Source organism: Monodelphis domestica, chromosome 5, assembly GCF_027887165.1.
Source record: "Monodelphis domestica isolate mMonDom1 chromosome 5, mMonDom1.pri, whole genome shotgun sequence".
NCBI classification, from domain to species: Eukaryota; Metazoa; Chordata; class Mammalia; order Didelphimorphia; family Didelphidae; genus Monodelphis; species Monodelphis domestica.
In genome coordinates, this window is record NC_077231.1 from 31176661 (window position 1) to 31391824 (window position 215164).

The 215164-nt window shown below is 43.8% G+C and overlaps 7 protein-coding genes and 1 long non-coding RNA gene across 72 annotated transcripts; 4 read left to right on the forward strand and 4 right to left on the reverse strand.

The window, feature by feature from the left end:
- Positions 1-24033: 24033 nt before the first annotated feature.
- Positions 24034-31349, forward strand: ATP5MC2 (ATP synthase membrane subunit c locus 2). Of its 3 annotated transcripts, none has more exons than XM_056798111.1 (5): positions 24034-24334; positions 27426-27494; positions 29077-29154; positions 29846-30039; positions 31081-31349. In XM_056798111.1, exons 1-5 carry the CDS (start codon positions 24272-24274, stop codon positions 31193-31195), a joined length of 519 nt encoding a protein of 172 aa, XP_056654089.1. In that variant the 5' UTR covers positions 24034-24271; the 3' UTR covers positions 31196-31349. The 3 variants fall into 3 exon arrangements, with proteins under 3 accessions (XP_056654089.1, XP_056654090.1, XP_056654091.1); XM_056798112.1 differs by lacking the exon at positions 24034-24334 and adding an exon at positions 24578-25411; XM_056798113.1 differs by lacking the exon at positions 24034-24334 and adding an exon at positions 24742-24771.
- A 7448-nt stretch (positions 31350-38797) lies between these two features.
- Positions 38798-135313, forward strand: LOC103101358 (cyclic AMP-dependent transcription factor ATF-7). 9 transcript variants are annotated; one of them, XM_056798050.1, is made up of 12 exons: positions 38798-38956; positions 67033-67101; positions 106002-106098; positions 114875-114993; positions 117689-117823; positions 118655-118812; positions 119717-119816; positions 120440-120553; positions 121270-121422; positions 126784-126981; positions 127689-127797; positions 132932-135313. In XM_056798050.1, the coding sequence occupies exons 2-12, from the start codon at positions 67054-67056 to the stop codon at positions 133150-133152; spliced, it is 1452 nt and encodes a 483-aa protein (XP_056654028.1). In that variant the 5' UTR covers positions 38798-38956; positions 67033-67053; the 3' UTR covers positions 133153-135313. The 9 variants fall into 9 exon arrangements, with proteins under 9 accessions (XP_056654028.1, XP_056654030.1, XP_056654032.1 ...); XM_056798052.1 differs by having other exon boundaries at positions 132935-135313; XM_056798054.1 differs by having other exon boundaries at positions 117692-117823.
- Positions 116945-118739, reverse strand: LOC130454403 (uncharacterized). The gene is made up of 2 exons (XR_008912039.1): positions 118381-118739; positions 116945-117370 (listed from the first exon to the last, which is right to left on the reverse strand). It is a non-coding gene; the product is annotated as an uncharacterized LOC130454403 (long non-coding RNA).
- Positions 135314-136256: 943 nt separating the features above from the next.
- Positions 136257-137607, forward strand: NPFF (neuropeptide FF-amide peptide precursor). Its single transcript, XM_056798114.1, has 3 exons — positions 136257-137032; positions 137212-137333; positions 137412-137607. The coding sequence occupies exons 1-3, from the start codon at positions 136916-136918 to the stop codon at positions 137527-137529; spliced, it is 357 nt and encodes a 118-aa protein (XP_056654092.1). The 5' UTR covers positions 136257-136915; the 3' UTR covers positions 137530-137607.
- A 49-nt stretch (positions 137608-137656) lies between these two features.
- TARBP2 (TARBP2 subunit of RISC loading complex) lies at positions 137657-142355 on the reverse strand. Of its 6 annotated transcripts, none has more exons than XM_056798105.1 (8): positions 141793-142355; positions 140980-141179; positions 140315-140417; positions 138810-138882; positions 138583-138700; positions 138337-138464; positions 138038-138230; positions 137657-137958 (listed from the first exon to the last, which is right to left on the reverse strand). In XM_056798105.1, exons 1-8 carry the CDS (start codon positions 141984-141986, stop codon positions 137801-137803), a joined length of 1167 nt encoding a protein of 388 aa, XP_056654083.1. In that variant the 5' UTR covers positions 141987-142355; the 3' UTR covers positions 137657-137800. The 6 variants fall into 6 exon arrangements, with proteins under 6 accessions (XP_056654083.1, XP_056654084.1, XP_056654086.1 ...); XM_056798106.1 differs by having other exon boundaries at positions 141010-141179; positions 141793-141987; XM_056798108.1 differs by having other exon boundaries at positions 140980-141174; positions 141793-141931.
- Positions 142315-161223, forward strand: MAP3K12 (mitogen-activated protein kinase kinase kinase 12). 5 transcript variants are annotated; one of them, XM_056798049.1, is made up of 15 exons: positions 143621-143917; positions 154290-154464; positions 154584-154770; positions 155180-155363; positions 155565-155756; positions 155923-156081; positions 156459-156617; positions 157954-158062; positions 158575-158684; positions 158783-158899; positions 159025-159162; positions 159253-159874; positions 160032-160102; positions 160192-160432; positions 160611-161223. In XM_056798049.1, exons 3-15 carry the CDS (start codon positions 154725-154727, stop codon positions 160704-160706), a joined length of 2244 nt encoding a protein of 747 aa, XP_056654027.1. In that variant the 5' UTR covers positions 143621-143917; positions 154290-154464; positions 154584-154724; the 3' UTR covers positions 160707-161223. The 5 variants fall into 5 exon arrangements, with proteins under 5 accessions (XP_056654024.1, XP_056654025.1, XP_056654023.1 ...); XM_056798048.1 differs by having other exon boundaries at positions 143624-143917; positions 160192-160465; XM_056798046.1 differs by lacking the exon at positions 143621-143917 and adding an exon at positions 142315-143245 and having other exon boundaries at positions 154290-154770; positions 160192-160465.
- Positions 161224-161894: 671 nt separating this feature from the next.
- Positions 161895-183739, reverse strand: PCBP2 (poly(rC) binding protein 2). 45 transcript variants are annotated; one of them, XM_056798095.1, is made up of 15 exons: positions 183291-183672; positions 180710-180855; positions 179534-179557; positions 179407-179439; positions 178844-178960; positions 177156-177287; positions 176267-176395; positions 175298-175372; positions 173164-173256; positions 172004-172045; positions 170652-170724; positions 170141-170179; positions 169130-169182; positions 168205-168374; positions 161895-162371 (listed from the first exon to the last, which is right to left on the reverse strand). In XM_056798095.1, exons 2-15 carry the CDS (start codon positions 180776-180778, stop codon positions 162335-162337), a joined length of 1086 nt encoding a protein of 361 aa, XP_056654073.1. In that variant the 5' UTR covers positions 180779-180855; positions 183291-183672; the 3' UTR covers positions 161895-162334. The 45 variants fall into 45 exon arrangements, with proteins under 45 accessions (XP_056654073.1, XP_056654071.1, XP_056654070.1 ...); XM_056798093.1 differs by having other exon boundaries at positions 169130-169185; positions 183291-183661; XM_056798092.1 differs by having other exon boundaries at positions 175298-175384; positions 183291-183612.
- Positions 183740-191618: 7879 nt separating this feature from the next.
- PRR13 (proline rich 13) lies at positions 191619-195479 on the reverse strand. Of its 2 annotated transcripts, none has more exons than XM_056798115.1 (4): positions 195305-195479; positions 194630-194662; positions 193911-194290; positions 191619-192245 (listed from the first exon to the last, which is right to left on the reverse strand). In XM_056798115.1, the coding sequence occupies exons 1-4, from the start codon at positions 195444-195446 to the stop codon at positions 192201-192203; spliced, it is 600 nt and encodes a 199-aa protein (XP_056654093.1). In that variant the 5' UTR covers positions 195447-195479; the 3' UTR covers positions 191619-192200. The 2 variants fall into 2 exon arrangements, with proteins under 2 accessions (XP_056654093.1, XP_056654094.1); XM_056798116.1 differs by having other exon boundaries at positions 195121-195391.
- Between the last annotated feature and the right edge of the window lie 19685 nt (positions 195480-215164).

The window sequence follows — 215164 nt, forward strand, 5'->3', positions numbered from 1 at the left end:
GAGACCGTTAATATGACATTGGAGAAGTCATGAAGAACTCTGCCACATAGATCTTGTTGAGAATTTGATGCAAGGCACTGTGGGAAATGCAATGCTTTAACCTTGCTAGTGCCTTAGTAAGTTTTCCAGAATTGGAAAAATAGACAAATATGCCAAACGGGCTTCAGTTGATGTGCTGAGAACCAGTATTTATAGAAAAGAATTGTAATGGGAGCAAATGGGAAAACCTGTCTGTAAGACATTGGAGCCATCTATAAATACTTCCATTGAGTCATGTATCAAGTTTGGAACTGAAGGACTTGGCCCTTGAGGATGACCCAGGAACTCCTAGGAGTCCACAGCCCCAGGAGAGCAAAGAGTTGGGGAGGAGACACTACATCCGTTTTAAAAGAAAGATAGCTTCCCATTCTTGCTCCAGAACATGTGGCATATGTCTCTGTCTCTCCTTGTCTCTTTCTGTCTGTCTTTGTCTCTGTTTGTCTGACTTGCAGTGAGAGGCCAAGCCAAAGAACCAGTGTACTGGCCTATACAAGACAGAGGATGACCTGCCTTTTCTATTTTGTGTCTCCTTGAGAAAAGACGAGTTCTCAAGATGGGCATTCTCATGAGCTCAAGGAGACCAGGAGCAACTAGGTCCCTCAGTCAAAGCTGACTAGCAACAGGAGTCTTTTCTATGTCAGAAAGGATGTCTACCAACAGGAAGAAGAGCTTAAGCCTTGGCCTGGCTGGCAAAAATATCTCCAAGATGGTGCCCCTAGGTAGCACAGTGGATAGAAAACCAAACCTTGAGTTAGAAAGAGCTGGGTTCAAATTTGACCTCAGATATTTACTAATTGTATAACTCAGGACAAGTCACTTAAACTCATTTTCTTAGCCCTTGCCCTTCTATCTTAGAGTTATTACTGAGACAGAAGGTAAGGATGTTTTTTAAGAACATCTTGGAATTGTTGGAACTGTCCTGTGTGACCATTACTGGTTTTGCTCATGTAAACCAGCCAGGTGCCATGATTCCCTGGCCCAAATATAGCCAAGCTCAACAGTATCCTTAACTTGCTGTTATATGGAACAGATATGGCTCCTCTGCATGGCTGCCCATATACTACCCAGTGGTCAATCTCATCATCACCCTTTCCCCAAGAACCAAGGGTTGGAATCATTGGATGGGTCTACTTGGTTTTTGTTTGTTTGGGTGTTTTTTTTAAACAATGGGCAAGGTGAAACCATCTCTGCATCACTATCGAGCTCCCCTGAAAGAAGGCAGACCCTTGACAAAGACCATGAAGGGACAAAAATTTGGTCATCACGCCCCTCCCATAAATGGAGCTCCCAGAGCGAGCCAGGTGGTGCAGAATGAGCCTCAGAATCCACCCAGGCACCATGACAAATTACATGCAAGATGGCCTTGCCCCATGGAGAACTGCCTGTTCCAGAACATCTGGGCTATACTCTAGTCTTCCTAGTGCTACTCCTGTTCCTTGGCACCACTACACTGGGGGACTTATTTTGAGCTTCTTTTAATCTCACCTTCATCACAAAGACTATACTCCTTTGGGGTTCTAGCTCCTTATTTGTACATTGACTTCTTTTGCCTCAGGCATATGTCTCCTCTTTCTCTTCTCTGACACCATTGCCCCCGTGGTGTCACCCTCATCACCTCATACCTAGTTTATTGCCTTAGCCTGCTGGATGTCATCCCTGCCTCAAGTTTCTCTCCTCCCCTGTTCATCCTCTACTCAACTGTCAAAGCCATCTTTCTAAGATAAAACTGACCATGTCCCATATACCCTCATTCCATAAACTCCAGTGACTCCCTATCACTGTCAGAATTAAATATAAAATCTTCTGGTTGGCACTTAAAACCCTTCTTTAAAAAAAAAAAAAACACCTTTGACTTCTGTCTCAGAATCAATACTAAGTATCAGTTCCAAGGCAGAAGAACAATAAAGGTTAGATCATTGGGATTAAGTAATTTGCCTAGGATCACACAGCTAGGAAGTAGCTTGATTTGAATTCAGGTCTCTCCAACTCCAGGCTTGGCTCTCTATTCACGGAGCCACTTACTGGCTCCCAAGTCTTCTTAAACTGGCCCCCTCCTACTTTTCCAGACTTCTTGCAGCTTACTTCCCACATCCAATGAAGCTGGTCTCCTTGTTCTTCCCCACACAAGAAGCTCTCATCTCCCAACTCTGAACGTTTTCAGTGGCTGTGCCCCATACCTGGTATGCTCTCCTCTTCATCTCTTCCTCCCAGCTTTCCTGGTTCCTTTAAGCCCTACTTAAAATCCCATCTTCTATGAGAAGCTTTCTCACTGTCCCTCAATACTAGAACCTTCCCTCTATTTATTATCTCCAGTTCATTCTGTCTATATCCTGATTGCATATTATTTCCCCTATAAATAAATAAATTCCTTTGTGAGCAAGAGTTGTCTATTGCTTTTCCTTTTATCCCCAGTGCTTACTTAGCACATAGTATGTAATTAATAAATGTTTATTAACTATTGACTGCCTACCTTTTTATCTTTCTGTTTTGTTTTGTTTTTTGTTTGTTTGTTTTTACCAGCACTCAGTTTCTCCTCCAGTGCTTCCTATGCCAGGTTTCTCACATACTCAGTATCAAAGTTGCCAAGTGCCAGGGTGCCAGGGTTTGGACATTTCTTTCTGTTGGTGGTCATCCTTTCTGATGTAGAAAATATTCCTGATGCCAATCAGCTCTGTCCAAGGGACCCAGGAACTCCAGACCTCTTGGCCTCATGAGACAGCCACTAAAGCCAGGAACTACCATTTCAAGATCACTGTTCACTCACCTTTGAACAGAGAAAGAATACAGCATACAAGGCAGTCTAGTCTCAGTCTTATGTGACCAAGACATACTCTAGATGTCAGGTGCCAACAGTCCCATTTCTACTGGGGTTGGGGAAGGAATCTGAGGTCCTTGCCTACCAAGCCACCCCTTTCCTATCCCTCACTAGAAACCCATAGTACATATTCCAGAGCAAAATTGTCCTTATCCTCTACAAATCTACCTTTGGTACCTTTATCCAAGTATCCAGTATCTACAGATCTCTGAAAGTTTCACTGGAGTCCTGGAGAGGCTCAAGCATTGACCTTTCAAATGCCTCCCAGAGTACCTTGTACTAAAGAAAGAGCCTCAAAAATATTCTTATGGCACAATTCTTTATAGTCTCCCAAGTCCAGATAAAGAGACCCAATCTGGAATGGCTGAACAAATTCATGATAGTGATGGAATGCTATTGTGCTATAAGGAATGATTAACTGATGGATTCCTATAAGAACTGAAAAGACATGAATGGATGCAGAGTGAAATAAGCAGAACCAGGAGAACATTGTACACAGAGACTGTAACATTGTGGGACAATCAAATGTGATAGACTTTGCTACTAGCAGCAATGCAATGATCGAGGACAATCCTGAGGGACTTATGAGAAAGATGCTATCCACATCCAGAGAAAGAACTGGGGGAGTAGAAACAGAGAAGAAAACATGTGATTTGTCATGGGTATGTAATTTAGGGTTTGGGTTTTAAAGGATTGCTCTTTTACAAAAATGAATAATATGGAAATGGATTCAAGTGATAATATATGTATATGCACATATATATAACCCAGTGGAATTTCTTGTTGACTCCAGGAGTGGGGAGAGATGAGGAGAGGGCGAAAAAAAATGAATCATGGAACCATAGAAAAAAATTTTAATTAAAAATACGTTTTTAAAAATTAATTAACTAAAATAAATAATAAAATAAACAGCTCCAATCAGTTCATTCACTTGGCTGAAACCAAAACTACCACAGCTGGTAGACCAAGAGATTCCAAGTCATGCAGATTCAATGAATGACATTTTACAACATTAATCATCTTTAGGAGACAGTTCTTGAAGACCCTCTCTACATTCAAACCTACTTCTAGTTACTGAATGCTTGAGAACAATTCTGTGAGGAGTAAGGGATCCTCTCCTCTGGTTGAAAGGAATCGTGACACAGGACCAGAAGCCCTGCCAGAAACATGTTAAATCATGAAATTGGCCACAAGGTCATTTCAATCTAATCCTGTCCATTATACCACATGTTCTAAGGCAGGCATGACACAGGTCAATCAGGTGGTTCAGGATTGGAATTATAATGAAATGAGCTATTCATAGACCATCTAACATGCAGCAAAAAGCTTACTTAACTACAAAATGTAGGATATTCAGCAAAGACACAGCATTGATTCAGTTAATGTTCCTGTCCCCTCATTGCCACAATGGCATCCCAGGTCAATAGAGAGTATCCCAGCTGGAGAGTCCTGTCTCCTAGGTTTTTATGCTTAAGAAACCAGGAGATTGTGTCCATTTCTCTAATCTTATTCTTCTGGATTAAGTCTCCAGAATGGTTTTGTTGCCTTTTAGAGGATCATTTGGGGTCCTATTGTAGATATGTACTAATTCTATGAATCTTGACCTATTAAGGAAAGGGAGTCTCTGGTTCTTGGGGAGGACAGATCTGTGTATTTGGTCCCTCTTGGGTGTCTGGATATTCAAGCCCTTCTGTGGGAAATACATTTTAATTCACTTAACCAATTTTGCCTGACAACTCTTTTTTTTTCCCCCCTAACCCTTCCCTTCTGTCTTAGTGTCAATTCTAAGACAGAAGAATGGCCAGGGCTAGGCAATTGGAGTTAAGTGACTTGCCCAGGATCACCCAGTTAGGAAGTATCTGAGTCCAGATTTGAACCCAGGTCCTCCTGACTTCAGGCTTGTTAGTCTATCCATCATGCTACCCCCAACAACTCTTTAAGTTATGTTGGCTGTATTGGTGGAGGGAATTTCCATACCAGGAGTTCCCTATCCCAGTAAATCATTGGTTTAGACCAAACCAAACATAAGGCACTTCCAATTTTAAATACCAAAAGCTTTGATAAGTCTTTAGTTCTTTAAAGTGATTGTTTCTCCTGAGATTAGTATTAGAAACTAGCACCATTTGTAATACTAATGTTGCTAATGATGTCAGTTTTTTATTCTCTAGATATATATTATATTATATCCCATATATTATAAATATAGTATCAACATATAAATATATTATAAACTATAAACATTATAATATAATAATAAAATGTGTTATAAAATATACCATAATCATGCATTATATGTCATATAATAATAAATAATTGCATAAAGTATTGGAAACTAGCAGCAGTTGTAATAGTAATGGTGATAATGATATTAGTTTTGTATTCTCTAGATACGGTATTCCCAAAGAACAGAGGCAGCAGATGCCAAGTTCTTTCTCTCCAGCCACCTCCTTTCTGGTGATTTCTTCCTCCTTACCCACCCCATCTTTCTGTCCTTGTCTTCCTGGCCTCCAGGGTTCCCTCCCTTCTGCCTCCAAATATGTTAGACAGCATCCCAGCCAGAGAGCATCATCTATTTTCCAGTTGCCTGTCTCTGACGGAGTGGGGGGGGGGGGCTGAGGGAAGAGAGATAGTGTATATGCATTAATGCCTGATGTACATGCACCATGTCTACGTGTTAAGGGAATGCATGTGTGCTAGTCAGGACCCTTTCAGAGGTCAATGTGCACAACTGAGAGGCTTCTCTGCATTTGTGGAACCCCTTAAGGGAATTGTGTATGTCTGGTCCCTGGGGAGAGGGAGGGCAGTGTCTGGCCCTACAGGCAGTAGGTATGTCTGGATCCTGGGGGGTGGAAATGAAGGGTTATATGTCTGGCCCATCCTAGGCAGTTTATGTGTCTAGACCCCTCTGGGAAGGTATGTATGTCTGGGCTCTTCTTGTTGGTAATAAGGGGTGGGAAGTGTCTACTTTTGTTAAAAGGATCTCCGGGTCTGGGCTCTCTGGGAAGGGACTCTCTGGTTCTCCATAAAGAGGGATCTATGATTTTGGCCCCTCTGGGGGTGTCTGGATATCAAGGCTTTTCTGTGGGGAATTTGGGTGACTGTACCCTTCTGGGAAGAGCAATGATTATTTCTGCCCCCTGGGGGAGATATGTGTATCTGGACCTTTCTGAGGAAATTGGTGTGCCTGGCTCTTTTGGGGGAGAGGAGATGCAGTCTAAGTGGGGTCCCTGAACCCTTCTCAAAGTCTGGGGGCTGTTAAGGCAGGGTTGATTCTCTGTGTCTGGCTCCCACAGGGAGTTTTCATATCTCCCTCATGTCTGATCAGGAATGGGGGGGGCGGGGGCAGGAGAGGAGGAGGCAGTGGGCATCCCTGGTGTGTCTGCAAGCCTGTAAGTCGTCGTCTGTCCAAGCAGGACTGTGGGGTCGTCTTTGTTCACCTGTGCAAATTTTAACATGCCATCCTTCTCACACGTACTCATGTGCCACGTGTCCCCACACACACACCAAGGACCGAGATCCGTGTGACTATCTTGTTCATACGTGTGCCTGTGCATGCCCCCTGGCCTCACATCTCCCCTCCGCACAGCCCTCTCTCACTCGACCCTCCCAGCTGCCCCCACTTCCCACTTTCCATGCCAGGAGAGATCTAATTACACAGAAATTAGTACAGAGAAGGATCGTTTGCTTTTATGGCATCAGTGCTGGGGCAGCTGTAAATCTGGGGCTGCTGCTGCCGCCGCTGCCGCCACAGCCGGGAGGCATTTCAAAGGGGGGGGGTGCCGTATAGAGCACCACCTCCGCACATGCCCTCTCCCTCAGCCTTAATCCCACCTCCAGGACCCCAGAGTCCACATACGCACTCACTCTTGGAATCTCTCAAGGTCAAGAAGTAGGAGGGGCGATTGACTAGGGGGAGACTAAGCATGGTGTGGACTAAGCATCTTTGGGCCCCCGAAACCGAAAGCACTACCCTAAGCCTCAGAATAAGTACGCTCTCTCTGGGGATCTCTAAGCACTTCCATACTAGATCTTCTCAGTATCTCCAGGGACCTGGAGTGGAGAAAGGGAGAAGGAACCCCTGAGGGTATGAGAGTGAGTACACAGGTGTCCTGGATCCTGTTTTAGAATGTCTTAGTCTCCCTCATACTCTTACTAACTGGTATATCTCTATTCTGCCCCCTCATGCCTTCCCCAAACATAAATCATTCACCATCTGTGACTATCTCCAATTTAGCCTGTATATATCTTGCCTATAAATAGTTATTTTCGTGTGGCCTCCCTCTTTCCTCCCCTGACAAAGAAGGACTGGGGTTTTGTTTGTTGTTTTTGTCTTTGTGACCCTAACTTAGCCCAGAGTAGGCGATTAATAAATGTTCATTGACTCCATCTTCACTTGAATTCCAGCTACCCTTTGTTTCCATCATATGTTGGCCCCTAGGATCTCCAGACATGTCCAGGCTAACCTGAGGGGGATGGTTGTCCACCCATCTGATGAATGACAATCAAAAAAGTAGGAAGAGCAGAGATAAAAAGTCCAGATGTTCTCTAGTGGCATTTATAACAGCTCTGTCCCATTTACCCCTGGGGCTTCCAGGCTCTGATCTTGACCCAGGTCTTCTTTACTAGCAACGGGCCATTTCCAACTTTATCCTTCACTAGAGAAGTCAGGCCAAGAGATAGAACTCTGAAGGGAAAGGAATCAGAGGTGAAAACTGGCAAACTGGAGGGAGGGTGGTCTGAACTGGACCATTTGCTTTTTTCTTGAGCAAGAACAAGAGAAACAGTGATCCGAGTAAGGTCTGTGGGGCTCTGGCTAGGGAGTCAGGCAGCATCCAAATGGCCTGGCTCTAACTCTGCTAACATGAATTAAAAGCCCAAGAATCCTCACTGTCCCTCAGCTCCTGCCTTTGCTCTCTTTTCTACTTTTGGCCCCCAAACTCCTGCCCCAAGATCCTTTGTCATGGAATACTCAGCATTACTCCCTCCAAACCACTGTCGATCTCCAAGAACTTTTAAGGTTCGGGAGACCAAAAGAGCCAAAAAGAAAAAAAATTCTACATACACACATACAAGCACCCCATCACACACACACACACACACACCTGCCCTCGAATCCACACCAGTCAGGATTTCCAAGGTGTCATTTGGGCATATGAAACTGGAGAGAGAGAGAGAGAGAGAGAGAGAGAGAGAGAGAGAGAGAGAGAGAGAGAGAGAGAGAGAGAGAGAGAGAGAGCGCACACACACGATCTCCAAGCACCATTCAAATCCTTGTGACCCGGCACCGGGGAAGAGAATAGAACCAACGGAGAAGCCAGTTGAGCCAGACGGTGAGACACAGCCCATATGTCCGGCTTCAGCCATGTCCCGGGGAGGCCCGGGCGGATTTGGCGTGAAGGGCAGACTGGCTTGGGGATCTCCATCCCCCTCCCACTACCCCCTCCCTTCCACCCCAACTCAGGCTGCAGTCTCTCCTCGTTGTAGCAAAGCGAGAGCAAAGGGACGGGCAGTAAAGATGAGTGATGGCGCGGAGACAAGCAGAAATACACCATCATGAAAATGCTAATGACTCCTTGCTCTCTTTCTTTATGGTTGGAGTAATACAGACTTCAATCATAAAAACAATCTCCCAACATTTTAATGGGCTCCATCATGCCCGCACTTGTCGGTATATTTGAAGAATAAATCACCCTCCCCGCTCGGAATGAATTCGCTGTCAAACTCGGCTCCCTCGGAGAAAATGGATGGGGAGAGAGGATGGAGAGGGTTTTTTTTTTTTTTAACGGGGGGGGGGGGGGGGGGCTCTTCCCCTTAAATGTCCCCTCCTCTAGATTCGGGGTTAAGTGCCTAAATTCAGAGTAGGGGCGATGAGGGAAGGGCTAGTGGAAAATGGAGCAGGTGGGAACTACTGGAGGAGGATGGAGAAAGAGGGAGCTCTAGAATACTAGTGGGAGAGCAGGACTACCTGGGTGGGCACTGAAGGATGGAAGCAGTGGCTGGGGCGGCACTGCAAGAGAAGGGCAGAATTTTGACATTGAATGAACTACGTAGAAAAGAAATGTAAGCCACAAGCAAGTCATTTTTCTGAGTTTTCAGCTTAGGCATCTGCAGGCTAGGTAGACGAGCCAGAGGGGACGGGGAAAATTGCTTTAGGTCTTCCCCTTTGGGGGTGTCAGGGGGAGTTCGCGGTGCAGAGGGCAGGAAGCCCGACCACTAAGCCTAAGAGAAATGGCTCTCACGCTTCCTGTCCTCACTGCAGTAAGCTACAGGTCCGTAGAGCAGAGGGCGGAGTCAAACGAGAGACAGTGATTCCTGGGTAATACTTATTTCCATACAGGTGGCCACTAGCCTATGAGAACTCAGCGTGAGCGAGAGAGCAAACCAATCAGAATCCGAGATGGGAGGTCCGCCCTCATCTCTTTCGTTCTGATTGGTTGATATGTTGCTAGGCAGGACTTCGAGACAAGATTGATGCTCTCCCCACTGTGACAGGTGATTAAAAAAATAACTGGAAACCTGGATACCTGGGTTGCCATTTCCCCCCCCCCACGCCCATCTCTCGCTGTCATTTTAGGTGGGAAGGGGGAACAATTCTTAGGGTCCAGTAGAAAAGAGCCAAATGGTCAGTGAGTCTTTCCCCCTGCCTCCAGGTGCCCTCATCCAAATCACATTAACTAGGGGCGCCTCCTGTTCGGAAAAATCTGCCAGGAAGATTTCACCACCTGCCTGGGAGGCCTTCCTTGCTGAGGTCTGACCTCATCCCCTCCTGTTGCAACCAAAGGTCACCTTCCTCTGGTTCACATCCTCGGGTGTGGAGGGGGAAATGCAGCTAAATGCAGCCTCCCCCCCCAACAATACTGACATAAATGAACCAATGAACCCTCATCCTGCGCCAGTGCGGAGGAAGGCACACGCCAACGGAGAGCTCTCCGCCAGCCCCAGGGCGAGAGGGGCGGCCGATGTTCTCTTTCCCAGAAGCGGCTCAGCCATTGCTTCCAAGACAATCACGGCTCATCTGCATATATTTGCATCTAATTTGCATCTGATCTGCTCCCCTTGTCCAAACTCCCAGAAATAAGCTCCGGCTGTCTCTACTCAACTCCCCCCTTCCTCCTCCATCCCCAGGTTCCACAGGCCTAGCCTGCCTCCTAGACAGAATGAGTTGGCTCCGCATCTCTCCATGGAGCCCCTCTCTGCTCTGCCCGCCCTGCAGGGTCCCCCCGACCTCATCCTTTTCCTCTCTTCCCCCCGCAAGGGAGAAGCTGCTGCACCGCCGGCAGCTCCTGAGTCACTGCCGCCTGGAAATCCCGGGAGGGAGGAAGAAAGGCGGCGGTGCACCGGGAGGGAGCTAAGCTCGCTCGGCTGAACTAGACCGTCCGCGAACAATATGCCACCTTTTCAATCTGAGCGCCCGCCAGCCGCCGATTGTGATGTTAATTCGGGGATGATTTAGGGGGGAGGCCGGGAGCGGGGGCCGTGCGGCTCTCTCTCTGTCAGAGTGCTGTCCAGGGGCTTAATATCTGTAATTGAAGCTGATGAGGACTCAGTCTCTGTTTCCAATGATTAAAAAAAAAAGGCAGGGAGGGAAAAAGAGCAACTAAATTATGGGGCTGGGAGAAAAACATGATTAATCAAAGGTTTGAACTGTCGCTGCGTTCAAGACCCTGTAAATCTCCCCCGGCCGGGGACCTGCTGGAGGCCGGAGAATAAATCCGGGCCGCCCCTTGTTTGCAGCGCCTTTCTGTTTCTCACTTCGCACGTCAATTAAAGCAGTAATTGGATTTGAAGGGATGTCAGGAGATTATCGAAGAAGACAAGGGAGGGGAGGAGGGGAACCCACTGGAAACGGGAGGGGGGAGGAGGCCTGGGGGGAGGCCAAGCGGTGAGAGAGACTTTAGGGGAAGAGAGCAAACCAGGGGAGTCCTACGTTTGCAGAAGGGGGCGCTTTCTCCAGCTGAGCAACCTAGTTCCCCTCTCACTCCATCTGCCGATTTTACTGGATGCAACAACGTATTGTCATCTGGATCTTACACATTCCTCCACGCTTCAAAACCCGGTTCAAAACTCCCTTCCATCGAGAAGCCTTCCCTGATTATACACCTGTAACTCAGTTTGAAGCTAATGGTGCTTGCGGTTGCCTGTTTCTGCACACATACTCCTTGTCTTTGCAATCCTGAAATGTTCTTCTGTCTTCTTTTGGAAGCCCAGCTGCCTTCAAGGTCCAATTAAGACCTTCTCAGCACCTAGACCTTTTCTGATTCCACTTACCTCCTTCCCCCCCCCCCCCCCCCCCCGATTTCTTGGGGATCCCCTTACATCTCCCATATTTCCTTTATATATATTTCCTATTTATTCCTCTATGAACCTGCAATTTCTCCTGGTAGAATGTAAGTTCTTTGTGGTCAGGAACTGTTCTAGATATCCCTAATAGCTTGTTGAAATGGATGTGATAATTCATGCTGCTTTGTAAATATTCTTCTGTGTAAAAAACACTTCTTCGATATAATCTATCTATAAGGTCCTCCTCCTTCTGAATCCCCAGTGGTCAAGACTAGGCTTTCTGTATATAGGCTCTTAGGATCATTGGAAGCAATGATTTATGAGTTCCTTCTGTGAAGGAAGAGCTAAATGGAGTCATGAAAATAGTGCTGGTTTTGGAGGCAGAATCCCATCTTTAGTATTTTTCAGCTGTTAACAGATAAAGTTATCTCTCTGATTCTGTTTCCCCATCTACAAAATTAAGGAATTAAATTGAGAGGATATCTAGAATTCCTTTCAGCTCCGAATATATGATTCTACAATACTTGAATATTAAGAATGGGGAAAAGTTAGACGTTGTTTAGTTCATGACTATATCTTCATGGCCTTCCCTCTCTGTTTCTCTTCTCCCTTTCAGCTAAACAAATGGGAATGCAGAAATATAATGAGTAAATGGATGGATGGAAATGAGAAACCGGAATATTAGAAATGAGAACCAAAGCCCAGTTCTGCTGGAGTGACATGATGAAAAAACGTAGTGGTGGACACTGAAAGGATCCCTAAACCAAGGACCTCTCAAGGGGTAATAGGATCATAGAAAGAGCTCTTCTTGGATTCTAGGTACTGATTCTAGGACAGAAGATAAGGGTTTAAAAAAGGTAAACTCCTTGAGAACAGGGATTCTATTTTCTTCTCTACATAGTAAGCACTTCATTAAATGTTTGTTGACTGACCAGTCTTACTCAGCTCTTGTGAGGATTAAATGAGATAATATTTGTAAACTATTTCACAAGCCTTAAAGTCCATATAAATAAAGCTAATATGATCGTTATAAATTTATAAGCCTCCCCACAAAAGAACAAGTTTACCTGATGAAAGGCTATTCCATTGGTTGTTCCCAATATTATGGCAGGGGTTGGAAATTCAGGATGTTATTGCCATCCAATGTGGAAAGGATATGGGCAGACTCAATTGTTATAAACAATATTGGCCCTCTAAGGCAACTAAGAAAGGAAGGGGTAGTTACTATTGTTTGCAGAGTTCTGTTGAGGTCCATCCAGTAGGACTTAAAGCCAGCAAAGAATGAAGACAGCTATGAAAGAGTTATCCTTGCAAATTATTTCTAAAGGTCTAGATCCTCTTCTTCCTCTGCTCTCCAACTTATACTTCTGTTGTCCAGAATGGGACGTTAGGAAAGGACAGCAGTTAAAGAGTTCTCTCTGTATCTGGGTAGCTCAGATGGCTACAAGATGGCAAGTCAATCAAATTGCCAATTGGTTCCTTCTACAGGCCCAGTGGGGCACTATGTGCTATGAAGGATAATGCAGGAATATGACAGTCTCTATCCTCAGGGAGCTTACAATCTAGTTAGGGGAATAAGCCTAAAGAATGTGAAACAAGCAAGAAGCTAAAGGATTTATGATTATATCAGCATAGCTACTGCAAAGCTCAGAATTGGAAGAGACCTCAGAAACACAGAAACTAAGAGGTTTGGTTTGGTTTTTGTTTTTTTACAACCAGCCTAAATCTGCCTCTCAGCAATTTCCACTCAGTGGTCCTAGTTCTGCCCCTTTTCTGACTTAGTAGATTGTCTTTGAGAGCTGTTTTGGCAGGAAAATTCATCACTCTGAAAGCAACCTGGGGATTTTCCTCTCCATATTTATCTAAACTGATCCTTGGATAAGAGACATTCAGTCTCTCCCAGGGACTATATTCAAAGCCTTTCCAGCTCAGTAGGAACTCCCAGAGATTATGATCTTTTGGCATGATTTTTGAAGACCCAGGGTAACAGGGGCAACTAGGTGGCTCAATGGATAGAGTGCCAGGCCTTGAGTCAGGAGAGCCTGGGTTAAAATTTGGCCTCAAATACTTCCTATTCAATATGACCCTGGGCAGGTCATTTAACCATGCTTGCTTAACTCTTGCCTTCCTATATTAGAGTTGTTATTGTGTAATTAAGATTTGCTCCCCAAAACTCTAAATCCCAGCTTCCCATGTACCCTTTCAGGTTTATGCTAATGTAGGGAGGATATAAGTTTTGTTTAGCTCCACCCTTCGCTCTCCCCCCCCACCCCCATCCAGGTTTGTGGAGGTGGCCTGAGGTGAGAGGAAGGTAAGTTTTTCTCAAGTTTTACTTCTATTTCTCTTTTCTTCTACTTCAAATGATTATTAATAAATCTTATAAAATATAATCCTTAGAGTTATTGGATATTAATTTAAATTTTTATATTAATAAGACGGGGAAGGAAGGAAGAAAACAAGCAAGCCCAGGGTAACTTCTATCCCAGAATGAACTGTATGTCAGAGTGGAGTGACTACAAGAACCCCTGATCAGTATGATGATCTATTCTTCCCCTTAACTCTTCCCACCAAATAAAAGCTTCCTCTTATTATAAAAAAAAATATATATATATACATATATATATATTCAAGCAAACCAAATCCACCCATTTATCATGTCCAAAAATAGATGTCTAGTCTTGCACCTGCAGTCTACCACCTCTCTTCTAAGAAACGGGAAGTATGCTTCATTACTGGTCTTCTAGAATTATAACCATTGATGCATTGACCAGAGTTCATAAGCTTTTCAAGGTTGCTTTTCTTTACAATATCTTTCTTGCTTTAAAAAAAAAAACTTTTCTTAGTTCTACTTTATTTATTTTGCATCAGTTCATAAAGTCTTCTGAGTTTTTCAAATCTATCCCTTTAATCACTTCTTACAATGTAATAATATCCCACTGCATTGAAATACCAAAAATTGTTCAACCATTCCCCAAATGATGGTCATTCACTTTGTTTCCAGTTTTTTGCTTCCTCAAAAAATGCTGCTGTTAACTTTTTGGGGGGTATCTTTTACAATCCTTTCCCCTTGTCTTCATGCCAATTACTGGCATCTCTAGGCCAGAGGGTATGAATAGTTTAGTGACTTTGTGGGTTCAGTTCCAAACTGTTTTTCAGAAATGGTTGGACTGATTCACAGCTGTTCTAATAGTAATAGTACTAATGTGTTTGTCTGCCCACGACTACTCCAACAACTGTCATATTTGCTAAGCTGGTGGTTTGATCTATGCCATTATTTTTGGACTGTTCTCCTTTGCTATACTTTCCTCTTCCTCGGTCTTCTAGTAAGGTAAAGGGGAGGGGGGAAGAGATTTCTTTTCCAGCATCAGCAGAAAATGGTCATTTGCTGCAGAAACACATAACAAGGAAATACTCTTAACTAGGCAAGCCAGAGACTGAAATCCATTGACCTTTCATTCTCTCTCTCTCTCTCTCTCTCTCTCTCTCTCTCTCTCTCTCTCTCTTATTCTCTCTCTCTCTCTCTCTCTCTCATTCTCTCTCTCTCTGTCTCTCCTCTCTCTGTCACTGTCTCTATTTCTGATTCTGTCTCTGCCTCTCTCTTATTCTCTCTCTGTCTCTCTCCTCTCTCAGTGTCTCTCTGTCTCTGTCTTCCTCTCTCTGAGTATGTTTCTCACTTCTCTCTGTCTCTGATTCTTTTTGTCTTTCTATCTCTATCTCTTTCTTTCTGTCTCTGTCTCTCTCATTTCTCTCTCTCCTCTCTCTATGCATGCCTCTCAGTCTCTGTCTCTTTTTCTCTGTCTCTCTGTCTCTGTACAGAATATTTTCTCTGTCTCTCTGTACAGAGACAGACAGAGACTGAGAGGCATGCATAGAGAGAGGAGAGAGAGAATAAGAGAGAGGCAGAGACAGAATCAGAAATAGAGACAGTGACAGAGAGAGGAGAGACAGTCCAAAAATAATGGCATAGATCAAACATGACATAGATCTCTGTCTCTCTGTCTCTCTCTGTCTCTCTCTCCCCCCCCACCACCCACCCCATTATAATCCTAAGAGAGATATTTCCCTCCTTGGCAGGGTCCAAAATTTCCCAAGTTCAGGACTCAGACATTGGCTGAACCAAAGAAGGTTTCCTTTATAGCACACTTCTTGCACTTCTCAGATCGGCTTTACTGGAGGGCCATAGCTATTTGATGGGGGGCAGGAGATCTAGATATCTCCAGTACTCCATGAGAATTACTCAGTAAGTTTCTCAGGTCATGCAGGTCTGAGGCAAATGAGAATTCTCTTTTCAATATCCCTACAAAGGGTCTTCACTGTGCAGGGGAGTAGAATTAGTTTAATGTGCTATTTGGGATGTTTTGTCTCTTCTGTTTATTCATGCATGCCTTTGAGTTCTTTGTGCCTTATATAGTTTCTGTGGTTGAGGAAACAACCAGCTGTCTCATATTGTGCATCCTTTGTGGGAAGAAACCCTATGAGCCTCTTTGGGGGAGACCCTATGCATGATCCATAACCAGGCTCTGTTCCCTGGACTTTTAAAAAAATCCTTACTGTCTGTCTTAGTAACAAGCCTAAGACCAAAGGGCAAGGGCTAGGCAAATAGGGTTAAGTGACTTGACCAGGGTCACACAGCTAGAAGGTATCTGAGGCTAGATTTAAATCCAGCTCTTTCCAGCTCCAACCCTGTGCTACCCAGCTGCCTCTTCCTGTCCTTTTCCTTTGGGCTACCAGCAGAGCCAGAGCCTATTTGTTCTAACTATTTGTAACACATTTATAATTTCTCATAACATTTGTTGTCAGGCCCTCCAAGGATGACCCTAGGTCTGCGCATTCCCTTTGGAGGTCCCCTGGGCTACAAAAAACATTTGGAAGAGGGATGTAATAAAGAACTACAACTAGTACAAGACAGTAAACAATAAAGTATTTGGTGGTACAGACTGTGAGCAGAGTAGGAGTCCCCAAATGGGAGAGCTCACTCGGTAATGGGAATATATTGAGGCAGTTCATGTCATTGAAGAGGCACAAATTGAACTAGGTCTTAAAGGCTGGACAGTAAGTATTTGGAAGAGGAGAGGAGAACGAGAGAGCATCCTGGATGGGGAGTAGCTAAAGCAAAGATATGATAGAAGGAAGGAGCATAGTGTGTGCAAGAACAGTAAGGAGACCAGCTTTAATAGAACAGAGGGTCCATGTGGGATAGTCATGAGAAAGAAGATTATTTAGATGAAAAGGAGATTAAATCTCGAAGATTCTCAAAAAGCAATGAGAAGGGGCTCAGGGTTTTATATTTTTAAAATGCAGCCATTGACATAAAAGTTTCAAGGAAGCAGCAGGCAACTTTCCTCTATCAATGCAATTGAGTAGATTTTTCTTATGCTCCTACCATGTGCAAGACAGTCTGGCAGTCTTAGGAGACACCAAGATAGAAACAAGTCATCCCTTTGCTCATAGACTTTAAGCTCTCTTAGGTGGATCTAATTGCTATCCAGAGGAGCAAATGCAAGATTCTTTAAGGAGGAAAATCTAGCATCAGGGACAGTTGGCTCCTAAATTGAGTCTTGAAGAAAGAAAGATAGGGAAAGGCAGAAGTGAGGAAGGAGTGCCTCCCAGGCATGTGTGTCAGTGTATATGAATGCAGAGTTCAGAGTATGCTAGTATCTCATTTTGGCTGGAATATAGTAGAAAAAGATACAATTTTCTTTCCCAGAACCACCTTGGCCCCAGTCTGAGTTTGCTTCCTTCTTCCTCTGCCTCCCTTTCTCCAGACCCAACTCCTACAATACAAACCTACAAGTTGCTCAAGTCATCTTGGTCTATTCCTGGTGGCCTTGGTTACCTCTCCTCATTGCTCGATCTTCCCCAGAGACTGTCCCTTACACCTGGAATGATGCATTCCCCTAGCCTATCTGCTCCCTTTTCCATGATAGATTATTCCATTTTTTAAAATTGCCTTTCCCTAACCTGCTCCATGGAAGCCTATAGCTCCCCTGCCCTCTTCCCCCATTGTCCCCTTCTGGATGATGAACTCCGTCTTGACTTCAAGAGCATGTCAGTGCCTCACTTTGTCTAATCTGTCTAATTTTCTCTCGTGCCATCTATCTGTTATAGGTCTAGAAACATTTGTTGGGCCACCTACCAAAAGGAAGCTTGCTTAGCCCCAGAATTTATGGTAAGATTATTCCACGAAGATATAGCATGGATTTAGTTGGGCTTCCCAACCTCCAGATTCAACTGATAGCCAAGAAACTGGCTTTTAGACTTAGACCACCAGGAAACTGTCTTTTTTTTCTTTTTTTAATCCTTACCTTCCATCTAAGAATTAATATTGTGGATTGGTTCTGAGACAGAAGACTGGTAAGGGCTAGGCAATGGGGGTTAAGTGACTTGCCCAGAGTCACACAGCTAGGAAGTGTCTGAAGCCACATTTGAGCTCAATTGAAAATGATTGAATAAAGGCCTGGATCTCTCCAGCCAGGAAAGTTATCTGAATGGAACTGAGTTCAGAAAGAGAAGAAGGAAGGTAAAGGGCAACCAGGAGGTGAAAATAAACTCTGCGAAGGTTTCTTTGGAGAGTAGAAAGGATGAGTCTTTAGTAGGGGATCAGAACTTGCTTGGTAAAGAGTTTAAAATTAGGTCTGAAATCCCATTCCATGCCTCACTGAACTTAACTAAGAGGGTCCTCCTGTTAGAACCTCCTCTCCAACAACATGCTACTACCTTTGACTTCCCCCATAAAGATGTTTCCCCATTCTCTAATGCCCTGTTCCCCCCAAAAAGCCATAATCTTCTCTAACCCTTCCTTCTCTTCATCCCTCCCTTACTCTCTCCTCCATCCTCCATCCTCCTCCTCCTTTACCTGTCTGAAACATTTCACATGGCTGACCACCTTTGGCTACCATGATGAATGATGATGAATCCTTCTGCCATCTTGGAGATCTCCTTTTGCTCCTTCTACCTCCTACACATGTAGATTTTCCCAAAATTCTGTCCTCTTTACAAAGTTCACACGTCACACATGTATATGCACATGCCTTTGATTAAAGTATTTTTTAATGTAATTAATTCCTTTTCCCCTCAGTAACCCTACTTAATTTTTGAATTGCAGGGAGGAAGTTCCTTTTAACACACTAGACACTAATGCCAGAATCATACTTGGCCACACTACAGGCAGCAGGTGGACTGGAGTCAGGAAGAGCTGAGTTCAAATGTGATCCTGGGTAAGTCACTAAACTTCTGTCTGCCTCAGTTGTCTCATCTGTAAAATGGGGATAATATAAGTCCCTCTCTTGCAGGGTTATTGTGAGGATCAAATGACATACTTATAGACATCTCCATTTGGATGTCTTGCCAACCCCTCAAGGTCCACAGTGCAAAATGTATCAAATTGGGGTTAGAGAAGCTGTGTGATCTTGTACAAGTCACTTAACTTTTCTGTGCCTATTTCCCCATCCAGAAAATGAGAGACCTGGACTAAAGGGCCTCCCAGCTCTAAATTAATGAACCTGTGATCCTCCTCTCCAAAACAACTCATCCTCCTGTCTTCCCTTTAATGGCATCACTTACTCTTCCAGTCACCTGGAATGAAAGCCTCAGGGCCGTCTTTCCATTCCCCCCTGTCCCTCATCCTCCAATTTCAATCAATCACTGAGTCTGGTTCATCTTACTTTCATAATACCTTTCACATCTATTCCCTCCACTCCACTCCCATCTCTCATCCAGGCTGTTGTTACCTCTCCCCCAGTCCCTTTTAATAAGTATGTAGCCTGGAGATCCTTAATCTGGAGTCCATGCCAAAGAGGTCCAAGGAACAAAAAAAACAAGATCAGGACCCCCGTTCTCTCTTGAGGGACAAACCAGTCTCTCCTCCTGCCAATCCATCAACCAAGAAGCATTCATTAAACATCCCTTATGGCCAACACTGTGCCAGCTGCTGCTGGGATTACAAAGACTTTGATGAAGCCATTTTTGCCCTCAAGGAGTTTACTTTCAAAAAGGGCGAAATGGCATGGAAAGAGGAAATGTCACATCCTGGGTAAAGGCCAGCAAGGTCCATCAGTTAGACTGTGACTTGCATAAAGGCGAATAATCTATAACAAGCAAGGAAAGGTCGTTGGGAGGCAGGTTGGGAAGAGCTTTAAATGCAGCAGCTTCTGTTGTGCTAGAGAGATGGACTCACCAAGATTTGGCATTAATTAGATTGGCACAGAAGGGAGGTTGAGGAAAAGGGAGGAGTCTATGTAGACCCCAAGATGGTGTTTCAACATGGGTGATTAGAAGCATGGTAGGAAATAGACAAGGTGGGAGGAGACCACTCAAACACCATCTTCTCCATGAAGACTTCCCTGATCCTCTCGGAGATTTCTTTGCATTCTCTAAACTTGCACTTCTGGTCTGCCTCATCTTGTAATTATTTGTGTCCTTGTCTTATTATTTATCTATTATCTAACTAGAGTTTCCCGTTTGCAAAGGACCTGGTATGGCAGGAAGAACATTGGGTTTGGAGTCAGAAGACATTGATTTGAATCCCAGCTCTGCTATTTACCACTGTGGCTTTGGGTAAGCACCTTAATATCTTTTTTTTAAACCTTTACCTTCTGTCTTAAAATCAATACTAAGTATTGGCTCCAAAGCAGAAGAGTGGTAAGGGCTAGGCAATGGGGGTTAAGTGACTTGTCTAGGGTCACACAGCTAGGATTCTTAATGTCTGTAAGGCCATTTCCCTTTTCAGAAAATGAATGAGTTGGGCTAGATGACTTCTAAGATCCCTTCCAGTGTTCAATTCCATTTTCTTCTTCATCTTTTTTTTTTATCCCTGAAGCATGTAACCATAGCCGACACATAGCAAGCCCTCAATAAATATTTGCTAAGTTGAATTAACAGCCCAATCCCAGTTTAGTGCCACTGGGTTATGAGGCTATTAGCCAGACAGACTCTGAGACTGATGGTAGGCATTGAGTAACCAGCCAATCCGCTACTGGCTTTTTAATCACAGGATTTTAGAAGTGGCATCTACTAATGCTAAGGATAAATCACAATTATAGAGCAGCTACCCTTTCTTCTCAATGGTCTGATGAGGGAGGCAGCCCATCATTATCCCCATTTTACAGATGAGAAAACAAGCTTAGAGGAGCAAAGTGATTGACTTGCCCAAGGGTCACAGAAATTAGAGCCTAGAACTCAGGTCTTTTCATTCTGCTCTATCTCCCTGCTGAATCTCCATCTCTCTGCTCTCTGCTCCCATCAGCCTTGGTCTTTCCAGCATTGTAATAAGGCCTTGTGACAGTGGAAGAAGGGGATCAGCTAGGTAGCACAATAGAAAGAGTATCAGGGGGTGAGTCAGGAAGACTGGGATTCAAATCTAGCCTCCATATTTCTTTTCCTAGCTGTGTGACCCTGGGCAAGTCCCTTAACCCGAACTACCTTGGTCTTGCTGCTCTTCTATTTTAGAACTGATACTAAGACAGAAGGTAAAAAGAGGAGAATAGAGAAGATGCCCCTGGCCCCCTCCTCTTCCCTTCTTGGCTCTAGGTCTTCCCTCAGTAAAATGGAAGACAAGCTTTCCCGCAAGTCCATGCTTAGGCAGGTTCTTTTCTCCCCACTCCTTTGCTCTCTTCCCCTTCCAGGTCCACTTCTCCTTGTGCCATTTTTTCCAGTCTGACCTCCACTCCCAACGGACCAATATTTCAGAAAGGGTGTCAGTTGAATTCAGGACTCTCAGCACTGACCACCTACCAAAGGGGCCAAATCTCTACACACACATTTTATTTTAATAACCTCTCCCCCCCCCCATTCCTGCAAGGAAGAATAAATGACCTCCCACGTCCTTAATAACGGTGCTCTGGGGAAATTGGAGGGACTGACAATTGAGGCTGCCTGCCTGGATGGGACCCCTCTGGGGCAAGGATCCTAACCTGGGGTCTGTGGACAGATTGAGGGGAGAGTGGGGGGAATTCCGCCTTCATTTTCACCAGTCTGTCTCTAAAATAGAGCATTTCCCTCAATTATCCAATGATTGAAACGGGTGATTCACAGAAAGGGCACCTAGGAGCTTCGGCTGGCTGCCTGAGCGTTCCCCTGCCACAAGAAAGGTCTCGGACCCTTGCTGGATGCTCCCCACTTCTCTGGAGGCAATCAGGACCCCAAAAGAGAAGCCAGCGTTCTCTGATGCCACCCTCTGCTTTCCCTTAGGAGCCTAATTCCAAAAATAGATGGGAGGCACCTACTCTGTGCAAGGCACCCAGCTTGGCACCGCTTACTCTGAGAGGACAGAGTAGGCTACAGTTGTTCAGTGGACAGTGCCTCCTAGCCAGATGCTGGACTTGTTTGGACCAGTCACAGGAACTGGCGTGCCTGGGCACGGAGAAAAAAGGAAAAGGTGGCAAATCTTGGGTTCAAATCTTAGCTTTGCTAATCACTAGCTCTGTGACCTTGGCCATCTCTTTGACCTCAGTCCCTCAGTCCATAAAAGGTCCCTTCTAGCTCTGGTCTGTGACGGGGTGAGGAGGAAAGGAAGACAAGACATTAATGCAACGGGGAGCCCGGGGTTTGGACTCCAAGGTCCTGGGTTTGAATCCTGACTCTGTGTGACCTTGGTCAGCTTCTGGACCTCAGGTCCCTCAGTCTGGCCAAGAGGACTTTCTCTGGCCCTTCTTCGCTCTGAAATTGCTGATTGGAACTGTAAAAAGCTCTTTGTGGAGGGAAGGGAGCCGGCAGTTATTCGGGACCTCCCGTGTGTGCATACATGAATGTGTAGGGAGATACCAGCCCTGTGTGTACATACGTGTATATATCCTGTATACCCACACGTGTGTGCTAGCATCCTGGGTGCATACAAGTGTGCATGTAGCGTGTGTACACTGTGTTGCTTCACTTGCGTGTTGAGAGTGCGCGGCATCCCCATCTCCCGCCGCACTCGCATCTACAAACTCGGTTTGGACCCAGCCCCTGGCAGCTCTCTAGTGCACGGCTGCAGTGGGGGACGGGGCTGACTGGCAGCTCCCAGCGGCCAGGACCCCGGCCTTCTTTCTCTCCTTCCCAGGGCGATGCTCGGGAGGCACTCCAAAGGACCTGTTGATTGAGTGGTCCCCGGGGGCCTCCTGTCAGCCTGCACTACTGCGGCTGCCGCGGGAGCGCGCGTGCTCGTGCGTTGTGCGTGGGGTATAGGGGTACATCTCGGAGTGGGGTGTCGGGCCCCCAGCTGAGATGGGGCTGGGGCTTAGGCCACCGCGGCCCGGCCCTGGGCTGCAGAAGCAGGGGGCCCCTCCTCCCCCTGCCCTCCCCGGGTTGCGGCGGAGGGCCATAAAAATGCAGATGGAGGATCGGTGTGAAATAACGGGCCCATATAAATCCCTCTGCCGCCCGCCTGCAAGATGGATTGGCCGCATTGAAATTCCTCCGCGAGGATAATTAAACTCGGGGCCTCATCCGGGCAAAATTACATCGCTGTAATGGCGTCGCTCGGGGTCCCGGGAAATGGCTCGGCGGGCTTTCAGCGGCGGGTTTTATCGCCGGCCGGGGTGTGCCTGGCTGCGGCTCGCCTCTCCTCCGGGACCGTAAAGCTGCTGCCGTGATTTATCCTCCCCTTCTCCCAAATCCGATTAAATGGAGGAGCTCGGGGCCGGGGCGCCGCGGGGCCCGACAGGCAGCCGGGAGGGGGCGGCGGGAAGGACGGGGCCAAGGAGGGAGGACAAATGGCCCCTCGGAGGGAGGCGGATTTGCCTTTATTTACAGCCCAGGGTTTTTTCCACTCTCTCCTCCACATCACCCTTCGTTTTTCCCTTTTCGTGGGAGCTGAGTATGCTCCCATCTTTCTTTCCCCCTGCTTTCCTGGATGCAAGCGGCTCCGGGTGCAAGGGGGGGGGGTGCTTCCGAGCGGAGTCAGACGGAGAGCGGGAGCTGAGACCCCCCCATCCTTGGTGGGTGCGAGAGAGTGGGAAGACCCCTTTCCACGCTGGCTGCCACATTGCAGACATCTAGGAAGGGAGAGCCAGCAAGGCAGAGGGGGAGACTTCGGGACGAGGAAGAGGGCTTGGACTGGAGCTGGTGTAGAGGGAAGGGTATCGACAGAGGAGGGAAGAAGTGGCCACAGGGGGCGACCTGAGGGACAGAGGTAGCGCTTAGCCAGGAAATCAGATGGGAAGCGGGCAAAAGCCGGCACACGGCTAGCAGGGGTGCCTGCCCTGAAGTTGGGCCGGAGAAGGGAAGTGTGGCCGAGATAGGCCTCCATCCACTCTCTACTGGCCCAGAGGAGATGGGAGTGGAGCCCAGAGAAGGTATAACCGATGACCCGGAAGTTGGGATTGGGGGAGAAGGGCGGCCGAGATCGCACGCCCCAGGGCACTCTGGGCTGGGAAGGAGTTCCAAGAGGAGGGAGAGGGAAGTGAAGAGCTGATCGAAACGTAGATGGTTGAGATGACCGCTCAAGTTCATGCCAAAGCCTCTGGTTTGCTGGGTCACTGACCTCCCGAAATCCCTCTCTACGGGGGCTCTCTCAAGTGGGAGACTTAATTCCTGGCATTTTCCCAGCTTAAGGTTTGTAAAGTGCTTTACATATATTATCTCTCTGGATAATTATCACAATACATTTACATATGCCATCTCATTTGATAAAAGAACAACCCCTCCTTCTTCTTCCCACTTAAACGGAAAAACACGAAAAATGAGGCTGTCACTTAGAGCTTGGCATTTTGCAGCCTATTTGCCCATTTTAATGGGTTTCCCCTTGGGCAACTCTTGGACACGTGATTCCAAGGCACCAAGGCCCCCTAAGCTGCAGAAGTGTTAAGGATGTAGGGGTACCAGAATGCTTAATGCTATCTATAGCTCTGGTGCATGCGGCATCCCAGTCTCAAAGGCAGTGCCTTTATAACTTTGGCTCTGCGCATGCTCAGTAATGAGCCTGGCGTCCATATTCCCGCTGCAGTCTAGAGCAAATAAATAGTCGACTGTATTTTGTATGCAACTCATAAGCTACACCAGGCCGCCACTGCATGTAATTCCACCTCTCGAACAACAGATGGCGAGACGGACCGCCTGCCTCAGTGTGGCTGGAGGGCGGCGCTGTGGCGCCCCTCCGACTCCTAACGTTTGAGCCACTCTGTCCTCACAGGCGCAGTGTCTCGTTGGCAAGAGGCACGCATGCGCCGAGTCGTCTGCCTCGCCTTCCCCTCCCCCTCTCCGTTTCCTCTACTCTGCCGGCAGGTAAGGCCCGGGGCCTCGCTCCCGCTTGGTCCCGCGCACATGCGCGCGGCGGATCCCACTTAGCGCCGCCGCTTCGCGGAGTCTTCCCGGGAACACCCCCGCCCCCAACGCCGGTCCTCTCCCTTTCCCTGACTCCCCGGTCCTCACGCCCCGAGACCTCCCCTTCCGCGCGCCGATGACCTCCAGCCGCGCGGGTCCGGCGCCATCTTGAGCTCCGGGCGTGGGGAGGGGGGCGGGAGGAAAGGAGGGAGTGGGAGTCGAGAGAGCGGTCTCCCATTCTGCCCCCTGCCTTCCTGGGCTCCCCTCGCTTAGGCCCCAAAGCTGACTGCCTTTCCCGAGACCGGCGCCCGGTTCGAGGCTCGTCCCCCACCCCACCTCCGGCGCCTGCTTGACTTTTGGGGACCCCGTAGATCGCGATATCTATGCCTGCAGACCAGGTTCTTAGTCCAGGAAGCTGGCGCGCCCACGTGAGGGGCATGCGTCCTCCTCCCAGGGCACTGAGCCCCCAGGACCCTCACTAACCGAGGCCCCTGGGGCGGCTGTAAGATAGCCTGATCCCCTATCTAGAGGTCACAGGCTTCTAAACGAGACTTGTCCAGATCTCAATCAGGCCCCTGAGGGGTCTCAAGTGAGCTCAGATCAGTCCTCTGACAGGCCGAAATCGAGAGGCCTGGAGAATCCGAAGCAGCCAAAGTGACAGCTAAGGCCCCACGGGGTGTGGGGTAGGAGCCTGATTGCCAAGGCGGTGCCCTTCTATTCTCTCACTGACAGGGCCTCTGTAACAGGACTGTGGCAACTTTCCCTCTTAAGTTTTCTAAGTTATCTGGAGGAGATGGCTCCCTCCTGTCCCACAACAACCCTCTTAGGAGAAAGCCAAGGTCAACCCGAAGGGAAGTCTAAATTGAATTCACCTTGTTCTCTTCTCCAAGTGCCTTGGTAGATCAGATCAAACTCATAATTGGAAGGAAAGAAACTTCGCTTTGACACGAATACTCTCCCCAAAGGGGGAGCATGCAATCCATGTGTGGCAAGCCAGTAGAGATGACCTTTGCCCCACTTAGGACTATTGCCTTGAAGGTACACAATTAGATCCCACGTGTCAGGTGTTAAACAGGGAGGAGACTGGCCAGTGTGGACATGAGTTTTGTACCTGAGTAAAACAGTTTCAAACCAAAGAAGATAGGAGAGACCAAAATAGGTCAGGCACTGAAAGAACTAAGAGTGGAGGTATAGCAAATTTATACTAGGTGATTGCCATTTTAAAAAATATTTTTTATTTTCCCAATTACATGTAATATCAATTTTCCAGTTGTCATTGTTATAAGGAGCAAGCATGCCTTTTAAAGCAAAAATTGTTAACCTGGGGTCTCTTTAAGTTAGTTTTTTTCTTTTAAAAAAAGCTTTTTCAATATAATTGGTTTCATGTTTAATCTGTGTATTTTGTATGATGCATTTAAGAATGTTTTGAGAAGGGGTCTGTAATCCTTCACAGATTGCCAAAGGGGTCCCTGATACAAAAAAGGTTTTAAGAACCCCTTCCTTAAAACCAAAGTCCTAAACTGTAAGTATTGTAAGTCTTAATTCTTTTCACCTCCACAAACTCATTGTGAAACTCATACTGTGAAGTCTCAAAGAAATTGTCTGTGCAACTTTGGAGCACTGATCAATTGGAGTAACATCTAACAGCTGTTTTTCTCAAACAGCCCTCTATTAGGCCCCAAAGCCTTTCCTGAGGCTGGCACCAAGTCTGAGACTCGTCTCCCACCCCACTGCTGGACCTTCAGGGACCTCATAGGCCATGATATCTATGAAATTCTCTAAGGAATTATTAATCATTTCAGCACATATTATTTTCTTGTAGCTTCTTTAAGTGATCCTTGATCAAACTGAAACATAAGGCAGGACAGAGTTAGACCGCAACAGAATTTAAATGTGAAGACTTTGGACTTAAGATCTCAGAGCTACTACTATGCCTCTTGACCTCTCAGGATATGAAAGTGATGATTATGATGGTTTAGGCTTGCTTATTATAATAATGTCAACTTTTCAGCACTTATCTGCCCTATCCCCACTATGGCTCTCCGTCATTTAGAAATCAAAGCAGGGAGCAGCTGAGTAGCTCAGTGATTTGAAAGTCAGGCCTAGAGACAGGAGGTCCTAGGATCAAGTCTGGCCTCAGACACTTCCCAGCTATGTGACCCTGGGCAAGTCACTTAACCCCATTGCCTAGTTCTTTGCACTCTTCTGCCTTAGAACCAATACTTAATATTGATTCTAAGGTGAAAGGTATGGGTTAAAAAAAATCAAAGTATCTGGATAAGCAAGTGGTTCCAGGTTATGCAGTGACAAAACCTGAGTTCTACATCATTGTATCCAAAAGCACAGAAATTCCTCCTGTTAAGGAAAACTCATTGTAGATCCAAATAGTGTGGTATAGACCACTAAAGACCTTGACACCAGAAGACCTGGTTTCAAGTTCTAGTTGTTAAGAGTGTATTTAACCCCTCTGATTCTGTTTTTTCACCTTTCAAATGGGCTTAGTAATACTAATAATAAAATAATGTATATAAATTACTGCTACGTTACAGTGCTATTATCTGAGGATTCCTTTTGTGCAATGGCTGGAAAAGGACTAGATAAAGGGTATTCTGGGTAATATCCTAAATTAAACTGTAATTTAAGAGTACTAGGACCTGGACTGAAGGGAAATTTTGAGAAAATTGGACATGGGACAGCAGTTATCAGAAACTCTGTTAATAAGGAGTATTATTATCCTGAGACTTAAGATTATTTTCCTCATACTGAACTCGAAGTCTTCAAAGCCTTGGTCTAAGGTGCTATAAATTATAAGTACCATGTCTTGATGTTCCTGAGAGGACTCAAGATGCTGTGTCTAATTTCAGTAAGCTGGAATGGGATACGTCCTTTCTGATTCTCTTGTTTTCTCTTTTTTGAAATGAGTATTGGTCCTTTTTCTGAAGGCTCCCTGCTATTATGATTGAGTTTTCTGAGCATCCTTTCAGCTGTTATGGGTTTACTTTGTATAAGTGAGGAGTAATTCTGATTTCTAACACTGCTTTTATGCCCTCAGCTCTTCTGCTTTGCCCCTCACCCCCTGAGAATGTACGCCTGCGCCAAGTTCATCTCTACCCCTGCCCTTGTGAGTAGATGGCAATCAAATGGGGGGTGGGTGGGGAAAGGAACAAAACCTGTTCCATCCTTCACCTACAACTTCAACAGACCTTGTTCCTCACAGCTAGGCTGTGGGGAGGGGTACTTTCACCTAGGGAAGTGACACCCTCTGGGACTCCCTTGATATGGTAGTCTGATATGGAAGTGATTTCAGCCAGGTAAGTGAATATTCACTCGAGTTCCAAATTCAAGCAACTCCCTGGGGAAAGTGGGGTTTTAGACCTGGGAATCTGGGTTTGGAACCTAAGCACTCAGTGGTGATTGTGTGTGCTTTGTGTCACTCTGAAGCCCTACCCTGATGCCTCTTATGTATTATGGAAGGGACATTGAAGGTTGTGACCCTTAGTTTTCTAAAGCTGTGCCAGCAAAACACAGTCTTGCAGGTCCAACCAAGACAGAAAGGAAAGGTAACCATGGCCAGCCCAGTAATTAATGGTGTGTTTAACAATGACCAACCTTGCTCCATTCCTAGAGGTGCAACACCACACTCGCTGCAGAGTGATGAATTTTTCTAGCTTCAGAAGAGGGGTGGTTTGTATCAGTGAAGTACCCAAAGCAGTGAAGTCACTAGTACTTTATCAAGGGAGGATCGTGTCACAGATTCAGTCGGTAATGTGTATGAAATGATAGTTATGCACAGAGCCCTGTCCTGTAGTGAGAGACACAGGTGGAGAGCTTATAGTCTAGCTAAGGGTAGGACATGTATTACAGATAATGAAGAGCACGTATAAAGCAAAGAGGAAGCGTAGTTTAGAGGATACTGGGTTTATGTTCTGCTTCTGACTTTGTTCTTGAGTCTCTAGACAAATCTAACCTCTTTTTTTTTTTAAACACTTACCTTCCATCTTGAAATCAATACATGGGTGTTGGTTCCAAGGCAGAAGGGTGGTATGGGCTAGGCAATGAGGGTCAAGTGACTTGCCCAGGGTCACATAGCTGGGAAGGGTCTGGGGCCAGATTTGAACCTAGGACCTTCTAGGCCTGGTTCTCAATCCACTGAGCTACCCAGCTGCCCCCTTCTAACCTCTTGGGTGCCTCTGAAATCTCTGAAACTCAACTTTGCAGAAAAAAAGTGGTGCCTGCTGGTTAATCCACATTTAGTGAGAGTCTACTATATGCAAATCACTGTTTGGGGCATTTTTTGGGGTAAAAGTGTGTTCAGGTTTGGGATGGATTGATCTCTGAAGGTGTGCAAGGAGACTGAATTTTGAGCAAGGTACTTGGAGATTTCAACTCTCTTAGGGAATGTCTGCTTCCCTTTTCTGCCTTGATCCTTGGCTTTCTCCTTCCATGATGCCTCGGCCTTGACTGCTTTTGGCGATAGTGAGAGACAAAGGGATTCGATTGTGCCTCCTAGTTCCCACAGGCAGGGATTCGGAAGGGTATTCTTGCAGCATGGGGCCTGGCAGTCTGTCCCTAGAACAGGGAGGGATATGTGTGTTATCCAAAATTTGACAAATGAACGATAGGAAGAATTACTTCTTATGGTAAGGCAGCCACTAGGAATATACAAGGCAACGTCCTTGACATTTTTGCTCCTTTTCTGCCAGGTGAGGAGCAGCTCTCAGCTGCTGAGTCGACCAGTATCTGCAGTGGTGCTGAGACGGCCAGAGGTTCGGACAGATGAGGTAACTTGACCATGAGTTTGTGCTTTGACTAGGGGGTCAGCAGAGGGAAGAGTGCTTACTTGCTTGGGCCAGCAGGGGGCATCCTGATACCAACCCAGATTAGTGGAACTTCCGTATTGGGGGTGTTGGGAGAGCCGCTGGTTTTAAATGAAGGTTGAGATGGCGGTGGTAAATCCTGTCCACTTTTTAGACAAGGGATTCTTAATCTGGGGTCCATGAACTTCTTTCTTTTTAATTTTGATAACTATCAATATCATTATTTTCCTTTGTAATCCTATGCATTTTGTTTAAAATATGAGTCTGAGAAGGGGTCCATAAGCTTCACTAGACTGCCAAAGGGTTTTAAACCCCTGCTCTAGAACATAAAAGACTGCCCATGTGTAATACTGAGAGCCTCCTTGTCCCAGCCTAGACTGCAATGGGGAAATCATAGCTCTCGGGTTTTTAGGAGACACCTAGTCCTGGGGCACCAAACTTTACTCAAGCTCCCAGACATCCTAATGCTCAGGTAGTTGACCGTACATGAACGTATTCAGGTCTTCCTTCCTCTGCTTTGCTTATCCACATAGCAGAACTTTCTGGTTGTATGAAGGATGTCTTACAGTTTTGCCTGGTAGGGCAGACCACGGTGCCAAAACTTGTGATGTCTTTCAAGGTGCCTTCCCCTACAGCCTATTTCTTTGTCTCATAGAACCTTAGCATCTTGGCAGCACCGGGTCCCCTGACCTCCCTCATTCCCAGATGTGGATTCCAAACTAGCACCGTCTCAAGGGACGTTGACACAGCAGCCAAGTTCATTGGGGCTGGAGCTGCCACTGTGGGAGTGGCTGGCTCTGGAGCTGGGATTGGGACTGTATTTGGAAGTCTCATCATTGGTTATGCCAGGTAAGATGGGGGTGGAAGAGTAGAAGAGTAGTGTCAAACCCCTCATTGGTTAATATGGGGTTAAGAGGATGAACTTAGCTGACACTTTCTGAGTAGACACGTTATCTGAAACAGGAGCAAAGTTTGGTTCTGTGGATCCTCGTCTTATTCCTTAGGACCACCTCTGGCTTCCCGTTTTCCCCAGGCAGTAGCTTCCAAATTACCTTTCATTGTTGCTATCCCACAACCCAGGGGATACCTTATTGCCACTTCAGCATGCCTGCTGGCACTGGGTTTCAGAGACTATCTGCTCCCTATAGACTTTTGGCAACTCACTGTTAAAACTAAATTAACCCTCCAGAGATGAGTACGTTCTTTTAATACCAGTGGGGCCATAGGGTTATTTTCCTGGATTTTTACAAAGGAGCCCTGGTTGTCCTGGGCATAGTTACAAGACAAGAATACAAGCCGGTGTTGATGTGCCAGTCAGAACCTCCCTGATGACCAGAATTGAGCAAACTAGGATTGATGAGGAGCATCACCGAAACTGGGATTATATTGTTCCTCATTTCATTCCTCTCTTCCCAACTATTTCTTCACCTTCAAACTAGAATGATCCCCTTTTGTCAGGGATGTACGGTCCTTCTGTTCTGACCATATTTGAATTGAAGGAAGGCCTCCTTATCCACTGATCCTCTTAACTACATAGTCTATTCCATTCGGAAGGGCTTATTGTGGGCCTGGCTACTAAGTTCTGCTCAGTGCTGAATAGAGCCAGATCGGCATAGTGGATTTTCTTTCCCCTTTTTGAGGTGATAAATTTTGGATAAGAAACTGCTGATAAACCATAGATTGGCTCAAATTTCCATTAAATCTCTGCAGAGCAGTGGATGCCCTGGTATCTGGAGGCGATAACTGGTTAAGACTTGCCCACATGGCAAGACCAATCAGGATTGATTGGAGAGAAGTGTCAAAACATGTTTCTCCACCCCTGTCCTACTGATATTTTTACTCTCCCTTTTGTGGCAGGAAATTAGACTCACCTACCTTTCCTTCTCCTAGGAATCCCTCCCTGAAGCAGCAGCTCTTCTCCTACGCCATCCTGGGCTTTGCCCTGTCTGAGGCCATGGGGCTCTTTTGCCTGATGGTGGCCTTCCTCATCCTCTTCGCACTGTGACGGAGCCATTTCTACCCGTCAACGTTTCTGAACGTTCCTCCTTCTCCTGGTCCTTCTGTGTCTTGTCCAGCCAGTGTGTACCTCCCCCTCCATCTCCCCAGGCAGCCCTGGGGAAAGCTGTGGGAAGACAAATAAATACTGTATTAATAAGCTGTTTCTTGGGTCTCCTGTGTATGCTTCTTCTCTGCCATTTTTTGATTGAATAGGGCCTTATTGAGAAGTTGGAGGATGGTGATGGTGATGGTGAAAAAGGGTGGGCTTCAATCCTGGCGTCAAATGCTCCTGGGCTTTTGCCTCTCCTGGATCCCTTCTCTGTCTCAGGAAAATGAAGCCAAATTTTAGAGATTATACTTTTTTATATTTGTTAACACTGTTTGTTACTCGCCTTGGATGCTTAAGCCATTGTCTTTAAAACATCGGTTTATGGTACCTTTCCATTCTTTCTGCCTTAATCTTGTGGAGGCTCTCATTATTTGAACTGTCACAGCAGCATTCTGGTCACTTCCCACTTAACCTGTCTGCTACAGCCCCAACATCACCCACAGAGCAGCATGCATAGAGGCTTCCTGAATGAGTTACCTACCCATTCCCATTTAACAGCTAAGAAAACTGAGGTCCAACAGAGGAAATAACAGCTAGAATCACAACTCACTGATGGCCAAACCAGGTCTAAGGATCCTCTTTGTGCTCTGGAATCTACCACTTTGCTCTGTTTCGTAAAGCTTTTGCACAATCCTGAGGATCCCTTGCTATTGCTGTTTCGTTTCCCTAAATGAGGTGTATAGGCAAGGGTGAGAAAGAGCAAAAGTCCTTCCGAATCATGAAGGAGGGGAAATGGAGGCCAAAATAGGAGAAATTACTTCCTATAAGATTAAGGGAGAAATTAAAACATGAAGGAAGAGGGGCTGCTTAATCCAGTTTGATTCAATGAGCATTATGTGCTAGACAATAGACAGAAGTTTTAGATGGAGCCAGTCTCTTTCCTTCCCTGTACACAGGGTGAACCAATCTTGGGCCATTCACCACTTAGGGCTACAAGGTATTGTCCCCAGTACTTCCTAGTCAACTCAAGCCTAATGTTGATCTAGAACCTTAAAAAGTGGTTTCCAGTAGAATAGGCCCTGGCCTCACTCCAACAATCTCCCTTTAAGCCGCTGGTATGAGAAGTTCTCTCTGGGTGCCCAAGGGAAAGCTTTCCCCGCGTGGGAGTTACCGTCTACTTAGTCTCTGCCATATTCTGGTGCCAGGGTCGCTTTTGACCTCTCCTGTTTTCTCGCCCCTTTCGTTCTTTTTTATATCCACATGCATTCTTTCCCTGACTGGGACAGTACTAGGAACGTACAGGCTCTTTATTTTTCCCTGAGGTAGATGATGAGATGGTGTTGCAAGAAGTGAATTCCTTCAGGAGGATCCAGGACAACCCCAATCCTCTTGGCACCTGGGCCCACGGGATACCTATTGGCAGGCCCAGTGGTTGGTGGATTGAGGCTGAAAAGGAAAGCTCTTCTAGCCTAGGAATTAAATTGGAGGTTAACTGTACTTGCCCCCAGGTTTTCCTGGGCCCCCTCTTTAACCATGGTCCACGGTATAGTGCTGTTATGCTTTCTGACTTGTCCTCAAAGCCTTGCCCTAGGAATTGTCTGAGGGTTAAGAGACCCCGAGAATAGGCTTCACTGCCACACTGTCTGGTAAGCAGGGAACCACCTCTTGGAGCTAGATATCCTCGTGTTTTAATCTACAATTTTGTGAGATGTTAGATGATGGAAATATTTTGTACTTTTTGGAATTATTTGCCCCTTATTGACTTAGGCGTGTCAGTATTTTGGACCTCAATTTTCTTACCTGTAAAGTGAGTATTAAGGGGGATCCCCCAAATGAAGAAAGGAGACCTCAGTAGGAGCCCTCCCATCCCCTTCATTTATTTTGCAATTATTATGGGATGGCCTTTCTGCAACTTTCACTTCAGAATCCAGATTTCATTTCATCACTATAACTGAGCAATAGTAGCTTTTTTGTCTTTGGAAAAAGAAACCACATTTTTTTTTACTTTAGGAGAAGGTAAAGTTGATCCTAGGAAGGGCACTGAAGTGGAAATTAGAAAGCCTGGGTTCAAATCCTGGGTTAGCATTTATTAGGAGACCTTGGGAAGGCTATTTAATCTTTCTGGGCCTCAGTTTCCACCTCTTTTTTTTTTTTAAACCCTTACTTTCTGGCTTAGAATCAATACTAAGTATTGGTTCCAAGGCAAAAGAATAGGAAGGGCTAGGCAGTTGGGCTTAAGTGACTTGCCTAGGGTCAAACAACTTGGACGTATTTGAACCTAGGATCTCCCATCTCCAGGCCTGGCTTTCTATCTACTGAACCATTTAACTGCCCCCTCACATCTTTAAAGGTTGGACTAGATTGGTGATGACCAACTCAAATAGAAGCCACGTATTGACTTAGAAAACCACAAATTGCAATTATCTGTGTTAGATTGTATTTTTACTTATTTTGTTAAACTTTCCCCATTTTGGTCTGATTGGAGCCCATTCTGGAGTTTAGACAGTTAACACTTCTGGATTAGATAATTTTTTAGAATTCTCATCTAGCTCTACAGTCTAATTTTTAATTTTGTAATTGTATTAATGGTCCCGGGACCTCAGAGCATTGGAATAGAGATGAAAGCAGGCTATTCCCAGATCATAAAACCAAATACCATTTGGGCCTGGAACAGTTCAGAACCCATGTAAGTTTCTGATTAAATGAATGTTTCTTCTGCCATCCTATTTGAAAGTAGATGACAGAGGGGCAGCTAGGTAGCACAGTGGGTAGAGAGGAGACAGGAGATCCTGGGTTCAAATGTGTCCTCAGATACTTGCTAGCTGGGTGACCCTGGGCAAGTCACTTAACCCCCACTGCCTAGCCCTCACTGCTCTTCTGCTTTGGAACTTAGCATGGATTCCAAGACAGAAGGTAAGATGTTTAAAAAGAATTGATACTTAGAGGGAGAGGGTTTTTTTTAAAAAGTAGCTAACAACTGAAAATCATCTAAATACTAAACAGGAGGAGCTGGAGGAATCAGTTCCAGCTCTCTCTGTCTGGGAGTATACTTGGGAGTTTCAGGACGTTTCAAGATTCCTGGGATAAGGAGAATTCTCAGGATCAACACTCCTAGTTTGGGTCCCAGTTGCTTTGAGAAGAGCATTTTAAGATGAAAAATTGGAGAACTCTGAGAACGGTTAAGTAATAAATGTAAGGAAAGAATTTAAAGAATGATTTTTTCAAGTCTTCCTGACCCCAAGTGGAATACTGTAGCCATCACACCCTCTAATCATTAGACCTTAGAGAGATGGCTGACATCCTACCTTCTGTTTTCTGACACTTTTGCATCTGACCCAGCCCTGTGACAGAGAGAGAGAAGGCAAAGGGGAAGGTGGGCTCACAAGGGAAAATGAGGATGGTCTTTCTTAAGCTAAATATCCTTTACAATTCCTTAGTGAAGTAGATGCAACTTTTTTTTAAACTTTCTTGACCTACTGCCAGGTTCATTTTGGTCCACTGCTAAGTTTTCTTTTTGCCTGTGTTGCTAAGTAGTTGACGAGTTTAGGGCTTCCTCTCCCTTCCTAAACCCAGTAAACTTGGGAGTCTTGCTCCTTCCTGAGTCAGCCCAGCTCTGCCCCCCATCATGGATATTTATAACCAGTAAGCATAGAAGCATTCCAGGAACTGGGGCTGCTTTCAGAGAAACCACTGCTGCAGACCCTATTGGGGGGAAGGGAGGAGAGCACGTGCGTGGAGCCAAGGTCAGCCTCCTGTCTCCTCTCCTTGCAGCCCCTCCAGGCCCCCTACTGCTTTTCCATCAGCATCTCCCAGCAGCTGAGCAGTGACAGAATTTCCAAAACACCATCTCAAAGAGTAACCATGAGCTCAGTGCTCCCTTAGCAACAGCAAAAACAGCCAGTGGAGATCCAATTTTAAGGGAGGCTACAAGAGTGGAGGCCGGGAAGACCAGAACAGGCGGGCTGCCGTGGAGGACTTCTGGTTCCACTGATAGACTCAATAACATTTAGCTGGTTCCCTTTGCAGATATCTCATTTCTTTTTTATTATTCATTTTTGTAAATGAATAATCTTATAAAACCCAACGCTCAAACATATACCCAAATCAGCAAGTGATAAATCTGCTCCATGATTGTGCTCTTACTGGGGTGGGGGAGAACAAAGTTCTCTTTCTTTTTCTTGGTGCGTTTTCTTCTGCATTCCAACGCCAGCAGTTCCTTGTCTGGGAGTGGATAGCATTTTGTCATAAGTCTCTTAGTAGCCAAGTGTATCCCATTTGATCATCCCACGCTATTGCAGTTACTATATCGTCTCTCTTGGTTCTGCTTATTTCACTCTGCATCAGTTCACAGGTCTTCCCAGTTCTTTCTGAAACTGAACAGATCTCTCACTGAATCCTCACACCAACTCTGGCAGGGTAGGTACTATCATCAGCCTCATATGACAGATGATGAAACCGAGTCAGACTTAAGTGACTTGCCTAGGGTCACCCAGATAGTGTCTGAGGTCAGATTTGAACTTCAGTCTTCTGGATTCCAGGCCCAGCACTCCACACACACATATAAATGGCCATCGATGGGCAGAGGCACCAACAATAGGAAGAGGAGGTAGCCCTGGAGCCAGGGGTGCCAGGAGATAGAGGCCGGAAGGAGAACATCCCAGGCACAGGAAGTAGTATGTAAGAAGAACAGGTAGTCCCACGTGCCTGCAGATCAAGGTACAATCAGCCTGGAAGCGTCGAAGGGCCAAACAGAAGGCCAGTCAGTCCTTTATCCCAGGAGGAAAAGAGAGTCTTCTCGAGCCATCAGACCCGTGTCTTAAGACTACAGAATGTGTCAGCTGAGCTGTCTTCCGACTGTTACGGTAGACATTAGAGACAGAAGCTATTCTAGTAGGGTAGATGGTCAGGCTCTAGACCAGGGGGGTTGTGAAAAAGGGGGGGGGGGGCAGGTGCAGGAGATGTCAAGGGGGTCTTGGCATAAATCAAATTAGAAAACTAATGCTAAATTAAATACACTCCCCCCCCCCACACACACACACAGGGGCTTTCTAGAAAGCCTTCATTTCCTTCTACCCACCATAACATTTTCCAAAAAGAAAAGGCTTAGCGTTTGCCCCAGGATTCACTGATTTCAGAGAACCTCGAAGAAAGACGGAGTGCTGAAAGAAGTTGGAATGGGAGCAAAGGAGACGGACAGATTTCTCCAGTCCTCCCTCCTCTTGGGCAGCCCCCCAAGCCACCCTGGGTCTGCCACCCATCTGCTCAAGGCCCCAGGCAACCAGAGTGAGTCCTAAAGGCGCTGTCACCTTAGGGCTCAGAAATTCAGGGCCTGGGGGGCCGACGGGGAGGAGCAAGCTGGGAAGGAGCGGGGCTCTTCCAGCTGCAAGCCTGAGAAGGGAACAAATCCTTCACCAGGGAAGATTGTGTAAACAGTGCCTTTGGCTGGAGCCACGGAGTTGGGGAAGCAAAGAAAGAGAGCTTTGTTCTCCCCCACCCCAGTTAGAGCACAATCGCAGAGCAGGGATTGTTTGCTTTGGCAAGGGGTTCCTGCCTAAAGGAGGAGGCATTCCGGAGCCTGGGAGGCCTCCCATCGGGTTTCCCTCGAGGGGCTGGGAAGGAGACAACCTTCCTTGGAAGTATCCTGCCCAGGCAGGGTGGCTGGAGACCCCAAAGGGCTGGGGGTACTTGGCCTCTTCTCCACCTTTGTCAGCCTCCTTCCCTTCCCACAGGATGTCAGTCAGACTTGTTCTTCCTGCCCTCAGATTTTGCAGTTGGTCGGGGAGCTGGGGTTCCAGCCCAGAAATAGTTGCATTGTATTGAGGGTAGAGGAGGCCACAGAGGGTGGAGCAGGCCAGCTCCTCTTGTCTAGCTTTCTGTTCTGAGCCCTCTTCTTTTGGAAGAAAGATTTTTGAACCCTTCTCTCTCCCCCTTGACCATTATAATCACACCCATAAGGTCAACTAACAATCTCTAAGCAAATGGCAGCCAAAGAGAAACCAGAGGCCCAGAGTCAGTAGCACCTGGGTTCTAATCAGTCCTCACACTTACTTCCTAGCTTTAGGACTCTTCCTGAGTTCAAATTTGGCCCCAAGACACTCGCTAGCTTACTAGAGTGACCCTGGGCAAGTCACCTAACCTTATTTTCATCACTTTCTTCATCTGTAAAATGGGCTAAGAAGGAAATGGCAAACCACTCCAGTATTTTTACCAAGAAAATCCCAAATGGGGTCAGGAAGAGTCAGATATGACTGAAATAACTTAACAACAACAATAATACTTTCATTTGAGCCTGAAAAACTGTACATAGCACAGTCGAATACAGGGAGAGCCAGGCCTGGAGTTGGGAGGACTTGGGTTCAAATATGGCCTCAGATACTTCCTAGCTGTGTGACCTTGAGCAAGTCACTGAATCCCAATTGTCTAGTCTTTATGACTCTTCTGTTTTAGCAGTTCTAAGAAGATGAGGTTTTAAAAAAAATTATCGTTTCCTTACTTGGAAAGCATTTTATTAAAAGTGCCCATCTTTGGGAGTACAGACTAAACACTGCCCAAAGGAAGAGACAGAAGGGTAGGGACATCCAGAATGCCACCCCAATAGCTTAATGAAGTGGGGAAAACATGAGATTAGGGCTCAGAAAAGCTGGTTTTGTGGTCCGGTTTGTGACCTCAGCGTGCATAGAGATGAAAAGGGGCTCAATCCAATTCCATCGACATTTTTAAACCCCTCTCATGTGCGGGTCCCTGGCTCATCGATGCCCCGCTAGGAAATTTTCGGGGGACAACTTGGGTGCGGAGGAATGACATTCGGAGCTGTGCTTTAGAAAGATTAATTTGGCAGCGGAAGGGAGGATGAATTGGAAGGGGCAAGAACTAGAGGAATAGGGAAAAGGGGACCTTCCTCAACCATGTGGGAAGTGCAGGGGGAGGGCGGGAGCATCCTCCGACATTGAGGTTTTTAAGCCTAGGTGACAGGGACGTTGGGGACATCCTCACGAAATCAGGGGGCAAGTTCTAGGGGAAGAAAGTTTAGCGGGCAGGCTTCGGCGTTCCGGTTCTGACCGGATATCTGGATACTCAATTCAAAATGCGGGTCAGGAATTTTGGAGACAGCTTTGGGCTGAAGCGAAAGGGAAGGGGTTGGCTCCGTCGTCAGAGAACTTTGGAAGTGTCTGAGGCCACCAATGACCCCGGCCCTGGCTTTCAATGCACTGAGCTACCCAGATGCCCCCATGTTTAAAGCCCCCCCCCCCCCCAAGCCCTTAGGATACTTCGCTCCTGACAGCGGCGGCCTCCTTAAAATGGAGAGAAAAATGCGCCCAGGCACTTTATGGGATTGTGGTAACTCGGAATACGTTCCTCTCCCTCCTCTAGCAGCGCATTCCTCGGAACCACCGACTCTCCCCCGGGATCGCAGAAATCCATACCTCCCCGGGCGCAGGCCCCTTTTTTATAGAGTTCTTCCCAAGCAGCCCAGCACGTGCTAGGCGTCCGCGCTCCGCCCTACCCGAGGCCCCGCCCCTCCGGCGGCTCCCCGGGGCAGCCCCCGCAGACCCCGCCCTTCCCTCCCCCCACCCCAACCCTCCCAACCCTGGGGACATCTCGCGAGAGGTGAATGCGCCAGGCCGGACGGGAGTAAAGTGTCTGCTCCGCTGAGGTGGGAGAAGAGCCCAGGGAGAGAACGCGGCCGCTGAGCGCGGTAGGTGGCGGAGCTCTTGGCAGGTGAGTTCTGGTATTGCCCGCCAGAGCGGAACCTCGATCTCTCTGTCCCCCTACCCCCGAGCTAGTCCTGCTGCTCTAGGCTGGGATCTCCGAGTAAAGTCTGTGGTGGACTGGGGGGGCGCTGAGGCGGTGGCCGGGCCCTGTCTAAAGAGTGGGGGTGGGGAAATGGACGAGGACTAGCCAATGGGCGCCGGGGTAGTGGGTATTGGCGGTGGTGCCGACCAATGGGAAGCGGCCTTTTGGCTGAAGCGGGATGCCTCCCCCGCCTTCCCTCCGTGGGGGGCGGGGCCAGGGGCCTGAAGTGAGGGGAGAAGTGGGTCACAAAGTGCCCCCCCCTCGTACGCCGGCCGGGGCGACCCCAGAGAAAAGGGGAATCCAGTTTGTGGAGGGGTCATGGAATGTGGGTAGAGCTACCAGTCAGAAAAAGGGAGACGGTCCGGGATTGGCAAGGAGTTGGGGATCTGGTGTCGGGGGACCAGAGGGAAGGCTCCAAGGAGTTAGGAGTCTGCGTTGGGTGGGCCGGAGGGATGGAGAGAAAGAGATGGCAAAGAGCGGGGCTGCAGGGCTGTTCGGGTGCGGGCACTTTCCATAGCATCCAGGCAGAGAGGAAGTGTGGTTCTAGGGCACAAAGTTTTTGACGGTGGGAAGGGGGACATGGGTGGGGTTTGGGAGACCCAGAAGTTATAGGATGTGACTGGATGGTCAGGATTCGGGTCTAAGAGGGGAGATGGCCAAGTGCAGGGCATGGAAGCCTTTGGTCCTGAAGAGAAGTTGGAAGATGGTAGGGGAGTGGGCGGGCGGGTGTGTGAAGGCGTGGACTTAATTGGGGAGGAGTTGGAAGATAGTATGTATAAAGGAGGAGATAAGCAGTGAATCCAAGATTTGGATGACCTGCTAGGATGAGAATAAACTTCATTTGTCCCTGCTCATTCCACTGATCTAGAAATGGAATGTGAACTGTCCTAGGTGGGGCTCGTGAGGAAAGGTTATGTTGATTTGAATTGTTTTATATTTTCTTTATATCCCAAACCTTTCCCTAATCCCTGGCCACCCTCACCACCACCACCACCCTTTTTTACCTATTTAGAAGTTAATTTTCTACTTTGGGAGGGTATTGGTGCCCCTGAAGGTTTTGTCCTAACAAGTGTGAATTTGTGAGTGTGCCATCTTCCTTGACTGGCTTAAAAAAAAAGTGCCATAATTCCTGGGTAGGCATAAGATTATCCAACTAAACACAAGGAAAGCTCCAAATGCATTTGTTTTGTGAAATTTAAACCTCATTCACTAATAATCTTCAAGGAGTTGTTAAATGGGGAAATATTTGGAGATTAAGGATAGGAACTGGATCTTTGATTTTATTGATATATCTCCCAGATGAGAAAAACTGCCTCCACTCATTCATGCATTCTTTCCCAAGAATTGCCCAGAGCCTTGGTTAAATGATTTCCTCAGGTCACACAACTTGTATGTGTAAGAAGTGAGACTTAAACCTATGTCCAGCTCTGTCAAACTATAACAGTGTTATCAAAACTCCAATATAAAGGAGGGCTACTAAATTGTATATAAGGATACCTATTGGCTCCATATTGACTTATAAAATCACCCATTTATGTATTTCTCTTTTCATCAATACAGCAACACATTGAAATCAGAAAGGAACTTCATTTTAATCTGGTTCCAGTGGCACTAGGGACTTCTGGATCCCATGCTGCTGATTGTTTTGACACTTCTGCAGTATACCATCATACCTCTGAATCCTGTAAAGGAATTATGGATTTAGGAAAAGGTAGTAAATGCAAGCAGATAACCGATTTCACCAAAAATAAAGAAACTGAAAATTAATTTTTCTCTTTATTATAACTAGGCTAAAAATAGCATAAAGTCCTAGTTAAGGTCAACATTAATGGAAATCAGACTTTTTTCCCTAAGGGCAAGGCAGACCAGGGTTTAGTGACTTGTCCAGGATCATACAACTATAAAGTGTCTGAGGCCACAGTTGAACCCAGGACCTCCCATCCCCAGGCCTGATTCTCTATACACTGAGCCATTTAGCTGTCCCCCAAACATTTTTTTCTTATGCAAGGAGGATTTAAATGGTAAATGAGGTTCATTGCAAACCATAACTTCGATAAAAAATGTTTGAGAGTAACTATAGTATTATTGGTTTGTTCTTAAAAGCAGTTTGAACCCAGAAAGATTCTTTCAAGTTTTTTTCAATACCTTTCAACAGTTCAGTGGAACAATGCAGCCAATTCGTTTGTCTCTTTGCTATTACTGAGATTTTTCTTTACAATTCCTTTTTTACTATTGCCAATAAAGTATATCTAAACAACTATATTCAACAACACTTGTTGAAGCTTTTTACCCCTTTTATAGGAAATTGCCATTATAATAAATGGCATAGTTTTCTAATTGTTTATTTGGGGTCTGGTATCTCACGTTATTACTAGAGTTAGTTACTGGATATTACTAGCAGCAATTCCAAAAATACCCAAGGAGCAAGAAAAATGTACCTCATTTTATCCCCTCATCTCAAGATATGATGGTTTGACTTGGGCTTAAGTTTCTGGTGCTAATAATACATACCCATTGAAACTATGAAGAGAGTATAATACTGCTCATTTCTTAAACTTCTACTAGATCAGAGTTCACACCCCCGAAGTGATTTCAGTGTTGTGATTTTTAAGAAACTTTGTTTATCATGGCTTTTAAACTTGGTAGCTCCTGTTACTATATCTTCTCTTCCTCACAGTAAACACACGGAAAATTGTGGGGTTAAAAAAACTAGGTCTTAAGCTATAACTTTGCCTCAAGTGAAGTCCTTGGCTCTGTCTGTGCACAGCTGCTCTGAAATTCTCACAAGTTATTGTTCAAAGCATGTCAAGACTAAATTTTTCCTTGGCTGCAGTGGGAGGGAGCCAGAGGTAAAGTAACCTATCCAATTCTGATAAGGAGGGGCCTTCTTGCAAGGAAGTTTTAGGTGGAGGGGAAAAAAAACAAAAATCAAAGCCACTTACATCTACAAAATATGCAGTACTCTTCAAAAAATTGCCAGGAAGTGGGCCAGGTAGGACAGATAATTCTTAAATTTCTTAAAAGATAGTAAAGCTGAAGTAAAAAGTTGATATTATTTATATTTTTTTGGTTTGGGTTTTTCAGGTAATTTGACACTGACTTTGGAGACACAATCTTTTTTAAACATTTCATTAAAATGATTTCTCAATTTTCTTTAACCATCACCCATTTGAAATTATTCCTTCTTGTAGCAGGCTAATTGATTTTTCATTTTGGGACAGCATAAATTTCAGTGACTGAAATTTCTGAACCTACCTCTAAAACACATCACCCACAGCTTTTGCATAGTTTTTTCTTGCATATGCCTCGTTAGTTAAACAATCAATATATGTTCCTCTTCACAAAATATGCTAAAGTTTCTTGTCACTAGATCATTTCTATTCTGGAAACTTTCATAAGAATAAATAAAAGAATTCAGCAGTGAAACTCATTCTCCAAAAATGGGTAGAAAAAAATACTAGACCTAGTCAAGACTTTAGAGATTATCTCACCCAGCCCTCTCATTACAGATTAGAAAACTGAATTGTAGAAAAGTGAAGCTTCACAAAAGAGAGCATTTTGTTTAGGGAAAGGGGAAGAGGCAAGCATTTATTAAGCATTACTATGCTTACCATATTTTACCAATATTATTTCTTTTGATCTTTATAACAACCCTGTGAAGTAGCTTTTACTATCCCCATTTTAGATTTATAAGAAACAGAGAGGTTAGATAACTTGCCCTGAGTCACACAACTCATGTCTGAGATCAGCTTTGAATGCAGGTTTTCCTGATTTCAGGCCCAGTCCTCTAGCCACTTTCCTACCTAGCTGTTTCCACTAACAAGTTTAGAACTTATTAATGCAATTTTCTAAGTTTATCATACAATATGCTAAAGATGATTAGTTTTGCAGTTGAACCAGGTCTGCTCTTCCATTTAAAAAATCCTGGCAATAGGTTTCATGAGAGTTCATTTAAGATCATTAAATTTATATTTGAGTATTTTAGTTGATAAAAACAATTTTAATATGCTTTTTTAAGTTTTACTTTTCTCAAAGTTGCAAATTATGAATGAAAGGATTTAAAATGCAATTTTAAATAATGTAGAAGGGCAGAAGAAAGATGTACTTTCTCTTAATAAATTCTCATAAATCTGACTTTGTTTACATGAGATTCTATGAGGAAAGCAGGAAGATGGATTAATGACCTCCCAGGGTCTTTTTTCCAGGCCTGGGATTCATAGACACTTTCTCAGATTAAGGTGCCTACAGAAGGAGAACCAGGAAGAGAAATGGACAATAAGGAAAATAAAATGAAACATTTCCCTAGACCCAGTGGGAATGAAAGAGCAAACAATAAGCAACAAAAATGGTGAGGAATAACTCCTCCTTTGAACTAAATGTCATTTCTAAAAAAATTTGAAGATGTGAAATGACCTTGATGCAAAAAATAAAATTATATTTTACAATTAAATATATTATGTTGGTTTGCATGTTCTGGTTTTTATTGTGACTTCTCCCAGCATTTTATCCATGGAGCTTTGTATTGAGAGAGTAGTTTTCTCTGTTCAATGTTCTTATTTAACTTCTTTCCCTTTTCTTTTATTTGCTTTGTTGTTTGGAATTTTTTCCTTGCTTCTGAATTTGTGTCTCTTTCCTTTAGTACTGCCTAAAACAATGATTTCTTACTTTATTTTGGAACATTTAAGGGGCTTCTACTTAAGTCAAAGATTGTTACAAAGTTCATTTTTATAACTTTTAATGTATATGCTGTATAACACTTTCTGAGAAAGGAATGTATTATTAACCCTTTAACAAAGGCAAGGAATTCTAGCACAGAAGATAATTTTAGTGTTTTTTTGCTTTATGTAATAGCTAACATTTTAAGGTTTACAAAATATTTTGCATGTTTTCTCATTTGGTCCTCAGTATATCTGTATAAGGTGCTATCAGTATCCTCATTTAACAGCTTCCAAAACTGAAGCTGACCTAGGTTAAGTAACTCATCCAGGGTCACACAGTTAAGTGCCAGAGGAAAAGTGCTTTATACGTGCTACCTAATTTATATTTTTTTCCTTTTTTTTTTCAATTACACAGACACAATTTTTTGGCAACTAATTTCTGACATTTTAAAATTCAGATTCTTCTCCCCTCCCTTCCAGTGATAAATAATCTGATATAGATAGTACCAAGTGCTTTCATGCAATACATATTTCCATATTGTTCATGCCATGAAAGAAGATACAGATCACACATGCAATAAAAAATTCACAGAGATAAAGTGGAAGATCTGTAGTCATCATCTGCTTTGATCTGTAATCATTCTCCAACAGTTCCTTCCTTGACTGTGGATATCATTTTTCATCATGAGGCCATGAGTCCTTTGTGGATATCTAGGAAATTTGCTTAGGATACAGATCCCAAGATGGTCTTGCTGAATCAAAGGTCTGCATAGTTTAGTCTTTCACAGCTAATCATCATACAATATTCCTGTTACTGTATGTTCTCCTGTATGTATGTATGTATGAGTTTATGTAAGTCTTTCTAGGTTTTTCTGAACTCATCCTGTTCCATCATTTTTTATGGCACAATAGTATTCCATTACAACCATATACCACAGTTTGTTCAGTCATTCTCCAATTAATGGACATCTCCTCAGTTTCCAATTCTTTGCCATTACAAAAAGAGCTGCAAAAAATATTTTTGAACAGGTATATCCTTTTTCATAATCTCTGATCTCTTTGGGGGTATTGACTCAGGGGTGGTATTGCTGGGTTAAAAAACATGCATAGTTTTATACCCCTTTAGGCCTGGTTCCATATTGCTCTCCAGAGTGATTATCAATTCACAGTTCTACCCACAGTGTATTAGTGTCCCAATTTTCCCACATCCTCTCCAATATTTATCATTTTCCTTTTTAGTCATATTAGCCAATCTGATAGGTATGAGGTAATATCTCAGAATTGTTTTAATTTGCATTTCTCCATAATCAGTAGGAATTTGGAGAATTTTTTCATATCACTCTAGATAGTTTTGATTTCTTCTTCTGAGAATTGCCTGTTCATATCCTTTGACCATTTATCAATTGGGGAATGATTTGTAGTACTATAAATTTGAGTTGGTTCTCTATATATTTGAGAGATTGGACCTTTTTCAGAGACACCGGATATAAAATTTTTTTCCTAATTTCTTGTTTCCCTTCTAATCTTGGTTGCATTGGTTTTATTTGTACAGAAACTTTTTAATTGTATGTAATCAAAATTATCCATTTAATTTTCTGTAAGTTCTCTTTATCTTAATTGGTCATAAATTCTTCCCTTATCCATAAATCTGTCAGGGAAATTTTTCCATGTTCCCCTAATATGTGTATGGTATCTCCATTATGCTACTTGATCCTTAGAACAACCCTGAGAAGTAGGTGCTGTTTTTTATCCCCTTTTATATTTGTGCTGATCATTTACAAGAGACATCTCCATCCCAAAACTGAGTTTTATTAGAACATATACTATCATGAATTCATTTTGTAGGCTTTTTCTCTATTGGGTAGCAATTGTTGTATCTAAATCTTTTCATTCTTTTGAAGTTATTTTGAATTATTTTTATATTATATTTGAAACAGCTAGGAAGCACAGTGTATAATTAGGAATACCTGACTTCAAAATCAGCCTCAAGACACTTACTAGCTGTGTGACTTAAGTGACTAGCAAATCACTTAACCTCTATCTGCTTTTGTTGCCTCAAAAAGGGATAATAACAGTACCTGCCCTCCTAGAGTTGTTGTGAGGATCAAATGAGATAATGTTTGTAAAGCTGGTAGACTATGTGCCTATGTGTATGATTATTTCCATCCCTTTCCTAGATAGACTTTAAAAGTTTCTCTTTTCTCCCAAATTCTGCTTTTTTCCTTGCTGGACATCAACTACTGAATTCCAACTGTAGAGATTCCTAATGAAAAATAACTTAATGGGCTTATGACCTGGGCCTTTCTGGAAGTAGAAATGTCTTACCAGCTCTTACCCCAGTTTTCTCAACTGAACTATACCTTCTTTCCTTTGGGGAATGAAATTACCTCCTAGCATCTGCATGAAGGGCAGATTTTCCACTTATATCAGGACATGATAGCAAAAGTAGACATATGCTGAAACTTTAAATGTTTTCAAGGCCTTAGTTCTTTAGATTAGAATATAGCAAAATTCTATCTTGAAATTGAAATGTACTATTTTGTAAAATCTGCATGATTTGTTAAGGACAGTACTTATGTTCCATATTATTCGTTTTGATTCTTGAATGCTTTGCCAATATTCAATCAGACTTTATCAAACATGGGTGACACTGGGGTATTGTGCTGATGAGCCAGATTATTTTTTCCTCTTTTTCCTTACACTTCATCTGAACTTATTTTTCATAACAATTCTGGTACTAATATAACCTGCTATCCTACTTTCAAACCAAACTCATTTAAGTTCTAGACAAGCAAAATAAGAGTCCTCTAGTTTTTCAGATCTTTGTTTGGAGCCAGTAAAATTCAGTTAGAGTGAACTGGGACACTGCCAAATAAATAATTGTAATTAGTGGGTTTATCCATAGTACTATGTGGTTAGTCTCTAGATAGAACTGTAAAATAGATCTTCCCTAGAACTTGTCAGAACCTTCATAATTGTCACTCTGGGATGATGATGCAGATGTCCTCTACTGGGTATATCATTAATCCTGAAGTTTGAGATAGATTTTTTTCAGAGGTTTTGTTTTTGTTTTTATTCGGTAAACTGCTTAAATTAAAAACATTTAAACTTTTTGGTGGACTAATGCTCATGAAATTACATACAAAGACTCTAGATTTGATTGCTACCAGTCTATTGTTTTAGAGAACATGATTCATCTAAAAGGGGAAAAAGAACAGAATTTGAATGGTGTTACCAGTTTCCAGGAATTTTTCTGCTTTTAAAGTGTATAAGGAGACCAGTGGAAGTATTCAACATTTCAGTGTTCTATACTTTTTTTTTATATAGTTTAGCTTCCTGTTGCCATTTCAATAAATTCCTGTTCTCTCTCTTTTTTTTTTAAACCCTTACCCTCCATCTTGGAATCAATGCTGTGTATTGGTTCCAAGGCAGAAGAGTGGTAAAGGCTAGGCAATGGAGGTTAAGTGACTTGCCCAGGGTCACACAGCTGGGAAATGTCTGAGGCCACATTTGAACCTAGGACCTCCCATCTTTAGGCTGGCTCTTAATCCACTGAGCTACCCACCTACCCCCTGTTCTCTTTTGCTCTTGCCTGATTCCAAACTATTTGAGAACTTATAGTGGTTCTGGTATATTCTAATAGCCTAACCTAGATAGAGTTTTTCATACTTTCTTTGAGTAGTTGCCTAAGTGACAAGTACAAAACTGTACCAGATAGTGTCTAAGTTTGAAATTTTTTCCTTTCCTGATTTTTAATTGTTTGCTGCAAAAATGATTTAGTCTATTTAAACCAGCTTTCTTTGGTACCTGTCCCTACATGTCTGAGTTATACAACCAAAATTCATTTCTGCATTTTCTCTTAATTGTTCCATTTAGGGTACTCTGTTTTTGTATTAGTCCTAAAAGCATCCCATCAGTATGCTACAAATCAGAAAGGGTTATAGGCTCTCAAATTGAACAGGTTAAATGCTACTACATGGATATCTAACTTAGAAAATTGAATGTGAAAAAAATTTGTGTACAGGTACATCTGTGATTGGTTATTTTCATTGCATAAAGACTTACTTTATACAGGGACTTACCACATTCATATCAAATTCCTTTAGTGAAAAATATGTTGTCTCATGTGGTAGAGAAAATGGCAGCTAGTTGGTGGATAAGTGGGTTAGTCCTGGAGTTAGTAAATCTCATCTTCTCCTGAGTTCAAATCTGGCCTCAGACACTTAACTAGCTATGTAACCCTGGGCAGATTTCTTAACCCTGTTTGCCTTGGTTTCCTCATCTATAACATGAGCTGGAGAAAAAAATGGCAAACCACTCCAGTATTTTTGCCAAGAAAACCCCAAATACAGTCACAAAGCGTCTGACAGGACTGAAAATAACTGAACAATAACAAGAGGAAATAAAGTATTCTGGTTAACAGTTACCATATTTAATCACATAGGTATTACCAACATTTACAAAATTAAAACATAGTAAAAATTGACTTCTTAAAATATACAAAAAATATAATATGTTTAATTTAGGAGGTAATTTAGGGTCATCATTCAGCTCATTGATTCAGCAGATAAATTATTGAGAACTTACTATGACAAAGGCACTGCAAAGTATTGTGGAGTATACAAAGATGTATGACAAACTTATTTTTTAAAAACAACAGACAATGAGCATTAATTATTATATAAGTTCATAGAGGGTTAGTTAATAAAGACATCTAGTTGATAGAATGTTTCATGAACCAACTTTTGTATTTAAAATGATTCAATTTGGAAAAACCAGATTTTCATGTAACTTTATGGTAACATATATATTGCATTAATATATCTTGATTATAAGTGACTGTTAGTATTACCAACTACCTTTTGTACATTTTCAGCAGGATATCCCCTACCATGTAGGTAAGACACCCTCAGTTTGTCCAAAATAAAACTCTTTATCATTTACCTCCTCTATCCCAACCTTTTTTAATTTTCCTGTTTTTGTGGAGGACCTTTCAGTCACTTAAGTTTGCAGAGTTTTCTCTGACTTTCTCTCTCTCTCTCTCTCTCTCTCTCTCTCTCTCTCTCTCTCTCTTTCTCTCTCTCTCTCTCTCTCTCTCTCTCTCCATATCTTGTCATTTGCCAAGTCTTGCTATTTTTACATTCTCCAAATCATTCTCCACATTTCTTGAATCCATCTCCTCTCCCCTCATGTGGCCACCACTGTAGTTCAATCCTTTACCATCATCTGCCTGGATTATTGGAATAGTCTCCTCATTGGTTTCCTTGCCAGCTAGATGCTACAGTGAATTAGAACTCTGGGCCTGGAGTCAGGAAGATCACACTTACTAGTTGTGTGACCTCAGGTAAATTACCCAGCCTTTTTTTTTTATCTCAGTCCCCTCATCTGTAAGATGAAGTAAATAATAGTACCTATTTCTCTCAGAGTTGTTGTGAGGATCAAATTAGATAATATTTGAAAAGTGCTTAGCACACAGTAGGTGCTTAATGTTTGTTTCATTCTTCCTTCATTTCCTTTTCCAGGCCATCTTCAGTGCAGCATCTAGAGTGATTTTCATAAAGCACAAGTCGCAAGGAATTGCAGGGGCCCCCTAGTATCTAGGATCAAATATAAAGTCTTTGGTTTAGGATCTAAAGCCAATCACAACATGGTTCCAAACTACCTTTGAAGAAAAATCACATATTATTAACCTCTTTCTACTCCATGGCCCTGCCAAATACACTGTGTCCTCTCTGTCCTTTGCACAGGCTGTCCCTCATGTCTAGAATTCACTCTCACCTTATCACAAGCCTCTTAGATCCTGGCTTGCTTTAAATCCCAGCCCATATACCATATCCAACATGATACCTTACCTGGAACACTCCTAGATACTAGTGCCTCTTTTTTCCCCCATTCCTCACTAAAATTACCTTGTATTTATTTTGATTATGTGTAGGTATGTGTGCATGTGTTTCTCCCTGGTATCCTTGTCTTTACTTTGTATAGATTTTGTATATACTAATAGATATGCATGTGTGCATATATATCTACACAAATGTAAATGTATATATGAGAATTACTTATATATCTTGTATACCAAAGACAATTATGGTACAGAGGGTTTTTTCCTATTATCCTGGGTGTATTCATTTTGTACAAAAGCTTTGTTAGTTTCACATATCTATTTTATCTTTGGTTCATATTTTTGTTTTATCTTTTGTTATTGCTTCTATCTCTTTGTTTAGTTAAACTGTCTCCTAATTCATAGTGGTGAGAGGCATATGATCTCTTCTAAATTTTTTATATTATGTTCACAGATTCATTTGGAATGTCACATGGAATATGGCATAAGTGTTAGTCTAAGCCTAATTTTTTCCAGACTGCTTTCTAGTTTTCCCAGCTGTTTTTATCAAATAGGGTATTTTCCTAAGTAATTTGTTTTCTGGCTTATTGAACAGTGGGTTATTGGATTCCATTGTTTTTTATTCTTCCTTGTCTAGTTTGTTCCATTCAGCATTCTCTATTTTTTAGCCAATAAGTTTTTTTAACTTAAATTTTTTTTCATTTAATATGTAGAAACAATTGTAAACAAATGTTTTCTGACATTTGTGATTCAGATTCTCTCCCCCACTCCCTTCTACTTCACTTTCCATCAGTTCATATAAGTCTTTCAGATTTTTCCAAACTCATCCCGTTCTTCAATTTTTATGGTACAATACTCTTCCTCCAATATAACCATATACCACAACTTGTTTAGCTATTTTCCAATTACTGGACACTCCCTCAGTTTCTAATCCATTACAAGAAGAGCTGCTAAAAATATTTTTGTACAAGTAGGTCCTTTTCCACTATCTCTGATTTTGGCATACAGACCCAGTCTTGATATTACCAAGTCAAAGGGTATGCACTATTTTATGGCCCTTTCAATACCAGATAGTTTTAATGAATCTTGTTTTAAAATAAAGCTTGAGATTTGGGAGTGCTATTTCCCATTTCCCACCTCTTCTCATAATTTCCCTTGATATTTTAGAAATTTTATTTTTCCAAATTAATTTTGATATTATTTTATTTGATATTATTTATTAAGGTGTCTCTCTTTGATAATTTGAAGTGATTACACTTAAAATGCAAATTAACTTTGGTAGTATTGGAACAGTCTAGTCATGACCACTAACTTAACTATTCCTCCATAAATTATGTTCTTTATTTCTATAAGCAGTACTTTTATTTTGGAGAAATTTTATTTAAGTAGCTAAGTTAGAATATTTTTCCATGGTTACAAGATTCTTTCCCTCCCCTCTTCCCAACCCTCTCCTGTAGCTGATGCACAATTCCACTGGGTTTTACATGATCAAGGCCTATTTCCATATTATTGATATTTGCACTAGGGTGATCATTTAGAGTCTACATCCCCAGTCATATCCCCATCAATCCATGCATGTGATCAAGCAGTTGTTTTTCTTCTGTGTTTCTATTCCCACAGTTCTTCCTCTAAATGTGGATATCGTTCTTTCTCATAAGTCCCTCAGAATTGTCCTGGATCATTGCATTGCTACTAGTACAGAAGTCTATTATGTTTGATTGTGCCACAGTGTATCAGTCTCTGTGTACAGTGTTTTCCTGGTCCGCTCCTTTCACTCTGCATCAGTTCCTGGAGGTTGTTCCAGTTCATATGGAATTCCTCCAGTTCATTATTCCTTTGAGCACAATAATATTTTACCAGCAACAGATACCACAATGTGTTCAGCCATTCCCCAATCGAAGGGCATCCCCTCATTTTCCAATTTTTTGCTACCACAAAGAGCACAGCTATGAATATTCTTGTATAAGTCTTTTTTTTAAGGAGCACTTTATAATAGAATCTAGTCAGGCAATTTGTATGCTTTGCTAAATTGATCTCTGTATTCTGTAGTTATTTGGAATGGGATTTCCTTTCTGTTGCTTCTTGGGGAGATATATACATATATATATATATGTATATATCTCCCCAAGATTATATATATATATATAATTTTTTGAGGGTTTGTTTTGTAGCCTGCAACTTTGTTGAAGCTATTGCCTCAATTAGAACCATTGCTAATTCCCTAAGATTTTCTAAGTCAACCATCTTTGCTCAGCTTTATACTTTTAGTTGCTTTCTCATGTCTTTATTGTTATTGTCAGCATTTTTAGAACTACATCAAAAAATAGTGAGGGGGAGAGTATTTTACTTACTACTATTTTGGGGGGAATGTTTCTAGTGTATCCCCACTGCAAATGATGATTTCTTTTGGTTTTAGATAAATAATTCTCATATCAGTTAATATTGGTTAAGGTTCCTTCTGAGGCTATACTTTGTAGGGGTTTTTGCATAAATGAATGTTGTATTTTGTCAGGGACTTTTTCCTCATCTATTGAGATAATCATATATTTTTAAATTTTTTGCTTTTAATGCAATTAATTATATTGATTGTTTTACTAATGCTCATATACTTGCATCTCTAGCATCCTTTATATTTACACACATATACTGTTGTGCATATATGTTTTCTCCCAATGAAATGTAAGCTTGAGCTTAGGAATGTTTGGTTTTTGTCTTTGTCTCTTCAGAAACTAGCATAATACTTAGCATGAAGTAGAAGCTTTGTAAATGTTTTTTTAACTGATCAATTGTCTGAAAAAGACAGGATTTACTGGCCTATCAAGAAGGTAACAGATAGTTAAGAGAATGCCTAGTTGCCTTTGGCAAATTTAAGCCAGTCCTGTGGTCCTGAAAAACTGGTGACAGCTAAGCCTCTCACAGTTAGTTATCTTGAAAGATTGTGGAGAACAAAAGTATGATAGGCCCGAAACAAGGTCAAATATCCTGATTTTCAAAAATAGGAAGTGAATATAGAGTGCTTCCTCTTTATTCCTAACAAAGCCCTATAATATAATCAATACTGAGTATCAGTTCCAAGACAGAAAAGTGGTATGGGCTAGATAGTTGGGGTTAAGTGACTTGCCCAGGGCCACACAGCTGGGAGGTATTTGAGGTCAGGTTTGAATCCAGGACCTCCTGTCTCCAGGTTTGGCTTTCTATGTACTGCGCTACCTAGTTGCCCCTCTATAATTTATTACTAAAGGAATAGGTAAAGAACATCTAGAAAAGGAATTGTTGATTGCAAAATCCAGCAAAAAACCGGCAAGAACAAGTCATCCATATTAACCCCATTTCCTTTTTTGACAGAGTTCTTAGATTGTTAGATCATGAGGAAGCTATAGTGTACCTCAATTTTAGGAATCAGTTTGACAGTTTCTTTTATTCTTGTGGACAAGATGGATAGGTATGGGCTAGGAAATAGTACTTAGGTAGATTCAGAACTGGTTGAATAACCCCAAAAATAGTAATTAATGATAGTGTCAGCTGAGACAGTGATCTCTAGTGGAATGCCCCAAGAATCTATCTGTGTTCTTGGCCATGTCATATGTAACATTTGTATCAGTGATTAGGATGAAGGCATTAATGTCATACTAATTGAATGTGTAAGTGACAAAAAAGAGAGCTAACAAATTGGATGTCAGTCGTGATTTTAAAAGCTATTGATAGTCCAGACAGAACATTGGGCTGTTCTGATAAAGTCAAATTTAATAGGGAATGGTGCAGTGCCTTACACTTAAGTTCAGAATATCAACTTTATAAGCACAAGATAGAGGAGAGGTGACTAGAGAAACTTATCTGAAAAAGTTCTGGGGTTTTAGTGAAGAGCAAGCTCAGTGTGAATGTAGCCCTGTAATATGACAACAGAAAAAAGCTGATGCTATCTTAAACTCATTCAGAGGGACATAGCATACAGTACTAGAGAAGTAATAGCACCAATTTAGGTCTGAACAGGACAGAATACATTTGGAATGTTGTATTTAATCCTGGTGAACACATTTTAAAAAGAACATTATAATGAATTTAGAACACCCAGAGGAGGGTGAGTAGGATCTAGTGAAGGTCATTCACACTTTGCCATATTCACATTATTTGAAGGAACTGGGGACATTTATTTATTTGTATAATCTTATTTATTTTGCCAATTACATGTAATAAATTTTCACACAAATTTTCTTAAGTTATATCATCAAACTTATCTCCCTCCCTCCTTTCCCTTCTCCCTTCCCAGTGCTGGCAGGGGATTCAGTCTAGGTTATACATGTATTATCATGCAAAACATTTCCATATTGTTCATTTTTGTAAGCGAGTAATCTTATAAAACCAAACCCCCAAATAAACCAAAATAAACAATTGAAAAATCATATGCTTCCATTTGCATTCTGACACCAATAGTTCTTTCTCTGAAGGTGGATAGCATTTGTGTGAAGGAAAATATCTCCATCTCCTACTGCATCCCACTGGTGGGTGTCATATCTAATGGCCTGGTATCCCCTGGGGCCCCCAATGTCACCATGGAGGGAGGAGCTCAGGGGATTTAAAAATGTAATTTCAGGAAGGAGAAGGGCTCTTCTTTTACATGATAGATCTATGTCAAGCCTGCAGCAGCAGCAATGGATATAGGGCAGTGATAGTGAACCTTTTAGAGACTGAGTGCCCAAATGACAATTCTCACATGGCATGTGAACCCCCCTGCCTTACCCCAGACAGGAGAGGGAGGAAGCACTCCCATTGGGCTGCTGGACAGAGGGGTGGGTGAAATGAGAAACATCCTCAGGCACATGTGGAGAGGGAGAGGGGAGCAGCCCTGTCCGGCTGTGCCATAGGTTCCCTAACATGGGTATAGGACCTTAGCCAGTCAAATGGGGAATTGATTCTATTCAGGCTAATCTTTCCTTAAGGAAAAACATATCTCTCTCTTTTTTCTTCTCTCTCACTCTCACATTCTTAATACATTCTTTGTCCTAGATCATTGTATTGCTGAGAATAGCTAAGTCTATCACCTAGATCATTCCATAATATTGCTGTTACTGTGTATAATGTTCTCCTGGTTGTGCTTATTTCACTGCATCAGTTCATGTGGGTCTTTCCAGTTCTTTCTGAAATCATCCTGTTCCTCATTCCTCGCAGCACAGTAATATTCCATCACTATCATATACCACAGCTTGTTCAGCCATTCCCTAATAGATGGACATCCCTTTAGTTTCCATTTATTTGCCACCACAAAAAGAGCAACTATAAATATTTTTGTACAAGTAGACCCTTCCCCCCCATTTTTTAAATCTCTTCAGGATATAAGCCTAGTAGTGGTTTTATTGGATCAAAGTGTATACATTGTTTTATATACCTTTGGGCACAATTCCAAATTGCAGAATGATTGGATCAGTTCAGAATTCCAGTAGCAGTGCATTAGTGTCCCAGTTTTGCCACATCCCTGCCAACATTTATCATTCTCCTTTACTGCCATCTTGGCCAGTCTGATAGGTATGAGGTGGTACCTCAGAGTTGTTTTAATTTGCATTTATCCCATTAAGAGGGATTTATAACATTTTTTCATGTGATTATTGATAGCTTTTATATCTTCATCTGAAAACTACATATTCATATCTTTTGACCATTTGCCAATTGGGGAATGATTTGTATTTTCATAAACTTGATTTAGTTCCCTATATATTTGAGAAATTAGACCTTTATCAGAGAAATTTATTATAAAAAAAATTTTCCCCAGTTTGTTGTTTCTCTTCTAATCTTGGTTGCATTGGTTTTGTTTGTACAAAACCTTTTAAATTTAATATATTCAAAATTATTCATTTTCTATCTTGAAATGTTCTTTTCTGTTTGGTCATAAATTTTTCATTTCTCCATACATCTAACAGGTAAACTATTCATGTTCCCCTAATTTAATTATAATATCACCCTTATGTATAAATCATATACCCATTTTGACCTTATTTTGGTATAAAATATGAGATGTTGATCTAAACCTAATTTTTCCCATACTGTTTTCCAATTTTTCCAGCAGCTTTTGTCAGATAGTGAGTTCTTATCCCAAAATCTGGGATCTTTGGGTTTATCAAACACTAGATTGCTGAGATCATTTACCCCTATTCTCTTCCATTGATCCACCATTCTATTTCTTAGGCAGAACCAAATTGTTTTGATGATTACTGCTTTAAAGTACAGTTCAAGATCTGGTGGTACCTCTAGTCCAAGAACTGGGGATATTTAGCATGGAGAAGAGAAGATATGTGTTATGTCATATCTGTTTTCAGGTATTTGAAAGGTTGTCATAGAGTAGGAGGTATAGAGAAGCACATTTACACTTGAAATAAGGAAAAACTGGGGGCAGCTGGGTAGCTCAATGGATTTGAGAACCAGACCTAGAAGACGGGATGTCCTGGGTTAAAATGTGGCCTCAGACACTTACTAGCTGTGTGACCCTGGGCAAGTCACTTAATCCCCATTGCCTAGCCCTTATTACTCTTCTGCTTTGGAACCAATACATAATATTGGTTCCAAGACGGAAGGTAAGGGAGAAGGGAGGGAGGGAAGAAGGAAGAAAGGAAGATCATATTTTTCCCCTCAGTAGAAGCTTTCAGGCTCAAATTATATGAGCCTTGGGATATTTATGAAGCAGATTTCAGATCAGATATGGGTTGGACTAGATACCTTCTAGGATTCTGTGAGAGCACCATTTTAGGCCACTTTCAAAATTTTTTTATTCAAACCAGATTTTGGGATAATGTGGGGAAGTATGGCCTGTTTTTTAATTACTATGGTACTATTGTCATACTAATGAAACCTTATAAACTAGATTTTAAGAATCTAGAATTTTTGGAATAGAAACATGAATCCCAGAGTGATATACTCCACTCTTACCTCCAGCAAAATGCCTTAGTCCTCATTTCCTGGAATTCACATAGCCTGTGTGGTGGCACACATGCTTGTTTGAATCCTTTCCCAAGAGAGTAAAACTAGTGTAATTCCAAGATGTTCAGGCTCTTGTGTGCAATGAGAGCCAGTGCTATGGTAGGATTGTGCAATGAGGACAGGAATAGTGTGAGAAGCCATCATTTTTCTGTTCTGAACTACAAATGAAATACTGCTATCACAATGCTGCCTCAACCATTTAATAGCTGGGTGATCCTGAGCAATTTACTTGACCTTTCTTAGCCTCAGTTTCTTCTTCATCTATAAAATGGAGATGATGATGATAATAGTAATAATAATACCTGCTTTTACAGGGTTGTTGAGAAGATCAAATGAGATATAAAAAAACTTTACAATGTTTTTTGTTTTTTGTTTTTTTGGAAAATTTTATTTAATTAGTCAACTTGGAACATTTTCCCTTGGTTACAAGAATCATATTCTTTCTCTCACCTCCCCCTACCCCTTCCCATAGCTAACGCGCAATTCCACTGTTTTGTTTTGTTTTGTTTTGTTTTGTTTTTTTAACCCTTACCCTCCGTCTTGGAAGAAATGCTGTGTATTGGTTCCAAGGCAGAAGAGTGATAAGGACTAGGCAATGGGGGTCAAGTGACTTGCCCAGGGTCACTCAGCTAGGAAGTGTCTGAGATCACATTTGAACCTAGGACCTCCCATCTTCTAGGCCTGGTTCTCAAATCCATTGAGCAACCCAGCTGCCCCCTCCACTGAGTTTTACATGTGTCTTTGATCAAAACCCATTTCCATGTTGATGTTTGCACTAGGGTGATCATTTAGAGTTTACATCCCCAATCATATCCCCATCAACCCATGAATCAAACAGTTGTTTTTCTTCTGTGTTTCTGCTCCCGCAATTTTTCCTCTGACTGTGGATAGTGTTCTTTCATGTAAATACCTCTGAGTTGTTCTGAATCACCGCATTGCTACTAGTAGAGAAGTCCATTACATTCCATTGTACCACAGTGTATCAGTCTCTGTGTACAATGTTCTCCTGGTTCTGCTCCTTTTACTCTGCGTCCATTCCTGGAGGTCTTTCCAGTTCACATGGAATTCCTCCAGTTCATTATTCCTTTGAGCACAACAGATACCACAATTTGTTCAGCCATTCCCCAATTGAAGAGCATCCCCTCATTTTCTATTTTTTTGCCACCACAAAGAGCGCAGCTATGAATATTCTTGTACAAGTCTTTTTCCTTATTATCTCTTTGGGGTATAAGCCCAGCAGTGCTATGGCTGGATCAAAGGGCAGACAGTCTTTTAGCGCCCTTTGGGCATAGAACTTTACAATCTCAAGACACCATATAATCAGATATTTTTGAAGGCTCAGCAGCTTTAAAAACTCTGGCTACCCTACTGTAAATGTTGGTTGTTTTTTTGAAAACTAAAAGGCATTTTACCCTGTTGAGTTTATTTCCATTGATTTTTATTTCTTCTGTGAAATCAAATGTCACTCAGTAAGTGTTGTAGCATTCAAAAAATTAGGTTTCTCTGCTAGAAGTATTATATTTTTTAGAGGTTTATTAAAGATTAAGAATTAAAGAAAATACAAAATAAGAAAGCATGTGCCTAGGAGGGCCGAATGACCCATTCACTTACACTACATCATGAGAGACGTGTCTGCTTGGAAGCAGAAGTAGGAAGAGAAACCCAGTAGGCTTTACAGCCACTTTAAATAGAAATTTTGATCTCGCCCAGGTAGGGATCTCAGTGAGATTAGAGGGCATCTCAGGAACTAGAGTAAGGACTTCTGGGGATTGAAGTCCGGGGTTCAAATCTCCATTTTTACAGTGTTTAATCTAGTTAACATTCATTGCTCTCAGAGTGTACACATGGTACTCAAAAGGTTGATTCTAGCAAAATTATTTTTTAATGCTTGACCCACCATGAGTTTTGGTATAACTTAAAGTTTAGGTTATATCAAATTTTTTGTATTAAGCTGTAAGTTTGTAATTTTAAAAATATTTATGATTGTTCTATACAAAATTTTATAGTTGGTAATGGGGGTGTTAATTTTTATTGGTTGGACTTGAATATATTAATTAGGTGGTCGCCAGGGATTTAATATCTAAATCCCAAAATGAATTACTAAAGTAAAATGTAATTTATGATAGTTTTATTTACAATAGGAGGGAAGATATTAAGGAATAAGAGAGAGAGAGAAAACTCTGGCTTCCTCTGAGCTAGGTAGAAATTCTAAGGCCCTAATCAGGGAAAAGAGTCTCAAGACGATGGGCCTTTCTAGGAGGTTTTCGCCTCCCAGAAAGGCAGGGTTACTAAGTCAGCCTTTCACTCACCAAGGGTGACCTCTAAATGAAAAACAGTCTGAGATCTCCTGCAGGAGCTCCTCCAGGGGTCCAGTTTCACAGCCAAGTGTCTTCACTCCAAGTCTTCAGTGTCTGTCTTCCAGTCACCCCTCGAGTGAGAGTTCTTCAATCTAACTCAAATCTCGAATAAACTTTTCTGGCCTCTGGTTCTCTTTTTAAAGATCTTTTTCTCTTGTGTCACCTCCCCTAAATTTCCTATCTACCAATCACAGCAGACACTCCTCTCCAGGACTGCCCACTCTTTAGTTCACACCTTCTTTGGTTAGATTATATCTCTTTTGGTTAACACCTTTTTGTAGATTACAGTTCAATCTTCCCAATAAAGGAAGAGCTAAGTACCTTCATTGTTACAATCTGGAGATAGCTAAATCCAATCTTCACAGGGAAAAAACCTCAGAATTATCTTATAAATTCATATATATTCATGTGTGTGTGTGTGTGTATTTGTATGTATATATAAGTTCATCCCTTATCAAAACAGGAAGCCCTTATATAGACCTGATGATTTTCAGTGAGAGAAAAATCCTTATCTCAGGATAGTCTATTTTGGACAGTTATAACAATTAAGAGATTTTTCCATACATTTAGCAGAAATCTGACTCCTTCATATACTGCTAGTTCTGCCATATCAGTCCAAGGAGAACAAATAAATTAAAAACTTTCAAATCAATAATATTTCATAGTCTTTTAAATACCTCACAATAGTCTTTATTATATTTCTCTCTACTGTCATCATTTTGATCACCACCAGTTTTTCAATTCCTTGCCAAAATGTGAGACCCAGAATTATGCATAAGACATCAAGTTATTGTTTCAAGTTGGATTAAAAAAACTACATTTCCCTTGTTTAGGATACTAAGCTTTTATTAATGTAGTCTAAGATAGTGATGATTTTTTTTTTTTTTGCTACTATGACCCTGTTAACTCATGTTTCACTAAAACCCCTAAATTTTTCTTTAAAGTGTGTAGAAACAGCATAAGAAGATTAGGGGTTTATATTCCAGCAAGGCTGTGGAATGCCCAGTGCACCCCAGTTTACAAAGTCTTTGGAAAACCATAGCTTAGAAATTACCAGACACATAGCCTGCTCCCTAGCATGAGAAAAACATGTATATTCTTCCAAGAAAAATTACTGGAGTTCTGTGAGAAGAACATACAATATTCTATACAAAACCAGGTCATACATTGACATTGTTGAATTGACATATTAAATTACCACCTACAGGATACTGTTCAAAGCCACCTAAGTAATTCCATTGTTTCTATCCTGTTAATCATTGACTTCCATTGTGAGTGATCTGATCCTTCTGCCTGACCCAGCCAATCTATAAATAGCTACTCCAATCAATAAACTTTGTTGCTGATCATGGAGAGATGTCTGTGTATCTCTCAATCAGTTTGGCCCTCTTGTAATCCCAGAATCATTCTTCTCACCCTAGTTTGTTGACCCAGAAGCTATTTGTAGAGCTGGCCCTTTACAAAAGTGAATCTTTGTTTAGCAGTTCTGTAATGTGATATTTTTTAGTGTGAGTTTTTGTTTAGCCATCTTTCCTGCACAGTTGCTTTTTTGAACCCAACTCTATATTTGTCTCATCTTATTAGGTTCTTTTAGAACACAATTCAAATTGGACTTGATCACACGTTCAGTATTTCAAATAACATGTGTATACCCTTTTACTACAGAGGGAGATACACCCACACTCCAGAATATTCATCGTACTTTTTGTAGCATCAAGGAATTGGCAACAAAATGGATATTACATAGGTTGGATAGTGACTGAACAAACTGTAATAATTCAATGTAATGGAATATTATTGCACAGTGATAAATTATCAATTCAGAGAAACATGCAAAAATTTGTTTTAATTGATGTAGTGAAATAAGTGAATCAGAAGAGAAATAATGCAAAATGACTACAACACTATAAATGAATAAAAGGAAAAAACAAACTGTGAGTGACTGAAAAATTCGTAATGGTCTTAGAGAACAGAAAAATCAAAACATTCTACCCTCTTAATAACTAGTTAACATTTTTATAGTATTTACTATGTACCAGGCACTGTGCTAAATACTTTATAGTTATTATCTCATTGAGCTTCCTAACAACGCTGGGAGTTATATCCTCTTATTATCCCCATTTTACAGATGAGGAAACTGAGATGTTAAGTGACTTGTCCAGGGTCACAAGGTTCTCTTGGCATTTAAGCAGGGGGTTATCAGGCATCGATCAATAGATTTTGGTTAACTGTTTTTAATTCCTCTTGGAAGGAGTAAGTCCCCAAGTTGTAGGGGAGGATATACTCAAGAGTGGCTATGGTGTTAAAACAAAAGATATTAATTAAACTTACTTAAAAATAAAAAGTACAGTGATCCCTCACCAGTTGCAGGAGTTACATTCCAGAGATCCTTGCTACAGGTGAAAATCTGCTAAGTAGTGACATTATTTTATTATTTTAAGGCTTTATAAACCCTTCCCAATTCTCCTATAAACCTTTTCCACACTTATTAACCTGCTGTCACTGAGCCAATCAGAATACTACCCTGTGGTTGGTCACCTTTTATTCTGTCAACCAATAGTGTGCCAGGATAAGTTTAACTCTGCAATACAGAATTAGATATAGTTTTTTTAAAAGGCCTGTGATGCAATGAAACCATGATAAGTGAACCACGATATAGTGAGGGATGACTATAAGCATAAGTAAAATAACCTTGTAAATACTAATCTCAATTTTTCTCATCTCCAAATATATTTTCTCTAGTCTATGTACCCAAATCCAGTATTTTCTGCCCCATGCCCAGAATCACCAATAGGAAAATTAATGTAGTAATAATATGTTTGACATTCTTTTTTGTCTTGTCTTTTTACAAACTTTCTGGGTCCATTTTCAGGGCTGCTTTGGAGGCAAATTTGTTTCATTTTTTCAGGAATAGGAAAGATGTAGAGTTGAATGAATGTGTACAACTTCTATACTTTAGACTAGAGGAATCATAGTAATTTCTTTTTTTTTTCTTTTTTAAAATTATTTTTTAATGACCAAAAATCTGCCCTCTTAAAATAAAACTCATTATAAGTGTGTATAATCAATCTAAACCAATTTCTTCATTATCCAGAAAATTATTTGCTTATTCTGCACTCTGATTTCTTAATCTGTCTTTCAGGAGGTTGCTAACATGTTTCATCCTGAATCTTCTGGAATCCTGCTTGGTTATTACACTGATAAGAATTCCTAATTCTTTAAGAGTTGTTTGCCCTTTTCATATTGTTGTCTTGTACATGTTGTTCTAATTTTGTTTACTCTGTATCAATTCATACAAGTCTTCTCTGGTTTCTCTAAAAGCATCTCCTTCATCAAACTACCATAATTTATACATTTGTCCACATAAAAATTTCAGTATTTCTAGCTTCCTCCCCCACTTGAAACACATTCAGGAGTAACATTCTCAATGTAACAAACATTAGTTGACCAATGTGAAAAGCAGGAAGATTTCTTGTTTATGTTCCCTCACTAAATGATTGGCAAGCCTGAAGTATAATCTGTTCTCAATTTTTCATGGAAATGGAGCCAATGGAGAAGAAAACAAGAGCAGAGTAAGAGATCCTGGATAATTTTTAAATGATGACAAACTGTGGATAATCCAAAAATCTAATTGCAGTCATTAGTCTCAACCTTCTTCCCTGCCAACCTTTTACTAGGACTGTTAACACTTCACCCTGGTCTGCCCTCTGGAAGTACTTGAAGACAGTGTAATTGCCAGATGACAGACCCAAGAAGCAATAGTGGCTGCAACGAGGGACCTAAATAGTCCACAAACTTAGAGATGTTCCCTATTACCCTATCCCATAGAGCTGATTGTAAATGAAGCTTTGTTGGGTTTTTTTTATCAAATGAAGTAATAGATGTAAAGTGCTTTATAGACCTTAAAGCACAATATTTGTTAACTGCTGCTACTTTTATTATTATCACCATTCACCTGACATCCTTCAAGCATTCTTAGTGAAAGACCCTCTGTTGTACAAGGATATTTTAGAATTTCTGGTCATTTGAAGGTTAGCCATCGCCTCAGGTCCCTTATATGTAAAGAATGAACTTTGATTTTTATGGTGCTTGTGCCCTTCTGCTTCTGTTGCCAACTATATCTTGCATTTTCCTTTTTGAATTGCTTCTGGTTTTTATCATTAGAAACCTAAAGAAAAGCACCTGAGTGGGTTTGTGTGTTGCTTTTGTTCCTCATTTGAAGTAAAATTTTTATTGAGGACATCTTTTGGTTATTATGGAAATAATTAAAGCAAGGTTAGAGTGGCTCTGTGGGAATTAGTCATAGAAACTACATCCTTACATTAGACTTTTCCTCTTTTATTTGTTCACTGACACGTTTCCATTTTAAGATCCCACTACTATTCATTAAAATCCTTTTTGAGCTTATTGTGATTTTCCCCCCATGCTTCTTTTCCAAATATTCAATTGACTTTTTTCTCTTCTCTTTCAAGGGTCTGTTTAATTTGAAATCTGTTATAGATTTCAGAAGGTCTGTGACCTTGGATGGGGGAAAAAATTGCCTCTTTATTTTCATTAGCCTCTAACTGAAATTTAGCATTTCCTTCGATTATTTAAAAACATGATTCCAAGAAGACATCCAAAGGCTTTACCAGACTGCCAAAGGGGTCCACAAAACACAAAAAAGGTTAAGACCCCTGCTCTCGCTTACTGTGCATTTTGATTATACTTTGTAAAAGAGCTTTCTCTGGGGACCTTGCCCTTTAGGACATCCCTTTTGTACATCTTCGTTTTCTGCCTCTTAAAGACCCAAGCTGAAAGCCTCTTATTCCCCTTGGTGCAGTGCCTCTTAATGTGTGTCTCCCTCTCCTGTCATTTATTATTTAGTTCTGTAAAATGTTTTGAGTTCAGTCTGTGTGAAGGATAAATCCGGAGGCAGACGACAGACTGTGAATGCAGTGCCTAGACACATGATCTGCTTGACAAGCAATGCAGTTACAAATTCCAGTGAATGGCAGTACCATTATTCATCAAGATTTCACCCTCTATTTCAGTCTGTTTATGCCACAGAAATGTATTGTGTTGGGATATTCTTTGAAAGGGTGGGAGGGCATCAGTTTGACTTGTAATTAGTTTTGTTTTAAATGTCAAGAAGAAGCAACAAGCATTTCTGCAGCAGCAGCATCAGAGGCTACAGCTCTAGCTTTCTGAAAATACAGTGCATCCTATTTGTTTAATTATAATTAAATAGAGGAATTAGGAAAGGACAAAGTGGGGAAAGAATGAGAGAACGATTTGAATAATTGTGAGTACTCATAAACGAGGATCTTTTTCCTCTCATTGTGATCTCCTTTCATGACTTAGCAAATACAAGGCAAGCAAGTGGAAAGGAACCAGGAAATTAGTCAAATGGATTCAGTGGCTGCTTGATTTGAATTTTTGAAAGTCATGCAAGTGTATACATGTGTGTCATTTTTATGACTTTTCAAGTTTTTGGTAGAAAGCACATTTATAGACAGTCTTAATCTTTTTCCTATCATGCACTCTGTTGACTTTCTGGCTAAGTCTATGAATCTCTTCTCAAAGAAGTAACATTTCTAAAAAGGAAAGGCTAGATTTCTGTTAAAAGTTAATTAAAATAAAGTTGTTGTTACTGTTGTTGTTGTTTCCCCAATTCAAGATCTTATGCCCTTCTGAAATCTCTCTTCATGGACCTCAGGTTTAGAATCGATGCTCTGACTTGAAGGGAACCACTTTTCAGATTTCCCTGGGGATTTTTTCTGCCTGTATTCTCCTATTGGTTATGCCATATGATCATTGGTTTTCTGCACTTTTGAAAACCAAGGGCTTTACTGTCTTCTTTGATATATCCTTCTTGTCTGCTGTTTCCTTTTTGTTCTGGGTTTTCAAATCACTTCCTTAAACTACTGCTCTTCCTGTTCCACTGCCAGGGAAACTGATCTCCCCATCTCTTCATCTTCTTTTCCCCTTCTCAAAAAAGAGAGCAAATATTTCCAAATAATAGAATCAAGTTAAAGGTTAAAGAATTCTGACTTTTGGTCCCTTGTTCTCTGCTTCTGCTTAAACTTTTATTGTGTACTGTATATTTCCTAGTTAAGAGTAAGCAAACAAGACCTGAGTGAAATACAGGAACACTAGCCATTAGATACTAGTGATGAGCATAAAAATTCTGGGACTGGGGAGCCAAATTGATCTCTAGTCTAGCAGCAGCTTTAAGGATTTTTCCCCCCCTAGGGATGATAGCTGCTTTCTAAAATTGATCTTGGTCTTTGCATTTATTTTTCACATTATGTTATGGTTCTAGAAAGTGTTAAAATCCTCATATGTTTAAAGCAAACAAACCAGAAAACCCTCTTGTCCTGAGGCTGTGTGAAAAAGAATGAAGCTCTCATTCTCCTAGTACCCAATCATCAGCTTGAGCTTAGCTGCTCCTAGGAACAGAATTTATTGAAGCAATTTATCCTGGCTAAATGTGGTATAAATCTGTGTACACGTATGTACATACAGGCGCTATTCCATTATGGCAGTGGTGTGGCACTGGTTTCCCTCGGAGTTAAACCCTGTTCCTATCACACTGAAAGATGACCAAGAAACCATTTCTATTTCATTTGGCACCCCCACATTTTAAAGCTCCTATTTGTTGTGTGATTTACTGGCCAGACAACCCAAAAGGCTGATTTCCTCTAGAGTGAATTTTAAGAGAGTAAGAGAGATGTTACTCAGCTATCCTCTGATATTCAAACAGGGTTTCTTGGTCAGGAAACTGTCAAATGTTGAAATTTAACACGAGGCTAACTGAAGCCAAGATGACATTTTTGGTTCTACCTCAAATTAAAATCTTGAAACTTAGTTGTTCTGTGGTTCCTCCTATATACGTGTATATATATATATGTTTAGTTCTTTTCCTTCCTTCCTCCCTTCCTCCCTTCGTTCTTACCTTCCTTCCCTCTCATATTCTATTTTCTTGTCGTTCTATTTCTTGGGAATATCTCAATACTTCCCTTGAGAGTTTACACTAATAAATTTCTTATGTCTCTTTTTATTCTTTCAACCCTTTCAAAATACTTTTCATCCTTTTCAAATCTATTCCAACACAGGTTGCCCTTCTAGCTCCAGGTTATCTTCATCTCACTTGTGTAATTCTTTGTTAGGATAGAAGAAAGCTCACCAGCACTTGATATGACTTGCTGCCCTTTGGCAGTTTGGAAATTTCAACCAACTTTGCAGGGGCTCAATTTAAGTACTTTTTTAAAGGAAAGATAAGCTGAAATTCGTATTAGCCATGTTAACTTCTTCTAAGGAGCTGAGGGAACATCAATGATTCCTTTTAGGGCCATTTTGGTCCTCCCCTGCAGCAGTGCACATCTGTTGGCTTCAGCAGAGCCGCCCAGGAACTCTGGCCAGGAGCAGCACAAACAGCCGGAACATATTTGCCCAGTAAACCCCCAAAGAAATGACATTTGTTTTATTGCTGCTTTTTAAAACCCAGCCATAAATAGAATGGGGGGTGGAGTGGTACAGATATTTCTTGATTTGACATAGACAATTGGTAGGGGGAGAGGGAGGCTCCCAGTGGGGAGGGAAGTTTTTTATTTTTATTTTTGTATTAATGAAAATAATTTCCTACACAGCCCAATAAGATGGGTGCTTTGTTTTCCTTGGCAATAATCTGGGATAAACGGCCCTTGCCTCGTAGTTTATACGCTGGGGAGCCAGATTATGGCCCTTGTAAAATGAAACACCCCTCCTATAATCCCTTAATTAATTAAATGACAAATTTTGGTCTTCTCCAGGTCAGAAATATGGCTTGTGCATCAGGCACTCGGCGGATTTATCGACATAGGAAACTGCACTGGTTGTAATTCAGCAAGCTGAGGAGAGAGAGACAGAGACGGAGGGAGAGAGTTAGAGTTAATCTTTATCTGAAAAGGAGAAATTTTTTTAAAAGGCTTAAAATTCTTTGACCATTTAAACCTAAATTTTCCTAATCACCAGTTTTAGTTGAGGTACCTAACACATTCCACATGTCTAGCAGGTTTGGGGGGCCCCCAAAGAAGCTTGTGTTTGATAGATTACATTCCTAGTTACAACACCTGCTTCTAGGCTTGATATTTTTGTAATTTTTTTTTTGCCCCAGCATATTTAAAATAACTTTTTCCCTTCCTTTCCCCTCCCCAGCTCCGCTCAGCTATATGAAATATGGGAGACGACAGACCGTTTGTGTGCAATGCCCCGGGCTGTGGACAGGTACGTTTACAATATACTTTATTGTGAATGTCTCGTTGTGAATCAAAGTGGCTGTTTTATCACTAAGGCAAAGAGTTTAAAGCCGGTATTTTACGTGATCACTGGAGGTAATCAGATCAGAGGATTTGCAGTGTGTAAATCCAAGTTATGAGGAAGTATAGGCACTCTACTGTAATGAAATCTGCCTTGCTTTCTTCCATCTTATTATTCTACTGGTGTTTGTTTCTCAACACAGGGCAGGGAAGAAACATTGCCCTCCCCTTAAGCTTTTGAGACTGCCCATCTGAATACAAAGAGAGTTTGGAAATTTCAAAGACATAAGACTACCCATCATATGCTAAGAGGCAGCTGAGAATGCAACCATCATTTGTGAACCCCAAAATACTAGTGTCTATTTTGAGCTTGTAAATAAGGGGAGGGAAACAGTGACATTTTTGGCATAGGCTTGATCAAGGTCTTGTGTATAGAACATTGTATATAGCCTGTAGAGGCGCTCAGCCATTTTCCAGCTGAGCCCTGGAATACATTTTGTGCAGGTGCCCACCCATCACATAATGTAAACACATCTAAATTGTGGTGTACTGATCTATACTTTTTTAAAAAGTGCTTTTGCTTTATAATATTTTTGTTTTAAGATTCTTTGTTTTCATTTTGATGTTCTTTTTTTTCTCTATGCATTTCTCATGTTCCACAAAAGGATAAGGAAAGAGAAAACAAAGACCTATTTACATCTCTTCTTATATGTCCTATCTGTATTAAATAATGTATTATCAAGGAGAACCAAGTTCTAGAAAAGTAAATTGGATATCCATAGAAGTTGAAGAATTTTAGATCATTTAGGGATAGGAGCAAGCAATGGACAAAAGTTAAAGAAAGGGAAGCTCCCAAAGTTGTAGAATTCACAACCTTTTCTTTTATTGTTCTGTTCAGTACCCATATTGGTCCCTTTCCTTGAAAAAGCTGTTAATTCAGACTGGGGTGTGGAGTGTTGTTTTCCATCATAATATATTTTCAGTTTTTATTAAAATATTATCATTATTATAATTAAAAGTTTTTTAAGGGTCTTTCCAGCTCTAAAGTCTAAATCACAAATCCTATAATTCATTGGGAGGAAATTGAGTTTGCTTCATTTAAATTAGCTTAATAACTAAAACCTAATTCATAAAGCAAAAAGTACCTCTCTTTAATGATCTGCATCTCTACTTAATTCCTTTTATAACCCTTCATAGAGCAAAAATCTTACGTGTTGAATACTATGGTGCTTCTTAGCAACAGGTTAAAATCTAATGGTTATAAAGAAACTCTTGTGTTTTCTTTATATCCTACTTAATAACAATTTGGATTTCTGTAGTGCTTCAAAGTTTACTGAGCCTTTTTACATCTAATATCTCATTTTATCCTCTCTATGGTACTATGAATTTTGTTAACCCCTTTCACAGTTGAGGAAGTTTAGCCCTAGAGAATATGTGATTTGCCTGTGACCCCAAGTAACAGCCTCCTAAGATCTATATAGAATCTAGACCCTTGACTCCAAGTGGCTCTAGTTGTTCCATTATATTACACTGTTAGAATGTGTACCAAATTGAGAATTTGAATGTATTTTTTCCCTTCTGTTTTGCATTTAAACTTTACCTCTTTTGGAGCATGTTTTTTTTTCCTCATAATTTTAATACCTTGTTTTCATATACAGTTGCATAGCTTCTTTATTAAATTTGGGGAAAAAGATGCTATAGTTTGGCTTGATTTTTCAAAAATAAGAAGATGGAGTCTTCAAACTATGACAATTACCTTGACCTTCCTGGCTAAATTCTAGAGCACATTATTAATGAGCAGCCATTTAGAAAGTAGCAATAATCATTTAAAAAACCAGCATAGGTTCTAATCTTTTCATTATTTCTTTTTTATAGGTTCATTAGACTAGATCAAGAGATTGCAATAGTCTTAGTTGATCATGTTATTCTTGAGAATAAGATGGAATAAATATTCTTGATTATAGTACAGTTGGGGGATTTAAAACTGCTTGATTGATTGGACCAAAGAGTAGTAATTGATGAAATGAATGTCAATCTGGATAGAAGTCACTGCTCTTCAGTTCTGTCTTGGGCCCTGTTCTGCTTATCATTTCTGCCAGTGACTGAATGAAGGCATGCTTATCAAATTTGTAGATAAGGTTGGAGCAACCACATAATCCTTTGCACAGCACCTTGTTCTAAGGCGCCATGCAAAGGATTATGTCACCGGAAGTAGTACTGTGCTTTGTGGTGCCACCACATGCAGTGCTCCTCTCACTGACCATCAATGAAAGAGGTGCCCCTTCCAAAAGTGCGGTAGGGGCCAGATACATGGCCTCAGGGGGCCACAGGCCATAGTTTGGGGACCCCTGATCTAAGCTGCTTTCCCTGGCATGAGGGAGGCAGTAGATTAGATTGATTAGAATGACTGGTTCCCCACATCCTTCCCAGATAATGGCAATGAGGGCTGGGTTATTGTGAAGAAAGGGCTTTGTAACTTTTAAAGAATTATGTAAGTGTTAACTATTAGACCAGTAATCTTCCCTGATTTCTCTCTCTTGAGTTGCTCATGTTCTACCAGTATTTTATTTGTCACGATTTCATTAGAACTTCTAGCTTGGGCATCAAAGGTTTGTTTTCAGGGATTTCCATAATTTATTAAATTTTTAAAATATTTTATTTAATATTTAAAATGGAGTCAGCTAGGTGGCTCAGTGGATAGAGAGTCAGGCCTAAAGATGGAAAGTCCTAGGTTCAAATGTGACCTTAGACACTTCTTACCGGAATGACCCCAGGCAAGTCACTTAACCTCAGTTGCCTAGCCCTCACCACTCTTCTGCCTTGGAACTGATAACTTAGTATCGATTCTAAGACAGAAAGTAAGGGTTTTTATTTTTTGTATATTATATTTGAATAAGGTTCAGGCACATTCCCTCTTCTTATAGAGGGGAGGAAGACAATGAAAGTTATTAAAACCACATTCAAAAAAGTGAATTGACTTTAAAATCAGAAGACCAATTCTAAGAAAATCGAAAGAAATTGCCCATTTCTACTCAGCAATGCTTCTTGTCCCTCACTATCCCTCTCTTAGAGTTCTTCCTGTTCACTCTTGTGTTAAGGAACCACCATGGATTAATGTTGAAAGAAGGTGAGAGAAAAATTTACCTAAAATAGACTAAGGAGAGTCTGCTACCCACCATATAATCAAAACTGCTGGGCCTTCAATGGATATGTAAACATGTTTTGGTTGCTAGGTCTTTAATGGCTGTTATTTTTGGATTCTGTTCATGATCTACTTCCCAACAGTAGGTCTAATGTGACACAGCTGAGTTCTAAATGTGCTGCATGTACTTTTAGAAAAGATGCTGCTGAAGGTCGTACAGTCTGCATTCTTGTCTTAAAAGTTGATAGGATTTGGGGTGGGGGGGTTGCTTTTCCTTTCCTGCGTTCTTCCACAGACTGTATCCCCCAAGGTCTGTCATCTCCACAAAGAGGAACTAGGGAAAGCTGTAGTCTGGTTAATACCACTCAATGGAATTGGTACCAGGAGTAAGTTAATGGAACTATATCTTGGAAATGGGGTACTGTTGTTAAGGCAAACTATACCCCAGATGCCAGATTGGCAAATGGCGTGGAATATGGGCTATGGGTTCTTTCAAAATATGTAGCAGGTATCATCTATGTATAAATAATCTGTAATATTGCTTTTCTTCAGTGTTATAAAATAGTGGGAATATAGTTAAGATCTCATTTCTTCCATGGACCTAGACTCTTCCCAAGCCATTCATATTATCTATGGAAAGCAGCTATCTGATTTAGAGCCTGTAAAAGTTCTATCATAAATGAAAACAAGAATCTACAAGTCTTATTTCTGAAACTAATATTTTATTTGGGTGGTTGATTATATAGGTGCAATCATGTGTCTTTATTACGTACACATCCATGAATGGATAATTTTTGCACAATTTAGGTCAAAATTTGAACTTAGCAGGTTCTGGCATCTGCTTAGCTCTCTTCAGGTATGATCCTGATCAGCTTTAAACATATCTTACCCCACTAGTTGTTTGTTATGCTTAAAGTTTTGAGTACCTATGAAAAGAAGACACTACCAACATACTGCTAAGATCTCTCTGCTTCTCTGAATATAGCAGCACATTTCTCACTTGCAACAGGCCTCTGAAGAGATGCCACTGATTGGCTGGCATTAGTATAAGTTCTTTATTAGTCATTGGACAGAGGGTTTCTGTCACAATCATTCTGCATTGTTCAACCTGTCATTGTCTTTAATAAGGGCAAAATCCTGATTAATATTTGGATTGTTGCTTATACTCAGACTTGTCTGTGACATGTTGTGATCTCTTTCCCTATGGACATCTACCACAGGATCTTTTCTATAGAAGGGCCTCAGGGTAATTTGGAGACAGATTGGGATCCTATCAATAACTGTACCATGAAACATGTCAGATCACAGTCCTCTGGACTTGTTTTTGCCTCTTCCTAGGCCAAAAACAATGGTAACAGTGGGATGAGGGAACCTTATCTTGTCATATAATAGGAATAATGTTTATGGTACCATAGTCCTGGCTTCACTTGGCATTTAACCAACCTCCAAAGCCATTTATTGCTTCGTATACTCTGCCACTGTGAACATTATCCCTTAAATCTCTATTGCTTTGTAATATACGAAACAACATATAGCACCAGTGATTGGTTAAATTCTGGTATGCCACAAAGGTATATGTTTTATAGCCTGTGTAATGCAGACCCATAGAGATGATCTCCATTATCCCAGACACCCCCTGCCAATTGAATGGGGCAAAGTGATGCTGTGGGATTGTAAACATGAAATTCCGTCTTTTTAGCAGATTCCCTTGACATGATTAAATAACAGCAAAGAAGCCTGATTTGGAATCTGTTCTTAATTTCTTTTATTAGACACCCTAATTTGAGTATCATTGAAGGAAAGAAACCACTTTGCTGGGTGAGAGTGTTGAGGTGACTGTGTAAGCTAGGGTTAGGATCTAAGAACCCGTCCTCAAACCTAGGGGCCAAATTAATTTTTCAGATTTCAAGAAAAGAAAAATTAAAAAAAGCTGTGGGGATTGCACTTATGTTGCAATAGGGCATTGGTTCCTAGCCCCAAGTAGAGCCCTGAATAAACATCACTGAGGTTCTGCAAAGATGTTTTGGAAAGATTCAAAAAGGGAATCTTGCCCCTATCCTATTTGGTGCTTTGGACTTCTTTTAAACTGTCATTTATTATCAATTAAATATAGACAGGAATGAGTGGATGAGGTCACACCAAAAATACTGAACACTACAAAGAAATGCATGTGAACCTGACTTTGGAAATTTTTCAAGCCCTCATCTAAGCAGCATTTATAGACTTTGACAGGTGAGAGCAATTTCCACCAAACAAAAGCAAGCCTTCTTTCCCCACCTTCCTCTCTCTTATCCCACAAGAGGTTTGTTGTTGTTGTTGTTTTTTAATCATCACACATTTCAAATCTTTTATTTAATAATTCATGTTCTGTTCAATAATTCATTCAGCCCCCATCTGGTAGAAGTGTCTGCATGCTGCCACGCAGCTGAAAATACACTGTGTTAAACTCAATTAGGCCAAATGTTAACCTTATTTTTCAGTAATAATATGTTGTATTTCTGTGGCACCTTTCTGGACCACACAGAATATTCTGTGGACATCTTTTTTAAAAATAGTTACTGATTTTTTCATTGTTTTTACATTACCTGCATTTTCCATTGTGTCCCTCTCACCCTCACAGAGACCCATTCTTTAGAACAAAATTTTTAAAAGGGGAAAAACATTCAGCAAAACAAAAGAATGCATTGAAAAAAGTCTTCTGTGTTCTGTGTTCCATATGTGTACCCACTTCCCCTCTCTTCCACTCCAAAAAGAAGCCAGGCAAGTACCTTTACATCATGTCTCCTTGGAACCAGAGTTTTCATAATGTAACATTCACATTCAATTGCTTTATTCTTTCCATTTACGTAGTTGTCATTGTCTGCTTTCTTCACTTTACATCAGTTTATATAAGTCATTATATTCATCCTTTCTTACAATATGATAATATTTTATTACATTCATGTGCTACAATTTATTTACCATTCCCAGTTGATTGGCATTATAGATATTGCTTTCCAATCTTCATTCTGACTATGACAGAAATGGGCAATGCTATCTTCATCATATAGATGAGATGGTGCCTGGAATGGGAAAAATGAATTGATATTAGTAGTTGGCCAAAAAGTAGCCAGTGATTTTAGAAGCAGATCAAGGTTTTGTCCCATGGTTTTGCTACGTGACCTTTGAAACTTCTAGTAGGAGTATGGGATCATGGATTTAGTGTTCTATGGAATGCAATTTATTTTTGAGGGTCAAGTAAATTTAGGGATGAGGTGGATTTTTTTCTGTATCCTTACTTCCACCTACAAGAATGTATGAAACTAATTAAATAATTCCCAGGAAACAGAGTAGAATAAATGTTCCATTTCCATGTTCAAGAACACTGAAATTCCTTTATCTTATCATTTCCTAACATTTTGCTCCTTTTAAGTCTATTTTCTGTCCCTATTACTCAACTCATACTGCTCTCTCTAAATAGGCAACTCTCTTTGATTGCCAAATTTGATAGTCTTCTTTTCTTAGTCTTCATCCTTCCTGACCTCTTTACAGAATTTGATATTACTGAACACATTCACTAATTTTTTCATTATTTTTCACTCTATTATAGTTCTCCTACAAGTCTGGATCTCTCCCTAATCTCCCTTGCTAGATACATCATCATCATCTATGTCATACCCACTGATTAGGGATATACCCCTAAAGCTCTATCATAGACTGTCTTCTCAAGAAACTTGGTAACATCAGCAGTTCTCTAGGTTCAGTTATTTTCTGTAGGCAGATGAATTCCCAATTTAGTATATAATCCTGCTCTCTTATCTAAGTTCTAGTCCATATCACAAATTGCCTGTTGGACATTTCAAACTGAATATCTTACAGATATCTCAGACATCCAAAACAGAATTTATCTTTCCCACAAACCTACACCATTCTGAATTCTCCTATCCCTCAAGGACATCACCGTCCTTCTTGTCCCTCCTCTCTTTTATCCCACATACCTAACCAATTGCTAGATCTTGTTGAATCTTTTTTCACACTACCTCTCATATATATTCCCTTCCTTTCCACTCACACAGTCACCACCTTAGGCTAGGCCCCTATAACCTTTGGACTATTGCAATAACTTTCTAATTGATCTCTTTGTCTCCAAACTCCATTCCAAGCTATGTCACATAGCCACCAAAATGTTTTTCAAAGTGCATGTCATCCCCTACACAATAACTCTAGTGGTTTCCTGTTATACCTAGGATCAATTATAAATACTGGTACTTAAAGCTCTTCACAACCTGGCCTTCTACCTTTCTTGTCTTTTTTACACACTAATTTCCTATACATATTCAACTGTCATGTCCTGACTTTGTCCCCTTTGTACCAGCTGTCCCCGGTGCCTGGGATAACCTTTCTTTTTAACTCTGCCTCTTGGAATCCCTGGCTTCCTTTATACATGAAGTGTTTCCTGATCCCTCTCAATCTTGTTGCAGATGCTAATGGCTTAAGTGGCTAAATTTTCTTGATTTCATTTTATTATACTCTGCATGTACTTATATGTATGTACATGTTGCCTCCTCCCTTAGAATGGCAACTCCTTGAGGGCAAGAATTGTTTGTCTTTGTGACTCTAGTATCTGCACAAGCCTAACATAATTGACACTTAATAAATGCTTGTTGCTTACTTATTTGATTCTTGAATTCCTTATTATCTGTGGATATAGCACAATATTGTGAGTGGGACCCCAAAAACTGTTCTCTTCAAGAATTTCCAGGGGAAAAAAAAGATAAAATCTCTTATCTCTTCCCCAAATCTTCTACCAGCAGAGGGGGTATTTCCCATTCCCTTTTTCCAGTACACCAAATTTTTTAAGTTACCTACCACACCTTCGATTGCTGTTTCTCTTTTTCTGTTACAAAATCCTAGCTAGATCAGCCAAGTTTACTTATGTGATATCTTCATCATTAAATTGGTTCTTCATGCTTTTTGTTTTGTCAAACATAACCTTCCAGCTGATGCAGCAGATTAAAAAAATGGCCAGTATGCTTCCTTTGCCTGGTTAGCATTGTTTCCTTAATGCAGATTGACTTGCTCAGCAGTAATGTTTTGTCTGCAGCCCTTGTTAGAACCTTCTCTGTATGTGGATTCATAACACATCTGTGTGAATGTCTACAACACTGTATAAATAATAATAAGTAATCACCAGATGGCCTATAACTGCTCCTCTGGACCCACCAGGTCTCTTGAAGCTGTTAGTAAAGTCTTTTGGCATTTTGCTAGGGAAAACTTGTCATAGATTTATTTGTAAAAAAATTCAAACTCACAACTGGGTGTTTAGGTCTAGCTATTGCTGCCTGTGTTGTAAATATTTAACAGGTTCTGCACAGTGACAAGTCAAAGCGCCATTACTACCCACATACAGTGACTGCAGAGCTCTTTTTCTCTCTTAGTCATTTAGAAAGAAGAAAAAAAGGGAAAAGAGAGAAAAGGCAGATTTGTTTTTTACTGATTAAAAAAATAATTTAATTTAAAGAATTTATAAGAATAAACCATTCCCCAATAAATGATCAAAAGATAAGAGTTTTCAGAGGAAGAAATCCAAGCTATTAACAACCATGTTTTATTTTGGTTTGGTTTTAGTGCTCCAATTCAGCAATAGAAAAATGCAAATTGAAGCAACTCTTGAGTTTCTAACTCACAACCATCAGATTGGCAATGTTGGACCCCAAACTCCTTATCCCCCAATGAAAACTGTATGGAAAACCATATTAATATGCTCTTGGAACCGTGACTTTATCTAGCTGTTTTAGAAAGGAGTTGGAACCATGCCTCAAAAGTGAATAAATTGCATACCTTTGGATCCAACATTACTACTGGGCCTATATCCTCATATCATCCCAAAGGGAAATACAAATAAAAATTCCAGAGTAATCAGTTGGCATGATTCTATTTATTCAGTATGTATTAAAAAGGGGATTTTTCTAAAAGAAAAGAACTCATATGTACAAAAATATTGTAGCAATTCTTTTCATAGTAACCAAAAATTGTGACTACGAGGGTGTCCATCTATTGGGGAATTGCTAAATAAATGATGACATATGAATGTAATGGAATTTTGTTGCACCATAAGAAATGTCAAGATATACTTTTTTTTTTTAACCTTACCTTCCATCTTAGAATTGATACCAAGTATCAGTTCCAGAGCAGAAGGGCAATAAGAGCTAGATAGAGTTAGGGTTAGTAATTTGCTCAGGGTAACACAGCTAGAAAGTGTCTGAGGCAAGTTTTGAACCCAGGACCTGCTGCCTCCAGGCCTGACTATCCACTGAGCCACCTAGATTCCCCATGTTATATAATTTCAAAGGAAACTGGAAAGACCTCTGTGAACTGATGCAAAGTGAAGTGAGCAGAACTTGGAGAACAATTTACACAATAACAACATAATCGACTTTAGAACTTTGATCAGTCTAGAATTCTAAAGAAGAAATACTCTACTTATCTGGTGTCAGAGAGGTGATAGACTTGTGTTGCAAAATGAGAGAGATATTTCTTGAAACGGTATAAGAAAAGCTAATAAATTGTATATTATTAATGTGCAAGTAATTCTCTGTGGAAGACCATTGTAAGGTGAAGAAAGGAAACCTTAGCATTCAGTATTAGAAAATGTGACTGGAATAAACAAACTTAAACCATATGTCTGTCACTGGCTTACATACAACATTCAGCTGCTTTTTATAATTAAAATGAAGGCTCACCTATAGTTTGGTTATAGCCGGGTTTCTGAGTTTTTACAACCAAATTGCAAACCCTCTTGAAAGATTGCAAAAAAAGCATCAACACACACTTAACTAAATGTGGGCCCTTGGGTCTCATCTAAAATGTGAAGACATATACTGTTTGATGGCAACATTTCCTGTAGAGCAAACGGTTGCTTTCACTTCTTTCCCTTTTTTCATTGGCATTTTCATGGCAAGCAATTGTAGAGGGTTTTGGTTTTTGTTTTTTCATCTTTTTTCTCTTGTCTCTTGGTAATTTTCTGTGAAATATTGGACAATTCCTATCTCAGTGGATATCTATACAAATCTTACTTTTTTTGACTGAGATGTTCTGCTCAAACATGACTTTTTTTTTTCTTCAGGAACTTAACCTTAACTGTCTCCAATTCCTTTAGTGGTTTCTTTTTTCATAACTAAAATGAATATTAAAACAGGAATTGAGTGGCCTAACCCCTCAGTGTTAGTTCTCTTTTGTCTGTTTAGATCCCCCAGAGGGATTGCTCTTTAAATCATAGCACGATGGCTGATTCTTTCTCATCAGGATGTGTGCAGTAATCAGCTCTCTTTTGAAACATCACTTTGGAGAAACAGCCTGCAAATCAGTAGACAGAAATGCTCTTAAAAGTTTTTGCTATTTGGGGTTTGAACTTTTTAAACTAATTATCTCATCTAGTAAGCCTGGGAATTGGGACAAGAGGGAAAGTGACTTTTGAGAGTTGTAGAGAAAATATTAATGCCAGAATGAATGTATGTTTTCATTACAAATTATTTGATGCATGGAAATGCATTCTGATAGTAGGTCCTGTGTTACAATCATCATGTGGAAATATTTGGGGGGTGAGGAGAAAATGAATGTTGAACTTGCTTTAATTAGCTGGCCCCAGGTATAAACTATATGTGTATCCTAGAGTTGCAAATTCTGCCATCAGATTGAAGCACTTTGGTGAACTCAGAGCCTAAACAAATAAATACAGCTCCATCTTTGGATCCCCTGTTAACTTCGCAAGTTCTAGGGTTAATAAGTGGGAGTTCTTCCTATTTGCCTTTGAAAAATCTTTTTGGATGGATCTGCTCAGAAAATTGAGAATAAATCTTCATTTGAGTCATAATGGAAAGCAACTTGCTATGTGCTAGATTGGCTATCAGCCTTGTAGCCTTCCTTTTCAAAGACATGACTTCTGGAAAAAAAACCATTTGCCTTATTCCAGAGATAACTATTGGTGAATAAAAGGGGTATTAGTTTCTTGTTTCCATAGACCAATTTTTCTTTTTATGTTAGGCAACTATCTCTTTATTTTCTCTCTCTCTCTCTCTCTCTCTCTCTCTCCCCCCTTCCTTTCCTTTGCTTTGCTTTGCTTTCCTTCCCTTCCCTTCCCTTCCCCTTCCCCTTCCCCTTCCCCTTCCCCTTCCCCTTCCCCTTCCCCTTCCCCTTCTCCTTCTCCTTCTCCTTCTCCTTCCCCTTCCCCTTCCCCTTTCCCTTACATCTTAGAATCAATACCGTGTATTGGTTCCAAGGCAGAAGAGTGGTAAGGGCTAAGCAATGAGGGTTAAGTGACTTGCCCAGGGACACACAACTGGGAAGTGTCTGAGGCCAGATTTAAACCTAGGACCTCCCGTCTCTAGGCCTGGCTCTCAATCCACTGAGCTACTCAGCTGCCCCCTCTTTTTTTTCTTTAAAGAAAATAGCCCAGGTCACCACCTAGATTGGTACCTACATAATATGTTTATGAATTTGATTTGCAAATGGCAAGTTCTACTTTTTTACCAAGTGAGAAAGGCAGGGTGTTACTAGCAAAGGACCCAAGCAATAATACTAGTGGGTTTTTCTTAGAATCCCTATGCATCTTGGCCTCCTCTATCCTCTGGAAGATATAGCATTTGTATAATTTTTGGCACATCCATTACTAAAATGTTGCCTTTAGAGCCTTTTCTTTCTTTCCTTTTTCTCATTGTTTTCACATTTAGATCATGCCCTCCTCTAACCTGCTTCTTGCTTCTTTCCACTCCCTGTTTTTGTTTTTGTTTTTGTTTCACCATTAGCTATAATCACAGACATATATATCTGATAGGCATTAACCAATATTTGTATTTTTTTTTAAGTTGTGAGCATACAACCATGGTTTATGAGAAGATGGGCTTGCTGTATGAGCAACAAATGATGAAGAATAAGCATATACAGTTTAGTGTGACTTGGAGTTCTCATTAGCCTAGCTCCTTTGCTATCACCTCATATTTCAAGGGGCAAACATGGGTGAATGTGTCACTGGAAGGTGGATTAGACCTTATATTGAAACAGCAAGGGAGCAGAGAAGAGAGTAGACTCATTGAGTCATAGCCTAGACCAAAGAAACAAGGAAAGAGCTGGACCAAGGGCCAGAATGAAGATATTAATAGGGGCAGAAGGCCCTGTGAGAATCCCTGGGATAAATAATATGGGAGCTCTGAGTGCCCCAGCCTTCCTGCTTCTTTGGGATTTCTAAGAACTGGCTTTTTTGTCTTGTTTTTGTTGATAGGGTTATGTTGTATAACTTAGCTTGGGAAACAACTAAGAAGGTTCCCTTTCACCAAAATACTTCCCCCTTCACCATACTTCCTAAAATTCCAAAAATTCAGAGAATCTTCAGGGTTAATACTGATCTTCTTAAAATTTAAGTATTCTTAAAAAAGATTAGGATATTGTTCTCTTTGAAATCTTATTACAAAGTAATTTAATCATTTTATTTACCCATTACATCCAGTGAGATCTCAAAAAAAAAAAGAAATGGAGTTTTTATGAGAGGAAGAAATAGTGTCAATTTTAGAGCTTAGGATACTATAGTAAAACTCAGGACTTTGTAGGACTCTAAATGGGGAACTATTGACAGCATAAGGATACTGAATAACATGGGAGTAGAGAAGTGGGAACACCAGGCTTTCCAAACCATGGGGTATAAATTTCCCCAACTTTTCATATTTACCTAATGTCAGGACTGTCCTACTTTTCCTCCCAATTCCTTCCCTTAAATTGCTGTCCATCTTGCCTCCTTTCAGAAAAGGAGAGATTTGAGGAAGGACTGTGGGTTGACCAATCTTCTCAGGTTTCAAGAAATGAACCTACTGAAGGATTCACCTCCTGAAAATGTTAATGTTAAGATAATATACCCCAAAGAATTTTGGAATTGGGGCAGGGAGTTCTGACAGACCAAAAAAAACAAAAAACAAAAAAACAACCACCACCAAACCCTGCACCCACTAGATCTTATTAGAGATTATAGAGATGTAAATATGTATACACATACATACATAGTATATATGATATAATCAGACATTTGTGTTAGATAGTGAGTCAGTTATTCTGAGATTTGTGTATATTGACCAATTTTGTTAAGTTGGATGATTTGTTACTGTCCCAGACATTTGGCTTGCTTGTCACAATGAGCTGGGCCTAAAACTGACCTCTGCCTGTGCAGAAAGTAATGTGAATTATTACTGAAATGAAGGAGGCTTCTAGAAAATGCCTTGGTCTCCCTTTATGGTGTTTTTTTTTTGCTTGGAAATACTGCTTGCTTTTCCTGCTAGAGCCATTTTGTATCTTTTAGAAAGAGAAAAGTCAGAGCTGCTTAAAGAGTTAGATAATGCTAAGAAATACATGTGATCATAGCTTCATCACTTCTACTTTCAGCAGAAGCAAAGTGGAAATAATGGCTTGTATAGAGCTTTAGGAAGGGCGTCATCTTTACATGTTTAGAAATCCCACTACCTAATTTATGTTCCTTTCCCTCCCCCATTTTATTTTTATATCCCTGTCTTGCTTTGCCAGCTCCCAGAAGGTAAGGGTCATATCTGATTATCTTGCTTTGTATAGTGTCATTTGCTAGTGTAGCTTATTTGTCAAGGGCCTGCCATGTTGTATGGTGAGAAGGGGAACTGTAACCACAAGGGAATTCCCTGCTGACATTACTGAGGATTGTGGGCTGCCAGTGGTTGCCATCTCTTCCTCCAAGAACCTTTCAAGCACTAAATTTAACTGCTACAGTTCCTTGTCCTTTTAGAAATGAATCTTTTCTCTAACAGTCCTTTATCACTTTACCTTCTCAAATACTCCAATACCTCTTTTCTTTCACAAACAAGAAGGGCACTCTGAGATAGTTCAAAGCAGCAGAGTACTGCTTGACTACTAAGGAGACTATCAAACAAGTAATGCTTAGTAGGAAGAATGCACATTTCAAATGAAACCCTATGCTTTCATGGTAAAGTTAACTCCTTTCTGTTGGGTCTCTGCACAACAACACACTAGCAAGATTTTTCTTTCCTAGTGGAACAGTTCTTTGAATTATAGCCTTAAAAAAAAAAAGATTATGACATAGTTCTCAAGTTCCCAGTCATGGTATTTGCATAGAGTCAACTATATGTTCACCAGAGTAGAGAAGTAGTGGGACGGACACCTACAAATGCTATAAAGCATCATTTTAATTTAGGGGCAGTCTTGGCATACTAATATGGCTAACATGTTATATTCATATCTCATGGAAGTGGTTTTGCCAGAGATCTAAATGTTCCATACATTGAGAAAATGCATTTGGAGTAGTCATTAAAGGGTAGAGGTTACTCCGGAAATTTCAGTTGTCCATGTGCCAGGCAGGGTCTAGTTTTAAAAGTATTCTGCTGTCTACTGAATATTCCAATCTTGACTCCTGATCAGCCTCACTTTCTCACCCAGGCCTTTGAAGCATGCATCAGCTAGACCTAGCCTTGGGTCTCATACCTTTTATTCACACTTAACCATTCTTAAGAAGGGATCAGTGGGAGCACTTTATGTATAGATTGGCAGCCTTTGGCAGAGCAGCAATGAATGGTTTGAACATATTGTACCTCATTGAAGGAGGCATTTTGTTTCTCTGTAGACAGTGATTTCGTTGTTCAAGTGGAATGGCTTTTTGTTTTTTTCTTTAGTTAAAAATGAAGTTGACTGGACCTTGGTTCAAGGTGACCTCCTTTTTTCTTTACTTCATGAACAGAAAATCAGGATGCCAACTCTGATACAAAGGGGAAATCGAAATAGAAAATTTTGGTGCTAGAGCATAATTAAGTTGGAGTTTATCAAGGAAACAGCTTCCCTTTTGGGATTTTCTGCTTTGTTCTAGAATTAGGTATATAGTTAATGTGTACTGTTCCTTCCATTTAATATTTTAGCAGAGTTTTCCCCTATTTAGGCTTTCCTGGTTTCAATGTAAGAGTTAAGCTGCTATAAAACATTCCATCTCAGTTTGTACATTACCAAGATCAAAAGTATTGCTTGTGAGCTCTGCACCATACTTCCCTTCCCAACGTTTCTAAGCCTCTAAATTACACATGAGAGAGAAGATCTGATGATCTTATTTACCTAACCTTTAGTGAGCTTTACACTTCTGAGCAGTGAGGGTGATTTAGTTGGATGAGCTGCTATTGGTTACCGTAATCTTGTTTAGAAATTATTATACAATCATTATTTTTCTCTGTATTTCAAAATCAAAAGAAAGTATGTTGCTTTGCCAGGGAGCATCTAAAGCAGTTAGTATTACCCTTTGTTCCTACTTGGGATGATCATTGACTGTTATCCCAAAGTTCATTTCTGTTGAGAATCTTGGGATAATATGAACTGGATTTGGGGTTTTTTCCCTTTGAAAAGCATACAGTAGAAGAAATGAGACCCAGGACAGTTAGTGTTTTACTGGGAGAAATTCAGTTATCTTACCAATTACAGAATTATAGATTTAGAGCTAGAAAAGAACTCAGAGACCATCTAGTTTACTCTTTCATGTTACATATGAAGAAAATGAGGTCCAGGGAACTTAAGTAACTTGCCCCCAACATTAAGTAAATGGCAAAGGTGATGTAGGAATTTACATCATTTGATTCCAGAGCCACTTTACATTGGTAACTGATACTGATAGTGTATCAATCCCTCCCCATCTTTAACATCTAGAGGCACTGAACACATCAGTGTGGCATATTAGCTTTCATAGAATCCTACTTTTCTAAATAATTCTCTTCCCTTTTCTAACACAAGTCATCTTATTATTCTTTTCTCAAGCTCTTTCTGTCTTCTCACACGTCTGCTTCAATTCATTTGTTAAATGTCCCAATTGAGATTTGTAAAGATAAAGACAATTTAATGAGTGTTGAGTTGGAACAGACCTAAAAGCAGTTGAAACCAATATAGTATTTGATAATTCCAGCGGTATAAACTTCTAGAAAGAGGGCTCTCTGTTCAACAACTGATTGGAAAGCTGGACAGAAATTAAATTGAGAGTTGCATCTGATACTGTATGCCACTATAAGCTCCAAATGAATATATGACCTAAATATGAAAGGTTACATTATTAAAAATGATAATAATAATAAAGGAGAATACCTTTTCTGATCTAAGCAAGGGATCAGAATGTAAATAAAAGATAAGATAGTTTGATCATGTAAAATGTTATATAACCAAAAAATACAGTTAAACTAAAAGAAACTGTTGGAGAAAATATTCTCATCAAATAGGGGTAAATCTTTATTTCAAATAAAAAAACTGGTATCTGAGATGTATACATCTCACAGATAATTACTTATAATTACTTATCTCAAGAATCATGAACTTCATAACAATCAATAAACATAATATTTCAGTATGTAAAGAACAAAAAAGGATGATTGTATATGAAACTGAATGTCCTTTTTCAGTTATATGTTAAATTTGATGTGATAATAAAAATTAATCTGTTTATCTGCTGAACTTGTTTTCTGTTGGTTTTCTTTTTAATGTTTTATTGATGCTTTTTCCCTTTTAGTTCACCTCTTCACTTCTAGTTACATAGTCAAATAGATCAATGCATTGGTCACATCTGAAAACGAATTTGTATTTTGCACCTCTAGTCTGTTACCTCTCTAATAAGAAGTGAAGACATACTTCTATGAAGGATTTGTTATTAATTTTATCATAAAAGTTCTGAGGCCTTCAAAGTAGTCTTCCCTTACATTATTGTGGTCCTTGTTATAAATTAGTTCTTCCCTTTTCACTATGCATTATTTCATGTAGGTCTTCCCAAGTTTCTTTCAACTATATTCATCATTTTCTATAGTACTATATTTCATTACATATATATACTATAATTTGTTCGGCCATTCCTAATTGACTGGAACCCATTTTGTTAACAATTTTTTGGTGTTAAAAAAAATGCTTCTATCGACATCAAAAATTTAGTTTAGAGTTTGGGGCATATAATTCCGAATTTTTTCATAGATTCATTTGGATCAATTTACAGCTCTACCAACAAAGCATTAATGATAGGTAATTGCATGATTGGAGTAGTAGTGCTGTAGACTTGGAGTCAGAAAAATCTGAGTTTAAATTCAGCCTTAGCCAGTTAACTAGCTTGGGCAAGTCACATAAACACTGTTTGCCTCAGTTTCCTCATCTATAAAATGGAAATAATAGCAGCACTCACTAACACGTTGTTGTGAGGATCAAATGAGGTGATAATTGTAAAATGCTTAGCACAGTGCCTGACACAGCTATCATCATCATCATCAATATCATTAATTTATCTAACCAACAATTACCATCTTTCTCCTCAGTTATCTTTGCCAGTCTGATGGATGTGTGTATAGTGAAACCTTAAAATTTTCTTAACTTCCCTTGTTTGGGGTATTTTTTTGACATAGTTGTGATACTTTGCATATCCTTTGACCACTCGTTCTTGTTTTTAATGGGAATGGTTCTTATTTTTAAAATTTTTGAACCAATTCTTTATATAACTCTGAATATCAGATTTTTATCAGAAATTTACTGAGATTTCTCCTCCCCCTCCTCCCCCATGAACTGTTTGCCTTTTAGTTCTCACTGCACAGATTCTGCTTCTGCAAAAGCTGTTCAACTTTATGTAATGGAGATTGTTCATTTTATCACCTTGATTAGCTATCCCATGTTTAGTTAGAAATCTTCCTTTTAAACTAGACCAACCATTCTGGAGAGCAATTTGGAACTATGCCCCAAAGGCAATTAAATTGCCTTTGACCCAGAAACAGCATTACCAGAATTATATTCTAAAGAGGTAAAAGGAAAAGGACCCATATGTACAAAAATGTTTATAGGAGCTCTGGCAAAGATTTGGAAAATTGAGAGATGCCCTTTAGTTGGGGAATGGCCAAACAAGTTATGATATATGAATACATAGGAATATCAAATGTGTAAGAAATGATGGCAGGGGTAGAAAAACTTGAGAAAACATATATGAACTGATGAAGAGTGAAGTAAGCAAAACCAGAGCAATTTACACAGTAGTTAGGAACATTGTAAAGATAATCAACTGTGAAAAACAAATCAAAACAATGACCCATCACAATTCCAAAAGACTCTTGATGAAAAATGCTATCAGATCGTTACATATATTACCAAATGTGGGTGTTTTATTAATTAGTTACTAACAGTTTTCCTTTTTAAAAAAGGAGGGTTCAGTGGTGGATGGGTAGTCATATATATGTCACAAATTGAAAAGTAAGTATGGGGGAGATGATAAGGTACACAAAGGATACAAGTAAAAATATGATAGCAACCAAGGAGAAATCTAGCCTGAAATGTTCTTGAGAGCATTTGAGATCCAGTCAAGAGAAAATGACAAAGTAATTTGGAAGTATGTCCCTAAAAGCAATTAAACTGCATACCTTATATTCTAAATGGACCAAAGAAAGAGTAAAAGATACACATACAAAAATAATAATGTCGCAAAGGCAAACAACTTTGAGAACTTAGTAATTCTTATCAACAAAAGACCAGTCACAGTTCCAGAGTACGTATGATGAAATATGCTGTCCACCTCCAGATAAAGTATTATGCAGATTGAGGACTCTTTTTATTTTTTGGCTTTTTAGATATGACCACTTTGGGAACTTGTTTTACTTGCTATTCATAATAGATTTTGCTTTTCTTTTTTATGGAGAAGAATTGAAGGGAGGAAGAGAATTCAAACCTGAAAATAAAATAAAATTGAATTTGAGAAAAAAGTCAGAAAACGAAAGAAGTTCAAGAAGTGAATCCCATATATAAATTAAACTAATTTGAGCATTCAAGCAATTCCCTAGATACCCTCAAAGCCTTAATTATGATTATTTTCCTCTATGGCTCTTAATTTAGGCTTATCAGGAGTTTTAACCTCATTTTTTTTCCAGTTAATATTATAACTCAGACTATCTTTTGTACAGCAGATATATTTTTTAAGGGGGCAAGGACTGAGATGCATCAAGTGACATAAGAGCCGAGACTAAAAGATCATATAGGGCAGTGTTGGTGAAGTATTGGCACACATGCCCATTTGGCACCCAGGGAGCTGCTCCATTCCCCCTCTTCCTAGCACCTGAGGACATTTTTTGCATGTTCCGCCCCTCTGTCAAGCTGCCTAAAGCAAGCGCTTCCTCCCTCTACACTCTCAGGTAAATCGGGGTGGGTGGGTCACAGCTTAAATTTGCCCTCTGGGCACTTGAACTCAAAAAATGTACCCCAAAACTGGTATAGGGCAAGAGATGAGAATAGCAGGCTATATATAACAAGTTTCCATATAATACTAAACACTAATTTTTTTTTAAATATGCATCATATGAAAACAAATCTAGTCTGGGATTTGGCATAACCTGGGTGGCTTACAGTCAATTCAGCAGTTGTTTTTTGTTTCCATTATTTATAAAAGATCAATCAGATGAACATGGTGTTATATGTCACTGATCTGGTCCAGATAAGTGAGGTTTATTTTCAGGAACAGACAGGTGAAGATTATGGCTGTAGTATAATTGCCTGGAATTCAGGGTCACCTGTTATTGTCTTTTATCTACCTCCCCTCTAAATAGCTCAGTTCCCCAGTTATATTTAGGTTAGAAAGAGTTTATGTTTTAAACCTGTAGTTTTCAGTTTGGAGGGTTGTACAGAGGACAAGGATTTCAGACTTCAGTGGGTATGCTCAGTGACATTTCAGTTTATTCTTTTCCCAATTAAGATGTAGGAAATGATGTAATATGAAAGTTGATTGATCCTATCATCACCCTCTTTTGTTAATTAGTCTGAGGTACTGAGGTAGGAAGTACCAAGATACAAACAAAGATCTGTTACTAGTTTAGGCCACCAGTAAAACTTTGGAGTAATTGAAAATCTTACCTTTACTTCAAGACTAAGAATACAGAGAGTACATGGTTTTAAAAAATGAGCTTTTCTTTGTATACTAAGCCAGTTTGTTCCAGCCTCCAAATATATTTCTCAAATCAAATGCCACTTCACCTCCATCCACATTACCTGGAGCCTGATCTAATTATCAAATGGCTAAGAGGGTCAGAAACCTGAAAAAAACACACCCACATTCATTTTGGTTTGACAGCCTCTCATGCATGTAAAGATTACCAAAACTTGCCAGATTGGTCTTGAAATTCACCAGTTAACCAAATGTGCTAAATTGGGATGAGATTTTTTTTTTTTAATTTGTCTGGCAAAATGAATAAGAACCAGAGCACTACATCACACATATTCCCTCCAATTGCTGACTGAGAAATAAGCCAAGCCAACTGGAACTTTTTGACACATTTTACCAGTCTTTTAGCCTTTTCTGGAGACACTCACTTTCTGGGTAATTACTCCTTTTATAGCCCAGCAAAATATTTTCCCTTACTGTATTTTTGTAGTAATTAAAGACATATTTACTTATTAGCTTGTTCCCAACTCCTAAGTACTTTTTTTTTCCCTTCCCCCCTTCCCCTTTACCTTCTGTCTTAGAATTAGTACTGTGTATTGGTTCTAAAACAGAAGAGCAGTAAGGCCTGGGCAATGAGGTTAAATAAGACTTGCCCAGGGTCACTCAGTTAGAAAATGACTTAGGCAAGATTCAAACCTAGGACCTTCCATCTCTTAAGTCTGGCTCTCAATCCACTGAGCCACCTACATGCACCCAGCACCTTCCCTCTCCCCCCCCCCCACTTTCTTTAGAGAGACTTAGGCATCTGTTTTATCTAATTTTGCCTTTCCTTCAGCTTAACTAATATGAACCATAAGCTTTTTTTTTTTTAAACCCTCCTTCTTAGAATCAATATTGTGTATTGGCTCCAAGGCAGAAGAGTAGTAAGGGCTAGGCAATGGGGGTTAAGTGACTTGCCCAGGGTCACACAGCTGGGAAGTATCTGAGGTCAGATTTGAACCCAGGACCTCCAGTCTCTAGGCCTGGTTCTCAATCCACTGAGCCATCCAACTGCCCCCTGTACCATAAGCTTTTAAAAGACAGCAATCATGTTGATTATAGTCTGTGATATGGCTTGTATATGTCTACCTCATTGGGACACTAAACCTAAAAAATAATTTATAGTCAATAATTCAGTAAAAATGACCTTCCAGAAACATGTTAAAATGGTTATTACATGTAATTGGGAAAATAAAAATATATATTCATTAAAATGACCTTCTGGGATTCTACTATCAAGAGGTTATACTTAGCCCATTTTTCTGACAGAGACTACTTTTCAGCATCCCAGGCCCATTCTACTGTATTGTAGAATGAGCTTTCCTAGCTTCAATCACGTGACTCTTTAAAGTAAAAAGTATTCTCTTGGTTGGAAAGTTAAGAATTGCCACATTTTCAGGATAGTAAGTAAAAAATTTAAGCACTTTCTCCAGACCATCCTAACAAAGAAGAAATGGGGAAATTTAAGGCAGAAAGATGCGTTTGAAAAACTTAAGTCATATAGGACAACACTGTTAGCAAAGGATCTTGCTGTAATTGTAGTGATCAAAAAAAAAAAAAAGAAATCTTATCAATTTTGCTAAACATTCCAGTAATCATTTTTCTGAGGTTTTTGGCAGGCTCCTTATTTTGTTTGTCTTTTTGTTTTGTTTTATTTTTAAGTGTATTTTATAAGCAAATTAGTCATGTATGGTGAATTAGAATTAGGACCTATTACATTCCAGCAATTATTTCTTTGGGTCTGGACATCAGTCCCCAAGATTTGTGGAGGATTTTTTCTAGCAGTGTCCTAGAGTTCCATAAAGAACCACACCATAGGTAGGAATATATGGATATGAAGAGAGGACTAGCCCTGATGGTTTGCTGAGCCCTTTTCAGGGCTGCTTCTCCACTTTTGGTGTCTATCTGTCACTCAACTTTCACCTGTGGCTCCAAGAAGCTATAGCATGCAGAGAATGACCACACCCTGGTAAAACTGTCTGTGTAGATGGGCTAAACCAGGTTGAGGGTAATCGATAAGTCTCAAATCCATCAGTGACTTAGGAGGCTATCTACCTCTTTCCATGTGAAGAGGTCATGCTCCTGGGTTAAAATCTAGCCTCAGATACTTTCTGGCTGTGTTACCTTGGACAAGTCACTTAACCTCAGTTACCTAGCTCTTATTCTTTTGCCTGGAAACCAATACTTGGTATCAATTCTAAGATAGAAGGTAAAGGTTAAAAAAATAGGCAGAAGGGGCAATAGACAGAAAAGACAAGAAAGAAGAAAAGCAGAGAAGTGAAAAGATAAAGAGGATGGCAGAATGTAGATGTAGCCATGGTGGCATCAGCAGAGACTAGGGGGCAACTAGCAACTTTGTCTGAAGACAAAGAGATTCATCAAGAAGGAAGCAGAAGTCAGGCATCCTAGAATCTTAGGGGCTATACCTCAAGGGCACTTGAAATTCTAGCATTTCAACAATTAATTTCTAAGTTATCTGGGAAAATACTTCTCCAGTAATATGACTCACTCGCCTATGATGCCAGATTATCATACCATCATTTTTATTTTTATTTTTTAAACCCTTACCTTCCATCTTGGACTCAATACTATGTATTGCTTCCAAAGCAGAAGAGTGGTAAGGGCTAGGCAATGGGGGGTTAAATGACTTGTGTAGGGTCACACAGCTGGGAAGTGTCTGAGTCCAGATTTGAACCTAGGACCTCCCATCTCTAGGCCTGGCTCTCAATCCACTGAGCTACCCAGCTGCCCCATACCATCATTTTTAGAAGTAAAATACTTCCATTAACTAATAAGTTCCCCCTCCAAAAAATTAGTCAAAGGATCTTAGAATAATAAATCATAGTGTTTTTCTACATTTACAGGTTTTGAAGTTTAAAGAAAACATTGATTTTTTATTTCTGTGTGAAAATTATACAACTTTTTTTTTAATCCTTACCTTCCATCTTGGAATCAATACTGTGTATTGGTTCCGCAGAAGAGCATTAAGGGCTAGGCAATGGGGGTTATGTGACTTGCCCAGGGTCACACAGCTAGGAAGTGTCTTGAGTCCAAATTTGAACTCAGGATCTCCCATCTCAGGACCTGGCTCTCAATCCACTGAGCCACCCAGCTGCCCCCCTATACAACTTTTAAAAAATGAAAGGAGAGAGGGAGGAAGGAAGGAAAACTACATACTCTTTGACCCAACAATACCAAGTCTGTAATCCAAAAAAATCAAGGGAAAAGGCATATGTACAAAATATTTATGGCCCTCTTTTTTTAGTGACAAAGAATTAAAAATTAAAGGCATGCCTATCAATAGACTAGTGGCTGAACAAGTTGTGGTATATGATTATGATGGAATACTATAAGAAATGATGAAGGGGATGGTTTTAGGAAAACCTTTATGAACATTAAGCAGGCAGAACCAGAAAACATTGTTTACAGCAGAGGTCCCCACACAGGGGGGCCCAGTTCATTGTCCCTCAGACCATTGGAGGGCCAAACTATAAAAAAAACTATGAACAAATCCCTATGCACACTATACATATCTTATTTTAAAGTAAAAAAACAAAACAGGAACAAATACAATATTTAAGATAAAGAACAAGTAAATTTAAATCACCAAACTGCCCAATATTTCAATGGGAACTATGGGCCTGCTTTTGGCTAATGATAATGAGATGGTCAATGTCCGGTTCCATAGTTTTTCGGTTTTAATATTTTATTTTTTCTCATATCTCTGATCAAACAATCATATTTATCTTATGTTGAGTTTGATTGTGTCTACGCAAATTGTATTCTTTGAACACAGACACTATATTCTAGCATATCAAACATACAGCTCTTTCCTTGTACTGCATGAAAAAGTAATCATAAATGTGCATCAGTTAGTCTAGATCTGGTTGGAGATTTCAGATTTTTCATTCTGGAAAAAGTCTGTTCACAGACATTAAGTGCTGCCAAAGATGGTTGCCATTTTGAGTACATAGTTCCTGAGATTAGGGTATGTCTCAGAGGGGAGAGATGTATAGAATTTAGGCAAGCTGCTTGACTTGAATGCATAGAATGCAGAGAGTCACAATTCTGCAGTTCAGCCAGTTCCATTTGGTAAATTGTATCTACATTTTCAATGTCAATAGAAAATGAGTTACGGAAAAGCTGTATGTCCTGTTCGTGTAAATGAAGCTCTTTAAATCTGAATTGGAACTCTTTTTGCAACTTTTCCAGTGAATCCACACATGTTTCTTTTGGGAATGCAATCAAGGGTTTTTCTGCTAACAGATTTTGAATTAAGGGGAGATGGCAGAAATTTTCCTCCTTTACTTGTTTGATAAGGAGGCCTAATTGCTTTCACATGTAATTTGCATATTGCAGATAAGCTTCCCTTTTCCTTGAAGTTGCACATTGAAACTGCTGAGTAGCTCTGTTACATCTGTCAGAAAGGTGAGGTTCCATTTCCATTCTGTATCATTGAGCTCTGGTACTACTTTGTTTTTTGAAAGCATAAAAGCTGTAATCTGTGGAAGTAAATCATAGAAATGTCTCAAAACTCTCCCTTGACTCAGCCAATGGACTTCTGTGTGGTACAGAGCATCTTCATAGGCAACATTTAGCTCAGACAGAAATTCCTGAAATTGTCTGTGGTTTAGTGCATTAGCTCTAATGAAGTTAACACAAGATACCACAATTTTCATAAGAGTCCCACTTCAATGATTTATTACATAGTAGCACTTGTTGGTGGATGAGGCAATGTATGACTATTGGATGAGAATGGTTACGTTTGTCCATCTCTTGGTTAATGCGAGCAATTACTCCTTTCTTAGACCCCACCATGCTAGGAGCACCATCAGTTGTTACACTGGCTAGTTTAGCCCAGTCTAGCTCCAAATCCTTCACAGTTTGAGAAACCTTTTCATAGATATCCTCTCCTGTAGTTGTTCCTTTGATGCTTTGCAGTGCAACAAGCTCTTCTGTGACTTCGAAATTGTCGTTTGTCCCACGAATAAAAATTAGAAGTTGTGCAGAATCACGAACATCATTGCTCTCATTGAGTGCCAAGGAAAAATAGGAAAGTTTTCTTGCAGAGTTTTGCAAATGCTGATGCAAATTGTCTCCCATTTCTTCAATCCTTTGTGTAATTGTAGATCCTGAAAGACTAACTGTTCTAAATAAGTCTGCCTTTTCTGGACACATCTCTTTGGCAACAGAAAGAACAAATTCTTCCTCCACGAATGGTCTGCCAGTGCACACTATTAGCTTGGCAACTTGAAAACTTGCTCACATTGATAAAATATATAGCTGCTTCTGCTTCTGCTTCTGCTTCTGCTTCATAAAAGTATTTTGCTGAGTTGTCAGTGTATTTTTCAGTTTTAATATTTTATTTTTTCTCACATCTCTGACCAAACAATCATATTTACCTTTATATTGAGTTTGATAGTGTCAACGCAAATTGTATTCTTTGAATACAGACACTATATTCTAGCATATCAAACATACAGCTCTTTCCTTCTACTGCATGAAAAAGTAATCATAAGTCTACTGTTCTTTGAATATCCTACACTCTGAATCAATTTTTCTCTTTCTTGACATCATTGTTTCCATAGGGATTCCAAATTGCTATCAGTAAAATGAATGAATGAATGAATGAATGAATGAATGAATGAATGAATGAATGAATAGATGGATGCATTTAAAAATAAATATGTGTGTGTATATAATATATATACACAGCCCTACAAAAACAATATGCCAACAATAATTTTGCCCACACAAAGGCATACAGACTGCACTGCCCATCAATGCAATCTGATCTGTGTCCATCAATGAAGCCTTCCCAGTCCACATCATTTCAGCCTCACCAGTGGCTATATTGGTGGAACTCCACTTTTACCTCAGGCTCACACTGGTGCGGTGCAGGAACTGGCATGATTACAGAGCGGGTTCCTCCACTACCTTTCCAGTTCACACTACCCCATGCGAACCACACTGTGATCTGTGAACTCACACAGGAATTCCACGGCAGGAAAAAAGGAAGGCACAACGCTAGTGTGTATCCTCTTGCAGTCCATATTTATGGATCTGTAATTATAGACTGTAATATGAAAAACACATGCCTCACTTCCCCCACATAGTATAATGGCAACCATACTCCCCCAGATGTACAACATAATGGCCCCTACGTTGTGCACCTAGGGGAGTATGAGAGCCATTGTGCTACCATTTCCCCCAAAATAAGACATTGTCTTATATTAATTTGACCCAAAAAAACCCAGGGGATGTCTTATAAAACGCGCAGTGGCAGTGGTGGGCTTCTCACAGTAGAGGCCCACCACTGATATCACAAGCCAGATCACCTCTATCTGATGCCTGTATACAGTACTGAAGGCGGTGCTGGGCCTGTGAGACTGTATAGAGCTGTCTGGGATAGCAGAGGCTGCAGAGCTGGCTGGGATGGGCCTGTCACACCTTGCAGAGGCCCATCCCCACCACCACTATACCGGGAAGCAGTCTACACAGTGCAGAATCCCCTCCCCCAGATCACCGCTCACCACGCTGAAGTCTTCCATTGTGCAGCCACATAATCCTTTGCACAGTGCCTCGTTCTCGTTCAGTTACTCAGAACAAGGTGCCATGCAAAGGATTATGTCACCGGAAGTAGTACTGTACATGAGCGACTCCGCGCTTTGCGGCGCTGCCACATACAGTACTTCAGAAGTACAAGATCCTGTGCTCCTCTCAGTGACCACCAATGAAAGAGGTGCTCCTTCCAGAAGTGCAGTGGGGGCCAGATAAATGGCCTCAGGAACTGCATGTGACTCGCAGGCCGTTGTTTGGGAACCCCTAGTCTACAGTACAATGATAACTGAATAAATTAGTACTTTCTAATCAACACAATAATCTAAGAAAATTCCAAAGGACTCATGATGAAAACTGAAAATTGATGAACTTGTGAATAGATGGAAACTTTTTTTTGTTTTTTTTTCCTTGCTTGATTTTTTTTTACATGACTACTATAGAAATATGTTTTGTATGACTTCACACGTATAATGGGTATCATATTACTTGTCCTCTCAATGGATATGGGAGGGACTAAAGAGAGGGTTAAAATTGGAACTGAAAAAAATTTTGTTTTAGATTTAAAAAATTTTAATAACAAATTTCCACATAAATTTTCCAAATTCATATGAACCATATTGCCTCTCTCCCTTCTTCCGTCCTTCTCTCCCAGAGCTGACAAGCAATTCAATCTGAATTATACATGTATTATCATGCAAAGCATATTTCCTTATCATTCATTTTTGTAATCAAATAACCAAACATACACTCAAATAAACAAAGCATTTTTACTCTTAACAGTTCTTTCTCTGGAGGTGAAAAGCATTCTTTTTCACATACCTCAGAAATGACCTAGATCATTTTATTGTTCTTAGTAGCAAAGTCAATCACATTTGATCATTCCATAATATTGCAGTAACTGTGAACAGTGATCTCCTGGTTCTGCTCACTTCACTCTGCATCAGTTCACATAGGTTGTTCCAGCTCTTTCTCAAATCATCCTGTTCGTCATTCCTTATAGCATAATAGTATTCCATCACCATCATATACTACAATTTGTTCAGCCATTTCCCAATTGAGGGACATCCCCTTAATTTCCAGTTCTTTTCCACCACAGAAAAAGTAGCTATAAATATTTTTGTACAAATAGGTCCTTTCCCTTTTTTAAAAAATCTCTTTGGCATACAGACCCAGTAGTGGTATTGCTGGATCAAAATTTTTAAATAATTAAAAAGAAAACCACTGTTTCTTCAAAGTTTCCCCTTTTCTTAACTAATAGTTGAGCAATGGAACAGAGATACCAGTAAGTATAAGTCGTCACAATTTCAGATCTATTAAACCTTCTGTTCATGCATGATTTGAAGAAGGGATAACAATGACTCTACAAGCTGCCCTTCCTAAAATATAGTGTCCAGAACTAAGCACAGCATTCTAGATGTAGTCTAGCCAGTACAGGATACAGTAGTACTGTGTCCTTTCTTGTTCTGTATGTGACAGGCCCTCAGAGAACATAGCCTAATGAAATGTACTTGCCTTATTCTTTGTTCTCCTCAGTCCATGTCTGGCAGAGTTGGCCTATGTGACTTTGAGATCCATTTTTTTACAGTTCAGATTTCTGCAATACCAAGAGCATACTAGGCAAAAGACACCATTTGAAATTAACAAAATTGAAATGAAAATGAGTGGGTCCATGCAGCTGAAAACTGGAACCGAAGGCATCAGAACTCTGATCACTAGGACTGGGACTTTATCCTGAATGATGATGAAGCAAGAAGTGAGAGACTGTAGGTGCAGAATGAGGCATACATCTTCAGAGATGATGACCAGTGTATTCATTTGTTTTACTTGACTGCTTACTTGTGTGTGTGTTTTTTTTAATATGATCTTTATTCAAGTCACTTTATCCATATTGAATTTATTGTGGAAAGTGACATGTGCTGTTAGCTAAATCTAATTTTTTCCTTGCCATTTTCTAGTTTTCTTAGCAGTTCCAAAGGTTGATTCAACTGGGCCATAGAGTCTTTAGGAAATGACAACAATGTTAAATATTAAATAGGCAAAGAAAAGAATATTTTTAAACATTTCCAAACAAAATCAAACCTTGGGGCAGGTAAGTGGCTTTAGATAGAGAGCCCAACCTGGAAATGGGAGGTCCTGGATTCAAACGTTGCCTCAGATGTGATCCTGTGCAAAGTCACTTAACTCCAGTTGCCTAGCCCTTGCCCACTTTTCTGCCTTAGAACCAATGCTAATATTAATTCTTAGACAGAAGGTAAAGGTTTATATTAAAGAAAAAACAAAAACAAAACCTTCAGCTGCCTGGAGACAAAAAAGGCTGTGTCCATTGATCTGAAGTCTAAAGTTACGTGTTAATAATAATAACAAAGATACTTTTAATTATATATTAATTATTATTATTATATATAATAATTAAATTAAAAAATAAATATATCAAAGTTAAGATGTTGCTGTTGAATGTGTGGTTTTTTTGTTCTTTCTTTCATCCTTCTATAAAGGTTTATTGACTCAGAGCATAGCTTTTTCTTCAGTCAGATCCCTGCAGAGTACTCCCCAAATGAAAGAATCCATTTCTTGATTCTGCTTGTTTCTTCTTAGAATCTTGTTATTCTGCTGTGTAAAATCCAAAAGAGAAGAAAGCTAAACAATGTAGAAATTTTTCAAACCCTGAAAACAGCTACAACTTTGTGTGATAAACTTAGAGACAGGATCTCTAGAGCAAGTGATATCCAAACTTTTTTTGATTTTGTACCCCATTAAAAAAATTAAAATTTTTACATACCCCCCCCCAACATGTATGTACTTATTTTATATTCTGTATACAGAATTATAGACTAGAGAGAGATAAGACCTTAGGGGTTCTCCAATCCAATCATCCATTTCATAGAGAACCTAAAAACTCAAAGTTAAAATTGGTTTGCTCATGATCAAACAGCTAGGAATTGTCTGAGGTAGCATTTGGACTCTTTCTGGTGTCAAGTTCTCTTCTGGGTAAGGGGAATTTTTTCCATTGGCACCTGTACATCCATTGTTGTGGGTACTAGATTGGGTTAGGTTATGACTACTCTGAAGGGCCAATGACAGCTTAGAAAGTAGAGAGCTACAGAGTATTCAGGGTAGAGGATGGTTGTTTTGGAGACAGGTCTTAGAATTGACCATTATGGGAAAGGTAGGAATTGACTTCCATTTACTTATACAGCCTTTGCCATCTGCTTTGGAAACTACATCTCTAGAACATTGTAACCAAAATTATTCCCATGCTATTTGAGAAGCAGACTTGGTGTGATGGATAGTCGACTGACCTTTGAGGCACATTCAAGTGTAGCTCCTCGACACTGGCTATAAAATGGTTGGAAAACAGGTTTAGTGTGATGCCCAAATGAGGCTAATGTAGTTAAAGTACTTTCTAAACCTTAAAGTGTTTGGTTTGGTTTAGGGTGGATACTTGTGCATAGAACATTTTACTTCTTGCCAAAGCAAATCTCGGTTATGGCATCATGTGTCACGGGGAAACAAATTGATTCTATAATGTCCATTGACACACTAGTGGCATACCTTTGAGGGCAGTGAAATGGGAAGTAGGACTCCAAAACCAGCTGTTTTAGAGATACTTCTGGACTAAGAACAGTTCTAATTTCAGGATCACCGAAGTAGAATGTCAGTGTCCCAAGCACTCTCATTCCCACTGCATGCTTTGTGCAGTTGAGGCCTCCAGTACTGGATCCTAGAGTTTTCTAAATTGTGATACCCAAATGGAAAAGAGCTGGAGGTAGACCAAGCAGTCTTTATCAACCCTGGCAGCATGAGCTTCTGAGAACCAAGGTCACTGGTACAAAGGGAGATGCAAAGTATATATGAGTCTGAGTGGAAAGAGAGAACTTCTTCCAACTCTGGGGTTGAAGGGAGAGTTGGTTATTATAGGTTATGAGGAAAAGTGTATCTATAAGAGATGACATTTGAGTTTTTAAGGATAGATAGGATTTGGAATGGAGAAAATGGAAAGTAAAGTTATTCCAAGCAGAAGAAACTAAAACAAAAGCTTGGAGGTGAGAAAGCATTGTTGTACATTTGTTTGGCCAGACCATAAGAGAGTAGTGGAAAGTTATGTTGAAGACCAAAGAGGAAGCTCTTCCTAATGTCTGACTTGTTATCCCTTTTGAAATTTTGCTTGTTTACTGCCCCATCCTCTTCAAATTACAATTCTGATTTTTGATGTTTGATTGGACCCAGTTCCAGGTTCCATAGGCAAGCACTAGCATTCCAGGGTTGCAATTCCCCCCTTTAACATGGAGGATGAACAGATGGCTATACCAAGCCAACCCACCCCTGAACTGTTCATTTGGATGGGGTTCTGCAGCTTTGTAGCATTTCAGTTAAATATGCTAGTTGGCAGAAGAATGTAAACAGGATGACTCTTGATACCAAGGCACAGTTATAACAATCCAAAATCCTTTCCTCTTTTTACATTATGAACAGCCTTGGTTAACTGCCAGAGATACATTAAGATAATCTACACAACCTTTCTGAAATGTGGATTACTTCAACTCCGTAGACAAATGAATCCTAGCTTGAATATGCTCGCGCGCTCTGTCTGTCTCTCTGTCTCTTTGTGTGTCTTTCTGTCTGTCTGTCTGTCTGTCTCTCTCTCTCTCTCTCTGTGTCTCTCACTCTCACTCTTTCCCTCTTCCTCTCCCTCTGCCCCTCTCTTGGCTCTTGTCTCTACACCCCTTCTCCTTTCCCTTTCCCACAATTTTATCCCTCCTTTCTCCTCTTATTCCTCTCCTCAATCCCCCCCTTATTTCCATGACAATACATTCATTTGGGTAGGATTTTTTCCCCCTCTTTATAAATTTTCCTGCTCCTATGTTCAGCATGAGTTGCTGCTATGGTTGTTTGTATTTTGAGTGATGCTCTGCTTTGAAATGATTCATTCAGGAGCCATGGAGCATTCTAAGCAGGATATGTGACTCATTTGGTAAATAGCAACACCTTGGAAAGGACAGCAGAAGCTTGGTTTTGGCTTTAGGAGGTAGAACTGAAAGAGGAAACAAGATTCCACACACGTGGCTACCCCTAGCCATTGATGTTTCTGCTCAGCCTTTCATAGAATTCCACCAAATATATTCACTCTTCTGTCCTGCCTGTTTCAGTTAAGCAGAAAGCAGGCAAAAGTACTACAGTTGGGAAAGGAGGGGGTTGAGAAGCTTTAGGATGGAGGCAGCTAGTGGATAGAACTTGGCTTGGAAGCAAGGAGACCTGAGTTCAGATCAGGACATTTAGTAGCAGTGTGATTCTGGGCAAGTTGCTTAATTTCTATTTGCCTGCTGCAAAATGGAGATGACAGCAGCAGATACCTCCCAGGACTGTTGTAAGGATCAAATGAGATAATACTTATAAAGCACTTAACAGTGCCTGGCAAATGTAGTTTAATCAATTAAAAACCTTTAACAAATGCTTATTCCCTTCCCTTCCCCACAAGATAGCATGTCTCCTTTTCTCTTGGAATGATTATTTAACTAACTAGCAGACACACACAAACTCCCACCCCCTTCTTTTAAATAATCACCAAACACCTTTCCCATCGAATCTCAGATTCTGGAGCTTGGATCTAATCTTCTACATGTCAGTTTGCACAAGACCCTTTCATCTTTTTCATAGTTATTTCCAGTAGAGTATTCCTTGAGTTTAGAGGCATTCAAATTTAACCCGAGTTTTGGACTCCTTTCACAAATACAGAAATAATACATAGTATTAAGAGGGAGCATAGGTTCTACTGTTGGTAGAACTCAGAATTGGGATGATCCTTCTGGAAAGCAATTTGGAAGCATGTGTTTTTTTGTTGTTGTTTTTTTAAGTAACTAAAATGCCTTTAATCCTTACCCTATTGTTAAATATAAAGCCCATGGGGCCTCTGGATGACTCAGTGGATAGAGAGCCAGTCCTGGAGACAGGAGATCCTGGATTCAAATTTGGCCTCAAATACTTCCTAGCTGTGTGTTCCTAGGCTTACCCCCCATTGTCTAGCCCTTACCACTTTTCTGCCATAAAATTGATGTATTGCATCAAAAAAGATATAGCCCAAAGAGGTTAATAACAAAAAGACCCCAAATACTTATTGCAGCATTTTTTGTAATAGCAAAGAATGGAACCAAAAGTAAATTTCTGACCTTTGGGGAATGGCTAAACAAATTATGATACAGAGCATAGACTTGTTTGTGTATACTAAACTAAACTGGGAATACACAATGACTACAACAGAGTAAATGTTAAAAACAATGACCCCCCCCCCAAAAAAAAAAACCAATTTGCTGCATTATTGTGATAGTCCATCCTTTCTGGGAAGAGAGAAGAAAATGCACTATCATTCCTTCATTGCAGAGGTGGGTGGAACTATGGATGCATATTGCATATGCTCTCAAATCCAAGTATTACTTGATTTTGCCAAACTGCCTTTTCCCCTTCTTTTTTGGTCATTACAAAGAATTGTTAGCTGGGTAGGGAAGAGAGGAGTAATATATTTGACAATGAATGAAATATAAAAACAAAATGAGATGTACCAATAAAAGGAAAAATTTTCAGGAGAAAGGTTTAGAAGGGGGACAGAGATAAACAGATGTTATCTACCATGCTAAATTTTAAAAATATACAAAGCAAGCTGAATATAATAGAAATCATTGTTTCTGATGCAGTCTTCTTTCCTTTTTCATAAAGGGAAGTAGTCATTTTGTTGCTGTTTGTCAAGTTCATAATAAAAGGGAAGTTTTAGGGATGATAAAAACAAAATGAAAATATCAGTAGGATAATGGAAAGAACACTAGGCTTCAAACAGGAAAACCTGGTTCTAGTCTTGACTCTAATATTTACAGACTCTTAACATCTACAGAGCTATAATAATAAGAGTTGTCATTAGAATAAGATGGGTCACAATTTTATCATCTTGCTCTAGAGTAAATTTAGCTAGCCTTGATGCTAAATATCTTGTATTTTAGTTTCTATTTAAGTTTTTAAGATTCTTTGATTTCCCAGTCAATGCCCACCCTTTGGGGAATAGCTAATCAATCTGTGGACATGAACATAATAGTAAATTATTACTATGTTTTTAACTGTGAATATGATGAATAGAGGGAAGTGGGGGGAAGACTTAGTTGAACTGATGCAAAATGAAGTAAGCAGATTTAGGAAAACAATTAACACAATAACTATAGCAATGTACATTTAAAAATAACAACAAAGCAATTAAAATTAATTCCTATAACATAATGACCCCAAAAAAAGAAATATGAAAAAGCACCTGCTTCCCCTGTGCAGGGTGAAGTGGGGTAATGACAGGGACTGGATATGGAACAATGCAGATTTTCAGATATTTTCAATGTCTTGGTTAGTTTTAACTGAACTGTATTTTTCCCCATCTTTTATTCTTTGTTGTAAAGAATGACTGGTAGTGGGTGGAAGAGGGCTGTATTGGGAAATAGTGGGTGATAAAAAAACAAAAGCCATCAACAAAGTTTTGTTTTCCCCAGGAAGATTCTCTGATTCTCTTATTTCTTGAGTTTTATTTATTCAGAACTCATTTCCTAGTAACCCAAATGAATGGAACCTTAAACATCTGATTTTTCTCCTTCCTTTCTCATCTCCACTCCTTTTCAATCCCCATCTCAGACATTCTGAGAGTAGGAAAAGGATGCAAATTAATCATAACTAAGGTATAAATACATTTTAAAACATGAAGCAAACCTGCCCAAATTCTAATAGTTAAGGTAGCCAAGAACACTACTTCAGAAAATAGGCTATCTGAGGGTTGCGTATCATGCAGAAGTTTTGATTGCTATGATGCTTTTACCAAGGACCCCACTGTTAGCCAAGGAGCTTCTAATGTGCATATGCCCATGCATGTCTGATCTGGAGCTGAGAGACATGTATGACAGCCGAAAACTGTGGCTCTAATTAGTCTCAGACTTCACTTTGTTTCTTTCCAGCCATGTTCAAGGATTTTGTTTCAATGTATGTCTGGGGAATGAGGCTTTAAATTGATTCTAAATCTTATCTTGTCCACTGACTTGCTTAGAGGCCAAGAAATCATTCTTGAATTTCTTAGTCTTTATCCTTCACATAGAAAACTTCAAAAAATACATGCTGACATATTCATGGTTTACAAAAACTGTTCCTTTGGACTTCCTGATTTCCTATCTGATTGCCATGATTCCATCAGTCCTACTTAAAAATAGGATTTCTCCCATCCATACAGAGAGGTATGGTGCTTAGAGAGAGACCTCCTTCAGAGAGGGAATTTTTGCCTCACAACATTTCTATCAATGAACTAAGAGATTGAACCCAGAAGAAAATTCATTATAGAGAAATTGTGTCATTGAATTTTTAGGCTGTTTTATTCATAGCTATAACATTTCATTTTGTGCCTTCATTATTTCCTTGGTAGGCTAAGCAGAGTAAAGCTCTCTTCTCCCAACTTTTCTTGCTCTGGGGAGTAGAAATTAGATGCAGCCAAATATATTTTTATTTCAGTATCATCCAGGTTTCATTTGTGTAATCTCTGAATAACGAGCAGAGCACGTAAACTCCATATGATTGTCTCATATGGAGGAATGTTTGATTGTCTCCTTTCCTTAGCCCAGCTACTGGCATGGTTGTAGTACATCAGCCATTTTAGAAAATGAACATGGTGTTTTTCTTTCTCTTTGCTTTTTTAAAGTCTTCCAAGTTTTCAAATCCAAAACCATGTGTTGGCAGTTTGGCAAGCAGAACTAAAAACAGCTTTTATTCCTTTCCCTTCCATTCCTTTCCCTGTTGCTCTATTTTATTAGTATCACTTTCTCCCTAAAAAAGTAGACTTTTTAAAAATTCAGGGTTAAAAAATAACCCTTTTATGGGACTCTTTGGTCCTATTAACTAGACTATCCTGTTCTCTTGGGTTATGTGCAGAAAATGTTACCCACTTGGAATCCATGCTTTTCCCCTTCCCAGAGATGGGTATGGGAAAAGGGCAACATTGCAGATGTGTTTGTTTGAGCAGATTGGCCTTCTAACTTTTCCAGGCTATACCACAAATCTGTTCTGTTTGGCCCTATTGTCCAGAACCTAGGAGCAGTGGGTGGCTTGATGTTCAACACAAACAGAAACCTTCCTAACAGACCTGTTCAGAATGGCCTCCTCTGAAAGTTTCATGGAGAAGCTACATTTCTACTTCCTGCAAATGCAGGAAAAGGATTCTTGTTTAGATATGTGTTAGCCTAGGTGGCCTTGAAGGTCCCTTCAAACCTTAAAATTCTGTGAACCTTTCTAGTCATTGAGCCTCCTCCCTGTTCCAATATGCCCCAATTTAGTAGCTCTCAATTTTAGTGCCTACTTTTCTCCTTGCCCCAGAAATGTGGTCAGTAAAACAATAAACATTTATAGACAATTAAGCAGGCAAATAAAGATCTACATTCTTTACCATTCAACTGATATGAATGCTTCCTTAAGTGGATAGTTATTTGCACATCTGTTGCAGTAGTATAGGCAGTTACACCAAAATCATTTAGAGATGATTTCTATAGGAAAGAGACCCTAGATATATATATATATATATATATGTCAAAGCTGTTCTATAGAGATGTATTCTGGTGGGCCAGTGGGGGAAGGAAGGGATGTTTGGTATTCCTAGCTCACATTCCAAGAAACTTCAGAAAAGACATCAATGTCTTTTATGCAGCACCCTTCCCCAGTAAATTTCCTCTCCCTCCTCACACCCAGCCTTGTTACAAAGGCCTGGAATAGAAATAGCTGTTCAACATGATTTAAGTTGGGGGGTGGGGAATGATCATCTGATCAATCCCCAGCTTTCATTTGGAGAAAATATGTGGAAGGAGGGAGACAGACAGACAGACAGAGGGGGGGGGAGTGAGAGAGGAGAGAGAGAGAACGAGAGAGAGAGTGAGAGAGACGGGGGGGGGGGGGGGGGGGTGGAGAGATCCTGGGTGTGGCAGAAATGAAAGAGAACTAGAAGACAAGAAGTCTGGAGTCTGTAGCAGTCATAACATCAAAAGAAGAGGTATCTCTAAAATATCAAGGAATTTCAAGCATAAAAAAGATGTCTTTAATCAAATTAGCAGATTTTTTTAAAGAGCTTTCGTTTCCTCTCACACTGGACACCTTTGGGCACATCCTTCTTTCTCAGCTTCACAGCCCTCTAAGCCCTCCATGGTGTGTATAATAAGCATACACACATTCACATACCTTTCCCCTGTTGGTTCAGCAATCTTGTTCCTCCCTTTGCCTTTGGGGAAAATCTGCAAGTAAAGAAATTAGTACTTAACAAGAGTAGAAACCTAAACTCTCTCCGTTACCCTCCTGAGATAGGTGGCATTTGTCCCTTTCAACAAAATCAGGTCATGCCTTTGACTTTGTTGTCTCAACTTTTCTATGCCAATGTTCTAGTCTTGCCCTCCATTCTCCAAATAAATCATTGCAGCTCTCATTGAGGACAGGGACTTTCTCTTTTCTTTCTTTTTTTTCCTTCCCTGCACCTAACTCAGTGCCTGACATTTGATGGGTGCTTAATCAGTGCTTTTTTTTAACTGAATTGAAACAGCACCTCTTTTTGCAAAATCCCAACCACCTTTTCACTAGGTCTTATTTCTAGTAACTAAAAAGCCTTGCTTTCTCTAAATTCAATGTTTTTGTGTCTCCTGTATCCAAAGTTTTGCCATCAGATAGGCTTCAAAGCAGCTTTGAGGAAAAGGACAATGGTTACTTCCTATGCCCAGAAAAAATGATCTTGGGCACTCTGGAAAGTTTTTCTCTACTTGCTTCTCTGCCAAGTTAAAAAAAAAAAAAAAGAAAAAGAAATAGATTGAGGTAACGCAGTTGGATTTGAAAACAGACTTTTACCTAAATGGAAAGCAGCTGAGGTATGAAAAATAAATTCTATTTAGTGAATGCTGCAGTTAAAAAGCAGGTGTGGAAAAGCAGGGTTGAAGTGAGGAGGTAGAGAAGGAAGGCATGGGACCAATGATGAAATCAAAAGGAGGAGAACTCATCAGTCCCCATTTCTAGAAGCAAAAAGGCAAATCCTACTGTGTGAGCCTATTGAAGGGATTGCAGAAACCTGCTGTCTCCAAACATGATGTTTCAGACAATTTGTTGTAGAGGAGGAGCAGCCAGCCAGCCTCAGTGGGGCTTTTTGGTGTTATTTTTTGAATTACCAGTGTTGATCTGTTTCCTCCTTTGTATCCCTGGTGAGCAAGCTCCTACAGCATGCAGGCTTGCATGTATCCACATGCCACTTTAGAGAAGGTCTAGGGGGGGAGTGGCAAAATTATGGCTTAGCAATTCCATTCTGCCAATAAGAAACTGAAGGTAGGTCTGGGTTTTACCTACTCATTGCTCATCCACTCAAGCCTCCCAAACAAGAAGACAAACTCCCCCCCATCTTCAATTGTATTTTTATGCAACCATTATAAAGTCTGTAGCATTGCATTGGCCCCTTTATGGCCTGCACAGTTTCTGTGCCTGCCCCTGATGAGGAGAGATGGCATTTGGCCAATGGGATGGTTTGTGCCTTTACTGCTGGCCGTTGGGCTTCAGTCCTCCGCAGCTCCGTCCCGGCTCATTAAAACCCAGAGCCAAATGGCTACACTGATGCCTGCTGTAGCACTGCAGGGGCCAGGAAGTTAAATGGATCTCCTAATCCTGCATAATTTATCTCCCTGTTAGCCCTTCATAAAACAGTTCGATTCAGCCCCACCACCAAGAGCTATGTTCTGAATTTCCTATTTTTTGATGGCCAGCCTTTCCCTGCTTCTCTCTTTATTATTATTATTAAAAATTATTTTCCCCTTGTTCTCTAGGAGTTGGCCATAATGGATCTTTCATTTGGAGCCTTCAGCTTGCACCCCACTTCACTAACAATCTGTCCACTTGTCTTGTTTGGACTTAATACCACAGAGCAGTTGGTGCTCCATTCTTCCCCCTCCCCTCTCCTCCCTGTTGTCTATTGCCTTTTCTCCCTTTCTGCTTCCAAGCCTTACTCCCATCCTTTCATCTCATGTCTCTGCACTCGAGTGTGTGCATGTGTGCACGCACACATACACAATTTCTTTACTTTCCCTGACCTCTCCAGGGACTGTCCCTGCTGCAAGGCATCCATTAGGACATTTTTTAAGGGCATTGATTCACTGACTCCCCCTGCCCTCATCTCTCCATTTCTGTTTCATTTCAGAGATTTACAAACGAGGACCACCTGGCGGTTCATAAACACAAGCATGAGATGACATTGAAATTTGGCCCAGCCCGGACAGACTCAGTCATCATTGCAGGTACTCACCGCTCCAAAAGCCACGTGCTTCAATATCACCCCACAGTTAAGATTAATACCAGGGACCAGATGTACAGGGAACTGCTCTTCCCTTCCCCCATTAAGAGCTTTTGTGTGATCTGCATTTAATCAGGAAAAAGAGAACACTGAAAGCTCCCAAGTTTCTGTTCTCTCGCCTTTTCTCCTTCCCTCCCCCACTCCCTATCTTAATAATATGATCAGGTTCTGTGGTTTTAGTGGGTAGGCATATAAGGTTTGGGGGGGGGGGGGTTTCTTCCTCTTCCTTGCATCCATTTTATTAAGATTCTTGAAGATTTATAGACAAAAGAGGCCTTTGACATTTCTTCCTATAGCTGATGAGGTGAGGAACAAAAGAAGGTGAGAAAGCTGACCCTGCTTGGCTACTGCTTCTCTAGTGAGTGTCAGTTTTCCTGAGCCAGTGAGCTGACAGTTCATAAATTCAGCCATTTTCCCTTTCCTAGCCACGGCTGGGAGCCCATTTCCAGAACCCAGACAAGACATTCGATCAATAGCACTTTTCTAAGCAAATTTGGGTGTCCTAGCGCTTCTCATGAGTTGTCTCTCAGCTGTTATCTCTCCTTCTTGTGCCTGTCCTTAACTGTGCCATCAAACAGAAGAGCAGCCTGTCATATCAGGTAAAGCCAGGCATACAGACCCAGGTGAGCTTTTATTTTTATGTCAGAGAAAGGTTCTAGTCTAGCCAAGGGTCTTCCAAACAACCACAGCTAGGTACTTTTTCTTCATGGAGTTTAGTTTCTGATCATCCTACCAGGCATTACCTTTTGAAGCAAAAATTTGTAACCCTTTCCCCACTTCATCCCTGGAGTATTTTGACTAAAACCTCAAGATCTGAGAGCTTTTTTTTTTCCTTATAGCTTTATCTATGACTTCCATCCTGACTCATAAGTCTTTTAACTCAAATATTCTCTTTTTTTCCCCTGAATTTTACCTCCAGCCTTTTAGACATTCTCATTTCAGTGATCTACCATCACCTTAAAATTGCCATGTCCAAAATGGAAGTCATCATTTTCCTTTACTCCTCCCTCCCTCAAACCAGTAACTCCTCTCTCTGAGCTCTCCTGATCTTTCCTATTACCTTTGCTACCAGTTAATCAGACAGCAAACAACACTGGAAGAGACAGGGTAATTTTCAGGTAGGGCAGACAGTATCAGCTGGAGAATCCAGATGAGCTGAATTTTGAAACAATTCCTACCCTCAAAGAGCTTATGTTCTATTGGCAGAAATACTATTTACATAAATAGTAGGGTCCCTGTGTCCTTGTTCCTAGACCTATCACTGATCTAAGGGAACACCTGCTGACCCCATATATGTGTGCTCTCCTTGCACCTCCTTTGGGCTAGATGCTACAAGCTCCCCACCCCCACCACCCCCAAACCCCCCAAAAAATACATGCACACTTTGAAAAAGTGAAAGCAGAATAATTGATGTGCAGAGAGGCCTACTGCCTTGCTGCCAAGGATGGACCTCAGTAGACACCCTGGATAAGGGGGGACTACTATATAAGTAGATATAGAATATATAAGAACAAAATAATTTAGGGATGAGAGAGATACCCACAAATGGAGAGCTTAAAGAAGGCCTAATGAAGAAAGTGACTTTTAAGTGAACTTTGAGCAAAGATAGAAGTGCTAAATAATGGAGGTACAGTGGGACTGACCTGTCCAGATAATCTGTTCCAGGGATGACAAACAGGCCAATATGGCTAGAATATAGAGAAAGTTAGGTTGGAACCAGGTTATGAAGAGTGAAGAGCTGTAGAGCAGGAGAACAATTTATACAATGACCAGGTCCAACCATGTCGCCCCTCTCATTCTTGAGGCATTTTCACTGTCTGGAACAATCCCTTTTCATCTCTGCCTAATGGCTTCCTTTAAGTACTAATCAAAATCCCTTCTTTTGCAGGAAACCTTTCCTAATTCCTCTTCATCTGAGTGCCTTCCCTCTCAATTATTTCCTTTGTATCCCATATATAACTGTGGGTGTTATCTCTCCCATTAGACTGAATTCCTTAAGGGCAGAGACTGTCTTTTGGCTTTTTTGTATCCCTAATGATTGGCACAGTGCCTGGCACATACATAATAGGCTCTTATTAAATGTTTGTTGACTTGACTAAATGACTACAACATTGTAAAGTAAAATAATTTTGAAAGACTCAAGAACCCTGGTCAATGCAGTGACCAGGCCATGACTCTAGAAAACCAGTGATCATGCTTACCATGACCTGATTGAGAGGTAACAGATTAGAAGTAAAGAATGAGACATCTTTTCAGATATAGCCAGTGTATGGATCTGTTTTGCTGAAGAAGATGTCACAGTGGATAATAGAACATTGCTCTTGAAATCAGGAAAACTTGAGATTGGCTCATCCGTCTGATACTAGCTGTGTGACCCTGAGCAAGCACTCAGCCTCATTTTCCTCATCTGTATAATGGGAATAATAGCAATAACTTCACAAGGTGGTTGTGAGAATGACTTTTTTTTCTTTTCATTTTTCATGAGTTACTTTCTTTAATCTAACTTTATTTCTTTTAATATTAATTATTTATTTGTAACATTTGTTTCTTTTTATATTTTAAGTCTGTCTTCCTTCCCATCCCTCCCCCAACCCACAGAGAAGGCATATGAAAATTTGTTTAAAAAAAATTTTTTTTTGTAAAACATAGTATTACCCAAAAAACAAAAGAGGGGGAGAGACAAAAATATACTTTGATTTGCATTCAGAGTTGATCAGTTCTTTCTCTAGAAGTAAATAGCACTGTATTGATTTTAGCTGTGGCTTTCCCAGTTGATCATCATTACAACGTTGTTGTTGTATGCAATCATCTCCCAGTTCTTCTCATTTCTCATTTGTCTCAGTTCATATTATAGGTCTTGCCATGGTTTTTTTGTTTATTTGGTTGGTTTGATTTTGTTCTTCTGAAACTACCCCCTTCTCATTTCTGATAGCACAGTGGTACTCTATCACAATCATGTACCAGAACTCACCAGTTGATAGACATTCCCTCAATTTCTAGTTCTTTGCCACAATGAATATTTTTGTGTCCCTCTTTTTTTTTATTTCTTTGGGACACAGACTTGTAGTGATATTGCTGGCTCAGAGTATTCGCAGTTTTATGGCCCTTTGAGCCTCTTTCCAGATTGTTCTCCAGAAGGATCGAAGCAGTCCACAACTCCACCATCTTAAAGTTTTTAAGTTTTAGCTGTTATCATTAATGAAGAATTTAAAACTGCAGATGACAGTTCAGAGGGAAACACAGAATAAACTTAATGTGTTGACTATATACACTTTGGGGGGAAAGCTAGAGATTCACAGCTTCATATAGATTCTATTTTTTATGAATGGAAATGTGCCTGTTTGTTGGTGTTGGGTTCAGAATAATAAAAAATGAAAACATCAATTAATTAGGTTAGAAGAAACAGAGGAACTTGTATTTGACCCTAAAGATAATAGCCTCGCCTTTATCAGTAGTGTTGAGCAGGAGAGTGACACAGCCAGATTTGTGCCTCAGGATTGTCACTTTGTCAGCTTTGTGGAGGGAGAGTAAACTGGAGTAGAGAGATGAGGTGGGGAGACCAAATGGATGGCCAGGCAAAAGATAAGCTGTTGGCCTTGATAACTATGTGAGCAGAGTGAAAGGACACAGTCTTAGACTAATCCTCCTTAAACCAAGCTTTTTTATGCTGGATGGACACTGGAGTATGAGCAAAGAATGGCACAACTCTAAGGAGCCTACATTTGATCACCACTTCCATTCTTGTCACTTTTCTGCCCAAATACCTTCAAAATGTTCTTGTTTGTTTGTTTTTGTTTTTACTGAATCAGGAATTTTGAGCTTAATTTGGATAATCTCAATCTAGTCTTGTTTTACAGATTAGAAAAATGAAATTGAGAGAGGCCAACCATGAGATGTGCCCCACTAATTAGCTTTGGGACACGGCCTCAAATCCAAATTTCCTGACCTCCAGCCTAGTATTTTTTCTACTGTAACATTTAACCTCTAATATGATCCTCTTTTCACTTAGCCTCAGGTGCTTTCAATATAACCAACATTTATTTATAAAGTACTTTAAAGGTTGCAGAATTCTTTATATTTATTATCCCATTTGATCCTCACAGCAGCCCTGTAATAGATTATAACCTCAGGTATAGCCATCTCCATTTTACAGATGAAGAAATGAGTGCTCAGAGAAGGTAAATGGTTTCCCCAGAGTCACACAGCTAGTGTGACAAGCAAAGTTTGAAGCCAGACCTTCCTGACTCCCAAGTCCAGTACTCTTTTATCTCATTTTGTCTCCTCCATCATCAGCTATTCTCTCCCTACCCTTTACCCTAGACATTCTTCTCTCTTTCTGTGTATACAAACCTTTGTCCTCTTAGCATTGTTCACATTATTACCCTCATATCTGCATGTGTTCTCCCTGCAAGACAGGTGGTCAGCCTGAGGATTTTATAAAGGAGAAACCAAAGATTTAAAAGGTGGCTCAGTGGATTTAGAGACAGGAGGTCCTGAGTTCCAGTCTGACCTCAGACACTTCCCAGCTGTGTGACCCTGGGGAAGTCACTTAACCCCTTTTGCCTAGCCCTCACCGCTCTTCTGCCTTAGAACCAATACATAACATTGATTCTAAGATGGGAATTAAGAGGTTTTGGTTTGGTTTTTAAAGATTTAGTGATGGCTGCCATTCATGTAAGTAAAGTCAGGAGGAGATTTGAACCTAGGTCTCTTGACTTCCCAGAGCTCTTTATACCACTCTGTGTGTCATTTACCTGTGGACTATACTGTTTACATCAATGGCTTATATATACCTAATACTACCAGCATACAAACTCCTTTGACATCCAGTATCTCATTTAAGCCTCCTGAGAACCCTATGAAGTTGTATGATCTCTTCACAGCTAGGTTTTAGTTTGACAAAGTTTTTACCTGTGATTGCATTGTTATAGGGATCTCCTTTCACTGGTGCAGACAATGGGGGGGGTTGTTAGTTTTCCTATAGTTTGTATGACAGGAAACATACCTTATAGTATTTATTAAAGGTCAGGCTATTAAAAAATTAGAAGAGAGCCAAACTAGGTCAGATTAGTGCCTAGCACTGTGATGAACACATTATAAGTGCTTAATTAATAACAATTGTGCCATCAGTGCAGTTTCAGATTAATTTCCTTTGGATTGTTTTATTGACAAGTCAGAGATCTGGAAGCTAGTTGAAATTTAGGAAAGGCCTAAATGGAAGTTGAGAAATAGTGTAGGGGAATCTTTAAAATACATGCCAATCCAATTTACAAGGGAATCCTTTACAGACTTAAACAAAAATAACTTTTAAAATTCTTTTGGGGACAGCTAAGTGGCGCAGTGGATAAAGTGCTAGGTCTAGAGCGGAGGACCTGGGTTCAAATCCTGTATTACCCTGGGCAAGTCATTTAACCCTGTTTCCCTAGCCCCTTGCCCATCTAGCTTTACTAGACAGAAGTAGATTTGTGGTTTTGTTTTGTTTTTTAATTCATTTGGAAAAACAAGACATCTGGGATGTTATGGGACTTTGGCCTCTGATTTTATTATATAAAGTTATAATCGTTTATTATGTACTGGTTATTTGGTACTGGTCGTTTTTTTGTTTGTTTTTTTTTTTAATGAAAAAGTAGAGCATTTGTAAGTCATTGTAGACTAGACAATCTGGAAGAAATGAGGGTTAGACCAACATCCTACACTGTGTCTTGTCTGTGTCTTACTGGTCTAAACTTAATTTCTGCTGGCCAGGAGCATAGAGGGATAGAGGTGATCACTAATAAAATTAATACAACAAGAAGGGAATTGGGGGGGGTCATTATATCATGTTTCTGATAAGAATCTGATTTCCAAAGAAATATAGAAGACACAAACAGTAGAACTGCTCAATATTAAGGTATATGAAAGAATGTTCCAGATCACTAATAATAAAGAGAAATGCAAATCAAAACAACCTTGAGGCCGTCCCAGCAAATTGGCAAAGATGACAAAAATAGTAAATAGTATCTTGAATAGTATATTGTTGGACATACTAAAGAAGTATTGGTAGAGCTGTAAACTGGTTCAGCTATTCTGGAAAGCAAATTGGAATTCTGTAAGGAAGAGATAAAAACAATCCCTCTGACCCAGAGATACACAGCTAGTATATACCTAAAAGAGAGCATTTATCAAAAGGAAGGTCATAGGGAAGCTAGGTGGCTCAGTACATTGAGAGCTAGGCCTAGAGGCAGGGAGTCCTGGGTTTAGCTTCAGACCCTTCCTAGCTGTGTGACCCTGGGCAAGTCACTTAACCCCATTGCCTAGCTTTCCCCTTCTTCTGCCCTGGAACCAATGCACAGTCCTGATTCTAAGAGGGAAGGGAAAGGAGAAAGGGAGGGAGGGAGAGAGAGAAGGAGGGAGGGAGGGTGGGAGGGAAGGAAAAGAAAAGGTCTAAATATGCCAAAAGTTTAATAGCAATTGTGATAGTAATGATTTCCATCCATTGAGGAATAGCTAAACAAGTTGTGGTACATGAGTGTAATGGAATTTTATTGAATTATAAGAAACAATGAATGTGATGAAGACAGAGAAGCATAAGAATATTTTTATGAACTGATAAAGAGTAGCATGCTGTCTGCATAAAAACTGCAACAATATGTATGGAAAGAACAAACAAACTAGTTGAAACTGAATGATCTGAAAGTGTAAGAAGAGATAGAAGACAACATTGCCCCTTTTCCTCCTTTACTTTGCAAAGGTAGCAGACAGAAACACTAGATGTAATGTCATACCTGGTGATTTTATTGTTTGTTTTGGGTGCTTTTGCCAATTTTTTTTTTCATTTTTATTCTTTATTAGAGGGGTGACCAAAGGAGGTAAAGATATACAGTGGGAAGTGTGGGTGGTGTAAAAACCAAAGGTTCAGTACAAATTTGTAAAAGAAATGTAATAAATATATGGAATACAAAGCCCAAGTATTAACATGGGTAGTAGGATACAAGGAAGAGTTTATGTATGACTCAGGCGGAGGGCCAGAATGTCCCTTCAGCTTACTCCCTTCTGCTCTATTTAAGCTCTGGTTTTGATGTAGTAGTAAAGTACTTCTCTTAGCATAGAAGATCTTATTGTCCCCGGGCACCCAGATTTGAAGGGAAAATAACTTTATTGATGACCAACTGAAAGTGGCAGAGGACCTTTTAAAACTATTTTGGGAGATGTGGCAACCTTTTCATTCAGATTCAGAAGATGATTTGTTCAGAGTAAAAAAATCTGATGGTTGTTTCCATGGAAGAGTTTGCCAAATTTGTTCTTTAAACCATATGCTGAGGGGTAGGGGTATGCCAATTATTCTGAAATAGCTAATCAAGCAGGAAAAAGCTTAATAATATTATGATCAAGGTGACAAAATCCAGTTGGCTGGAGACTGGAAAATTAAGCAGTCAGGTCAGCTTAAATTTGAATTGGAAGTTGGTACATAAGGAACCTGTAGGCCAGGTCGAGCCTTTCCTCCCACCTGTCCCTTCTCAGGGACAGAAGTACCAAATATCTTACCTTCTAAGTGAACAAGGATAGATTCAACACCAAAAATGATACTGTGCTTGAAACCTCAGAAGCCAGGACCAAAATCCTGTTTTCCGCTATGTACCAGAGTTTCATGCCCTTGTGAAATGAGGTGCGGGGAAAACCTTCACTTCTCTAGAACTCAAGTGTCCTCACAACTTGTGATGTCTCTCCTTCCTTATTATCCTTATTATTCAGTCAGGGAAATGCCAAGCCTAATAATGAGATGTGCTCCTTTCAGATTCATCAAGGAGCTAGGAAAAAAGAGAAAATGCTACTGAATTATCCTAGGTTCTACAGGCCTAGAAGCTTCCTAAAATTCTACTTTGGGAGGGGCATTTTTTAAGAGTAGAGATTTTTTTTTTTTATGGAAACATAGAGCAAAATGTTGTTATATGTTCCCCCTTCTGGCCATAAGGTAATATTGCATAGACATTTACCATTTTCCCTTTTCACCTAGTAATTACTATTTACCATTAAGTAATCTGGAGTTCCATAAAGTTGATTTATCTCTAATGTACAGATTGACTGCAGATAGAGTAAAGGAAATGTGGCTTTTGTAAATTCTCAATTTCTTGGGACATTAATTCATTGCTGGTGGAGTTGTGAATTGATCCAACCATTCTGGAGGACAATTTGGAACTATGCCCAAAGGGTGCTAGAAGACTGCCAGCCCTTTGATCCAGTCATAGCACTGCTGGGTTTGTACCCCACAGAAATAATAGGGAAAAATATGTGTACAAAAATATTTATAGCCACATTTTTTGTGATGGCAACAAATTGGAAAATGGGGGGGGGGCCTTCAATTGGGGAATGGCTGAATAAATTGGCTGAACAAATTGTAAATTCTCAATTTCTATTTTCTTATTAAAACCCTTACTAAGAATGGAAAGAAGACAAGAGTTTGAGGAGCAATGAATAACCCTGCTATCTATAAAGAAGTCTTTTTTAAAGTTTGTTTAATTGATTAAGAAAATTTCCCCATGGTTACATGATTCATGTTCTTTCCTTCCACTCCTCCCACCCCCTCCTGTAGCCAGGGCACAATTCCCCTGGGTCTTACATGTGTCATTGATCAAGACCTATTTCCATATTATTGATATTTGTACTAGGGTGATCATTTAGAGTCTACATCCCCATTATAGAGAAGAGTCTTAAATGCTTCCTATCCCTTTCTTATTTTACAGATCAGACCCCTACCCCTACCCGATTCTTGAAGAATTGTGAAGAGGTGGGGCTCTTCAATGAACTAGCCAGCTCCTTTGAGCATGAGTTCAAGAAAGCTGCAGATGATGATGAGAAAAAGGCAAGAGGCGGATTCCCACTGAACAACTGGGGGGATAAGTGCTAAATTTATTCTAGCTGTATTTGCCATGTTAACTCTGTTGGCCCAGGGTTATTAGGTGTTTGGTTAGGTCAGGTTTGGGTTAGGTATTAGGTTAGGTATCAGGTTTTGGTGTGGACCAGCTTTGCTCTTCTGTGGCCATAAACTGTGCTTCTAACCTATGACATCTCAGAATACCTGCCACTGGTCACAAAAGGCACCAGATGAAGATTTGGGCAGTCAACTTGATGCACAACTCAGTACTAACCCTACCAGTGGTGGGTTAGTGCCATCATCCTTTGGAGAAGAAGAGTAGGATGGTGTAGTGAAAAGAATGCTGCAATAAGGAGGAAAGAGACCAGTGTTCTAATCCCATCTATGCCACTGGTTAGTGAAAGTTGTCAATAACTTGGGAGAGCAGTTGGGATTTTTGTTGATAAAATATCTATTTCATTGCCCTCAATCTTTGGTGGAGAGATATAAAGCCCGGGATCCCCACACTTTTCATTTGTCATTGTTGACCTAGTTGATGCTACTAGCCTTACTGTAGGAATAGGCGAGACAGTATCTACCTTCCTGAACACTAGAAAATCCCAGAAGGGGAAAATACTGTAACAGGAGTTAAAATTGGTGAAAGAGAAGGAAAGAAAGATGAATCTGAGATCTAGGTCTGGCACACTGTAGAGTTCAACTTTTGTTTCTTGGCCTCTAGCCACAAATTGGATTTCTAGCCTATAATATCTCTGTCCATACATATATGCATACATGCAAATGTGTGTGTGCATGTAAAATACTCTACAAAGATCCACATTCTAACCTCCATATTTGACAGATAGCAGCTTTTCACAATGAGATGAAGTAGAAATAGGGCTAGTGTGTGTCCTAGCATAAAGGATGGAAGGACTCCTGGAAAATTATAGGTTGATGCCTGTAGAGCCTCTCTTCTCCTTGCACAAGAGGGACATGCCGTGGAGATAATGAAGACAGTCTACAATGACTCCTCCATGCACTTCAACCACTACAACCCTTGCACTACATCTTGGGGTACCTTCCCAAGGACATTAGTCTCACAACCATCTTTCCTATGAGCTTCCCTTAACCCCTCCCCTCCAATTAAGCTAACAATGGGGAGAGTCTCCATGGTATGTTTGTTTTCCTGTTAAAATAGTGGAAGTAGCAATGCTGTAATCATTTTTCACCTACCTCAGGCCCTCACTATCCAACTGCTATTGTTTGGATGCTTGTAGCTTTCATTTTACAAACTACCACCATTACCACCTATGAGGGGAAAAATAAAGACATCAAAATATTTCCAGTAGAAGAAGCTAGGTATCAAGTTTGTTAATGCAGAAGAAAATGTTAACCTTCCCTATAAGCTTAAAGTCTCTCTCATCCCTGTTTTGACCTGGCTATGTACAAATGATTCTTTGTATTTTTAGATGGCCCATGCAGGGATGGTCTCTACTTTCCATTGATGGGAAATAATAGGCTCAGTAGTCTCTAGGAGTGCTTAATGAGCCTGAAACCTTCTTAAATCATAGCCATTCTCAGAGATACCTCAAGGGGCCTTAGACCAACCAACATCAAAATCCAGTGTGGAATGTCTGGTCTCTTTTCCCTTACCATTTTGACTTTGGGGATCCTGGGCTAGATAAATTAGCACACAAAGGACTTAAAGGCCTGTTAAATGGGAAGATAAGGGCAAGAATGAAGGGAACTGCTGCTTACCCATAAAAAACATTTCTTCCCCCTACAGAAATAAAAACTATCTGAACTGAGCTTCAGAGAAAGTGGTTTCTAGGGATTAGAATCCCAAGGGAAAAGAATAAAATAAGCTCCTTGCTCACAGAGAAGCCAGAGATAGAAAACAAATAGAACAAAGATGCCACTTTGTCATGGACTGCAACACCAACCTTCCTGTCATGGTGTGATGTCAGGGTCATTACCTCTTATGGTTTATTGCTCTCCACAAAGCCATTTACAGCTTACGAGCTGATGGTTCTTCAGCCAGGGAAGCTCTCTCCTCCCCCTTCATCTTCCCTCCTGCCTTTCCCTCAGGCCCTGGTTTTCTCTTCTTTCTACCATCAGCTCCTCCTGCCTTGTTGCCCAAATCCATGCCTGTTTGAACTAGCCCAAAACATTGGGCCTCCAAGTGAGACCACAGCCACACACGGGGAGTCCCCAGAAGGGAACTTTCCTAGCTTGTTTGGAGAACTTTAATAGCTGGATTGTCTTCATTACTTTTGATAATTGGGCTATCATATCATCTAGGTTGGTGGAGAAAAGGTTCATAGCTCCCTGGTTCCCAACAGAGCTGATCAGGAGTACCTAGGAGTCAACTCCAAAATCATTTCACCTCCTGCAAGGGAAAACAGTAAAAAGAGTCATAAAACTGGCATAGCATGGCTGCCTGATAGCTTTTTCTTGCTTTCAGAGAATTAAGGCATCTTCATAGATTTTTTTTTTTTACTGTGCTGGTCTACATTTTACAGATGAGGAAGCTGAAGGCTTAAAAGATTTCTGTAGAGTCACATAATAGAACTGGAATCCATTTTTCTTGTCTCCCACTCCAGATGCTTTGGCCAGTGGATCCTTTTTAGGGCTTTGTTCCCAAAGAAAAACCATGTGGTTAGATGTGCTTCTTTTTCTTAAAGGTTGTGTTCTTGTTTACCTTTAGCAGGCTGCTGGGCCCCTGGACATGTCCCTGCCCTCCACCCCAGACATCAGAATCAAAGAGGAAGAACCAGTGGAGGTAGACTCATCCCCCCCTGATAGCCCTGTCTCCAGTCCCCACTCCCCACCAGTAAAGAAGGTAAGATTCTATAGCAGGAGAGCTCATAATCTTCTGGTAGGTAGAAATGAATAGATGATGGGTTACTGATTATGATCTGTGTCCCACTTTTTCCTTCAGACTTGATTTCCTTTGAAAGCTTCCAAAATCTACATGAGAGTGGCCCACACAACTCATTATATGTGTATTTTTAAAGAGAGATAGCTTGTAGTAAACCAGAAAACTCCTTTCCCCACCTCAGATTCTAGTCTAAGCTTTGCTGGTATGTCTCTAGAATCTAAAGCTCAGATTGCCAAGCCAATTAACATGGGGAATTGTAAGTTTGTTTTGTTTGTTGTTTCATGTGTGATCATCATCTGTTGTCATAGATCCTTTTACCAAGAGGTATCTTGGTAATATCTATTTTGATATTTATCTATCTTGGGAATCCTTATCTCTAGCCAGTGGTCAGGGATATTCGTTCTTTTGGTTGTCTGACATTGCTCAGGCATCAGGAGATTTTACAATTTACCTCAAGCCTAGGGTGAGAGTATGTAAACTGGGAATAATTCTAAGAATCCCTGGAATTTACATAATACCTCTTCTTCTAAGATCTCCAAGTGATTTCCCAGCTGTCATCTCATTCATCAAGTCAACATCCCTGAAAGGGAAATAGCCAAGTGGTCTAAATCCCAGGATTCCCCTAGACTGGGTGAGTGAGGTGTGTGTCCCTGGAACAATAGGATGAAGTGATGACATATTTGGGGTATCACTGGTAACCTCTGGCTCCAATCCAGTAAATCTGTGCCAAACATTACAAGCTGTGACCTGTCCCTTAAACCATTTTGTGATTGGTTATCTTCTTCTCCTCAGGAGGCCACTTCCAAGCCAGCTGTAATCTCTACTCCTACACCCACCATTGTTCGACCAGGATCTTTGCCTCTTCATCTGGGCTATGATCCACTTCACCCAACCCTCCCCTCCCCAACCTCAGTCATTACACAGGCTCCACCTTCCAACAGGCAACTGGGGTAAGTATGGGTCAAAGAAAAATCATTGGGACTAGATGTTCCCTACATAATTATTTGTTAAATAGAGGGGCTATTTTTGTGTGACTTCTTTTGTTGTTTTGATCTTCTTTTTGTATGACTTTTTAAGAGAGATGGAGAAGCATCCTTGAGGTTCTCTCTTCCTAAAAAAAACTTTTTTTCCCCCAGAAAAAAAACCCAGCAATAACCTAGTAACTTCTGTGGCCCTAAACAAGGGTTCTAGGAACTTATAAAAGCTTGTAAAGAAACTTGTAAAAGAGAGAGGAGCCCCAAAACTTCATGAAGTTCAGCATAGTGATGATCTTCCAGATCTATTGCTTCCCTTTGGCCTACCCAGGATTTATTATGATTATTTTTGTCCCCAGAATTCTTTGCAAATTTCCCAAGAAAATTAAAAGATTCCATCACTAGGTTTTCAAGGGTCTTATAAAAAGTTGTTGTTGGAACCTCAAACTTATAACCATTTGTTTTTTTGTGCCCACTAAGGAAAAGGAGAGAATAATCTGTTAAGATGGTGAGGCAAAATCAGATATGAAAATGGCTAAGAAGGACAAGAACAGGCTTGGCCATCAGACATCACATTTCAGTTTAGTATTGAACATGATACCAAATTGAACATGGTACCAAAGTGATTTGGTACCATTCATTTGTCTAAGGCCAGTCAGTTTGTATAGGGCTTGGTATAAAGGTGTTGAGATTTTTTTTTTCCTTTTACCAGGCAAGGATGAGTAGCAGATAAAACTGGGTCTCTGTCTCCTACTCTTAACCCATTAGGTGACAAAGTTTTCACAAAGCTACTAAACCCCTGAACCAGCTGGGTTCTCCCAAGAAACTGTAGTACCCATAAAATATTGATAATCTAACCATTCCACTTCGTCTCTTCTAGGTCCCCCACTGGCTCCCTCCCTCTTGTCATGCACCTTGCTAATGGACAGACCATGCCTGTGTTGCCTGGGCCTCCAGTCCAGATGCCTTCTGTTATATCGGTGAGCTCTGTGACAGAGGAGGTTAATTTTACCAACTATTTCTTCAGACAATACATCCCACCTCTTCACTAGCTTGTGCCAACTTCTAGCATCAGGAGAAACAAAACAAAAGATTGCCTTGCCAAATGGCTTCTGATTCAGGCATCAGTACTACTGACAGTAACACTGACTGACTGACTGACTGACTGACTGACTGACTGACTGACTCCTCATACTCAGCACCTTTCCTTCTCCTATCAAATTCTTTAGGAGGTGGCCCCAGTTTTGCACATAAAAATTTACATAGCACTGAAGAAGTGGGTTCCTGAATCCTCTGTGTGTTACCTTCCTCTTCCACCATAGGTATCTTGGATATGCAGGTTTTGCAGTGGTCTTATCCGTTAGGAGAGCTCTTTGCTCTTTCTTTATGTCCCTAGCTCTTAGCTCCATGTCTGGGTGGTCAATAAATGCTTACTGATTGATTGACTCACTCTGCTGCGGCATAGGAGATGGTATCTTTGTTTAGAGCTGCCTTCTAAATGTCTACAAGCACAGGGCAGGCCTTGCTAAAAATTTAATATTCAAGAATTATTTCCAACCAAAAGCTTTATCTTCTCTGGCTTCTCTTCCTTCCATCAATCCAGCTGGCTAGACCCATCTCTATGGTCCCCAACATTCCTGGTATCCCTGGTCCACCAGTCAACAGCAGTGGTTCAGTCTCTCCCTCTGGCCTGCCCATGCCTTCAGAAGCCAAGATGGTGAGTACATCCCAGCCTTCTCCAGAGTGTACTCTAAACTTAGATTTCTTACTCATTTTTTAATTAAAAACTTTTTCGACTAAAATTTTATTTTCTTTCCCCTCCTTGGAAAAACCAAAACAAAACTCTTATAACAAAAAAGAATAGAACAAATTCCAGCATTGGCCATGTCCAGAAATGTCAGGTGGGGAGCATAGTTCACCATCAGTTCTCAGGAATCATGGTTGGTCATTTTTAGTCAGGCTAGGTGAAAGGACCCCAGACCAGTATTTCTACCTTCTCCCTACTCTGAGATCCTACTTCCCAGGCCACGCCAAAGGAAAGAAGCAGCACAGACTGCTGTGATGTGGAGCGTTGGCCATTTCACTTCCAGGGTGACAGATGGAGAATGAACGGGGGGGGGGGGGGGGGGGGGGCGGGGAGTAGAGGTTGGCCATGTGGTAAACAGGTACATACCCAGGGCCTAGCCAGGTTCCACGGAAGAGCTCTATAACTGTGCCCAGGATGAGAGCCAGAGAACTGGAAAGGCCAAACCTAGGAACCAGTTTGTTTTGTTTTTTGGTTTTTTGTGTGGGATTGGGGGGGGGGGGTGTTTTCGTGTTCTTAAGGGAGATTTGGGAAAATTGGTTTGGAAGTATTAGCTCTCCTTAATGTCAGTACTCACTCAGAGACTTCTACAAACCACACAATTATTTCTTTCTCATCTTACTTTGCAGAGACTAAAAGCCACTCTGACCCATCAAGTCTCTTCCATTAATGGTGGTTGTGGAATGGTGGTGGGCACTGCCAGCACTATGGTGACAGCACGCCCAGAGCAGAGCCAGATACTCACCCAGCACCCTGATGCCCCATCCCCAGCTCAACCACAGGTCAGCCGAGCCTTGAAGAGTACTGGGAGCAGACTGCCCCTTCTACACTTGCCATTCCAAGAACAAAAACTAAAAGGGAGCCACAGCCTGAGCTTTCTGGCCATGTTCCTTTCTCTTCTCTTCTGAGTATAGCCTGGCTGTGAAGCACACCAGGACAGCTGAGGAGCAGAAAGTGATGGTACTCCCAGACTACTGGAGGCACAACCATGGCTTGGGTGCTACTTTTGTTATTTTTACATCAAGACTCAACAGTCTAGGAAATCCAGGAATATCCTTAGCTTTAGCAAGACTTCTCTAGATGCTGAAAAGAGACCAGGTTCCAGTTAGTCTATATCAGACAGGTGGCAACCTGAGCCTGCTTTCTCATGTTACAGACTTTTCCCAGCCTCGCCTCTTCCCAACCTCCCTTTCTCCTCCCATTTCCCAGTTACCACCTGTTATGTCATTTACCACCACATGACCAAACATTGAGTGGCCATATGCTGCCCTTCAGCCCAGGCACCATAAAACTGCAGGGAAAAAACCTTGGCTTGAGCTCTCCTGTGAACTAAACCTGCCTACCCTCCAGTGGTGCCAGGCCTGGAGTCTATTAAAATAGCCCCTCCCTTGATGGTACTGATCCATCTTGATCAAACATTATGGTTTCCTTTTGCTCAACACTGATTCATCTTGGTCAGTCTGCCTTCCTCTTCTGCCCCTAGTCTTGATGGAAGTATCAAATTGCCTACTATTTCATGTTATATCTGCTCTGCTGTAAAATCAGCTATACATGTAAATATAGTGCTGAAGAGAATTAGTGTGAAGTCATTGAGGACCAGTAATAATAACTGGTATTTATAAAGCACCATGAGGTTTGCAAAACACCTTATTTCCTTTGAGTTTCAAAGCAGCCACATTAGAGAAGGACTACAGAGGCTTAAAGAGATGAGGTGATTTGACTTGATCAAGGTCACAATGCTACTAATTAATTATGGGATTCAAACTCAACTCTTTCTTAATTTCAAGTCCTTCCACTATAGCAAGCGACACTTGAGAAGGATTTTGGCAAGAGAAACCAATGACCAGAATGTCTCCTCCTCCCAACTATTGGGTGTTGGATTCTTCTTTTCCTTCTCAATTTTTTTCCTTTGTTTGAAAATAGTAAAGTATACTGGGTTAGCTATTCTTGGGCTTCATGGTATGTAGAGACATACCTTTTTTTCTCCTGGTTGAAATTCCTATTAAAATTAAGGTATATTCCAAGAGTACCTACTTAATGACAGCAGAAAATTTCAGGTCAGCACACTTAGTGCTATATGCAGAGCTCAGGGTTAGAAACTAAAGACAATAAAAAGATAAATAATGCACTTTCTTTGCTCTCATGTAACTTAAAAAGTAAGGGAGATGTGTATCCAAATACAATTGCAGAAAAGAATTTGATAGATGAATGTATGAAGCGCTATGACTTTGTGGAGTAGGAAACCTAATTCCATCTGGGAAAATGAGACAAGGCTTTGGGAGAAGGTAATGCTTAAACTGGACTTCAAAGAACAGGAAGATTTTTAATAGCTGGAGATGACACAAGGCAGGAATTCCAGGAACAGGGAGCCATACAAAAAGGCAGAGGCAGAAATCAACACAGATCAGCTTGGTAAGCAGTGCTGCTTGGCCCTGGCCTGGAAAACAAAGTGGAAGCAATGGCAGATGAGGCTAGAGTAGGCTAGGGCCAAGTCATGGAAGGTTTTAAATGCCAGGCTAAGGAGTTTTCATTTGATTGACTAAACAGTGCAGAACAGAGCTTTTTGAGCAGTGGATAAGAAGTCAGGAATGGATGAGCTTGCTAAGGGAGAGGGGAAAGAGACAGAGACTTACTGATAGAGGCAGAGAGGCCAAGGAAAATGGGGGGAAGATAGACAGAAAAAGAGAGGTGTTGGAAGGGAGGAGAAAAAAAGACAAAGGCAGTGGTGTTAGGGAGAGGAGACTTGAATGAAGAATAAGTAAAGAAAGAGGTAGGAATACCTGGAGAGAGAGGTAGCCCTTAGCAGGGGATTAGGCTTTTTTTGCTAGGTCCCAGAAGGCAAAACTAAGCAGTGGAGAGAAGATTGAAGCAGCTTTATGTTTGACATAAAGAAAAACTTACAAAGAATTAGAGCCACTCAGAAATAGAAGCAGCTGGCTCCCCCTCACCAGAATGTTTATGTAGAGCTTGGATGGCCCCATCCTGCAGAGTTGATCCTACATTATTCCCATATTGCAGCTAAGGAACAGACCCAGAGAGGTTAGGTCATTTGTGGAGGTCACAGAACTAAAGAAGTGTCAGACTTGGATACAAGTGAGTATGATACAAGGCAGGAAGTGGTAGAGGACTCAACAGCCTGAGGCTTAAGGAGGAAGAGAGTATTTTCAGGAGAGATCACAGACACACTCATAGAACAGTCGGTGCTTTGTGCTGGCCCTTGGAAGAAGAGAATTCTTTTAAGAATCACAGGTGTATGCAAGAGAGGTGGCTTGTGCAAAAGCATTGAAAAACAAGACAGTGCAGGTTAAAATCACAGAATAGCTAGTGGCCTGATTTGGCAGGAGTTTAGAGCATGTGAATGGGGAGAATCGTAAAATAAAGAGAGAAAGGTTGGATTGGGCCACATGGAGAAACCTCAGGCTAAAAATCGTGTCTCTTCCCCTAAGTCCTGGCCTGTACAGCATTAGGAAGGATGACTGGATGAGGACAGGACCAGAACCAGAGAAACCAGCTGAAAGCTGGTTACACTAGGCCATGGGAAGAGTGATGAGGAACTATACTAATATGGCAGTGGTAAGGTAGAAAGGAGGGGAAGTAATGCACACAGTATTACTAGTATAGAATCAGGAGGATTTGTAGCTCATTGGATGAGTAAGGCAAGAAAACTATGTCTTGAGGTTTTGAACTTTAGCTAGCTTGGCCGAGTGAATAGACCTAGAGGTGAGTAGATTTGGGTTGATTTCCATGTCTCATGCTTAGTTAGGCAAGTCATTTAACCTCTCTGAACCTCTGTTTCCCTCATCTGTAAAATGAAGGTACTGTAGAAGCCACTTCATAGACTTGTTAGGACACTCATAGAAGACAAGGTACAGAAAGTACTTCCCAAACTTAAAGTGTTGTGCCAGTGTCAGCTATTCTTTTGATGATGATGATGGTGATGGTGATGGTGGTGGTGGTGGTGGTGGTGGTGGTGGTGGTAATGCTATACGGTATTATATGGAAACCATCTTGCAAACTAAAAGCACTATGTAAATGTTATTAGCTGTTGTGATTAGAGAAGAATGGGAAGGGATGGGATCAAGGGCCCAAGTAGTGGCCTTGGCACCGTAAGCTACCTCCTCTTTTTGATGAAACTAGGAGGAAAAAGATAAAGGTTTAGAAGTGAAGAGGGCAACCTGGGACCCCAGATTTCCCAGTAAAGTTGGAGCTAAGGTCTTTGGCTAGGGGGAGGTAATGAATGTTGTTGGTTGAGGCGAGCCTGGAATGGTTAGAACAGTATTTATGGGAAATGTGACAGGGAGTTAACCATCTGTGAATAAGGTGGTTGTGTAGTAGTAAGTACCTAGTTGGTTAGTGGTTCCAGTGAGCTTATTTTGTAACTGCCTCCTGAAACCAAGGAGAAGAAGAGGAGAAGGTGACTGAAGGTTGGAGATGATCAGACCAGGAAAAACAAGGAAGGGAAGTCTTTAAAGAGGAAGTTTTAAAGTGTTTTGTTAAAATGCTTTACTATTGAGTCAAGAGAGTAAAGGAAGGAATAATACTGAGGGACTGCTGGAACAATACAACCAATATTTGGCAAGCATTTAGAGCCTGGGAAGATGCAAGATTTAGATTAGGTGGTACATCTTATCCACTATTCTGTGAGATCCTCTGTCTCCAGGAGTTCATCTCGTCCAACCACTTTGTGATATGTGATACTGTGATATGGGGGTGATTCAGTGACTTGGCCATGATCAAATGGCAGACACTGGATTCTAAGTGAAGCCCATCTAGTCCACTGTACCATTGATTCTTCTCCAAAAATCACAAAGCAAAGTGTTGTGTGTCAAACCCAAAGAGATTTGGGGACTAAGTTTGGGAAGGAAAGGAGGCTGAAGACATTAAGGGGGGGGGGGGGGCAGAGGGAGGATGGGATCGGTAGCATAGTTGAAGGGGTTAGTCTTAAGACTATATTTCCTTGGGGCAGCTAGGTGGCACTATCAATAAAGTGCCAGGCCTAGAGATGGGAGGTCCTGGGTTCAAATGTGGCCTCAGATATTTCCTAACTATGTGAGCCCTTACCGCTCTTATGGCTTGGAACCAATACATAGTATTGAGTTTAAGACAGAAGTCAGAGTTAAAAATAAAAATGATACCTCTTCTTTGGGGCAACCAGGTAGCATAATGGATAGAGGACCACGCCTGAACTTGGGAGTATCTGGGTTCAAATGTGGCCTCAGACACTTGCTAGCTCTTCTCTAGGCTCTGGGTAAGTCACTTAATCCCAATTGCCTACTCCTTGCCCTTCTGTCTTAGAATTCATACAAAGACAGAAAGTGAGGGTTTAAAAAGACTCTACCTCCATAGAACAGTTTCTGAAGGAAGAAGATCTGAAGGAGATAACTTGGTCTCCAAAAGCATTTAAAGCCCCTACTATGTGTTGTGCATGGGGGCAGGCACTGGGCAAACATAACCAAAAATTAGATGGCTTTGTCAATAAAGCAGAAGGGGGAGAGGGGAGGCAGACTGGAGCAGCCTTTTTAGGAAAAACATTACAAGGGTTATTGATAGATTTAGGATTACTGGGCATCTCTAAGATGAGATGACCATCTTGGACAAATTAAAGCCATTCCAGAATGGAAGATTTTGCAATACATAATATTAGAAAAATAGCTAGATGCATGAACACACAATTATCTTTTTTCCAAATGAGATATAGTCCAGCTGACCAGTGTTTGTTCATTGCTAATCTCAGGCTTTGATTCTCCACTTATTATTTTTGTCCCCCCAGAAGTGTCAGTGTTGCATTATATAGATGCTGCACAACACTCTACTTGGCTTGTTTGGGGTTCTAATTTATATGTTTGTGAACTCTACCTTGTAAGTTCCTTGAGGATGTCGACCATGTCTTATTTATCTTTTATGTTCTCATTACCTAGCCAGGTAACTTTTCATAAAAGTATTTTAAGTACCTACTTGACCTGCAGACCTCTCAGATTACTAAATAGCCCTTCACTGTTGGGGAAAAAAGGGATAAAATTCTAAGTTAATTTTGCCCATTTCTGAAATGATCTGGGACATCCCTTCTCTGCTACACCCCCAGTATTGAAAAGCACCACAGGGAGCCAAGTTCTCCTTCAGCAGCATGTCTTCTTGGGCAACAGGTGTCCCCAGCACAACCCACCCCTAGCACTGGGGGGCGGAGGCGGCGCACCGTGGATGAGGACCCTGATGAGCGGCGACAGCGCTTCCTAGAACGCAACCGCGCTGCAGCCTCTAGGTGCCGACAAAAGCGCAAACTCTGGGTGTCCTCCCTGGAGAAGAAGGCAGAAGAGCTCACATCCCAGAACATCCAGCTCAGTGTGAGTGAGCCCAAACGACAATTAAGTCTGGAGATGAGACGTCCGTTAGGGGAGACTATGCCGATAGAGGATAGTGCTTTGTCCCATGGGACAGGGAGAAGGAGTTTAAAATGCAGCGAGAGGTTTACAGGAGACGCCGACTGAATAAGTGTCTTTTCCTGTAAGAAATTAGTAGACTCCCTCAACACCAGCCTGTAGATTAGCCACAGTCCAGGCTGTCTAACTCACCAGACTAGCTGGATTCCTTAATCCAGCAAATATCACCCCTGGGTGTGCCTTTCATTTTGTAATCTTTTCAGTATCTGGAAACAGAGCAAAAAGGTGTTCTGATTTATAATGGTATTTGAAGACTTCAGAGACTTAGATGTTTGTGTTTCCACTAAAACTTTTAAATAGTCTCAGTCAGTTCTCTTGGTCATTGCCAAGTTTTCATATTCTTAGTCCCGTTTTCTGTTTTTAATCCTAAAAACTACAGAATGTGTGCTGCGATTTCCTTCAGACTGACTATGGGGACATCTTTAAATCCCATGCCTGCCCAGCCACGGCTTGCTGGAAGTCATTATTTGCTTTCCCAGTAAAGGAAAAACTTACCTTCCCCGGGTGCATTTCCCTGAGTCCATTGCATGACAGTCCCTAAGGCCAGAACCCAAGTTCACAGCCCCCAAGGCACCTCCTTGATGTGATTTCTTCTTCCCCTTTGCATCTAGAATGAAGTCACCTTACTGCGCAATGAGGTAGCCCAGTTGAAACAGCTGCTGTTAGCACACAAAGACTGCCCAGTCACTGCACTACAGAAGAAAACTCAGGGGTATCTTGGTGAGTAGACCAGGCCTTTATGTACTCGACTAACGTGTAAGGCGCTTCCACTACAACTCTACTCGGGTGCCCGTACGGGCGCAGGCGAGGGCGGCTTGTCTCAGGCTGTGCCTGCAGAGTTGGGGAGGTTTTGCCCTCATGGGAAGAGCCTGGGGCTTTTCACCCCAGAACGCTGACCACCACCAGGCATCTGAGAACGTCTAGGGGGAATGAGGTTGGTAATGAAGTCTGCATCTCCGTGAGTAGAGGGAGATCCCCTCACGAGACCCTTGAGGCATGGAAGGGAGATGTGGCACGGATTATTTAGGAAGCAGAGGATAGGACTTGGTAAACCTTTGTGATGTCGGGCCACGTGCTCTGCCTTCCTCTTGGTTTTGCTTAGACTGATAATAAAATTAGTTTGTAGTCCAAAAGTAGACTCTTTATCCAAACCAACCAGTGGTAAGGCAAGGTAGTTCAGAAGCATGGGAAAAACAGGAAGAAATCAGTCTGAGCTTTAAAATGTGTATTAGATAATCAAGAGTAGATTGTGGCAGTACAAAGGAATGTACACATTGGCCCCCTTTACTCAACTTTATCAGATACATTTCAGCAAAAATTGGATAATTTTGAAAGCTTTCATATATTGATTTATCTTTTCCTATTAACTTCCATCAAAATTTTAAAGAAGTGTTCCCCCAGAAAAAACTATTTGTATCATCATAGGATAAAAATCTCTTTTTGCATTATGTTCATAATTTTTTATTGCAAACTTATTAATCATCAACAAACAGAAACATTTAATAAGATCCTAGATCAAAAGTTGGAAAGATCCGATCCAAACCTTCATTTCACAGTTGAGAAAACTGAGGCTCAGCCAGTTTAAGTGATATGCCTCAGGTACAAAGAATGAATCTGAAGCCCCATTTTAATACATTTTGGTTCTTCCTGTGAATCTTAAAATTTAACAAATTGACCCGTTTGTCCATCCCCTTATGCTTCTGGCTGCTTTTTCCATTTTCTTGCTCTTTTCTGGCTTTTATTTTTTAGTAGTTCTATCACTGCCCACTAATTCACTCCCTCTCCAGATAAAAACCCTCTCATCTAACAAACAAACAGAGTTAAGCAAAACAGACCAACACTGGCCAGGTCTGGAAATGGCCAGCTTCACTTTTCCACCCAGAAGGGGAGAGACCTGCTTCATCAGTCATGACTGGTCAGAGCTCTGGAGAATTTCAGAGTCGTTTGTTTTGTTTAGTGTGCTCCTACTGTAATTTGTTGTCTTGGTTTTTATTTACTAAAAACTAAGGAAAATTTTTGCCTTTATACATTTAATCCTCCCATACACACACCCTATAAGAACTTAATCTGACAGGCGGTCTGCATGACTTTACATACTCATTTGTTATAATATATCATATATTAAAACATGCACCACAATTCCCATGGCTTTGGCTGTCACCACAGTGATTTATCCAGACTTGTCTGGCCATGTTAAGATATCTTTTTAAAAACATTTTTATCAATAATTAACTAAAAATTCAACATTAAACTTCAATACAACTATTAACATTAAAATGTATTTCAACATAAAAATAAAACTTTTCAGTCACTCCCTGAGTCTGTTCCTTCTCATCTGTCTTTTCTTCTATGACTGAAGTTATATGTAGAGGCAACATGGTCTAGTGACTGGAAATGTGGCCTCGGATCAGGAAGATTAAGTTCTAGGCCTCCCTCTGACACATCCTGGCTAGTGTGAGAGTGGGCAAGTCATTGAACTTGTTAGGACTTTTGGCAACTCTAAAAATCTTAAGTTTCAAAAGGTGCCAGCCTTGATGGAGAGAGGGAAAGTCCTCTTCTGGAGGTGTTCTTAGTCCATTGAAACCACAGATCCAGGTCACATCCCCTGGTGGGTGTTGCTATGCATTCATTCTTTGGTTCTGCTGGTGTTTGGGGTTTTTTTTTTTTGTTTGTTTGTTTTCACTTTGTATCATTTCATAAAGATCTTTCCAAATTTCTTTGTATTCCTCACACTCCCCTCTTGTTGGACTGCAAAGTATGTATTAATCTTGCAGTGAAAGTCTTTGCATAGGTGGTTGGCTTTTCAGACTAAACAATGTAAACAAACTCTAAAACTTTAACCCTTTAAGAATCGTTGCCCAAGCAGTTAGGGTTTAATTCTAATAAATGGTTAATTAGTGAAAGGATTAGAGGCAGAGCCAAGATGTCTGAGTTGCAGGAGCACCCAAATTCTCTGAAAACTCCCTCCAACCAACCTTAAAATAAAACTTCAAAACAAATACTAGAGTGGCACAACCAACAAAGGGATGGCCCAGAGATAACTTGGAAGTTAGAAAGAGAAATTCCTTTTCATTGGGGTGAGGGGGGGAGCTCCAGGGCACACCATCAATTCCCCCTCACCCCTGACTGCTCAAGGTCCATGAACCTACCTAAGCAAACAGCACAACAACCCCCAGACTCAGCCTTCAAAGTTCTAAGACCCAGTGTATCCCCCCAGTTCAAGCCTACAGTGAGGCCTTGAGCCCCAACAGTGTACCTGGCCTTGCAAACTATCAGCAGGCACTGAGGGAGACTGAACGAGCAGTGGGAGGCAGCTTCCAAAGCTCTCAGCCCACTGACTGCCATGCTACTTTGGAAGAAATGAACCTTGCAGACACTCAGAACTAGATCTGAGGATAAATACTAAAGTTCAAAAGGGGGCCCCTTCTACCCTGGGAACAGAGCATACCTTTAAGATAAAATGAAAGTCAAGAACAAGGCTGGGGAAATGGGCAATATAAAAAAAACAAAAACTTAACCATAGAAAATCATCATGAGGACAAGACCCAGCAAGGCACAAATGCAGAAGGAGACGAGGAGATCAGAGTAGCTACATGCAAAACTTCAAAGTAAAAATGGGAATTGTTCTCAGGCTTTAGAAGAGCTCCAAAAGGATTTCAAAAATCAAATAAGAGAGGTAGAGGGAAAATGGGGAAAAGAAATGAAAATGATACAAAAAGAAAATAACACCTTAAAACAGAATCTCACCAAATAGTAAAATAAGCACAAAATCCACTGAAAAGAAAAATCTTTTAAAGAATAGAATTAACCAAATGGAAATGGAGATTCAAAAGCTTACTAATTCCTTAAAAATTAGAATTGGGGAAGTACACCCTGAGGACTTCATGAGATATCAATGAATAATAAAAAGAATTCAAAACAATGATGAAATATCTCATTGGTAAAACAACTGACCTAGAAAATAGATCCAAAAGAGATCATTTAAGAATTCTAGAGAAAGGGCTTTAGAGTGGCTCAGTGGATTGAGAGCCAGGCCCCTGGGTTCAAATCTGGCCTTAGACACTTCCTAGCTGTGTGACCCTGGGCAAGTCATTTGCATACCCCCCGCCACTTCTCTGCCTTGGAAGCACTACACCTTATTGATTATAAGATGGAAGGTAAGGGTTAAAAAAAAATTCTAGAGGAGCAGCTAGGGTGCTTAGTAAATAGAGAGCTGGGCCTATAGACACAAAGACCTAAGTTCAAATTCAGCCTATGATACTTACTAGTGGTGTGACCTTGGGCAAATCACTTAACCTTGTTTGTTTTTGTTTCCTCATCTATAACATGAGCTGGAGAAGGAAATGGCAAATCATCCCAGTGTCTTTGCTAAGAATATCACAAATGGGACCTTGAAGAGTCAGACATGGCTGAAACATTACTGAACAATGCTTTTAGGGGCAACTAAACAACAGTGAATGGAGAGCCAGGCCTGGAGACAGGAGGTCCTCGATTCACATTTGGCCTCACACACTTCCTAGCTGTGTGACCCTGGGCAAGTCACTTAGCCCCAGTTGCCTAGCCCTTACCGCTCGTGTTCTGCCTTGGAGGTCCTTTGCCTAATATCAATTCTAAAACAGTAGCTAAGAGTTTTTTAAAAAGAATTGCTGGACTACCTAAAAGTTATGATCAGGAAAAAAAGAAGAAATCGTCCAATAAAACTGCCCGAAAGTCTTGAACTGGAGGGTAAGATAGAAATCAAAAGAATCCACTGGTCACCTCCTAAAAGAGATCCCCAAAGGAAAACTCCCAGGAATATTATAGCCACGTCACAGATGTCCCAGCAAAACAGCCAGAAAGAAACAAGTCCATTCTCATGGCGCCACAGCCAGGATTACACGGGACTTAGAAGTTAGAGAGCATGTGATACTGGAGAAGGCCGAGGAGCCAGGCTTACAACCAAGCATCGGCTACCCAGCGAAAGGGAGACTCCCCGGGGGGGTCATTAATGAAATAGAGGATCACCAAGCATTCGTGATGAAAAGACCAGACCCCAACAGCAAATGGGATGTTCAAATTTAGGACTCAAGAAAAGCCAGAAAGGTCACCAGAAAAGAGAAAACGTGAGAGCTTCCGTGAGGTCTAGCCCTGGTGGCTCTTCTGTCTTAGACAGAAGATAAGTGGCTATCTTTTTTTTTTTTTTGAGCAAATAAATAGAAACAGCCTCTGGTCACGTGATTTATCAGGCTTACCTAACTCTAGGGGGCCCCTGAGTGTTCAAAAAACTTCAAAAGGAAAGAAATGGCCAGACAGGCTAGATTCGATGATCCAAATTTTCTTGGATGAGGTTTGGGGACTGGAACAGGACACAGCGGAGGGAAACAACTTGCTAGTAATGGAGCACTTTGTTGCACAAAGTATTTGCTCCCATTTCATCCACACGAGCGTCTTAGGAAGTAGGTGCATCATTCTTTATTATCTCCATTTGGAAGATGAGGGGCCCTGAGGCCAGCAGGTGAAGTGACTTGCTCAGGGGCACGGGGTGTCAAGGGGCTGGGGCAGATCTTCCCGGCTCCGGGCTCTGCGCGCTCTCCATGGCGCCGTGGGCTGCCTGGCCCAGAAGAGCCTTTAGATGAGCTAGACTAGAACAGAGCATCCATGTTGGTTTGTCCCAGCTACTTGGCAGAGCCACAGTGAAGAAGGGAGTTTTAGCCATTCAGAGGCACCGCCCAGGCAGCGGTGGATGATGGGAAGGGACTTTGCCCTCTCCCCACCCAGCCTTTGGTGTTCTCTAGGGGGGGAGGGGGGCTGCCCATCCATCCCCTGTCTCTGCCTTGACATTCTTTCTTCTCTGTGGCCCCCCCCCTCCTCCCAGCAGAAAGCCCCAAGGAGAGCTCCGAGCCCACTGGTTCCCCGGCCCCCGTGATCCAGCACAGCTCGGCCACAGCGACCAGCAATGGGCTCAGCGTCCGTTCTGCCGCCGAAGCCGTGGCCACGTCAGTCCTCACTCAGATGGCCAGCCAAAGGACAGAACTGAGCATGCCCATACAGTCACATGTGATCATGACTCCACAGTCCCAGTCTGCGGGCAGATGATGCCTCCCCCGGCGGAGAGGTCCCCGGCCGCAGCTCGCCCACCCTCGAGTCGAGACAGAGACGGCGCCCTTCTCCTCCCTGCCTTGCACGTGGGCCGGCCCAGGTATCGGGAGCGAGGAACGGGCAGTTCTAGAGGCCTGCCCGTCTGGTCTGTGAGCTCCCTCCCTCGACACCCAGCGTGGTTTCTCATCCTCTTACTGCAAAAGGTCTTCCTCAGTGCTGGGGACTCCCCATCCGAGGCCGCCCGTTTAACACTAACCAGATTCGGAGCCCTTCCAGGGAGCGGTGGCGGTCACTGTGCCGCTGACCTGGGACTCAGAGCCCAGCTTGGACCCCGGAAGCCACCAGCAAGCTCCTCCCAGCACCACCAGTTCACATATTTAAATATTAAGAATCTTGGGTTGCCCACGGGGCTCTCCTCTTCGTCCCCCCCAAGCCTCGGCAACCTCCTTTTGTGGCCTTATGTTGTTGCGCCTTCCTGGCCTTGCTGGGGGCGGAGAGCGGATTCCAGAGCCGAGTCCTTGTTCCCCCCCCATTCCTCAGCTCTGCTCCTTGGGACACGATGGAGCCGTGTTTGTCTACAGAAAATGCAATTTAAAACTTGTTGCCCAAAGTCCTTCAGACCTCGCTTCTGCCTCCTGCCAGCATGCATGTGCGTGTCTGTCTCTGCTGACCTCCCCGCCCTGTCCTCCCGTCCACCTGAGGCCGATGGTTGTTTACAGAAATCTCTGCCCTGGATGCTCCTTCCAGGGCTCTCCGCCTCCCCCATCCTCTTCCTCCCTCCCCTCCATCCGCCAGAGGACTGGAGACCATCACGGGGGTCTCGTGTCTTGGGAGGGTCCCCGGCTGCCTCGGAGGCCGCAGCCATTTCCACCTAGGGCCGGACGGCAAAGAGGAATCCTCTCCCTCGTGCCAGCCTCTTCCTTTAACTATGCAATGTTGCTCCAGGCCTAGGGCAGCCTGGGCCCGGCTCCTCCCCGGCAGCTCCTCACCTCTCCTCCAGCTGCTCCCCTCTGAGCCGGCCAGATGTTTGTCAGGGCCAAAGCTGAGAAAGTCACCCAGAGCCAGGAGGAGGAGGAAGTAACTGTCTTCTTCCTGGTGTCAAGGACGCTGCAGGGACAATTCCTAAGGTGACTCGGCCACAGGTGGGGATTGGCACCAGGGCCCTCTTCCTGTCTCACCCTGGGCTGCCCTTATGGCTCCTAAGGAGCTCCCCACACCAGAGTGCCGAGACCCGGCAGCCCCTGGCTTCTGTTCTTCCCAGAATCTGCCTGGGCAGGGAAGGGCAGAGTCTAGAGAAAGGTGCCACGGCCGCCAGTGCTGCCCAGGAGAACCAGCAATGCCCAGCTCCTCTCCAGGCCTGAGGCATGCGGACCTTTGGGAGTGCAGCCCTGGCTCCACTCGCCTTTTCTCCCACCTTAGCATCAATCTGAGACCGACTGGGCAGCCAGGGTGAAGGGACTTGCCCAGGGTCATGTGACTAGAAGGTGTCTGAAGCCAGGTTGGAATCTGGGACTTCCTGTCTCTAATGCACTGTACCAGGTAGCTGCCCCCCTGCCTGATTTTTATGCCCAAAGATAACCCCGGCCTCTGAGCAGCCCTATAACACTGGGCTCACCCATTCTTTAACTCTGGCTCTAACCACTAGGCTGTACCTTGGGGTGGCGCCAGGGCCTTCACTGCCCGCCCCCAATCCTGCATGAACCTCCCTGCTCTGCCCCAGACAGACACACAGCATTTCCTCAGTGGCCCCATTTGGAATTCTGCCCCCTTAGAACCCTCGGGCCAGCCTCGGCCCAGTGCCCCAGGGAGGCAGATGGAGCCTATGTAATGACTGTATCTAGGACATCTATGTATCCTTGCTGTATAACCAGACCTCCTCCTGGCCCAGGGCCCTTCTCTCTCCAGGCTCCCTGCCCGGGGTGGGGCTGCAGCTGTTGTATTACCCAGAAATCCTGGCCCTGCCCCTCCCGCAATCTGCATGCCCCGTCCCCTGTGAGCAGGCTCTCACGACTTCCAGGAAGGGGAGTGGGCGGGGGCTGCCCTGGGCTCTCCGCCCTTCACCTCCTCCCCATCGCCCCCAGCCTCTGCGCCAGCCTCCCCCACATATATTGTGCCTTATTTAATGCTGCAGATATAACATTAAACTATTAACAAGAGACCATGGCGTGTGTGTGTGTGTGTGTCACTGCCTGTACCAGCTCTTCTGATCCAGAGCCCCAGATCCAGAGAGGTTCTATGGAGGGGAGCTGTGTGTGGTGGTGAAGCTGTGGCACGCGTGCCAAGGGAGCACTAGCTGGTCGGGATGCTCGGCTCCCCTCCCCTCCCTTCCTTTCCCTCTCCCTGGGCACACTGCAGAAGGGACAACACAGTGCCATGTAGACCCATTGCCTGAACCTGAGTCACCCCTCAGAGGGGCTGGACACGAGTGGGGGGGGGGCGGAGGGACTAAACGTGAGCTGAAGCGCCTATGGGTGCCAAGGGCAGCAAGGTAAGAAGATGGACCCCCAAGGAGCATGGCCCCAGGGCTGGGGAGCACGGGGCGCTAACCTTTCCCGGTTTATTCTTTTCACCAAGCTTTCAAAGGCCAATGAAAGGGGCAGCAGGGATGGAGTCCAGAGGTCCTTGATTCAAATGTGGCCTCTGCCCTGTGCCTATGGGTAGATCACTTAACCGCGTTCGCCCAGTCCTTGCCCTTCTGAGTTATTACTAGGGTAGAAAGTAAAGGGGGGAGGGGGGTCTGGCCAGTGTGGAACAGTGGAAAGAGATCTGGGTTTGAGTCCCCGGGAGCCCCGCCCTTGGCCGAGGGGTCTAGGAGATCCTTCCCACCCCACAGCCCAGGAAATAAGAGGGAGAAGAGCGATTCCTCCTGGTCCCAGAATGCGGAACATTGCAGGTGGCTGAGGAGCCGGATTCTGGAGGGCCCAGTTCCAAAGGCCTGAGAAGGGCGAGGCCCCGACTCTCCCGGGAGTTGGATCCTACGTAAAACTTCTCCCTGGTCGGGGGGGGCCTGTCCCCCCAGTCTCCCAAGAGAAGGGGGAGGGGCTCGGAAAGGCCTCCAGGACTAGGGACTTGGAGAAATGCGCCAGCACTCGGCCCCAGGGTCACCGCGGCTAGAGTGGGCCTGCAATGCGGAGCAGCGGCCACTGGGTGGCGGCGGTACTCCACTTGGGTCCAGAGGTGGGGGCAGGCAGCCGAGAGGAAGAGTGTGCCCTCCGCGGGCGGGCCGGCCCCTCCACTGGGTTCCCTTGGGGGAAGCCTTCCAGGAGAGCGGGGATCCGGAGGGGAATGGGGCGGCCTGGAGCCCACGTCTCCTGGCCTTCGGCCCCTCCTCCGCCCCCCACCCAGGCCGGGGTGATGAGCGGAGGGTCCCCAGAAGCTACCAGCCCCATGGAGTCTCCCCCCCTTCCTGATTGGCCCATGGTCCCTGCCCGGGGCTGCCCCCCTGGACTGCAGGCCCAGCCCTGGCCGCGCCCCGAGGGTGGCGGGGAGAAGGCGGCAGCCCGAGCTTTGCCACCTGTTGAGGGACGGCCAGACTTTGACGGAAGGCCCGCCTGCAGGGAGGCTCGGGAGACAAGATTGAAGCGTTTAATAAAGTCGACAGGCCGGGGGCTGGGAGCATCAAGTCCCGGGGGGCCGTGGGAGGGGATCCCAGGCGGCCCAGAATGGAGATGAGAGCTTCCGCCGCCAACGCAGCCTCCTCGTCGGGCCGCAGGTATAAGAGGCGGCTGAGGCGCTCCGGCAAGGGAGAGAGCCGGCTGCCATGGACTCTGGGCGCCTGGCCGTGCTACTGGCGCTGCTGCTGCTGGCGCTCGGAGCCAGGGGCCAGGCTGGAGGTGCAGGGAAGAAGCTGGGCGGCGTCGGGGCCCGCGCTTTTCTGGCAAGTCAACTCCCCCCATCCCATCTTCTCCCCTTCAGCGGGCCTGAGGGGCGTCGGGTCTGGGTTCAAGTCTTCGGGGTCCCCGGGAGGGGGCAGGGAGGACTCCTCAGCGTCCCCTGGCCAGCAGTCAGCTGTTCTCTGGACCACAATCTCTGCCACCCCCTTTTCCCCGGGCATAGGAGGAAGAGAATGGACGCCCCTCGGGGCCAGAGGCGCAAACGCCAGCGTCCCTGCTGCGGGCCCTGCTGCAGGCCCTGAAGAGACCCGGCCGCAGCCAGGCCTTTCTGTTCCAGCCACAGAGGTGAGAGGGGCGGCCGGAGGGCCGGCGGGAAGGGGGAGGGAGCCCCAGAGCCCGTGCTCAGCGCGGATCTCTCCACAGGTTCGGCCGGGACGATCGGAGGAGCCCGGGGAAGCAGGGGCTGAGCCCCCAGTCCGCGGAAGGGCCCAGTCCTCGCTTCTGGAGCCTGGCCGCCCCCCAGCGCTTCGGGAAGAAGTGAGGAGGCGCGGGCGGCCTGCTCTCTGCATGCAGCCCCTCGACACCCTGCGGTCCGAATAAAGCATTTGCCGCCCCGCCCCCTGCCGCAGTCCTCAGAGACACCAGCCGCCACGGGAATTACAAAGGCGTCGGAGAAGGGTGTTTATTCGGAGGAGGGGCAGCCCCCCCCCAGGGCCCAGCCCGGGCCTCGGGGCAGGCAGAGTCTGTGGCAGAGGTAGAGAAGGAGCCTCCCGGAGGGGCGGAGCTGGCAGTGCGCGGCGCGCCCCGAGGGTTCACTTGCCCCCGGCCATGATCTTGAGGTACTGGAGAGCGTGGCGGGCGGCCTCCCCGCGGGCCGCCTCCCGGGTGGGCGCCGAGCCGTGGCACACCGTGGCCGGCTGCGTGGACAGTTCCACCAGGCACTGGCAGAGGCCGCTCAGACTCAGCTCATCTGTGGGAGGCAGAGGGGAAGCGCTGCCTCTCGGGCCGTCCTCCCGCCCAGGCCCTCCCTGCCCCTGGGCCCCCCATACCGATGTCCAGGTAGCTGACGTGGAAGGCCTGCTCCTCGGAGAGCTCGCTGAGCACGCTGCAGCAGCCGGGGCCCAGAGAGCCCAGGGGGCAGCTCCGCAGCGACAGGATCTTCTCGCCCGCTGAATTGCGGAGGGAGTCCCAGGTGCAGCCCGGGCTGCGGCCCCGGAGGCCGTCCACGCGGGAGCTGATGCCCTGCTGGTGGAAGGGGGGGCTCGCCAAGGGCTGCTGGGAGCCGGCGCCTCCTCCCCGCCCGGCCTCCCTCGAGCCCCCCAACCCCTGCCGCCCCACCCGCACTAACGATGTTGAAGTGGTCGTCGTCGGGCTCAGCCTCCGGCCCGTCCCGGGGGTCCAGGGGCACCGTGTGCACCCTCAGCAGCATCTTGGCCGCAGCGTTGCGCTTGGCCAGCTTCTTGGAGGTGCCGCTGCCTGGGGGAACAGAGATGAGGCTGCCATTCCCAGGCCCCATCTGGGGACCCCCATTCTGCCCACACGGGAGGGAAAGGTAGCGGCAGGGCCCCCAGAAGGCCCAGGCACCCCCAGTCACCGATCTCCATGAAACGCTCCACCCGGCAGGTCATGGTGAACTCCTTCCGGTGCGCGGGGCCCGACTCCTGGGTCACTGTGTACTCTGGCAGCCGCCAGCCTTTCTGCACCACCAGCTCCTGGCAGACGGCAGGATGATGGCCCAAGGGGTCAGGGTTGTGGTCTGGAGAACCCCAAAGCCAGGACTGCCCTCCCCACCTCCAAGCAGCAGCAAGGGAAGGAACGTACCTGCAAAGCTCCCACGGGGTTACACTCGGACTGCTGAGGAGAAACGGGGGCCTTGACCTCCCCCGGGGGGCTCCTAGGGGAGAGACAGGCCAGGCTGACCTAAGGGAACCGCCTGTCCAAAGCCATGCAGTCAGGAAGGCCACAGGCAGCCACAGCTCACCCTCCCAGGTTCCCGGGATCAGCTTTGTCTGCCCGTGGCTAATCCCTTCCCCAAGCCTCCCAGGCATCTGGTCTCCAGCCTCTCCTGGCCCCAGGGGGCAGGAAGTCCTTCCAAACACTGGCCTTGGCCCGAGAAACAGAGGCTCCCCACGAGGGAAGGCACCTCTGCCCCCTGGGAGCCTATTTCCACCAGAGAGAGGGGAGAGAAGGGCTGGGCGATCACAGTCCCTGGCCCTGGGACTCTGCTCGGCTCAAGTCAAACATGGGATGGCAGTTCCAGGGTAGCAAATGGGAGACGCTGCCCCTCCCCCCACGCCAATCCCCTTCCTGGTATCAGCTCCCCCCAGGTCTCCCACCAACGCTGCATGGCCACTGCTGTCAGAAAGGAGAGCCTGGACGGCTCCAGCCCAGTCTTAGCCTGCTTTGTTGGGGCTTGGAAAAGAATTGGCCCAAGACAGGAGGGGAACAACCCCTCCTCTCTCCCTTCCCTCCTTGGCCAGCAGATAGGTACCACAGGAATAGCAGCAGGGACATCAGCACACATCAGGGACTCTAGGGAAAGAAGAAAACCTCCCACGGGGAAGGGGAACCTGTTTGTTGAAGTCCTGCACTGTCTTCTCACCTGTCAGCACCCAAACTACCCCTCCCAGGCTGGAGATTCCTTCTAGCCTAGCAGAAGACAAAGCCAATGGCCACTCAGTGGAAGAAATGACAAGGGGAGAGACAAAGGAGCTACTTAGTGTTTTGGAGGGATTTAGGAGTTAGGCTTTTTGGAGGTGTTTAGACCAGCAGGAGAAGAGGGACTACTGGACAGGTCCAGACTCCTATGGAAATCAACTCCTCAAATAATGGCCCTCCACAGGGCCTCAGCTCAGCCACCAGGAATAACCACTGTGATAAGATTCTTTCATTGTAGGGGGCAGCAGGGTAGCTCAGTGGATTGAGAGCCAGGCCTAGAGATGGGAGGTCCTGGGTTCAAATCTGGCCTCAGACACTTCCCAGCTGTGTGACCCTGGGCAAGTCACTTGACCCCCATTGCCTAGCCCTTACCACTCTTCTGCCTTTTGACTCCAAGACCAAAAGTAAGGGTTAAAAAAAAAAGATTCTATCACTGTCTAAACAAAAGGAAAAGGGAATTTAGTTTGGAAGCTATCTATCCCCCATTAGACTAAGCCCAGTGGGTGTTTATGAACACACCATGGCCTGGAAAGGCCACTAAGGAACTACTGGGAGGGAGGGGACTTGGCTCCTGGGAGATGGCATAGGGACCAGTAACTGCCACCCCTTACCAAAGGCTCCGATGTGAAAAGGTGCCACCTCCCCTGCCTCCCATCCCAGCCCCTCACCTTCCATCCTCCAGAAGCGGCTCCAACATGTTTCCTCCCTTCAAGTATTTGAGGGCCACCTCAGCTGCTTTGTGCTTGGCGGCTTTCTTGCTGGGGCCCTGACCTGGAAGAGGGGGTGCAGATTATACCAAGAGCTGGGAGAGTCCTCATCCCCATCCTGACCCCCTACCACCATGCAGGACTAGAATTAAGCCATCCCAATCTGTCCTGACAGCGCACAATCTTTAAAAACAATTTCTTGAAGCTTCTGCAAAACCTGTCATTTCCTAACACACACACACACAGCCCCCAAGATTCACTCATAATAAAGCATCCTTAAGTATCACTATAATAACCATGTCTAGAAGCATTCTGGCCCCATGGGGCTGTGGATCACCATCTCTACCAAGAGCAAGGAGGCATGTTTAGTCAAAAGGTCTCTCTCCCATCCCTACAGACCACAGCAGGCCCACATCCTCTGTTCTATGCCAAGGAGAAATGAACCCGGGCTAAATTCACCTGAGGTTCTTACACCCACACCCAACTCCCCTCTCTCCCTGCTAAAGAATTCTGGCTCCTTGCCTTCCATCACAGCTCCTGTCCTGCCCCGCCCCCCCAAGCCTTGAAGGAAAGTATAGGCCCCTCCCCCCAAGGTGAAGACCTGTAGAGGTCCTGAGAACACGCACCCCTGGCCTGGGCACCCGACGCCCCCTCACCAGTGCAGCTGGTGTCACCGACGGTGACTCGGAAGGTGAAATTGGGCTGGTGGGCTTGGCCCTCGGCTTTGAGGAGGTCGTACACAGGAGTCTTCCCTATTCTGGTCCCATACTCCTGCAGAAGGCTGATTGGGGTCTTGCCAGGACTGGCCGCCAGCATTTGCTCTATACTAGGGGGAGGTACACAGACCTGCATCGTGGTCCCTCTCTCTGCCCCCCCCTGATGGGCACTGCCAGCCGGGGCCCAGAGGGAGAGCAGGGGGTCAGTGACACTGGGGATGAGGGGCAACGATCACAGGCAGACCCCACCTTGGCCCAGAGGCTGGAGGATGATAGGATAGGCATGGTGACCACAACCTGGGCACAAGGGGGCAGAGGAACAGGAAACTGATAACCGACGGGGTATTAACGGTGTCCTCTGACCAAGTGCATGTTGGGAAACTCCCTAACCGTGACCCCAGGGCATGCAGGGAGAAAATCGGGGAGGGGATCCCCTGCCTCGGTGTATACTGAGAACCAAGCAAACCCTGAAAGCTGGGAGTCTTGCCCCCAGTACACGGTCGGAAGATAAGTGGCTCCCGGCGCGGTGCATGGTGGGAAGAGCAGTCTGTGCCGCGATGGCTGCTGGGAATGCCTCGATCCCGAGGTGAAGCAAGCCACCCTTGCCCACCCCCGTCAGCCCCAGCCCTCCGAAGCCCGGTGCATGCTGGGTCGGCGCGCTCCGCCCCCCTCCCGCATTGCGGCCTCCGCCCTGCAGGGGTCAGTGTGAGGCAGGCGGCCCACCTGGGGAGTCCGTAGCCAGTGATGATCCCGGAACCCTGCTCCTCCTCACTCATTCCCTCCTCCGACCCTGCGGGCGCCACCGTGACTGCAGGCTCCGCGCGCCCCAAGCCACCGCCGCCGCCGCCAACGAGCATGGGCTGGGGCCGGGGCCAGGGCCGGGGCCGAGGGAAGTAGGGGGGGGCGTCGCGGGGCATGACGGGACATGCAGTCTCCAGTCCTCCCCATTCTATTGGCTTCCATAAGAAGCGAGGCTACCCGCCCCACAATTCTCCGGGGGAGTTTTCCTGCTCGGGTCGCAATGGCTTCTGGGAAGAGTCATCTTCCGCCACCCCAATCCCAAACTGTAGTTCCCCCTCTCGGAGTACTACGCGGACGATTCCGGGAGCATGCGTACTGGAGGATGCTGGGCGGAGCGTAGTCTGGAGAACTACAAGACCCAGAAGACGCCTCGCAGCTGGGCTGTCTCCCTAAAGGAATGGTACCCAGCACGCGCCACGGGGACAATCACGTAGTTTGGCCCCTCCTGCCAACTCCCTCCGAGCCAGCTGCCTGTGATTGGCCCGCTTTGGGGCAGGAGAAAAAGGAGAGGATCAGAGACTTGGGGAGCGGGGTTGGGGTACGAGGGAAACTTGAGTGCCGTGGACTCTTTCCTGAGAGAGCCTGTGATTGGCTGATGGCGTGGCCCCCAGAGGGGACCCCGGAGAAGCCGGGAAGTGTGCGTGGAAGTGGGGGCTTCCAGCTGGAAACAGGAGGGGAGCTCTCCTAGGAATTCCCCAAGTCCCTAGTTTGTAGAGCCCTACCGCACCTTGCTATACTCTCTGAGCCCCAGCCTCTGCCTTCTCCCCTCTCGGCATCGGGGTACTTCATTCACCTGGCTCTGCCTGGGAAAACTGCTGTGCAGCGAGCGCCTCCGAGATCCCTGCAGGAAGGAACCCCATTCCCTCCCAGTGGACCGTCAAATCCCCGTGTTCCCTTTGTCCCCAGAAGCATGAAAAAGAAGCGAAGATAGGGCTGGGGGAGTCCTTGGGAACCAGTATCCTAAGGGTAGAAGGGAATCTGTCCGAGGACTGTTCTTGGCAGTGCACTTAAGAGCTCTGAATGGAAACTGGCTGATGGGTTTGGAAGAATGGGGTTGGCACACCTCTCCTTACCAGTCCTAGTCACTCACGCTGCCAAGGGAAAGAAGGGGACTCGGGGGCCCAGACCACTTGGTGGAACACATCTACAGAGGAGATCGTCTGCCAAATGGCCAGGCCGCAGCCCCAGACTTTCCCCCAAAGCTTTCTCTGTTGAGCTCTAGGATGGGGGTGGTCTTGGGAAGAGAAAAGAAGTCTCTAAAAGAAGGGACTGCAGGAGAAGAACAAAAGAGGTCGTCTTGATTTTCTCGGTGTCTTGGGGAAAGGGAAAGTGTCCAAGATGAGAGCTCAGAGATCCTGAGGGGGAGTAGCCCTGGGTGAGTGAGGCTGGAACCTGGAGAGAGGAAAGAAACAGGGAGCATAGGGGGAGGACAGGGTCTGGGGCCGGAGGGGTGGGGGGCGGGGGGCTAAGTGAGCTTGGGAGACTTTTAGGGCAAAGGGTAGGTACTAAAGAAGCCATGGGCCTTCGTCTATTGAGGAACCGAAGGAGTCACTGAATAAGGGCCGCTGTGGGGGCCGAAGATCCAGAGCCGGGCTCAATACCGGAGGGGCTGGGGGAGGGGGTGGGGAGGGGTCTTAGCTCCAGGAGCTGGGAATGAGCGCCAAGCTGGGCCTGGGAGGGAGCTACCGGCTCCTTTAAGAAGCCGGCGGCTCCGGCGCATCTCCCCCGCTCAGGGCGTGTCCGTCCCGGAGGGCCAGGGGCGGGGGCCTAGCAAGGAGCCCAGCTCGAGCCAGGCTGGCAGGGGGTGGGGGTCGGAGGGGAAGGAGCAGCAAGCGCTGCGCTGACAGACTCGGCCCTGGACTCGGAGGGCCGGCCTGAGCATCGCCCGTGACACCGCCCCAGGTCCGCTCAGGGGCAGCGGCGGGGGCGGGGGGAGGAGGAGGAGAAGGAGGGAGGGAGGGGTGGAGGCGAGGAGCCCAGAGCTGCATCCGGAGCAGAGCTGCAGCAGCGCCGCCTTTTGTACTGAGGCCGCCGCCAAGCCCCCCAGGTGAGAGCCCAGCCCGGGCCGAGGGGGGGCAGCTGGGGGATAACGGGGGATGGGGACGGAGGCGGGAATGGGGGGTCCAGGGTCTGCCGGGGGATCGGTACTAGAGGGGCGGGGCGCGGCGAGGTGGGGGGGCGGGCTCAGCGATCTGCTGGGGATGATGAGGATGGATGCGAGAATGGAAGCCCCGGGGCCATGGGGATGGAGAGAGTGAAGATGCTTGGGAAGAGACCGGAGGGAATGCTGATGGAGGAGGTCTGGGCGGGGGTGGAGGAGGTGGGTAGGGAGGCAGGAAGGACCGACACAAGGACCAAACCCACTTAGCCAGGACCAAGTGTTGATGGAGGAAGACAGAGGGATGAATTTGTGTGCCCCCCCCCCAAAAAAAAAAACAGAGATGAGAAGGGCAGGGCCAGGCCTGGTGCCCCCAGAAGCAGGGGAGACTGGGAGCCTGCAGGATCAAAGGCATCTGCTCCTGGCTGCCCAAACCTTAGGCCCCCTGACATCCAGCTTCCATGCTGCCCCCACCCCTCCTCCAGCAGAATCGCTCTTCTCCATCCAGCTGTTGCATCCCCCACCCCCAAAGTGACATTCATTCCCTTGCCTCGTCTCTCTCTGATCTTGGCCTTGAGTTCAAAGAAGACCAGAGCAAAGAGGGAGAGGGAAAGACTTACAAATGGAGGAAATAGGGCACTCAGGGCTGAAGGAGCTGGATTGAGGAAGTCCAGGAAAGATGTCACCCCCTCTAGCAGAGATTCACTTATTCTGGGATCCTAGTAACTGACTCCCAAAATAGGTTGGCCCTTGGGACTCTCTCTGACCCCCAAACCATCTTTCCAGGGGGGAAGAAGGCCCAGCTGACTTCTGTCCAGCAGCCCAGTTTTTTCTGTTTCCAGGGGAGAGCTGACATTTGGATAGCACTTTCAGCTTCACAAAGGGCTTTACATCCCATAGCTCATTTGTTCCTCACAACAGCACTGGGGGGTACATACTGTTATTATCTCCTATTTACATATAAGGAAACTGAGGCTGAGAGGATGAACATGAAGATGTCTGAGGCAGGATTCAAACTCAGGTTCTCCTGACTCCAGGTCACGTGTAGCTTATTTTTCCTCCTGATTCCAGGTTTGACACAATTCGGTTGTGTTTATCTAAATTCCATGCTATGAGCCCCCAAAAACAGTTTTAGCCAGGTTAGAGGCACAGCTGGTCTAGTGAGGAGAAAATGAAAACAGGCCAAACTAGGTTTTCCTGCCCAAGTACCTATAAAAAGAACTGACTGGGGACAGCTGGGGGGCTCTGTGAATAGAGAGCCAAGGCAGGAGAGGGGAGGTCCTGGGTTTCAGTCTGCCCTCACACACTTCCTAGCTGTGTGACCCTGGGCAGATCACTTAACCCCTATTACCCAGCCAGTACCACTCTTCTGCGGTGAAGCCAATACTTAGTATCCGTTCTAAGACGGAAAGTGGAGCAGTGAGATGGCTCAGTGGCTAGATACTTAGTATTGATTTTAAGATGGAAGGTAAGAGAAAAAAAAAGAAGAATGAAGTCTGACAAGGGTTTGCATTTTTAAAAAGTAGAACTGAGGACCACAACTCAGAGAGGCAGTCAGATAGCCTAGGAAATAGCACCTTGGGCCTAGAGTCATGATGACCCAAGTGCAAATCTAATCTGAGATGCTTACTATATGACCATGGGTCATATATGTCTATATCACCCAACTCCTGGCTGCCTCAGTCTCTTCAGTCTTCTCTAAAATAAGAAAGAAGGAATAAGCATTTATGGAAGCAGCACCTACCCTGTTCCAGAAACTTTACAAATATTATCTCCTTTTGATCTTCACAACAATCCTGGGAGGTAGATGCTATTATTTCCCCATTTTATAGTTGAAGAAACTGAGGCAAAAAGGGGGTTAAGTGACCTATCCAGGATCACATAGCAAGTGATTCAGACCCAATGTTCAGTTTATTATATCATCTAGATTATATATTAGGCATGATAATAGCATCTACCTCCCCTGAAGGTGAAGTCATTATCATAAAGAAAAAGGGGGCAGCTGGGTGGTTCAGTGGATTAAGAGCCAGGCCTAGAGCTCAAAGATCCTGGGTTCAAATCTGGACCCAGATACTACCTAGCTGTGTGACCCTGAGCGAGTCACTTAACCCCATTGCCTAGCCCTTCCTGCTTTTCTGCCTAGGAACCAATACTCAGTATGGATTAGAAGACAAGAAAGGATTATTTTAAAATCAACAATATTTTTAAAAGATCAAATGAGAGAACATTTGTACATGTTTGGCAGAGTAAATGTTTCATATGCGTTTATTGCTGTCCTTCCTTCTGAGCCCCTTCCCATGTTGCAGTTGGGGGATGAGAACAATATCTGTCTCAGCTGACTGGAGGAGCTAGGATTACCTGAGGCAGATGACCACTCCCACAGTTGCCCCCTCTCCCTTGAGTCCAATGACAGCCTCCCACCCCCTAGCTAACACCACCAAACAGCTTGACAGACAGGATGTCTGGGCTAGATTTGGTGACCTTCAGGAAAGAAAGCAAGAAGGATCAGTCAAGTGCTTGGAGATCTTTAGGAGGGGTACAGCTGGTTCTTAGGTAATGGTAATGTGCAGGAAGGGAGAGATGGGTCACTAGGAAGAGAGGCAAGTGAATGTAGTAGAATGGAGAGGTGGGAGATCCTGGCTAATGCTAACTAGCCATACTTCAACTCTCCAGGCCTCAGTTTCCTTCTGGGGAAAATTATGAAATTAGACTAGAGAGTTTCTAAACCTCTTTCTATGAGATTCTCTAGAGCTCAGCTTCCTGGCTTTTCCTCTCTCTTCCTTCTTCTGCACTGGGAGATAAGAGCATCCAACTTCTTGGCTCCTCCTACTATCTCCACTGGCCATCCTCTGCTGCCCCTGTAATTCAGGGGGCATCTCTAGGGGCCAAGCCTCCATCTGTCCTGAGCCCTTTTGGGAGGTGAGAGGAGAGGAAACATTCTCTAATGATTCAAGAACTGACTCCAGGAGAAAGACCCATCAGATCCTTTGGGGGATCTCCTTTCTTCTCCCTACCCTTATTCTCTCCCCCTCTGTCTCTTTCTTTCTTTGAGGATCTCAAAGAACTTAACCCAAAGCATCCCTTTATTAATCTGTATTTGTTGGGCCACATGGAACTTTTAGTGAGACTCCCAGCTATGTTCCAGGGAAAACAGAATTTTTTTCTTGGTGCTGGATGGAAAGAAAATGGAGGGACCAAGTATGAGTGACAAAAACTGCAATCCAGGAGTCCTAGATCCTGGTTCTTTCCCTTGGACACAGTAATGGCACCCCCCCCCCACTCTTCAGTAGTAGATATTTCGGAATTTGGCACTATGATCTCCAAGCTATCCCCTAAAAGACTGGGGAGAAGCATGAGGAAACCTAGGACAAAAGGTTCAACTATTCAAGTCCCTGGGCCAGGAGGCTGCTTGCTAGGCACCATTAGAGGATGCTGGACTTGGAGTGGGAAGATTTGGGTTTGGTCCTGTTTGTGTGTGACCCTAGACAAGTCATCTAGACTCTATGGGAAGTTCTATATTGTGTTCTGCACCTGAAGTCAGTCTGAAGATGCTGGAGGAGTGGGTGGAGATAAGAGCTTTGGAAGGAGACTCCATGGAGAACCTGATGGGCTCCTGGATTGTGAGCTTCTCGAGGGCAAGGTCTGGGCATACTTATCTCCCTCTCTCAATAGTGTGCCTTGTCCAGAGTAGGCACCCACTATTCCTATTTAAATTGAGTCAGGGGGCACCTAGGAAGCACAGTGGATAGAGTGCCAGGCCCAGAGGGGGGAGGACCTGGGTTCAAATCTGTCAACAGGCATTTCCTCACTGTGTGACCATAGGCAAGTCACTTACTTAATCCCAGTTGCCTAGCCCAAATCACTCTTCTGCCTTAGAATCAATATTTAGTATCAATTCTAGGACAGAAGGTAAGGGTTTAAAAATAAATAAATGAATACACTGAGTGAGAGAGAGTTAGCCTGGATTCAGGAGGACCTGGGTTTGAATCTATCCTCAGACACTTTTTAGCTGTGTGACCCTGGCCAAATCACTTAACCTCAGCTGCCTAACCCTTGCCTTAGAATTGACACTAATAGAGAAGGTTGGTTGGTTTGTTTGTTTGTTTGTTTTTTAAGTAAAATAAATTGAGTGAAGCTATCCGGTGTGAAGGTAGGTACAATAGGGAGAAAGGATTTGAAGGGGAAAAGAAGGCAGCAGGTTGTAACGAAATGGAAAAACCTGGGTGTGAGACCTGACTTGGCTGCTTCTTTCCTTTTAGTCTATTTCCTCCCCTCTCTGTAGAATGAGTCTAATATGGAAAGGTTGTGCTTGGAAAACTCAAAGGCTTTTTTCCCCTTCTCTCAGTCCTGCCCCCCCCAATATCCTGTTCCCATCTCTCTTGGACCCCCACAATAATGGGATCCTCTGCCCTCTTCCCACCCTTAATAAGCCCTCAGATCTTTTGTGTGATGCCTGCGAAGAGGAGATTTAAGTGGATTCTGCCTCCACAATAAATAGGCGCCCACCAAAGACAGCAGCTAAGCCTCATGGCCGGCCGGCCTGCCCACAGCGCTCTCTGACTTCTCCATCCCCTGACCCGGAAGTATGAGGTGTCTCAGGACCAAATCTGTGGCCACCTGGGCCTCAGTTCTCCAGGGTGTCCGGAGAAGGAAAGACGGAAGGATTTACTTATTGCGTACCCAGCATGTGCTAGGAATTATAGCAATAATAGCTAACCTTTATATGGTGCTTGAAGGAAGCTAGATGGCTCAGTGCTTAGAGACCTGGGCCAGGGGTCCAGAAGGCCTGAGTTCAGATCCCATCTCAGAGACTTACTGCTGAGTGATACTGGACAAGTCACTTAACCTCTGTTTGCCTTCATCCACTGGAGAAGGAAATGGCAGATCATTCCAGTATCTTTGCCAAGAAAACCCAGGGGACAGCATGGTCCAAGGGGTCAGAAAGTCAGACACAAGAGAACAGTAACAACATCCCTATCCTGCTCTGTGCCAGGCCTTGTGCTAAGCCCTCTAATAATGATAAAGGCACTCACTCCAATCGTCAGGTACTACACCAAGATGCACTATTGTCTCCATTGAACAGGTGGGGAAGCTCAAGTTAAAGAATTCCCACAGCTAGGAAGTGTTTGAGGCCAGATTTGAACACGGGTCACCCCAGATCCTGAACTCTAGACCCACCACTCTATCTGTTGTACCACCTGGCCACAGGGGAGTTTCTCCTCTAAGGGAAAAATTCTTCCAAAAGATGGGCACTGAGTCCCATGGGCACGGGATCTGAATCCAGGTCCTCTGGCTACCAGCCAGGAAAGCGCCCATTCAACTCTGGCCAACTCTGCTCCTTGGGTGTTTTTAGATAAGAGCTGGGAGATATTCTGCCTCCCCCGAAGGATTTCCCTTACTCTCCACAAAGATCTTTGAGATTTGGGGATACTAGGGAGCAACATCTATCAATCTTTCCTTTTTTTTTTTTAAGAAAAGAAACCCTGACCTTCCATTTGGACTCAATACTGTGAATTGGTTCCAAGGCAGAAGACCAGTAAGGGCTAGACAGTCAGGGTTAGGTGACTTACCCAGGATCACACAGCCAGGAAGGGTCTGAGACCAGATTTGAAGCCAGGCCCTCCCATCTCTGGGCCTGGCTCTCAATCCATAGAGCCATCTTCACCTATGCATTTTTTCTTGCTTTAAATTGCCCTTCAGAAGAAAGAGACCTGGGAGTCAGGAGATCTGAGTTCTAATCTCAGCTCTGCCACTAACAAGTTGAGTGACACTACGCAAGTCTCTTCCTCTGTCTAGGGCTTGGTTCCTCACTTGTATTTTCATATATTTGACGAGACAATGGCCAAGACCTCTTTCATGGCTCTAGATGCTACATGGCAAGAGGAAGTCTCTCACTGATTCAGATCCCTGTGCCAGGAGTCAGGAATTGAACTAGGTGCCCCAAAGCCCTCCAGAAAGCCAACCAAGCAGCTGGAGTTGGGCTCAAAGGATCATAGTTAGAACTATCCAGCCTCCTTCACAGAGGAGCTAGCGGGAGAATGGAGGATAAGGTACTCACTCGAGGGCACCTAGAAAGCAAGAAGCTCCTTCCAGGGTACTAAGCCATGGCTGGAGGAAGAGGCAAAGAGGCTTGGGAGGCACCCACCTGCTGGCCATTCTGCTTAGAAATGCATCCACAGAAAGGAGAAGGGAGCTTGCCATCTTCCTGCCTGATCAGACAGGGACGGAGGGAAATTGGATTAAGGGATGGAGTGGAAGGAAGGGCCTGGTGTCCTCCCACTGACAATATGGTTGCCATCATTTCCCTGTTAAGTTCTAGCATTCAAAGGATGCTCCGGCAGCCCTGGGAATGGGGAAATGAATAAGATAAGAACTCACAGGTCTTTAGCAACTTCAAGTCTCACAGCCACCTTGTGGGGCATTATTATCCCCACTGGGCTTTGGGGGAAAATAAGGCTTAGATGAGCATAGAGGCTGGATTTGAACCTCAGTCTTCTGACTCCCAAGTTCAGGACTCTTTCCAGAGTTGACAGGGGAAGTAGAGCCAGCAAAGCAGAGATCCTTCCTCCAACATTAGACTGAACTCTTTGAGAGCAAGGAATCTATGTTTTCTTTGGTCTTTGCATCCCCAGAGTGTGCCTGGCACAGTGTAAGTGCTCAACTCTGGTTGCCATTTAAATTCAGTAAGTATTTTGGGGAGGCAATTTGCCATACCCAGCCGTGGAGACTGGGTTCAAGTCTTCCCGCCAGCCTAAATACTGGCCTTGACCCTCAGAACTTTCAGGAAAGGTAGCTACCTGCATTGGGAGAGGGAATTTCCTCCTCTAGGAGGTCCATATACCAGGGAAATCTCAGGGGTCCAGATGATTTTGAGCACCTACTGTATGCAGTATTTACAGTGTTGGAATACCACCCCCCTCCCAGGACCATAGATACAGATGGTATAATAGCAAAAAGAGCAGTGAAGGAGACCCAGACCAAAAAAAAAAGCCCTTGGTATATTCTAAGGGGAGGGGGTGGATGGGGGAGAAAAAGAGAGACAGAGAGAGTGAGAGAGAGAGAACTGGAGGTAGCAATAATATCTGAGTACGTTCAGAGCTGGGAGTAATCAGGGAAGGCTTCACTGAAGAGGTAATGCCTCAGCTAAGCCTTAAGGAAAGTTGAGTCTTTGGAAAGACAGAGATAAGGAAGAAGGGCTCCTTTCAAGGGTGGGGAAGGGGAGGAGACACCCCATTTGCACTAGCCTGGGAAGCTTCACCTAGCCTAGAGCCAGCAGTCCCTAAAGAGTGTGGCCAGAATGATTGACAGCCACCTCCTCCAGCAGTTCACTGGGACCCTCACTCGGAATAACTGATGACTAGGAGGGAGCCCCCCCTCTCCCGGGGTGACAGAATGTCTGTGCTGGGGACTCTCCTCTCCTTCCTCCCAATTGGCCCTGGCGCCAAAGGCCCCACTGCGGCCCGGAAGGCTCTTGGACTCAGCTGGCGGAGAGAGCTGGAGAAAGGAGGAGCTTTTAATGGGGATGGGGGCTGCGGGGGGCGGGGAGGCTCATCTAGTCAGACCCCGCTTCCTCTGGTCCCGTCCCGGACCCCCCCCCCAGACTGGGGAGCCTAATGGCAGCTGCCAGCTCCCAAGGCAGGACCTGAACGTGCCTCCTTCCCATGGGGGTCCCTCCCCCTCGCTCCCCCCTCGAAGCTGCTGTCCAAACAAGCTGGTGGAGTCTAGCCCCGGGGCCCTGGGGAGGAAAGTGGAGGGAGGCTGGGCTTTCTCTGCATCTCATCCTCTCGGAAAGCAACTCTCTCCGTGTCTCTGTGTGCTGGGCGGCCGGGAGTGAGCCAGGGGGACCGGCTGTCTTTGGTTGTGCCAGGCGGATGCCAGGCGGGCAGACGAAGGTTGAAAAATTCCGCCCCAAATCCCGATGCCCGGCTGTCTGCTGCAAGGGTTTCCTTAAAGATGGAGGTGATCTCTGGCTCGCCACCTCTCACTGTTTCGGTCGGGCTTGCGCCGGCTCCCCAACCTTCGATAACAAAAAGCCAGTTCTCTAATCCTTAGTTTCCTCTTTATTCCCCCTTCCCACCCCGGGCAGGTGAGGCGACTTGGTCACAGTCACTCAGCTGTTAGGACCCCGAGGTAGAGGATTCGAACCCAGGGCTCCCCGACATCAGGCCGCCAGGTCCACCCAGTTGTTCTAGATCCCGCAGCATAAGACCCTGGACCCCAGGGAATAGGCAAATGGTGCTCAGGGGAGATGAACACGGGTAGCCAGGGGGTCTGGGAAGAGCCGCTTCGGATCTGTCAGAGAAAGCGAAAGAGCCTGAGACCAACGTTCCGTGCTCCCAGCACGCCAGGCTCCGCCTGCCACCCGTGGGGTGCTGCTCACGTGACCTCTGGCTAATCTTGTCCCGGTGACTTCACGCGCTGCCTCTGGCCCCGTCGCCATAGTTACCCAGCTCCTCCCCTCCCCGCACGCCCTGGGCCGCCAAGTGGAACCCGGGCAGCGGCTCCCGGAGACTGGGCTGGTCCCTATCACCTTTCTTCCCGCCTCGGTTATTCCTTACCGGTGACCTTGGCTTTGGCGTGGGTCCCCGAGCTCCCGGGGGGGGGGGGATGCAGAGTTCTCTCTACCCCACCCCATTTCCCAGCCAGGGGCCACTGGACGGCCCTCGTGCGAGCAGACGGGCACACTGCCGTGGGGGGGCAGAGCATTTGTGCCTCGCGGAGTCTTGCTCAAGGAGCACTGAGGGAGCCCGTGGCCCCAGCTCCGTGCCCCCTCAGCTAGAAAACGAGGCTCCCTCGCTGGCTTGCCGTGAGGGGAAGTGCCGTCTGCCGCCCAAACCTCGGCTTTCCGGCTCCCGCTCGGCCCGGTCCCAAGACCTCCGAGCAAAGTCGGGTGTCCCTCCGATTGTCCGTGGGGGGCTTTGGGGCGGATTACTGGCGGCAGTGAAGGGGCCCGCGCCACTGGGGGGGGAGGGGGAGAGAAGGAATGGCCATGGCGGCCATGAAGGGCCTGCAGAAGGCCGATCCAGGCCAGTCATGTATTTGCCCCTTAGTAACGAGCACTGGCTCTTCCCAAGGAAGTTTGCCGGGAAACGAGGGAGACGGAGAGGCCAGAACAAGAACGTGGATGGTCTGGAGTCCCCCAGGCCCATCCTCTGGGGTGGCCACCCTTGTCCTGAGCTCGAAAGGGAGCTGCATGAAGGATTGGACCCTCCCCCCCAGGGAGCTCCCCCAGTCTAGAGAGTAAGATAAGGAACTTTGGGGGGGGGCTCAATACCTAACTACACAATAGTATATGCATAGCAGCACCTTACAGGTTATTGGATCCTCACAACAACCCTGGAGGTACCATTACTAGTCCCATTTTATAGATGAGGAAACTGAGACATGGAGATAATCGTCTGAACTGTAGAACTGGAATCTGCTCAAAATGGAGGAAAAGAAACTGACCCCAACTCTGCTCTATCCCCGTGCTTGTTCAGGGTTCCTAAGAAGCATTATGGTAGAATGGGTGAAGAAGGTGCTCCCAGGCATCGATTTGGCTCATCTGTGGCCTTAGTTTTGGGAAAGTCACCATCTTTGACCCCCAGGAAACTCCCCAAGACCCCTCCATGAAGTCCGGCTGGAAAGAGCTCAGGATTCCACTATTCCGATAGTTCCCTGAACCAAACAAAGTCCAATCGGGTCCCATAAGCCTTCACCGCATTTCTTTAAAGTGCTTACTGTGTGCCAGGCTCTAAGGACCCCAAACTGCAACAATCCCAGGGGACTGGGGTCAGCTGGAAGATGACCAGATGAGAGGCAGCTACTCCGCTTCCACTCACTCCCCCCAGCCCAAAGACAATCTGGCTCTGGCTTCCCAATGTGAGCTTCTCAATTCCCTGAGGGAACTGTTTACCCGAAAATAGCCCCATGTGGCCACTGGGACCCGAGAGTGGGGCACTGATCTCACCAATGGCTTTTGAAGAAAATTTGGGTGTAGGGGATCGTTTTTTTTAACCTTACCTTCTCTCTTAAAATTGATCCCAAGTTCCAAGGAAGAAGAGTGCAATCGGGGTTAAGTGATTTGCCCAGGGTCTCTCAGCTAGGAAGTGTGTGAGGGCAGATTCAAATCCAGGACCTCTCATCTGGCTCTCCATCCACTGAGCTCCCTAGCAGCTCCCGACAGACCTACAGACAGAATGGGACCTAGCCTAGCTGGCATGGACCATGGGAGCTGTTTAAATGATGCCTTTAGACCCCCCTCCCTTTAGTTGAGAGGAAATTGCCCTGCAGATGGGAGCTGTCCCTCCTGCTGGGTACTGATAGCTCTTGTCCCCCACAGGGCAGCCTCCTCTCCTTCCCTCCCTCCACCCTAACCATGGCCTGCCTCCACGAGACCCGAACACCCTCACCCTCCTTTGGAGGCTTTATGGCAGCCCTGAGTGAAGCCTCCGTTCGAAAGCTCGACCCAGACACTTCGGACTGCACTCCAGAGAAGGACCTGACCCCCACCCAGTGTGTGTTGAGGGATGTGGTGCCCCTGGGTGGGCAGGGGGGAAGTGGGCACAGTCCCTCCCCGGGTGGGGAAGCCCCCACAGAGGCCTTTGCCAACAGTGTCCTGCAACTGCATGAGCAGGAGGCTGGGGGCCCAGGAGGGGCTACAGGGCCCACAGAAGGCCGGACCCCCCGGTTCCGGGCGGATGAAGTCAGGCTGCAGTGCCAGAGTGGCAGTGGCTTCCTGGAAGGCCTCTTTGGCTGTCTTCGCCCAGTCTGGACCATGATTGGCAAAGCTTATTCCACGGAGCACAAGCAACAACAAGAAGGTAGGTTAGATGCTTGGACCGGCCTTCCTTTTTCCCCATCAGGGTTCTGGGCACCTAAGACCCTCCTTCGCTTGAATTCAGCTTCCTGCTAGCCTCTGCAGGGCCAGACAGGGCCTTGATGGAGACTTTGGGGAATTCCGACTCTGCTCCCCCAAACCCCTCAAGTTCCCTCAGCTGACAATAAGGACACTTGCTGACTTACTGCCCTCTCCCAACTCCCCCCAAATCTGTGCCTTCCCATCTCCACCTCCCACCTTCTGATTCATTCACTTCCTCAGAAGTCATTCATTCAGTTAAAAGACCATTTATTAAGCACCTGCTTCCTTCAGAGGTGCCAATATCTTCCTCTCAAGCTCCCTGCCATGTCAGGAGGCCCATATTTTCCTGAACTAATTCTCTCCTCTTATAGACTTGTGGGAGGTGCCTTTTGAGGAGATCCTGGACCTGCAGTGGGTGGGCTCTGGGGCCCAAGGTGCTGTATTCCTGGGACGATTCCACGGGGAGGAGGTGGCCGTGAAAAAGGTTCGGGACCTGAAGGAGACTGACATCAAGCACCTTCGGAAACTCAAGCATCCCAATATCATCACTTTCAAGTGAGGAGGAAATCCTGACTCAGGAGGGGATACTGTGGTATGATGGGAGTGAGTGGGTTCCCAAATGAAGGCTTTGGGGGTAACTAGGTGACTCGATGGATTGGTATGATCCTTTCCCAATCAGGAAATGGGAAGCTCCCTTCCAAAAGGCTTGGAGCGGGGCATGGGCCCATTCTGAGATTCCCCTGCAATTCCTTTCAGGGGCGTATGTACCCAGGCCCCCTGCTACTGTATCCTGATGGAGTTCTGCGCCCAGGGCCAGTTATACGAGGTTCTCCGGGCAGGACGTCCTGTCACCCCATCCCTGCTAGTCGACTGGTCCATGGGCATTGCTGGCGGCATGAACTACCTGCATTTACACAAGATCATCCACCGAGACCTCAAATCCCCAAAGTGAGTAGGGGGCAGAGAGTTAAGAAACCCCCTCCTGGAAGGCCTACCGCAAATCGTGTTGGCCTTCCCTTCTGACCCTCTTCGTGGCCCTTCCTGAAGTTATTTTAGTAGCTGGAAATGACAGACGGTGAGGAAACCCGATTGACCCGCTCCCTCTTCCCGCTAGCATGCTGATCACTTATGATGATGTGGTCAAGATCTCAGACTTTGGGACATCCAAGGAGCTCAGCGACAAGAGCACCAAGATGTCGTTTGCAGGGACAGTGGCTTGGATGGCCCCAGAGGTGATCCGGAACGAGCCTGTATCTGAGAAGGTGGACATTTGGTGAGGGCCAGGTTGGGGGTGGGAGCCAATGGTGTGTTGTGTGTCAGAGTGGGAATGTGGGAGGGAGAGCCAAGAATGAAAGCAGCTAAGGTCAATGGAGATCCTCCCACCCCAGCTTGGTGAGCTTCCCTTCTGCATCACACCAGAGGGCCAGATTCAGGGCTCTGGACTTTTAGCTTGGAGTGAGCAATCTGGCTTTCCCCAGGTACTTGGGGGGAAGGAGAACACAAATGTCCAGTCACTTCCCTAGGAATAAGCAGGGGAGACATGGGTAAAACAGCTTGGTCCTGACCTGTAAAAGGAGAGATGGAAAGATCTGGGGGACCCAGACCTGGAGTTTGGAGGCCTCCCCCTAAGGCTCCCTCTCCTTGTGCCAGGTCATTTGGTGTGGTGCTGTGGGAGCTGCTGACTGGTGAAATCCCCTACAAAGATGTGGACTCATCCGCCATCATCTGGGGTGTGGGCAGTAATAGCCTTCATTTACCTGTGCCATCCAGCTGTCCCGATGGCTTCAAGATACTCCTCCGCCAGTGCTGGTGAGGTCAAGGGCCAGAGCTGGGATCTAGAACCCATGAGGCATGAAATCTTAAGTATGAGGGGCTGGGAACCAGGATCTGGGTGAGGATGAGAAGGAATCTAGAAGGGAAATGGAGTGGGAACCTATAGTCAGGCTATGTTTCTGGGCATGGGCCATCCAGAGTTGGGGCTTGTACACAGGAGGCATAGAAACATGGCTCAAATTCTTGAGGAACCCCAGACAACCAGCATGGAGACAGAATCTGGAGCACCAGGGCTAGAACTCAGAATCAAGAGGGAGTCAGAATGGCATTTGTTTGGAAAAGGAAGGGACCATTTAGCTGAAATCACCTTACAGAGATGTAAATCCACACCAAGAGAAATGAATTCAGGTGCTCCAGCTCACACACACAATATGGCTGGAACTTGAACAGGGGTCATTCAAGCATCCTGCAAACATTCCTCTAATCTCCATGTGCAGTGCATTTGTTTTTGGATGCTAGAGGGAATACCGATACAATCCGGTCCCTGTTCTCAGTGATCACTGGGTCTTCTAGGAGAGAAGTATGAAGGGAGGAAAGAGGGAGGCAAGGAAGGCTTCCCAGAGAACGTGATGCTTAAGATGGACCTTGAAGCCTGAGAAGAATGTCAATAAGCAGAAATGGAGATATTCATTCCAGGTGTAGAGAACAGGACACACAGAATATGGGACAGGACAGCTAGGTGGCACAGTAGATAGAATGCCAAGTCTGGAGTCAGGAAGGCTCATCTCCCTAAATTAAAATCTGACCTCAGAAACCTAGCTTTGTGGCCCTGGGCAAGTCACTTAACTCTGCTTGCCTCAGTTTCCTCATCTGTCAAATGCCCTGGAATAGGAAATGGTAACCATTTCAGTGTCCTGGCCAAGAAAATCCCAAATGGAAACAATTGGACACCACTAAAAAAATGAATGAACGGCAGAGAAGTATGGGATCACTTGGTCGTCTAGAGGATCTGAGTGGGTGCAGTGGGAGATCCCTGCTAGAAAAGAGAGTTTGAGTGCCAAGTCGGAGGGAGGGAGTGAATGGCTGGCTACGGGGTAAGCAATAGGGAACAAAATGTAGGGTTTGGAGCAAGAAGGGATTGCCTCTGCATTGGGAGGTCAATCTGACAACTCCACAAGGCGAATCCAGGAGGTTGGCCCAGGCACGAGTTCCATGGACGATGGGAAGACAGGAGACTGATGTGGGGCGCTTGGTAAGAATCTCACAGAAAGGGGGCGCCAGACCTAGAAGTCAGAAGTGCCCTGGACCCAGGTCACGGTGGATGTGGCACGGGCTGACTTCCTCCATGTGGCTTCCTGTCTCCTCCCCCCAGGAATAGCAAGCCCAGGAACCGGCCTTCATTCAGGCAGATCCTGCTGCATCTGGACATTGCCTCAGCCGATGTCCTGTCCACACCCCAGGAAACCTACTTCAAATCCCAGGTGGGCTGGGTACACCGAGCTATTCATGATCCTCCTCCCCCCTCCCCAGGGTGTGAATTCTGAGTCCCGCCCTGTCCATGGTACTTCACATGGAAATCCGCCCCCACTTGTTACCCCAGAACTGGGCAGGGACCCCCTTCTGGAGAGCAGCTCATGGCTCCCCCCACAGGAAAACAGGAGAACTGAGGCTCTTGTGACTTGCTGAGATCACCAGCTATTTGGACTGTGTGATTCCCAGTCATCTGGTTCATTGCTAAAGGCTGGACTTGGCAGCACACCTGGGCTCCCGCTGCCATTGCTCACTGCCCACGTTTTTTGTTTGCATGAGTGTAAACCCTTAGTGCTCAGTGGGTAGGGACAGGGGCTGCGGCTCTGCTTAGGCCACGTACCGGCTGAAGACTTTGGAAGTTCCAGCCGCCACGCCAGGCTGCCCAGAGGGCAACCTTCCTTTTAAGGGTTGCCCAAAGAAACCTGTGGGGCTCTTCCCCTCACCTTCTCCTTCTCGCCCTCAGGCAGAGTGGAGGGAGGAAGTGAAGCTGCATTTTGAGAAGATCAAGTCGGAGGGAACCTGTCTACACCGGCTAGAGGAAGAGCTGGTCACTCGAAGAAGGGAGGAACTCAGGTGTGGGAAGAAGCCATCGTACTGCCCCCTTGGGTGGGGGGGCGTGTGCTGGGCCCCTTGGGGGCAGTTCTCATTTGGTCCCCCTCACCCTGAGGTAGGCATGCCTTGGACATCCGGGAACATTATGAACGCAAGCTGGAGCGTGCCAACAACTTGTACATGGAGCTCAACGCGCTGATGCTGCAGCTGGAACTCAAGGAGAGGGAGCTGCTGAGGTAAGCGGCCCAGCCCGGGGCCATCTTGGCGATCCCACCGCCCGAGGCCGAGCCCCAGCCCCCGGCGGGTCCCTGCTGAGCCCATGTTCTCATGTGCCTAGCTGAGTGGGTGCCTGGATTCTTAGGCGGGAGCAGGCCTTGGAGCGGAGATGCCCCGGACTCCTGAAGCCTCACCCTCCCCGGGGCCTCCTGCACGGCAACACCGTGGAGAAGCTCATCAAGAAGAGGAACGTCCCGCAGAAGCTGTCGCCCCACAGCAAGAGGTGGGCCTGGGTTCCTGAGCTGGGGGCGGGGCACCGGGCAGCAGGGTGTCTTCTAAGCCCCACCTGACCCGCCCCCCCTCTCCCCCTTAGGCCTGATATCCTCAAAACGGAATCCTTGCTCCCCAAGCTAGACGCCGCCCTGAGCAGCGTGGGGCTCCCCGGGTGTCCCAAGGGGCCTCCCTCCCCGGGAAGGAGCCGTCGCGGCAAAACCCGCCACCGGAAGGCCAGCTCCAAGGGCAGCTGTGGTGACCTGCTCGGGTTTCGGGCGTCTGTACCTAACCCCGAACCTGGGGGGCCGGGGCATCCTGGGAGCATAGCGGGGGGCCCTTCGGCCTGGGAGGTCTGCCCCCCCGCCCTCCGAGGCCTCCACCATGACCTCCTGCTCAGAAAGATGTCATCCTCCTCCCCCGACCTATTATCAGCCGCACTGGGAGCGCGAGGCAGAGGGGCGGGGGGCGGCGGCCTAGAGCCCAGCTCTCCCCCTCCGGCCCAGGGAGACACTCCTCCCAGCGAGGGGTCAGCTCCCGGCTCCACCAGCCCCGATTCTCCCGGAGGAGCCAAAGGGGAGCCGCCCCCGGCGGGGGCCCAAGGTGAAAGCGTGGGGCTGCTGGGCTCTAGTCGGGAGGGAACTGCCGCGAGAGGAAGCAGGGCTGCGGCTCAGCACCTGACCCCGGCTGCACTGCTGTACCGGGCTGCTGTCACTCGGAGCCAGGTGAGGCCTGAAGCCCCCTCGGCCACTCCCAGGCCCGCCCCAAGCCCCGGGTGCTGCCCCTCGTCCCCTCCCCCGTCCCGCCCCGCGCCACCCGCCCAGCCAGCCCAGGCTTTGCTCCGGGCCACACCCTCATCCGGATCCCTTCTCCTCCCCGAAGAAGCGCGGCGTGTCCTCGGAGGAAGAGGAGGGCGAGGTCGACAGCGAGGTGGAGCTGCCGACGAGGCAGAGGTGGGTGGACGCGCCCCCGCACAGGGCCGGTGTGGGCGAGACAGTGGCTGCCGACCAAATAACAGCCACTTCTATCTCATGGCTCCCAGGTGGCCCCAAGGCCTGAACAAACGGCAGTCGCTGTCCACCTTCAGCTCCGAGAACTTGTCCGACGGAGAAGAAGGCACGGCCAGCGAGCCCTCCCCCAGTGGCACCCCAGAGGTGGGCAGCACCAACACGGATGAGCGGCCCGACGAACGGTCCGACGACATGTGTTCCCAGGGCTCCGAGATCCCGCTGGACCCACCGGCCCCAGACGGGGCCCCGGGGTCCCAGCCCAGTAGCCAGGAGGTGCCAAACCAAGTCCTACTCAGAAGGGAGCAGGTGGGATGGGACTAGGGACCACCCGGGGGGAGAAGGGCGGGAGCACTCGGAACAGAATGGGCGGAGTCGGAAGCAGGCAGGACACGCGCATGCGCGCAAGGTGCCAGGGGCTGCTGGGACTGAAGGCCGCCTAACTTCTCTACAGGGCCTCAACTCGGAGGACTCGGACTTGGATAGCACCGAATTGGATCAAGCGGGCAGCGCCGACGCCCTGCGGCCCCCCGCCTCCCTCCCTCCGTGAATGCCGCCCTCACCAATGTAGAGAAATATTTATATAAATGATATATATATATTCGACAAATATTCAAGAGGGCAAGGCTGCTCCCCCGACTGGGTGGCCATCTGTGGGGCCAGTCTCCTCTCCGTGAACTCCCCTCCTCACACGGTCAGCCGGCGGTCAGGGAAGGTCCGCGAGTCCCCTTTGGCCCTGACCCCTCTCCCCCAAACTCCAGGGCCAGGCTCTGCCTAACTGCACTTTTTTTGGTTTCTGACCCGTTTACAGACTTTGCACTGGGGAGGGAGGCCAGGCCCAGTCCTCTCCTCTGGGGCTTCTCAGGTGACTGTTCACCCCGTGTCCCTTTTTAAAGCCCTCCCCTTTCACTGGCTCCAGGACTCAGGGGAAGGAAAGGCAGGCAGAGCATGTGGTGCCCAGCTGGTGGGCTCCTCCGCACCCAGGCCAGCTGCCTTCTGGGGTGGGGATGAGGCCACTGTTGTCAACCCTGTAAGATATCTTGAAATATAACCAATCCACGCAGGCACTCAGCTGTCTGAGTTTTCTTGTCAAGTGGGAGGGCTAGAGCAAGCCAGTGACCACCTTGGGCGGTGGGGGGGGGGGGTGGGGGAGGGGGCCGCGGCGGCAGCGGCTATGGCCAGTGCCTTACTCAGTGTGCAAAGCTTAAGAGAGGAGAACCTGACCCTCCCATCAGCCTTTCACCCTAACCTGTCACAAGCACCAGGGAATGCAGTCTGCCAGCTATGCTCCCACTATTCAAGATAACTGGAACATGATCTTGTCACCAGTTTAAGAGATTCAACAGAAAAATGGCTGGAGTGGCAAAGGCTGCTTCCCAGGGTCCCCAGGGTCCCAGGGAGCCAGAACCGCCAACTACAGCACTCCTCATAGGCTTTCTTAAAGAGCAAAACAGTCAGCTGGCTGGCTTCCTTCCCTCCCTCCTACTATGCCAACTCAAAAAACCAGCTCTTGTAAGACTCAGGGTAGATGGGAAGGAGATCAACTGCTCAACAGGCTTTGGAGCCCCAAGTCTGAAGCAGAACAGAAGAGATGAAGGCAACATTTGGTTAGGGAAGGGCTCTATATTCCAATCCTCAATGACTGGGATTCCGGATCCCACAGTGATTCAGGTGAGAAGGACACAAACAGAAGGGAGATAACAGGAATAAAACCCACATGAAGCACCGTGGCATCCAGTTTCTATTCACAAGGAAAAAGCTCCAGTCCATCTTTTAATTTTTTTTTGAAAAATTCCTGACATTACAGAACTAAACTGAAATGTATTAATATTCCACTCTTACATTTCAATGACAAAAACAGAAAAAAAAATTCATGAGCCCAAAAAAAAAACCAAAAACAAAACAAAAAAAAACAAAACAAAAAACCCCAAAAAAACAAACAAAAAAAAAACAGGGAGAAGCTTATAAAACTAAATATGGTTCTCAGCGTTAACAGCTGAACAGAGAAAGGAATTAAAACGCTGTAATTAAAAAAATCACGAGTGGATGATAAAGTTGTGTAGAAACTGAAAATTTACAAACTATTTAAAACCTGGAATCGCTGACTGTTCAGAAACTACACAGATGGATCATGGGTGGTGAACAGCAGAAGGGGGTTATGGGTGAGTCTGCATTGTTCTAGCTGCTCCCCATGCCACCCGTCTCCGAGGAAAGCCTGCAACACAGAAACAAGACAAAGCTTATAATCAGTTTTTCCTTTTTTCCAAAATAACATTCCAACTTTCCCCAAAATCCTCCTGAGATGGGTGTTGTGGGACCAAATAAAAAAGGCCTGCCACCAAATTAGCTTGAAATTGAGAACTAGTGAAGCTAGAGTCTTTTGAGTTTTTATAAAATCATTTAAGTAGCACCGGCAACCACCATAGGGACAAATGACCTTGAAAATTTGGGCCTTTTGACTTCCAGATATTTTTGTAGTCAACGCAGCACAGAAAATGACCAGCAAGATAGATGAAGAAGAGAACTTGAGATCAAGAAGTATCAATACTTACACCTTTCAGGTTTAGCTACTAAGGTATATAAAACAGTATTGACTCAAATAGCTTTTGCACTCAGGCTGCCACCCCAGTTTCCAGATTAGTGCTCTCTCAAACACTCCATGGACGGAGGACACATTCACACACAAACACAAAACACACACTCCCTCCCTCCCTTGCAACAGAGATTTAACCACTTAATAGTGGGTCACAAAGGCTGTTTCTATTCCAATGGACCTGCCATTCTGGGTCTTAATTAGCAGACAAATTAAAATTCAGGATTTGGTAACACACTGTGTATAATGTTGATCAGGAGTCTGGCTGAGGCCATTCCTGCTTTAGACAGGGCTTTATATGACGAACATGTAAAGTCCAGTTCAGTAAGGAAGTATTACACTTGAGACAAAGTAAAAAGCAAGGGGACTGATTCAATCCACAACCTCCCCCCCCAAAAAATTGGCCACATTTTAATTCAGAGGGGACAAAGGAAGAGGGGCAGAGATCTATTGAGGTCAGTCAAAACTGCTTGAGAAGGACGAACGCAGGGGTTCTGAGGAAGGAACTGTCAGATGTGGCCTGGATCCAAAGCAGCAGAGAGGATGGAATGGAAGTATAAGAGGTCCCAGGGTCCCTGCAGGGTGGGCTGGGCCAGTGGCCCAAGCCCCCACAGAGCACAAGCTGTCCCCTCCTTATCGTGGGGGTTAAATTAGGAAAGGATATATATGAAGGAAAGCAGCCATGACCCCCAACAGAGCCTTTTACATTATGTGCCAAAACTCTACTGTAGAAAGTGCCATTATTAGACTGACCACACGAGGGTGCTGCAAACCTCTAATTTCTATGTCTGGAAAGAATACCTCCACATCACCTCTTAATTTCCTTTAACTTTATCTTGGATAAATAAGCAGATTAAAAATAGAAGCAGAGACAAGGGCTAGAGGAGAAGGAGAAGGTAGTGGCATCAGAATGCCAACCTAAGATAAAGCTAGGCTTTAAGAGGAAATCCATTTTTAAAACTACCTTCTTCAAACTGGGAACTGAAATCAGTATCTCATGGTTCCCCCCAAGGGCCAACCCCCTTCCTTCCCCCTGGCCAAATCTCCATAGGATCCTGCTGGGCAATAAGCAGGTTTAGATTCTGTACTAAGAGCCAGCAGAGATCATTTCAGCAAAATAAGAGAAAAAGGCAGACAATTACAAGCAATAAATTGAATGGAATACAAACCAAACTTGGAAAGGGAATTCAATCTCTTTCCAAACGCCCCAGGAGTTTTTAGAGCTAACAGCACACTTCTAGTTAAGCAGTCAACTACCCTCGTGGCCTAACTCCATATTCCCAACTGTCCTGCTCTTTGGTTTTATAGGGAGATAAAACTGGACCAGTAGTTAATGGGTTAAACTGACCCAAAATGACTGGATACTTAAAAAAAGTGAAAGAATCCAATTATTGACAAATGTTCCTCACTAGGCCTTATTTTCTAGCAATTAAATTTTCCTTGTCCCAGCATTGACAAGTTCCTAGTAACATGGACCTCATCTGGGCCACTGGGTTTAGATCACCAGGTCTCTTTGATCTCTAATGTTCTTTGTGGGTTTTCCCCCCTCAAGTTTTGTTGTTGTTGAGGTTTGGTGGGGTCTGCAAGTCTCCAGTTACAAAGGAAAATCCAACAGGAGTTTGGGGGGAGGGGAGGAAGGGGGAGAGACAGTAGACTAGGAAATCAATATGCTCAAAGACCTACAGGGCACCTGACAATGTCACAGGATGACCACCATCCCTGATACAACAGAAGAATTTAATCTACTCAGCATTTTCTCCATTTTAAGAGGAATAGATAAGGAAAGCCAGTTCTTTGACAATTCTTACAGGGAATCTAGGCTGCCACAGGCCAACCCCTCCTACTTCAAACCCCACCATGGAGATAAAGTAGGGAACCAGAACAAGAGGATTCAGGGAACCCCCCTAATTTTCAGGTTAACACAAGGGCCCTTCCCACCCTTTGTCCCTTAATAGCACATTGATAACTAACACCATTCTCACTATGGCAATTTTATTACAGCTACAGAAAGTTATTTCCAGCCAAGAGGCCTACTAAGCAACTTAACTAAGAAAGAATTTTTAAAAAAAGTTTAACGGAGTAGCCTTTATTCATTAAACACAGACCCTAACACATTGTCATATTGCAAGGCAAAAAAAGCTACAGAAAGGGGGGGAGAAGGGAGGGAGAGAAGAGTTGGGGGATGGGGAGGGAAGGGGGTAAGCAACAGCTACGGCTCTAGATAAAGATTCAACAAATCACAGACTCTGAAACAGGCAAAACACTCAGCTCAACTGGCCTGGACCTAAGCAAAGATCTCCCCCCACCCCCCCTCCCCACAAAAGCACCAAGGAAGGTCACAAGCTCACAATTATTTGGTTTTCACCAATGTTAACACAAAGGAAAAAAATAAAACCCAGAAACACTTTTGAAGGGATGCCCCAGAAATCTGCAATCAGTAGGGAGAAAATCTCTGTTTCTCAGCTTTCAGTTTGTTAGTTACGCATGGCACAGCAGAGGTGGTGGTGGTGGTAGCCGAAGCCCCGGTACCCTTAGCAGCAGACACAACATTTAGAGCCAGGAGAGGGATGGGTTTCATGCCAAGCAGACTGGAGACACAAGGGGCGGTCGGAAGAGGGTTGGGGAGGCTGGAGGGTGCGTCGGAGGTCCCCGCTGTGGCGAGCGAGGGGGTGGTGGTGGAGGAGGAAGAAGAAGAAGAAGGGGTGGAGGGTTGAGAGAGGTTGATGCTGAGGTGATCAGGGATCGTGACGGAGGCTGCCTGGGAGGAGGGTTTAGCGTTTTCTAAACTGTAACAGAGGAAAAAAAGGAACAAAAAAAAAACCGGGTGGGTGGAAGGGAAGACCACAAAAAAAAAATACAGGACACAACCGCTTCAGTCATCAGTAAGTGCCTCTGGCTGTCAACAGGAGGGTCTAAAACCAGCTACATTTTATTTGTAGCCCATCTCCCCCCACCACCACCATCTCCCAACCTCCCCATTTCTGACTAGGATTTTTGGCTCAAGTGTTACCCAACTGCATCCACTGTTATTCCCCTCCCCTCCCCACCCCACCACCTAAGACAAGTGACCAGCTAGAAAGGGGAGTCCAATATCCCTCCCCCTTCAAAAGGCATTACTATTCTGAGGCCTTTAGAGTCAATTCAACTATGTTTCCCAAGGAAACAAACTTGTGGCTCCTTCCGAAATAAAGGTAATTTGAGGGATCCCTACCTATTTCCCTTCTCAACTTTTTTCAAGACACATGAGGCAGTGTGGCCCAAAGGTTTCTTGTTTATCTAGAAACCCAACCCAGCCCAATATTTTGCCACTAAGCCACTAAGGAGGCAAGTGTTTCTTCCCAGTTCCAAGGTTCTCTAAGGAGAGTAGCACCTTCAAAGGAGCTGTTAATGGAGTATTATCAGAATTTTTTGTATGGAAGCAGGAAGAGAAGCAGAAAGATTAAGATAAGGCTTCTTATTGCTTCCTGGGCTACAAGGCTGACGCCCTGCAAAAAGTGTGAAAAGACAGGAGCAGCAGTGTCAGATCCTTGATGAAAAAGATTTGTACAGGGAGGGGGACAAGTCCAAGCATTGCTCCTCATACCTTTTTTCTGATAGGAAACAAAAGCTGAGTATGTAAATGCAAGAGGAACCACCATTTCTGCCACTTGGAATTCTTAACTAAAGGGAGGAGGCTGAAAGAAAGTCTTCCTTAAGTAATACTCCTCAAACCACTGTGGTGCAGTTGAGGCAGGAAGGCCTGAGAATGCATTCTAACTCTTCAACAGGCTGACCTACAAGCTGAGGAAAATGGGCATTATAAAGTGCAACAACCTGTCCAGTAAGAGCCAGGCCAGAGCAAGCACTTGAATATTTGCAAACTAGCTACATTCCTAGCAAACTTGCTAAAGCAAAAGAAAACAAATTACTTTTTCAATTTGACCACAGCTCTAAATTTGTCCCTCTCAAAAAGAAACCTCCAATTCAATAAGCAGCCTATCTATGAAGATTACTATGATTTCACAGTGAATTAAATATGGATGGAGACTGAAGAAACGACCCTATCATATCATAGGCAAACCATCCATTCCATATCCAAGGATGCTCACTCTTAAAAAAGATCCCCTATTTTCTATATATATAAAAATCTGTATATTTGCCTACCACCGCTTTAAAAAAAAAACGTGAGCAGGGATAGGAGGCAGGATCAATAGCCATTGACCTACAAATGTGAAATTCATAAAAAGATAAGAAATCTTGAGAAGCTCTGGCCTGGATTATGATCAAACCCAGGATCAAGAGAGCAATGACACCAAGACATTTATATCAGTCAGGTCCCTTCCCCTGGGTTCAAACACAGGAAAAAAGTGTGCGAAAAAGACTCCCCAACATAGTCTTTTTCTTTTTGTTTTTGGGGAGGGGGAGGGTTGGCAGAGAATGGATGGTGTTTAAGAAAGGACTCTCTATTTCCAGATCCTTGAGGAAGGGAAAAGGAAGGAGAAAAGATGGAGACAGTCAACAATGGAAACATAAGATCAGCAAAACAGCCTAAGGGATTAAAACAAACCACTCTAGAACACTAGGCTAAACACAAAAAGGGATCAGAATCTGTCTATCTGTATTCCCCCCTGCTTCATGCTCTTTAGAAAACTTTAGGCACTTCTTTCTATTCTAGGGGACCCCTCTGGCTCAATCATTGAGTCAAATGGCCTGGTGTAAGCCAAGCCACATGTGCTCTCTATATAGGTCATTTGAGGGTTTAATCCTAAACTAAAAGGCTTTAATATATAAAGGATGTAGTAAATGGAAGCTGCTTCTTCTAGTCTAGCCACTCAACTGACCCCACAAAATCTTGTTTACTGTAGCTGATGTTAATGTAGGCAAGGAAAAAAAAAACCAAGGGCACATGACTAGTCAGCAAAGGGGGGGGGGGGGGGGGGGGGAGAAGAGATGCTCTTACCACATTCCTGCCGGGTGTGCCCTACCTGAAGTAAGGTTACCCACTTGTGCAATCTCACGCAGTCCTTGGCCAACAGAGGCTCTCTTCCTGCCTGTCACGGCCTATTCTCTCTACCTCAATGAGAGCACACTGGGGCACTTTGTTCCCTTCATTATGTTATTAGAAGAAAGAAACCACAAATGGCAACCTTGCTAGGAGCCTATATGTCCTGTTTATTCTGGCCCAACAATTATAATCAATGGATGGGCTATGGGCTATGTCTGCATGCCAAGGTCCAGGATAGCAGCTTCACCATCTCTCGTCATCGGGCCAAATCCCTTTAATATATGACTAGGTGGGGAAATGAGTTAAACAATACACCCAAAGACACAAGGATATGGCCGAGCCTCAGCCCAGGGATAGTAACCCCCTACCTCCTTGTACTTAAGAGCTTGCAGAGTTGAGTCCTGAGGCCTAAGCATAGTGTGCACAGACCACCCCCTCCCAAGTAAATCACCCAGTTAGGAGAACCCTTACCTGACATTGATTAGATACTGAGCCAGGCTAATGCTGGCAGCAGATCCAGTGATGGTAACCTGCCTATCAGTAGATCCTTCCACTGGATTGGCAATTTTGATCTGAGCCCCAGACATCTGACGAATCTCATTGATTTTGGCGCCTTGACGCCCGATTATGCAGCCAATTAACTTGGGGAGAGGGGTGGGAAGAGGGAGGGGAGAAAAACAAAAAGGCAAACCAAATTAAGGATAGCTCCATGCCTGACCGAGGAAATCCTACCCTACTCCCTATTTGCCCAACTTGGCTCCTGGAACAGAATCCTTGATGAAGAGGAGAAAGTCATGAGGTCTCTCTCTTTTCTTTCCTAATTAGTCAGAATTCCCCAGGGTTTTTAATGGCTACCCATTTCTCTCTATAGAGGTGCAAATATAGATCTCTCTAGATCTACCTCCACACCTATCTACATTTCTAAGCTGAAAATTATGCTATGAAAATAGTGAAGTCCCAAGGACTAAAGGGGACATAGAAAGGGCACTGCTCTGTTCAGGGTCCTTCCTCCACATACTAACCCTGACATTTGAATGTTTAGTTAACTCAATTCTACAAGACTCAGCTACTCTAATAATAGTTCAAAAGACAGCCTGTCTGAGGAGAAACACAAAAAGAGGGGAAAAAACCATTCCTAGTTGGTGTCAGGTCAGCCCCAAGCTTAATTACAAAAAATACCCAACATTCCGAATTCAAGAATCATCTTTTGCCTTTGTTTTAGAGCACGGTAACTCAAGTTCCACTTAGAAGGAATCATTTCTATTTGGCCTGACATTTTTCTGCCCTTAAATGATCACCTGGTATCTATCTCCTTATGGCCCATCCATCGGGCTGTAACTTCTTTATTGTCCCTAAGCTATCTAAATGTCTCCCACCATCTCCCAAATAAACTTACGTCATTTGGAATGGTGAGTTCATGAGAAGTAGTCTGAGCAGATGCATCCAAACCTGCTAAAAGACAGAAAAGACCAGGGAAAATTTAATGCCCAGTAAAGCAGTTACCCACTGTGTAGTATATTAACCTTAATAGGAAACAGAACAGACCACAAAACCCAGCATTGACTGTTGGAATTCATGACTGCCTTGGTGAGGCTCCCAAGGAGGAGGCAAAGGTAGGTAAGGTTGTAAGGGCTTCCTCCACACGAACCCTTCCCCTCAAAGAGGTCACCTCATAGCACCTTCCTTTCAAACCAGGCCTGCAGCTTAGAGAGGGCGCAGGGGACCCTCATAGAGGACCATTATTAACACCAGGCTTTGTTTGGAAAGCTTCAGCTACCCTACCCTCCCATCCCATCAGCAACCACAGTTGGTGTGTTCCAACTCTGCCAATCTTACCCGATGCCTACTGACACCAGTACCAAGAATACCAGGCCAGCTATCAGGAAGCCAGGGTTTTGCCTGGCCCACATGCAGAGTTGCATTTTAAGTACAACCACACCAGTAACACAACCCCGATTAGCCTAGACTTAAGCTCAGAAGGATGCAAATTGGCCATCAGGTAAGGGGAAGGCAGGGCTTTCTCTAGATTTTTCCCCTAAAATGGTCAGCAATTTCTTTTCTTCTTTTTCCTTTCTTTAAAAACCAAGCTTTCCACCCCCAGCATGAATCCCATTCCCCAGCAATTTCGGAAAGGAGCAGAGGACCTGGACTGAACAAACCAATACAACTGATTAACCCTTCCAGCCCCATCCTGCTCTCAGCTGTGGCTGCTTGTCTCTACAGGTTTTAAAAGGGGGAGGGCCAGATCCATCAAGGGACCTCAGGGCTTCAGGCCCACACCAATGCTCTCTCAGCTCCTTTGCCATGTGAAGGTCGCTGGTATGGTTTGTGGGCAGTGAAACAAAAAAGACTCCAACCAGTTTATTAATATAACAGTAGAATACTACAGATTTTTTTTAATCATTACCCCAATAGCCTTTCACCTCTGGAGAGCTGGATTCAATGCCTGTTAAGATACAAGTGAAAATGAGTTTGGTGGTCTCGTCCTAATCCCTAAGGGACAATTCATCCTTATTATAAAAAACTCTACACAATTTGGCACAATGGATAGTCTCTACCCAGGTCTAGGAACAGCTGGTGGAGAGAAAGGGGGTGCCAGTCAGATCCAGGGGGCAGCAATCAGAATGGGAGAGAAGAAATATAGTCAGCCTACCCTGGGCCTGACAAGCACTCCCAGCCCTCCCCCTCAACCTTCCAGGGCCATTTTTAAACAACTCACCCCAAAAGAAAACCATGTTTAAAAAAAAAGACATTACCTCCTGGGGTCTAGACACACTAGACAGGCTTAAAAAAAAAACAGCAGGATGCCTGGTAACGCAGTTTTTGATTTTTTTTTTTTAAAGAGACAAGCTGGGGCCTTGGGGCCTGGCCTCTGGCTTGCATTCTACCTTACAGAACAAATACTGAGGAATCCATACCACTGAATCCGGTGTTGCCATGCGTCATGGGGAAGTGAGACTGTTGCATTGCCAACTGGTGCAGCTTGGTCAACTGCAGAAGAAAGGAGAGAAACAGCTGGCTTAAGGAAGAGGTACCATCAAGGGCTCAAGTCAAAGAGCACTTCTGGTTAAATGATGGAGGACTAATTCAACCCACAAAAATGGCCACGTTTCCCCACCACATTCCACTTAAAAATGGCAAGTTTAATTCCTGGAGCTGGGTACTCTCTTGGGACAGGACAAGGAAAGAGAAGAAACAAACTCAAGTTATATGAAAGCAGGAGCACCCAGCCCACACCCCCCCTTTTGAGTGCTACTCCACCGAGGCCTCGGCAGCCAGTACAACGGTTGCCCCAGGGACAAGCACATACAAACTAGAAAAACAAACTGCAGTTGGGTACTAGGGAAAACACACCATGCAGGATTCTTGTCAGTACTGGGAAAAAGGGAGGAGAGTTAGAGGGCAGAGGTCATGAGGGAGATTAAGAAAAGAAACCAAATCGTGTCTGGCATTAGCCCACCCACTTCTCCAGAACATTTCCACAAAGCTATTTCACTCTTCTACATAAAGCTACACTGCCACTGCCACCACCGCCAACAATCCCTCCATATCTACTTTTCTCTCCGAGGGCTTCCCACTAAACAGAATACCAATTTCTCAATCTCCCATGGCTAATGCTTAGCTCCTAAAGGATTAGTACGGGTATAGGAAGAACGTATGAGGAATTGCCCAAATCTAAACAGCAGAATCTCTACAGAACACCTGTATTTCCCAATTGAATGGAGGAGCAGAATTAGGAAATATCAGGCTCTTGTCCCATCTCTACCAATCAATAAACTCCCTCCTTCCCACCTCCCAAGACTTTGGGAATATTCTGGTCCCATCCCCACCACCAGAAAACAGAAAAGAGGGCTACATGCGAGGAGTTCATCAAGGAAAGACAAAGGAAGGATTCCCAACCCACTAGATCAGTCAGTATCTGCTGGGCTCTGAGAGAACAATGCCAATTTATCATGGTGTGTCTATTTGGTTTTCTCTGTAGCAAAGGGCACTAGAACCAGATGGGGTTAAGTACAAGTTGTACATCTTTTGGGCTGCAACTTACAGGTGAGGGACAAAAGCCAACAGGGAAGAGGAGGTGGATAATGTTTTTTTTTAATTACTGTTAAAGGACTTAAGTCACGGATTGGTATTTGGAAGAAAACAACTTGTTTTAAATCGCATCTGATTTTAAAACCCAGCTCCTTCCGGCTACTTGGATGGGAGAAAGCACTGAGAAAATTTGATGGGAGAGGGAGCTTTCAAAACAAGAAGTGAAAACAAAACTTACATCTGGCTGTGGAATGGCATACTGTCCTTGAATGGTATAGGCCTACAAAAGGAGGAAAACAGTCCTATTAAAAAACCAATCGTGGACAGCCACCCAAAGGGGAAAAAAAAGACAAAGATTTCAACTAGCCAGGAAGCCAGAGAGCTGAACTGGAGGAACAGGGAAGCCAGGGATTCAGGCAGTAGACAGTTATCTCCTATACATGAATGGGCCTATAAATTGGCCTTGTATGGACACTGAGCACGACCTGTTTGTTCTGGGGAGTCTGAGGGGAAGGAACTGAGGTCCTTGCAATTATGAAGTGTATATAAATCTCCTTCTCAATGGAAATGTGAGAGGCGGTATAGGAAATCATGTTCTGCCTAACTGACCATCCCTCCTCCTCCTCCTCCTCCTCCTCCCTGGGTACACAACATCCTTGGAGGAAGGGAAGACTTAGTACTTCTCAGCAACTCTGTGGGTACCCCACTAGGTGACATGAATGACTTGTGTCTATGTGATGTTTTGAGTTCCTACCCTGTCTCTATCCCTCTGCTTGCTCTAGCATCTTCTAAAAGAACAACAATGCACTGAAAAGCTAGCTGGATCCCTGAGATTTGGGCACTACCCAAATAAGTACAGTGATTCCTGTACTGGAACCTTACTTTCTGCCCCCTCCCCTCCACAATAGCCACTTGGAACATCCACTATCCCTCTTTCCCACCCCACCCACCACAACCTCCCCAACAAGTTAGCTGGGCCTCTTGGGGCAGTGGGAAGGGATCAAGAAGGGAAGGAAGAGATGGGAAGTGAGGGAGGGAGACGGGAGTGGCTGGTTAAGAAGATGTTCAAGAAGCATTTCAAGCTTCTCCCATCAGCTGCCAGTTCCCAAGTGCACCCAGGTAGGGGTGGGAGGAGGGTGGAGATGGGGTAGAAGGAAGTGGGGATGGGAGGGGAAAGGGGTCGAACAACAACAAAAAAAAGAGTTGGTGTTACCATCTGATGGGCTACGCGGCCTGTGTGAAATGAGGTTGGGGGAGGGGGGGGTCAGTCCAGGTCCCCGTGGACAGGTGGTGTCCACAGCACAAAAATCACCAGCGCCACTGGCCCCCCTCGTGTTGGCAGTCTCGGCTGAGGCGGAAGGATTGAGTGAGCCTTGGAGACTGAACATCCCCTCTCACCTCTAGAGGTGGTCCCTCCAGGTCAGGGTTGAGGCACATGGACGGGGTGGTGTGGGGAAAGCTCGCACTGTCGCTGCCTGTGCTGTACCTGTCCTGTGGATAAATAGAGGATTTCAGTCTCCAGGGCTGTCAATCCGGCACCTTGTCACCAGCATGAAATTCACACAAAAAAAGGCGTTTAATGGTTTTTCCTTTTTTCCTTTAAAAGGAGCTCACAACATGGTTTGAAACGAGCTGCTGCAATCAGTGGTTTTTTTTTCTTTTTAAAATTGATTTTAAAAAAAAGTTACCTAGTGGCAGATTTCACGCCGCGCGCTTGGGCTGTTTGTCAACAAAGGGACAGGGAGGGAAGAACTTAAGGAACCAGACCTAGGACAGTTCCAGGGAATTTTTTAAGGGAATAAAATGACCCTGGAGTCTACTCCACCACAGAGGAGCAGAAAGGATAAGACTGGAAGCTGATCTAAACAAAAAGGCTACTGAGAAGAATGCTCCAAGGCTGGACCACTCACGGAAGAAGCTGCAAGCCTTTAGAGGGTGGTCAACTGGAAGGGAATTGCATGGGGAAAGGGGAGGGGAGGAAAGAGAGGTATGAAGGGGAAGGTGGGAGGTTTGGGGGAGGAAAGCAGGACGTGTAAAATGGACCGCAACAAGGTTGCCCTATTGCCTGGGACTAGTGCAAGCAAGCCCCAGATCAGGATCAGAAAACCCAGGAATAGTAACCTGGATCTCCAGTTTAGAGTAGAAGAGTCCTTAGCCTGCCCCTCCTTGCTATACTGACTGGGTCTCTTGCTTCTCCCATCTAGCTGCCCCTGTCTCTCAAACCATTCTTCCATGGTGATGCATGAGTGCTAATAGTGAGTGTACGGTGTACCTACTGAATGAACCAGAGGTAGGTGATTTGCCTTCAGGGCCCTGTGAGTCTTTTATCATTCCAAGTCAGCCTAAACCTTGTGCCAATTCTCTCAAAACAGCAATGATGGACCTCAGGACTATGATGTTCTGATCCCAGGCCCCTCTGGTATCCCCTTTATATCTGGTTCCAGGTCAAATGGAAACAAGATAGAACTGGTAAGCAGAGGTAGAAAACAGGTCATGCTCGGGGTGGAAATGGGCTCAGCTCCATCCACTTGCCCAGCCAGCTACCAAAGTAGTAACAAATTATGTCTTCAAGTTGAACCCCAATGCTCCCACACTAGCCTACCTATGACTTCAAATGCTATGGCTCTTACAGGGTGCTGGCCAGTTCCTCTGTGATTAGCACAAGCATGGCCTGGGTTTAAAAAACCACATTGCAGGAAGCAAATTGAAGGGGGTATAAAGGTAAAAGGGGTGCTCTGGTGCCCTCCAAGATAACACCAAAGAGGACAAGCTCCCTTTTCCATTTTTATAAACTGCCCTAGCTGAATCACACACACACACACACACACACACACACACACACACACACACGCGCACGCACGCACACACGCGCACACACATGTGCAAGCGCACGCGCGCGCGCACACACACACACACACACACACACACACACACACACACAATGTGGGTTCAGAACCAGTGCTTTAGGGAAGAGCCTGGGAGACAACACACTGGAGTTTGGGGGTAAGGGGATAGGAGCAGGGGAGGTCAGGTGGGGGGGGGGAGGGGAAGTTTGTAGGACACTCAAGTTCAGGAGCCTCGGTTTGACAGACCACCGTCCAGACAATCTCCCTCTGAGGTCCAGTCCTTTGAGACCTCCAACAAGACCTCTACAGATCATCCCATTTTAAACCAGAATATGGAGTGTAGGGGGAATTGGAGGGGAGAACAGGAAGTGAGATCATTTAACCCTCTCTGCTTAAACCACCCTCCCACTAGCTTCCCTTCTCCAGAGTGCCTACAGAACTTCCAATACCTGCTGGAAATTAAAGAGGGGCAAACATTGCTTTCTCCAAGAGGACAAAAAATGTTAAAAAAATTTTTTTAACTCAAAAAAGAAAAAACAAAATACAAAAAGCAAAGGAAGGTAAGGTCATACAGTGACCTGAATATGGCAAGCATGCACAGTGGCCTGGTGTGTGGCTGGCAAAGTCGGCAGATTTTTATTTGCCCACCCCAACCCAGCAATGCCCACAAAAATCAAGTTTCTTACCTGACCACCTGCAAAGATGACTGGAGAGCTGGACGGCTTGGGCCGGTACGGGATGGTCACGCCCTTCGGGGGAGACTGGGAGAGAGTCAGAGGGGAAAAAAAACAAAAAGAGATAAGGTTTCAAAGCTGTTTCAGCTGTGTGGCTAGTGCTCACACAGGTCATAATAAAAACATACCCAGTCTTCAATCTATGCCAGTTCTGGCTAAAAGTTTGAGGAATATACAATAGACTGGGTTAAGTTCTAGCTAAGAAAGAAGCTTGAACATAGGAGTCTCAAATCAAAATTATCATCTCCAAAAAGATGTTACACTATGCTGAAAATGAAATTTCTGTTTATTCACAGTAAGAAAATCTTGAGTGTGACCTGATTTTATTTAACAGCTAAATCAAAGCTGTTTAGGGCTTTTAATGTTCTGTGTCATCTAGACCAGGAGGTTAAAATAAAACCAGAAGTTTATTTCTGGCTCAATTCCAAAGAGAGACAGCATATAGCCTGGCTGTTTTATACTGACCACTGTGCTTCTTAATTTCTGAAGTTACTAAATTTCCCTTTCTTTTTTAATAAAATCAAACACTTTTATAACCTCAGATTATTTCTTCCTCCAAACCCTTGCTTGCTTTCTATTTGGGATCAGATTAATACTATGCTGCTAGACTTTATTAAATTTGGACGTTTAAAAGTTTAAAACCTTGTCCTATGAGTCTAATCAAGGGTATTTCTGTCACACCACGCCCAATAAATTCATTAAGTCATCCCTCCCCTTCTCCTTGAAGTTCAATGTGTAGAGATCACTGTCACTCAGTAGTTTCTATTTCAGAGGTCTGGACTTTATAAATCCAAAGGGACAGAAAAATACAAATCCAGGGACTGTGCTTTCCAAATACCCTCAACCTAATTCTAGCCTATCTAAATTTACTTCATGCATTGCACACCCCCATCCCCCAACAGCATGAGCCTGAGGGCTTACCTCCAACATGACCACGCAGATCTGTTTGACACACTCAATGATAGATTGCGGGATGCCAGCAATAGTGATGGCCCGCTCAGTTGAGTTTGGTAGCATATCCCCTGCCACCTGGACCTGAGCCCCTGTACTCTTTGGGGCAAAAAACGTAAACAGAACAAGTTAGACATAGTTCACTTTCTTCTTCATGGTAAGCAGGAAGCTACAAGCCCCAGTAGGGCCTTACTCCTATTAGCTGAACCCTTCCCCCTTTCAGCATTCCCTTCCTACTCTTCCCCCATTCCAGCTAAAATGGTTTAATCCGAGCTGAAAATAAGTCAGGCTCCAGAAGCCGGGGGCTGAGTAACAGACTAAATTTAACCTGATCCCAAGAAAAGGTTCCTTCAAGACTATGCCTCCAAGCTAATGACCTACCTACTCTTTTGGCTTTCCTGGCCAGAAGAAAAAAATACGGAGGAAGCATACCAGGGCTCCTATTTATTTATCCAGAACAAGAAGGACCCTCCCCTTCAACAATTAGCAGCATTCCTCTAAGGAGCCACTCAAATTTTATTAACATCGTAACTCACTTCCCACCAGGATGTATGAAATTATTTTACTACTATAATTAAGACAGAATTCCACCTAAAACCTAGGGTTTATTCTTCCCAAAATCCTTGATCAAGAAACTAATTTTCACATTCCAATATAACATTTCTTTACTACTTTGCAACTTAAGCTCAAGACCCTCTTTCCCAAAGACCTAAGAATCCAAGTAGCCTATTAATCCCAAGCAACTCTGACAGGGTTCAAAGAGGTCCAATTTTTTATTCATCCCGAATCCAGCAGGCATAGACGGAATGGGGCAAAACAGTTCAGGTTCCTAAAAGGTACCCCCACCAAAAGTGCCAACCTCTCTTATTTCCTTGATCTTGCATCCTCCTTTTCCAATGAGAGAGCCACACTGGCTAGCAGGGACCACAAGCCTCAGGGTGACTGGGGGTCTACTGGCAGCTGTACTATTGGTCATAGAGCTGCTGATGTCCTATAAGAGGAAGGAAGGAAGGTCAGGAAACTAAAGGGATACAGATCTGCAGTCAAGAGGAAACAAACTAATTAGTGCTTGGCATTCCATGCTAGATCCATAACTGAAGAGTGCTCCTCTCAAGACAGATCACCTCTGAGGCAGAGAGCATGCGCTATCCATTCATTAGAGGCTTTCACTGAGCTCAGTCCTTTCTCTGATGCATAAAGGCAAAATGGTTAGGAGCATTAGGTAGGGGGAGGGTTAGGCCTGTGGAACAGAGGCCACAAATAATCAATGAAATCAACTCTTGGGAAAAGAGTTTATTTATATAAAAGGGGAAAAAAAGCAGTTGAATAGCTGTGACCTATTAGTTATCACACAAAAGAACTGAGGACTAGAGTCCCATTGTTCAGAAGCACCAAATACTATCACATTCAGGAAATGAAAAAATCCAAGGTATCCACTGCTGAGCTTTGACTTTGAAATGGGAACACCTCCACAGATAGCTCATTTCATCTTAAAGGGAGGAAGCTATTACTTTTAACAGTAGTTTAGGAATACAGGAGTTCCTACCAAACAGCCCTTTCAGACTTTTCAAAGTATATGGTCTGTAATAGAATTAATCCCAAGTCATTGAGAGCAGACACTAATACTGTGTTCTTAGGAATCAACAAACTTGATTCAGGGAAGCAACAAGAATCAGACAGTGAAAGCTAAGGTCTCATGCTTGATCAAAAGAGAAAGACATTTTGACCTTAAAAAGGGGGAAGGGGTTGGGAAGGGAGGAGGCTAGGGGAAAGAATGAATATAACTAAGGGTTAGCAGTATTCCTGCTGATTAAAAGGAAAAGTTTCTGACCCTGGAAAGGATAAGGTTTCAGGTACCATTAAGCACTGACCACAAGCAGCCAGATGAAACCTTTGCCTGTGGTATCAATTGCACAATTGGTTGCAATAAAGCAGAAAGGTGAGGGGGCAGAGGACAGGAGAGCTGATGCATATTTCTAGTATAGGCATTTATATTTAAGATAGAAGACCAAAAAAATGTATGACATTTAAGCCATGACACTGAGGAAGACATGGGTTCAAATCTTGCCTCAAATGCTTCCCAGATAGGTAACCCTAGGCAAGTCATCAAAGCTCAAAAGTCTTGGTTCTCCAAAGAATCTCCAAAACGAGGGTACTGGACTCAAGTATCCTATAAAGTCCCATTGAACTCTAAAAATGCTATTTCCAATATAAGTTTTTGCTTTTGCATAAAACCAGAAAGCTTAAGAGATTACTTAGGGGGATACTGGATCTATGATATATGAACAGAAAACACTTTCTCCAGCTTTTTCTTGGTGTGAAGGCTACAACAGTATCTAAATTTTAGACCACAAAGGTGTTTTTTTATTTTTATTAGGGGCAGGTGGGTAGATATATGTGCTAGAAAGAATATCCAGATTTACAGGATGATAAAAACCTAAAAAACTGAGATAGTTAAGATCCTTTAGATTTCTAAACACCTTAGGAACTCCCCCCCCAGAAAAACAATTTTCAACCAGGGCCCTTGCTGCAGAGTAACAGACCAACCTCTTCCAGTTTGTCAATGATCATAGCAAAGGCTTTAAAGATGGCATTGGTGGGTCCAGCCAGAGTAATTATTCTCTCAGGACAATTCCCTTCTGAGATGTTGATACGCGCACCACTCTGAGAATGGGGGTGGGGGGGTGGGGGGGGTTGGGGGGGGGAGAAGAGGAGAGATTAAAAGGTAGATTTCAGAAATCAAGTTCACAAATATCCACTGATAATCCCTTCTGAATTAGATTTAGGTGTGAAGATAGACATTTGATTTAGGGAACAGGCAACACCACCATCATTATTCTCAAACCTGTTCTGTGCTTAGCTGTTCTCCAGACTATAGCAGCCATCTTAAGTGCTAGATGCAGATTGAGATTGGCCAGAACTACATTTCCCAGCATTCCTTTCTATCACACCAGAATTATCATTTGCTGCCAGAACAGGCTCAAGTAAACAAGCTAGTAATACCAGTTTTTAGTATCTCCTATTGGGACCCTCCCCCCCTCCATGCCCAAGTGCTGATTCCCTTATAGATTTTTTCCTCCTCTTCCAAAACTCTAGCCTAAGAAACTTACCTCTTCACGCATCTTCTTGACCGATTCTCCTTTCTGAAACCCAAGGAAAAGACAAGAGTAAGCTCCAATTGCATCATCAACTCTAATTGGCTAAACAGTAACTAAGATAAAAGTAAATCTGCCTTACCTTTCCAATAATGCTTCCAACTTCCTGCAATTAGGAAAATAATTATCAATAAAGAAAAATACTAAAGAATCTAGTGAAACAGAAATGGTCAATTTCTCTGCAAAAACTCATCCACTGCTTTTTGGATTTCAGGCAATACAAAGTCAAACAGTAACACATGGGAAGTTGTAGAGATGCCAGTGAATAACTACAGCTACAAATGAGAACTGGGTACCTTTGGGGACAGTGAATTCCTTCTCAAAAGGTAGAAATAACTATTGAGGGGGAGGGGTCAAGAGAGGATTTGACTAGAGAGTAAATAGCAGCCCCTCTGGTATTCCTTTCTAATTCTTTGACTAAAATACTCCCCCCTCCCCAGTTCTACCCCTTTAAAGTCTTTTAATAACATTCCTACTCAGTAAATTCAACAAATTTTAATTGGAAAGTACTGTGATTTCCTATGATTTCATTGTCATAACTTATGGTAAGAAAGTCCCCTCTCTACCACTACTAGTCAGTGAACCTGAACTAAGACTTTTTATGACCTGCAGCCCAAGGTGACAGAACTTGAACTCAGGTCTTCCCTGAGGCCAGCAAGTTCACCAAGTTCCTTCTCAACTAGCTCAGAAAGATTCAATGTTTAGATAGCCCTAATAATATTTAACTTAATTAGTAGATTTACAAAGTTACCCATCAGTCTCATTCAGTATATTTACATTTGTAGTTGTTTACTCAAAAGATGTTCATCTACACAACTAGGTGGGTGGAAGAAAGATTTCCTCAATACTAGATGAAGCAATACTGCCTTCAAGCAAAGGCAAAATGGCACTGAAGATTCAATTTAGGGAAGAATTTTACATTTCAAGAGGGTTCTAGTGATATTGTTTTTATTTAAAGAGAGTAGTCAAGAGATTCCCCAATACAGTGCAGGTCTCTATGATTGCATTGGGATTGGGTGGCCTCTCATATTGTCTAAGATATATTCAACCTTTTCTGGCAAATGTAGAATGTGAATAGAAAAAATGCCTGCCTTTTCCCTTACCACATCTCATTTCTCTATATTATGATGAGCAAAAGTATATAACTAGGAATCCTACTGTGCTAATCTGAAGAACTCCAAAATAGGCACCAACTTCCCTCCACCCCCAAGCATTTACTATAACCCAATTTCCCACCAAGGAAGAAGCTGGAACATACCTTTCCATGCATAAGTAGCCGGATGGTGAGAGTGACATTTAATCCACCTTCAATCACACCGGTGTCCATGTCGAGCAGTGTTCTGGGGATTTGGACTTTGTAAAGTGGTCAAGTCTTTGGTCACTGGTGGGAGTGGAAGCCAAAAACTAGAATAGTAAATAGTAACACTTCAGTTAATACAATAAAAACCTACGGAAAAACTCTTTTTTTACTACCTAAACTATTTTACCCTTGTCAATGCTCTCTCTAAATTATTGCTTTTTCTTTTTTCATTTGCTAGAATTAAAGTCTACTATGAAAAAAAATGGCAACTATCACCTATGAGAACTTAATGAATTTCACAGTAGTAATGGCTTTTGTATTAAATTGACACAAGAGACTCGGTAAAGATGCACCAGGTAATCCTTCAATAAAACACCATCTTGGGACCACAAGGTTATCCCCACCTAGATGCAATTTCAAATATCTCTTTCCAAACCACCTACAATCTTAACATTGTCTCAAACCTGGAAGCACCAAGGTTTTCCTCCTCCCAAATAATTATTAAGTCTATCAAGACAAACTCCTTACTAGAGACAAATTCTAGTAAAAAACCTGAAGTTATGCCCCATAGAGTCCTATTTATATTAACACATCAATTTTTGATGGATGAAAATAAAATCCCAATCTCAATTCTAGCTTTAAAACATTCCTATTAAAGAACTGTTTTTATCCCTTACCTTCATTTTACAGATTATAAAGATTTTTCACATATACTACAACTTGATACTACTTATAAGCCAATATACCCTTTGTATATATCCCCTTTACATTGAGACCATGGGACTTGACCAAGGTCCCAAAAGCCTAATGGTCTTACTATTATTAGTAGGACCCAAACAAAAACATTAGGACTTCTGGCTCTTTATAGAAGACTCTAGTGCTCTTCCTTCCACTACCTTCCAACTAGATTCAATTATGGAGCAAAAAACCAGTATGGCCCATGTATTATATTAATTCTATTCTTCCCCTTTCCTCTCAAGTTCCTCGGAGCAGTATCATAAAATCAGATTGTTTAATGATTCCCCCCCCTTCTATCATAAAGCATGTTCAGATTGCTCTTCCCCCCAAGAGTGTTTAGCCATAGCAGATACTCCTCAAACTATAACAATCTTTTCTGAAACCTGACATGAGATGTCTCCTCTACCTTTTATTTCCCCAATGATTTTTCAACACCCTCCCATCTCTCATTGACACAGACCTCAGGGACCTCACTACCTCTTGAAAGCTATAGTTGGACTCTTCTCCCGAAGGCACCAGATTTACTATCTCTTTGTCCTGCTTTGATACAAAAAAGTGGTCCAGACAATTTTTGATAAGGCGTCACAATTTTTTCTGCCTTAGCCTCACCCCCTTAAAGTGGTAAATCACCCCATGACTACCAAGAATCTTCAGAGAAAACAGCTATTCTAAAAGAAGGGCCTGATAAGCTACAGCCAAGAACCAGCTGAGCTGAAAGGTGAAAAAAGATACATGAAATAAAAAGGTTTTCCCCCTATCATCTGCAGAGCGCTTCCTAGCCTTTTCTTTTCTCAAAAGTTTAAAATCTCTAGCATCAGGATTCACCGTCTAAATTTCTGAAGATTTATTTTAGAAACAAGGAAAGATGCTCAAAGTTTGAAATGCCAAGACAAATCCCACCCAATTTTAGACTATTGATTAGGTTTTGGGGAACTAGAATTTTCTCCCTTCCTGAAACCTCAGTCTTGAGTCTTTCACCCAACCCCCTCCCTATTAACCTGGGGGAGAGGGGAGGCTGCATTTTTTAACCCCAACATTGCCGACTTTCCAGCCACCCCGGAATGGAAGCAGGAACCGATGTTAGGCGTCTAAATGAAAGGCGCCTGCCAATCTGCCATGAATATCTCTGGGGAGAACTACAACGGGGAGGATATTCATCTTTCCCGAGTGTTACCCAGTTAAGGAAATATCCCAGATAACCTTTTAACTGGGGTGGGGGGTGGGGTGGGCGAAGGCTACCCTTTCTCCATCGATCCTGACACTCCGTCACTTCTCATCCGGGCATTTCCCACTTTTAAAAAATTCCTCCACCACCACTATCCCCCCCCCCAAAAAAAGGGGGGAAAGAAAAAAATAAACGGCTCGGACGGGGGAGGGCGCTGCGGTCCGGGGGGAGGGGCCGGAGCCGCGGCGCCTCCTCGTGTGGCTGCGCCAGCAGCCGCCCCCCGCGGGGAGCCGCGCTCACCCGCCCGGCCAGCCGGCCATCGCCTCACCCCCGCCCCCCGTCAACCAACCAACCCGCCGCCCCCCCCAACCTGCCGCGCGCGCGCCCTCCCTGACTCCTGCGCAGCCGCCCGAGAGGGAGTGGGGGGGGGGAGAAAGGGCCTTGCGCGCGGCCTACTAGGCCGCGCCGAAGCCAGGGCCTCGCGTGAGCCGCCGGGCGGCCGGGGTGAGGGGGAAAGCGGTCACGCGGTATTACGCGAGGCCGGGGCTCGTGACGGGGCCTAGAGCCGGCTAACAGGTAAGGGGGGAGGGGAATAAGAAATCAAGTCGGAGGCGGAGGGGGAGTTCTGAGGCTTACCTTCGGGCGCGAGGCGAGTGAAGGGAAAAGGGGGAGCGGGCGGGAAAGGGAAGGGCGGGAGGCCGGGGGCGGAACAATAGGGGCGGGCGGGAAGGCGAGGGGGCACCCACGGGCGGGCGGAGGAGGAAGGGGGGGGTGGAGGAGGAAGGGGGGAGAGCGACCCCGGGGCGGGTGGAGGGCGGCGGAGGGCGGGCGGGCGGAGGGCGGGCGGGCGGGCGGGAGAGGGCGCGGGCTGCGGCTGCTCCGGCTGCTGCCTCTGCTGGTCTGGGAGGGGGACGGGGCGGAGCGGCCCGCTTTCAACCCCGCGCACCCTCCGACCCCGGAAGCGCTAACCGCCCCGGGGGCCGGCGAGGCGACGGCGGCGCCCAAACCACCCCCACGCACAGCGGATGGCCTCCTCCCAGCCTAGAGCGGCCCCATATGCGGCGTCAGGACCAACGAGACGAAGGCTGACAGCCGATAGTAGGGCTGAGCTAGAGCGTCACGTCAGGGGACGAGGATGAGAGCCGCGACCCCTACCGGACAGGGCGAGAAAGGCAGATGCTGGTGGCGAAACAGGCTGAAGAGCTGCTTAGAACGGAAGGGAATAGGAAAGAAGGGGAGCGGAGATTCTGGGGCTGGGGCGGCCAGAAAGAAGGGGACAGTCTCCAAATCTAAGAAAAAGATCAGGGAAGGCAACTATGATTGGATTCCAGGGACTGGGGACTTTTAATCCCCCCAACACCCACACACACAGTCTGGGCAGTTCCCAGAGGTGGCCAGATTTTATGGAGGAATCTGGAGAGGGTCTGAGCAGCCCAGGAAGAGCTGGTATTTTCTACAACGCTCAAGGCTTATGAAGGTCTCTGTTATACACTATCTCATGAAATCCTTAAATCAAGAATGATCATCCCCATTTTACAGATGAGAAGACTAAGTGACTTGTCCAGGATTACCTAGCTCTTGAGATGTCGTGCGTAAAATTCAAACACATCTTCTGGCTGCTAGTCCAGAGCTTTTTCTACCATCATTCTTGCTACCTCAAATACTAATGTCTTAGAGGTTGTCCTATCCCACCCCAGTCATTGAACTGAAGAAACTTCAGCTCAGAGAGTGAGGTGATTTGTCCAAGGTCACCTGAGGTATGATGAAGCAGAGCCCAGGACCTCTGACTAAAGGTGGTGAATGACACTGAGCTGATACCCACCCAAAACCCTGAGGCTGATCTATGCAATCTGCATTGGAGCTGCATAGATCGAATGCCCATCTTCTCCCCGCTGGGTGACTAACAAGGCTTTTCCCATTAACACTTAAAAAAAAAAAAAAGATCCCTCATCCACAGGAGTCTCCAGCTGTTTCCCCCATTAGCCCTCTCCCTGCTCTTCGGCTCTCTCTCTCCCTCCACAAACCTTTTCCACTGGCTTTGGCAGTCCAATCCACAAAGCTCCTTCTCTGACATTCCTTCAGGCTCCGAGAACTAATTGTAGTTAGCACTTTTCAAGCCTTAGGCATCATAAAAATATTAATTATTTTCAACAAACAAGCTATTAATTGATCCCAAGTTTCCCTTGAGTACATCTCATTACTAACCACTCTCTATGATGCTTCCAACTCACTAATGCTTATGCCACACGTCCTGCTGGACACCTCCAGGTCCTTGTTCTGCCACTAAACTTAGCAAGTTTATGTAAAATATGATCTTCTGACCTCCAGGATTCCTGCCTCTTTCTTAGTGAACCGAGCATTCTTTTAGTGGCTCCTACTATTCCCTAGGAGTCTTGACTCTTCCCTTTGGGGACGCTTCTGCTTGGCCTCTCAGAACCTTAACCTCCTCCTCACCAAAGTGCCACCCTGAGAGACAGTCACCCCCAGATACAGCATCTGCACATCCCCGAAGACCTTGAACCCTGACCTCCCTTCCCAAATGGTTGCTTGGCTACACCTTCACCTCAATCCCTTACGTTCATCACGTAATCACGTTCATCCTCCTTCTCCATTACTGTCAGCCCTCAATCTCCTCAACTTGCTCCTTTCTCCTCACTTGCCCGCTTTTGTTGCAGATCCCACCTAGGCATCAAAGCTGGACTCCCTGATCTTTCACATCTCATACCTCTAATCGGGTGGCAAGTCCTGTCCATTTGATCTCAGGAATGTCTCTAGAATATGCTCTCATCTCTCTTTTGACACGGCCTCGATGAACGTAAGAGCCTGGTGTCTCCCCACACCAGTCTTTCCTACACTCAAATCAAAGATCAAAGTGATCTTTCTAAATGGAGAGCCAACCACATCCTCGACATTCAATAAATCCAGGGGCTCAGTTTTACCTCCAAGCTAAAAAAAGAAAATCCTCTATTTGCCTGTTAAAGCCATCCATACCTAACCTTGCCCTTTCACTCCTTTCCAGTCTCCCCCAAGTACTCTTTGATCTGGTGACAATAGACTCCTGGCTGTTCCTTAAACAAGACTCTCCCTGCCCTCACTCGGTGAGTTTTCACTGGCTCTTTCCCGTGTGGGAAGTGCTCTCCCTCATCTCTTCTTCCAGGGTTCCTTCAAGCCTTTGCTGAAATCTTACCTGCTTCAAGAAGCCTTGCCTTCTGAGATTGTCCCCAGTACCCACACAAATCTTGTCTGCACATAATCTCCTGGCTTAGACTGTGAGCTCCTGGAGGGCAAAAATGGGGGGGGGGGTCTTTTCTTTTTATCCCCATAACTTGGTATAATGCTTGGCATACCGTAGACAGTTAATAAGTGCTTAACGTGTTAATAGAACTGTCACTCTGCTCCATCATCCAGGCTTAGAACCTCCTCATTTCTACACTGCTGAGCACTCTGTTTATTCCTTAGTTTCTAGGATGCTCTCCTCTCTCTGAAAGCTCCTGTTAGAGCCTTTTCTGGCATCTCTGACTCCTCTGGCCCTGCAAAGGGCAAACAATCTTGAAAATCAGCTCTCAATCCTCTCCTCTCTTTGGGTTCTCTTTCTTATGGATCATGTCAGAGCCATAGTTTTATTGCCCTCCGTGGATGACTTATAAGTCTTTATATCTAGCCCAGACCAACTCTTTTCCATTCTCATAGTTCCAAGAATCATCTTTGCTATCTCTGCATACCTCAGGGCGACCTCAAGCTCCACAGGTTCCGGGGGACCTGGGGGTCTCAGTGGATAGAGCCCTGGGTCTAGAGGTCCTCAGTTCAAATCTGAACTCAGGCACAAGTCAATGAATGCCTAGTCCTTATGACTCTTGCCTGGGAACCAATACTTAGTATCAACTCTAAGACAGAGGAGTTCTTATTTAAATTCACTGTATGTCGCCTTAAACCCCGTCTCCCAACCCTGCACAGAAGTGGTGTCTGTTCAGGACACGACCCTTCTTGGTCCCCCAGCTCAAAACCGCCCAATTGTCCTGGATAAGCCCATACCTGTCATATCCTGTCATTTCCCCAGAAATCTCGCTTTAAAATCTCTTCCTTTCCACTGTCTCTGCTCCATATATTTCAGGTTCTTATGACCTCTCATCGTACTAGTGTACAATACTGAAATAGCTTCTTAAATGGCCTCCCTGCCTCCAGTCTCCCCGCTCCTCTTCCTTAGGTAGGAAAAATCCCCACCATAGAACCGTGGACTCTCCTAGGGATAAAAGATCTTCTTTGGGGTCATCACACCTAATCCACACCCCACCCAGACAGGAATCCCCTTATAACACCAAAGACAATCTGCCTGCAGGCCGCTGGTGAAGGGAAGCTCACTTCCTCCTTAGGCAGTCCACTCCACTCTTGGGTGGTGGTTGTTCATCCTTCATTGTCATCATAGGGTGATGGCTGGATTTATGGGAACTGAATTTAAGTGAGGCAGGGTTGCCCAAAGTCATCAGCCTCCCCCTTTTTTTAGACCCTTGCCATCCATCTTAGAATCCATATTATGTATCAGTTCCAGGGCTAGGCAATAAGGGTGAAGTGACTTGCCCAGGGTCACACAGCCAGGAAGTATCTACAGCCAGATTTGAACCCAGAACTTCCCCTTTCCAGGTCTGGCTCTCCATCCAGGAAGCCACCCCACTGCCCCCAGCCCCACCCACCCTTCTAGAGTCCATCAAAGTCCAGCACCAAATTAAAGCTGGCCTGGGATGCTAGTGGTTGGCCAACTTGCTGTCCAGTCTGGGTGTTGAGAAGTTCTTCTTGTTATCCATTCTAAACCTGCTACTCCTCAATTCAGGAAAACTGGATTAATAGTGTTAGAGCTGGAGGGAACCTCAGGGTCACCTAATTCAGCCCTCCCATTTTCCTCATGAAGAAACTGAGGCCCAGGAGCAGCTGAATGGCTGCCCTCATCTCTGCTGGTGCTGAGCTCTAACCAAACAAGGAAACCTCTCTGAAACTGGCTGATGTTCCCATAGCACTTCAGAATTTGCAAAGTGTTCTAGGGACATTTTCCTCATTTGGTCCATGACCAAATTAAACCCATTTTACAGATAAAGAAACAAAGGTTAAAAGATTTGCCCAGGAGGACATCACTAGTAAAATGGGAATTTCTTGAGAGTAGGAGGCACAACATGTTTCATCTTCGCATCCCAAAAATGGGGTCTTTCACATAGCAGGCACTTAATATTTAATGCTGAATTTCATTTCTGGAGGAAAAACAACCTAAATTGTTGGGTGGCAAATAGGACATAAGTAAAGTCCAGCCTATAAAGAATGCCTAGGGGCAGCTAGGTGGCTCAGTGGATAGAACCCCAGGTTTGGAGACAGGAGGTCCTAGATTCAAATCAGGCCTCAGACACTTCCTTGCTAGGTGACCCTCAGTGGGTCACTTAGCCCTTGCTGTTCCTCTGCCTTAGAACTGATGCTTAGTATCCATTCTAAGATGGAAGGTAAAGGGTTAAAAAACAAACAAACCCTAAAACCAGTCATTCTGTGGCAGTTACAGTCCTCTCATCATCCTCAGGACCTTACTCTGGACTTGTTTCTAATTCCTTGCCTGAATGTGACCCTCAGATAGGACCCCAGATACAGTCTGAACAGGCCAGGCTGGCAGGATCATCACCTCCCTCATTATGGCTTCCAGACTTATGGATCTAACCTAATTATCATATTAGATTTTTCAGCTGCCACACATCTTAAGCTGGTAGTCCACTAAAACCTCCAGATCCTTTTCTGTCAACTTATTGCCTAAAAATTCTGTGCCCCACCCTCCATCCTGTGGTGGACTGGTTTTATAGAACCAAAATGTAGAATTTGCATTTATCCCTTTGAAAAAGCTGACTTTATTTTGGCTGGGTTACTCCATGAAAGATCTTTCCTGTTGGGATCATAGGCTTAAGGTGGAGAGAAGTTCCAGGGTCCACTCCTCCCTGTTACAAATACGGAGACGGACCCTGGGGAGGTCACATAATTTGCTAGATCTCAAACAATTCCTCGGACTCCACATCGAGCCCTTTTCCCACTGCACCAAACTGCCAGACATCAGGCTGTCGATCACTGCACTTTATATCTTGTCATTGATATTGAGTTCAGGGCTCTCGGCTCCTCTACAAGACTGAAATAAAATAATGGAGGGAAAGAGCCATACAGAAACCGAAGGTGGCGTTCAGCATTCCTGCCAAGGCCCATCCACGTTCTGGCTCCTCCAGTCTACCTCCCCTCATTCTATCCTGGAGCAACCCAAACTCCAAAGTGCTTCCTCATCCTCCCATCATTCTAGGTCCAATTCAGCCTTCTCTTCCTAAAGGGCTTCTCTAATCCCCCTAGGAAGGAGCCCTCCGCCTGAATAATGCTCCTGCCACTCCCTCTTTGACCTCTCCTCAGCAATTAATTGGTCATTCCTCACTGGTTGGGAGTCATTTATGTCTGTCTCCAAACCTTCTTCCACAGACTTTAAGCTTCTGAAGGAAGGCCAGAATGGGAGAATTCTATAGTCCATCTTTGTCATTCTGATGTCTAAGATATGTCTTGTACTACTAGTGGGCATTTAATAAGGGTTTGCAATTGAATTCACCAAATTTGGGTAAAATCATTCAATTCCTGCCACTCCATCTTACATCCTTCCCTAACATGATAAGCTTCGACCTAGGACCTGTTAGCAACTATTGACCCCTGAGGAAGTAGTTGGGGGAGCTTCTAGGACAGGGATGAAGTGACAAGCTTCCCACAAATATTTATGGAAAAATGGAGTTAAAATGGACAAAAGAGTGACATTATCCAAGATTATCCTGCCTATCTTGCCAGAGGCAAAAGCAAACTGATAAAGCCCCAATGCCCCAAGGCCAGACTGGCCATCCTTCAAGTCTCACAAAAAGCTCCTTAAACTAGCTATTTCTCAACAGAGTAGAAATCTTAACTTTCTTAGATTAGGAAGGGACCAAAGTCAGAGGAAACAGAAGCCTGAGGGGCAGTGGATGGGTGGCATAATGAAGTGAGAACATTTGGGAATCCCTGGACCAGAACCTAGGACCCGGAGGACCTCCGGTTATGGCCGAAAACACTTCGGTGCTCTCCTTGGGGGGGGGGGGGGGAGGGAGGAATCATCTTTGGGAGCACAGAGTAAGATGGTGGAGAAAGGTAGTGGGGGAAGGGGCAGCATCTCTGGATCTTATATTTCTTTCAGATTTTTTCCATCCCTCTTCCTGCCATCCTCTGGGTCTCTCCCCATGTAGCTTTCTCACATGACGCACTGCCTAATCTCTATCTCTGGCTCTGCTCCTCTCAATCTGGGCATTTCTCTCTGGCTCTCCACATGTCCCTATTACTGTGTCCACCCTGTCTCTTTTCCTGCTTTGGAAAGGAGATGGTATACAGAGGAGGAAATGAGATCACAAACAACTTGAGAGGAAAACTACTAGAAAAGCAATAAATCTAGCCACAACACCTGAAAAGTGGACACAGGCCTTGGAAATCAAAATTAAGGAAGCTACAGAACACAGGACTCCATCATATCACCATTGCACTAGGAATAAAGGAACATCTACCATGATCTGCCAGGATGTGTTCTCTTGGATCTGGCAGAAACTATATTCCATCGAGTTAACCTTTCTTCTGGAGGCTCCAAAGTTCCAGGATCCTCTTCTTATTCCCTTGTTTCATTTGCTAAGGTATCACCATGGAGCCTCACTGGGGTCCCCCCAACAGGATATAAGTACCTCCGTATAGAATCAACGTTGGCTGAACTTCATTGGATTAATCCAAACCTTGAATAAAGTTATTATTCACCTACCACATGAGAGCATTAGGCTGGTTGCTATCAGAGATGTAAGCCAAGACCGGATAGGGAACCCATGAAGAACTGACAATATAAGAGTAGGGAAAATCACAAACCGCTATGTCTGCTACAGGGAGGGGAAAGGGAAGAGAGGAAGTATGGGAAACTTAAGATGGGAGAGATCACTTTACTGTTCCTCCCTCTAGCCAATGCCAAGTCACAGGACTTAGAGGTCATCTAGGTGGCCTACTCTCCCATTCGGTAAGCTGCAGTGGTGGTCCTGTTTGGCTTCTACCCCCCAAGCCCCCACAGGCAGACACAAGACACACATCCTGTGTCTCTATGTGAGCTAGGCAGACCTGTGCTTTCTGCCACAAACACTGCATTCTCTCTGAAATTTGAACTTTTGCATTGAGATAGTCTCACCTGGGTTGCCACCTTCCATCTTTCCACTTTGCATGCTTAATCCAGGACTTCTCCTTGCCTGGAAGCATTTCAAAAGCTATCCCATTCTCCTAAATTCTCTGTCGTATGAGATATAAAGCTCCTCGGTCTTTCCTTACTTTGTCTGCTACTGTGTCTGGGCCTGCATTCTGACCTTCCCATTATAAGCTGAGAGGTCTCTGGGGGCTACAATCATCTTCTCCTCCCTCTGGTTCCCTCAAGCACCCAGGACACAGTTTACTAGGAATACACTAGCAAGCTATACCCTGGCTTATTTCCTTATGGAGAGAGCTGTACTAATGGATAGATTTTCACAGGTCCTAGAGAAATCAGTTGGAAGGGTCCAGCAGGAATCAAAGAAAGGGGGTTGGGTGTCTCCAACAAAAGGAAGATCAGATTTCCTCTTCTGGAACAAAAGAGCCCATTACCATATCCATTTTTGTCTCCAACTGCACCCCTGGGTTCCCATTCTACAATACTTCCCCCTATTGCTCAAAAACAGCTTCATCAGCAGAGAGGATTCAACTTAGCCTGCACAGGGGGAAGGTACTTCATGTTTTTCCATTCAGGAAACAAACATGGGGACAATTAGGTACCCTCCTTCCTGTTGCTCTGGTCCGAGGCTAGATTGTTATTCCTTTAAGAAAGGGCTGTAGAAAAGGACAGTAAAAGAAATAGACTTGCTGGAAAAAGCCCAAGATACTGGCACAGATGAATGGAGACTGGGATAAACAGCTTTATTGGGAAGCACAGTGAGAGAAACAGAGTAAGACCCGAGAATGATTGAGATGAAAAGAGCTCACCAAGAAATAAGGTTTCAAAATGGCACCCACATTAGCCTAATCAGAGGAACTCTCTTTCCCAGAAGGCAATGGGCTGAGCACACTGCAGTCTGCTGGGAAATGTAGTTCCCACACCCATTCGCAGGAGACTACCACCCCCAGACCAACTTCCTTGGTAATACCACACCCCCTCTTCTCCTTCTCCCACACAAATTACAAAATGAATTTTTAAAAATCACATTTTCCAGATCCTAAAATGTTCTTCAGCATTTGGCTCAAAGGACACACATCTTCGGAAAGGAGTGCCCCCCTCCCCCCAATCTAGGAGGTAAGAAAATGGACTTCCTCAGGCCAATAGAGATCCTTTCCTCACCTTCGCCACTCAATTTGGGCAAAGGGGTGAATAGGGTTGGGCTGAGGTTGGGGCTTCAGGCTATCTTCCCCAGCACAATATGGCGTCCAAGGCTTGATGGGAGAGCTGGGGTGGTGTGACTTGGGGGGAGGAGGGCCCAGGATTCAGTCAGAGTCACTGCTGGAAGAGGAGGAGGAGGAGGAAGAATGCTGTGGGGGAATGGGAAATTGGAGAGGAGATATTATCAGACTTTGAACTCTGACCCTGTGAAGTTCCCCCCCCCCCATTCCCCATCTAGCTAGTGTATACCCTCTCCTTCCCTCCCATACAAGGTGCACCTATGATCAATAACTCACACATGGAACATCACCAATACACTGAAAACAAGTTTCTCCCTCTGGGATGAATGCTAAGTTAACAGCTCCAACCAGCCCAAGTTACTGCAGGGAACTGACACGAATTCACTTGGAACAAGGTGCCTCCCTCTCTTCCTGATCCCAACCAATCGGGGTCATGAGGAGGATCCCTTTAGGAGCAGATGAGGGGAGCCTCTTTTGAAAAGGCATAGTACAGTGATGTAAAAGAACGAGTCTTTAGCAAATAAATGTTTGCTGAATATTAGAAGCACCTTCGGTAAAGCCTAATCCACACAAATTAAGGGGACCCCTACTCTTACCCAAGAGGGGGCTAAAAGGGCTGCATTTAAAGTGCTTTGCAAACTTTACAGACTGCCTACATGCATAGCTCCTTTAAACATTTATTTTCCAACATGTACTGCTCTAAGGCGATTGATCTCCAGTTGTTCCCACCTCTCCCTTTGGGCAGCAACCTAATATCACTAGAATGAAGGGGATTTAGACATGCCCCAGCCTCAGGATCTTAGGTTCCCAGACTGAGCTAGCCTGGCAAGCTGATGGCAGAATAGTCATTCTACCCTAAGGAGTCTCAGTTTTATTACATAATAATAGCTGGTGTGTCTATGGGCCTTTCACTCTCTTACTAGAGTCTACAACACTACAGGCACTTTTTAACTCTATTTTACAGATGAGAAAACTGAGACTCAGAGAGGTTAAAGAACTTGCCCATGGCCTCACAGCTAGTAAGTAATGAAGGCAAGATTTAAAGTTGGGTTTCTTCAAACTCCATTTCTAACTAGTTTTCTTTATATGACAATGAGGACAAATAGGGAGAGTCAGTAAGACAAGCCAGAAAACACTAAAGGTGAAGGAGAGAAAGGAGAGAGGAGTCTGGCCCAGGTATTTCCTTACAAAGTCAAAGGACAAACTAATTAATCCATTGGCTTGAAGGTCACAACCCTTCCCAAGATCTCCAAATCTCAATCTGTCACTGTCTCTCTCTCCCTCCCTCCCTCCGTTTCTGTCTCAGTCTCTACCTCTGCCTCCCTGTCTGTCTCTTTTTTCTCTGTGTGGCTCATATATATATATAAATATACGTCTTCACTCCGGAAGGGTGTGGATCCCTAATCCATTACAACTAGAAACAATGGAAACCCAGATAATCTGAGTCATTGGCCAAAGGTTATGCCTAGCCTCATGGGTTCAGAGCTGGAGGGAAGGGCCTTGGAGTGGTTATGTATGCCAAACACTTGCTTTTCCTCAAGAAGCTGGGTCTTCTCGGGGTGAAGAGACTTGATCAACATTAGGGAATAATAAGAGGCCGAGGCAGGATTAATACCCAGTTTCTAGGCCTGGGTTCTAAGGCCAGCAAGCTTTTCCACTACTCTCCACTAGCAGCAAGGATGCATGGCAATACAGAGGGCAAATAGAGCTAACCATGTCCCAAACTCCCCCATGCCAGGGATTTTGATCTTACTCCCCATCCCAACCCAAAGCAGAGCCACCAGAGAAACTGACCTTGCCATGTTTATGATGTTTATGCATTTTCTTATGGGCCTTCTTCATCTTCTTCCTCATCTTCTTATCCATCACTATACCAGGCCCCACCATCCCTGGAGCCAAGGGATTCACAGAAGGCACACAAGGGCCAGGATGTGGGTACTGGCCTGGGGGAGGGGGGGGACCTAAGGGTGGGCATCCTGGGTACCCTGGCTGATGCCCAGGGCCAAAAGCTCCAGGAGGATAAGCTGGATTCCCTGGGTACCCCCCTGGTGGGGTAGGAAAGGTACATGGAGGATATGCAGGATTGGCTAATGGTGGGTGGATAGGGTTAACTCCAGGGCACCCAGAAGTTGAAGGGGGTACAGGTCCCCCTGGAGGGTACATCCCTGGCTGCCCTGGATGGAGAGAGAAGCAGAGAATACGACAGTATCAGCAAAGTCCAGCCTCTTGGGACTAAAGAGGAGTGGTGGGGAAGGGGCTGGGACTTTACTGTACCCCTTTCCTTCAGGCAGTAAGGGGGGGTAGGAGTAAGGAGGGGAGGGGGAGTCTCAGGTGGGAGGACACTGGGGCAGGGAAAAAAAGGAGAGTGGAAATGAACGAAGTCTTGTGTGTTGGGAGAGCAAAAGGGAACAGGGAAGTTAAGGGAACTTGCTTCATAAGAGGGAGAGAAGGGGCACAGAAACCAAAGCTCCCCACTTCTGTGGAGCCCTGAGGGGCAGGAAAGAGACACCTACCTGCACCAGGATACATGGTCCACGTTCTGTCCCCTACAGGGAAAGAAGGGACAAAGAAGGAAAAAAAAAACCTCAGAGGTCTGGAAAGGGCAGGAAGGGTGGCACAAGTCTCCCACTCCCCCAGGGATCCCGGATTGATCCCCCCATGGGTACCCAGCCTCAGCTCACTTTTGGAAGACTAGACCCTATCAGCTCCTGCCTCAAAAATGGGTGGGGGACTCCCCCACCCGTCCTCCACCCCGGCTTAACTCCAGTGCCCTTTCCTCCCTCTTCCTGGGCACAGCTAGCAGATGAACCAGGCGGGGAAAGCCCAGGAATCCAGGGGTCCCGACTCCTCCAGCCCGCACCCCCTTTCTCGGGCTTGGGGCATAGGAAGAAATCAGTGTCTCCGATCGAATCTTACAGCTCAGGAGGGAAGGGTACAGAAGGAAACTGAAGGGACCAGCCCCTCCCCCAAATCCAAGAAGGGGGAAATGTCTGGGGCCACGCACCCCACCCCGGTAGGGAAAGAGGAAGAAGGATCTCCAAGCGCTTAGAGATACTCCTCCAACCCGTCCTGCCGCACTGGAGGAAGTGCCCAGAGATGCGTGCTCACGGGCCCTGGATGGGTCCCTGTCAGGGGAAAGGCAAGGGAAGAGAAGCGAAGGAAAAGGGGAGCCCGGGCGACCCCATCACCTCTTCGCCTCGGTAGGAGCCCAAATCCTCCTCCCTTCTCCTTTCTCCTCCCCGCGCCCACTTCCTGGTCCCCGCCTCCCTCCTCTGTCCCCGCCCCCTCTTCGGCCTGATTTGCCTCTCGGCCGGGCCCGCGCCTTGCCATAGGACAGCTAGATCGTCCATCTCCGGGGGGGGTGGGCCGGACCCGGGGAAACGGTCGCTAGAAAGGGTCCTGTAAACCCGAGCCCTGAGCCAGCTCGGGGAAGTTCGGGTGGGGTCGCTCACCCTCGGGGCGGGGCCAGAGGCTCCCGCCCACACCAAACCCCGCCCGCAGGTAGGGATGGGACTGGGGGAGGGGCCGGGGCCATCTTTGCTGGAATGAGGATACGGAGCATCTACTGGAGGAAAGGGACTTTCCCAGAGTCCCGCAGCTCTGACCTGGAAGGAAAAAGGGAATTCACCGCCACGCACTTCGGATTAGAAATCTCCAGACCTCCGCCCTCCCCCTCCCCCTCTTCGGCAGGATCCCACCCCACCCCCCATGTCACGGGCGAAGTAGACCGTCTTTAGATTGCCCTCTTACACAAATGTATAATATGGAAATGGGTTCCAGTGATAATATATATATATATATATATATATACATATATATATATATATTATATATGTGTATAACCCAGTGGAATTGCTTGTCGACTCCGGGAGGGGGGAGGGAGAAAACATGAATCATGGAACCATGGAAAAATTGTAAAATAAAATAAAAACGGGATTAATTTTTTAAAAAGACTCTTTACTATCCTTCCACAATAAGTCACTCACATTCCCCTGCCCGCTTATTAAACTAAGAACTGAGCAAACCCCAAACAAAAGAGAGTCCCATATCAACGGTCTTGACCCCGAGGTTACAACAGAAAGAGAGGCTCCTGCATGAAACTACCAGAGGTTTCTATTAAGTGCTGCTTGCTTTTCCTTTTAAAAATGTAAAAAGTTTCCCCTGTAGCCAAGGCAAAATGTCATATGACTGCTCAGCAAAATTATATGTCCAGATGAGGTTTTGTTTTTGTTTTTAAACCCTTAACTTATGTCTTGGAATCAACACTGAGTATCGGTTCCAAGGCAGAAGAGTGGTAAGATCTAAGCAATGGGGGTTAAGGGACTTATCCAGGGTCACACAACTAGGCACTGTCCCAGGCTAGATTTGAACCCAGGACCTGGCTCTCCATCCACTAAGCCACCCAAGTTGTGCCTCAGATGAGGTTTAAAGGAGTAATCTCCCAGTTACAATTGTAACTGCCCTTTTAAAGTGTGCATAGCTAAGGGTTTGGGGTTTAACAATTCTTCTGTGTGTAAACGGAATAGTTTTTACTTCCCCTTTTGAGGAGATCTTAGATATGAAAGAAACCCAAGTTCTAAATAGTCAGGAGCAACTGGGTAGATGGCCCAGTGGATTGAGAACCGGGCCTATTGGTGGGAGGTCTTAGGTTCAAATGTAGCCTCAGATACTTCCTAGCTGGGTGACCTTGGGTAAGTCACTTAACACCAATTGCTTATCCCTTGCCTCTCTTCTATCTTAGAACTGATACTAAGATACAAGGTAAGGGTTTAAATATTTTCTTAAATGGTATGATGGTCTCCTTTTAGGGTCCATCACTACTGCTAACACCTCTTTCCCCCATCTGCCCAATTAGGCAAAAGAAAAATAGGAAGGGAAAACTTGTAACAAATACGTATAGTCAAGAAAAAGAAATCTATTTTAAGTTTCCATGTCCAAAAATACATGGCACAATACCTTATGTCCATCACCTGTCAAATAAGTTCAATTATACAGACAAATATCAATCATTTATCATTCTTCAATTAATTGTTAAATTGATATTTATTATTTAATTATTAATGGTTTAAGTAACCATTAATTATTTAAAATTCATTAAGTGACTACTCATGAGTGATGATTAAATCAAAAGTAGGAGAATCCTGGCATATGATTGAAGTGAATAGAAAGTGAAGGTAGGAGTTGAGAAGGTCAATAAATCCCTTGGAGAGCCAAAGAATTTGAAGGGACATCACACTGTCATTTACCCCTAAAATATTCATAGCACCATTTTTTATGGTAGCAAAGAACTGGAAATAAAGTCGACTGGGGACTAGCTAAACACATTCTTGCACATTAATGTGATGGAATTATACTATGCTTGAAAAAATAATTAATATGGTGAGTACTGAAAAGCCCAGGTAGATGTAAAGTGAATTAAGAAAGTCCAGGGAAAATATCAATTATAATTACAACCATGGAAATGGAAGAAACAATGGAAAGTGAATATTGTAAAACTGAAAAGACCAGAGTCCAGTTCAAGAAAGAGTCTAAACCAACTGGGCTTGACCACAATGACTCAGATGCTTCACCTCTATGGATTCCTTCTCCAACTGATGCTTTCTTCCCAGAACTGCCATGGTGGGACAGAGCCTGGACCAGCCATTCTTCATTCTTGGAACTTCCTCACCATATGCTCCACCTTCTTAGCACTCCTTCCAAAGTTAGTAGAGCGTGTCTTGAGGGCAAGGATTGCCTGACTTTTTGCTCATAGGTGTGTCTCAGTGAGTGCTTAATGCTTGTTAAAAACAACAAAAAAACCAACTTCCCTCCCCATTTTTTTCAGATTTTTTTCATGTGTTGATCAGTTTTGTTGGTCATATATCATACACACGTGTCTGATATTTATGCTTATATGTTATACACACAATACATGTGTGTGTAACATACAGGTGTATAATTACTACATGGAATAGCTGTGAGGTTAATACTACAGATGGAAATTTAGGCCATGTTAAAAAGATATCAACACTTTCTAGCTATGTGACCCTGGGCAAGTCACTTTACCCCATTACCTAGCCCTTACCACTCTTCTGCCTTGGAATCAAGATTCCAAGACAAAAGGTAAGAGTTTAAACAAAAATAAAAACAAAGTAAAAAATAAAAATATATATCAATAAAATTTTTTTTAAAGAAAAAGAATGTTGCAAAATTATAAAGAACAAACAGTCCCAAAAAAGAAACAAAAGAAAACCTCTCCACCTACTCTTTTGTAAGAGTGAGAGGATGGAGAAAGAGTCCAGAGGTGTATTGACTGGTTTTGTTGAATTTTTTCGCCTTCTTTTCTCGTCTTCTCTTCTCTTCCTTCCTTCCTTCCTTTCTTCCTTCCTCTCTCTCTCTCTCTCTCTCTCTCTCTCTCTCTCTCTCTCTCTCTCTCTCTCTCTCTTTCCTCTTCCTCTCGGTCTCCCTTTTTCCCTTTTCCCCAAGTTCTTTGTTATAAAAGCTGGCTCTCTGGGAAGGGCAATGAAGAGATACAGGGAAAATTTTAGGTGATGTTAAAAAAACAAAAGATATGCATGGAAAATCAATACTTTTAAAAACATTGAAAATTAGCGTATAGGAGATGGGGCTGCGATGGAATGAAGGCTATAAGCCAGTTACCCATCTCCTTGGGAGAATAAATTGTCATCTTGTAAATACTAGGATCTAGATAAGGTGATATATCTGGAGGGAGAACATCAAATAGGGAGAGGTTGCTGATGGATGGGATACCAGGGGGGCCTGGAAGTAGAGAACACTTACTCTTCCTCCTAGCTCACGGGTCATTAGAGATGGTACATCCAGTACTAGAAGAGGGTGACCAGGGAAGGGTATGGAGATGAAAATGTTTCAAGAATTTCAAGAAGACAGAAGGAATTGCGTTTCTGTCTTGAAACTGATATTTAGTGTTGATTCTAAGACAGAAGTTAAAAAAAAAGTAAAAGAAAAAGAAGATGGAAGAAGAATGAAAAGAAAAGGACTAATATGAACAGCAGTTTGTATACAAGCTCAAAGGGAGAAGGTGATGGAAAATTAAGTTAAGGGGTAGGTCTAGGACTGACAATCCCAGGAGTCCTGAATAGACACAGGAAACAGACTGTCCTGCCCTAACCAGTGGCAATAATAGTGTTGATCTGATTCTTACTTCTTGAGAAAGGAGGTAGAAAAGAAGAGCCCAGATGGAAGAAGAGAAGATGGCAGGAAACCAATGTGGACTAAACCTGGTTCTGGCCTGTTAGCAAGAAAGGTTGGTCAAGAATATACACAAGACCCTACACCCAGATAAACTCAGAATGGGTGAATAACTTGAATATAAAAAAGGAAACTATAAGTAAATTAGATGAACACAGAATAGTATATATGTCAGATCTTTGGGAAAGGAAAGATTTTAAGACCAAGCAAGAGTTAGAAAAAAAATCACCAAATGTAAAAGAAATAATTTTGATTACATTAAATTAAAAAGTTTTTTTGTACAAGCAAAACCAATGCAACCAAAATTAGAAGAGAAGCAACAAATTGGGGGGAAATCTTCATAACAAAAATCTCTGACAAGGGTCAAATTACTCAAATTTACAAAGAGCTAAATCAATTGTACCAAAAAATCAAGCCATTCTCCAATTGATAAATGGGCAAGGGACATGAACAGGCAATTTTCAGTTAAAGAAATTAATAAGCACATGAAAAAGTGTTCTAAATCCCTTATAATCAGAGAGATGAAAATCAAAACAATTCTGGGGTATCACCTCACACCTAGCAGATTGGCTAACATGACAGCAATGGAAAGTAATGAATGTTGGAGGGGATGTGGCAAAGTAGGTACATTAATTCATTGCTGGTGGAGTTGTGAATTGATCCAGCCATTCTGGAGGGCAATTTGGAACTATGTCCAAAGGGCGATAAAAGACTGTCTGCCCTTTGATGCAGCCAGAGCACTGCTGGGTTTGTACCCCAAAGAGATCATAAGGAAAAAGATTTGTACAAGAATATTCATAGCTGCGCTCTTTGTGGTGGCAAAAAATTGGAAAATGAGGGGATGCCCATCAATTGGGGAATGGCTGAACAAATTGTGGAATATGTTGGGGATGGAATACTATTGTGCTCAAAGGAATAATAAAGTGGAGGAATTCCAGGGAGACCGGAACAACCTCCAGGAAGTGATGCAGAGCGAGAGGAGCAGAACCAGGAAAACATTGTACACAGAGACTGACACACTGTGGTACAATCGAAGGTGATGGACTTCTCCATTAGTGGCTATGCAGTGATCCTGAACAACCTGGAGGGATCTGTGAGGAAGAACACTATCCACATTCAGAGGGAAAACTGTGGGAGTAGAAACACAGAAGAAAAACAACTGCTTGAATACATGGGTTGAGGGGGATACGATTGGGGATGTAGACTCTAAAAAACAACAACATGGAAGTAGGTTCCGTTCAAGGATACCTGTAAAACCCAGTGGAATTGAGTGTCAGCTACTGGAAGGGTGGGGGGAGGGGAGGGAAAGAATATGATTCTTGTAGCCAAGGAAAAATGTTCTAAATTGACTAATTAAATAAAATTAAATTTAAAAAATTTTTTAAAAAAAATTAAAATTAAAAAAAAATTAAAAAAAGAGATAGCACAATGAGTAGAGCATCATGCCTGGAGTTGAGAGGACCTGGGTTCCCATGTGGCCTCAGGCACTTCCTAGATGTGTGACTCTGAAAAAGTCACTTAACCCCAACTGCCTAGCCCTTGCCATTCTCCAGTCTTAGAATTGACACTGAAGACAAAGGCAAGGATTTAAACAAGAAGAAGAAACCTAAGTCTGAGTGAGGCCTGGTTGGTTATGGAGAGTACCATCATGGCTGCTTTCCTCCCACTCCACTCTGCCCCAAGGCCATATGCAATGTTGAATTGCTTATCTCCCTGTAGGGGTGGGAGCTGGCAAGAGTGCAGAAATCCTCCCTCTACTCCCCACCCCACCCCTACCTACATGCACTGCAAGCATTAATTAATTGGCATATGGTGTAGTCACAAGCAATTTTTCTGAATACATTACACATATTTAACTATATCATATGGGAGCATCCGTGATAGCATGGCACATGCGGAAAAAAAGATGCATGGCATAAGAATTCATAACATTCTTTTTTTTTTTAAATAAACCTTTACCTTCTGCTTAGAATAGGTCCAGAGGATCAGTTCCAAGGCAGAAGAGAGGTAAGGGCTGGGCATTTGTGGTTGTGACTTATCCAGGGTCATAGAGCTGGGCAGTATCTGAGGCCACATTTGAACCCAAGTTCTCCTGACTCCAGGCCTGCTGCCCTACCCGCTGTGCCTCTAAGCTTTGAGTCTTCCAAAGGAATCTTTGGATTCCTTTGAATTGAGTTGCTTCCAATGCTTCTGGTTTCCAGCTTCAAGAGAGGAAAGATGGAAGAGGCCAATGCCACTTTCAGGTTGCTGAAGGAAAAGCCGTTGAAGTCTTCATCGTGTCCCTATTCCCAGCTTGCTCCTCTGGGAATTGGGGGGCACTTCCCCTTGGGGGAGATCCAGGACTCCCTCACTCCCAACGGGAGAACTCTCTCACGCTGTATTGTCCAGAACTCTCCTCCATATACTTTCCCTGATTTCTGGTTTTCTTTGATTTGGATAAATGGGTTTTTTGGCCATTTTCATGTGTTCAATGTGGAAAGGGGTCAAGCTTGGAGTCACCTTCCCTCTGATAATGACAGAGTGATTAAAGGTTGGATTGAACCCAATTATATTGCCTAGACAATAATATTTAAGGGAGCAGGTAGAGGGAATTCTGGTCACGATCTTCCCCCTCTGAAGAGAACAAGAGTACTGGCAGCCCTCACATCCTGCTTCCTTACTGGCAAAAGTTGGGAAAGGGTAAAGGAGAGAGACTTGGGCCACATCATGGCAGCCCTGGCCCCTGATGGGCCCCTCTACTCTCTGAGTCTTCACTACACACGTGAGAATTATCTACCTCCCCGGGGTCGTCTAAAGGAGATTCCACCGAGGCACTGATCCTGGGATTTGGTTCGCTCCTTTCCAAGAGGTACTTCGGTTCTTGCCAAAGACAGCAAGAGAGGAGAGCCTGGAGCTGGCCCCTCGGTTTGATCTAAAATAGAATTATATCTACGGTGTAATGATATTTATCTGCCCCTCCCCAAAATCGTGTTTGGCTAAGGGTAAAGGGACCCAGAAAGAAAACCCCTTTTCCTACCTGGTGTCCCTTCAAGGGCAGAAGGTGACTTCCCATTTGGGCCCCATCCTTTTAGCTCCTTCTGAGCAACCTGCTTGCACAAAGGATGGGCGAGTAAGCCCATTGATGGAAGAAGATAGCAAACAGAAGATGGAACTTTCCAGGCTAGAACAGACTGAAAATATTCAATGGGAGTTGAGCTCTCTTGATAAGGAGAGGAAATCTCAAGTCAACAGGGAGAGATCCCAATCTCATCAAAGCAGAAATTCTCTGGAAATTAGGGATCGATGGGGAAGCAGGCATAGACCTGGAGTTGGACTTCCAGCCAGTCTAGCAAGTTCTCTCAAAGACAGGGTAAAGGGTGTCTCTCCCTAAAAACTCTCACACCAGCCCCTCCCTTTATAGCATGTCACGGGCAACATATAGTATATAATATACACTGTTTATTATAGATAATATATTTTAGATAATGAGTATTATATTTATTATATATTTTTCATATATTTTATATATATTTAAGTAATATATTTTATATGAGTAATCAATTATAATATTAAATTTATTATATGATAAGAGATATGTTATAATATAATATGTATTCTATAATAAATAATAGATATAATATATATATCATCTGGCTATGTTTACAAATTTATGTCCTCTTACAGCTTGATGCATCCAGGACTGGCCTGGTCACTGGGCAAGGATAATCCGAGAACTGCCACAGTGACCTATAGCCAGTTTGGTATCACCAGACCCATGTAACAGTTAAAATTAGGGGGGAAACTGAGGCAGGTAGAAATTAGTTTCTCTCTGCAAGGAGTATTATATTTTTAGAGTCTTATTAAAGGTTGAGAACTTGAGAATATACAAGTAAGAGAAGCACGAACTAGGTGGGTTGAGAGGCCCATTTTAACCTCACTTATGTCATGAAAGAGACATGTCTACTTGGAAGAGGAAACAGGAAAGAGAGACCCAGTAGCCTTTACAACCAGGTTAAATACCCCATTCTCACTCTCTACCCAGGTGAGGTTACAAGGCATTTTGGGAAGTGAGCAAGGACTTCTGGGAAATGCAGTCCTGGGTTCAAGTCTCCATTTTTACTTTTTTTTTTCCCCAAAAGGTTTTCCCCAAAGGATCATTAAAACATAATCAACTTAAAGATGACAATAATTTGAGGATAGGAGGAAAAAACAAAACCAAACCAATAATTGCTGGATGCATTGACAAAAAGCCAGTTAGGGGGCAGTCCCCTTTGGCATGAAAGTGTAAACCTTAAAATTTCTTAGACTTATAGATGTTGGAAATTTCACCATTGGAATGTGAACTCCATTGGCAAGGGAGGTTCCTCCTCCTCCCTACTTAAGATTACTTTAGGACAGAAACCTTTTGCTGAATAATGGAAAGGACTTTGACCTATGCTTAAGCATAGAACAGGAAGTTCTTTGAGTCATGATTGATTTTAGAATTGATACAATAGAGATACTTGGAATGACAGAACCAGGTCTTGGAAAATACAATTTCCACCCTACTCAGGGTAACAGGATTTAGGAAGGGCTGCAGCATAGATCAAGATTTAATTATTTGAGAATATGACCTTCAACAGACATGTGCAAAGCCACAGACCTCTGGGTGGTCCTGGGTTAAGCTAGAGCCACCATTGGCACAGGGAAGACATGGACAGTGATTGGTAGATGTGAGAACTGAGGGGAGGGAACTTGGATGGTTTCCTTAAAGATAGCAGGGTCTGAGGACTAGAGGTGGTTGGTTGGAGAGGTTTTGCTCTGAGAGGTTGTGCTCTGAGAAGCTTGCTCTGAAGGAAGCTGGAGGTGGAGGCCCCTGTTTTTCCATTTTGGTCACGTGAGTGATAGGGACTGATCTCTTTTCTTTGCCTCAGCTGTCTAAGGGCTTGGGCCTTTTGGCCCAGCCTAAACAGAAGAGGTATTTAAGCCCTATTCCCTTCTCTCCCCTTTCTCTCTTCCTCCTGTTTGTAATTAAACTCCATAAAAGGTTGACTGCTGACTTGAGTTTTCATTTAGGAATTACATAGCTGAATTCCTTGGCGACCTTAAATTAATATATATCAGTCTTTTAAAGTGATTTCCTTGTCACAAAAGTATACATACAAATAAATGTTCAATCAACTACACCCAAAGTTCATTCTTGTGCATCTTGTGGTCTGGAGGCTTCTTCATGGTGTCTTCTCAACAGTTCAGTTTCTGGATTTGGAGAGGTAGCATCTTTCTTTACCTAAAATTCTTCTTAAAAGGAATTTAAACTTTGCAATTTAAAATAATGATATTTTTTGCACCCAAGAGCCTACAGTCCTGATCTTTGACCCAAGGAGAGCTATGGTAGGAGTGACAAGAGCTTGTCTGGGCAAGAAACATAATAACAAGATAATAATGACAGCAACAATAATAATAGTTAACATAAATATTATATATTATATATAATGTATAACATATTAAGTAGTTTATACTTTAATTCTCACAATAAACCCTGGGGAGGGAGGTGTCATCATTAACATTCCCATTTTACAGATGAGGAAAATGAGGCCAACAGATGCGAAATGACATGTCCAGGATCACACAGCTAGGATTTAAATGTCTGAGTCTGAATTTGAATTCAGATCTCCTGATTCCAACCAAGACATTGTACCACTTAGCTTTCTAACCATGAGAGTAGGCCCCATTCCAAAGCTGGAAATTCCCTTGGGATTCCTTAAAGACAATAAAACTGTCTTTGGACCTTGATCTGTCCAGTGTACTAAGGCCTGATGTGACTTTCTAGTCTAGGATATAAAAGTCTAGCACATGAGTATTAAAGATTTTCATATTTAATAGACTTGCCACTGCTGTGTGGGTCAGCACTCTCTTTTGACTGGGTAGGTTTCTAAGGGGAATTGGGGGGCTGAGGTTCGAGGAGGAAAGCCAACTCCAGTTGAACCAACCTTATAGCCTTGCTCCTTTCCACTAGAGGTGGGAAAACTTATTTTGTTAGATGTTTCATGATCTGATGGCAGTCCAATCACAACCCTGAACAAGCAGATTGGCCTGAGACAGGCTTGATTCTGAGTGAAAACCTAGACTAATTCTAATTATCCTTTTAAGTGCCCTGGCTTGCAACTCTGATCCTGAGCTTTTGTGTGACTCAGGCTGGCTCTTCCATTTCTAAGCCCAAATTAGATAAGTAGAGATAGATAGATGGATGGATGGATGGATGGATGGATGGATGGATGGAAGGATGGATGGATGGATAGATGGACAGACAGATAGATGGATAGATAGATGATAGGTGATATAGATAGGTATAGATAGGTCACAGAGATAAATGTAGATAGATTAATAAGTAGATGAGAAATAGATGATATGGATATAGACAGATGGATAGTGATTAGGTAGACATAGATAACTGATGAATAGTTAAATGAATAGATACATAAATAGAAGATAGATATAGAGATAGATATTATAAGTAGATGATATAGGTAGATAAAATAGATAGATATGTGATATAGATTAGTGATGGGAACCTTTTAGAAACCTAGTGCCTATACTACAACCCGCATGCCACATGTGAGCCCCCCCTCTTTATCCCAGACAGTGAAGGAAGAAGCATTCCCATTGGGCTGCTAGGAAGGGGGATGGATGATGAGAAATGCCCTCAGGTACATGTTGAGAGGGGGAGGGGAGCATCCCCCTCCAACACACATGCCATAGGTTCACAAACACAAATGTAGATATAGGCAGACATATAGATAAATGAAATTAAAAAAAGATGATATAGATATAGACAGAGGATAGATAGATAAATGGATATGCAGATGTATGATGCAGATAATATAGATACAGACAATGGATAGATGGCGTAGATAGAGATACAGATATATTGATAATATAGATTATTGATAAAGATACAGATGTACAGACAGACACTGATAGATGGATAAATAAATGATAAAAGGAGGGTACAGGCATAGATAGACAATTGATACATTATATTGATGATACAGATATAGATAGATGATAGAGAGATAAATGGATAGGTATAGAGAGACCCATAATAGATAACACAGATTATATAGAAATAGATGATACAAAATAGACAGTGGAGAGTTTTTATTAAGGGCCAGATGCCAGGCATAGTGTTAAGTGCTTATAAATTAAAATATTAATGCAAATAAATAAATAAATAAAAGCCTGAGTCATCATTCTAATAGGGGAAGACAACACCTAAAGGGCCACTGGAAAATGGGAGTGAGGGAGGAAGGGTACCAGTGTGGGTACTATAAAGATAATTTTAGGGTTGTGACTTAAAATCTAGATTTAATTGGTCACCAAGGGAAATCTCAAATAAAATAGCCAAGTCAGTCTGGAAATTTATGGTAATTTAATTAATATAGAGGGAAGGAATTTAAGGAGGAGGGAAGAGGATATAGGATTCTCCTGCCTAGCCTGTGCCAGGTTGAGTTTAAAATCCCCGCCTCTAAGTCTCTGAAGAAGATTAGAGGCTTCTAAGAGGATAAAGTTGGAAAGTAAAGGAGGAAAACTCAGCCAGAAACTCACCACCGAACCAGACAATAGCTTGTAGCCAAGATAAGATGCGGAAAGGCCCAGCACACTGCTATCAGCCAATTCTCCACTGCCAAAGGTGCCAGAGGTGCCAGAGAGAGGAAGTGACCCAAATATATAGATCTTTCACCCTTGTGTGAAATTTTCACATCTATCAATCACATCAAAGGCTTTTCTCTAGGACTGCCCATACTTTTAGTTCTCATTTTCTTTTGATTAGATTATATCTTTAGAGTTATTTAACACTTCTTTGTTAAGTTCACCTTTTTGTGAGTTACTTAACTTTTTTGTGATAAATTTAACCTTTATAGTTACTTAACACCTTTTTGTATTAAGATCTTAAAATAGGCTTAAAGTTCTAGCTTCACTATAAGGTAAGAGTTAAGTACCTTCATTGTTCAATCAGGAGATTACAACTTTATCTTCCCCTAAAGTATGGTCTAAGTAGGGTGGAGTAATTTAAAGTTCCCAAGACATTCCTGATTTTGTCAAACTAAGTATCTTCATTGTTACAATCAGGAAATAGCTAAATCCAATCTTCATAGTACAAAGTAGCAACAACTGAAGAAAAGACTGAGAAGTCTGGAGGGAGTCCCCATTTGAATGAGGGTCTTCCTAAAATGGTGGGCTTGAAGGAAGAAGAAATCAATCAGATGAGGTGGGCTTCAAGGCAGGGTTTTCTTCAGGGTCCAATGGTGAGGAAGAGGAAGAGGAGTCCATGGTCAAAGTCTATGATGAATAAAATGATGAATAAATGATGAAAAAATGATGAATAAAATAACAGCTAGTTTTTATATAGAACTTTAATACTTACAGAATACTTTATATACACCTATATAGACAGAGAGAGAGAAAGAGAGAGAGAGTTCATATACATACGCATATATAATATAATATGTTCTTTAATTCTCAAAACACCTCTGTGGCATTTAGGTCATCCAGGGCATAGAGATCTGGAGTCAGGAAAATCTTAATTCAAAAATTGCCTCTGAAACTTATTAGCTGTGTAGTTCTGGGCAAGTCACATTTAACCTCAGTTGGTACAAATATAAAATGTAGATAATAATAGCACTTTACCTTACAAGATTGTTGTGAGGACAAAATGAGATAATATTTGTAAAGTAGGGAGTAGTCGCATAATAAATGCTTATTCTCTTCTCCTGTGTTTATTATAGATAAATTATATATTATTATATAATATATTATTAATTTCTATATCTTTAGGAAGTGAGGCACAGACTTATTCGGTGCACATAGCTGCTAAGAATCTGAGGTAGGGTTGGAATTTCTGGCTTCCTGAATCCAAGACCTGTACTCTCTTCACCATATGCTAGAAGAGTCTCAGCAGGCTCAGGTTCTTTGGGGCCTGGCTGCAGAGTGAGAGTAGAAATAAGACTGGGGTCAGTCCTCCCTCTCCTCCATCCCCATCATGGGGCACCCATGGGTTCCCCCCAAGATCAGGGAGATTTTCACCTGACATCCTGGAATCTCAGGAGGTCAAAAATAAAACCTCTCCTTAAAAACAAACAAAAAAACCTTCCTTTCAACCTTAGAATCAAAAAGGAAAGATTAGAGGAAAATAGAGACTGGGACGAATTTACTAAGGAGAGAGCAAGTTCGCCACTTCAGGCTAGAGCTGGTGGCAGTTCATGGCTGAAGGAAAGTAGAGATTTTTCTGAGGCACAGAAAAATGGACACTGAAGCCTGGGAGAAAGGAGAGAAGGCAAAAAGCTTTGGGGAACTTGGCTGAGGGAACTGGCTGTTCTGGATGTCAGCACCTCAGGCAATGTTCTGACTGCCCAGTGGGAGTTCCAGTTCTTCTGGCCATGAGTCTCAAGAACTCCATTTTCTAAGGCTCTAAAACACAAACCAATAAAAGGAGAAGGGCAGCTAGGTGGCTCAGTGGATTGAGAGCCAGACCCACAGACCTGAGCTCAAATCTGGACTCAGATACTTCCTAGTAGGGTGACCCTGGGCAAGTCATTTAACCCCCATTACAACCAATACTCAGTATTGATTCTAAGATGGAAGGTAAGCGTTTTTATTTCTAAGAAAAAAATCAATAAGCAAAGATGGCTCTTTCCCAAGCATCAGTAGGAACAGGGGAAAGCTGAAGGCACCATTCTTGGCAACATTATAGAAATGTCTCATGTTGACTCCAGTCGGTCAATAATCACTATGTGCCAGGCACTGAGCTCAGCACAGAAAAGAAAACAAGTAAGACAAAAAACAGACCCTGTTCTCAGGAGTCCAAAGTTCAATAGGGGAGACACCATGAGAACAACTTTTACAAGCAAGACACAAACAGGAGAAACTGGAGATAATCAGCAGAGGAGAGGCCCAAGCATAAAGGGGGATCAGGAAAGGCTTCTCTTAGACGATGGGACTTGGGCTAGATCTCAGAGGAAGCCAGGCCACAAGACTATTTGCTAAATAAGACAGGTTCACTTCTACCTATAGAGCAGTCAGCCTCTGGGAGAAGGATCACTTCTTCAAGTGAGAAAGAAGGAAAACATGGTGGAAGGCATCTAGGTAATAGGAAACAAATGCTTTGCTGAAACAAGTTGTTTCAAGTCCCAAGCCACAGACCTTTTTGTTTGTTCTTTGTCTGTCTGTCTGTCTGTCTGTCTGTCTGTCTGTCTGTCTGTCTTCCTTCCTTCCTTCCTTCCTTCCTTCCTTCCTTCCTTCCTTCCTTCCTTCCTTCCTTCCTTCCTTCCTTCCTTCCTTCCTGCCTTCCTTCCTTCCTCTCTCTCTCTTTCTTCCCTTTTTCTTTTTCTTTTCTTCCTTCATTCCTTTCTTTATTCCTTTCTCTCCCTCTCTTTCCTTTCTTGTTTTATTCCTTTCCTTCTTCCTTTCTCTCTCTCTGTTGGTTTGTTTGTTTCTTTCTCCCTTATTTTCTATCTGAATATTAATCCTAAAACAGAAGAATGGTAAGGGCTAGTAATCTGGGTTAAGTCTCTTGATCAAGGTCACACAGTTAGGAAATGCCATGAGCCAGTTTGAACCCTGACACTCTAACTCTAACTACCATGCTAACTAGCTGGCCCTATTCCTTTTTGTTGGTTAACCAACAAACTCATCTTCCTGAGTTCAAATCCTGCCGCAGACATTTACTAACTGGGTGACTTTGGGAAAGTAATTTTAACTCTATTGTGTTTGCTTCAGTTTCCTCATCTGTAAAATGAGCTGGAGAAGGAAATGACAAATCATTCCAGTATTTTTGTCAAGAAAAACCCCAAAAGAGCATCATGAAAAGTCAAACTGAACAACAACAGAGGTTTTTATTACTAGAGATGTGCTAAAATTTTTTGTTCTTGCCTTTTAAAAATCATTTTCATTTTCACAATATATCCTTCCTCTTCTCATGCTGGGGGTGGGAACATCCTTAATAATAAAGAGGGGGAAAAAAGGAGAAAAAATAGGTCAGTAAAACTAACCCAAGCGTCATTTGGGACTATCAATACATGTGATGATTCATCTCTATAGTCCTCTACCTTTGCAAGGAAGAGACACATTTTTTACCACTTCTTGGCAGCAAGTCTAGTCACTCTAATGATGCAGCATCCAGTTTCTTTTGTGTTTTTTTTATGATTGTTCTTTCTATTTGCAGTCTTGTAGTTATTACATTGTTTTCCTAGTTTTGCTTCTTTAATTCTGCATCAGCGCATATAAATCCTCCTAAACTATCTATAGTCATTGCATTCATTTTCTTTTTTAAAAAAACTTTTTACATGTAGATATAATTTTTAATAAACCTTTTCTGGAATAATCCATGTTCTTTCCCTTCCTCCCAGGTAATATATATGCAATTTTAATTTCTTATAGCCTGATAATATGCTGTACCTCATGAATCTATACATACTTCAGGTATGTGCCTCAATATACCATTGTGTATACCTCAAAGCCCCTTGCTACCATTTTTCTGTCCTTTTTTGTGGCAACAACTAGCACACCAATGAGTTAGGGGTATGTCTGATACCTTGCAAGGCACTGGAAGAAAATCAGATAGTCATAGGCCATGGAACAGGTAACAAAAGAGGATTATTTAGCCCTAACCGAGCAAGGATATGCAAGAAGGTTATAGAGACTTCTATAGACAAGACCCTTGTTCCCATTTCCAAATAAGCAGCTAGATAGGGCAGAAGTGGTCCAGTGGATAGAATGTTGGCCCTTTGGTCTGGAAGACTCTTCTTTCTGAGTTGCAATCTAGCCTCAAACACTTCCTAGCTGTGTGACCCTGGGCAAGTCATTTAACCTCCATTGCATGGTCTAGCCCTTACTGCTCTTTTGTCTTAGAACCAATACATAGCATTGCTTCTAAGATGGAAGATAAGGGTTTTTAATTATTAAAGTAATAAAGCTGATAGGTGTACAGAAAAAAAAAAGATGTGAGCTAGCTAAGGGGGCTCCATTTCGACATGCTCCCATTGCATTTGTGACTTCCAAAAAGAGCCCATTTCTGTCTGCTCTTCCTCTTTCTCCTTTGGCCTGGCTAAAAGAGGCATGGGGCTCCCATCCCTCCCTAGATCCAGGCCTTTCTTCAAATCCCTCCCCTCTCCAGCAGTAATCACACCAAAAAGGCTTGGGGGCGGACAGATTTTCCCTTCTATAAAGGCGGAAATAAAGAGATAGCAATAAGGGGGCTAAAGGCAGCTGGCAGGCAGAGATCAGACTCTCAGCTCACTTCTGCCTGCAGCGGGTATCTCTCGGCCCAGAAGCCTCGGAAAACACAGCCCGAGAGATCCAAGCTCCAACAGGTCGCCAGCTGGAGAACTCTGGGATAACATCTGCCTGAGGCTCGTCTCCATGACAACACGGGGAGCCTCTGAGCTCTCTTTCAAACACCGCCTCCCTCCCCCACTGGTGGCCACGCAGTTTCCGGTCTTCTGCAAACAAAACAAACAAACAAACAAACAAAAACCAGCTGGGGTGGACCAGAATTCTGTGATTACAGAGCAAAAGTTTGAAAAGAAACGGCAGCCCTTTAAAATAACGGAGGGAATTCTGGTACTTGGTCTCTGTCATTCCGCAGTCTCATTGAAACATGCATATGACGTCATGGATAATGGCATGGTATTTCTGGCCATCTCAGTGGGGGAAGGGAAAGAGAGAACTCGGAACTGGAAAAAAAATTAATTAATTAAAGAAAAAAACGGACGCAAATTAAGAATGTCTGCAGTAATGCAGCCCTCTCCTGAGAGAGGGAGATTGGACTCAAGATGCACAACAAGCATATATTTCTGCATATAACCAATGTGGAAATTTACCAATGTACATCTATGTGTCTATGCTTGTTTGGATGTATTGCATTTTTTTTTCGCATTTGTATTTGTATTATAGATACTTGTTTCAAGGTTTGTTTTTCCCCTGGAAATGGAAGGGAAAGAAAAGAATGTTATGGGGCAGCTAAGTGGCTCAGTGGAAAGAGAGTCAAGCTTGGAGACAAGGAGGTCTAGGGTTCAAATTTGACCTCCGACATGTCCTAGCTCTGTGACCCTGGGCAAGTCACTTAACCCCAATTACCGAGGCCTTACTGTATTTCTGCCTTAGAACTGCTACTTGGTATTATGTCTAAGAAGGAAGGGAAGGCTTTTTAAAAAAAGACAAATTTTTAAAAATGTAAGTGCTCAAATAAATAACATACAACACAAAGCATGCCATGTGAGGGTATTTCAGGGACTAACATCTCTAAATGCTAAGCAGGACAACTAGGACATAGTAGGCAAGGAATTAATCGTAATAGCAACAAAAATTTAAACAAACTAGCTATAAAATAGGAACAGGCCTGTAGAGAATAAACGTACGTGGAAGCATTAGTGGACAAGCAAATGAAGAGGGGGAATAGTGCAACGCTGAGGTCTAAATGTCTATATAATGGGCCTAATAAAGGACAGAGCAAAAGAAAACAGGAAGTGCCTTAGAAGCAATTCTGTCCAAGCCATGTAATTATACGCAGTTCCTGCAGTGACAGTCTGGGTCGGGAGAATCGCCCCCTAGCTATAGGTGTCACTCCTTTCTCACCTGTCGTCTCTGATAAATGGGTCGAGGCTGCTGTGGGACCGGCACACTCCCAGACCCCCTGCTCTGGTAAGCAGAGGCCTCCCTCCCTAAGCCTGAAGGAGAACCACGTGGACTTATCAGGCTGCCACCAGCCTTCTGAAGCCTCCGTTTTGTAAAATGCTGCCTAGACACAGAGGACTTGGAATTGGAAGTTGGGCAGAGGAAGGGAAAGGATGTCTGACATGTTCCTGGCATCGTGCTAAGTACTTGAACCTATTCTCTCATTTGCTTCATCGATAACCCTGGGATGTAAGTGCTATTGAGAATAACACACAGTATTGATACTAAGAGGAAAGTAAAGGTTATTATTGGGGAGAGACAGAGACAGAGACAGAGAGGGAGAAAGAGAGAGACAGAGAGGGAGAGGGAGAGAGAGAGAGACAGAGAGGGAGAGAGAGAGAGACAGAGAGGGAGAAAGAGAGAGACAGAGAGGGAGAGGGAGAGAGAGAGAGACAGAGAGGGAGAGAGAGAGAGACAGAGAGAAAGAGACAGAGAGGGAGAGACAGAGAGGGAGAGACAGAGAGAGAGACAGAGAGAAAGAGACAGAGAGGGAGAGAGAGAGAGAGGGAGAGACAGACAGAGAGAGAGAGAGGGAGGGAGAGAGAGAGAGGGAGAGAGAGAGAGAGACAGAGACAGAGAGAGGGAGGGAGAGAGAGAGAGGGAGAGAGAGAGAGAGAGACAGAGACAGAGGGAGAGAGACAGAGTCAGAGGGAGAGAGACAGAGAGGGAGAAAGAGAGAGACAGAGAGAGAGACAGAGAGAGGGAGAGAGAGAGACAGAGAGAGAGAGAGAGAGAGAGAGGGAGAGACAGAGAGAGAGAGAGAGAGAGAGACAGAGACAGACAGACAGACAGACAGACACACACACACACACACACACACACACACACACACACACACGTGTTCCAGGCTCTCTTCAGGGAAAGGGGGGGAAGGTTGTAGGAAGATACTCACATGGCCCTGATTTCCAGTTTGTCTCCCCAAAGACTTTTGGGAATTTCCTCTTGGGCAGAAATCAGGATCTCTTTCTTGGTTGAATAACATCTCAGCTCAATCTCACTAAAGAGCTCATTTATTCTTTTAAAAAAACAACCTAATTTCTGTTTTAGTAAGACAGAAGAAGGACAAGGTCCAGGCAAATGGGATTAAGTGACTTACCCTGAGTTACTCATCAGTCCTCCTGACTCCAGGCCTGACTCTCTACCCACTGTACCACCCAGCTGCCCCCAGGTCATTTACTTTTTTTTTTAAACCCTTACTTTCTGTTTTAGTAACAACTATTAGGCAGAAGGAGATGGGCTAGGCAAATAGCATTATGTGACTTGCCCAGGGTCACACATCTAGGAAAGATCTGAGGTCAGATTTGAACCCAGGACCTCCCATCTCCAGGCCTAGTTATTTATCCACTGAACCACCTAGCTGCCCCCTCGTCCATGATCTTTAAGCATCTGCAAACATAAAAGTCGAACTATAAAATCTTTCTCAAGCCAGTTTCTCTACTTCTTATCTCTAAACTAATATAACTAGAATTCCTTCATAATATCATCCTTATACTCTTCAGAGATTACAACTCGAATGATATTATGGACAGGATAACAAGATTCTTTGTCACTTATCTCTCCGCTGGCGAAGGTTTCTGTTTTCTGTCGCTCTCTTGGAATCAAACTGCTCTCGAGCCCTCCAAGCTGCCATTTATCTGTGTGTGGCATAAAAGGCTTGTTCAGATACACATAGGTCAATACTGGTGAATATTGAAGGGAACTAAAGCTCATTCAAGGAGGCAGTTGGGTGGGTCAATGGATAAAGAACCAGGCCTAGAGATGGGAGGTCCTGAGTTCAAATCTGACCTCAGACACGTCCTAGCTGTGTGACTCTGGGCCAGTCTCTTAACCCTCATTGTCTAGCCTGTATTCCTCTTTGGCTTTAGAACCGATACATAATATTGATTTTAAGATGGAAGGTGAGGGATTAAAAAAAAAGTAAAGTAATAAAAAAATTAAAATTGATTTTTATTTTTAAAAGTTTTAATTTTTTAAAATTAATTTATATATATAATAAATTAAATTAGTTATTTAAAAAGTAAAAAAAAGTTTTAAAAAATTAAAAAAAAAAAGAAAAGAAAGGAAGCTCATTTGGCTCTGTTCAGCCATCCATCTCCAAAGGACTCTGTGTATTTGAAAACAAATCACTCTCTTTTTGTCCTTCTTTCATG

Bases quoted from the DNA above. Each gene is read 5' to 3' on its own strand.
- NPFF (XM_056798114.1), top strand. From the start codon at position 136,916: ATGGACTCTGGGCGCCTGGCCGTGCTACTGGCGCTGCTGCTGCTGGCG. The intron at 137,033-137,211 runs GCAAGTCAACTC...CCCCGGGCATAG, and splicing joins TCGGGGCCCGCGCTTTTCTG to GAGGAAGAGAATGGACGCCC. The intron at 137,334-137,411 runs GTGAGAGGGGCG...ATCTCTCCACAG, and splicing joins TTTCTGTTCCAGCCACAGAG to GTTCGGCCGGGACGATCGGA.
- PRR13 (XM_056798115.1), bottom strand. From the start codon at position 195,446: ATGGCAAGGCGCGGGCCCGGCCGAGAGGCAAATCAGGCCGAAGAGGGG. The intron at 194,663-195,304 runs GTGATGGGGTCG...CTTTCCCTGTAG, and splicing joins GCTCCTACCGAGGCGAAGAG to GGGACAGAACGTGGACCATG. The intron at 192,246-193,910 runs GTCAGTTTCTCT...ATTCCCCCACAG, and splicing joins AACATCATAAACATGGCAAG to CATTCTTCCTCCTCCTCCTC.
- TARBP2 (XM_056798105.1), bottom strand. From the start codon at position 141,986: ATGCCCCGCGACGCCCCCCCCTACTTCCCTCGGCCCCGGCCCTGGCCC. The intron at 141,180-141,792 runs GTGGGCCGCCTG...ACCTCCCCCTAG, and splicing joins ACTGGCTACGGACTCCCCAG to TATAGAGCAAATGCTGGCGG. The intron at 137,959-138,037 runs GTATGGGGGGCC...TGCCTCCCACAG, and splicing joins CGTCAGCTACCTGGACATCG to ATGAGCTGAGTCTGAGCGGC.
- LOC103101358 (XM_056798050.1), top strand. From the start codon at position 67,054: ATGGGAGACGACAGACCGTTTGTGTGCAATGCCCCGGGCTGTGGACAG. The intron at 67,102-106,001 runs GTACGTTTACAA...GTTTCATTTCAG, and splicing joins ATGCCCCGGGCTGTGGACAG to AGATTTACAAACGAGGACCA. The intron at 127,798-132,931 runs GTGAGTAGACCA...CCCTCCTCCCAG, and splicing joins GAAAACTCAGGGGTATCTTG to CAGAAAGCCCCAAGGAGAGC.
- ATP5MC2 (XM_056798112.1), top strand. From the start codon at position 25,346: ATGCAATCCATGTGTGGCAAGCCAGTAGAGATGACCTTTGCCCCACTT. The intron at 25,412-27,425 runs GTACACAATTAG...TTATGCCCTCAG, and splicing joins TTAGGACTATTGCCTTGAAG to CTCTTCTGCTTTGCCCCTCA. The intron at 27,495-29,076 runs GTGAGTAGATGG...CTTTTCTGCCAG, and splicing joins TCATCTCTACCCCTGCCCTT to GTGAGGAGCAGCTCTCAGCT.
- PCBP2 (XM_056798060.1), bottom strand. From the start codon at position 180,778: ATGGACACCGGTGTGATTGAAGGTGGATTAAATGTCACTCTCACCATC. The intron at 179,440-179,533 runs GTAAGGCAGATT...CTTGGGTTTCAG, and splicing joins TTGGAAGCATTATTGGAAAG to AAAGGAGAATCGGTCAAGAA. The intron at 170,725-172,003 runs GTAAGTTTTGTT...TTTCTTCTGCAG, and splicing joins ATGCCATTCCACAGCCAGAT to TTGACCAAGCTGCACCAGTT.
- MAP3K12 (XM_056798046.1), top strand. From the start codon at position 154,326: ATGGCCTGCCTCCACGAGACCCGAACACCCTCACCCTCCTTTGGAGGC. The intron at 156,082-156,458 runs GTGAGGGCCAGG...TCCTTGTGCCAG, and splicing joins TCTGAGAAGGTGGACATTTG to GTCATTTGGTGTGGTGCTGT. The intron at 159,163-159,252 runs GTGGGCCTGGGT...TCTCCCCCTTAG, and splicing joins CTGTCGCCCCACAGCAAGAG to GCCTGATATCCTCAAAACGG.